This window comes from Pezoporus occidentalis, unplaced genomic scaffold (genome assembly GCF_034315485.1).
Source record: "Pezoporus occidentalis ecotype Australia unplaced genomic scaffold, CSIRO_AGI_Poc_V1 ctg23, whole genome shotgun sequence".
NCBI classification, from domain to species: Eukaryota; Metazoa; Chordata; class Aves; order Psittaciformes; family Psittacidae; genus Pezoporus; species Pezoporus occidentalis.
Genome location: NW_026914180.1, coordinates 10,290,942 through 10,527,115, shown reverse-complemented (window position 1 = coordinate 10,527,115; position 236,174 = coordinate 10,290,942). Strand labels below are relative to the sequence as shown.

At 39.7% G+C, this 236,174-nt stretch overlaps 4 protein-coding genes across 25 annotated transcripts; 3 read left to right on the top strand and 1 right to left on the bottom strand.

The window, feature by feature from the left end:
• The first annotated feature begins 13,450 nt into the window (after positions 1 to 13,450).
• Positions 13,451 to 55,514, top strand: CREM (cAMP responsive element modulator). Of its 20 annotated transcripts, none has more exons than XM_062621578.1 (9): positions 13,451 to 13,588; positions 18,461 to 18,575; positions 19,242 to 19,365; positions 27,900 to 28,046; positions 31,843 to 31,934; positions 32,064 to 32,206; positions 37,611 to 37,799; positions 46,242 to 46,398; positions 50,486 to 55,514. In XM_062621578.1, exons 2-9 carry the CDS (start codon positions 18,535 to 18,537, stop codon positions 50,487 to 50,489), a joined length of 897 nt encoding a protein of 298 aa, XP_062477562.1. In that variant the 5' UTR covers positions 13,451 to 13,588; positions 18,461 to 18,534; the 3' UTR covers positions 50,490 to 55,514. The 20 variants fall into 20 exon arrangements, with proteins under 20 accessions (XP_062477562.1, XP_062477556.1, XP_062477555.1 ...); XM_062621572.1 differs by lacking the exon at positions 50,486 to 55,514 and adding an exon at positions 48,510 to 49,688; XM_062621571.1 differs by lacking the exon at positions 50,486 to 55,514 and adding an exon at positions 48,108 to 48,730.
• A 17,867-nt stretch (positions 55,515 to 73,381) lies between these two features.
• Positions 73,382 to 195,652, top strand: CCNY (cyclin Y). 3 transcript variants are annotated; one of them, XM_062621548.1, is made up of 10 exons: positions 73,382 to 73,859; positions 146,496 to 146,570; positions 152,347 to 152,381; positions 163,107 to 163,207; positions 166,693 to 166,728; positions 170,456 to 170,513; positions 170,614 to 170,733; positions 182,287 to 182,453; positions 186,971 to 187,133; positions 192,884 to 195,652. In XM_062621548.1, the coding sequence occupies exons 1-10, from the start codon at positions 73,706 to 73,708 to the stop codon at positions 192,998 to 193,000; spliced, it is 1,026 nt and encodes a 341-aa protein (XP_062477532.1). In that variant the 5' UTR covers positions 73,382 to 73,705; the 3' UTR covers positions 193,001 to 195,652. The 3 variants fall into 3 exon arrangements, with proteins under 3 accessions (XP_062477532.1, XP_062477534.1, XP_062477533.1); XM_062621550.1 differs by lacking the exon at positions 152,347 to 152,381 and having other exon boundaries at positions 73,820 to 73,859; XM_062621549.1 differs by lacking the exons at positions 73,382 to 73,859; positions 146,496 to 146,570 and adding an exon at positions 150,623 to 151,209.
• Positions 195,653 to 208,763: 13,111 nt separating this feature from the next.
• On the top strand, positions 208,764 to 213,733 carry GJD4 (gap junction protein delta 4). Its single transcript, XM_062621622.1, has 2 exons — positions 208,764 to 209,066; positions 212,203 to 213,733. Exons 1-2 carry the CDS (start codon positions 209,003 to 209,005, stop codon positions 213,387 to 213,389), a joined length of 1,251 nt encoding a protein of 416 aa, XP_062477606.1. The 5' UTR covers positions 208,764 to 209,002; the 3' UTR covers positions 213,390 to 213,733.
• A 17,015-nt stretch (positions 213,734 to 230,748) lies between these two features.
• Positions 230,749 to 233,446, bottom strand: FZD8 (frizzled class receptor 8). Its single transcript, XM_062621547.1, has one exon. The coding sequence runs from the start codon at positions 233,388 to 233,390 to the stop codon at positions 231,381 to 231,383; it is 2,010 nt and encodes a 669-aa protein (XP_062477531.1). The 5' UTR covers positions 233,391 to 233,446; the 3' UTR covers positions 230,749 to 231,380.
• Between the last annotated feature and the right edge of the window lie 2,728 nt (positions 233,447 to 236,174).

The following is a 236,174-nucleotide window of genomic DNA, read 5'->3' as shown; positions in this document are numbered from 1 at the left end:
GCAGGCGTCGGGAGGCTGGGCCTTGTATGGGACACCTCTCCCGGGTGCGGGGTGCCTCTGCCCCCAGGGGGGCTCTCGAGGAGATCCCGGTTCCACAGAAGATGGACGTGTTCTTGTCCTGCCGCGCAGAGGAAGCGGGCGGTCGCCTGCCTCTGGGTCTCCGTGGGGACTTCCGACCGCAATTAACCCACTTCCATCACCTGCTCGAGTGGAAAAGTCCTTTTGCAATGCTGGTGCTATGCGGGGCCAGCTTGTCCCGTCCCGGGCCGTTCACCTTTCTCAGCGGGGCTCTCGCCCGCCGCTGTCGTTACCGTCCCGTCAGTACCTTGGCTGAAAACAGCAACAAGTTTTTAACTAGAAATAATTTAAGTGAAATCACTGTGGAGAGGAAGTAGTTTAGTGTCTTCGCGTGCCCTGGGCACCCGTGGTTTCCGTTCCAGAAGTGGCCTAGATCTGATGATGCAGACACCTTTGGGACTTGCACCAACACACGACTAACCGAACTGCTGCTCAGAGAGCGCGCCCGATTCCGTCTCTTCTCGCTTCTTACTCGCAGTAACTAGTCTACTTCCTTCCATTTTGCGGGAAAATGTGGGCCTTTTTCCTGAGCCTTTTCCCAGAGATAAAAACAGTGTGTGCTTTAAAGCTGTCTTTAATTTTCATGGGAGAAAGACTGGGGGACAGACAGATGAGGAATAGTTCCCAAAGTACATCAAAAAACATGTAAAACCAAAATGTTAATGGCAAAAGTGTATCAATATTGTTGATTTACCATGGCTCTGCAAGCTGTTTGGCACAGGGGTACCCATTGTAATTCCTAAGAGCAGGGGAACCATCTGATTCCCCAAGTCTGTTTCTTCTCCCCATCTCCAGATGAATGATAGGTTCATCTGAAATGCTACTGAAACTCACACTTGAATTTTCTTGTGGCAGCTTCCTGCATCTTCCCCTGAAATCCAGATTTCATCTTCTAATGCTCCTGAACTCGTCCATTCTTAAACACTGGAACAACTTTTTAATAACTGTATCCCTTCTGTGGGTAAGAAAAATTGCTATTCAGAGGTCTTCCAACAGACATCTACTGGATTGCAAAGGAATATGTAATATCTCCTTAGGGTATTATATAATCTCCTTGCTGTTTTTCCCCTTATGTTCATGAGTATAGTTATATCACACAAACTGCTTGTAAGTACATGCTTTTTATTTCCTTCATAAGGTATCCATTTCCAGAAAATTCTTAAAACCAGCTCACTATAAATTTAGCTATTTAAATTTGTTTTTCTTTTAGGAAGTTCAGATGTGTGAGGGAAAGGAAAACAATATGAAAATTAACTGTCACTCAAAATACATCAAATTCAGTGTAGTTATTACTAATATAATTGCTGTGTTACTCAAAATATAACACATTTATAATTCTAATTTCTTTTTTTCCCTGTTATTTGGATGTTTTCTGCCGGAGGGAAGTCTCTGTTTGATTTCAGCCCACATGTTTGTTTGTTTAATTATGGAAATGCCACACAGCTGCACTTACAATGCAAGAATTTTCATGCCTCTGTGCTCCTTTACATGCTATTCACATACACCTTTTTTCCCTTTCCAACTGAAAATAGCAACACTGCAACTCTACAGCTGGTACAGTTAGGTTTTGTTCTGAAAAGTGACTCAAAATTCTTTTAGAGTTCCCCTGTAATTTCCACAACAAACTTCTTCAGGCCTGGATGATAGCCAGAGATCTATTTCTACATGTTCATATATAAAACCACTGACTTCAAATGTTTAACTACCTTTTTGATGCATATTTCTGTATCTTTAAAAAACTATATCAAGTTTACAGAATTAGGGTACTCCAAATTATCTTAATTTGATGTCTATTAAAAATGTATCACATCTAATTGACTTTAATTTTGACAAAAATAAGAATATTTGAGGCTCTCAATTTGGCAGTGGTCTCCACATGGACAGTTGTCCAAAATTATGTAATAATCAGGCAATTACATCAGCAGGTCATCCAGCCAATCAGCTGTTACTGTTCATGAGATCACAAGTCTGAAGTAAACCTCTGAAAATCATGTAGTGTGGATATCAAGTCCTTAACACTAACAGTTGTTTTTAGCCAAAGAGCATCAAAATGGAAAAATATGTGATAAACACCCAGAGTGTTTTCTCAAAATCTTTCGCATACCTTCACTGCAGAGATGGTTCAGTATTCTTGCCTTCAAGTAGTGAGCAATATTATGGTGACATCATACTTTTTTTTTTTTTCAGTATTTATTTGCAGTAAGGACATTCTAAAATAGGCTAATTCTGCATCTACAAAGTAGCTTTCTAGAGCTGAGCTATCCAGTTTGGATCCCCCTTTTATATCGAGAGAAGCAGGCACGTCATTTACCTCATTTTAGATTTCTACATTAGGATGGGATAAATAGAGTCTGTTATAAAGGAAACCTAGTGAGACTGGTTCAAATAAACTGCACCTTAAGTGTCTTGTTTTAAAACATAGAATCATAGAATAGTTAGGGTTGGAAAGGACCTTAAGATCATCGAGTTCCAACATGGATAGTATCAACTTTAAATATGGCTATAGATGGCTGCTGTGAATATATTTCTTAATACTGGGCAGACTTTAGGATACTCTAGTACCTGCTGCTAAATATAGCTGGTCCAACTTCATTCCAGTCAAAGTGGAATAGAATCTTATATTTCATCTGCATTTCAAATTAAAAATGTATTTGGGACAGGTTTTCTGGAAGTGCCTAAGTGACACAGAAAAACTAATCAGGGCCAATGAAATGTCAAGGATACACAGGCTTCTGCAGCATTTCACTGAAAAATTAAAGCATGTTTATGTGAAAGGTATTACATAAACCCTATGTATATTAAGGAGGTTGTCCAGAAACTTCTCTGTGTCAATATTTATGTTTCATTAAAACTAAAAAAAAAAAGGATCCATTTAGAGTATATAGTTTAAGTATCTACAGAGACACGGTTTTCTGGAAAACAGGCATTTATTTGGAGAAGCTCTCAATTGTTCAGATTACTCAAAACTCGTATCAAAGTAACTGCTTTTCCAAACCTTGCCCATTTCATTTCCAGCGCTTTCACTTTTTCTTTAAGACTTAATAATTTTCTCTGGGTTTTAATTAGTTTTATTAACTAGTTCTAGACATTTTAAACACCATTTCAGCTGCCTCTGTTTTCAATGAAAAAAACTTTTTCTGTTTTGCTGGTTGTAACTCTCTTCTGTTTGCAGGGTCTGTGTGTCTGTAACTTTCAGGTTTTGATTGCTTGTTATTTTCTGCAAGAAGTGTTAGATTGTATCTGTGGCACTTCTTTTTGTAGGACTGAAAGCTCTTTTTAGTGATAGCATTAGCAACAAGCTTGCAAAATTAAGCTCTTAGAACTTAAGATACATGCTGGCACTATTAAGTTACATTATTTAGTCCTGCTGTGCAAATGTATGAATTGTACAAAACTCTATCAGATACCAGAAGTATTGGTACAGTCAAGTATTGGAAAGAGTAAATATCCACGGTTTCCACAGACTTTACATTAGATACCAAATCCTTACCTCTTCTGCACACTCTGTTCTAGAAGACTGCAGTTAAGGAGCCACGATTAAGGAAACAATTAGGAAGAATATGAACATTCATTATTGCTTTTTACATAAGGCATTTAAAAATTATTGTCTGATTTAAATGTATTGAGGAAAGAACAATTTCTAAGTCCCCAGATTTTGTAAAACCTGCACAGGCTTTTCATCAAGTTTCTTTGACAAGGCTGGCTGGAGAATTACCGCCTGAAAATACACAATGGGGTATTGCAGGAGCTGGAAACGAGCAAACTGTGAGTTCTGCTGTGTGTGCTGCAGAAGTCAGCCTGTTCCTCCCACACCACTGGCTCCATATCCAAAAGAACAGAGAGGTTCTCTTACAGTCCATTAAGAAATAATTCTGATGCATCTGCTCAGATCGTTAGAGCATGTGCACCAATGCTTTACTTGAGTGGATACATGATTTATGCATAGGTTTAATTCAGTGCTGGCTATACAGTGGGCCTGCTCTTGCTTGATGAAACACAGATGTTGATGTGGTGAATTAAGGCTGCTGTGCAGAGAGGCCCCAAAAATACCAGCCAAGAAAGTTGCCATTTGACAGAGTTTAATCAATTAATGGAGTGTTCAGCAACCTTAGCCATGTCTTGCCATGTTTCTTGATGACATCAACTGTCCAGACCTACTTTAAATCCTGCTTAACCTGGGCTTAGTGTTACCTGTTGGCAAGCTGTTACCTTGGCTAAGGGAGCTAAGGTGGGTGTAACAGGTGCAAACTCTAGAAGCTGTTGTAGGATGGTCTTATGGTGAAGTAAATTCACTATGGTGAAGTGATTTAACTTCTCAGTAAATTCCTATTGATTCATTGTCAGGTGTCAACTACAGGAATGAGCTACACAGGTTCATTTGCAGTATATTCATATGACACCTTAAAACTCTGCCACCATGAATACAAATTTAACATTTCTATGCTACATCTGCTATCACTTCTGGTCATTGTTCTAAACAGTGTTGAAGTATTTCCTGAAATCATCCTTTGTTTATATGATTTGTTTGCTGTTATCTGATACTTTTGTTTCTCTTTCTGTATTAATTTGTTTTCTTTTCTCTTACATAATATATTCTTTTGGCAAGAGCTGTCCATTTTGTTTATGTTTCTGCTACATCTAACACTGTATTATTCTGGTCTAAAATTAGGAATCCCACAGGCCTCTGGTAACACAAACGCTATATGAAACACACCATTATATGACCTACTGCTTTGTTTAAAACCTGTTTTACTGAGTGCAATTGGAACTGACAGTAAATAGTCCACATGCCGCACCACCACCTTTTCATTTGATTTCAAATCCCATTTTTACAGTAACAGATCCTTTAGGCCTTTTTCATGCAGAAAAATAGAGTATTTCCTGAATTCTGAGCAAGTTATTTGTCCCTCCTTCCCTTGCAACTATACCCTTTAGTTTGTGCACAGGGTTTAGGCTGGATTATTTATGTTATATTAAAATTTCATTAAATGAGTCAATCTGCATTATCAGTGCAGGTAATATTACAATAATTTCAAAATATTTTTATAAGAACAAGATAAATGAAAGCAGGGATGAACCTTTATTTCTTTACAGCTATTTTTAATCCAGACATTTATTGTGGCTGTTTGTCACTTTTATGTGTGATGTACAAAATATAAGTGTAAATTGAATGTAGCTTTTGTGATTATAAAAATCAGATAGTAATAAAGTAGCTTTAGTATTTGTAGCTTTAATTTTTTTAAGTTTATGAAAACTTCAAATTCTGCGATCATTTTATCTGCTTAAACTCCTTTAATTCTTAGAAACAGAAGCCCACTGCAATCATGTCCACTAGATGGCAGTGCCGAATATATAATAAAAAAAATAAAATAAATAAATATCAATAGCCGTTTAAGAGTTTAAACTTGCACACCCTACACAAAAGATAGCAAAATCTACATCTTTTTTTTTGCTCACGATATAGGAAAATAAATAGAAGCCGAGGTCTCCCAAACAGCATCCATTATTTGCCCATCAACCACTTAGTTCAGTTCCCAGATTTGTTCTGTCCTTCCCCAGGACCTGAGATTGCTTGGGAAAAAAACAAAACAAAACAAAACAAAAAACAACCACCAAAAAAATAAGCAAAAAAAAAAACCAACCAAAAACCAAACAAAACAAACCCACAAAAATAAAACCAACCCAAAAAGCACCAGTGTAATTTTTTCTTTCATTGTGAAAAAGGGGCACCAACTTAGTTTCCTGTCCTTGTAGCTAGGTATAGTTAAAATGCTTGTATATATGAGCAAACCTAGATATTTTTCTTTTCTTATGCTTTTTGCCCCCAAAAATCTTGCTAAAAAACCCTGCTCTATAACATTATTGATAAGTAAAATTGTGTATTTAGAACTTATATTTAAAGATCAATGACTTGTAAAACTTCTACAATGCAGTACCTGAATCTAAATGATTCTACTTAGGGGACTTCTCAGATCTAAAACAGCTTTATATTTAAGATGTCAAAATAGTAAAATCTTTGGAGCTTTTCTTTGTTGCATTACAAGTTTGGATATCCCTCCTGTTCAGTTACTGTATAAAGTGCAGACAGCTCAGGTTGTTACGGGCTGGTGGAATTAGGCATAATAATTTACTAACAAACAAGTAATCGGGCATTTAAAAAGCTTCAGTGTTCCTATTTATCACATTGCTAATCTAAGCAAACTTGGAAAAACAATAAAAGAGCTTCAGTGAAGCTCTTACGTTATTTTTTTTCTTGACCTGCTGAAAATGGAGGAGTCCTGGCTGGGTCATTACCCAGCTGGGTTTGGATTACTTCTTGGTGTTTTGCTTTTGGGGTTTTGCTGTCAGGGTTTTCATTTGAATATGAAACTACTCCTGGAACTTACTATAGTACATAAACTACTAGGTTTAATTTTTCATGCTTTACCTTATATGCATGAAATCCCAAAGATAGTATGTGCTACAAAAGTGTGGTAACAGAGTTGAGTACACAGAACTGTTAAAACATTATGTATCATTTCTGTCTGCTGCATTAAGAAACAAGAGATCCATATGAGGGCATCGTATGCAGTAGAAGGAGAGTCAGTAAGTTCCACAGCAAGTTATTTCACCTCTACCTATTCATGAATAAGAAATACATTTGTTTATGCTATCACCAGTGAACCAAACAAAACATTATAACTAATATTATTCTAAACTTCTAAAATGCTAACCAATATTATTCTAAATTCCTTTCCCTTTAATTCAGAAACTGTGTAATTGCCTTGATTCAATCCCCTTTTTTATCATTATGACCACTTTAAATAAAAAATTCATAAATCACATGCACCATAGTAAAAGCATATTAAAAATAATATTAAAATAGTCCTCACAAGGAGATGGTGGTAGCAAAATGGAAAAGTATTGCTAAACAGATGCTGTGAGAGGAAGAAGTCTACTTCTGTTTGCTGGGCACAGTGGTTTGGAGTAAATAGTCACTGCAATAAATCTTGAGTGGTTCTACCACTGTACCGAAAATGTAAACCCCAGCATACTGCTCTTTGACATCTGTGTGTGGGGTATGTATAAATACACACAGATGGAAGAAAATGTTTCTACTCAGTGATTGCACAAACATTAGTGGCAATGAATCTTAGACAATACAACTTAGCTTTGAGACTAGGTTGAATTTGCAGAGCTGTTGTTTTCAGGGGAAAAAAAAAGAAAAGGGAAAAGAGTAAGTAGTATCTGCCTTCACTAAAGTATGATAAATAGGAAACATCTACTGCCCATTTCTGAAACATTTTCCAAATTAAACTAGACATCAGTCCACTGAAAGTTCCCTCAGGTTTGTTGTTTTGTTTTTTTTTATTTGAGAAGTGATTTTATAAATATTTGTCTCTCAAATAGTTCAGTAAAACACATTTTTAATACCTACTGGAGACTGAAACCTCCTGTAAAGTGCAAAAGTGGTAGATGAATAGAATGAGAAAAACAGTACGTAAGTAAGCCATCTGGCAAAATAGCATCATCAAGGAGATGGATCAGTTGAGCTAGCATTTGATGGAATAGATTTCCTTTTCAGGAAAAATATGTTGCTTTAGCCACTTAGTTGTATTATTGGTGGATTAAGAACTAATAGCTCTTGACATGAAAAAAATACAAAAGCTCTGTCACAGACATTGTCAAAAGCCTGATAATCTCCTGTTACACTGAATACTATTCCATTTAATTGTTTTCCACTTGTATATTTTCCTTCCCTTTATAGCTTGCAGACACCTTTACTTTGCATCTGGTATACTCCATTTCATAGAATGGTTCGGGTTGGATGGGACCTTAAGTTCACCCAGTTCCAATCCCCCTGCCACAGGCAGGGACACCTTCCACTAGACCAGGTTGCTCCAAGCCCCATCCAACCTGGCCTTGAACACTGCCAGGGAAATAGAACAGCTGTTTGGAAAGTGAGATCAATTAATATTCATAACTACAAAATAATGTTTTATACAAACCTTATACTTTTCACCAAAGAACTTCAAACATCTCTATAAACAGTAATAAACTAAATAGCTAAGAATACTGTTAAGCACATATTAAGTTCCTGTTATGACAAAACTGTCATAAAGCAGAGTAAATGAGAAAATTTCAGGCAATAGATCTCAGTTGCCATTCTCTTTTTCTGCTGCAGCAGAAATATCATGAATATATCCTGAACTCAGCAGTCAATTCTTTAAACATTTCAGCCACTTCACACTGTTACCTAGCCAGAATACGATTTTTCCACTATAATAATTTCTCTCATTAAATAAGTAAGCAACAAATGAGTACACAGCAATTCAGAGAATGTCAAGTTATTTGCCAAACTATGAGTTTCCCCATGGATTTCTTTGTTCTGGCTCCAGCATGCAGAGGAACCTGACGTAGGAATGGTAGATGAGAAAACTGACACTGTGAATTGTGTAAATCTCTTTCTCATAAAGCTTTTTTTTTTACAAATACCACACCAAATATCTAACTACACATTCACAAATCATTTTAGGTGTTGTTCCAGCAGTGATTAATAATGTGGCCACAGTTTAGCTGCTGGTGTACTCTTGTTTACTTTGATGTTTTGGTACATCAGCAAGTACCCCTCCTTTCAAACTACAGGACATACCAGGTAGTAGCATACCACTTGGGATTCCTGTATAGTATTTATAAAATTATATTTCTAATTTCAAAACCTAAAAAAAAAAAAATAAATTCCCCCTCCTAACAGACCATATGGAAAGTTGTATTTTAGACTGTATGTCTGTGCTTTGGGGTGAAACTATTGTAGCATTACTGCAAGTTATTATCCAAAATCAAATCACTACAAACCAAAGAAAATCCAAGTAATGATATTTAAAAAAAAAAATGAACTAATTAGTACTTGATACCCCCTTCAACAATTATAACCTTCAAGCCATTGAAATAAAGATACCCTATTATTTACATTATGTGTTATATGTATGGCAGTGTCAAGCTAGCAGAGGTGCTGGAAAGTCTCACAGCTGTTAGGCCAGACTTCTTACTAAGCTGTACCTGGGACTCCTCAAGGCTATCCCTTCCTGTGCTTTTGGCTTCTGCAACCCACAAAAGTCAAGGTGGTACCTTAGCACACCACTCATTTACACAGTATTGATTTTCAGAGGTTCCAGTGATTGCAGTAACAAAAAATAAAATGATCAGTAACTTGCTCGTACTCAGTCACTCGGTCTTACTTCCATTTTAGTTTAGGAAAGGAAACAACTAAATAATTATAATCCTACAGATGTGTGACATTTTTAAAAAACCTATATACATTTGAAAAAAAAAATCCAGAATTATTTACAAAGCTTTTACCTTTTCGAATATTATTCAATATTTGCCTTTTTAAGGGTGTTTCTATTTGTAAGCCAACAGAAATGTGTATTTTTCTGTCACTGCTAGTTGTTTATAAAAAAAAACCAAACAACAGGTAAAATAAATTATAATGCATATCTTTATATTCATCGCAGTATTTTATAGTTTATCCTCATTACAGTGTGCTTCTTCCCTAGTCTGCTCTGTGTTTCAGACAGATCAGGATTCTGTTGCAGCATGAAGGTATTGGTTACTTCTGACTTTCATCACACAAGATAAGTTATGAAAACTGTGGCTGCATGTTGAATGCACTTCCCTGTGACTGCTCTACACCTTCTATTCTTTTAGAGGCAATGAAAAGGTGGAGGTAGAGTTATTTAATGACCAGCTAAAGCTTGAGTGGTGCATAAAGAAATCTTTGGGGCAATTATTTTATTGCAATTCAGTCTCTTCTAGGATCATATACTCAGTAAGGAATTCATTTATGACATATGACAACAATTACAAACATGCAATCTTTAAGGAGACAAAGATGTGGACATCAAATACCAAATTGCTTAAGTGCAGAAAACCATAATGCTCTTAGAAAAGCCTAGCACATTCATTAAGCATCATGCTAGGCTATATTTACTGGAAATATTTCAGCTAAGCATTCAGTGGGAATTATTTCTGGCATAATAAACTACCTATAAGTTATCATCTTCATATAAATAGCATTTAGGACACTTCAGACATAATTTGATAAATTAGACATAAGATTTTGATAAATAAGACATAAAGATTCTTCTTTAACCTAAGTTAGATTTCATCCTTCCTAAATGTTCAGGATGTGTAGGTGTGGAATGGATGAAGAGTCATATGTAACACACCAAATGGCTCTGGGATGAAAAAAAATCACAGAACAAGCATTTCAACGCCAGTCAAGATGGCAATACTGGGAGCACTGCTATAGTGCATAATCAAAGCAAAAACAGTTAACTGCCAGTATTATTTCAAATAGAATGCCAGTATATTTTTCTGTCAGTTTAACCTATATTACTGTCAAATGTCTCAATTCTAATTGAAAATAGATTAACAAACCATATGTAAGTAGCATATCCCCTTTTCTGTTTGCATATCCCATGACCATCTATGTATTTTTTACAAGAAAACTACATAGGTGTTTCTTAAGATTACAACTGAAATGCACCAAGTTCTTTTAACCCTATTGCTTAAAAAAGTCTATTCAAGATAGCTGTGAAGACCCAGTGTGTAAATCAGTTGTCTGAAGATGACATAGATGGCATTCATATCGATGTAATATGCACTGGTGAAGTGTTTCTGTTCTCTGTGAAGAGAATCATATTTCTTTTTGTGTCAATGCCAACTGAAGTTTTTTCAACTGCCTGCTTATATATTACACTCACCCTCCCCCTCAGTTGAGGTATTACTTCTCTCAGTGCCATGGCGCAGCAGGTCTGACTTAAGAACTGACACAGGTTCAAAGAAATGTTCTTTCTTGATACATTGTATCTAACCGGAATGACTTCCCTGGCAGGGCTCTGGCCCAAAAAGTGGTGTCAATGTAACCGAATGTCTGGGAATGAGGTGCCAGAGGCAAATGGGGTGGCTACTTAAACTGACATTGCTCTTTCAGTTTCACTATTCTTTACAGAACTTGCTCACCAAGGCAAAAAAACCCAAACCAGTTAAAAAGTAACTGCTACTGAACAATTAGATACTTCCTTGAACCTGCAGGACAGATCAACAGGTTGCACATTTCAGTTTAGAGAGAAGATGCCCCTGGGTCATTCTGATGGCAGCAAAGTGCCTGGATTTCAAACCTCTGTTCTGAGACATATTATTAAGTTGGTTCATTAAGTTGGTTCATATCAGGGACTGATACCAATTTAATTAGAACCCATTTTAGGTAAAGTGATGCACTTTTGTAACAGTTGTTTTGGCCTCAGCTAACAAATACAGAACCACAACTCTGCCACAGCCAGAATGCAACACTTCCTCTTCACTGCCCTCCTCTTCCAGCCCATCACCTTCAAGAAGCTGTATCAAGAGCTGAAGCTGGTCATTTGTCCTTATACCATGGCGGACTAAATCCCTTTGCAGTTCACTCACTCCTCTGACACACTTCATTAAGTTATCGAGAAACAAGGAGTAAACAGTAATGCATTCTTAGTTGAACATTTCAAAGCTGCTTATGATTTACTTCAAAACTAATAGAAAAGAACTACTTTGCCAAATCCACACTGTCAGAGTTCAATCAAAATTCTCAGCTTGTTTATAAAAATTCACTTCAGGGGTTTCCATTATTTACCACACTCATTCAAAATTTTGTCCTGTTTGTAATCAGGCTTATATCTTTAAAAACATTTGTGAGGTCCTACCATTATCAAAACCACTACTTTTGGCTTTTTGAGTATACTAAGCAAAGGTGGAATTTCTTTCAAAGGCTTCAGCAGTTATTCTCAGTAGTTTTAGACTTACCTGCTTATTTGATTATCTTATTGTTCTATCAAATATTTTCTAATTGACCAGAGGTTTTGTAGAAAAGCACTTCATTTGATGAATGGGCATATTGTACTTAATGGGCTAGCTGTCAAATCAGAAAGCTATTAATCACGGGAAGAGAAACTCCTATTTAAACCCCTGAACATACACATAAAGTATATGCAACAAACAAAAGGAGGGAAGCAGAACTGAAAACAGGAAGGGGGTGTTGTTCAATATTTCAACAAAGGAAATGTAGGATGATTACTGTAAACTTGTGTAAGTATTAGGGACATGAAAAATATTGTATTCTTTGCACTACATTGAGATTCTGATTGTGTTAAATAACTTCTGTGAGTCAAATTAACAAACTTAAATGCTTAAAGGCAAAAACCTTTTTCTTTTTTTTTTTTTTTTTAATACAGGAAATTAATAACCAGGTTCTCTTCATTCTATGACTAAGACCTGCACAGACATATCACCAATCCTGACACACACATCCTCCAATTCTTCAATCACAATGAGTCATGTGAAATTAACTTTGTTTTTTCATTCTTATTTAGCACACTATTGAATAGCTTCTCACAGAAAAAAAAAAAAAGTACAAATAGGTAAATATGTAACTTCAGAATCTAAGTAGAAAAACGTATAGACACACAATCTAAAATATACAGTTGTATAATTCCTTCTGACACTGCTTTGTGAGGTACTGAACAGCAGTAGGACATACGATGTTAAAAAACCTCTTGTAAGAGGGTCTAGGGCACAAGCATTTATGGCATTTAATATTAAAACTGAGAATACGGGCTTTACACTTCCTGGAACGAGAAACGCTCAAACATATAGTACAAACCAAACATGACTCAGGACATTTGAATGTATGCGGTGGCAGCAAGTGGGGAAATAACGCGTACAGCTCCCGCTGGTTATCCCCTGACAACTTCTGATTTATTTAGCAGAATGAACACAAAACACAGTGTCAATAGGCAGTATTCCGAATGACTGTTGCATGGGACGTGCTTTCAGTAACAAGAAGCTATAAATGAGCTGTGGGCACTGGTTTCGCGGACGGCTGTCCCACCGCCCGGCTGCTGGCCGCTCCCTCAGCCTTGCACCTCGCCAAGGAGACATCAGCAGCCTGCGCGGCGCCCCCTTTCCCGGGGGCAGTTCGGGGAAAGCGCCGGCCTCACCTCGGATGTGCCCTGCGGGGAGGCCGCCCGCCCTTATCGGGACGGAGAGCGGCTGGCACCGCGCCTCTGCTATCGCACACCTGGAGTGCGAGCCCCGTCTACAGGGTGGTGCCGCTGACGGCACACGGCCCGTCCGGAGCCGAGGCAGCCCGGCACCCGCGGCTGCTGGCCAGCTCCGCACAACCTACGTAAACTGCCCACCAACCTACGCCCCCCCACCCGACGCCTAGCTGGCCCGCCCTTCCCCCACACCAGACGGCTCGTCCCGCCCCCCAGCCAATGAGAGGCGCTGCCGACAGCCTCGCGGCGACTGTTGGCCAGCGCGCCAGCCGTTGGTCGCCCCGCAGCCAATCGCTGGGAGTCACCGCAGACGCCATTTCCTCAGCGCCCCCGCGGCGGCGCGGCTGCATCAGCGCTGACGTGAGACCGACGTGCGGCTCCGCCCGGCCCAATCCCCCCCACCCCTTGTGACGGGGGCACCACGTACAGGGCGGCGGGTGAGTGCGGGAGGGGGCGGGGACACGTGTGCGCGCAGCCCGACCCCCCGCGGGCCGGGAGCGGGGGAGCGCAGCGGGCAGCGGCGAGCTCCGGCAGTGCGGAGGGCAGCGCAGCGCAGTGCAGGGCAAGGGCGGGTAGGGGGGCGCTCTGCCGTGCGGCTGGGTTCAGCCCCTGCCGTCGGGAGCGCGCAGGACGGGGCGGAGGCGCGTCCCCGCCGCGGCCGGGAGCGCGCTGCACTTGGGAAGGGCCGCGCAGGGCCCGCCTGCCTCTCTCGCTTACCCGGCTCGGCTCGGCTCTGGCTGATGGCCCCGAGACGTGAGGAGCTCGGGAAGGGGACGTGCGGGGTCTCCTCCTCCGTTACAGCCCGGGAGCCGGCAAGCTGCGGCTCGGGCCCTTTCTCCGGGGCGAGGCTTGGGAGGGAGAGCGGTTCGGTTCCCCTGTCCGTAGTCCGGCGAGGTTAGGGGACGGGGCAGCGTGCCTTTCCGCTGCGGTCAGACAGCCGGTGCTCCGGCGGAGGGGAGAATGCTGTCCCGTGCGGGGTGAGCCATGGTGCCTGAGGGCGTTCTCTTAACTCAGTAGGCCTCATTACATCCTTGCCCGTAAGGTTTCCCAAGCTGGGGCAGGAAAACGGGTGGGAGATGGTCACAGTGGGCTTCGTGATACCTAGGTCCTGTTAAAGGTTTGAGGGTTCTGTCTAAATCCACCACTGTCATGTCAGCATCTTCCTTGGGGCGGAGTGGAGCTGTATGTTAAAAGATTCCACAGGTACTGGAGCTTAAATCATCCTTTTACTTATTCAGGAACTGGTTGGACTCTTCTAAACGAGGGCCATTCATCCTCTTCACAGCAGACTCAGCACTGCCTTGTTTCTATTATTGAGGTGGCAGATGCAAAGTGAGAGGTAGCATACTTGTACTTACAGTCATCGCAGACTTGGGTTTAAAATTTTTTTTTGAGAGTGAAGATAGTTTTGAAAGAAAAGGAGTGGGAAGAAAATGAGGAAGCATATTAGAGTTTAGGGCACACAAGATACTTCCTGTTTTGCTGATACTGAAAACTTAACAGAAAGATTACACTTTAAGAATTAGGTCTGTTGTGCTGTTGCTCATTTTAACCTGGCTGAATGCTGTGACCACCTTACCAACCAGTGTGCTTTGCAAAGCAATGTAGTAAAATATAACAGGCTTCATATTTGAAAACAACAATCTTCTGAAAGTAGTGCATTCTGAGTTTTCACACTGTTGTTTCATCAATAAATGCAAAATAGGTGTTTGTAAATTCGCATCCTTGCTCTCTAGTAACTTCCCTGTGAGTAAAAGCCTACAAAGAGATCTGGAACAGGGGTTGAAATGTATTCCATAGCCCCTTACAATTTTTTTGTAATAAGCTACCTTTGTAAACAGTCTCTCATGTATACAGTGTTGTTGAAATAAAGAAGTTGTCTTTAAAATGTCTCTGGGTATTTAATTAGATGGTTGCACATTTTTAATATTGCAAAATGTTATACCAGTTTGCTTATGTAGCCTAATTTCACCTGTAGGCATTACTTGTATTAAGATTCAGTGATATAAACCAAAGAGGAATATTGGGGTAAAGTTAAGGGATTTTTTTGTGTTCTCTTTTTATTGCACAAGAGCACACCTTGATAAGGATGCTATTCTTCAGCTTTCATCTATAGACAGAAGTATAAAAGGTTCACACCTTTAGCTATAAGTCCCTTTCCATTTTCTAGGTCACTTGGGCAACGTTTTCCTTTAGCTGATGCTGCCTGTCAGTTTTGTCCTGTCAGGACAATTTGTCAGGAGAAATGTTTCTTCAGCTGCTGCTATCAGCTGAAGAAGCTTTCAATGTGCACTATATATATCTCCGTAATCGGTGCTTACCTGCTACTGACCTACTGTACCTTCGTCTTGGTGACTGCAGTAAACATATGCTAATATGTATTGGAATGTTACTAGCTAGTTAACAGTTAAAACCTGCCTGATCCTGAAGGTTTGCTACTTTTTAGGAAGGAGCAGCTGTCTCCCTGCATTCTGAAATGCCGTTCCTTTGCCCCCTCTTTATGGGAGGGGAGAGACATAACTCATTAAATTAAAAATCCTGACCGATATTTAAAATTGCTGTGCAACCAAGGTACAAAATGTAAAAAATGACCTAATACCAAATGTAGGACTGAAGCTTGTATATAATTAATCATACAGTGAAGAAAAACATGTAATTTTAAATGGGACCTGAGAGCATATACTTTGTAACTGTTTGCTTGGTTTTCCTTTAAAACAGAACATAAAGTGTGATATACTACTAATACACTTTTATAAAATATTTTAAGTGATTGTCAAAATATATATATTTTTTTCTTTGAAACTTAAAAGCAATAGATGTTATAATTCTGTTGCAGTGTAGACTTTTTGAGTGCAATACATATAGAAACTGTTTATTTTGGTAATTTCTGAATCAGATTATTAACGGTTTCTTACCGCAGTCCATATTACTGGTGTTTTAGAAAAAAACCCAGCCATAATTACAATCTTGTTCTGTGTTTTTCTGTATGCTTATTAAAAACGGTTTGATATATTTAGTAAAATTATTTATGAGATAACCCAGAAAATGCAAAACCTGTACAGTTTAGGTTATAGTAATCTGAGTTTATGAGGGTGCGCTAGCATGGTGCTAACCTGGACTATGCAACTCAGGAGTTTCTCAGCATGCTTGGTCCTGAGCTGTGCACAGGCCCATGTGAAGTGACACGGCTGTGTGTGGCTGTACTGCTTCCAGGCCTGTGGGCTGAAATGACTTTGGCTGAGCTTCACCTCCAGGGGCAATAATCCCCTATATTATGTCTACCGAAGAGATGTGTTACATTTTGTCTGTAGTCATCTTTCTCACTGAAGTTGTGTAACAAGATAACTGTTTTAAAATTACTATGCTCTTTGTTATTTTTGTTTTGGTTTTATAGCCTATAGTTAGATCTTCATGTTTGGAAAACATTTTTAGTCGAGTCTCTGTTCACAAGTTTACTAGATTTACCACATTGTCAAAAAGATGTGTATTTTAGGCTGTCTAGAAAGAGTATTTTGCTATGTTCTAGGGCAACAGTTGCATTTTCTGTCAGTAAAAAGTGCTAATTAAAAACAGTATACAAATTTTCAAAATTTACTCCACTTTGCCTAAGATTTAAAACAGGGAATCATTTATGAGTGAGAAATTATAAAATTATAAATGGAAAATCTGTTTAAATTCTTGAGTTTTTCATGTATGTTGTAAGTCCTAATTACATTTGTCATTTCACTGGCATGTATAACCCTTGCTGTTGTTTTTCTAATTTAATATAGATAATCTAAAAAAATAGTCCTTTTTACTGTATTTTTTTAAAACACTAGGAATAACTTTTTATTTCTGCTGCACTGATGCTCTTTTCATAGTTATTTAATAACTCAGTAATTGGATCACAGCAGATGAAAAGACTTGGAGAGGAATATCTTGATAATCAATGTAGTAAAATTAATGTTATTTTTCTTTTTTTTATTACAATGTTCTGCAATCAGGAATAATGCTAAAATTTAGAAACGAAACCCTATTTTTATTTATTTATTTATTTTTAGAATATGAAAAATGGTGCTCTATGTAGAATTTCTGTGCAATGCACTCAATGGGAATAAAAGCACTTGTGGTGTTTTGTTTTGTTTTTCCCTAACAGTAGGTTATGTATGACAGATGGCTTTGGTTAAGAAATTACTTCAGGACCTGTCTAAAGTGAATTAATTCTGACTATAGTCTCGCCTTTAGGAAGAGAGATTTTGCAATTAATATTTTGCCAATACCTATGCATGATTTAATTTTCCTTGGTGTGTGAGATGTTGTGTAGCTTATGGAGGCATTTGTACATGAAACAGGTGGAGCTTTCATGTTTGAGACTCTGGATGGTCCTAGCTTACTAAGTAGGAACTTTTTTTTTTTTCCTACTTTATTATTGTTATGCATAAAACTGGAATGATAAACATCTTGTTTTGGAAAATTATGGTGGAAAACTTGGTGAAAACATTCTCCCCAGAGTTGTTCAACTTTGGTAAATTTCAGTAGATCTTTAATTAGATTGTATCTAAAGAAAAAGGTAATAAGAAACTAACAGGACAGGAATGTAAAAAGATTTTAGGTGTAAAATGTCTCCTGAATCTAATCTGAATTGATACTGGCATAGATTATGTAAATTCTTTTGGCAGAAACACTAATGTTAACCCATAAATTCTTGAATGTGTACAGCTTGGCTGCTGCTAGCAGCCAAGTCTGGTCTGCAGAATACCATTGGAGGAATATAAGCTTGAGCTATGCTTCTTGGCATCTTTTGACTGGATTCCTTTTGTTTTTTTCATGCCTTTATTCTATGCAAAAAGGGCAATATAAAAAGAATTATTTATTCTCCTCAAAAATTGTGGAATATTCTGTAAAATAGTGCAGCAAATGGAGCTGGGTTTACATTTAATTAATTTTAATGTAGTTAACTTTTAACATGTGCAACTTGGGGTCAGGCACGTGGGAGGCTTCCTTCCCCATCTCTTCCATTTCTTAGTGTAGGACCTGAGCAGAAACTGCAGGAACTGTCAGCCAGATAAAAGAGTTGAACTTTTGAGTTCAGATGGGCTTGCCATCCCTGACTTACAATAACCAACAGAGAGGAAACAAGATTTGCTGCCTCTTAAATCCCACAACTGTAGCATCTCCCTTTTGTGGCCTCAGTTTCTTGTTTAAGTAGGTAGGTGGGAGCATGCTGCAGGGTTCTCTGCTTGACCCTGTCCTGTCTCTGTTCTGTTTGTAAACTGACCTATTGCTGTGGCAATGTTTGTGACATCACCTGTTCAATGTTGCACCTTCAGTGCAGGCTTTGGTAGGAGAGAGAGAGGGAGCCGAAGAGAACCAAGCTCTTGTTTTAAAACTCACAACTTCCGGTATGACTAAGTATGTCAAGAAATACAGAAAAGCAACTGCCAGGTAATTGCATTTTTATATAGCAGATATATTTGGAAGCTTTCTCTGTGGCATTTAAACTCATAGTTTAAATTGAGGGTCAAGGAATTGCTTACTCCTGTATGCAATTTACCCTTCTTCTAAAGCTGTAGAGTGGGAAGAATCATGTGTCTTAAGCTCCAAGTAGTTACAGGCAATTCAATTCTAGATCCCAGCTGAGGTTTGGTATCTTGAAAGGTTTGAGAGGGCCATAGCAGCACATGGCTGCTGGACAGCTTGAGCCTTGGCCAGTGGAAGATGTGAAGCACAAGGATCCTGCTGTGAGCAGTGCTGTTGGGGCTTCTCTGGAGCACTCACTGCAGAGGAGCCTAGGCCTCTGTGCTTGTCCCTCTCCTGAGAGCCATTTCCAGTACTGCCTCTCCTTGTGGCTTTCCAAAGTTCTTGTTTTAGGGCTCCTGGCTATATGAATGAATATTTTAATATGGGGGAACCTCATATTAAAGGAAGGACTTCAGTTAATCTGGAAGGACCTTGGTTAGTCTGGAGTTTCTAAAGGAATCTTTTATTTTCTGTTAAGTTGTTAGTTGTCTCCTCCAAATATAAAATGGTCTGGAATTGCATTTTTCTCCCTATGTGTCTGATATACCTCCCTGTACTGCATTATTTAGATGTGCATGTGCTTACTTTTAGACAGATGACCATGGAAATGGTTGAATCACAACAGGATGACAGTGCAGGGGATTGTATGCCAGAGAGAGATGCTGTTCGTCTTCAGAATCAGCCAGGCCGAAGTCATATTTCTCAAGGGTCTGAGGTAAGCTGAAATATGGAATGATGAGAAGAATCAATAAAGAGGTAGGTATTCAGAATAGCTATGATTTTTGAGTGATTCATTTATATGGAGTTCTCTTGTTCTGTAAGTCTTGTTATTAAATAGGAAAAAATAGGAAAGGTATGTGGAAAACTGCGCATGTGGTATTTAACTAAGAGCTAGTATAACACCAGGTCTGTTATAAAGTAGCACTTTTAGGAGACCAGGATTTTCAGACTGAATGGTAGGCACTTTTTTTTTTCTTTTTCACTTTTCCAAGATGATTGTGTTTGTTATGGAGATGAGGATAGGGTCTTAAAGAGTTAAGGTGCTTTCAAGATCGAACATAGTTAAAACATCTGTATCTTGAAGAAGTGTTGTATAACAAAAATTAAAATATGAATTAAAAATAACCATGGTTCTTCCCTAGTTCTAATTTTTGTACAGAATGTGTTTAATTCTTTCGGAAGTACATTTTTAATGTATGCTTATTTTGTTTTATCCCTGTGCATCCAATTACAGTGTCTGAAGTACTAAAAATATACATATTCTGTATGGTAGTCATACCTGGATTATTCTTTGCTAGTTAATGGATGAAAGATGACATAGTAATAAACCCTCAAACATTAAAAATGTGTACTGAAAGGTTCAGTGCTTAAGAGAGGTAGCATACTTGCCAGTGCTAAGATTTATAACTTCAGGAAGCCGTATAGACCCCTTAGAAGGATCTTCAAAAACACTTTATGAAAGAAAGGAACTGATTTAAAAGACATCTTGTAGAATTTCTTCATCACTGGAAGTTAGAAGTTACTTGGTAAGTTTTGATGCATGTATTGGTATGTTAGATAATTGATCTGCATTTTCAGGCTGAATGCAGCTGCTTTTTATGGGCTCTTTCAGACACAAAGTAGACTGCAAAATATTTATGAATGCTTATTTGTTAGCTTTGTAACCTATGGCATTTGTTGTGGTTTCGATATGTGCAGCATTAGGAATACTGCAGGGTTTTTGGAGGGAGGGTAGGAGGGGTTGTTTGTTTGTTTTCCTGTAAGAATGGAATATGAAACCAATAAGTTTATTTGGTTTGCTCTGTAGATGTAATCCCCATATTTCTTCTTTGATAGTTCAGTTCAGATTTTGTGCCCTAACTTCACAGTGTGATTTACATGTAAAATCTATTGGCATGTGCAATAGTCTCTGAAGAAAATACCTGTCAATTCTGTCACTTGGGATTTTTCATGATGATCTAGAGACAAAGCTGCCACTAATAATGTTGGAAGGCTTCTGATGGGTTCCCAGGGAGTACATTTTTTTGTGTTTATCTGCATTTAATGCTTGAGTACGTGTGAAGCTTCAGCCACACTGCAATAGGCCTCAAATGTTTCAATTAGAACTAGTAACTGAAGTACCAATGGATCTCAGTCCATCAGCACTAAAATGAAACACGTGCACTTCAGTTTGAAGGCTCAGGATAACAGTTGAGAGTTTACATTTGGGAGTCCCTCTTTTTGGTCAAATGGCCCAGGGAGCCAGCACTGCTCTGCACTCGTAGCTGGAGGCGATTTCCCTTCCTTGGGATGGACAGTGCCAGAAAACTGGCGTTGATGCAGTTGTGCCAGTCTAACCAGCAGTGAAGCAGGGGGCCTCCAGGGGACAGCCCTGCCCCCTCAGCTGTCCAGCAGTGCTCCAGGCCTCACTGGCTGCCCCCTCACTGCTGTTCCCCAGGCCAGGGCCTGCAGGCCGCAGCTGGGAGTCCGGACCTCCCCTTAGAGCCTTGAGGCTGAACTGCCACAGCATTTCCTTCAGTAAAACAGGCAGAAAGCTTATTGCTGAAAGACTTTATTGTGACATTTCTTTGGTTTAAGATGAGGAGGACTTTCTTAGCTTATGTTCCTACCTGGCAAGCTCAGAAGGTGAGATGCTTTGTCATGGTGATGGTTGGAGGTAGACACTGTGAGGTAAACCCCTGCTCAAGGCAGGGGCCGCATGTGGGACATCTGTCTACTTTTGCTGGTGCAGGATAGGAAGATTAGGGTGTTTATGAGGAATTCTTGGCTGTGCTGCTGGTCCAGAGTCTGTGTATTTTGACTGTTACAGAAGGGTGCAGGTAGTTCTTTCTCCCTCTTCGACCTCTGGAGGAGTGCAGTTAAGAGAAAACAACAACTTAAAGTGACTGAAATGTCCCTTGGACTAACTTCCAAACATCTCCCCTACTAATTTACTGCAGATGTGCAGAAATGTGAGAAAAGAATGACTGGGTTAAAGGTCAAATCATGAAATAGTTTGGGTTGGAAGGGACCTTCAAAGCTATCTAGTCCAACTCCTGACAATGAGCAGAGACATCTTCAACTAGATCAGGTTGCCCAGAGCCACATCCAGCCTGCCCTTGAATGTCTCCAGGAATGGTGCATCCACCACTTCTCTGGGCAACCTGTGCCAGTGCTTCACCACCCTCATTGTAAAAAATTTTTTCCTCATATCCAGCCTGATTCTCACCTCTTTTAGTTTAAAGCCATTACCCCTCGTCCTGTCACAACAGGTCCTGTCTTTCTTTAGGCCCCTTTTAAGTACTGAAAGGCCGTAATAAGGTCTCCCCAGAGCCTTCTCTTCTCTAGGCTGAACAACGGCAACTCTCTCAGCCTTTCTTCATAGGAGAAGTGCTCCATCCATGATCACTGAAATTAACAGACATCTCTGGGGTTTTCTTTTTTGTTTATTTTGTGGTTTTTTTTTCAGCCAAATAGTGTTTCAACCTTGGTTTTGTCAAGTCAAAAGTGAAGCATTTTAATATGTTATCTTTAAGTACTGTATTTATAGTTTTCTGTGTATTGTAAGAATCTCAGAATAGTTGAGGATCTCTTGAAATCATCTGGTCCAATCCCCCTGCACAAGCAGGTTCAGCCAGCCAAGGCTGCCAAGGACTGTGCCAGAGAGTCTTTGTGCCAGACGGCCCTTGAAGTAATGATAAAGCATTGCTCATCACTGATGTCAGAAAGTATATCCAGTTGGGTTGTGAACATCTGCAAGGATGGAGTCTCTACAACCACTCTGGGTACCTGTGCCAGTGGTTGATTGTCCTCACAGTAAAAAGGGGTAGGAATTTTATGTTCAGATGGAATTTCATGTGTTTTATTTTCTTACTTTATTAGTAGAGAAAAGATGGTTTGGGGGTTTGTGGGGTTTTGTTGTTGTTTGTTTGCTTGTTTGTTTTATTTGTTTGTTGTTTTGTTTTGTTTTCTCCCTAGCTTGTGTAATAGATACTGCTAATGCATTTTTGGTGATGAAAGTAAAATTACCTCTGCAAAAGCAGAAATGAGTGAATTAGAAATATAAAAAATGAGACGCATCTTTCATCCACTGTGGCAAAATTGTCATTTTTCTATCTTGAAAAGGTTACTTTTTTTAAACAAAAATAAGTAATGTGAAATAATTTATAGCTGAGTTTCTTGCATCCCTCACTTTCAGCCAGTTAATGAATTGACACAGTATTGTTTTAAATATGTTTTCAATGTCACTTCAATAAGATCCAGCCTCCAAAAGAAGTGGGTAAGAAAATATTAATTCATAAAAATTTTGGTGATTGTCTTTAGAAGCTGTTGGACATGTACAGAAAACCTGTAGAGAAGCTTAATGCCTTTTTTCAGTGAAGAACAAAGGTGCGAGATTGAATATTTCTCCACCTGTTTTGAGATGGGCTCCATAAGTCCTCGCTCACATGCACAGATCTTACATGAATACATACAGGGCTGTTCTTAAGAGGAAGCTAACTCTATTTGGAATATTCTGATAATGCTGTGGTAGCCAAACTTGTATCTTGGAGCAGTTATATATCTGATTGGTATTCACAGAGAAATTAGATGTTCCTTTTGCAGCATTTCTAGAGGCCTTATTGCATTATGTGTTGTCCTGTGCTCAGCTACACTAAATCTAACTGTAAAAATGTAAGAGCAATGTACTTGGACCTTTTTCAGATTTGACAAAAGTACTTTCAGTTGTGATTTTTTTCTTTTCCTGTAATCCTACATCTTTGTTTGGTTCTTTGAATCACTTTTTGTGAACTTTGTCTTGTTGTCTGTCAGTAGAGTTGTCTTCTGCCTTGGTCTGAATTACCATCTTTTGACCTTTCCATGCTGGTCCTGGACTAGATATTGATAGAGATTTACAATATGAGAACTGCTGTCAGAGTTTTCCAGAGCCTGTAGTGCATAGCCATTCCAGGTTGGCACTGCTCAGGTTTAGCACCTAAGGGGTATTATCCTTGTGGCCTCTTGCCATCAAACCTTGTGTTAAATCTTGCTCCCAACAGATTGAGCCCTGCAGAAGTCTGACAGACTGTTTTAGGTATGGCTATAAAATCAGTCTGCCAAATGCAAGTCCATGATATTTAGCTAAGCTGATGTTAGAGGATTATAAACCTGCAGCCTTGTCACCATTTTATGATTACTTAAGGTATGTCACCAAATGACTGAAATCGGCCTAACCTTGTCTTCCTTAAAACCATGTGCTGCTTTTTTGACATTAGCTGTGGAATTGACCAAAACATCCCTATCTTCAGCTTTTACTTGTAGAAGCTACTCAGTGCCTGAGTACAGTGAATGCTTTGCTCTTTCATTAGGTGAATTCAGGATGGGTTTGCCTTGTCTTTTCCTTTCCCATAAGTACTTTTCTTTTCACTTCACTTCTGGAGTCCTTGTAGTGTTTAGATTCTACAGCAGGGACAGTACTTGGATGAAGCTCTGTACTGTGCACTTCATATCAGCAATGTTTAAGGCATGAGGGGTTGAGTGTGGATGTAACCTCTAGTACTATGTAGGGAGATGTTATCTGACCTTGGGCAATGAGAGTGCGTTTATCCACAGTATGACTGTTCAGATGGGCAGTGCATCTTGAAATCAGATAATGATGAGTAATGTCTTTATGAAGGTTATGAACCTCAGTATGAAGATAGTTCATGATCTTCTTTTGCCAACGGAATACATGGTTGATACTTGTTGAAACCATTAGACTTAACAGTTGCATACCTAAGAGGAAAGAATCCAAAAGGACATTACAAGATCTAAGTCTCTTTGCCATTGCTAGGGACATAACCCTTACACTCTTTAACCAGACGCTTAATGTGTTATGCTTCCCCTTCCCCTTTGTGTTCCTGAGTTGCTTCTGTGAATTGTTTTCAGTCTTTGTGCCAGGCAGCCCTTGAAGTAATGATGTTAAAGGTAGCATTGCTCATCACTGATGTCAGAAAGTAATTTTTTTGCCAAGTCTGTTTCAGTCAGCATTTATATAAGATAGCATCAAAAGGTACTGGTATTTTAGTTAACAGAAGAATATTCAATTTGAAAACAATGCAAAGGGAAATGTGCGTTTTTATAAATGTTAGAAATCATTAAAACAATTTTGATCCACAAGTTGGAAATATTTTATTTCAGTCTTAGTCATAGAAAACAAACCTAAAACAAAATAATTGCAGACATTTTAAAGAAAAATGTGTAGGTTATACATTATGCAACCTTTGGATATATGTGGAAACTCAGCAAAAAGCAATTAAATTGAACTGTTTAAAATGGATATAAATGTAAATGAACAAGCAAATTGGTTTTGGTTTGATCCAGTTTTAAAATGCTACTGTCTTCTCTTCCCTCACCTCTATCCCCCATTTAGTCTCTTGCCTGAATTATTGGGAACAAAATGATTTCATCTGTCATGTTGTAAACTTCAGTCTAAAAGAGTATGGTTTTCTCTTTTTCTTGCGTGTTTCTACTGAATAAGTGGCTTTAAATGAATGTAGTGGTTTTTAATCTTGAGTACTGGATTACTGCCTGATTGTAGGTGCCTGACCCATTGTGTACTGAAAAGAAACTCATAAACTGTTCGCCTTGTACTTCTTTGTGTTGTACTCAAAATGTTCTTTCTGATACACAGAGTATTGTATCAGATTTCAGCTCTTGCGAAGATAGTAGTAAGTGGAAAGGTTTGATGAAATTACCTTTGTAATGTTTTGAAAAGTTAGCATATTTTGTAAGCATTTAACCTGATCTGTCTGTCCTTGAAGCTTGGGTTTAGGATGATGTCAACTGTGACACAAAATAGATCATACTCTTCAGATTCTGGAGACTTTCTAGATCTCAATCTCAAATACCTATCTGATAATAATATTAGTATTTGGTTTTTAGATTGGGAAGAAGGTTCGTATGTCCTGTTTACATGTTGCCATTAAATCACAGAATCATAGAATAGTTAGGGTTGGAAAGGACCTTAAGATCATCTAGTTCCAACCCCCCTGCCATGGGCAGGGACACCTTACGCTAAATCATGTCACCCAAGGCCTCGTCCAACCTGATCTTGAACACTGCCAGGGATGGAGCATTCACAACCTCCCTGGGCAACCCATTCCAGTGCCTCACCACCCTAACAGGAAAGAATTTCCTTCTTATATCCAGTCTAAACTTCCCCTGTTCAAGTTTTAACCTGTTAACCCCTTGTCCTATCACTACAGTCTCTAATGAAGAGTCCCTCTCCAGCATCCCTATAGGCCCCCTTCAGATACTGGAAGGCTGCTATGAGGTCTCCACGCAGCCTTCTCTTCTCCAGGCTGAACAGGCCCAGCTTTCTCAGCCTGTCTTCATACGGGAGGTGCTCCAGTCCCCTGATCATCCTCGTGGCCCTTCTCTGGACTTGTTCCAACAGTTCCATGTCCTTTTTATGTTGAGGACACCAGAACTGCACACAATACTCCAGGTGAGGTCTCACAAGAGCAGAGTAGAGGGGCAGGATCACTTCCTTTGACCTGCTGGTCACGCTCCTTTTGATGCAGCCCAGGATACGGTTGGCTTTCTGGGCTGCAAGCACACATTGAAGACGGCTCATGTTCATTTTCTCATCGGCCAACACCCCCAAGTCCTTCTCCGCAGGGCTGCTCTGAATCTCTTCTCTGCCCAACCTGTAGCTGTGCCTGGGATTGCTCTGACCCAGGAGCCATTTAAATGTCATTTAAAGAATAATTGTTTCCATTTCAGGGAATGCCCTCAATTGTTCTATTTCCCTAAAAGTGGTTCAGTTTACCATGACAATTGAACAATCACATAGTAAATGTTGACAAGATCCTGTCTCTGTTTCCTATAAACATTGTTTCTTCAAGATAATTTGAGCCAACATCTGGTCTTTTTGATAGTAGTGCATCTTAATAGCAGTTGAAAACTTTCTCTAAAGAAAGGAATGTTTCCCAGACAAGGAATCATTCAGGAGTGAAAGCTTCTTTAATATTTGGTATTTAAAAATCCCTTCAGTGTGAACACAGAAAAACAGAAAACTTTCTTTAACTTTTATTCATTCATCATGTTTTTCTCTTCTTTGTCATCTATTCTTACCTTTACTTCTCATACCAGATACCTTTTGGGTCTGAGAACAAAGCTGGGAAGGGAATAATACCAGAATTTTAGATATGAGTCAGGGTCTATTCTTGTGCATGCAGAATATAGAAATAAGGCTTTTTCAATGCAGTTTGCTTTGAAAAACACAAGATCTGTTACTGTCATATGATTTATGTTTGTCATTCTCTTCTGAGTTTAGAGATGCTTCATCACCCAGAACTTGACATCGTAGTGTTTTCCCTTTGCTTCAGGATTTGTTTCTGTTAATAGACTTAACAGGAACAACATAAATATTGAACTATTTCTTAGCGTATAGGTGTATAACTATTTCTTAACCCATCCTCATCACTGATGGTTTAGAACCAAGGGCTGGGGAAAGCTGTGTGTGCTCTAATACATCATCAGAAAAAGGGATCAAATTATTACTGGATGGAAGAGTTTCTTCAGCTGTGCTAGGCTTAAAGAAGATTCAGCTGTTCTTTAATTTTTGTTGTCATATTGAAATATTGATACACTCCCACTCCAACACTGTTTTTCTTGATATCTAAATGTATATATAAAGAGTGTTTATTAAACTAAATCAATTTAGAAATCAGTGTATTGCTTTATTTAACAGAGTTGGTGTTTTTTTGCTGTCTTAATAGTTCTCTTGTCTCTTGAGGAAACATCTATCTGGAATGCCTACCTTCTTGCCTAGCAAAGCAAGCAAAACGAAAACAGTTCTGGCTTTTTTTTCTTTTCATTTTTTTTTAATTTATTTTTTCCTGATTAAGACATTCTGCCCTGTGTGTTGTTGCAGTGACATACTAGTTCAGCAAATATTGATATTATTGTATTTCTTCCTAACCTTCATGCTAGCAACAGCAGATTTAGTGTGTGATACCTTAGGGTTGTTTCTACTTAAAAAGAAAACATGAAGTCACAGGAAAAAAAGGAAAGAAGAAAGATTTTCAATTTGTTAGGGGACAGATTTAAGCTTTCCATACCATTTACAAAGACACCCACCAAACTTTTACTAATAAAACTAGTATCTTTCTATGTGTGATAACTACACACATCTAAGCTATTTTAAATATGGCATCAAAACAAGTTTGTTTAGTATCACTTCTAAAAGCATCTGCTGAAGTCTTAAGGCATGTTACTTAAACATGATGGTTGTAATTTTTGCAGGTTTCTGTAGCTGCATCAAGTGCTGGAAGAGGATCTCCAGCTCTAACTCTAGTGCATTTGCCTTCTGGTCAAACAGTTCATGGCCAGGCTGTCATTCAAGCCACACAGCCCTCAGTCATTCAGTCACCACACATGCAAGCTGTTCAGGTTAGCTCTTTTATTGTTACATTTTCATGAATATTTGGTAACTGATAACTCTTCCCCCCAACTCCATTTCCAGTTTCTCTTCATTCCTACCAGTGCTGTAAGATTTACTCATAAGGTGCAGGAAATGGGGAGTTAGGTGGCAAACTTCCAACCAGTAGCAGCTCTGCAAGCACTGTGTAGTGATTCCTTAATGCTTCCTGTTTACCTGGTAAGAAATTGTGTCTTGGAACCCTGAACATATGAAACAGCAAATTTGTATAGTAATGTGGCCTTACATTAGTGTACCTTGCAGTTTTTATGTCTGTTTTTTTTTCTTTTAATTCTATGACCATCACTTTTCTAATGAGACTGTGTACTCATAAATTTGCAAATATACACTATTTTTGGAGAGGATCTAGGTGTAATGGAAGTAAATGTGTTGTAGTGAAATGATTACTTGTTGGTTTTAGCAGGCCCTTTTAGACCATCTGGTATTGCTTTTTGTGGGTATGGATATGAAAAGACCAAAAATAAGGGCAGCCTCAACGTAAACATGTATTTGGCAAATCTTCACATATTTAAAGTTGCTGATGTTGAAAAACAAGGACCAGTGCAAAATGCTTAAGATATTCCTGAGCTTTTAAATAGGAAAAAGACCAGAGAAAATTGACTTGCAACGTTTTAAAAATGACTTGGCCTCCCATTGGCCTTTTTCTTGTAGCTAAGAATGCCTTTGTTCTAGTTTTCTTAAAATCTGATTGTGAAATGTCAACTGAATTGCTCTTTGCAGATAGAATTGGTATCTCTGATAAGAAAGGCTGTATACACCTGTTATGCGTGAGCTGTTTGACCTGTAGTCATTGAACATGTTAAGGAAATAACATGCATTGTTGGTCTTCTTGTGAAGCCACCTTCAATGTTTCAGACTTACTAGCTTTCAAGCGCAATGAATAAGAAGGCATACGTAAGTAGGATTTATTTTAGAGGTTAGAGAAAAAGAATAAAACCTTGGCAAAATACTGAATATTTTATTTGTAAGGAGTAGGTGTAGATGGGACTTGCAAGGTTTTGAATTTCTAGCTATTGAAAGAGGTGCAGTAGATGTCAAGAGACTTGTCAAGAGACAAGTCAAACTTGAACTCAAAGCAAAGTATTCAAAATAAGTATTTTTTAAAATGGAATTCTTTCTAACTGTAATTTACCAGAGCAAACTTCATTAGGTAAGCATATTGCAGTTATTCCAGGTTGCTGTCACTGCTTTTCTTCAAGTAAGTGTAGTCAGGATGCATATTGCTCCAAAGCTCAGAAGAAGGAATTTCTTTGGAATCTCTTGCCAGCTGCTGTGTTGTCTTAGGGGAGTGAAAGTTGTCTATTTGTTGTATTGAGTAAACTCTGGCTGTTTTCCCTTTCCCAAAGGAGTAGAGAGGAAAGCTATGCCCTGATTAATACTGACTAGTCAGTTCCAGGGTTTTGCTCTGGTGCCATTTGAGCATGGTAATAGCAAATAAGGTGACTCTAGAAGAAGGGCTTGAAGATGCTGTAAAAGACTCCATTACACAGGTTGTTTAGCCTTCTGTGATCCTCTTAAGTAATTTATCCTGCCACCTGGCATTTCCTTCAGATCATTTGGCTTTAACTTGATACTGTATCTTTGCCAGAAAGTAGGGAACTTGGGAAACAATATCAGTTTACTTTACAAGAAAAAAAAAAAAAGTATGCTGAAAGTTGATGTTAAGGGTTTGCTTGACTTCTCCCTCTAACACCTGCAGCTTTAAACTGGAAAATGTTCAACCTTTTTTCTTGTAATGCTGTTGGGTTTTGGATTAAGGGAAGGCTTATCTATATCATGTTCCTTACTATTTTGTTAATGTTGTTTTACTTGTTGGAATGTTTGAAGTTAAGATTATTATTTGACTTTTCTACTTGATCCTCTCTGTAGTGCGTCAGTTATTGGCAGACTAAGTTAAGTTTGTTCAAAAACCACAGCAGTTTAGTGAAGTTGAGGTCTGAATGATGTCCAGGAAAAAATGACATTGTTTTTCACTGGTCAGCATTGCGACCGTGGTTGCTTGCTATTAGAACATTAAGTTTATTTGTTTTGACGAAAATTAGAACTTTTGACATTTCTTCCACAAAATACCCTCTTCCACATTAAAATGCTTAAATTGCCTTTTGGTTTCCTTACCTTCTTCCCAAAGTATGACTGTTCCTGACTTTTTTGGCCATCTTCACAAACCAGGGGTGGGTATAGGTAACCCTTAGCGGGATGGGAAGGTTTAAAGGCACTAAGGGGCTTGTTGTCTTGCTGTTTGTCCTGAAGCAATTAGATACATATTTTTTTTATCTCCCTTCCATCTCCCCTTTCAGAATGAGAGCTCTGTTTTGGGAGAGGATGTCCAGGCTGTTGGCTATGTAATACTTAGTTTTGAAGTTTTGTGCCAGAGCCTTGAAGGTCAATCGACAAGCAGATCACTGTAGGGTACTGGGGGGAGATTACTTTCAGACGATCTCTTTGCTGGTCAGCATTGGTCCATCCTCCAGAAGGATGGATACAAAATTCCTGAAGCTCTTGTATCTCTGCCAGGCAGCTCTGAAGTCTGGTTTGGAGCTATACATCTGTAGACAGGCAGAAGTGCATACCTCTCATTATTTCTGGATGGTCTTTTATTAGGCAAGTTTAGAGTTTTAATGAAGCTTCCTACATACTACCCAGCAAAATGAGGCTACATTTAGTATTTTTACATAAAACTGGAATAGAATTAGTAATAGAATTAACCAGTGTGAAGAGAATTTCATTCTGCAATAACCGGTAGTTTTTTCAAGGTGTAGTTTTACAGATTTATTTCTAGCACCAAGCACCCAGGTCTGGCAGCCGCAATAATTCTGGAGTTCTTCCTTGACTTCCCTGTGCTGCCTACAGTGATTCCAGCTCAAACACTTGAGCCTTCTAGTCACTTAACTCATGTTTGTTCAGTGTTAGCTTAACATAGTGCTTATTCTGAAACTGCAGTCTGGTCTGTCTTTATGTGAAAAGGTCATTTTCCACACTAGCTTTTACTGTACTGTTTCAGTTTGGAAATCTTAAGTTCCAGCAGTTCTGAGTAGTAAAATCAAGAAAATAGGGTGTTTTCCTTGTACACTAATCACTTTCAGTTCTGTATAATAAGATAGTTGCTGGTAAAGAGTGTGATTCAGCTCCAGGCCTTAACATTGTCTCAGGTAATTTTAAGAGAAAAAGAACCTACGAAAATACTGCTAATAAAGGTCTAAGAAAAGGAGGCACTGAACTTTGTCAGAGGGTTCTGAAATTTGCAGAGTATTGCTAAGCAATGTATTTGTATTTATGAATATGTGTTGGTAAGTGTAATAAATGTGTAAATAAATGCATTTTCTAAATAGCTTTGGTGTGGTTGTGAAGAGGCTTTTGTATTGTATACTGTTCTTTAAGGTGTATCAGTGCAATATTCTGTATTTTAAATGTTTAATTTCACTTTAAAAGATAATTAAAATGTATACTATATTTAAAGAAATGCATCTTCAGTACTTTTTCTAGGTGTCATTTACAAAAAAGTAACCTGGATTATTTAGGTTTTTTTTCTTTCAAATAGACTATGTCATCTAAATGACTGTATGTTGCTAACCTCATAATTTATGACTTGCATTGGTAAAAGAAGTCCAAGATCACATGAATAGTCATTAAATAAGTGCACAAACTTCATGTATGCAAGCATAGAAGGTTTTTTTTAAATAGTCTTTTACTCTGTTGCTATATTTTTTTTTTATGAAGTTATGAATTTCAGAAACTTTACTATTACAGGCAGCATCGATTGCAGATGAATCTGCAGAATCAGAAGGGATAGTTGATTCTCAAAAGCGTAGGGAAATACTTTCAAGAAGGCCTTCATACCGGTAAGGACTTTTAATTTGAATTTTTAAAGGCAGCTTGTATATTACAGCAAAACTGTCTGATAAAAACCTTATTTTTCTCATGGATATGGAATTTATATGTATAAAATTATCTTCTTTTTTTTTTTTAAGAAAAATTTTGAATGAACTCTCATCAGATGCTCCTGCAATACCGAAGATTGAAGAAGAAAAGTCAGATGATGAAGGAGTGCCTTCTGGAATTCCTGCAATGGCCATGCCAGCTGGCCTATATCACTCTAACACAGGGCAATACAGTATGTTTCCAAAGATACTATGTGATGTTGCAGAACATATGTAGGAACAGCTTTGTTTCTAAGAGTTCCATAATGAAGTGCAGATGTTGGATTTTGATGAAAAAGAATGAGAGCTTCTGTATTTCTAAATAATTTTGATCGTTTGTATTTAGTTTTTCCTAACGTGGGCATTATAAACTTTCAGTCTGTTTCTTGTAAAGTTTGTTGGTTGCTAGATTTTGTCCTTCTAGAATTCCTATGCATTAAAAATGTGGAGATGAGGCTCAGGTGAAATGAAAAATATTGGCACTTTGTGTGAATATTCAGTGTTATAAATCATTATGGTTTCCAATGGCTGTAATTTACTTTTTTTTGTGCTATTCATTACATGAAATGACAATTAGTGAGTTAAACTATTGTGAAGTCTAAGGCTGGAGTATGAAATTATTTCTTAACTTTGAACTTTTTTCTTAAAAGTACTATGTCTCTTCCTCTCCACTTGTCAAGTATGAACACTCTAACTGCAGAATTAACCTAAACTGTGTTCTCCAACATTTGATACTTCATCCAAATTCAAGTTAAAAGTTAGATTCACAGTTCTGTTCTATGGATTCATTGTTTCTTTTTTTAATTCTCTTATTTAAAAATGTTGGATAACTCTCCCCACAGCTTCTTTGGGCTTCATCAGATGTTATCCAAGGGATAACTTTTTAATACCTCTTTTTTTTCAATTATGTATAAACCAAAACTTTATTTGTACAGGGTTTTTGTTGTTTTTTTTTGTTTTGTTTTGTTTTGTTTTTTTTTGTTTTGGGTTTTGATGTGGTTTTTTTTTCTCCCCCCCCCCCCCCCCCCCCCCCCCCCGAACAGGAGAACAGAGGAAGTGTATTAAAACATTGCAGTAGTATATAAAAGAGGCTAGAATGGCTTATCACCCCTACAATTCCTCAATTATTTAATTCATGCAACTTATCAACTCTAAGAAAGCAGAATTTCCCTATCTACCCCTTCAGCATAGAAGGTCATTTTTCTTGAGTTCCTAAGCTGCTTTTCTTACCTTTTCTGTAACCTATAGACCTAAATAGGTGTCTGCTTCATGCTGTCCAGCATCTGAAGTGCTCTTTTCAGTGGACTTGTGGTCATGCTAAATTACAGTTATCTGGTACAGAATGTGACAGGTATTCTTGACCAAATTACTCTTCAAGTTTTGAATTATATTTTTAGTTTGGCTTAAGTTTAGTTAAAAATATATTAGCAGTTTCAAGGCTTAAAAAGGAATGCTATACTGTCTGTACTATGTTCTAGTGAGCCTTCAAACCTGAGGGATTTGTAAGAAATTAGAGTTTAGGGTTTTTAATTGTAATTTCCTCTAGGAAACAAGAATTGTACTTATACTAGGAGTGTCTTGCAGGAGGTGATTCTTAATTAAAGATGTTTCAGTTCGTGCATAGCTATAAATCATAGTGACAGGGAAGTGTATAAAAGAATAATGAAATTTATAGGTTTTGCTTTTTTGTTCAATCAGACATTAACTTTTGAAAACTCAAGCAACAGAGAACATCACCAACCATATGCTTAAATAAACAGAGTCCACAAACAATTAATTAAATGTCATTTATCTTAATTTAAACTTGGCTTTTGCATGAACCAAGCATAGATTTCTGGTTTATGCTGCTTTTCCTTGGAATAAATTACAGACATAGCCTAAAACATCTGCTGTGTATTTAAGGTAATTTAAGTTGTTAAATAGGTTTTCATCCATAATGAGGCATTGCTTCAGGTTGCAGTGTCAGCTTTTATAGACTCCTGATGCTGGCTCAAAACTTTTGAGAGCTCTGTCTTCATGGAAATGGTTTTTCTTATCCAATTTATTGTTCATTATTTTTTTTTTCTTTTATTAGTTCAACTTTTGAAGTTAAAATCTCACATCTTTTTCCTCCAGTGAATGTGTGTATTCTCTAATTCTGGTTAGGAAAAAGTGTTTCCAAGTGGTAGCTAGGATGGCCATCTCTTTGTAATGGAGGGGGTCTTAATTTGGAATTTACCAAAGAGAGCTTGACTGTTCACTTCTGGTCTTTAAATTTGTAAGGCACAGATCTGCAGCATTTCTGAGTAGCTGTCCTATGATCCTCAGGAACTGTTGTTAGCTAAAACCGGAACACTGTGTGGGAATGCAGCATTACTCGTGTTGATTTCAATCTGGATGTGATTCAGACGGTCACTACATGTACCTGTGTTACCTTTATGTCTCCTGTCAATACCTCCTTACTTTTGCTTTTAATTATTGTGTGAGTACTCATCTCTTCTTGACTCGCATTAGTTGCATGGGTTCTCTTGTACAGGCATCCAGCAGTTTATGCATTAAGCTTGTAAAGTGTCCATGACAATGAAGGATTGGAGAGTTGGTCTTGCAGTGTCACTACAGCCATCTGTCCTGTGCCCTGGTTTCACACATACCTTATGCTACTTTATTTGCTCATTCCTTATTTTCTCTACTGTTCTATCTCTGCATAGGAAAGGCAGTTTAGTTGAAAATATAATTTTGACTGTATGTTGGTGTTTGGATGTCTCTTTTTGGAAGATGTTGATAAGTAAATTTTTCTGAAAAACAAATACATTTTTTCTGTTAACAGCAGTGATGGCTGTTCTTTGCTTACTTTTTGCCAGCCAAAACAGTATGTTACCATGGTTTCCAAGTATCTTTGTCCCCAGAGCTTCTTGGCTTTAGACTATGGAAGCAGACAGACTGACAGGCATGACCAGCTAGATAAAATGTCTCTGTTACCTTCATCAACATGAGTTATCTTTCTCTAAGGGAAATGGGTAGTTTTGCATAAGGTGGTGTCTTGTGTATGAGCCTTGTAGCCTCATCTGACTAGAAATCTATTGTGTTTGCTGTAGTTCTGTCATGTTAGTTACTGAATACTGACAAAACGCAGGTGTTTTGCCTCACCTGTGGTGGTAGCCTAACCATGAAAAAGATATTGAAGCCTGTGTGCAGGACTTCCTACATCACATGTTCCCCGTTATTAGGGTAGGACTCAAGGTCCTTGCTGAACCCTTTTTCTGAATTGCAGATAGGGCTCTGTGCTTGCTCCACCATGAGAGGAATTCCCCATTTTCTCCAAAAAGAAGCTAATTTAGCTGCTGGGATTTGGCAATTTCGATAGATTACTATACTCTCAAAATATTAGCTGAGCTTCTAATAGTTAATGTTGTCTAATTTACCAATAACAGTTTACTAATCAACTGTTAGTATCTCCAGTGCTCTTTGAAGTGTTATCTGATGTTTCATTTTTAAGATAACTTACTCTTGTCAAGACAGATCTTTTGAAATTAACTATCTCCAAAACTCACATGCGTGTGTAATGAATCATGTATTCACATAACCAAAGCTTAACCTTCAAGAAAGTTATCCAATACTGTGAATCTGAAAGTGAAATCAGGAGCTGGCAATCCTGGATCTATACTTATATATATGACTTTTGTACTATCTCAGACCACTTTAAGTACAATGACAATTATTGTAGTTCAAAAATACCTTTCTGGGGGAGAAAGGAGTTTGTTACTTCTTGAGAATTGGTTCTCATCTAAAAGTTCTAAGAATATTTTAATTAATGTAAGAGACATGAATTTGACAGGTGGACCACTTGGTGGATAAGGAATTGGCTGGGTGGTCACACTGAAAGAGTTGCATTCAGTGGCTCGACGTGGGTGGAGACCAGTGATGAGTATTGTTCCTCAGAGGTCTGTACTAGGACCAGTATTATTTAACATCTTTGTTGGGGACATGTACAGAGATTGAGTGCACCCTCAGCAGATTTGCTGATGACACCAAGATCTGTGGTGTGGATGACATGCTGGAGGGAAGGGATGCCATACAGAGGGATCTTGAGAGGTGGGCCCATGCAAACTTCATGAAGTTCAGCAAGGCCGAATGCAAGGTCCTGACCCAGGAGTCAGGGCAATCCCAAACATTGATACAGGCTGGGTGATAAGAGGATTGAGAGCAACCCTAAGGGGAAGGATTTGGTGGTACTAAATATGAGTGGTAAACTAAATACAAGCTGGTAATATGTACTTGAAGCCCAGACAATCAGTTGCATCCTGGGCTGCATCAAAAGTATGACCAGCAGGTCGAGGGAGGTGATTCTCCCCCTCACCTCTCATGTGACTCCACCAGGAGTACTACATTTAGCTCTGGGGCTCCCACTGTGAGACTGACATGTACCTGCATGATAGGGTCCAGAGGAGTGCCACGATCAGAGGCCTGGAACATCTCCTTTATGAACCTTATCAGGCTGAGAGCGTTGGGGTTTTTTAGCTTGAAGAAGAGAAGGCTTCGGGGAGACCTTATAGCATTCTTCCAGTACTTAAAGGGAGCATACAAGAAAAATGGGGAGGGACCCTTATCAGGGAGTATAGTGATAGCATGAGGGATAATGGCTTTAAGCTGAAAAAGGATAGATTTGGATTACATATTAGGAAGAAATACTTTATACTGTGAGAGTGGTGAGACGCTGGAACAGGTTTCCCAGAGAAGCTGTAAATGCCCCATGCCCTGGCAGTGTTCAAGGCCAGGCTGGACGGGGCTTTGAGCAACCTGGTCTAGTGGAACGTGTCTGTGATTGTGGCAGGGGGGTTGAAACTAGATGATCTTAAGGTTCCTTCCAACCCAAACCATTCTATGATATTTCTACTATTAACAAGGACAATGCCAATTTCAAAGTGAATATGCAATTAATAAACTATGTAGGGAATTTGATTTTTGTCTTAAATATTTAATTATAATGAGCAACAAAGTATGATTTTTTTTTTTAATGGGGAAAGTATATTTATATCTTTCATATTGCTGATTATATGGGGGGAAAATCACAAACTTTGTTTTGTTTCGATTTTTATATAAGTATTGAACTCTTTGCAGCTTAGAAAAACATTGTTGGGCTAGAGTTACTCTCACACTAAGCAAAGGCTTGTGAACATCAGATCTAGCTCGCTCTTTGTCTAGATGCTCTTCCTTTGTCCTGGGTTTTGTTTTGTGGGTGTTGCTAAACGTAGCTGTTTAGTTTTTTTTCTTGTTTAATAACTTTTGTCAGTTTTGTGTTTGTATGCCTATAAGGTACTATTTTTATTTTTTTCTTGTATTAAAACTGTTTTAGGAGGGTTAATACTTCTGAAAGTGTAGAGGTAAAATGTGTGGAACACTGCTTTTTATCTGTTACACACATGGCATGTACTACATGACAGACTTTCTGTTTGTGGAAATCAGTGTTAATATTATGCAAGTTGTATTTTACAATTGATTTTAAGCAAGGAGAGGAGCAGGAGTCCTATCAGGCAGTGTTTATTTTAAAGAGAAAAATGTGCTTTTTAATGTTTAGGCAATATCTCTTTCTGTTGCTTAACTTCTTCTTTTTATCTTTAGTTACTATAACTCAAGGTGGTGCAATCCAGATTTCTAATCCAGCCTCTGATGGTGTCCATGGACTACAGACATTAGGAATGACAAATTCGGGAGCTCCTCAGCCAGGTGCTACCATTGTGCAATATGGAGGACAATCACCACATAGCACACAACAGTATTTTGTTCCAGGAAGCCAAGTTGTTGTTCAAGGTATGTTTTATTAGGCTATTGCATTTTAGTTTTTGTTTTTTTTTTATGCAAACCAGTTTTTCTTAAAAGGCTTTTTATTTTGTGTTGACATTATACCTGTGTGACAAAATGAAAGGCAGCCTTAAAAGGAGACTCAGTTTCTGTTTAGTAAAGCAGCTACTTCTTTTGATTAAAAAGTTTTATGAGGAGAAAATAACAGTATAAAATAACTTTCTACTTTGAGTTCTTGTGTCCAGAGTTGGAGAGAGATTTTTAATTGCAGTAAAGGCACTGTTACGGTTGAAATGAGATCCTGAGGATGCATCTTTTTTGATAATATGAAACTAATTTTGGGGTTTTTTTTCAGCATTTAATCAATTTGAAGTTCTTTGGATATGTTTAAGGCAGAATTTCCTTGCAATTTATGACTCCTAGTAGAAAGGAGATCTTTTACTGAATCTAGTTTTCTCACAGCAGAACGCTTTGTAAGTCCTATAACATGCACACATGCGAAATGAACTGTGAATAGTGAATTCTGGAACTTTACTGTTCCCAGCCTTTTGGAAATGCTGAGAGAAATTGAGAACCAAAGGTATCTTGGATTCTTACCTATATCAGGGAAAGTAGTGTTGGTATTTGGGTTATGCTGAGGGAAAACCTTTGAAAATGTGGAAGAGATTTCTGTACAGAGACACTAAATGAATGGTGTCCATGGATGATATAGGGAATTTATTTTCCCTATTTTTTTTTTTTTAAATGAGAGAAGTGGGGAGGGCTGTATGAATGCTTTCTTAGCTTTCTTAAGCCAGAACAGCTATCTGAAATAAACCGTGAAAAGAGCTAGTAAGGCTTTAAATATGTTCATGGGGCTGATGAGGTATCTGAGATAGTTGGTGAAATCCAGATTGAGGTGCCATTTTTACCCTAATATGGATATTTGAAATAAGTTCTGTCTGTGTCTGTTTCTTTCCCTTTGCTGTAAAGGAAGTCCAGGATGTAGATAAAGCTAATAGTTTGTAGATATCTGAACTTGTTGAGGCAATTCTAAATAATGATACCAAATTTTAATTCTTCTATTGCCTCTGGTTAATTCTTCACTGAAATACACTGTCTTCCCAAAACATTGCAGAAGCATTTCAAGGGAGTTTTGGGACTGTAATATATAAAAAAAATAATCTTAGCCAAAATGTTAGTTTTCAACATGCAGAGAGTACTGTTATATCTTCCTTAAATATTATTATGAATACTTACTCTGCAAAGCCTTGAGATCCACATTTGGCTGTCCCACAAACAGATTTCTCACTTTGGCAGTTAATGTTTTCTGAGTATGAGTAACATGTTTTCTATATGTGCATAAACATCCCTTAAATTAGAGGACTTTGTCTCTCCAGGTTGACTGTAGTGTTTGTATGCACTGCTTTGAGTCTTCAGAGCTTCAGGGGTGGAGTGTGGGTGGGGCAGAATGAGCAGCTCTTCAGTTGCTTCCTTGAATCTCCCCAGTCTGCGAAGAAGCACAGAACTTAGGGATTATATTTGTCAGTATTTCAGTTCTTGGGAATTTCATTTGACTCTGCTTCCTTTACAGACTGTTTGTTGCAGGGTTGTCTTTAGACAGGGCTGTTCTCTAACCTCCCTAGTAAGTCTCAGTGGTGGGCTCCACTGATGGTGTAGCCCATCAAGTGTCTTGCCTGTGATGAAAACTTCCAAAATGGATTCAGAGACAGTTACTGAATACTTGCTATATCCTGTTTCTGGAAGCTTCTACATACTTTTAACTAAATTGATCTGTTCTCTGTACATGCTTAGAGAAGTTGACTTGTTGCAATTCTCTCTTCTGTTGGCTCAAGCAAAATGCTTTAATGATGCTCATAGCTGTTGACACAGAAGAAAAATGGTGTATAATATAGAAAGGGAAAAATACAAAGGGAATAGTAAGTGACCGTGAACTCAGGGATGATGAGAAGGTAACAGGTTTCACCTTAGTATATACGCTGTTGATACCAGAAAGTCTTTTAAAAAATATCTTTAATTTAAAAAAAGTACATAAAAAGAGTATGAAAGCACCTGAGGATGTTTATGGTAATACAAATTTCTTTTTGATAATAATTGTGTGTTATCAACAAACCTGAGTTATTTAGGATGGAGTGAGACAATGGAATTAGTTTGATACATAAGTCTCTAATATGTTTTTATCTTGCCCATGCTAGAAAGTCTGTAGTCCGTTTGTCATTTATGTACACTTTGTAGTTGACGCTTCTCCTGATACTATGCTATTAGGTGACTATAATGGGAAAAGATTATAATAGGAAAGCAACATTCTGCTTGGTAATCTTCCCACTTAAGTATATTGTTATAATGATTCTAGGTATATAAATTTTAATTGTCGTGGAAGTAAAACCCCAAACAAATCAAAACCAAGCAACCAAAACAAACAAACTGTGCAAAAAACCAAGCAACAACAAAAAACCCCAAACAAAACCAACAACAAGAAAGCCACACAAACACCCCCCCCCAAACAACCCCCTCCCTCCCAATATGCTAGGCAACCCCCCTGAATATAGTAGGGCAGGAAAGATCTGTTTAAGATAGTGTACGTATTTATGTTTTTTCTGAAATATTTATTGATGAATCTCATGTGCAATAATCACATAAACCCTGTGCTTGATATTTTTTCATAACCTCTGATGGGGCAAATGAGTTAGTACTAAAGTACTAAAGGTGTTGATCCACTGAGTGATATTCCATTTGCTCCAAGTTTACATTCACAGGCAATGTCAGAGGCAGTTATGATGTCCTGACAGTTTTCTATTACATTTTAAGGTTTGGTTGTTGTTTTTTTTTGTTTTTTTTTTGGTTGTTGAAGCAGAATTAATTATTAGTGAGAATGTGCGTAAAAAAAAAAAAAAGTCTCAAAAATCATTCTGTTGGGATCTGTGTGTGTTTTATGATGTGTTCAGCGATATGAACAGTGGTATTTGACATCTGAGGCTTGTATTTCTTGCGTGCTTCGGTTCTGATCTTCTATTTATCTGATCCTGAAGTGGTCCTGTAATCACAGGGCACTCCTTTTTTGCACTGATGCTTCCATTATTTCTGTCCTTGGCATAGTTTCATAGCTGATGAATTACCGCTCTGAATTTGTTTATTTCAGACAAAGGCCTTAGAAGTTTGCTATGCCCTACATACAGACCAGAGCCTGGACTATTGGTCTGAAACAAATTTCATTTAAATTGGTGTAAATATAGAGTAATTCTGTTACAGATGAGTTTTTAGTTTTGTGTTTTTATTAATTAAAAAAAACCCTAAGTCAACCAGGTCTCCTGGACTTCATTTAAAAGGAAGGAATGGTGGAGAGGTAGCCCTTACCCAGAATTACTGTTTACAGCATCTGGAATCACTAGCTTTAGGTTGACTGACTTTGTTGGAGCTTTTTTCAATCTTTTCTGAAGCTTTTAACTTAAATGAGTGGGTTGTGGTTTCCCCCCAGCCCAAAGCAAGGAGTTTCAGCCTTTCATTTACCTATTGTTACATCTTATTAAGCTTTCCTGTGTTGCATGTCTCTCTGGCAGAGGTCTCTGCCTTTTAGTAGAACTGCTTCAATGAAAACAATTGCATGTCTTTTTAAAATTTCCCTGTCTTCTATCCAGTCGTGACTTTAATTTGGATTCATTTGTGAATGCTAGAGCCATGTTTTAACTTCTGTCAGTCAGTGCTGTGAATTTTCAGGTCTTGCTTTATAGGCAGCTTTGTGGTGAGTGCTTTCTCTGGCTTTGTGAATAATTCAGGGGAAAAGAACAGAGCTAGGCTTACAGAAATGTGGAAAAAGGAGGGGGAAAAAAAAAGGCTTACTGGAAAAGGAGTTCTTTGGGCTGCAGTTTCAGTGAGCTGTTCCAGTGACAGAGCATATTAATGACAGTGGTAAGCAAGTGAGGTCACTGTGATGTCAGTGCTCTTGCTTGTAGTCCCGCACATGCTTGCTAGTTTGGAACACTTCATGCTGAGCTCTGGTAGAGGAACAGGAGAATCGTGTGTGCAGACGCTGAGCATGGCTGTAACAGGAGATGAAACAGGTAAAAATTTTGTTAATCTTTTCCATTATCTTTTTGGCTGTCTAAGCAGTGCTTAGTTGGTATTTGTGACATTTTCTTTAGAACCTGTTTCTATAACTCTTTCATTTTTCAAACTGTACAAATAGCTTCTGATTATATCTAGTTAGTGTAGGATTTCAGGGCAATTTTAACAGTTTTGTTTGGGGGGGAAACAAATCACAGTTAGTACATGAGTTCTTGCACAGATTGATTCAGACAACTAATCTTTACTATTAGATGCAGGATTTTGCTGAGAAATCCACCACTTAAATTCATCTTATTGTGGAGATGGTCATATGTGTTACTATGCTTATAATTGTTTTTTATTTTATACAAATGACAGTGCTTTTTTTGTTTAGTAATAAACTCTTAAGCCTATTTCAGCTCTAAAATCTTAAGCAGAGCTGAGAGAGAAACAGTGTGCAGTTTCAGTACTGTAAATAAGCCCTGTGCTTTCATTATTAAAGAAAATGCTGAATGAAAACAAATTTGAGAGCGATAAATTTTAAGTATTATAGTGCCTGCTTGTTTTCTCCTCCACTGTTAAAATGGTCTGTTCCTCAGCTAATTGAGTTCAAAAGGCTGACGTCATTAGATTTCCTGGAATCGTGTTGAAGTAGGGAACTGGAAAAGTTAAACTCCAAACAAGATACACATTGACGTCAGCTCCAAGTCACGCTGTGATTTAGTCAGTTCCTTTCTGCTTCGTCAATTGCCTCCGGCAGATCTGTAATATTAACTGGTTCACAGCCGGGACCTATGTGCTGCTGCTCATTGCTGCTACCTACTGTTTCATTAATCCAAAGATAAGTATCTTCTCTAAGTCGACGTTTTGATTTTTCATGCTCAAAGAGATAATGATTCATGCCTTGTTTAGCCAGTTTAGTGGTGAAGTTGAAAACCCTTTGATAATCTAGTTCCATCATTATGACTTACAGAAGAATAGATGCACTAATACATACACTGGGCTTTTTTTCTCCTGGATAGTTACTGAAAGAACTTAAGTGCTGGGATGCTCTCTAGTGTTCAGCAAGTTACTTTTTTCAAGGCCCTGCTGATATGAGGTAGTTGATTTAAAAAACAATTAGTTTTTGTTAATTTCTCAGAGCTGTATTTACACGCTCTTTCAAATGAGGTTTGTTTGGTTTTGTTTGTTCGTTTGTCTTCCTTTTAATAATTTTCTTTATGTAAGTCTCAACTCAAAGCTTCAGGTTTGCAGTGGCTTCTTACTCCCTTGCAATTTTAAGAAGGGGAAAAAAATTAAAAATTACCTGGAGCAATGTGTTAGGGAATACACCATCTCCAGGTTTGTTGCTTAGCTTTGTTTCAGTCCCATGTATGGTATGTCAGGAATTACGTTAAATCTCCATGGAACTTTGTCAGAAATAGCCACAGAGGTTTATCAGTTGGATTGGGGTGTGTGGAATTTTTGTCTCAAATGCTGAAGTGGAAGGTACGCTTCTCTGCGATATGCAGATACATTACTAGACATAAACCATAATTTTATTTTTTTTTCAAGGGTATCTTACAGCACCACCACCACATACCCTTCATCTCCTGCTTAAAGCCTGTTTCAACTTTCCCAATGACTTTTTTTGGAGGAAACAGTATTTTATTGTAACTTCTGGAGATATTATACAGAAAAACTTGAAGACTTTGAAATAACTGATTTGCAATAATGTGTGGGTTTATAAGGTCTGTGTACCAAAAAGGTTATTTATCTCTGTTACCATGTTGTTAGATTCATAAATGAGTCAACTGTTAGGAAGGCACAGACACTACTGGAACCTGCTCAAACTATTCATGTGAAGTGTTGCTTAGTGGTGTTTGTTGATCCCAGCTGAGATAGGGCCTCGCTTTGTTAAGTCTTGTTGCAGGTACATGATCATAGTGAGTCTTCTCGGGACTGAGTGCAACAGCAGCAGTAAGTCCTATTAGCTAACATCTGACTGTAAATCAAAGACAAAAAAATAGTTGGTCTTGCCAGGCTGAGGTGACCTGGGTTATGGGCCTTTCCTCATGACTTGATCTACAAAGTGCTTCACCTGGACTTCTGATTCATTGTAGCTACTGCAAACCAAGATAACATCTCTTTTTTTAGATAGTAATGATAGAAAAAGATAGTTCTTACCATAGAGTCGGTAAAATGTATGTAATATGGCCAGCATAAAGGTGAGCCTGAAGGGTTTATAAAATTCCATTTTAAAAATAGTGCTAAGAGATGTGGAGAACTTAAAGAAAGAATTAATTTTCTTCTAGATGTACAAGGCCACCAAACCCTGTGTTCAGGGTGGCTGCCTGTTCAGTGCTCACAAGGCTGTCCTGAGCTGATTTCTCTCTCCCTCCCCCATCCCTAGGGGATTATCTGTAACCCAGGCCAGTTCACTGGTCCTGTTCATCTTGTAATTCCACAAACACTTTTACGAGCAGGATGGAGAAAGGGGGGAGGTGTAAAGTGTTTAAGCTGATAATGATTTCAGGACATGGCTATGGAATTGTAGTCTAAACACAGCTTGAACCTATTTTTTATATTTAATTAGTGAAGCACCTGCATTAACTTAATAAGAATGATAGTATTTTTTTTTTTTTTTCAGTTTAGGTTTATTCCCCTCCCTATAGTTGACTGATGTCTCTTTACTTCTGTACCTGTCAGCCTCCCCAAGGTGTTTTTGTCTACATTTTGTTTTTCCAAGTTGTCCTGGTTTTGGCTGGGAGAGAGTTAATTTTCTTCATAGCAGCTGATACAGTGCTGTGTTTTGGATTCAGGATAAGAATAATGTTGATAACACACTGATGTTTTAGTTGTTGCTGAGCAGTGCTTACACTAAGTCAAGGACTTTTCAGCTTCTAATGCTGCCCTGCTAGTCAGGAGGGTGGGGGAACACAAGAAGCTGGGAGAGGACACAGCTGGGACAGCTGACCCCAACTGGCCAAAGGAATGTTCCATACCATATGGCATCATGCTCAGTGTATAAACTGGGGGGAAGGCTGGCTGGGGGCTGCTGATCAGGAACTGGCTGGATATCAGTCAGTGGTGAACAATTTTTATTCATTTGCATCACTTGTCTTGTGTTTTATTTCATTACAATTCTTTTTCTTATTATCATTCTTCTTATTATATTTCAATTATTAAACTGTTTTCATCTCAACCCATACATTTTCTTACTTTTACCCTTCTGGTTCTATTCCTCATCCCACTGGGAAGGAGGGGAATTAAGCAGGCAGCTCTGTGGTGCTTAGTTGCGGGCTGGTGTTAAACTGTGACACCAGTTTTTCCATTATCTAAATATTGCTTTAAAGAACTAAAGTATAAATTAATTCTAACATAAAAGCCTCTGAAATTTCATGTATTATGTTCAGTCGCTTTAATTACAAAATTTGGAGTTTGGTGTGTGATAATATAAAATATTTATGGAAAGGAATAGGTAGATACTTGCTTGTAATTTGAAGAGAGATACTTCCCCCCCCCCCCCCCCATCAGACAAGACACAGTATGTAGGACTTTAACAGTATTTTAAAGTTGGGGTACATCATGTAGGAATGAAGTACCTCAGAAATACAGAAATGAGGGAGACCATCAGGAAGGTATTGACTCCAAATAACAGGTCAGATTTCAGGTCTGTGTTTGGTTTGGGGAGGGCTCAAAAGTGGTAGTAGGCTCAGGAGCTGAATATGAACTTTTGCACTCTGGCTTACTGTGTAACTATACCCCTTCCTGTGAAACAGCCACTACTGTCTCTTGCCTGCTAGTTCTGCAGCATCCTATTTGTGGTCCTTTTGCTCAAAGAGCATACCCCAGTTCACTGTGAGCACTTGTCTGTTCATTTTCATTCTGGCAACAGCAGCTCTCACTAGTTTTGCAAGGGTTTCTGTGCTGCTGCTCTAGAGGGAGGAAAGGCAGTAAGGCTGGTACTGTTGCTATGACAGGGAAAGAGGAGAAAGTTGACTTCTGAAGCTTCTGTTGGAGGACAAGGGGTAGCATGTAAATTTCAGTGGCTGCAACAGCAGAACCATATTTTTGTGGAATTGTGTGAACAGGGAATAAGTATGCACACTGTGTTTTTCAAGCAGTTTTCCCTATGTTGTCTGAAAAGAGCCATGTGGAAGCTTTCACAGGCTTCAGTCTGGCTGGCTAGTGGGACCATGTGCTAGAGCAATTTAGATAACTTATTTTATAGTGTGGAAATAAATGCTAGAAAAATAACAAATGTAGCTGTGACATGACAGGCCTATGAAATATTTTATGTAGCAGGGATCCTGGAGAACTCATCAACAGAAATCTGTTGTTCTGTGACTCTTGTGTAGTTTGATTTTTTTTTTGTTGTTGTTGGTTTTTTTTTCCCCATAAATTTTAAAATATGATTCTTTTATACAGCTGCCACTGGAGACATGCCAGCTTACCAGATTCGAACTCCCACTACTACCTTACCTCAGGGAGTGGTAATGGCTGCCTCACCGGGGACTTTGCATAGTCCTCAGCAACTGGCAGAAGAGGCAACTCGCAAGAGAGAGCTGAGACTTATGAAAAATAGGTAAGACTATATCACAATTAATAGTCAGTGTTGCAAAAAAAAACCCAACCCCAAAACATTCTAGTGAAACTTTCTTCTTAAGGTCATGAGCTCTGCCTCTGAGTGATAAAGTGAAGGCAAGAAATTGTCAGTCATCCCACATCCTTATGGCATTGTGTATTGGCTGTTAACTCTGGAAAACTAGAGTTGACCTTATCACCATGGATTTTTAGTTTGAAAATATTATGGAAATTCAGAAATCAATATTAGTGTTGTCCCTTTCTGGTAATTTTTGTGATGATCCGGAGGTGTACTTAGTGTTGAATTCCCCCCGATCCACCAACAGTAAAATGACCAGTACGGGTTTGTTCATCTTGAAACATCCCAGCAAAGAATTGGTTAGGAAAATATCTGAGGATCTCATTAGCAGTCGTCCATTAATGATGCTCTGAAGAGGACTTATTCTAGGGTGGAATGATAATTATAGGCTTTCCAAAATAATTGGCTACTGTGATAAGTTACTGTGCAGTGCCTCTGTCATTTTGTGAGGCATATTGTGTGAGGTGGCTGTATTTTTTTTAATTAGTTGGCATGGGCTTGACTGTGTGCTGTAACTGCCGGTCTTTCTCTGCTTTCTTCTTTCTGTTCTTAAGGGACTCTCCTTTTTTCAAATGCATAACTACTGCAATCAGTGGCAGTTAGATTAATGGAAGAAATAGTCTGCCATGCAGATCTCTAATACATTGAATAGCCACTTGCTTTATGATTAAATTAATGGTATTGCTTTGCTCTCATGCCTGTCCTTTATTTTAAGTTACTCATGAAGATCGCTGCATTGTTGTGCTTCCTTTTGTTTCTCTTTTCAGTTTTAATACTAGATCTGTGCTCTCCCTCATATAACTTGCTGGAAAGTTACTCTCACAATTTGACACTTTATCATGTTCCAAGATCTTAAAGGAGCAAACTCCCAGTACTTCTAAAATTTATTCTGGAATTGAATGCCCGTTCAGTCACATGCTTCTGAAAATACTACTCAAAGTGTTCAGCTTCAATGTAACAGAATTTTGAGCAGAGCTATGAGAATGGCTCCATGCTGCCATTTGCCAGCAGCAAAAAAAAAACAACAAACAAACATCGCAGATGCATGTGGTTGAAATGTGCCCAGGTGGACAGCTCTAAAATGCTAGTAAATTGTACTTGTTTGGACTTAAATTTTGCTGTAGATTGTTACATTAAGGTAAAGAAATGACAGCAGGTTGTAAGCTTGGCATTTAGCTTTTTGTCTGAAGAGAGTAGTGTTATGCTTGTATTTTCTGAAAGTATATTCTTTAGTTTGATTTTAAGATTTTGATTGCAGAATACTGATAAACACACAAAATGGAATGTGGCTGGAAGAAGAAACGCTGCTTTCAGTCTTCATGTTTAGTACAATTCAAGTCAATACGTTGACATTTGCTCACTGTTTTTCTTGGTTCCTCTGTGTATCAATTCCATCTTTGTATTTGTTGATGATGAATTTTTTTTCAAGTTCTAGTTCTTTGGAATTGTATTTTAACTGTGTTATTGCTTATGGCTGTTACCTGCTGTTCTGTTTGTGCAATCCAACAGTTGTTGTTGTTGGTGGTTGTTGTTGTTGTTGTCGAAGAGCAGGGATTGCAGGTAATTTCATTTATCCAGTCTTTGCCATATTGTGGCTGTTCCTGTAGTCATTTGCCTTGTATTGGTTCCAGGGAAGCTGCCAGAGAATGTCGCAGAAAGAAGAAAGAATATGTCAAATGTCTTGAAAATCGTGTGGCTGTGCTTGAAAACCAAAACAAGACTCTCATTGAGGAACTCAAGGCCCTCAAAGATCTTTATTGTCATAAAGCAGAATAACTGTCTTTCATTTGGACCTCGTTTATTATGAACTTTAATCAAGGCATGAGAGGAAGCAATTCTACAGATTGCCATATGAACATGAGAAAGAGACACTTGAGGCCCTTGTGGAACCCAGTTTTGCTTAGTGTTTTCAGACTGATTTGGGAGAAATTCCAAAATTCGGAATTCTGACATAGTGTCCGTAATCTGCTGAGCTTTCTAATGGCATGCAAATGGCTTTTTTTGGTTGCACTTTTTACTTCTGCTTTTTGCAGGGAAGCTGCTAAAGAATGTCGACGTCGGAAGAAAGAATACATAAAATGTCTGGAGAGTCGTGTTGCAGTGCTAGAAGTTCAGAACAAGAAACTTATGGAGGAGCTTGAATCCCTAAAAGACATTTGCTCTTCCAAAACAGATTAGTAAACATATTTATTATACTGTGAACTGACTAAAATATGACCAGTTGCTTTATAAGATAATACATAGCCAACATGAATTATGGCTTTCTTTTTGTGTCATTTATATTATATTCCAACTCCTAACATTCCTGAATGCTTTCCTGCTTTTTGTCAATTCATAGCTCTAATTTCAGGTTTTTCATGTTCCTCCCTTCCATCTCCCAAGGAGCCAAATGTTAAAGAAATGTAAGAAAGCAAAAAAGCGCATAATTTTTAAGAGCTGTTTCTTTGCCATATATTTACATACTACTTTTTACATGTTAACTGAGTGACCTGCACATAGAAAATAATGTACTATTATTTTAGATGATTCGTGAAGATAACGCATCCAGTAATACAAAGAAAATCAAACAACCCACGGTATCTCAGGAAAGAGTTTATAAAAGAATGTTATGATTACATATATGTACTAGCATACTAGTCTACAGATGATTTTATGGCATATTTTTATATTAGTTGCTTTGTGGAAAAAGTATTGTATTGCTGTCACTGAGTGCCATGGTTAAAGATAGTTTTTAATAGAACCATGTTGTTTAACATGTGTAGTGTCTCATTTCCTTTAAACACCTGGTTATTGAAGATACTTTTAAAACCCATGAGTATCCGGAAGAGGTTAAAGGAAAGGAGTATACTGACGTGATGTTAAGTATAGCGTAAATACCAGAAAGAAGCTGTCTGTTGTAGGGCTGCTCTTTACTTAAATTTCTTTTAGTATATAGGCTGTTTGATTTGTTAGGGTCTGAATATCAAAATTCAGTATTGAATTCTAAATACTTTATATTCTAGATTCTGGCCAGTTGTAGACAGTTGCCTATAGCAAAGGCTTGATGGTATAGTTCTTTTTACACTTTCTGCAAAATGCTGAGAGGAAGTAAAGCTGACTTAAAGAGGAAGGCTTTCTAATAAACAGTAACTATCTGCTGATTCATGGGGTTCCATGGGGTGCCTGTAGGTGAGAGCTGGAGATCTTTAAAATAAACCCTTGCTTAAACCAAATTACAGTTCTGGTGAATGAAATACACGCCAACTTTCCATTGTGCTTTGAAAGAAAACAGTGCTTATGCAGAATTGCTTCTGGGTATTCCTTTAATTCAGGAATGATCTAATTGTTTGTTGGCCAGTACAGTCTATGAGCAAAGTATTTGGGAGCTTTGCTGGAATTAGCAGCATCATTCCCTTACTGATGCGGTAGGAAAAAAGGCTTAGTTCCTACTTAATCGGGTTCTCGGGGGGGGGGGAAGTATGTGTGTATGGAGTGGGGGGAGGGATGGGATCATATAACTGAAGTCACTGAGACTTCCTCACTTAATTTAAACTGAATTCACATTTAACCCAATCTTTACTCTGACACCAGTGGGGTAGGGTGCGTGTATATATATTTTTTTTTTACTTTTTAAAAAAAATTATTATTTAATTTGTCTGTTTGTTTTGCTTTCCCAAATTACTTGAAATACGTGGAATAACTTTCTCGAATCTTTCTGAAAATCCCACTAGGTACCTACATGAGACCATTTGCAGAAACCACTTCCCACAGCCCCATCAGTTGATTTAAAAGGAAACAGGCTGCCTTTTGGACCCACAGGCTCTGCTGCAGGTCTGGAACAAAAGTAAAGTCAACTCTGAAATATCTGCATCACTGTGAAAATACATCTTAAGTGTTAAAGTCAGCAGAAGTCAAAGTTTCTGTTAAAGTTGGACAAGTACAGTCTGCAGCCTCTAGACAGCCACAAGTGTCCAGCAAATTGTTTGTTGTGGCTCTGTCACCAGAATCTGTTTTTATTTTTTTGTTACAGGTAGGCATTGCACCTGACTCAAGGGATTTTGAAACTTAAGAGGAAGAAACTTGGGCATGTAGTACATGTCTCCACAGTAAAAGCATTTCTTTATCTTCACAATAGTATTTGGTACTAACTGTAGTTAGAAATTTTATAGGAGAAATCTGTGTCTATTCCACGTCTGTGTTGTCAACAGTCATTCCCTAGCTAATTCTTTTAAAGCATTTGATTAATGTTTATTTTTTATTTAAATGTTTACTTGAGTGTGGGTGGTGCTTTGTTAATAATGACAGCTAACCGCTCTTGGTGCGTGTTTGGTCATTCTGGAAAACTCCCATTTGATTTATCTATCTACACGAGGGAAAAGTATCCTGCTTCAGAAAAGCCAACTGCACAGAACCTGGCTCATTTAGATAAGACTAGGGAAAAAAATAAAGTTTATGATGTACATAATTCTTCCATGCTCAGTAATTCAGTTTGGTTAGTATTAATTTGACAGAATTAGCCACAGACATTTCTGTATTTTAAAGTAAAAATGAGTTTGTTGGTGAATAAGAACATTTAAAATTAAAGTCAGTAAATTAGAACGAAGATGTGTCTTGTGAAGGAAATAACTTATTTGAAAATGAGCAAAGGAAGATCTGCACGTATGCCAAGAATCTGTTGTCCAATTGCTACTGCAGAAATTACTATATAAAACAACAAATCTAGTAGCGAGTTGGTTTGACAGATGTACATTGAAAACTTTGTGAGAGAATTCCCCGAGAGTAAAGGAAGATTAGAAGGAAAAGTCAGTGTACCACCAGGGTTTGTCAGAGAAATAATACCAAAATGCTTAAGTGAGATGGGACTGCAGGAGCCTGGGTCACTGTATATCAGTATATCAGAAGATTAAAGCAATAAATAGGGTATATGCTAGGATACACAAATTAGTTTAGATTATAAAGGAAAATAAATCATACTAAGTCTTCCTTCAGTTTGTTTCCTCTTTTAAGGGTCAATGTAGCCCTCAAGTTTTAGATCGGTGTGGGACTCATTTCGTTCGACATCAGTGTCATGTTTCTGAAGGTATATCAGCACTGGAATCCAAAGTAGATGCACATGTGCTATGAATGAGAATTTTCCTTTTGACTTGCTGTCCACCAAGCTTGCATTTGTGCGTGTAAGTCCTGTGCTTGCTAGTGCTCCTCTCTCAGGGCAGAAAAGGTGAAATTGTTGCTTCTTACTCTTCATGAAACAAACTGGAGTTTGACTGGGGGCTGAATCTGTAACTGCTAAAGTTCTTGTGAGGTGACACTAACACATTTTGTAAGTTGTGCTGCCTAACATTCTGGGCAAAACTGCTTATGTTTGTAGAATGGCACCCGCTTTCTGGATACCAGGTCAAGAAAAGGTCAGTTTATATTGGTTGTATTGAACTTCTTAGAGTAAATCATCATCTAAATCAGTTACTGTTATTTTTACTGAGGATATATTTTGATGGGAGAAACTGCTTTCTGGATTTTATCTGTCTCTTCACTTTGTGACCAGTTTTGGTTTACCAAAAGGCCAAACAATCTTGTTGCAGACAATTACCATGTGGATCAGATGCTGAGCTCAAAGTATTTCCTTCAGTGACAATGGCTGGAAAAACTGTCCCTTTGACTTTATTCATGTCTCCTTCTTTGTGATATAGATATGATAGATCTATCCTTTTTCCTAGAAATACCATCATCTAAAATCGTACAGTGCAAATGTGCAAACTGTTGGTTTTTGTGCAAGGTTTGTGATGTGGCTGTCAATCACATACCCAAGGAAACACAGTACCAGTGCCTGTTGTGGTTCATGTGTGTGCTGGGACTTGCACTCTGTCCTCATTTTGCTGCTTCAGTTCCCAGTTGAATCAGGCTCTGGGTTCAGTATTCTTTCCAAAGAACTTCTCAACCACAAGATTAAAACCCACCTTCTGTCTTGTTGCATGTGTGTGGTGTTTTAATGCCTTTTCCCACATTTTGATGCTGTTTCTGCTCTCAGAGGCTGCTAAGAATCTGCAAATAGCAACTGAAGAGGTGTTCAGTCTTAATTATCTTACTCAATCACAGTCTCGTTTGACAAGGCTGGGAAGCACCTACTTCTCTATTAAAAACATAGCTCTGAGCTCTGGATACCAGTATAATTTCCAGAGGAATCTGATTCCAGTTCAGATTTGTGAAGCAGAGTCCCTGGTATGGTTCAGGAGAAAGGCCTTTTGAACACAGTATTATTCTTAATACAGAAACATTAAATGAATCTGAGTTTGTTTACTACTAAAGAATCTGAACACTGCCCAAGCTTTGATTTATCAGAGCCAGGACTTTTTTTTTTTTTTTCAGTACCAGGAAAGAAAAGACTGAAATTCTTGTGATTTTCATTCTGTAAGAAAACTGCATCCCTGAGTTATCCCTTGCTGAAGCCATGCAGCTGTTTGCAGATTTCTTTGTAATAGATAGCTGGAGGATCTGCTTTTACTTTACAGAAAGCTATATCCAAGACTGCATGGATGTTGTTTTGTTTTTCAAATAGAATTTCACAGAGCTCAGGGGAAATGGTCTCTTGAAAAATGTCTTCAACATCCTAGAGTTGTGGGTGATGAGGAATGTAATAGTCAGCTTCCTCTTAAGGTACAGCTTTGAGTCATAGCTGTTTTCTTCCCCATCTAAATGGAGTGGGGAGCAGAGTTATAAAGAGAAACCTCTAGGTTATCTGAGCAGAGCTGTCTGTTGACTGTGTTAAACAGCCTCAGCTGTTGTGATCTGGAAAAAAGGGATTAAAATAAGTATATTGTGTGAGTAGGTGTGGGTTTGGCTTCTTTGGTGGTTTGTTTGGTTGTTTGGTTTGGTTGTTGGGTTTTTTGGGGGGAGTGGGAGGTGTGATTATCACTTCCCATGGATTTTTCTGTTTGCAAGAATAATTGTAGCATTTTCTGCCTGCACTGATGCAGTCCTAAGGAATGCAAGCTCTCTTGTGTCTCACTTGTTCTCCAGGGTTTTCCTTTCCTTGTCAAACATAATCGCTTATGTAGTACCATTCTCCTGCAGACATCAGTGTAACAGCTAAATCCACTGTGATCTTTTTCTGAATGAAGTATCACTTAAAAGGAGACAAAAGGATCTGCTCAGCTTCTGGTTTGGATTGACTCATTTTGCCCACTTTTCTGTTTAAAATCCACTTGGTGTTCATGTATGTGGGGGTGTACATGACAGAAATGTATTGAATGTTGAGCAGTTCAGCAGCTGATAGAAGTTGCTGCATTTTGATTGTTAGCATTTTTGTATAAAATATTGTCTTATGGGGAGAGGGTTTAATTTGGTTGGGGATTATTTTTTTTAGGGCACTATGAGGCTCTTCTGGATGAGGGATAACAATAATTTCATTATTCCAGCAAAAACTATGTTAGTTTTAATATTTGCTTTATTTAAACACTGAGGAAAATGAGAGCAGTTTGACAGTATCTCATGCAGACTGGCAATGGCAGGTAGCAAAAATCAGTTAATTCTTCTTCTGTCTCTAATGAATCTTTTTCAGTTCATTTTCTCAGGTTTCTGGGTGTTTTCCTACTGCAGAGGTAGAGCTTTCTTCTTGCAAATTGCTTGGTAGACATAGTTATGAAGCAGAAGCTGTAGATATGCACAAAGTCTCAAAGAGAAAGAGGGCAATAGGAGAGTTGAATGCAGTGTGTAGACTAAGAAAAAAAAACAACTTCATTGTATTCTGTATGACTTGAATGGAAAAAACAGCGAAGGAAGTGTCTTTGTTATAGTAACTGCTGAGGTTTTTCCTCTCCTTTAATAGCCGTATCAGTGGAATCGGGTGTGATTAATACATCTCGTGAATGGAATTATAACTATAAAAATGGCACAAATCAGAAATCTGGTTACCTAGCCAAGCCATTGTTTTAGTTTTGTGGTTTCAAAGGTACAATTTCCAAATGGTCTTGAATGAGGCTTTTAATGGTCTTATTTTCATGATTCCTACACACACGCTCTCCTCCTCCCTCCCTCCCCCCGTCCCCCCTGCCAAATGTGGTTGTGCTTATACTAGATAGAAGCTGCTGAGGAGTTTAACAAAACGAGTTGGTACCATCGTGCCTGCTTTTTTCAGAGTAGATCTCTAAAGATTTTATTTATTTATTTGTTTGTTTTCGGCAAGGTATTTATTATGTTTCCAGCTTTCATTAATTCTTACAGAAGCAAGAGAACTCCAAACACATTTTTACATTTTATGCATACTGAAGTGTTTGCTGGATGAAATCAGTTTTGAAGAATTAGATTCTCAAAGGCCCTGGTTGTATGAGCTAACAGTTTTCAGAACTTTGTCAGGTGCCATACAAACAAGAAAATGCTTAAATCCTTACACAACTGCCTCTTTACCAGTGAAATTCTCACTTGCTTCATATTAATCTTTTTTCCTGTAAAATGACAGCTAGGCACTCATATCTGTGTCTGATTTCCTTCTAGTATATTTTGAATGTGATGGTCAGTTTCAGTTAAAGTTGATAGATATGTCAAAGATCTCTCAAGCTCATGAAAATTGGTGGTTACCAAAGAGGGCATGGACTTAACGGAATGAAAAGCTACATTGTAAGCTTTGTTAGATATAAGAAAACCTACTTGGAATTCTCTCCTGTTAGATTTCAGAGAATTAATTCACTGATTGTAAGTGAAATGAGGTTTCATTAGTTTTATTGCAGACAACTATTTCTATTTTGGGGGGCTGAACATAATTTCCATGGAATACACTGTATTTATTTAAAAAGATAATCTGTTCCTAGAGAAAGTGTATTTCATTAGAAAGCTTAAATACCTTTCAGACCTAAGCTATTGGGTCTGAAGTTGTTCTCTGCCTGTTCACTAAGCCAACAGTAGTTAACTAAAGGACAGTGGAACGTACCCAGATAGAACACTTGCTGGATGCTGTCCCAGGTTTGAACAGTTACTGACAATATTGCGCACTTCAGCTAGGAAAGTACGTTAAAAATAGTCTGGATTTGAAGTACAGTATTTACAATAAAAAATGCTCACTGCCTTTATAGTTGCATTGTAGTAGCTGTGAGTAGAGAGTCTGGTGGTAGTTCACAGTTAAATTTGAAATGCTGGTAATTTCTGACGTTTTGGGTTAAATGCAAAGCAAAAAGATGTTTTTTCCAGCTGTTTCAGAGTGACACCTTGTGGAGTGTAAATGTCTACACTTATTTCCAAACTGATTAAGCAGCCAAGCGATATTACAGAAGCAAAATATTTCTTGTATCCTGTGATACAAGGGGAGGGTGATGGGAAGTGGGGTGTTCTGTGGCTATTGAGAACAAAACCTCATTTTTCCTGCTGTTCCTGTATTAATATGTAGTGAGTAATTATTTATAATTTGATAGCCTTCTAACAGGAAAAAAATCATATTGACAAATTGTCAATATGTTTTGAAATTTAATGGTGTGAATGGAAAAGGAAATAATGCAATTTTAATTCAGTCACATGGACATAATAATTTTGGAAATAGAAGAGGGGATACAAAGTGGGAATACAGAAAATATGAAAAGATAAAGGCACAGTGATGAAGAAAATCCATTCTTCAGGCTGGATAGATTTCACTTTTCTAATTGCTCACTTCTTCATTACAACCATGAATATGTAATATTCTACCCCATAGTCACATATGCAAGCATCTGGCTGTATGCATAGGTTATACTCAGGACTTTGCAGTGTTTTGTCGTAGCTCCTGTGAAGTCAGAACAGAGCACCTAAACTGATTTTTCCTTATTCAAGAGAATTAGCCACATACATGAGATGTGATCTCAAGATCTAGAACAGCAAGTGAATTTCCATATGGTAAGTTAATGGGCTTGTTCTATGAATAATGAAAAGATACATGGTTTCAGAATTAATGTTATTGTGAGGTTCATGTAAATATTTATATAATGTAATTAACAGCTAAATTAGTTACTAATACCATGCAATTTCAAGTCATAAATGTAATATTAACTTATTAACTTAAGTAATATTAAATTATTAACTTAAGTCACAGTTTAAAGCGGTTCTTAAAGTTCGTGTTGCAACTGAGACGCTCCTGAGAGGGTCAGTATCCACCTGTATTGTAGTGTATGACTGCAAAGTTTATAAAGTAGATTTGCTGTCCCAGCTTTTCCGGTGTAGGTGGTTTCGCCTATGTTGGACCTGGTTGTATATCTTCCCCAGACTGGGGCATTCCCGAGTTTAGAAATGTTATGCTCAAACAACATTTAACATCAGCTCTTGCTGTTTGAGTAGATCAGTTGGTTTCACAGACAAAGCCCTTCTGTTTCCAGTATGCCTCCCCTTCTCCCCATTTCCTAGAGTAAAAGAAGTACGTGCTACATTTCTTTAGCCAATATTTTAGCCCTGCAAATGCTGAAGTCTTCTGCTTGGTCTCCAGCATCTGCTATTAGTGCCCTGGGGATCTGAAATGGATTTTCCCACAGTTGAGCTCTTTTCTAACAGCAGAGGTCTCACTGTCTGACTTGAAAACATAGGAGGGGAGAGGAGAAACAGCTCGGACGAATACTCACCGCAGTATCTGTAGGCTTCAGGTCAGAGACATCTCACAGGCACACTTATACCAGATATACTCAATAAATGACTGACAACAGAACCTCTGGTCTCTACTGGACATTTTTACTGGACAGTTTAAACAGGTTATTCTTCCTTCTGCAAGCATCACTTTCTATCAACTCCTTTGGGTTGTTTTTTGTTGTTTTTTTTTTTCCCAAAGGCATCTCTGGGATTGATGGCTTTTGTAGTGGAGTTTGACCCAGCTGCTTCTAGGTAACAGTGTTCTGTTTCTTTAGAAAGATTGCCAGCTTCCACCTTTGGAAATGGAACTCATTACTCTTCTTTGTACACACTTCATGCTGAGGGAATGGCTACAGGGATGTCAAAGTGCTTTTTCAAGTGTACTAAGGTAAAATAAAAGCATATGATCAAATCTGAAGGTAGGAGAAGCTTCCCCTCAGCAAGAAGAGCACCCCAGTAATAAAATCACCAACACTGTGCTTTAAAGCTTCATAACAGACTTTAGATCTGCTCAAAGTTTTTCCTTACCCACTGTTCTGCCCCCTGCAAAGGTTTTGAAAATACAAAATTTCAACTGTACAGCCAGTCTAAAGAGTCTGAAAGAATCACTTTACAGCAGGTTATGTAAAAAGTCTGATTCCAGAATGCTGAAACTCTAAGAAAATAAATCTAGTGCATACATGGCTTTATTATGCACCACAGAAAGATTATATTTAGGAGAGAGGAAAACATGATTAACAGTGTCAACATAAACTTAATTTTTGGTTAGGGTACAGCGCAATTTCATTTGTCTGAAATACTCCTGGAAAAATCTTTCATATACAGAAAAAAAATTGACTAATTTATAAGGATTTATGCAATTGCACATGATAAACTGTGTGTAAATCAAACAGCAAACACGAGTCTAAAATTAGTGTCCCTTATGAAGAGGCACAATGATCAAGTATGTAGGTCACATTTTAGAGATTATTTATCTGGGATCTTGGGCAGATGCCTAGTAAAGTGAAACACATTTAATGGAATTGCTGATATAAAAATAATCCTATTAAAATAAAACATTAACTTTGTGGTAATATAGAAAAGTGGTGTAAGAACACCAGCTTGGTTTTAAAATACATACTTGATAGGTTAATTTCCTTATCAAATGAATAAAATCTCTGTAAGCACAATGACTAAATACATTTTAAATGTGATTAAAGATTATGTTCTGGATGAATTCATCTGCTTTGAATCTTTAGCAACGTAATGCAAGATAAAAGGTAGTAAGAATCCAGGGAATGTAGCTGGTACACAAACAGGTGATGCTTGGTATGTGACATTGAAACCAAATCAGCAGGTTTTGTTTGCTCATGTGAGTCAATAACTGTAGCAGAAAGCCTGGGCCTGGCAGCAGCTTTTCCATGAAAACCCACAGATTCTACATTAAAGTTGTTGTCATCTATTTTTATTTTTTCTTAAGTTATTTACGTAAGACACAACAACAACCAAGCAACTGAACAGCAAACATAAAAAACAAAAAAAAAAACAAAAAAATTAACCAACTAGACCTTCCCCAACAAATAAAAAACCCAAAGTTTTTCTGTCTTTTTTACTCAGTAGGTACCTGAGGAAAAATTAAGACGTGTACTGGAACAAATGAGATGGGAAAAATAGTAGTGCCTACTGTAGGCAATACGAGTGGTACAAAATGAATCTGCTTTATCTGGTTCTCCTTCAGCGCTCCTGAAGCAGGCTGTATCCAATGATGAGAGAAGCAGAACTGCCTGAAGAACAGAGGGCTTCATATCTGGAACTTGAACTGTGGGTTTACTTGTGCCCTGTGACTGCAGAGGCTCTAAAGGAGGCAAAATCTTAAAAAGCATCCCATGTTGATGGTACTACAATGGGAAATAGTATTACCTTAAAAGCTAGACATTAAGTCATTCAGTAAATTGTTGCTCACCTAGATATCTGAGTATGGTAACTGGATCTTTCAATGCTCATAGGCTCTCTACTCAGTACATGACCACTTACATGAAAATTTGGGAATGTTTATAGGAGGAGACATGGAGAGTCCAAGACTTCTTTCTCTGGACTCTTTGACAAGTTTGTTAATTGTCTGAAGTAGTATTTATTTTATCTAAAAATGGACATCTGAAATCTAGATGTTCCTCTGTAGTCTAATTCTTTATTTCAGTGGGATAGCAGGCAGTGTTTCCACAGTGCAGTCTGTAACTCTCTGAGGATGGAATTACTTGCCCTTGATGAAGTTCCCTTCCTTCCACTGAATATACAAGCAGTTCAGAGAAGAGCTAGGAAGAGAGAGCTGACTTTACAGTAGCTAAACTTAGTCAAGATACACCCAACACCAAAATAATAAATTCCTGACCTTTCTAAAGAGAGAGCAACTTCCATCTTGAAAGAAAAAAATGTGAGAGGAACAGCTATGGTAAGGAAGTGGAGATATCTGAATAAAACGTGTTCGATTTTGGTCACTTATTCATTGTTGGCAATGGTATGTAAATGAGAATTCAGTGTTACCTGTGAAACAGTCTCACAATAAAAACCCAAAACTCTTCACAAGATATTTTTCTGTTGTTAGGGAGGAAGGTTTAAAATTGAACATTGTACAAACTGTATACCGCAAGGAAGTTCCCCAGCCCATGTCTCTAGTCTAACCTAGTTAACTATTTAAGTTTATTTGGATTCCAGATGTCAACTTCAAAAGTTATGTTATTTAGATGAACAACATAAATTAATAATCAGTGCAGATCTGAGAATGTTTGAAGTTATTTTTGTCTTCAGTTGCAGTACCACTTGTCACTGATGCTGGCAGCTTTAGGACACGTGTGATTACTTCTCTGTGCAGATGGAAACCTAGTTGTTATCCTGTGTTTAAGTGTATGCATTCAGTCTTACTAGTACCTACAAAAGAACTCTTAACTTAGAGTTATGGATCTGCTTCTGCAGTTCTTTTGTGACCTGTTCCATCCCACCCGGAATCCAGTGGTTGTCTTATGCTCTGCAATTTCTGTGTGTTATCCTCTGCACCTCATCGTTCTGTTTACTTGCACTGATTTGCATTAGTAGGTAGGATAGCAAAGGATTTTAGTTGGTGATGCCCAGTACATATGGATACAGAAATATAGAGCAGTTGTTAAAATAAGACTGTTCCAGAAGTTTTCAGTAGAAGTGGGTGTTATTTTGGTTCATACGGTTAAATTACATAATAGGGTTGCAACACATGAGCAGTAACTATAGGACTCTAGGATACTCAGTAAGATCAGGGTGGAAGTAACCCTGGTATAAAGAGTTACAAAACTGAGCTCCTTAGTTGCCAAAGAGAGATGAGTTTGTACATTTCTCCCTCAGAAAATCCCACAGGCACTGAGTGTCTACTGGCACCCCATCAGCACCTCAGTACTTTCTTCAGCAGTTATTCCCTTTGTTACGCAGAGGAAACTGGTCAGTGATGAAGGCAGCTGCCTCCTGCTATGGCTTGCTAAAAATACTTGTTTTGTGATGGAATAATGTTTCATCCTTTTTCTTTTAACAAGACCCAAAGTCAAAACAAACAAAAACATATAAGAAGCCCCAAACAGAGCATAAACTGCCAGTGAAAGCTTCTGATGTGATAGCCCAGAAGTACGAGATCCTGCAATGCTTGTAACATTGAACTTCCCTGTGACATCTTCCATTGGCCTCTTTTGACCTGAAGAGCCCAATGGATATGATGTTTCTGTGCTGTTGTACTGGACAGAATGCATCTCCAGTGTGAACTCAAGGCAAAGGGACTATGACCTGTGGATGAGCCTGCACAGCAGCAGCACATCACAGAGTGTCTGTGGCTGTGGATAAGGCCATATGAGAGCAGGTATATCTCAAAGCATCTGTGGCTGTGGTTGTCTGTGCTGCAGCAGGCATACTTCTGAAGGGATTGTGGCACAAGGGTAAGATCATGCTGGAGAAGGTACACTTGAAGTATCGGTGGCTGTGGATAAGTCCATTCTGCAGCAGCCCTGAAGCATCAGTGCCTGCCCATGAGGTCATGCTGGAGCACTTCAAAGCATGTGGCCATGGATAAGTCTACAACAGAGCAGGTACACCCTAAGAAACTGCAGTGTGTGGGTAAGTCCAAGATGGACCAGGAGAAAGTGGGAGGGCTTCACTGCAATTTTAAACCCTATAATCTGGCCCAGAGAGGCCGGGGTGGAGGTTGTAAAGGAAATACCTTTAAGTTGTTGTAACCTGGGATCTGAGTTGCATGTTATAGGAATTACTATAGCAGCAACCACCTGAGGCAGTGAAGACAAGCCTTAGAGAAGCAGTAGAAGTGCAGCAGTGACCTGACCTGAGCTGGTTTTGGTGCCCAGTAACTCCATGCAACACACAACCTCTCCTGTCCTAAATGACCATCACAACAGGTGGAGTCCCAAGTCATGGAGTAAATGAACTCAATGGACATTTTACAGGGCTGATACATAGACTAAGGGAATGATATCTGTGTATTACATCAAAGGATGGGGAGTGGTGGTTAATGAAGATGTACTGGATAGTGTGGGACCTAAGCATGATGTAAATGGTATGGAATAAGGGGTGGAAAATGGGCTGGTTTTGGTCGGGATAGAGTTAATTTTCTCCAGAGGCTATGTTTTGGATTTGTACTGAACACTGTGTTAATACTGAGATGTTTTCATTACTGCTGAACAGCAATTACACAGCGTCGAGGCCTTTTCTGCCTCTCACAGCACACCACCAGTGAGCAGGCTAGGTGTGCACAAGAAGCTGGAGGGGACACAGCCAGGACAGCTGACCCCAATTGACTCAAGTATATTCCAGACCATATGTTGTCATGGTCAGTATATAAAGCTGTGCGGAGAAGAAGGAATTCATGTGGAATTCAGGAAACTTGGATACAACTATAAGGAAGCTAATATTGAATTCTTCCAGGCTTCACTTGTTCTACAGGTGTGTGAAAGTAATTCTTCTAGGACTCCCATGCCAATGGTTCTCATAAAAATAATATTGCATAATCTCAAAGGTGTTAGTGAGAACTGAGAGAGTTTTGCCTTTGTAGGCCCTTCCTCAAAGGGTAAATCATCTCAAATTGATTATAATTGGTTACTGCCTGGTGTAATATGTTTTTGTTAGGTTTTGTGTAGGGAGCAGCCAAATAATATCCTTTTCAACCTTCTCTATTGCATCACCTCCTCCAGCACTGAAGAAGATTGCTAGAAGTCAGGACTAGCATGTCATTAGAACTTGAGAAGTAGAATCCCACAGCTTGCAACTTCTGCATGTCTAAGCAATAGTAAGCTGGAGTGGGTGGGTGACTGTAGTCAGTGAGCTGTTAGTATTTTCTTCCTCAGAAGTGGCATCAGAAGATGTTAAGTTTCACTTGGTTACACAAGCCTCTCATTTCCAGCTGAACTTTGTCTTGTCAAAAATATGTAACACCTTCTCTGATAGAACACTGTGGCTCTAATTTTCCTTCCTTTTCAAAATGACACAAGCAGAGATCCAGCAACTCTGCTTGTGAAATGAGGTAATTCAGAATTATGATTTCCAGCATGACAGATAGAGATAATAGGATTCATAATAAGCCAGTGCCTGTTTCAATAGCTATATTGTATATTTCTGGTTCTCAGACTGTGCTCAGCAAAGCTGTCTGGTGTTCCATGTTCTTGCAGTGGAAGCAAATGATCTAACCAATATAGAGAGAACAGCACAGTGGAAGATTTCACATAAATGTCTGAAGCTAAAGTTGTCTGACAGTAGTCAAATTCACTTGATTAAAAATACTGTTTTGCTTTTATTTCAGCTTCTTAGAAGAAAACATTGAAATGTCCTGCAAAAGGAAGAGGCACTGTAGGAGCAATAATAAAGAGCGAGGGTTGTTGAGAACACATGCGCTCTCACAACTGATTCCCAAGTTCAGTCTGCTGTCTCGGTCACTTAAGCCCCTTGAGTGAAACCATGACCCAGAAAACCAGTCCTGTCTTTCCCCAGTCACATATTTCCACTGCTTCTCTTCAGCTAGTAATAACGTCAGCTCAACTACACGGTAAACTGGGTTAGAAACTGGCTGAAAACTTTTTTGGCTGACTTAATCAGAACAGGTTCTTGATGTAGCTTCTACAGAGTCACACAAATAATAACATTGGTAGAGGGGAACTGATGCGATGATGCATACAAGAGATCAGGACAGCTGGATTTGTAACAGTGAACATTTATGATTAGTGTGAGTTCCAGATATCATATACTGGCTTTTGGGGGAGATGTGTACAAAAGTTAAGAAACTGCAGCTGTTAGGACACCCCCTGTGACTGACCCTACCATTCAGTTTTTAGTGATGCATTGTGCTACAGGGCCCCTGGGCACATTTACTGGCTTCTGCAGATTTGTATAGTAAGCTTAAGCACAGATAAAAGCAGGATATTTGGGGGAGTGAGCACTTGCAGTGCAACACTTAATTCGGTGGTTGTGTTGCTGCTCCTTCCCTTCCAGTTGCTTCTAGGGAGTTTTCCTCTGCAGAGTTGGTTTTGGGTTTGGGTTGGTTGTTTTTTTTTCTTTCTGTTCTTAAACTCTTGTCACTGGGATTGTGCATGATTAAGGGATTAGATCAAACTCAAAGAGTCTGTGAGCCCTAACAATCCAGATGAATGATAGTAAATGCAATTTGCATTACTTTCATGTATAATTTTTTTCACCATTTCTTGGCTATGCTGTGGTCAGCAGTGTGACTTATCTTGAACCTAAACATTTTGTCAACATGTATATGATGGTAAGTATTAGCCACCACCAGGGCATGTTTTAGCTATGTAGGCAGGCCCACACCAGCTGGGAGTTCTTAATGTATCTCAGTCGGAACAACTGGGAAAATTATGAAACCAGTTAACAGACTCAGAGAAAATGCTGTATCATCACTATGGATAAATCACCATATTTACACAGTGAAATGTAGCTTTAGCAATCTTACTGTGGGCTAAGACAATGAGGGTTGAGGTTAGAGACTCTGTATAACTTGAATACATAAATAAAGTCCAAAGATTAGATTTCATTGGCTTTAAAGCGTTAAGGGACATCTACAAACATCTAATCTGACTTGCCTAAGCACTCCAAAGAACAAATTTTGCTTTGTAATCTTGAACCAAATTTCGCAATTCATGTAATTCACTCACTGTTCAAAATGATTTTAATTCAGAGATTGCAGAAGCAAAAACATGGTTTTGGTATTTTTTTGTTGTTTTTGGCTTTTTTTTAACTGTGCTTTTGCTATTTATTGGAAAACTCTTATTGATATTTTAAATTTTTTATAATAAAATTTGAAGAATATGTGCATATACCTATTTACAAATATTCTGTCCTGTATTATACAAGATACCTTTCTGGTTTTCAAAATTAATTTGAAGAGACCATCTTCTCAGTTTGGAACCAAGCATGCCTAGAAGGGCTGCAATTTATAGTCATATGTTGTAATATGCTTTTATGTTGTTTCCTAGAACTTACTTGTTTAAATATGTGACAGTTCCAAGTTCCTGGAATGTAAAAATCTGATGTCTCTAAATCCTTTCTAGTTTAGCAGCTTTAACAGAAGGGACACTCATCACCAAATTAGTCAGTGCTTTTAAAGTGTCACGCTCAGGAGCACAACAAAAAATGCTACAGTAAACCTTATAATGCAGTGGATTTGGCCTAAGAAAATACCTGTTTTAATGCACAGATCTTTATTTCCTTCTTGTGGTTTAATGCCAGCTGGCAACTGAATACCAGACAGCTGCTTCCTTATCACCCATCCTCCCTGGTGGGATGGGGAGGACAGCTGAGAACTGGAGAAATAGTAAAACCTGTAGGTTGGGAGAAGAACAGTTAAGAACTGGGGGGGGGAAGAAAAGAAAAAAATTGTAATGGAATGGGACAAGAAAAAGCAAGAGAGAAATATAAACCAAATAAACACAAGTCAGGCACAATACAATTGCTCACCACCCACCAACTGATACCCAATCCAACCTGAGCAGCGATCGGTCCCTTCCAGGTGACTCCCCCCAGTTTATACTGGGCATGGTGAGCTGTGGTATGGAATACCTCTTTGGCTAGTTTGGGTCAAGTGTCCTGTCTCTGCTTCCTCCAGGTGTCTTGTGCCTCTCCTCACTGGCAGAGCATGAGACTGAAAAGTCCTTGATAGGAGTAAACATTATTTAGCAACAACTAAAACATTGGTGTGTTATCAGCATTGTTCTCAGACTGAAGCAAAAATACAGCACTGAAACAGATGCTAGGAAGAAAATCAACTCTATCCAAGCTGAAACCAGGACACTCTTGTAAGATTCCCCCAGGGGTATTTTATGAGTGACAGAGGTCTATCTGAAACTTTGGTAAGCATTACCTGAAGAGTTCCAGCAGTGAAGGGCAGCATTAACTTGGAAGGAAAAACTGCAAACTGGATTCTATTTTGAGATAGAAATGTCTTCATTAATTATATTCTCTTTAATTTGAAGTATAATTCAAATTGACTAGATTCTTCCCAGCGTTAGTCAGCAGTTTTCTATAGAAGTTGCTGTGCTGAGCTCCCTGTGTAACTACACATCACTAGATGCAATGGCAGATCACAAAGGTGCCTGGCTGGCCAGCTGGTAAAATTCCAGGACTGCCACCAGGACTGCAGAACAGTTGCAATATCTAGTAATTTCCTCACTGAGAGTTTAAAAACTATTCCCTGATCTTTATTTTTATTAAAAAGTAGCCTTAAATGGGCCTTTTTACCTTTGGATTATCTAGAATAATCACACAATAGTATGAATGTATTTTTATTACTTCTACTTCTTGGTTTTATTTTCATGTTTGCTAGGACACCGTGTTTTTTATTTTACCATATGGTCCTACTTCTTTATCTGCTTTAGTTCTTGTGACTTTTAACTGTGTGAAATGGATTAACAGACATCCAGTGGGAAGTGTTTGTAGGTCAGTGACTAATTTTCCCAGGCTCATTTTGCAGACACTGGTGATTTATACGAACTCTATTTATAGAGGAAAGATGACTTTTTTAACCTATGAACTTCCTATCCTCAGGTTGGCATTTCTTCTATCAACTGATGTATCTGCTTGTTGAGTGATGATGACAGCAAAGTTAATAAGCTACACAAGTGGCAAAATGCATTATAACATACAAGAATGTGTTTCACATTTAATGACAGGCACTGTCTGCATGGAGCAATGTTAGCGTGTGCCTCAGAAGTACAACAGGATAGTGTATCTACAATTGCAGAGTATTTTATTTATTTAGTTCCCTTTCCTGTAACAGCTTGCTGTTTTAGGGATTTTAGTCTTAAAAATACCCTTTCATATAGAGATGATGATATTCCCATTTCACTGAAAGGTGTCTGAGAAACAGGGGTGAAGGGGTTTTTGGAAGTCTGGCACAGTCTGCAGTGGAGCAGAAATCTGTATTTGGGTTCCTGACTCTGTGCAAATCTGTGGGTGTTCTCAAAAATAAAGCAAGCAGCACTACTATCTCTGGGATTACTGAGTTTGAAATATAGTAAATGAATAAGCAGTAAGAGTTCCAGCCTTCCTGTTAGATCACTTACAGTGTGTCTGACTGAAGGCTTGCTGATAGTAACTGAAGTAACAGAAAGGGAGCTTCACCTGGTTTGAAGGAGAAAGCCTTCTTTTCCCTTTTTTTCCCAAGTAATGGAAATGGTTTCTAATGATTATGCCAGCTTTTGCTGTGTTTGAGGGGAAATCTTTTAGATGTTCATATATATATGGGAGCCTGAACTTAATTCTGCAGGCGTGCTTATATCCTGGGTACTTTTTCCATTGGGAGGGAAAGAAGGACTTTGGAAATCATCCAAAGAGGTTAATGCTTTTATTACTTCTGCAGGCCAGCCTTTCTACTCAAAGGACACTGATACCAATGCCCATTGACAGTGGACAGAATTCAAACAGAAAATAAGAAAAACTTTGGTCTATTTAGGTGCACAGTTTTCAGTCTTGCATTGTTTTTCAAAGGAAATGGTAGTGCCTAACACCATACAGGACCTGAGACGGTGCAACAAAAATCTTTAAGTATGCACTCAAAGTTATAGTTTTATATATATATATATATACACACATATCTGCTGTTCACTGTTAAGTGCATTAATTACTTTTGGTTCTTTACCTCTGAAATCTGTATTTCCATCTGTATTTTCCAGGCAGGTACACAGGGATTTGTCTTGAGAAGAGTGATTTTTGGCCTCTCTGCAATTCTAAATGGTATTCTACAGGTATTTACAATCATGATAACTGCTAAAAATCAACAAGGTTCATGCCTGGATGCTTCTCTGTTGAAATCCTGGACACTTCAAGAGCTTTAATTTTCATACTGAGGATTTCCTTACGTTTTCATTTCACCTTTTGATTTGAAATTTAACTGAGGAAAGTCTATTTTCACTCAATATAGATGTTATTCCATAGCAGAACTTTACGTGGTTTGAGAATGCATTTCACAGGAACAGTTCTTGAGATGAGTCTCTACAGTTCCCTGTCTCTGAAACCTTTAACTTTTCTTCAAATCTGTTCCTTAAAGAAAGCCCTCTATTAATTTAATTAGAAAGGCTGGTCTTTTAGGGATCTGTAGGCTAAAGTAATAAACTTCCCTGATGCTCTTCTTCATATGGATGGCTCAGCCTCAGAAATGAATGTACAGACACGTGCTCTTCTGATGAGGTGTGTTTCTGAATACTTGAATCCCTTGCACATTAACCTATATTAGCTGATATTACAGGACTTTGTGAGTTCATACTACCACATAAATGTTTCAAACTGTGAGCTGCCTTGACTGATACTCAAAATTGCTAGGTATTAAGAGGTGGCTAAAAGTGTGTGGGGGATTATTTTCTTAAGATTAATTTGAGAAAAAACAGTTCTGTCTGAACATGCCATCCCAAATTGCTGGTCCTGGTTCAGATCTCTTTTTTTATGTGTAAATTAGGAGTAGCTTCATTGAAACCAAACAAGTTATATTTGCTTAGACTTGTATGAAATCAGAACAGATTAACAGTTACCTCTTTAGAGAATGGGGTCTTTCACAAGCAGAAACGACTAAAACACAGTAGGCTCTTATTCATACTCCATATAGACTCTCTAGCTGGCAAAGTGCTCTGTGGCAGCACTGCCTGTCTTTATGCATTATTTTGCTTTGTTTAGTTAGGCTTTGCTCTACAAGGGATTTTATTGTTCAAGAGGGGTCTCTCCCACCCCTGCATGTAGTCATGAAGCCATAGTATTGGGTAATTATTGCTCTTTATGTGCCAAGATCTCAGACCAAGAAAAGGCAGCCAGTCCTGATATAGGAAGACACACACTGGCACAAAAAAAACTAACTAGGGAGACAATAAAGAGCGAAAAACACAGAGAGAGACTGTATGGGATTGTGCTCTCTCTGCTTACAAGAGTAGCATCAGGGGCAATGTTGTTTTTTCCCAGTAGCTTTCCAACACAGTTACTCCATTTACTGATGAATTAAGAGTATGTGAAACTGTGCCAAAGCTAATCCAATCAAATTCCACCCAGCTGGTTAAATCCAATTGCCTGTGTTTTGCTCCACAATGCAAGAGCATCTATGCATCTATGGGATAATCTGCTAAACCTACTCCTCCCCTCCTAGTTCTCATTGCAGATCTGTGCTGTATGGGTCGTCTTCCCTCATATCCATAACACATATATAGTGGCTGCTTCTGAGGGCAGATCTAATCTTGTTCCATCCCTGAAGAAATAATAATTTAAAAAAAAAAAAAAGAACAGATTTTTATGTATGTTTTAATATTCCAGCATAGTTGTTCTTGAAGTGCTTCATCTAAAACAATGAACAATCTTTCCCTAGTTGAGGGAAAACTGCCTCTTTCTGCAGTGATTTCAAGCTGGTGAATAATATGGCAATAATAACAGTTATAATACTATAATATACACTTATCTGGAATATGTATGTTTACAGGAGTATTCTAACACCTGCTCTAGGATAGGATCCTGTAGTTGCCAGGCACTTCAGAGCAGGACCTTGACTTTGTGTCCTGAATTACTGCCTAGAATAGTATCCCTTCATTGGCTAGCATGAGACTGATATCATAATTTATGCACTAAAGTTAAATACATGAACTGGGTAGCCCACATTTCTTCCTTTATCTTCATAAAAGATCCTGATTCACTGTTTACACATTTCTCTCTGATTCAAATAAGATATTTGATTTCTGAGAAGCAAGAGTGCTGTTCACAAAAGGACTAGCTTCAGTGATACCATTTGAGTATTTTTTAAGCTGGGTAACACTAAGCAGTAACTGCCTCGTCTTACATATGTCCTGTTAGATCTCTGTGTCTTTCCTTTTAAGAGTAGCTTCAGCTATCAAGTACCACAGAAACCTCCAAATATCTCTGATGACAGTGCAGGGGTTGGGGCAGACACAGAAAAGGCTTCAGGCAACTTGTGACAAGGCTGAAAGGATGGGTTTTGGCCAGCATTGGATTTCTCCCTCCAAGAAACAGGAGACTGCCTTAATCCTAGAAGAATCAGAACTGTAAACAGAGGAAGTTTGCCACAGGAGCACTCCATTCAGCTCCGTAAGCGGTGGGAATCTAAGACATGATCCAGGAATGAATCCTCTTAAGGAGCACAGTGAAAGGCTTTGCCATAGGGGTTGGGTGAGGATGAAGTATGATGCATTCTGAACTTGCCTTGAGGAATAAAGTGTTTTACTGCTCCGGAATTTAGGCTTGTAACAATAAACATAAGTAATAACAAATATAATTACCAGAAAGATAATAATTAACATTCCTCAGGTGTGTTTATCACTGCAGTTTTAGTTGATTTGGAATTTAATATTACGGTCAAAAGAAATTTAGCTACTAGAACCAAGAGAGTGTAGGTTATGATTCAGCTGACCAGCCAGATGACTTTTGACATAGGAATGTTCATTTTCAACTTTTGCTTAAATGCCATACAATGATTAGCTCTGTGTTAAATTTTTGACAATATGCCAATTTAGAGCGAATGCATGCCCAAATCGCTAGTAGGACTCTTCTGAAACATTAGGTGGCGGTGTGGGGAAGGTAGTGTGTGACACAAATGTCTCCGCGTGAATTTTAAAGAAGAGTAAAATCAAAAGATCTGGTTGTTACCATTTATCTTAAGGATTAAAAAAACATCCCCAAACCCACCAAAACAAACCCCTGTGCTTCCCACATCTTTTGCTTTTCAAACAAAAAGTAGTTTTGGATTAAACGATATTTATAATTTTTATGTACTCCAAATAGACAAATTTTACCTAAGCAAAACAGTGACCTGGTTTCAAAAGCATTTTTCAACAATGTTGCAGGAAGATTTCAAGCACAAAATTTAATGGGCCATATCATTAATATTTAACCAATGAACACTCATTGTCTTCTGTATAGTGGAGATACTTCACATTTAAAAATATCCTTGTGCAAGAATAAGTCCTTTGTAAACAGAGGTACTTGAAAGCATTGGCCTTAGTTTAAGGAGCTTTGTGGTGTTCCTCAGCTGATACATGAAGTTGCTCAGGAGGGCAAACTCATTAAAATACATACTCTTGAACTGCAAGAGCAGAATGGTCTCTAATCAAAGACATACATGACATCTAAGCATGTCAGTAAGGTGGAGCAAACTTCTCTTGCTTTACTGTACTAATATTTATCCAATAATAGAATTACAGTTGCATCATGCACTTGATATAATGTGCTTTCCTGACATACGTTTCACCTACGTACTTTTCTCAGCTCTTAGATACCAGCAGGAGACCATTACCCTCGAGCAGTGTTCTTTTTCTTTATGTTTAAATATGTATTGTAGTACCTTTGTCATTCTAATGTAGCTCAGCAAGCTTTTAGGCTGAAAGGAGGAGGAATACGGGTGTATGAAAAATTCAGAACAAAAGACTGCAAGTAAGAAAATGGGTAGCTACATAGTGATTATATGGTCACAACTGAAGATCATAAGTTTTAAGCACTTTTTGTTTAAAATCTCTTTAAATGTTTTAATTTAAAATGAAATTTACTTTTAGAATTAGTTTTAAATACAGACCGAAGTTTAAATAACTCCTTTTTATTAAAGAAAACACATTTTTAAGCTCTGCTGCTTTACTTGAAGGAGCAGACTTTGCAATTAACCATCTCCATAATTTAGTTGTTGCCTATTCCATTTCAAAGCTTATGAAAATTGTGGAATAAGTATAAATTGCAAGATTTTACTCAGGATCTGCCATAATAGGTTTAGAGCTGTTAAAAATTATCTAAATAATTGAGAGCTCAGATATATTTGCTGTATGCCCCAAAAATATAATGGGATTGGTACAGCAGGGCAAGGCAACATGTAAGATTACCCAAGCATGTACTTAAAACACAATGGCATTGGCACCCTAAGGGCAGTCATGGGGGCATATGGGCCAGAAAGGCCATAAATGGGTAAGTGTTCCTGATTCCTACAGTAAGGTAGGATTTAACAGGGCAGGTCAGAGAGCCATGGCAGGCGATCAAACAGGTAATTCTTCCAGAGAGGTCTCTATAGCTCTGTTGAGGTCCTCCTGTGTTGTGGAAAGCTACGCATGTCAGTACCATTTTATTTTTCTATTGTATGTATATCAAGACGATTTGATTCTTACAAAATTGTGTTTGAAATGTTCTGAGAGTTGCTTATGCACATCTGAGATTTAATCAGCCCTGCTGCCAAGAGCACAGTTGATGCCCAGGGCCAGTCTGAGCAGAAGAGTGGGCTTCCAGCAGGCTGTGCTGGAGAGAATGAACCTGAAGTACCCTTCAGAAAGCAATGACCTCCACGGTGGGGGAAAGCACTTAGTTAGTGTGACATCCTACAAGATAACACTGCTAAACCAGAGCACCATCAAGTATTTCATTTCCTTTGGTTTGGATGCAAACTACTGAACACACTAAAAGATGCTAAATCTATTCTTACCTTGAGTTACTCAAACACAGAGGGACAATGGAACTCAGACTACTCCTCATCTGTGCTTGGGAGGAGTTTGTGTTGCAAAATTAAGTTCAGAAACCGGAATCACAGAATGGTTTGTGTTGGAAGAGACCTTAAAGCTCATTCAGTTCCAACCCACTACCACAGGCAGGGACACGTTCCACTAGACCAGGTTGCTCAAAGCCCCAACCAACCTGGCATTGAACACTGCCAGGGATGGGGCAGCCACAACTTCTCTGGGCAGCCTGTGCCAGGGGTCTCAAAAAAGTTTAACCCCCCCCCCCCCCAACATTCTTTTTCTCTCTTGTGTGTTTGTACTCTGGCACTAGAGCACATCTGCATCAAATAAACAAAGGACAAAGATATTTGAAAATAATTTTTTTTTTGTCTGCAATGTGTGATCTGAAAGAAATGTAGGATGGAAACTTGGAAATCTTTCATGGGATCATCTGACTTAAGCAGATCTTATGGAAACATCTGGTATCATGAGATGTCTGGTAGAATAACAAGTAATGGTTCCCCAGAAAGGGGGCTGTAAGTCAGAGCAGTTTTTATAAACACCCAAGTGGGGTTTTCTGTTATAAGTTATCAGTGCAACCATTCAACCTCCATGACTCAGACCTCCAGCAGACACGAGATTTGGCACAGATATTTTTAAAATCTAAAAAGAAAACCCCAAACCCTAATGAAAACAGGCAATCCCCACCTTTAGCACTACAGAGATACAGAAAAAGGGGGGGGGGGTGTGACTGGGAAAGCTCTGAACACATGGAAAGTCGTAGGTAAGGGCACGTTACACACCCTCCTTCCTCTTGGGCCAGTTATTTTTGACACCAGCAGCCTAGAACTTCACAAGTTCTCAAAAAATTCATACATTCTGTAGAAAGCTCAGGCACACGGGTGAAAATTCTGCTCTGGGAGAGGCATGCAGGTGCCGGTGCCGGTGCGGGGCCTGCCCGGGTTCTGGGCCTGTGCTGTTTGGGCCTAGATCGGGGGAAACCCCCGCCAGCGATCAAGGCGCTTGGCTGTGAGCTGATGCACACGTGGAGGCGTGTGTGGGGTGACCGGGGACGCCTGGCACTGCGAGGCTGGCTTCCAGCCTCCTGCGGTACGGCCGCAGCCCTTCAGCACCGAGGCGGCCCGCTGAGAGCGGCCCCCGCACCCGGCCGATGCAGCCGCTGCTGGCCGCCGGGAGCGTCCCCGGCCGCCCGCTCCCGCAGCCCGCCTGGCGGGAGGCGTTACCGCCCGCTTGAACCGGAACCGGTTAGCGGGGCCGCCCGGGGCGGCTGCTGTTGCCGCCGCCGCTGCTGCTGCTGCTAGTGCTGCTGCTGCTGGTCTGCGACTGCCGCGGAGGTTGCGGCGTTGCCGCCTGGGTGCGTGCTGGGAGCAGGCGCGGCGGCTGCGCGGGGCGGGGGAGGAGCGCGGCGGCCCCGCCGCCGGCGATGGGGCTGTGCTTCGGCGGGCCCTGCGCTGCCTGCCCGCGCAGGAGGGCTTAGTTGCCGCAGCCCACGCCGGCGGGCCGCGCTGCGGGTCTGCCTCCGCGGATGAACCGCCGCGGGGACCCGCCGGCCAGTGCAGCCGCAGGGCGCCGCAGCCGCCGCCTCTTCCCCCGCCGCTCCTCCTCGTCTCCGGCGCTGCCCATGGCTTCCCGCCGCCCCTGCTGACCGGCCGCCCCTCGCCTTCTCCCGAGCCGGGCCGGGCCGGGGCAGGGCAGAGAAGATGGGGAACACGACCTCCTGCTGCGTCTCCTCCAGCCCCAAGCTGCGCAGGAATGCCCACTCCCGCCTGGAGTCCTACCGCCCCGAGGCCGAGCTGAGCCGGGAGGACACGGGCTGCAACCTGCAGCACATCAGCGACCGGGAGAACATCGACGGTGAGGGCGGGCAGGGAACCCCCTGCTTCTCTTCCCGTCTCTCCCTTCTCCGCGCGGTGAGGCCACGGCTCTGCCCCGGGTGGCTCCCCCCGCGGGTGGGGCCGGACCGGTCGGTCCCGCCGCTGCCCCGCCACCGCGCCCCTCAGTGCCGCGGCGGCTCGGTTGTGGTCCCCATGGCCGCCCCTGCGGGGCTGCCGGAGGTGTCGGTACATCTGCGTGGGATGCAGCCTCCGGAGCGGTTCCTTTCCCCAGGGAGAGCTGTGTGGGACCCTTCATGCGAGGGCTGGGTAGCACACACACCGCCCCGCCGCAGCCTGTGGCAAGGTGAAGTGTTTGGTCCCGGGTCTGCGCTGCCGAGACCCGTTTCCCTTCAGGGCGGTTTGAAGTGTCATTGTAGACACTGTGGGCGCTCGTCTGCTCCGCCGAGGCCCGGCTGACCCAGAGGCAAACCGAAGGGTCCGTTATTGTCTCTGCGCTGTTGGCAGGGCTGGAAGCGCGTCCCTGCGGTACAGAGCCGGCGTCACCTTTGGGTATGTCACCTGCCAGGCGGTGGCGGTGTAAAGGACAAACCCAGCCAGCAATGCAAGTGGGAGAAATGTTATTCGTAACAACCTTCTCTTCCAGTGACTTTATCTCCCCCCCCCGTTACTGTCGTGATGAGGCACTGCTCTATGAAATCACGAGTAACTCCTCACCCTCTCCTTCTCTGCAGTGATATTCAGAAAAGCTGTATTCCTGTTCCTTTACTAGTGACTAAATATGCTGCTGTTGTGGTTAGCCAGGATACAGCTTAATTTTAAAGATGTGGGTTAATATATACTTGTCATTTAGTTTTTGATTAGTTGCAGTATTTAGTCCTAAAACTTTGCTTGGTAAAAGGTCAGCTATCTCATGGATTAGTTTACATGAACTGGTTTTGGTAGAAAGCCAGAAAGAGGGACTTTGGTGCACTTCAGTTTGCCTTCCACATTTTTTTCATGGCTTATTGGATTGTGATTTTATTACAGAGTTTTATGTTGTCACTTCTTGACACAGGCAGAGTTATGAGGCCATAGGAGGAGATGGGTTCCCTCCCTGATTAAGATTATTTCTTTTAATGAGACACATTCTGGAAATATGAATGTTTTTAGCTGTCTTTGCTACGTGCAACAGAAAAATTGAAGCGTAACAGGATCAGTAAGTGGAAAAAAAGGCATAATGGTCTGGTCTGAGAAAGCCAGGGAGATGAAAGAACCAATTGTTGATCTGTGAATGATGAATTCTTCCAACACCCGTGTTGTCTCTGATGGTACGGGTTTCTCCATCTATACCAACACAGTCTGCAGTAAAGTTTCTGGTCAGAGATGTGTGGGGTTTGTGTCATCATATTTTTTTTTTTTTTCCTCTGTGTGGAAATAGTAAGTGCCTGTGTGCTTGTTGAAGCGTGCATATACTGCAGATAAGTTTCTGCATCTTGGCGTTTGTTTGCAAAAAGAAATCGTTTTATTTGTTTGATCAAGGACTGCGTGCTCTGTCTCTCTTCTCCTTTAAACTGCAGCTTAGAACACAGAAAATACCTTTGTGTTATTTATTTTTACATCTTGCTGGCACTGATCTAGGACAGTTGTCTGTGTGATGTTGCATGTTCAAATAGGCAAGAGGTCCTTAATTCTGAAAAAGAGTGAATGATTTTGGGTTTTGTTTCTCTGCCTAACTCTGATTTTGTCCCTCTTTATAGATAGATTCTGAGAAATAATTTTTCACTGGTGAGACTGATGGATGATAAGTATCTGTATACACAAAACAACTGGACATACTTTGGGTAAACCAGCTTTTTGAAGTGTGCTTTGTTGCATGCGGGAGTCATATTCTCTGAAGGTCTCTTGGTCAAAGGTGGTAGAGTGATTACTACATGTAATAAAGTGATACTGTGATTTTGATATTTTATTTCCTATTAGACTAGATATTATGCTGTATGCCATCAAACTTGTTTGAAGTTTGATGGCATACAGATGTTTGCAGATGAGACACTGGGGTGTGAAAACCCCTTCCTTCACAGTAGAGAATTCTAATGATATTTTTATCATTTTACAATGATGTTCTTCACAAGGAAAGAACAATAGCCTGGTTATCTGTGTCGTGAAGAGAAAATTCTGGATGTTGATTCCTTAGTCCTCCCACAAGTCATGATATGTTTCCCAAGAGTTTCTCAAAAAGTTTCTTGTTTTCATTTTTTTAAGTAAGTGATAACAAAGACTGATGCACTGAAATGAGACTTTTTTGGTACTTAAGATTTGAGTTTCTCACTGTTCTTCAAATGAGAGCCTTTCAACCCAGCTCAATACATGTGGCTGCGACAGTCAGGCTCTCAAAGGGCAAATTCATATCTGCAGAGGCATTTACCTTGTGAGTGGTACTTTCAGGGACTGTAACAAATCATGGTATGCAGTTTCTGAGTTAATCTGTTTCATGTGGAAGTTGCTTTCATGCTTATATTCATGGAAATTAATAAAACAATTACTTTTTTTTGACTGGGTAGAGCTGTTTGAATAAAACAAGAACATTAAGAACCTTTAAATCAGAAATTTAAATCAAATTTGAACCTTTTAAGTGCGGCCTGTTTAAGCTTTTACAAGAGATGTGTGGTTTGCAACGGTTGCTGACCCTGTTTCTGGCACTATGAGAGGGGAAAAGGGAAGAGAGGGACGGATGTCAACTTGTAAGAGTGATATTACTGGAGGTTTTAGTACTGGTGGGACTGTTTGATGTTTGCCAGTCATATATACTTCATAAGGAAATAACTTGTCAAATCTGCCTTCAAGATCACACCTTTGAATTGTCTCCTATAATTCAAATACAATACCAAATCCAGTAGTGTGTTTTTAAGGAACGGCTGGAGGAATTCTACTTCAGTAGGAGTGGGTTTATAGCAAGATTTTCTCTGTCCCGTCACTGGTACCCTGTTAGAAAATCTCAATTTCCCTAAAATTTCACAAGTGTTTATGAAGTGGTCTGTGGAAGAGATTTGATTTATCAAAGTACTTATTCTGGAGAATTATAATAGTGAATTTCTCTTTCTTGCCTTTTCTCCCTCAAAAATTCAAAGAAGGTAACAAACTTCTATAAACATCTACAGATGTGGAAAACTTTTACTTCGGGATTATTTTGTTTGTTTGTTTGTTTGGGTTTTTTTGGTTTTTTTTTTTGTCTTTTTTGACAAAGAGCAAGAGGATGATTGTAGTAAACAGAGGTTACCGTCTGGTTTTGATGACCTGTTTCTGGGGGGGAGCTTCAACATTTTTCACTGCTTCACATTTAAAACTTCAGGAAAATTCTGGCAGTGGATTCAGGATTTGAAGATTTCTAGCTCTGTCTGTTTGCAGGCCAGACATTTTTTTTACAGCAGTGTTAATGACAGCAATAAATAAAAATAGTAGAAGACCTGATGTATTGGATTCAGTATCACATTTACACATAAACTTTTGTCTGTGCATGCCATGTAAGCATCTTGGTGTATGCACTGTTTAAATCCTGGCCAGCTGGACTGACCTTAGTCTGGACTCTGCTTAGACATCAGCAGGTCACACAGTCAGACCCACAAGTTGACAGTTTAACTTGTGAAAAAGCAGCGTGTGCTGATGTGCTCAAAAGTGATTTCTCTGTTTGAAGCATGATTTCTGTAGTAAGCTTTTCAAGTATGGAGCTGTGGGGAGGGGACAAAAGGAATGTCTTACCACAGACATGATGACGTGAAGCAAAGCTGATGCCTGTGATGGAGTTAGTCAAAAGGCTGTTCTTGAAATAGAGGCTAGATGGGGAGTTCCTAGGCTACTTGAAGGAAAGACAATTCTTAATAACGAGCCCCTCCCATATTGTGTCCTTCCCCGAAAAGTCAGGTTGCCCCTTCCCCCCTTTCTAAACTCATGCTAATGTTACAAGGTCATTTTTCATTGCTGGCTCAGTTAATGTCATCCTGTGCAATTGTACATCACTGATAAACCCCTTCAGCCCTTTTCACAATGGGTGAATCATGTTAATTGTTTTTGCTGTGTAATGCACAGCCTCCTAAGAGTGGACTGCTGTTTAAAAAGCCATTTCTTTGTTTATAGATTTTTTCCTTCACCTTCTTGAAACTGACATATGGGAGTCTTTGAAATGAGGTTAGTAATTGTGTATCTCTGTCTATTGGGTGTTATGGGAATTTTGAGATTTTAGCGAAATACAGGGAAGTTTTAAAATGTCTGCCCTGTAAACACAGTGAAATTTTGCTGAAAGGGAATGCTGGTGTTTTCAAGAGCAAGGGTGTGATGGGTTGCGCGTCGTGAAGGACCTGACCTACATTCACAAAAGTCAAGCTATAAGCACTTCAGAAGCAAATTGAAGATGTAGTATGTTGCGCACAGCCATGCCTGCTAACACCTGGATTGTAAAAGGATAGTCCTTAAAAAAAAAAAAATTAAAAATGGTCTATTTGGTTTACAGAAAAGTCTTTTTAAGAAAAATTTCTTGTTCCTTTAGCCAGAGTTCCTGCACAGAAATGATCCATATGCTTTTCAGTGCTGTTGTTTGCATCACCTACCTAAGCGTGTCAGAGATCATGCATCAAGCTCCCGCTTGCAGTCTTGTGCACCAAAACATTAAAAATAGAGCCTGCAGTGGCCTACATGACTGAACTTAGTACGATACTGCATGTTGTTAGTGATGCATACCTCTCAGCTTGCTTTTTTTCTTCTGCTTTCAGTTTTGTCTGTTTATTCTGTGCTGCGTTCTGCTTCTCCCAAGAGGCATCACCATGTTGTACAAAGCCTTCCTAGAACCTCACTTTCACATTGTTCACATCAAATCACAAAATTTACACCTTTTATGAAGTCGGTAGTTCCATATTTAGCTGCAGAAGCTTTCAGAGGCACACATGCTAAGATTAATCATATTCAAACTTACTTCTGATGAATTTCATTAGCGTGCTGCCATTTGATCAAGGTTTTCTTTGCAAGTGAGTTACACAAGATCAACAGTATTGGCTGGGTAAATTGGTACTTGAAGCAGAATGACAAGTCTTGGAATTATAGGTCTCTGAAAATGGAAGGACTGTTGTATTTTGAGGTAGGTTGTTCTTTAGATTTTACATGTAATAAGAATAACGTGTTTTAAAAGAGTGCAAACCTCTCAGCTGTGTGGCCATAGCTGTCTGATCTCATTTTCTGTGCTTACTGAAGGTTTTTCAAACTTTCACCATATGTTTACTTCATCTCAGGCCTTGTTCAAGGTCAGATGGTACAAAAAGCACCCGCATGGTGTGACACCATTTTCTGAAACATGCAAGATGCTGTTTGCTGTGTGTATCTAGCGACTTACTGACACCGTGAATGCCTTTTTCTGGCTGCTCTCTCTAACATATCAGGAGCTTGGAAGGGGAATAATTGTGCATTGCCCCAGTGCCTGTCCTTGTCCTGCCAGCAAGCTGCAGATGAGGCGTAGTATAAATACCTCCCTTGTTTAGTGTCTTTGCAAGAATATGAAATACACTTTACAAACTGAAAACATACACAATATATAGCATTTCTTTGAGCTTTCTGTGTAGAACTGAATCGGCATTAATTTCGCTTATTTTCCTTTGAACTTGAATAACTATAACTTTTAAAAACTGTTAATTTTCTGTGTGCATTATGACATATGGAATGATATTTTTATTTCATCCTGCAGAATATTTAATGTATGGTGAATTAAATGTATGTGAAGAGCTAGTAAGTGATAATAAACTTTGTAAATTTAGAAGTTTGTTATTTAGATAGAATACTGCCATCAGTATGCTAAGGTAGTGCCTTCATTGGAGTAGTTGCCACTTCCTCCATATCTTCTGTGATGGTTTTGTCTCCTTACAATCCAACTTTAAAAACAAATATTCCAGAATTGCTGAAACGGAACAGTTGGGATTTTCATGTTTCCCAAGCTGAAACCCTTTCCAGAAATTTGACCGTAATGCAGAGATGGGTTTAATGTGTAGATCCTGTACATCATCACAATCCATTCCTCCAACCAGTTCAGTTTGAGCATCAGCAGCTCTTGAGCTTCTTCTGTGAGGACTTGGTTAAATTCAGAGTGCTCATTAGCCTGAATTGGATGGAGAAAGGCCTTAAAACCAGCAGCACTGTCCTGAAGACTAATCCTTACCACTATAGAAACTGGCCAAGGAGCTGTGATAGGTGTTAATGGGAAATTGCTAGTGAAATCTGGTTGGAGACTTTACATGAACACCTTTTTTTGTTTTTCCCATTTGTTTTTATTTGTTTCCTTTCTCATCTCTCCTGTAACATTTTGGGCCTTCAAGCTGTAAAGGACTTATTAGACCAACTATCATCCCGCTAGGACAAGTTTCTCGGATCAGCAAGAATGTACGTAATGCTCTAACTGATGTAACTTACTTCTCTCTTTATTTCTTTGCAAAATAATTCTATTTCTCTCAAGTCAAACTAATGCTGAAACCATTCTACTGAAATACCTTAGCTAGCCACCATAGATGTAGCTTGCACTGCAAAAGTTGTGCTCTTGTCTCACAGGTTTTCATGGTTTGAGCAAAATACATTGATAAAACCAATATTTTTGTTGCTGTGAGTGGCACTGCATTACTACCTTTGTGTAAAAATGTTGCAGAAAAGTGTAATATTTGAATGCTAGACATGTTTATAGAGTAGAATTAATCCTAAGATTAAGAGTGTATTCTCACCCACCTTGCGTAACATCTCCCACGCCCACCTACACTGAGGGGAAGAATGTCTGCACTGGTATCCCTGCAATGCCCTCTCTCTTTGCAAGAACAGTCAGCCTTCAATGACTTATTAGGGCAACAAAACTGGTGAAGAGTCTAGAGCACAAGTCTCATGAGAAGCGGCTGAGGGAACTGGGGGTGTTTAGTCTGAAGAAGAAAAGGTGCAGGGGGAGCCGTACTGTTCTACAAATACCTGAAAGGGGGATGGAGATGGCTGGTCTCTTCTCCCAAGTAACCAGCGATAGGACAAGAGGTAACAAGATAGGACAAGCTGCACCAAGGGAGGTTTAGATTGGATATGACGAAAAAATTCTTCACTGGAAGGGTGCTCAGGCATTGGAACAGGCTGCCCAGGGCAGTGGTGGAATCACCATCCCTGGAAGTGTTCAAAAACTGTGTAGATGAGGCCCTTAGTGACATGGTTTAGTTGTGGTCTTGGCAGTGCAGGGGTAATGATTGGAGTTAGTGATCTTGAAGGTCTTTTGCAACCTAGTTGATTCTGTGTTTCTATGGTTCATAATTTTCTTTTGGAAAGACCCCACCCAACTGTAGTTAAAAGAATTGTACCTCGGGCTTTTCACTTGATTGTTTCTGTGTCTGCAAAATGATTCTTACGTGCTGCCAGTGGCTGAGATCCAGAAGATATCAGATGGGAAGTGAAAAAATTTACTTTCAACGGTATTGAAACCGGTATGACACTGTGTTGAAATTTTAAAAGCTTATTTTCTTTGCTGTATTGGTATTTCATTACAGGTGGGATTTGATGTTATTCCTGAATCCAAAATGTGGATTGTAAGGAGAAAAATCTGTTCCAGAAGATACAGAGGAAGTCGTAACTGTCATGATGAGGTGCATTGTTACTCAGTGAACATGCAAGACTGGTAGTACAGGGATCACTTCCTAGATTTGGAAAAAAGCGGATTATTGGCACATTTAAAATTGTTTCTGGTATGCAGTTTATCCCTGCACATTAGTATTCTGGTACCTTCTTGTTGCTGTTTGTTATTTATGAATGCTTATTTATTACTGAATGCTTTACAGTGGCTGAAGAAACTTATTGCTGTCTTTGTTCCTTGAAAGAATTAATTGATTTAAGATACTGAAAGTAATACTGTGTGAGAAAGAAGGTATACTTGATCAACAAGGGTGTTTTGAAGTACTACACTTTCTCGGTGCTCTGCAAACTCTCTAAGGAGGTGATAATTCAGGAATTGTGAGTTTATGTATGTGAAATGACTGGTTGTAGTTATGCTTCTGTGCTTGCACTTGATGGGTTTTTTTTACTATTCATCAGTAGTTCTATTTTACACATATGTATGTTGTTGTTTCTTTATCCTCTTTTCTGATCTTCCTGCCAAAGAAGATTGCATTGGTTGAAGATCCAAAGTCTGGGAATTATAACTGTTGTGAGCAAGGCAGGATACGCTTCCTTGCTTTGGCTAAAAGAAACTTTCAGGCTGTGGTCAGTGAGCTTTACAAGCAGTAATTACATCTCTAAAGTGCTTTGTGAGCTGTGTCGTTCTGTAAAACGATGCAAGTGATGTAAAGACCTTGAAGAAAGTCTTTCTGCACTTGAAATTAATTAGACCTCTTGATTCCTAGGGTAGTGTTCAGAGTTTTTGATGTCAGCTGTTTTTCTAGCTTGAAAAAGCTTGTCTGTGTGTTGTATCACGTAACACACAGTTTACATTCAGTAAGCTATAGTCTCTACTCATGTAGTGTGTTTACCCCCCGACTTCCTCCTTCTAAAAGAATGCTGTTAAAATAACAAGTGTCAAATATTGGTTAGGAAAAAAAAAAAAGTTATGATCAAGAACATGTAGACAATCCTAATAGGAATTTTTATCTCTAGGCAGTTGGTTGGTTTGCTTGTAATAGGATTGAAGTCTCCTGTGTGTCTGTTAGATATTATCATAACTGTTATGAATCAGGATCTTTACAGATCTGTTCTGGTACCTGTTTTATTTTCTTTTCATTTTGGAGAACTTCAGAGGACTCATGTTGGTTTTATTAGTTAAGTTTATGAAACTGTAACTGAAATCAACAAAGACAAAATTCATATGGTAAGTCCAGTTATTGCAGAATGTTTTGCCTAACCATTCAGTGCATTATTCTGCTATGTTTATATTTAGGAAAAAGCCCACGGATTAGCATCTTATCAGAAAGAATTTTATTTCTAGTTGATAACTCTAGTTTCAACTAGAGCTGTAGGAAAGGTCTGAGATTTGATGGATCCCCAACCTAGTAAAGACTGCTGATGATGATCTTACTTTGAAATTCTCTGCCCTATTCACACCCCTCTTAAAATAGGGAATGCAGTTAAACTTTTAACATAGTTCATATATATGGTTTGAAATTTTAGTGTTTTGACTATTAAATAGTAGTCACTGATAGATTCATTTGTGTTTGGAGTTACTAAAAAGGGATTCTGAAATGAAGATATGGAAGCTTTCTTCTGATCGGTATTTTGACATTTCTTACGTGGTCATATGTAGTAGATTTTTCAGATGTTAAAATAAACATTAAACCCAGCTTCACAAGTGAATAACAAGATCTTTTGCATGTGCTGCTGCTATGAGCTGTATGTCAATTCCACCTGATGCTCTCTGTGATGCATAGCTCTCGGTGGCCCTTCATGCCTAAAGCTTTGTGTTGTGACTGTCCCTACCTGGCAGAAATCCATGTGCATTTTATTCAGTCAGTCAGCGGAGGTGGAAAGGGTGTGAAGAGTTGGGAAATGCAGCTGTACTTTAAGCTTTGAAATCATGCTTCCTGCAGCTAAATGTCCTCCTTCCTTTTAGGATAATTCATTTGGGATGACAAGTGTCTAGTAAGCTGCATTGATGATATGCAGTTATCCACTCTGTCAGACATAGAAAGAAATTAGAATTGAAGTTTTGCGGAGGTGTATGCATACTTTTTTGAGGGTTTGAGGGTGGAAGAAGGATTCCTGTAACTGAGATGGTCCTAGAGATCCAGTTTGTGATAAAAATAATGTTCAGTAGGAGAAATTTAACTGTTGTTTTGTGGAAGAAGCAAACCAATACTGCCTTTGAAAGCTAAAGCAAACAACAACAAAAAAATAATTTAAAATTCCATATATAAGCAGTGATGTATACTCTACATCTAGGAACTTGTTTCCCCTTGGCAAAATGGATATTTAAGTGAAATGGACATTGCCAAGTTAAATTTAACTGGAAGCGAATGTTTTGTGAAAAATAAGCTCTTGACATTAAGTCATATTTCTTTAAAAAAATTATAATAAGGAGTTATTTTTGTAACAAGCATTTGAATCACAGTTTATGCAATACAAACACTGAAGCTTTATGTTACTACATGAGAACCTGAACTTCAAACAAACAGTGTGAACTCTTATATTTGCATACATGTGGTAGTGTGGTTTGGTTATTTTATTTTTCCCCCCTTTTTTTTTAATCCTTACTGCATGCTTTAGTTTTTGAATATAAATTTGCAGTTCAACAGCAGTGAATTTACAAATGGGTGTGGGTAGAAAACGAGAAGAGAACTTAAGGGAGCAAATTCTTTTGTCTCTAATTTTGTGTGGATTATCTCAAAATGGTTTCACATGCATATCGACGTATTTGTTACTCTTATGGAAAAAGGTGTAATAACACCAGCTTATGCACAGTGGCTACTGAAATGAAGTGTGATACTTTCTGAGGCTGTGACTTCTGTGTGCTAAAGAGAGTTGCTCACTGTGGGTAAGCCACTGTGTGATGGAACTGGCATGTGCAGAAAGGTCCTGTGCATACAGCTGATGTCTTAATTTCCTTCAGTTCCTGGTGGCTGAGATAAGCTGAGGGCCTCATCTCTTACTGGGTGGCTGGGTAACTGATGTAAACCCAGCATGGTATTTGTCCTTAGGATATTTGTGAGCTTCAGGAAGCTCCAGAACTGTTGGAATACAGGCTAGAATTAGGCAGCAGACTCCCCTACCCACCCACCCCCATTTTTTTTTGTCTTTTTAAATGTATGTATTCTCAAATGAAATCTTTGTACATAAAATTTTATATTTAACAAATATTTTGGACAACAGGATTTTTGAAGTAAAATGTTTAAAATGTTATTTTCTCTCTCTCTTTTTTGTTATGTTGCTAGTATACTGTTAAAACTAGCTGAAGATACATTCCTTTCTGATCATTGCCTTCCTCCATCCCTGTAGGTTTGGTTGGACTGTTCTTTCTCTCCTTTCCCTTTCTCCTTTTTTGTACATCTCTGTCATAGCCTACCTTACTTGTCACCTGCCTGCTCTTCTCAGCCCAACCTTTTTCTATCCCAGCATACAGAAGTTCCTGTCTCTTATCTCTCTCCTCTTGACTCTTTCTGTTTTGCTGTGATTTGGGAGTTACGAGTAAACAATACATACAGCATATACTAGAGCACGGTCAGTGTAATGATTCCAGGATGGCATGTTGATTTCAAAACCCTGATTTAGATTACATTATGTTTGCATTTCAATATTTGCTGCACATTCCTAGTTTCCTACCTCTCCTGCATGTTTTATAGTCAAGCAAATAAAATAATCTTTGTTCTTTCAGATTTGTGTGGTTATCCACATACTGGTAAGATTTCTTTATTTCCCCATTGTACCTTTGGACTTTTAAGTAGCATTGAATCATTGAATGTGTTCTTTGATCTCTGTAATTTTCTTCATGATTTTTGGAAATGTGCACTTTAATTTATGCAGTGAATTACAGATTGATATTAGAAATAAACCATGGTACGAGTTGTAATTCTTAAAATAGGTTCTGAGGCTGTGTAGGTTTTCTGTTTTTGAAGAGCGTGGAATGCATATACACTGTTTTCTTCCAAATAAAAATCTGAAAAGAGATTGAGTTAATAGCAATGCTAAGATTTGCAATTCATGGAAAGAAACTCTTGATAATTACCATCTTTGTAGTTGATACTGTGCCCCGCTTCAGTGTGTCCAGCTGTATGTAAATCTCCTCTAACGATTTATTTTTGCATTTCTTTCCTCATGTAAATGAGGAATCTCTTTGGTTTCTGTTTGGGAACTCAAATCTGATTGACTTGGCATCTCCTACTTGAAAGGCAGGATCTGTTACTGCAAAAGGTTTTTCCTTCTGTTGTCAGGGAGTGGGAATGTGTGCGACTCTGAGCTCAGAGGCAGTCAGTGGGACGTGATGGCCCTGTTGTGGCCAGGTTACCTGGCAAACCAGGTGGCACCCTGAGGCTTATGAGGGCAAAAAGGGCTGCTGTCCTGCCACTGTTGGGTTCCTGGGATCCAGCTGCACATGCAGTCCTGTCCTGTCCTGTTGGGGAATGGTGGGACCAAGGGGGGGTTTCAGCTCAGTGTCCGGTATTCTTCTTCCCTTGGTTTTGTTGGCCTGTGGCTCTTGTCCAAGTGAAGGTTTTAGTTTATGTCTCTGTAAGTCAGAAGCACTCTCCAGTCGTGTTGTCTACTTCTCTTTAAAACTGCTATGCAGAAATTTGCTGAAGTAGTCACAAGTGCTTCCTGTGCAATACTTGTTGGCCATGCCATCATCTCCACACGCAGCTCCTTCAGTCTAATCATGCTTTGCTAATCAAACCTGTAGGGAATGTCACATGTTAAGTCAGTAGACTGCTAAATGTTGCTGTATCTATATGACTTCATTTCTCTCATTTATGTGACAAAAATTAGTGGAGGCACCTAGATCTCAAGAGAATGTGCTGACTTGCTTGAGCCATTGTCAGTACTTACATGGGGATTTTAATCCTTTTTTTCATCAAGGCAAAATAGTTCTGATGCAGGTAACCTTCCCTTATCTGAAGGGGGCCTACAGGGAAGAGGAACTCTTCATCAGGGACTATAGCAATAGGACAAGGGCAATGGGTTTAAACTTAAAAGAGTGGAAGTTCAGGTTAGATGTAAGGAAGAAGTTCTTTACTGTGAGGATGGTGAGGCACTGGAACAGGTTGCCCAAAAAAGTGATAAATGCTCCATGCTTGGCAGTGTTCAAGTCCAGGTTGCACAGAGCCTTGGGCGACATGGTCTAGTGTGAGGTGTCCTTGTCCATGGCAGGGGGTTTGGAACTAGATGATCTTCAGTCCTTCCTAACCCAAACCATTCTGTGATCCTATTAAATAAGGATATGGTGTGTGTGGAAGAAGATAATTCTGGATATAACAAGTACTTTGGCAGGGGTGCAATACTGTATGATTCAGTACTGTGAAGTTTCAGTAAGTGCACGTAAACTGTATATTCAAGTCCATTGCTAGCTGTAAAGCACTTCTGTTTGCAGTGATGTTAAAGCATCTGAGCTTGTTGTAGTCTTGCCATTAAATACTATGATAAGTTTGCTAAACAGGACCTGTGTGAGAATAATGCTTTTTAAACTAATTCAGTACATGGAACATACTCTTGCAAGATGCTTCACATTCAGTTGTGTATTCAGAGCACTTGTTATGAGGGTATATTGCATCTGATTTATAAATAGTCCTATTGACTTCTTACTGCTTTCTACAGTTCTTTTTCCTCAAGTAACTTGGGTACTTTTTTCTTTATATCTGTTAGAAAATAATAGGAAAAGTATGTGCTGATAAAGCTTTGTTGTTGATGTCTTCTAGTAATACCTAGCTGTAATCTGGAAAATATTTGACCCAGGAGCCTGTTTGATCTCTGGAAAGATCTCTGCAGCAGTTTTCAAGTAGGAGTCTGACAATATTTACTTATTGTTTGGAGAGAAACCCATAACTTAGTTCAAGAAAGAAGTTCTGTGTCGCTGCTAAATGGCATTATCTCTGTCTGTCTTACTGTCTTGGTATGGTTTCTTTGTTCACCCATGATATTTTCTTTGCATTCTTCTCTACTCTTTCTGTCTTCTGTTTATCCCTTTGTGGCAGGGTTTATTTGTTTTGCAACAAGTAAGCTTTCTTATCCTAGCAGGCTGAAGTAATTATCTCGGACTGGGTCATGATAGCATTTTTTGATCCCATAAATAAACTTGTGGTTAGTGCATTTTCTTAATGGATCTTAAACCAGATGGGAGGAAAAAGTCACGGTTTCCTTATGGTAATATATAGGTGTTAGCCCCAGGCACTTGCCTGTATATCTTAAATAGTTAATACATTGGTAGTTACCATTAATTATTTCCATTAGTTTCATTCCTTCGATTAAAAAGGATCATTATCATCTCCATGGTGGAACACTGACCTAGTAAACAAAGGAGAATCAGAAATTGCTTGCAAATGAAGGTTGTTGTGATGAATAACACTCTTTATGTATTCATGCTTGTGCTTATTGATATAGTATATTAACAGTGGGTGACTTAATGTGTTTTCAAGCTCAGACAGCAGCAATGTCCTCAGCTCTTTTTTTTACCAGAATGATGGAATTAAACAAAAAGGATTGATGAGATTTAGAAAAAAGAAAGCTAAAGCAACTTGGATATTAAATAATCTTACAAATAGTGTGCTGGATTCTTGGAAACAGGATTTTTTTTTTAATAAAGTTAATGTATGCCCTCTTCCCCTTAATGGAAATTCTTTTATTTCCCTCTCATAAAAGATTTTTATTTTTTAAAGACAGAATCTTGATGCCTGCAAGCTAGAATTAAAAATAACAGCAGGCATCTTTCAAGCAAAGCAATCTCCATGTCACCAAATAATATTTGTGAGAGAATTAAAAGCCCTTGAAACACATCAGAAGACATATGGTGAATGGGTAGAGAAATACTGTTTTATTCATTGATACTACAGACTGAAGTAGTAATTTCAGTGTTCCAAATTGCTTACTCAAATACCCTTTTCTCGGCTCTAAAACTCATGTAGATTTAAATACTAATCTGTTGTAAATAAGCTCAACTGAAATCAGTGGAACTACATTTAGGAAAATGTACCTGTTTACTTTCCCAGGTGATGTATTGAGGCAACTCTTAAAGTCAAATCCAAATTTTGGGAGCTCCTTTAGGCTGTGTCAGTTTTCTGAGGACCGTACGAAAAGAAATAGAGATGTTCTCTGCCAGTTCAAAACAAGTAGAAAGTTAATCTAGTTCTTGTAGTAAAATTGCTTCCTTGAAAGTAAAATTATACTGTAATGTTTATAGAACAGGTTGGTTTTAGTTGTGGGATTGGTGTGTGTGTATATATATATATATATATTTATACATGTATATATAAAAAGACCCTACAACTAAAACCTTTCTGTAGAGAAAATCAGGGTTTCCATCTGAATGTAGGAGCTATTCCACATAGGTTTCTGCCAGGAACATGTAAACCAAATATTGCTGATAACAGCCAGAGACTCATTTTCCTAATTTCTTTACTTGTCTGTATACTGTACAATAGGTCTTTTATTGTAAAAAAAAAAAAAAAATAATAATTTTCTCTGTGAAACTATATTTAAAAGGTAGCTGACCAACTGCTCTTCTGTCTCCCTCCCTCCTTCAGACTAAGGGTCTGTTACTGCCAACGTTATTTTCTGATGAGTATTTGCTGTGTATGTAGTATGCTAACATACTCACTGCATGACTAACTTTCAGAAAGATGAACCACTTGATTACTCTGTAAGGTTAAGAAGCAAGAGCAAAATAGGCCTTTACTAAATTTTGCCTCCTTCCAAAAAGTGCCTTACATACTTGTCTTCAAGTGTTGTATTGGCATGCAGCAGAGAATTCGAGAAATCCCACAGTTGGTCAAGTCAGTGTCTCTGACAATAGTGGCTGCTCAGAGAATGTGTATATTGAGCTATATCAGATGAGCCTTAGAGAACAGAATACCTGTAAGCATATAAAAGACACAAACAAGAAATAGAACTCTATGGATGTGACCTTACTTTTAAAGGAGAGATAGTACTAGCCTTAAAAGAATAAATATGTTGACGTTCCTTGTATATAAACCTCTGCGTTAGATTTGGGTTGCTTCTCGTACAGGAAAGTAAGTTTGTCTGTGGATTTTTTTAAAGTATGCTCCTTTATTTCCTAGGCAAGAGGGCACATGCCACAGTCCTACAGAAATATGCTGGTACCTGAGCAGCAGACATCCTTAGATATTTGATAGTTTAATTTTGCTGGGCCTAGGCTACAGTGAGGGTCTGTGAGCACACCACGACAAATTTTCATACAACTACAATGTTGAAAAATACTTTTTTTTTTCTTAACAAAACTATGTAATTTTGAAAAACAGTTACCACATACCAATACCTTTTATATGGACATGCAAAACAAGTTAGATTTTCAGTGTGAAATACGGTTTTAGTGTTTAGCAGTACAATGGCATGCATTTACAGACTGACATTTGCTTTAAAGGAAAGAGCAAGGTGTTGGCTTTCTCAGGGTCAGCCACAGAAATGGCATAGGCTTTTCAAAACTAAGTTGCTAGCATACTTCAGTTCTGGCCTCCTAATTTCTGGAGGAGCCATAGTCAGCCTTACGGTATCTAGTTCTCAACTTTGAGTGCTGAGAGTGATTTGGGTGTTACGCAGGCAATAAATACTGCTTGGTGGGAATGCAGTCAAGCCATCAGCTGTGCTTCATAGTCTGGTTTTTCCTTGCCTGATAGCACTGCACAAAGGGGAAAAGGAACTTGAAACATGAAACTTCTGTTAACAGTTAAAATTTGCTGCTCTATGTGTTGGAGAGCATTGTTAGCGCACTGAAAAGAAAATTGGATTTATATCAGGACATATGTTACTACTGGATAAGAGGAAGTGCTTTCTTCTAGAAAAGGTGACTTCCAGAATATACTGTACTTGATTATGTAGGCAGGTTTAGTAATTGCAAAAATTCCGTGCTAGATAAGCAAGTAAAATTCAGAGGTTAAATTAAAGTTGAAGGCTAGCCAAATGGTGAAAGGTGATGTGCATATCAAATTACATATACTGGGGGGGAAGGGGGGGGGGGAGAAATCTGTAACATTCCTCTCTGCTCTCCCCATTCTGTAATGTACTTATTTACAAGATAGATGCTGAAGGAGGAGGCAATATTGCAATTTGAAACTGCAGTCAAGTGCTCAAGCATTTGTGGCATTATTGTTTTGGTTCCCTTTCATTTCCAGTGAATAGAAGAACCTTTTAAAAGATTACATTTCACAAAAGATTAGTGTTCAGAATATTTAGTTTCTGATAGTCAACAGGTGACATTCTAGACAATAATTTTAATGTATTTTATATACAGCTTATCCAGAGCACTGATTAAGAAAACACGTTTACTTTCATCTTTTACTGAAGGAATTTTGGGCTAGTTGAAAAAAGGAAAGATTTAATTTCTGTACATGTCTGTTTGCCTATCTTGATTTGAAGCCTGATGAGAAATGTGGCAGATAAAACCTACAAAATGTTACACTGCCAGTATTTTGGAAACTGCCCCTTATCCAGGTCAAATTCTGAGATTTGAAATCTTGGCCATTTTTAATATAACTTTTATCACAGTATCACAGTATGCTAGAGATTGGAAGGGACCTCAAAAGATCAACTAGTCCAATCCCCCTGCCAGAGCAGGAACACCTAGATAAGGTTACACAGGAATGTGTCCAGGCGGGTTTTGAATGTCTCCAGGGAAGGAGACTCCACAACCTCCCTGGGCAGCCTGTTCCAGTGTTCCGTCACCCTCACTGAGAAGAAGTTTCTTCTCAAGTTTAAGTGGAACCTCTTGTGTTCCAGTTCCATCATTGGTTTAGAGCAGTCCACAGTCATTTCTGAAATTGCAATAAAGTCTCCATGTTGTCTGGTGCTACTTTACAAACATTGGATATGAAAGTAAATAGACAGAAGGTGATATTATTCTGCCATCTCTCTGTTATTGCCTGCTGCTACCTACTTCTAGCTACTGTCTGCGTTTCCCTGATTTCTCGGATGCTCCTCTGTTTCCTGAAAGTAAAAGTTTTATACGCTGTAATAAACAGCCCTTTGGCGTTCTGCAGTTTCTTGTACCTGAAGAGAAAACCAGCTGTTAAATACCTCCAGTGCAAGTGTACAGTGTTTTATGGAATATTAAATGCAAAATGGGCATTTTAGCAGAGTATGTGCCCTGCCCAGTGGTGGTCTCTCCATTGCCTTCTGTACCTTCATTCACAATACTGCTGTGTTCAGCAGCAGTAGCTGTGTCGGGGACAAGGTTCAGCAAACACCTGTTGTGTTTTTCTGCTTGGAGGTGGTTCTGTTTAATTGGTGGATCAACAGTCAGCATCAGAGTCCACTATCAGCATTCATCCTGCTATTGTTTGTAAACTGAGTATTGTGCAGTGATGGGCACTGGAACTACAGCTAGGCAATTGAAAGACAGCAGAGGCTTTGAACGTCTTTGCTTTGGCATTTATCATCTCAGTTTTTTCTCGTGTTTTAACTTTGCCTTTAGGAAATGGAAAAATATGTTTCTAATTAAGGAAAAATAATTGCAAGCTGTGTTAATATCGTTAATTCTGGTTTGTGTTTATCCTTTCACCTGTATCTGCTAACCAGGATATATAAGCATTTTCTCTGTGAGGGTGCTCTTCTGTAATTTTGAAAAGATTGTTAGCTGGTAGAATATTAGTAAGTAATTCCTGCCTTATTTGTATTGCCATTGAAATATTCTTTATCATTCATTACAGATTTTCATGCTTAAGAGAAAATTTTGTTATTCACAAACAGTGCTTATTTTCTGATTCAGCTGGGCTTCCTCACCTCCTGCTGATTGATGAGTTATAAATTCCTATAGACTAGTGAAGAATTGTCTGCTTTCTAGTCAACTGTTGTTTTTTCCTTGTTCTGGTTTTGAAATGAATGTATTTTCAGAAGCTTCTTGTTACAATTTAAATCCTACCAGTTTAATTCCAGTGTTTTCCATTTCAAGTGATCCTTGATAGTCCTCTTGGCCATTTATTCTGTTTTCTCTGTTGCTATGTGGAAAATGTCATTTGCATGGGGTAAATTCACAGTTGGCTGATAGGCCCAGGTATGTCGTAATATGCTCGTTCTTAATTTTTTAAAGTTTGAGTAAGCCTTCTAGAAACAGTGGCAATTCCCACATACACCTATTTGCATATATATGTATATACTTAAAAGCATGGAGAATAGTTTGTGACTTCTGATTGTTTATACACTGCAGGATATTGGGAACTGTAGGATACACACAAAACACAGCAAAGTGGTACAGAAACCAAATATACTGTTGTGGAAATTCTAAGCAAATACAGTGTCTCTGTCCCTCCCTCTCTTCCCCTCCCTCTCTGTTTATGTATAACCCATTGCTTATTAAATGTTTGCTGTAGGAAGTTAACATGGATGATTATTTGCAAATGATGCACCACCTTGAAACGTGAATGTGTTAGAGAGATGAACAATGTTTAAATGTCATTAAGAAACTTATGAAAACTAAGAAATACATATTTTTAATTTTAATTAAATAATTGATGTCTAATCATACAAATTAACTTTATAATTGTGTATCAGCTATTTTCATGACCATAATTTTCATGTGATTAGTTATCTGAAATTATAACTTGAAAATAGTTTCTTACATTGCCAGTTTTGAATTGGGACTTCTGGCACAGAAAAGGACAGGTACATGTGCCTTTTGTAGCAAGTGTTAAATCAGAGTAATGGGGGTCTCCTTTTTTCAAATAGAGTTTTTTCATTTTCCTGTGTTATGCTTCTCAGTTCATAAAGTAGACATCCACAAACAGAGGAATCAAAATCTCTCTGTAAGGAGCACCACTCAGTATAGCAGCAAGAACTCTACAAGTTTCTATTCTCAGTAGTCAGAGAGCACCTGCTGCCTTAAGAGGCGTGCTTATTGTTCAGTTTAACTAACTTGCTGGGATGACACTGTGAAATTAAGATACAGGAATGGAATCTTTAAAACCTCTGTTTTAGCATTTAAGTATGTGAAAGATTTGACTGGGTTATTTTCCTGTGCCCTCTGAAGAAAGCAAATGATTCAGTAGACTTCGAACATGTAACTGAATGGCCCTTTTTTTTTCCAGAGAATTCGGATACATTATTTTTAGGGAAACAATAAATCACATCTGTATGCCTTAGCATTTAAGTATTTAAAGCATTAGTTTTGTATTGATTAACAAAATTGCTGGAAAGTATTTTTTCCATCCCAAAGTAGTTGCTCTTTTTAAGTTTGCTCTAGCCTTTTGCTTGATGCTGTAGTGCAGAGATTGTTCATTTCCTAGAAAAAGGCAGAACAGAATTGCAAGTGTGCTTCAGGGTTAACCCTGGTCTCTGTGGACAAATTGATCCCTTGGAAGGAGTATCTTTGTGTGTTTTGTCTAGCTCTAATCTTGCTTCTGTGGTGGAGAAACGGTGAGTAATGAAGTTCTTTAACAGTTTGTTTTCCCTCAATTAATTTATTTACAGACTTTTAAACATCCTAAATTCTTGAAAGTCAAATTCTGATGCTGATTCCAGATAAAGGAGCACAGGTGTCACCAGCTTATCTCAACACTGCAATCCCTTTTAAGGGCTTGAATTTTCCTTTTTTATCCGCAGGCTCATGTCACAGTGTCTCCTTTCAAAGCCACTCAAATGTGCACTGAGGTTGATTGCTGATATCATCTGAAGCCATGGCAGGCAGGAGCCTGATGAGTTTTATCTCTCTGCCATAATGTGCCTATAGTAGGCAAAGTTTCTGGTATAATAGTTTTATGCTTTCATTTTTAAAGTATTGTATCAGTCAGTTATTTTGTGTGGAACCAATATAAGGAGCTAATATTGGTAACCAGTACAAAAGTATAATATTTAAATAATGTTTCTGTGCACTTGCTGCAAAGCTTCCATTTAATATTTACCAAAAAAAAAAGAACAAGAAGAAATGTATGAAAGACTTTATAGTATTTGTGAAATGCCTGTGCTGTTTAACAAGCAGTGGTACTGTGGGTCATAAAATGTACAGCATGTTTTGGTTTTGCCCTGGGAGAGTGCTTATAGATTCGGGTTGTGTATTTGTTCCCAGAGCTTTATGAGGTGGATGAGGTGATGGCCTTGGAGTCTGCTCCATGGAGAATTCCCTGTGCCAGACCTGGTAGGATAGAAATACTGCATATTTGCATCCTCCCTTGTGTGTTGGTCTTGCTTCTTGGAGATGTAGTGGTCTTTCAGTCCCTAGAAGTATTAGTGATCAGAGCTGGCCTTAAAATCCTGGCAAAATGGAAAGGGGACTCTGTTGTGGTCTAAGAGAGAAACTGGATTGTGTTTCCTTATTTTGAAGTTAAAGGCTCCTTTACATTTGCCTATGAAGTCTCTGTACCTGTGTTGTAGGAAAAGGAATTATTTTTCTTTTTTCTTGCCACTGTGAATGTTGAGTTACTGCTGCTTCATTTTTGGGAATCAGCTGGGGATGGACTTTTAAGTGAAGGCACTGTGAAGGTCCACTTCTAGGGTTCCCTGTATCTGGGTCCTTATCAGAAGGGAACTCTGTAAGTTCTAAAGTTCAAGAGAAACCAGAACAAATCCTAAACCAGTTGAAAGGTGAATGGATAACTAGTAGAGGCTGTATTTTATGTTGTAAAGCAACACACTTGTCTGACAGGGAGTGAATAAATCATTTCTGACAGCTGTATAGCTTTCCGATAGAGGAGAATTGCAATGACCTGCTTAGGGGCAAAAATAGATAACAGCCATTAAAATATATGGCAGATATGATAACCAGGTGTTAAAAATTCTTCAAACATTTTATTGGATTTGTTTTTTTTTGTATTTTTTTTAATTTTTTTTTTTCCTGGGTTTTATTGTTTTGTTTTGGGCATTGTGAAAACAAACCAAGGGATCCCAAAATCTTAGTATGTAACAGCACTCTGAGTGAACCATAGTGTGCCTTTTCTTAAGAGATCTGCTTTGCATTTTGTCATCTGTGTGTGTTTTCTGTGTGTTAGAGGATTATTTTAAGAGGCCTTTTTCAGAGCTATACAACACCTGCAGTTTTTTCTACAATAATGCTAGGAAGAAGCAGCAAACTTGAGTTTGAGTTCCTGTAATCTCCCGTCTGGCTTGTGGAGTTAGCTTCTTTCATGCCAGAACTTGTTTAATTCTGAGATACTTCAGGAATAGGACCCCATTAACCTTTCAGTTTCAACATCAGTGAAATTTTTCGTGGTTCAATTGGTCATGCATCTGTTGTGGCATGTTGCGCGCAGAGGGGGCTGAAAACTGCCATCAGAGGCTTGAGTATGAGAAGGGGGTATTTTGAAGTAATCCTTGTTATAGCTGAGACTGCTGTGACGTAGACCTGAGCGTAGCTGGCACTAAAGAGGAATGTTGGAGCCCTGTAACAACTGGTTTTTCAGCTCTGTGCAAATACGCATGGGCAACTACTGTACAAGTGGTAAGAAAACTGAAAATCACAAACTTCTTGCACAAGTGTAATATGTTGTCTTACCTGATAGTAATGAATTCACCATTGCTTTTACTTAATCTTCCTAAAACTTATCTTCTGATTTGGGGATTTTAACTCATTTCTGTATCTTGGTCATTTATGGATGTCAGAGGTGCATAACTCAACGCCTGTCAAGTTACATCAGGCATGACAGGACAGGTCATGTTAAGTCTTGGTTTGCCTTTGGCTGCTCTCTTTTCTGAGGGCTTTGTAAAAGTCTGCCAGATTTTGATTTTGACCTGTTTGAATATGTAGTAGTTAAGGCCACATGAGTTGTGTTGTGCTCTTTGAGTTCCTCAGATAGGGTGTTCTTATATATAGGAACGTTGTGCTGCACCTGTGTAGAGAAATAGGAAGTACTGCATGTGTCCTCAGTGATTTAAAACGGAGATATTGTTACATATCTGATGCTTTAAATCAAATTACATAGTACTAACATATTTACTGAGTTATACTCAAAATTAAGAACAGTTAATATTCTCTAAACTAATTTGGTTGACAAGAGTTCTGTCTCCGTCTTTTCCTTTGATATAAAGGCAGAAGTAACTGAAATAAAACACTTGCCCTGATTCTTTTGCTATTGCACTGAAATGTAATCAATGGAAATCAGTGGAAATACCTTTAAATGCTGAATCACATTTCTTGTCATCTGTTACTTTATTTTCTGCCAATCATTCTGTCTTCTGAAAACAGAAGCGCTATATAGTTGGACTTCAGCAGTCATCTAGCAGAGAATTCTGCATAGCTTATTCGTTAAATTTATGTATCCTACATGTTTATATCACTGGGGAAGAATAATTTAGTTATTTTCTGTTTGCAGAAATGCTTATCTTCTTTATGTAGATTAGTTTACCATTTTACCCAGTGACTTTGAACAAGCATCCTCCTCCTTTTCCCTGTCCTCAAATAACCCCTCTTCCAAATTTTATGCATTTTAACTTCATTTTTCATATCAAGGTTTGTAAGAAATAATATTTATTTCAATGCTACAGTGACAGTACTGATATATTTTAGCTTACTTGTCATGCTTCCCTTGACTGAGCACTTTGTGACAGGAAAGAAAACCTTCATGTTTGTGCCTGGCTGATCAAGCATGCTTAACCAAAGTGGACCTGTAGCCTGAGCAAGCCATATTCTCCTGTTTCTTAGGGATCTGCTCAGTGCTGATGCAAACCTTGGAGACTGCTGTTATGAGCTAACTTCTGGTACCATCATAAAGATACATTAAATGCCCAGTGGTATGTTACATATGCTTGGAAGGTTGTAAATATATTGCGCTTTCATGGAGGAAAGTGTCTTGTAAGTGGGAAGAGGTTTGCCAGAAGGAAGTTGCCTGCAGAGCTCCCCTGCTCCAGCAAGTTTGTTCAGATGTCTGACCTTTTTTGCCTCCAAATGGTCACCATTCCCATTGTTTGCTCTTCCCTGTGTTAAAGTTTTTCTTTTGAGTTGAAATAAAGCCAAGTGTCGGTTTATCTCCGGCTGTCTTTTTAATTAGGTTTTGGGTTTTTTGTTTTTTTTTTTTGAGTTCATTATCTCCTGTTTCTTGTATGCAATTTTAGCAGTGGTGTGTTGTTGCAGGAAAGAAGAGAAAAATAAATCATTTCTTGTTTAGATTCCTGCATCTGAAACACTCATCCCTCCTTGTCCTTCTCTGGTTAAACACGCTGTTGACAATGGATAAAGAACTTCTTCTGTCTTTATCAGGATAACCTGACAAAATAGAGGAGCGGAAATGAATGAACTGCTAAAGCAGTCTTTGGGATGGTTTTGGTTCAAGCATGGCCCCATTGCATGCAGATGTTCTCCTGTGGGTCACCTACTTTTTATTTCTTCTGGTTAAACCACAAAATGTGTGGTAAACCGGACTATTCTCTTGGTCTCATACTTGGAGAAATGTACTGTAAATATTTTACTGCCTAAAAAACTAGCTTGCAAATTAAGAGATGTGTTGGCTGCCCAGACCTTTCCTGTTCCTTGAAAAGAGCCTAAAATGGGAAATATTTTGCAGGATTGTGTTTAAATCCTGTCTGGAAAAGAATGATTTCTATAAATCTCTACAAATGTGAACATCTTCTGCCCCATCTCAACTGGGGAAAATGAACAAACTTGAAGTCTTGTTTATTGTGCTGTCCGAGGTTGAATGAAAACTATATTAAGAGCAAGTCAAAGCCAGTCACAGAGATAATGACAGGTATTCATAGCTTGTTGTAATAGTTTTACTTCTGACAGGAGTTTTGGTATTTACTCTTAATTTCTGCTGCTTTCCCATAAACTGAAATGGCATCAATTATGATGTTAGATAATAAACATCCTAGAGGCTATTCTCTGTTCCTTAAACCAAAGCAGATGGAGACCTCTACGACCATTAACTGTGCAGTAAAGTTGTTGGTGCTTTCTTTTTCCTACCACCAGTCTTGTTCAGAGCAACACAATTTGATCTTGTGTGTCCTACCCGGAAGTCAGCTGCTCCAGATTAAATGAAATGAGTTTTAGCAGTGTTTGGAGGGACTCGGGCTGGGACCACCGTGCTCACTCTATTTAAGACTTCAAAGCAGGTTCTCAGCAGTGAAATATCTTTCAACCCACGTAGCTCCCACCATATAGATCAGTACCACTGGGCTTTTTTAATTATTGAGTTAATCCAGAGGAGGTAGTTCCAATTATTTTTCTCTTTCAAATGTCTGACTGCTGTGCTTCTCTATTCAGGATAGCAGAGTGAGTTACCAACACACTCTTGTGTTGCAGACTGTGCTTCATGCTTGAAGGTGATTTTCTAGTACACTTAGAATTCTGGGGTTAGTAACTCAACATTACATAAGGTGGGTAGATGCTCTTTAGTAACCTCTCTTTTATTCCTCGGTAGCAAGTACGATGAGTACAGAGTGTTAGTGTCCTACAGAAAAATAGAAAACCTCTTGTATGTTTTAAAATCTGCCATGAGTTACATAAGTGTAATGAATGGTTTAATTATTTTTTTTCTTCTGTAACAAGAGTCTTCCATCTCCTCATGTTCTCATTCCTCCTTCTTCACAAGCTTTTGTTGTTGTTAAATCCTGTATTCGTTTTTAGTGTTGCTTCCACTTGTGTTCGAGAGAAGGCAGTTTAGAATCTTGTCATATAAATTGAGGTTCATGCATTCAAGGCCTGGTGCTTGAAATTAATCTTGTATTTGAAAGCAACCCAGTTATTTACTGTGTGCTGAATGTACATTATTTCTGTGGAAGCTGTATATGACCAGCAAGTTATCCCTCTCTGATTTAGAATACTAATCTTAAGAAAGTATTCAACTTTGAAGAATCTTGTTATGTTTATGTTTATTGATACTGAATGGCAAACATACTTTTGTTCTTGTTTTTAAACTGCATAAATACTACAAAGGCTATGCTTTTAAGTCATTTGAAACTCTGTCTGTGATGATACCTTTAATCATTTCCTTTACTTTTACCTAATGAGTCTCTGGGCTGTTTGGTGCAATCTTCTTAAATGTTAATGTGCAGCAGGAGTAATATATGTAAACTTCTACAAATCACAATTTGTAGGCTAAGTCAGGGAAGCGTAGATCTGCTTTTGCTGAATGGGACCAGGATGTCTGTCACCTTTTGTTCTTAGTCTGCTGTTTTTTTTGTGTCAGGTAATGTCTTTGGTAAGTGGTCTGCCTTCAAGATTGCAACATAAATAACTCCATTAAGACAAAAGGAGGAATAGAATTACAGCATCTTCTGTCTATTCACAGTAACATAATTTGGCTGTTACAGTTCTTTCTCAATGTACAGTCAGCTAGAAAAAACTACTAATGCCCTCTGCAGCCTGGGAATTTTATTGCCTGTCTTTTCTCATGATAGATTAATGGAAATGGGCTTTCCAAGAGCTGTGAAACAGATGTCAAAAATGCAGCTAAGAACAGTGACAAGCTCTGCCTTCTGTGTTTCTTGTTATCCTTGGATCTTAGCATGGTTTCAAATCGGGATGAAAGAAACCATGTCAATATAACAATTTCCTTTGCTTGTGGTGAATGTTTATCGTAAGTGTTGCCTTCAGAATACTTTTGGTATGTTCAGAAATACGTCTGTTAGAACAGCAGGAGAAAGCAGGTGTGGGTGCATAGCTGCACTGTGCTGAGGAGTCTCTTGCATTACAATCGCTAATGTGCATGGTAGTGTATAAGAAAGCAAAATGTTGCTTGCAGTTCTCCAGCCTTCCTTTCTCCTTGACTCTGGAAATGAAAAATGTTTTGGGATCTTTCTTCCTAGAAGGAAATAGTTCTAAAATAACTTGCATTACTTTAAATGTTTATTAAAAGCTGTCATATACAAAAACTTGAAGATAGAGCTCAGATTTTAAGGAATTTGTTAATCTGTGAGTTTGCAGTTTGGAAAATTTAGCAAAGTTAAAGTACGTGGCAAGTTTGTCTCACCATTAGAGGGTACTTTTTCTTTACAGCCCCTTCAGTCTAGTCTGTTCTTTACATGTGATTCTGAAGTTAATATTTTTAGGGTTTGAGGAAGAGGAAAGTAAATATGCAAAGACTGTTAAATAAAACCAGCCTTACAGTGTGTTATGTTGTGAGTAGCTTAAATTTGTACAGTGCCCTGATTTGTAGAATATTTGCACATGTGTTACAGTTATGGACTAGATCACTGAAAGATATTTTTCCTTAAATCAATATTCAGTGGCTTGTTTCTCTTAATAGTATGAGAGTGGGTAAGCTGTTACACTGAAGTATATTTAAATAGAGATTCCCTGTAGCTGCTCAATCATTTTATTATGTTCCAGCTAAAAGCAGCTTCATTATAATTTCATTTCTTGCTATGATTCTGCTCTCCTTTACATTTTTTTTTTTTTTATTTTTAATTAAGATGCAAGATTTTCTGAGCCTATGCAGTTCGAGTGGAATTTTTGCAGACACAGGCCTTAAAGTAGAGTTATGTTTGATGGAGAATAGATTGATGTTAATTTACCAAGAAGACAAAAAGTGCTGCAGAATTTACCACCCATGCTGACTCTCCATAGCCTTTAACTGGAACATAACCATGCTACTGTAAGTTTGCAAAGATTTTCAGAGAACCCGCAGATGAACATTGGATTATTAATCAGGTTGTTATTTGTGTCATGGAAGTCAGTGGCTGTGGTCCTGTATTTGCACTAAGGGATGTGCCCAGTTTCTCCAAATGAAATAAAACATCAGTTTAAGTTTATAGCCTAAAGGATTTTTTTATATCCATTACTTGATTATTATTTTTCCAGTTTCTAAGTTCCTACCTTAGTAAATAAGGGCTTGAACCCATGTGGCACAGTGAAACATGTTAGTGGCAAGTACATGGCAAGGAACCTCCTGAAAGCGTCTGCTGACTGTCTTGCTGTTGTGTTTCCAAAATCTTGAAGCCTGGCTATGAGACCCACCCCTGCTTAGTCTTTTCTGTCAGATATTTGACATAGAGATGACTCGCTGCAGATCATTTAATGATTCACTGTTGCTATGCAGATAGCTTGGGTATTTTGATGTGCTTTTTCTTCAGGCATCCCATACCATGGTGCAGGCTCAGATACTTTGAGGCGGTGTAGGAGATCCCTCCATCATCTGAGAGGTCTGAAATACCTATATTGTCCCCAGATATACTTCTCCAGTGTGCAGTTACAATTATAATATAGAAAAATACTTCCAAGTTCCCATTATCTGATGGAGAAGCATTTTGTGGAAACACTGCATTACGTGAGTTCAGAGCAAGAATCTTGCTCATAGAAAGTGATTTATTTTGTTACTGTGCAAATCCAAGCATGTTTTCATATATATTCTCTTTTTGCTTTGTTGTAGCGAACTGAAACTGAAGAAAGTGTTTACCCTTAAAATACATTTAGAGACATTCAGCTTTAATTTGAACACTTAGAAGAATCACTGCATCGATAAATACAGTTAAAGGTTAATTACTCTCCCAGTTAAATACAAGTTTTATCTTAATGTATTTATCACTACTTCCAGCTATTAGGTTTTACTGTAGCTTTAATAATACATTATATTACATGTATTATGTACTTATGTGCCCCTCCAATTTCTACTTTTATTTTTTTCTTCTTAAGAATTTAGTGCTCATCCAAATACTGCTGTCAGTGGTTCTTGGGCACTGTGCTTTCTCACATGTCAGCTCTGACTCCTAAGTGTAGTCATTACCAGAGTGGTAAATTATATTTTTATTTCCTAGGCTTTTATTCCATTAAGTAATCAGTCATCAGTTTGAGACATCAGTAGTCTTCTCCATCCAGACTGTTTTTCCACTGCTCTTTTTCCCCACTCTTCCAAAATTCTCTGGCTGTATTCTGCTCTTTTTCTCTCCTGTTTGTGTGCTGCTCTGATAATAATAGGGGGGAAGCTGTCTGTCCTATAGCCCTTGGGACATAGCTTAGTCACAGTAATGCTTGTCTGTACTGTAGGTTGAGCCTGGACTTCATGCTGGTGCATTGTAGAATCATAGAATAATTTGGGTTGGAAGGGACCTTCAAAGCTCATCTAGTCCAACTCCTGACAGTGAGCAGAGACATCTTCAACTAGATCAGGTTGCCCAGAACCACATCCAGCCTGCCCTTGAATGTCTTCAGGGATGGTGCATCCACCACCTCTCTGGGCAACCTGTGCCAGTGCTTCACAACCCTCATTGTAAAAAACTTTTTCTTCGTATTCATCTTGAATCTCCCTTCTTTTAGTTTAAAGCCATCACCCCTTGTCCTATTGCAACAGCCTTTGCTAAAGAGTCTCTCCCCATCTTTCTTATAGGCCCTTTTTCAGTACTGAAGGGCTGCAATAAGATCTCCCCTGAGCCTTCTCTTCTCCAGGCTGAACAACCCGAACTCTCTCAGCCTTTCCTCATAGGAGAGGTGCTCCATCCCTCTGATCATTTTTGTGGCCCTCCTCTGGACCCTCTTCCGACAGGTCCAGATCTTTCCTATACTTTTTATGGCATAAAACAGCAAAACCTGTGAGAGCCTTGTCAGCAAGAAACCAGTCCAATTTTATTACTTTCTGGTCCTCAAAGGAAGCTGAAGATGGCTTTCTAGAGGACTGCTTGTAAATGTCTTTGGAGAGAGGCACCCTGGAAGTTGTGCATGTGGCATGGGTGCGAGCACGCAGTGGGAGGGTACAGCTGATGTGCTACTGGTATGGGTGCCACCGACACAGCTGGAAGGGCTGGTGCTGTAAGGGTTTTGCCTTCCGGTGTTGGACTCCTATCATGTGAGGAACTCTTGCGTGCTGGGAAGAATGCCTGGTCACAGGTGTTATGGGCACCCGCATCTCTCTCCATGTGTGGTGAGCCTTCAGCAGCGGGGTTCTGGCAGCCATACCTGGGGGTGCCGTCAGGGAGCAAAGAGCTGCGCCTCTCTGTGCCTTGGGGAGCTGTTGGCTTAGTTCAAGCAGTAAACACCAACACTTCAAATGACTTGGTAACGCAAGCTGCCAAAGACGAGACAGGGTCAGTCATACCTCTCAAGAATGCCTGAAGCCATCCATAGTCTTTCCCTGTTACCCTGACTGCAGCTGAAACAGAGGCATGGACGAATGCTGCCCAGCACGTTTCATCCGTGGTTTTGTGTATGCCAGTGTTCCAGAGTCCTGAGGGGGGAATACAGGCAGCGGGCTCTTCCTCTGCTGCTAGGCATTCACATAGTTGGGAAGAAATCCAGGCATTTGGATCTGTTCGCTGGCAAATTGCCCAGCAGGGATGTTTAACAGTGTTTCTGCCTTGTTCTGGAGGGAGGTTGTATTTTTAACTGCACTTCTGATCAGGTGGGAATTACCGCACCATTAAATGCAGCAATATTGAGATTACACAGCTTTAATAAAAAGCAATAAAAATATTGAAGAAATAGGCAGTACTAATTTGGCCTTATTTTTTTGTTTTTCTTGGGCCTGAGGTTTTTTCCTTGTTATTGGTTTGAGATGCTTTCATTTTATTTTCTCTTCTAATGAACTGTATATGAAGAGTATGTAGCACAGACAAGCACAAAGCTTCTTGCTTTTCCTAACCCTATACAAGCTTATATTAAGCTTTGAGAGAGCTTTGGGATTAATTAGTTTTCTTCGAGAGAAAATTAGTTATGTTTATTACGCCAGGTTTGAGTTTTGCACTGAGGTTTAATTTTAATAAGGTGGCTGAGGTGTTGGAGGAGAACATCTCTGATGTCTGTCCCTGATGTGTTTTCTGTGAATAGTTTTTACAGGGCTGAGCTATAGATCAAGGTAATATGCAAGCTGGATCTGCTGTATTGGCTATATCTTTTTCATTTAAAAAAAAATTTAAATAAAAGCTGTTTTTCTTGAAAGTTAAAGCATACTTCTGCGTTCTGAACATGCTTTTATTTTTCTGTTTAATATTTTTGTAAATGTCTTGGTTTATTGATTTTACTTTGGGAGATCATGATACGTAAACACTTGGCTGTTCTGGGATTCTGTGATCTCTCTAATATGATGTGATCATGCTGTTTTTAAGATGTACATAAACTGCAAATGGTGATCGGTAATTGGGATTTCTGTTACTTTACTTGTAAGGGTCACATGAATTGGAGTTCTTTCTTACAGTTTCTTAGTGTCCCTGCCTGTTGCACTGCAGATGAGAAGGATGAGGAATACTGTCCCTCCCATGCTGAGAATTTCTGTCCTGCTTTGTTGAGTATGCCTGAGACTAAGGAAGTACCTAACTTGTGAAAAATACTCAATTCCTCTTCTGAAAATGTTAGACCCTGATACATCATGTTCTAGCAGCAGTTGTCTTTCTGGTAAAGACAATAAAATGGGCAGTGATTCCTGAGAAGAACAAAAGCTGTCATAAATTCCATCTAGTTCTGAACAAAGGCTTCTAAGTATCCTTGGAAATCAAGAAAAAAAGAATCACCCATTACTTACCATATGGCATTGTTTTAGATCTTGCTGGGAGGTCCTGACTGTTTTATGCCAATGATTGCCTAAGCCCTCATTTCAGAAGCTTGTTCACATTAATAATTGTTTAAGGGAAGGATGGATCTTTGTCTTCTTTAGGATGTATAGACTTTAGATTTTAGCTTTAATGGGATTCACAGCAAGAATTCAAAGTAGCTTTCCTTCTCAGCTTTGTTGCTGGAAGCATAGGGACTCTTCATCTGAGTAAGCAGTAGTCAAGTTCTTTCCCTCCTTCTCCTCCTTCTCCCTAATAAACTGTAGATGGGCTTGAGAGAAAAAGTCAGAGTCTGAGATTTTGGAGGGTTTTTTTGTTTTGGTTTGGGTTTTCTCTAGTGGGATGACTCATATGGAGAATACTTGACATAGGGAATGGTTAACAGCATCTGCCTCCGGTGGTTGAAGGCTGAGTGATCAAAGGCTGAGTGATCAAAATAGATTTTGTAGAATTATCTGCTATTTTTCTACTTTGCATGGCTTTAGATGAGTAATATGTATGATATACAGACTAATATTAGCTTGTTTACAAGAACTTCTGATAAAGGGGGTTTTGGTGTTGTTTTTTCCCCCTAAACTTCTCTAGTTCAGCATGTTAAATCTTTCAGGCACGGGTGTGCTTATCATCTTCCTTGGAACATGTTTGTCATAATTTTGGAGCATAATTAGGGAAATACTTTTTTCAAGATTCCTCCACAATGTATTCTCTCCAACTTTCCCTATACACACATCTTCTGTAACTTAAGGTTGTTCAGCCTGGAGAAGAGAAGGCTCCAGGGAGACCTTACAGCAGACTTCCAGTACCTAAAGGGGGCCTACAAGAACGTTGGAGAGGGACTTTTTATAACGGCATGTAGTGATAGAACAAAGGGGAATGGCTTTAAACTGAAAGAGGGTAGATTTAGATCAGGTATAAGGAAAAAATTCTTTACTCTGAGAGTAGTGAGACCCTGGCGCAGGTTGCCCGGGGAAGCTGTGGCTGCCCCATCCCTGGCAGTGTTCAAGCCACGTTGAATGGGGCTTTGAGCAACCTGATCTAGTGGAAGGTGTCCCTGCCCATAGCAGGAACTAGATCATCTAGTTTCAAGGTTGGAAGTAAATGATCTTTAAGGTCTCTTCCAACCCAAACTGTTCTATGATTAAATAGTGTTAAGAGTAGCCCTCAAAATTTCTTTGGGGGCTCAGTGTAGGAGAAAATTACTTCCTGAGAATTACTAGATACCTGTATACCTTTAGTGGCATAGGAAATATTGCAGGATGTGATTTCAAAGGTTTCTGAGAAGGCACTATACCAATTATTTTTTTTCTTTTTTGCTTTTACATTGACTGGTCCTGTGAAATGTAGACAAGGTGATTGAGGGTATGGGATCATGTTGCCTGTGTGTGTGTGTGTGATTTGTTCTTAGATGACATTCAGTATCATTTCTTTTTTGTTCAGGGAAGAAGTCCTTGCTTCCATAACACAGATGCACATCAAAGCAGCATTCTCATTGGAAGTTAGCTTACTGTATTTTTTTGTTGTTTTCGGCTGTTTTTTTTTAATAAAATATTTAGCAGTGTAGATGTATAATACATTTTTACTTTGCAAGGTTGATAAATCCACCACTCACTGTTGTTGAATAATTTGCTTTCGCAATATGTGTAGCATTTTTACTAGTTTATACAGTTTATTTGGTAGAAACAGTTGCACAGTAAGATACTTTCTAACACAATTAAACTTGCAAAAAATAAATCCAGTGACATATTAGATGTGCTCTTTATTATGTAGGGAAAATAATTCTTACAGTTCTTCCTCTATCTTACTACTTTTATTATTGCAATTATCAACTTCTGTAACACAGTTTCATGATTAAAATTGCTAAAGAATTACACCCTATGGCAGTAGTGATCTCTTCACCTCAATCACTGCCAGCTACTACAAGCCTTTTCTCAGGTGACAAATACTAGCCATTGCATGAACACCAATAATATAACAGTTTAAAAATTCAGCTGGGTGTTCCAAGGGCTTTTAAGGTTGCATGACTGGAGGTTTTGAGCCCAATGCTAAATCTATGCTTCTGTTTATTTGAAGTAATAAATTACATTATAATCCTCATTGGTCACCGTCTCAGACCTAGATTTACTGCAGAAGCTTCTGTAGGTGGAAACTTGATGTTGAAAATTAATCAGGCTTGTTCACTACAAAATGAGACCAAGTAAATAGCATATTACTTGCTTACGTCTTGGGACTAAAATCCATTATTTACTTCAAGCTTTGTGCTTCTTGCTTTTTCAGGCTTGGATTATTGGAGCTCCTAGTGTGTACAGCGTTAATGTGTCTGCCTTTGTATTTGTCTTGAGAAACTACTTGCTAACACTAAAATATGGGCTTGTGGTCAAATGGATTTCTTTTAGCAGAGGTTCCACTTATGCTGTGTTTCTTAATGCTTTGGGGTTGATGCTATTTATAGGTAGTGACAAAACAGAGTGACGGAGATTACAGTTAGTGAATGTCTTTCTGATGTAATAGCGCACAACAGTGTTGTTATATGAATCCTGTCATGGTGCCCTGTCTACTCTGTAAAAGAGCCATAGCTTTTTATAGCAGCTTTGTGTTGGACCTTGGCATCTGCTAATCAAGTCTCAATCTGTGAATATTGCCATTGTGTTTGTGTTAGGCCTCCAAGAATATTAAGTCACCTGGGAACTCCGGATGTGGAGATTATTTTAGCTGGATTACAAAAATCTCGAATAAATCTTCATCCTAAAGAGGCTGGGTTTGTTTTGAAGTACTGAATTGTGAAGAAAAATCAATCTGAGGCAACAAAATATGCCAGCAACTGATCTCATGGGATCATCTCACCAGGATGTTTCTCAAAAACGGTCAATGTTCTTTAAATTTCCTTTAAATTCCTTAAAAACCTTTAATGAGATCTTTAAACAGTCTTTAAAAATGGTAAAGTTTTGTGGCTTCTCATACTTCAAGAATAAAGTGCAGGTAAGTATGTAAGCATTATATTTATTTTTGTAAGACAGGCCTTAGTTCTATATTCTACAGTCTGCTTATTTTCCCCTTCTGTAAGGGTTATTCAGGTAACTGATCTTCCTTATTCAGGTAACTGATCTTCCTTTCCTTCTCCGTCCTCTAAAATTAATCTAATGCTGGGTGAAATGGACTGTGTAATGTGCTGCCTGTGCATCTTGGGACTTATTTAAACCCACTTTTTTAATTTGGTAGTTACTATTATTAAGATTTTGAAGGAAAATCTAGAATTGGAGGATTGAAAACATATACTTACTTGGTTATGGAATCTGTTGCTCTAAAGAAAATTGACTTAATGGCAACATAATTACATTAAATCCTTGATATTTAGAAATAATAATTTACAGTGGAAACAGTCCAAATAATTATGCCACATTTTTCTTACACATTTTTTGACAGTTTAATGTTGTTAATTTGTTTGTTTTTATGTTCTAACTAAATGTTTTGAATTGTTTTCATTATCAGTTTCTCCCTGACTAAATAACTTTGTGAAGTATTGTTTTCCCCAAAACAAGTGTGATTTTTACCTGCCATTCATAAATAGATATTTTTATACATTAGCTATGCCCCTGAGTAGATTGTTTCCACTGGCTTTTGTGTATTAGTGGTAGATCAGCAGTGGTGTTGCTGCCTGGCTTCAGCACACTGCCAAGGGATGAAGTGGGCCTGGGGGGAGGTCCTGAACTTATCAGTACTTGGTTTGGTGGTTGGGTTTTTTTGGTCTCCAGCCCCCCCCCTCTCGAGATAGGTGTGCCTGTTGTGGGTTTCCAACAACTATTTCCAATAAATACCTGAAAAATATTAAAGCACTGCAGCCAGTGCTTTTCCTATAGCTGCTCTTCATTCCTTGGCCATGACAAAAACCTGCTTATCTACTTTGGCTGTGTTTTGTTATTTGTCTCCATGTATTTGGAGTCTCCTTGAAAACTTGATTAAGCAGTGTTGATAGGATTGGATAGTCTGTGCCTTGGGGCTTATGGATTTGGGGTGATTTACATGTTTCTCTTTAGCATAGGTTCCTTGTGGAAGAAGTGTGTTTGTCAAGAGAGATGTCCTTCTGCAGAGCCTGTGTCTGGGCACTGCTTCAGGGAAAAGCTACACAATTTGATAACCAGCTGTGCTGATAGAATGAGACAAAACACCCAGGTTCCCTCTTGACGCCAGTTATTGAAAATGTTTCAACGGAATAAAGCCTCACCTAAAACCCAAACCACCCACGAGTGTTTTTCCCACTGTTGTTCTGAAGTTTGGGAGTGTATTTATAACCTCTTCAGCCAGCAGATAACTACAGATGGACGTGTTCCTTCAGGGCAGCACAAAGCTTCTGAAACATCAGTCTTGTATTGCCCATCTTTGCCCACAGCTCCTAGCAGTTTCAGAAGGGGTGTCAGTGATCTGACACCCTCCCTCTCCAAATTTCTTTTCCCTCATACCTGTATGTAGGGACAGTTCTTTCTGTTTCATGTTTTCTTTTTTTTCCACTGGTGCTCCCTCCTCTGTGGAGCAAGGCTCAGCAGAGCAAGCTGGAAAGAACCATGAGGGTGTTGGCTCTCTGCAGCTCATTGCCACAAGTACTTTTTGAAATGCTTCCTTTCTGCTGCATTATGGGTTTGCTTCCCTTGGGTATTTTTCCATTATTAGAATGTTAATGGGAAACAGTGCCTGTCCTCTCCTGGTGAAGTTGGTATATCTGGAAGCTGTACATGTCTTTCCTTCTTCAGGTTTTAGTAATAAAAGGTTTAAACTCTCTTATACTGTGCAGCTCACTGAAATTTTCTGTGCTGTGTTTCTCTGTTTTAACTTAGATTTCCCATTGCTACTATTTGCTTATTCGTTTTGGTAATGCAGTTCCATTTTAGTCAGAAAGTGATCTCTCCTACCAATAGCACCAGATGTTTGTATCTACTGTTTTTTTTTCCTTAACAAAGACATCTTTAATTTTGCTTGAAGATTATTCCTAAAATAAGCACCACATTCTGCTGATGAATTTGTTTGATTTCTTGCAATTAGTAATAATTCTGTTTGCATAAGATGTGAAATGGCAAATTGTAGTGTTGTTCTTATGTTTTGTTACATTTTATAATTTCAGTTGTGCAAGGCTCAATATTTTATTTTTAAAAACCTATCAAGAGAATGTTGCTTATTTCATCTGTCATTATATTCAGAGATGCTTGTCTTGTTATTCAGAGTCTTAAGTAGACCTTTGAGTATACCTTCTTGTGCCTGTTTGCTTAATGCAAGCTGTGGTGTCCTGTGGGCTGGGCCATGATTCTTGCTAGGTGGAGAGAGGTTTAGTGATACTTAAGATGAAATATATACATATTAAAAAAAAATAAAGCTTCTGGTTATAGAAGGAAAACAATCGAACTAAAACAAGAGGAATTGCTGCTGGGCTAATACATCTGTTTCCTCAGTTTGGCTCATTATAGCAAGGGCTTGTCCTAGGAGTTTGTGCCTACTTTATGAAGTGCATGTTACATATACCTTAGATACGGTTTGCTTTTTGCCTTCTGTTTGGTCAGTATAGATTGAATCAAAGTCAGTGCATCTTGCTGCAAGTACTGCAGAGAGTCTAACCAAGTCTGTTTAATAATTTTAAGTTTGTGGTCTCCCTCTTTGTATCTGGTATGAACTGTTTCCTTTCTGTCTTAAAATCAGTATCTGATTCGTGTGTATTCCACTTTGAGCTGGAATACTTTTCCTTTTGACATCATGGAACAACTGAGCTAATTAAATTTGTTTTCTCTCAACTTTAGAGACACTCTTAGCTCATTAAGGATACTTTTCAGTGGTTTAACATTGTGGTTCATTGCCCTTTTACTCTGTTTTAAGTAGCCAGCAGACAGAGTGTGCGTTTGGAGTAGCATTGGTTCTTGCCTCTGTAGAAGAGCATGTTTTGTGGTTCAATAGTTAGTGTCTGAAGAATAACAAATTTGCCTTTTCAAGTATAAGTGAAGCTTAGTATAAGAACTAAATTAAAAGAGTAGATTCAATGACTTGTTTGCTCGTTTAATGCAGCAATGGAAATAATTTAAAAAACCTACTTCAAAAAGGACTTGTCTGGACTTCAGTACACTCAAGGCTTGAGTGTCCAAAGATGAGCTCTCTGAAGCAATAGATTTGTCCCCCCTCTCCATGGTTTTCAGTACCTGGGGAACACTGAGAGCAGGCAGCCTGGCTTTTGTAAGGAAAACTGAGATTAAAACAGTTGGTGACGTGTGCAAGGTGGTATCAGAAGATGGATAGAATTAAGTCAGAGCACTACAAAAATATTAATAGAAACTCTTTTTAATATGATCTGCAAAATGCCTACATTTAAGGCTTCTGTTCTGGTTCAGGACTGTATTTGTTGTAACTAACTTCTTGAAGTGTTTTGTGAGAGGAACTTTTTAGTTCTGTTTTTGAGACAGGTGTCACTAAAGTGTTTTGTCAGCTCTAGTGGAGAGGTAACATTCAATCTTAGCACGTTGAACTGTTGCTCTGGAAAGTAAAAAGTTGAATTAAGATGGCCGAAAAATGTATTTGATGCTGCAAAATAGTATTCTGTGTCAGATGTAAATCCTTGCAGAACTAGGTAATCTTTTGATCGGTGTATTAAAATGGGCACTATAGTTCAAGGTATACTATAACAGTAACCTAGCTTATTACAGTAGCGAATACTAGCTTACGGCATTACATTGTTATTTGCTTAGAATCACAGAATGGTTTGGGTTGGAAGGGTCCTCTGGAGATCGTCTAGTCCAACCCCCTGGCCAAGGCAGGGCCATCTAAAGCAGGTTACAGAGGCTTCTCAGAGTAGGCTTCTTCCTTTATCTAGTATTTACTCTCCTGTTCTGACCTTCATCTGCCCTTTGAAGGGTTTTTCTTGCTTTTCCCCCTTCCACTCACAGCTGTGCAAGTTCCAGCTGTGGATATACATCCCTGTGTGCCCATCTGCCATGTGCAGGTGGTGGAAGGGTGTTAGTGGAGAACCCTTACTTGTCCTTCATGGTTCATGTACAGGCTGTGCGAGTAATTCAGTTGGCAGACTGAGCTGAGTACCAGTTTTTGGTTTATAGACCTTGCTGTATGGTCATGTTTTTCCTTTTCAAAACAAAAGTTGGGTTGCTTTCATCGTGTGGGCCCCAGGGTGTCCTCCTGTGGTTGGCAGTAGGAGGTGCTGATGCCCATTGCTTCCAGCCTCAGCACCTGGGTGGCACAGCTGTATCTGCAGTGGCATTAGTCATCTGCTGAGCTTCCTCACTGTTGGAGGGAGTATTTATTGCAGGCCAAGTTTGCGTATGTACTGCATCCAATGTAAAGAAAGTGCAGTTTTAAATTTCATTAGATCATTTTGCTGGATTGTAACTCCCTCCAGAAGTAGAGAGTAACCCTGCACCCAGTCCTGTTGAAAAGAACAGTTAAAACCACATGGCTAGGCACAGGGAAAAGGGCCGAGACATTTCTTTTCCCTTGTTTGTCCATGATACCCTGTTAATGTATTTAATTTGTCGGTCAACAAGCTGTTACACAGTGACATTTCTAGTTTCCTCTGTTTCCTGAGTCATGGTATGTGTTCTGGATAAACTTGGGTCTGGGTCCACGTTTACGGTACCTTAAACTTCTGTGGAATATTTGGATCCAAGGTTTCCAACCAGTGGTTTGGTTTTTTTTGTGCAGCTTTCCCTTCGTGGTGCTGTTCAGGTGAGGTCCAGTAGTGAAGACTGTTTAGGAAGGCATCATGTGTACTGACATGTGTGCCTGGCCAGGGCAGTTACGTAAAATCCCTAAATAAGTAGGCATGACTTCTGACGTAGCCTTTTGCAGCCCAGGAGGAAGAATGTAGAATAAAGACTGATCTTAGGCTTGTGTGGATGTACATTACATCTGTCAGCCTATTGCAGTGTACGTAAATGCACCTCTAGCAAAAAGAAAAAAAAAGCAGATGGACTCTGGAGCTGTCAGCTCTTTGTCAGTCTCGGGGTCACTTAGGGCTTGCTCTGAGTTTTTCCCACTGGCCCACGATAGCTTCCACGTCAGAAATACCTGTGGGGCAGCACTGTCACTCACTCGCCACCTCTGTCTGTGCCCTCTGGTAACAGGGATGACAGTTCAGAGTAGCCATTCTGTGATGTGAATGTTCAATCTGTCAAAAACTGGCCTAGGAGCTAATTTCCTGGCTACTTTTTCCTTTCCGTAGGGATACATTGTTCTTGTAGTTCCCTGTGCTGCTCCATTTTAACCCTTTAGTTGAGTAAACAGGCTCCTTTTCAGTGTATATGGCATAATGTTCTAGTTTCATTGAAGCTGCTGACCAGCCACAACAGAGCCAATAATTGGGACTGAATGTAAATGAAAGCCAAATTTTTATTTCCCTCATAAATGGGTAAGAAAATAAAGAAAACAACCAACCAAACCATCTCCCCTCCCCCCTTCAAAAACCAAAAGCCATTTTATTTTTAGAAGAAAATCTGTAAAGGCTGGATTTATTATGTGGCTTTTACTTTTTCGTTTTTTTTTTTTTTTTTTTTAATAGCCAAAGCTTTGCCCTATTTAGTGCAAAAATGCAGTTGACATTTATGTGCTTGTACATATTGTTTTTAAACTTATTATTTTGAAACCAGTGGCAGTTAGATCTCCAGGTTTTATTCCTGTGTTGTGCACCATAATGCAAAACTTAGCCATTCCCTGGCCAGCTACAGGAGAGATTTATAGGACAAAAATGGCTTAGAACAGCAATTTCTCTTACAGGTCTGAAGCTTACCTCTTTTTATACAATGTTGAACATTGTTTTATCCGCCCTTCTGTATACAGAAGGCAATCAGTATATTGCACTGAGTTTGAAATTCATAACTGTCTCTTAGAAATAAGTTGTGGAAAATACCCTTGCAAGCGATCATTGAGCCTGAATTAATCCCACTTAATGAAGTTGCACAGGTGCTTCTGTCATCCCTAGTATTACTTATTTTTAAATGCACATCTGTCTTGTTCAGAGAATTTGTCTCGCGTCTCTTTATAAATGTAAGCAGATGTTTCAGTCTGTAGAATCTTTGCTGTTTTTATCAGTATCAAAGAATTATGTACATATATGTCTTAAAAATTTAACTACTAATTTAATAACAAATGTTGCCTTATGAAGATGTGTACCTTTTCTAATGAAGATATTGTGACCCAGTTTTAGTTATTTAGAGGAGTGTCAGTGTAGTCTTAAAGAGAAAATAAAATTTTAACTCTGTGTTTAGGCGCTGCAGTGATTATTTCATCAGGGATAGGAGGGTCTGTCCACAGAAGAGCTTTAAATCTCACTATGATATTTCTTCTTCTGTCTTTATAGTGATGTGTAATGAGCTTCTGTAAATATATTATTATTTTTTTTTACTAGCAAACACATATAGGGAGTAGTTGTGAGTTCATAGGCGGCATGTGTGATGCTTATTTCCCTTGTGCTAAGCATGGATGATGCATGTGTTAGCATGCAGAGGAGACAGCAAAAGACTCATTGCCAAGACTTGCATTTCTTAATTTGTTTTTATGATTAAAGGTTTTGGCATTATAATGCACAGCTGAAATATTCTGCCTAAGAATAAGTTTTAATTCTGCATATTTTTTTTGTGGTACAGAACAGGAGAAAGTTTCTGGAGCTTTGTAATAAACATCTTCCCTGAATTACGACAGGCCTAATGTTACTGGCCCTACAATTAGTTTAGAATCCTTGTAGGTGTAGCCCTCTGTACTGTTTTCTTTCCCAAAGCAATTAGTTGTTGAGTACATGCCTTTTTCAAATGTGCCCCTGATGAGTTCACAAGCTGTCTGCTGTGTGCATGTGATTCTCTCTTGTTTGTACCAGTCATTTGTGCACAAAGCAGAGGAGAGATCAGTAACATAATATGGGACTTGCAGGATCCTTCTACGCCTGCATTTATGTGGCAATTTATTTTTTTTTTCCACCGTCTGTTCAGTGTGTTCCAGCATTGAAAAAGAAAGTCTTTGGAGACTTAAATAGAACAAAGCCTTTTTGTCAGAAGATCCTTCAGTGATAGATACCTTAGAAATGTTGGATAGGTATTCTGCAAAAGTACCTATCGCTCAGAAAACCACTTAGTTCTGCACTCAGTGGTGTATATAAACACCCTTAATTTAGCCTGATGTTTAGTCTTGCATCTTGAATATAGAATACCAGCAAAATACTATTGCCTCGGCTTTATGCTAAGAAAACCAGGAAGGTTCTGATAAGATGACAAAATACCAGTGAGCTGAAAACTGACAAAGTTTTAGACAGGAAAAAAGATTTAGTGCTTTGCTCTTTGACATCATTTGTAACTTGAGTGATGCCTGCAGAGGGAGAACCTACATCTGCCTGCTCTTTCATTTATTTCTTCTGTCTTTTGTCTACCTCTTTTTTCACTCTCCCCTGAAATTTTTAATGCTAGTGTGTACGAGATGTGTAAGGAGGGGAAAAGCACCTGAAATGTTTCCTGAGCCATCTGTGTGAAGTTTCTACCAAGACGGGAGACCCATAATGAAATTTATATTATCAGGTTATATTAATTCTGGTGCCTGGCTCCATTGTGTGAGATCTATGAATTGTATAAGTTATATATGCATAATATACACATTATTAAATCAGATATACATGTCTCTATCGTATATATTTTTATTTTTTGAATGTACTCATGCACTTTTGTTTGAGTTAAGGCACAGAACATGTGAAAGAGATATATGTGTTTGGTGGGTGCGTTCTCCTAACTTGTCAGGTATCCACGGTAAGAGTGCAGGCAGTGTTGGAAGACTGGGAGCTTGCTAGAGAACTCGGAGACCGGGGCGGGGAGGCAAGGGTCAGTCAGATCTGCTGGGAAGACAAGTGAGGATGTTGCCAGCTGTCTAGGAGGAATTAAACTGTTTGAAGGGCAGTGAGCATGGGGACATCAGAGAAGCTGCAGACCATGTCTGAGAGAGAGCAATGTGCTTAGAAAGGGTGAGAGCAAATCCCTTCTCCAGGACCACACTATTTCAGTTTCAAACACACTTTTAAAAATCTCCGTGTCGTCTTTTTGCTGTTCTCCAAACACACTAGAAAAATGTAGTGGTTTAATTGCATGTCATTGGGGGGGAAAGGGGAAAAGGGAAGTTTTTGTTGGTTTGGATTTTTTGAGGTAATTCTTCAAGTGGAGTCAGTTTCTGTTTGTGTCTCCATGCTGAAATGTTCACAGAATAACACATAGGCATTAGATTCATCTCTGTCAACTGTGCCTGGAGGCTGAAGTGATTAGCCGATAATTTGGGCTTTATTTAGCAAGATGGGTTGAGTGTGAGCCTAGCAGAGGGATTTTGTTCTTTTTTGGGACACCTAGTGATATATAAGTGCAGTTCAGTATTATAGTGTGTTTTCTGTTCTCATGCAAACCCCTTTAATTCTCCTTTTTTCTAGGCCACAGCCCTCCTTTAACTTGCTTTATGCTTTAGCACACTTCCCTACATAGCAGTCTTCTATTTTAGCAGCTACATTTCTTATTTTGAAAACATAAATTTAGTGTGGCCTTTCCTTGTGAAATAATTGATAAAGCTTTTGCCACCCAGCTTTGGCGTCTGTCTGACTCTCCAAAGTTACAAAAGATCCTGTCGTTTTCTGAGTCAGTCATGGTGTTCCGGTCATCTCTTGCATACTGTGACTGTTCCTGCTGTTCTTCCCAATCTTGGAGCCCTTGAGTGAGCCCTGCCAGTTTATTTCAGACTCTGATTTTGGTGCTGAAATAATGGAGATCCAGGTAGCTCAGGTGTTGCAGAGTGGGCGATCACAGATGCAGCTGCTTGTTCGGTGCTACATATATTTCTGTATGGATAACAGTGAGTAAAGGAAACACAGGAAGTTAAGTGAACCTAGTGAAGAAATAACAAGTGGTCAGTGTTGATAGTAGAGGAGTAGAGAGAACAAAAGTCACCAGTTTCTCTTCTGCTAAGGAAGAGGAAAGAGTGAAAATGTAGTAAACATAAAAACAAAGCCCTGGGGCAAGAGAAATAAATACAAGAAAGGGAAAAGATAAATAATGTAACCTTGATAAAAGTATATCTGGAGGGGAAAAAATTGAACTCTGTAACTACAGGACAGGAAACCTAAACTCAGGAGAAGAGACGTGTGAATAGATAATGCCGTATGTTACTGTAACATTGGAGTTTGTTGTAGAAGAAAATATAACATCTGGAAAGTGAAAGAAAATTAGCACTAGTAACAGGTTAATGAGAGTAAACACATGGTGGTGTGAATTCCTGGCTGATGATAGAAAAATAATTTATGCTGGTTAGCAGCTGTAAGGCCACCAGCAGAGAGGAAACCCACATGCCATTAGTTAAGTCTTCCTGTCTTTGCTTCTCATTGCATCTGGTGATTTTGTTAAGACAGATCACCTTTATGTCCTTGTTCCTACAGGATATGAGAATAAACATGTAGTTACTGTTCAGAATGAACATTTGTATTAAATAGCGTAATGCAATTTACCTCAATTTTTTTAATTCAGTCTGACCATAATTTAGCTTTCATCATAAAATTATTAGTGCCAAGGGACATATTTTAAAGATTATGAGGACCACTTAGGATCATTTTAATCAGTTCCGTTAAAGAATTGAGCTAACCTTCCTGCCAAGACAGAGCATAGCATGCTATATACAGATGTATATGTGGTGTTTAATGAGCAGCAAGTCTTATGAAGTCTCTCTTATTTTCTTTTTTCCTTCTTTTTTATTTTCTTCATAGGTCCGTATTACTTGTGTCCTGTGCTGCTCTGCCCCATCTTCCTTCCGTTTTCCTGTCTCTTCGATTGGACACGAGTGCTGTCCCTAGCTGGAAATCGCAGGGTGCTGGTCTTCCACCACCCCCTGGAGTGAACCATCACTCCCTCTTTCCTTCTAATGAGGTCTTTTAATATACTGCTTTTCCTGCACCTGCCTGCCATCTTTCCCAAAGTGTGCAGGCAGCTTGTCCTTTTGAGATACTTAGCCTTTTACCAAAATCTGTTCAAGCTGGTTCTGGGTTCAAAAAATACTACAGGAGAGGGCTGAGTGTTAACACAGTTGCATACGCCTGATTTCCTTAGGAAGTTAGCTAAAAATAGTATTATGCTTTAGTATTTATCTACAAGCCAAGAAACTGACCTCATCTATTGTCTGTGAGCCCTGTTTGCAGACAACCAAAATAAGCAAATACTGCATTTCTCTGTGTGTCAGTTTAGAAAAATTTCCTAACCTCGACAGTAAGACTCTCCATACTTCTGTACTTTGTTTTTTACCCAAATACACACTTTATTTTCTTCCGCCTTCCCTTTCTTCTTTTTCCTGCTCTTTACCAATGTGATAATAGTGTTTTGTGATTTAAAGTGTGATTTCACCTTGGAATCTGCAGAAATATAGCACCTGTTTTCTCAGAAGAACTACTTAGTTGTTTATTTGGTCCCTCTTCTGATGTCACTCTTACGTATTCTAGCTGCTATTAATAATGCTTACGTGTAAGCATAGGGCAGATATGTTTTAACCCCATTATAGGTAGCAGATTTCCAGCTAATTAGAAATATTTGCCATAGAACTGGATGAAATACTGAACACTTTGCATGTTGCTGTTCAGTCTGGCACTCACCACAAAGATGCAAAATAGTGATGATCTTGGTAGACTTACAGGTGTGTTTGTGTGGTATAATATTAGCAGCATAGCAGGCTCTGCTGTACTCTGAGTGAATGGAATGCTAACATAGTCATAAGGTCCCTGGAGATGAGGTTCAGCAATCTTGCACCTGCATAAAATATTCTATGTAGGTAAGCGCCATTTTCAGTAGGCCAGAGCTCACAGGGAAATGAGTGCTGCTTGATATTTAATGAAGAACTGGAGATTAATGACACCAGCAGCTTAGCTACTTTTATTTACTTGGTAAACACACAGTGTAAGAGAGCACACATTAATGGGTATGAAAATGCAACATTAAAAACTGTTCTGACAGCTTCATGGTTTTTATTCTTTGTTGCAGACCAAATGACATTGGGCAAGCATTTTAGTATCTCAGTTGATGCTGAGACTTGATTTACATAGTGTTTATTCAGAATAAGGATGATTGTAGCTGCTTACTAGCATAATATGCTTTATCATTTGCAGACAAGTATTTCACGTTTTAAAGGACTGTGTCATTTATTGCATGCCTGGGAAGCTGACAGCTAAATAGCTTTTGTTGTGATGTTCTCCCCCTGAATTCTAGAGCAGGAACCATTCATTCTCTTGAACATGTTATTGCACCTGACAATAAGGAAAAAATATTTATCTATATGTGGTCAGCTATGAAGCACAGTTCCTGTTCCTCAGAATATTTGCATAAAGCAAATACAGTATGACATTTCTTGAACATGTTATGAAGCAGATGGGCAGTGGGCATTCTCTGTATGAATTGTGTTATAAATGGTGCATTCAAAGAATATTAAGATCCAAAAATTGAACACTTGAAAAATAGGAAATGTCAGGAGTTAAAGCTGCCTTTCAAACATAATTAATCTTGCTATTCCCCCCTTGTTATGCTAATTCCAGAATCACAGACTCTTTCCTACCTTATTCAGTAGCATAGGTCACGTAACGGACAGCCTTTCTATGTCTTTCACTGTGGGTCCAGGTCTTCTACTATTCAAATCTTGTTCCAAAGCAAGTTACACAACAATGCTTGTGAACACAAGTGTTTTTCCTAGTCTTTTGGGAGTTTTATTAGGTTTATCCTTAGCACTGCAGATGGTGGGTTGAGATGCAGGGTAATTTTGGAAAGGCCTGCTAATTTAGTGCTTATTTATAAGTACTCCTGAACTAATTTTTCCTGGTGCTGAGCGTTACGTAGTGGCTCATCTTCTTAGCAAAGCTGCTAAGTTGTTGTTTGAGGGTTGCAACTCTTGATCATTCTGGCAGCCCTTTAATCAGGCCTTAGGAAGAGTTGGACATGCAGAATATGAGGGACTTGCAGCCAAGGATTGCCTCTTAAGTCTGGGTTTTTCCTAGCAGCAAACAGGCACTGTCTGGAGGCAGAGGAGCCAGGGTGTTTTTTTCTGCCAGTATGAGACTGGTTTCTCTTTTTACAGTCTACTGCACACCTCCTTTTCTGTGATGAGAGGGAGAGGTCCTTCAAATAACTGTTATTTTAATTCAGTGCTGCAGATTTATTCCTGCAGCTAGTATATTTTGTGCATTGTGTCTAGTGCCTCAGTAAAAGCTGTCAAAATGAAGGAGACTTGATTAAAGATGCACATGGACCAAACTGCTTTAGTTGAACTTCCCAAAGTCTGAGAACTGTGCTGAAAGCCTTCTGGTCACTTAAAGTTTTCCAAAGTTTTAAGTAATAGGTCGAAGTCTGCATGTTGGAAACATAAGCTGATCAGCTGAGAGGGTTGGAGAGACTATTAGCACAGGCAAATATACGTTGTTTGGAATACAGTATATTAAAAAAAAAATCATATGTAAAATAATACTTTGTGTATTGATTTCAGTTGTGAGGCTGTACCTTCACTTGAATGAGTAGTAAACAAGTTTCCTTAGTCCAACAAATGGGGAATACCAGGGTACCTCAGGATATTTAGGGTAATCATTTAGAATATAATAATAAGTATAATGATTCAGAATATTTCAGGATAATAGAAATCCAGGATATTTCAGGATAATAGAAATTAACTGGGAGCTCCTGCTATGTAGTTTACAACTTTCACTTGTAGTGTTACATGCCAGTTACTTACAATCCTGTTACTGTACATTTTCTTGGCTCCCTTCAGAGAAAAGAGCCTGTTGTACTGTGTACCCTGATTTGCAGACACACAGATGAACCTTTTGAGGACAATCTCATAGAGGTAGTTCATTAAATCCCCCTTGTCTGTGGCGTGGGAGTTACGCCTGAATTCTTGAGAATCATGTGTAAGTTGAGTTGTGCATTACCATCTGTACTCCACATGCCTTTCCTGATCTGTGTCATAACTGGCTACAAGTAAACTGACCATTAATTCTCTAGTCACACAATGATAGAATTTGGCTCTTTTGGACTTTCCTCTCTTTAGGCTCTCGATTGCTTCTCTTAATATTTCACATAAAGAAAATACTAATTTCAGTAAGGGAATATGGGAAAGTATGATAGGAAGTAAGTAAAGCAATTCTCAAGGGAAAGCAGAATGGAAAGGAGCATTTATGATGTTTGGGTATTCCTCTACTGCAGAACATGGTTTTAGTAACAAAAGCATTCCTATGAAGGTTACACTCAGTAGTGTAATATTACTTCTTGATGCCTTCTGTATTGCGGAACAGAAATCTTGACTGGGGTGGTGTGGACCTCTGAATTATTAGTTGTTATTGAGTTGTCAGCAGCATATCACTGGCCCTAACTGGCATGTTTGAGAGCAAAATCTGTTGTGTCTAGTCATGCCATCAATCTGCCAGCTTGTGCACCCTTCTTCCACAGCATCTGCTTAGTACTTCAGGATTCAAAGTGAGATGAATAAATGGTCTTCTTGCTAGAATATCTGATGAGTCAAGGGGAACGCTCTCCTAAATTTATGTCCTGTAGTGTGGTGCTTATGTTTCCAGCATAACATTCATAACTGTAAATGTTATTAGCTTTCAGAGTACTCCACCTGCCTGAGCTGTGCTGCATTTATTTAGTTCAAATAGCAAATATATCCGTGTAGCGATTATATCATGCATTAGGAGGATAAATTGTGTTTGAAATTTTGTTACAGTAGCAGATATTAAATGTGATTGTGAAATTATCCTTACGGGCTATATAAAATTGCAAACGAACTTTTTTTTCTTTTTGACCAGTGAAATTGATATTGGTAATAGCAAACTAATACTTACTTACTTTGAGTGAGCACAGAATATGTATGGAGAAATCTCTGAAAATATTGGAGGTATTTCAGCTTCTAAAGGCAAAAAAGGATCCAGGGTGTCTCTGTAAATGGGGGGGGTGGGGTGGGGGGAGAGAATAAAATGCATGATTTCCCTTAGTCTATCAACTACATCTCTCATTTTAGAACAGAACATTATATTATATTACACATTTTTTGACAAATGTATGTGGTTTGGCTGAGTCTGACATGCTCTACCAGTTGTGTTTATTTACATTATTGTACACCCCCCACTCCCAACAATTTGCCTTTATGCAAGGCATCTTAAGGTATTAAAAATATTATTCATTACTAGTTTATGTTGCCTTAAAATATTTTGGCAATACTGAGAAAAAAAAAATTTTGCATTGTTATTAAAAATACGTTTTAAGTCAAGGTGTTAAATCTTAACTTTCTTACAGAGATTAAAATTACAGAGAGAATTATGGCATATCATGGACCTGTGTAATCTACAAAGGTGGTTGAGCCTGTGTATTTAAGGAGTATTTTCCTTATATGGCATGAAGGAAAAAGGGTTGCTGTGAGCCTTACAGTTACAAATAGAAGGGTAGCAGCTAAAGGAAGCAAAGAACCAAGTTACTTTTAAAGCAGCCAAAGTAACTGACATTTTATTAATTATTCATGAGGAATACATTCATGTGAAGTCCTTCATTGTCTGAAATGTCAGACTTCCTGCTATTTCAAAATGAAATATAATAAACCCCTCAGTGAAAAGGTCCTATTTATACACTTTCAAGCTCCAGAAAGAATGATTGTGGTAAATAACACCCAGTATCTTTCTGGATGTCTGATTTGTCATTTTTCTGAAATCTGCTTTGTAATTATTTTCACTGTTAGACTTTTAGCTTTCTGATCTTCCAACTAATAAACCAAATCTGTATAAATCTGGAATGACTGTGCTGGGATTGTTATTTAGTATAAAATTTTTCTCTGGCTAAAGAGTGTTTTTGGGTTTTTTTGTTCTTTATTTTTCTTAAAAACAAGCAGTCCTCAAATAGCCTTGTGGTTTCTTGTGTTAGGTAAAAAATATTTTTTCCCTTACAATGGTAATTTCTAGTAATTTTTTTCCTCTCGTTTTTATCACACCGTATTTCTTTATTAGCATCTTCAACATCTTTACTTCTTTCAATATTGAAAATAATTAGATTAATTCAGCTTTCTTACATTTGTCCATCACCGTATCGTATCAAAAAAGGTTAGGGGAGAAAATAAATAAGGAAGAGAGGGAATGTTGATAGACCTCCAGGTTTACCCCTTTCCTCAGTGACTGATTGTCCCTATTGCTAAGTTACTTGTAAATTCTACTGTCTTGGTCCTCTGATATTTTCTATGGTGCTGCATTTGCTGTTTTCCACTGTCTGAAATGGGGGACTGAGATTTGGTAAATGTTGGTGTATTTGCATTTGCATTCCAGATTCCAGGGTTGCATTTTCTTAGAAGCTGAGCTACAGGATGCAAGATTTTCTCAGCCTTCATGAAAAAAGGCAACATTTTAATTTCGTGGCACTGAGAAGATGCATGGCAATCTTTAAATGTAGTGAGACCCGTAGTGAGAGTCATTGGCAGAACTGAGAGGATGACTTGGGAGCAGTGCAGTGCTCTGTCCGGTGGGGAATCGTCTTTGCATTGCTGTTCAGCCTAGTAGAGAGTGGACTAAGAGCAAAGCTTTTCATTACGTCAGGAGAACGAGCAATTTGCATTTTCATTTAATTTCATTTGCATTTTCAGTCACCGCAGCCTACTGCCAGCTATCAGGATTATGCTAAAAATCAATTATTGGAGAAATGCTTGATGAGAAGTACAAATGAGCATCTTTTATTTCTTTTTTTTTCACCCTTTTCCTTCACATGCTCCAGTCAGTCTCTGCTCTTTGTTGATTTTGTTCTTCCTGCTGTTTCTGTGTTTTGCAGGTTCTTGTCATAATTTTCCTCTTGAGCTGCCTTTGCATGCTCCTTGTGAAATATAAAACAGAATGGAGAAAGCCCTCTCCATGCTTGCTTGCTTGTTAGTTAGTTCGTTTGTTTTTAATGTAGTATACTGTTTTTCCTCAGAGATAATAGACGTGGGGGAATTCAAGCAAGATGAAAAAGAGAACACCTAACAGTGAGACTATAGCTTTTAGTTTAAAAATCTTCCTGAACTAACTCCAAGATCTAATGATACTTACATTAAAAACAAACAAGTATTATTGGACATCTTTCACCAATACATGATGGGTCTAAAACATCTTGTCAAGTAAAAAACTGTGAAAACAGAGCAAGGTACCAAAACTAGAAAGTGAGGGAGCCAGATATTCCTATCCTCTTTCACTAACGATTGGTGACATCTCACTATGAAATAATAAGGCCACAACATGTGTTTTTGTGATTTAAAAATAGAACTGTTTGCCAGTCTGCTGACATAGTCATTCATGCTATTGATCATTGTAGATTAAAAACAATAGACTGTTCTCTAGCCAGCATTGTAGTATGGCAGAGTGGTAGTAGAATGCCAGTTCATCTGATTCAAATTAAAGTTAATAGGGAATTTACCTGTGTAGCACTAGTTGTAATGCATGATAAATTTTAAAGGTGCAGTACAAGAAGTGATGTTATAAATCTTTATATACTGTTTATTAATAGAAACTTGATTTTGGAGAAGTTTTGTAGCAAAATATCTTTTCCAGTAGCAACTGTAGATAGTAGTATAAATGGTTGAATATGCTTTCCTGTAGTAGTTTTGAAGACGGGTGTTGTGATCATTGCAGCTATGTTGCCATAAGCTTCTTCAAAGCTTGAACAAAGTCTAGAAAGAAGAAATAAAAAATCGGATGCTATTTTGAGTAAGGATGTATATTATTCCGTATTCAGATAAGGAAATTGGAAATTTGGATTTAGATTCATGTTTACATTTTCAGTTTTTTTCAGTGAGAATAGGTTGAATCTGTTTTATATGGGAATAGTTTTTGTTGGCCAGAGAAGAAATATCTACAGGTTAGATAAGCAACTCCACAGTTTAATCTTCAGTTGATTACAGAGATTATTCTTTATAGTTGTTAGAAGATGCAATTTTTTTTATTTATTTACAATAAAATAAGGTTCCCCAAATATATGTATCACTAACAATATGCAGACTGCTTCAGAATGATAAACTGTCTCATGTATAACAAGGATGACTACTAGTGACATTTCATGCTGTCTGCCAAGGTGCCAGCAAGGATAGTTGTGCTTGATAAATATAAGATATATATACTTGAAACACTGTGCTACAAACAACTCACTTTTAAATGTGGTATATGTCAGGTTCTAATTTCAAGGGATTTAGGATTTAAAAGAAATGCATAAAAACAGTTAAAAATGTCTTATTGGATAAAGTAAGCCATATACTAAGAATGGAAAGAAAGGGGAAGTATTCATGTATTTCTTTAACTTTTTAAGGAGGAAGATAGGGCAACTATTGTGCTGTTTCTAGACCCTTTCTCTGTATGAATTTTAGAACTAATGGTTTTATCTCTGCTGGTTTTATTTATAGAGTAAGTTAGCCTTCCTGTTTCAAACCAAATTTTACTTCTTTACTCAGTTACGTTAGTGAAAACAGCTTCTGCACTTACAGAAGAAGCCATTACTGACACAAACTGGTTGAATGTTTGGCCAGCAGCTTACATTAATTGAACCTTTTTAAAGCATTGGTTGAAAATATAAGGGAAAACTTTAGCAAGCACCCTGAGGCCTTAGCCTAGGACAGACAAAACTCACAAGTTATATAATGGTCAGTTTTTAAGAAAGGGAAATTTTAATTTAAATACCTTCCTTTGACCTTTACTGCCGTTCATCTTGCATAGATTTCTGCCCAAGCTTTGACTGTGAACAGCAATGCAGGATTTTACTGCGGAACATGCCTTTGGCAGTCAGAGGAGACTGTAGGATAATATTATTCCCGGATTCTTGGAAATGGAAGTATGAAATTTGTTCTCACCAAGCACTAGTCCCTGGATTTAGAGCTGTATTAACAGCTGTGTTTCTAGACTTCTATCTAGTACTGGGTCGGAGCAGGTTTTGTTTGGCTTAGACATTTTTCCTTTCTGTTACTCTCTCTCCTATTCTCATTTGCACCTCACACTGAATTTGTGGTAGGATCATGGACCTTTTTTTTCAAGTGTGTTCTCTACAGGAGGTCTTTGTGATAGCCTGTGCTGGAGCCTCCCATCATGCAAGCATCCCTTTTGTGGAGCCATGAGTGCTTCCCCACTGCAGCTGAATAGAAATTCCTGGAGAAACTTCCAGGATGCAGTGTAACCTACACTGAATTTGTTCCTGATACAGTCATCTGCTGGTTTTGGGCACCCTCTGACCATCTTGAAAATGTATTTTCTACCAACTTGTAACTGTTTGCTGGTTTATTTTTCTGAGGGTTTTCCCTTACACAATTATGTCTGAAGTTGATGCATGGGGACTTGCAAAGTGCACATATTCCACTTTTTAATACAGAGAATGGAATCTTCTGGCCAAGATTTTCTAGCCCATCATGGTCTAGACAGTATTTAGAGAGACATTCTCCAAATGTTTTATTAGCTAGTGAGTGAGATGTGATCAGAAAAAACATTCAAAGCCAGGCAGCTTTGGAAGCTATTGTAAAAGAATGTACTAGAGCACATGCTTGGATGGAATGGGACATGTGTAAGGGGGGAGAATAGTAGAGTAAGTGTTTGGAAGAAGCAGTAGGGTAGCAAGTGATGGATGATCACAGGCTGCTACTAATTAGCCAAACCTAGTTGTAATTGGACATGGGGTAATTACCATATTGGTTGCAGAAGGGGATACTTTTGATGACTTGGATAAGATCATCCTTTTCCAATTTTTTGCTTGGTTTACTGAAGACCAGGTAGTAATGAAGTCCTGTTGGAAGGGTAACTTATCCCAAATATGTCACAATGTTCAGTTTTACACTACTGAGAGCAGAGGAGCTGTTTTTTTTCCAGCAGTATGATAATATTTCTACTTCCCAAAATAATGTGTGCATACAAATGTCTTAATTAAAAGACTAATAATCTTCTCAAGAGAATAGAGCAGACTCTTTAGACGGAGGATAGCAGCTGTGGGGCACCAGACTGCACCAGTGGTGTTGAGAATGTAAGTATTTGCAGAGCTGTTGGAGTGAACTAGAAAGAGAGTATTCCATAGCAGGATATTTCTTCAAGCTCTGCTTTTGGCCTGAGAGAAATCAAATAATAATGGCAATATAGACTTCTAATTTCGATTTAATCAAGGGCATTTACAAATAAACTGTATGAACCTTCATCTGCCTACAAATAATAAGGGCTTGAGGTCACTGGCTGTGGTAGAATTGAGTTCTCTCTGCAGAGGTCTGTCATTTTGTATATCTTTACAGTTGAGTTCTCTCCTTTATGAATAGGAGACAATCAAATTGTTGAAATGAGAAAGTCACAAATGAAGTAAATGGAGAATGAGGGTTAGATTTTGTGAGTACAGTGAAGACTAGTGCAGCCTGGATTAATGCTAAGTGTCATTTATGTGAATCAACAGTATTAGCTGTCTTAAGGCTTCTGCATTTCATCTGTTGATGTGTTCATTTGTATTTTTTTAAAACTTCCTTAGAGAGTTTTGTTTGACAGCAAAGCATACGTCTTCGGGAAAATTAATATGCAATCAATCATCTGTCTGTAAATTGTGGAATTTATAGTACTACAAAGGTTATACATAGCTGGCAAAAACTTGTATTCCAGGAAGTATGAAGTTGGCTTTAAAAATGCTGTTGGTGGTGTTGATTCTTTTTTCCTTGCAGAAATCCAGTAATAAAAATTGATTTAGTAAGAGAAAGGGAGGTAAATAAAGATACTTTGCAAGCTCATGTTCTTTGCTAATAACGCCTTTATTTTTTCTATTGCTTATTGCTTTCTGTGGTGGATTGAAAGGAACAATTTTCCACTTGATTATATATGCGTTACTGTATGACAGTTGGAGACATTCTAATTTATTACAGAATGGATATGAAATTTTTCTAGTGATGAGAAGTGGGAGGGAGTGCATAGAGAAAGATTTTCTCATGACAGTTAAAAATAATGAGAAAAAATTGCTTGGGGAAAAAAAAAAACCAATATTTCAGCAGAACTTTCTGACACCAATTTACTTGAACACTTCTCAGCCTGCTCTCAATCTCAGGGTCTCAGCAGTGCTGGGGCATCTGCTATGCATTCCGTGTCTCTGGAGGCCATGGTATTGTTTCCTTCTTGGCACATCAGAAAGATTTCCTGGTTTTAGGCTTATTGTTACCCTGTAACAAAATGGAGCTTTACGTCTCGACTGCCAAGGCTCTCAGGTCTGTGCAAACTTCCAAGGTATTTGGGGTTTAAACACTAGAGTGTCGCAGATACCAGTCCGTATTGCTTCCTGAGGTATTCACTGCATGTACAGGTTTGTGTTATGTGTTACCCTATGAGGAATTTTAGGACATCATTGCTAGTTACTTAGTAGTATAAAATACACAAAGATTAGGCAAATTGTATGCACTCTGCTGTTTCCTCTTCTGGAACAGTCTGGGCTCAAGAGCAAGATCCATGGCTCTTTTGCAAGAGCACCCATGTTCAACTCTTCTCCCTGCCAACCTGTCCAAAGCCTGCCTGTGTCAGCACTGTCCGCCTGCCTCCTTTGGTATATTCCAGTCCCCTGACTCATTTTCTTAGCTAAGAAAAGTAGCTTTTTTTTCAGCCGTTGTCATTAATCTTTCAAATACTTGGTTTAAGAACAGATCTTTCAGCTGTCTTAATTTAGTGAGCACCTGCTAGGGTCCTCTTCAGAAAGGATAGGCTAAGGCACTCCAAGAGACTGCAGCTTTCTTAGTAGCAGCTTCTTTAAAATGTGAAAGTTTTCATCAGCTCTGTGTAAATTCTTCCCCGGAATCACACACAGCTACTGATTTGAAATTAATTCGTGTTGCTTTAGTGCAGACAGTCTCTGACAGACTGCTGTATGAGCCATGAGGTGCTGAGTGGCATACTTACAGCAAGAAACAATCATCCTTCCAAAAGGTTTAAAAGTGTCAGTGAGTCAATACACCAAGGTTAAGAATCTAGGAGAATGATTCATGCAATTCCACAGTAAGCTTGTGGCACTCGAATACTTAACCTGAATCTCAGGAGTCCCAGCCTTTTGCCTCAGCTGTAATGCCAACCTTCTCCTTAACGTGCTGAAGAAAAGACAACGCCAGAAATACCAGTAGCTCATGGCTTTTGGGTGCGAAGGAATGCAACGTATGTTCCCAAAGCCAAGGCCTGCAGCCTGTGGCAAACCTTTGAGATGGGTGTCTCAAAAATTGCTTCTGTTTGTTCAGTCATATTGGTATTTTGAAGAAATGGAGTGCTGTGTATTTGCAGAATATATTTCCATATTTGGTTAATATAAAAGGTTGATATGAAAGTTGATTATAAACTAATTTTGGGCATCTCTTGTCAGCATTGGTAAAAGTGACTAAGATCTTAAAAAGACTCCAGGAATAGATTAGCTGTTTTCCACTTACATGGGAGCAAATTAGTGTCCATTTATGGGAGTTTCGTCTGTATTTCTCAAAGAAGAAATGTAAGATAAACCCATCAAAATTAAAATCACTCATAAACTGATTTTCAGTGTAAAGATATTATTGTATTGAGGACAAATCATTTACTGCTTTTGAAGTCAGGCAGATTGGAGACAGCATCAAGTTTTAAAGGTTGAAAAAGAGAAAACAAAACTGATGCTAATGTTTTTTCAAAGGCTGATACCTTTCAGCTAGCTTCACCTTGCTAGGACTTGCTTGTGCTGTAAAAATATGTCAACTTAAACCTTGTCTGTCTTCTGCACCATTTTGCAGTTCTGTAAGGCTTCAAATAGAATAACTGGAACTTTCCTTAACATTGCAAAGTGAATTTTAAAACTTCTTTTCTGTGGTATTTTTGAAAATCTTAGCCTATTGCTGGTAATGAAGACAAAATGACTTCATCGATACCTGGGAGACTTCCAGTTGCCTTAAGACCAAGGCACATTGGAAAATGATAGATAAAAGGAATGGGAAGTGACACTGCTGTCACTGGAACTGCTGATGTGTTACGTGCCTGAGTGTTTATTGAAAAAAGGCTAAGGTTCAGCCAGTCCACAGGTTCTCAGAAAAAGCTGCCAACAACAGTGATGTCAATGTCAGTTCTGGTAGCTGTATTTTACAGTGACTGATCTGCTGGTATTTGGACTGAAACCACTGAAGTTATCAGATAGTATAAATGGGTGTAAATTCACCAGTTTCTTTGGAGCTTTTCTCATTTACAACAGGAGGAAGCCCAAGTTATTGAATAGACCTCCTGTGTGCTTTTATTTATTTATTTATTTTTTTTAATTTACCCTCTTGCCTGTGTGGCTTTTGGGTTTTTGGTAATGACTTTGGTGATACAAGAGCAGAGGAACTCAATTGGGATTTCAGCTACATGGATGTGTACTTCGGAAAAACATGTTGTTGAGCTTTCAAATGTGTAAGAAGTGGCAGGTTTTCAGGCAAGCCTCCAAATCCCTCCCACATATCTGCAGATTATATAATCAAATCCTCTGTGTGTTCCATGTCTCTAGGACAAAGTACAAACAGCAAAGTGAAATTAATTCTTCCCCTTATATAAAAGGCGGCTATGAGCTGCCAAATTCTGCAGCATTATTACAGCAAAAGTAGCAGGAGTTTGTGCAGGGGGTAGTGGGAATGAAATACAGATTGGCTCCAAACTGAACAGCAGCAATAGGTGAAACTGGTCAGTCAAATGATTTTTCTGCACAACTGGGATGTGAATGAGACTCAGGCAAAGAGACTGTTCCCTTTTGGCAGGTGGTCAGAGGCCAGTTGGGTCTTGAAATCATGAAACAAAATGGTACCTTCACACATTTTTGAAGATCTGTAAGGCAATGAGGGAACATTTAAACATCACCATTTTTATTTGCTTTGTTATATTCCATTTGTTATTTGTCTGTCTAGCTGGCAATGGTCATGATTTATAAAGTGTGTGATGCAATGAAAATGCTACAATTGAACATTTCTCTCCATCCAAAACCTGTTAATTTTTAGAAATGTGAACTTGTGGTATTTTGAAAAATACTGACAAAACCCAATCCCACCAAAGTCTTGGGGTGTATAAAAAGCAGTGGCACTTTTGATCTGCATTTACTGAAGTGTTGAAAGTTTCTCTGGCTCTCCCTGGGCAGTGGTGCACTTCAGGTGTAGCAGGCAGCCTGGCTTGGGCACTTTGGGGGAGTCGGGATCCAGTTCCTTCTTACAGCCAGGGCTTATTCAAAACCTCGCTTTGTTGTGTAAATGTGTTACAAGCTGTGTGTTGAATAGCGTATTTAATAAATATCAGAAGTGTTCAGCAAAAGCTATTAGACTTTAACTTATGAGTCATATCTTTTCCATCCCATGGTCTGGTTGTCTCCCCTGCCTTTTTCCGAGTATGCTTTAGCATTTTAAATATTTAGATATAGTTTGTAGTGCGGTCTTTCTTTTCCCTGTTCATTATACAGTATTGCCTGTCAAGTATAGTACCTCATTTTCTTCCCATTTCTGACTTTATGTTCATCTTCTTTGCTTTATTTCATGCTCTGTTTCTTATGCTGTTCCATATACCTAAAGCAGCTGGCCACTGAAAAATGTGGGGACCACAGTAAGCAAAGCAACCCAGATAATAGCTGAAATGCCTCTTGCGCTCCTTTCACAGATAGTAAGGGTCTGCAAAATCTTCTGTATTTAATCCATTTTCAGAGGCATGTGGAAGACAACAACTCAAAACACCAAACCCAAAACCTAAAGCTTCTGTTCCTCTCTACCCAAAAGTACAGTTCCTTCAGAGCTAGTAACTCTAGTCATTGTTTTACAAATCAAAGATGCATGGTTCTTAATATATGGCTTCAGTCTAGTTATATACAAGTAGGAAAAAGAAGGTTAACGACCAGTTCTTCCTGGATTGGTCCAGATCCTTAGGCTATTTGCAGTGGAGTGACATGTATATAGTATTAGATGGGACGTGACCATTATTTCAACCAGAAAAACTGCAACATGGCAGTCCCCTGACCTGAGAGTTAACTGGAGGGGTAGCATGGCTGGTAGGAGATGAATAATTGGGCCCTTACTGAAAATTTGGTTTGGACTCATTTCAATTCTGACTCGTCTGTACCCTGGTTCCTGTGGTCCGTGCACAAGGCATGCAGTACCTTCCTTTCCCACTGCTTGCCAGAACATCATGTACCACAAAGACAAATGCATGTCTGGTCTGTGCTCTCTGAGGATGAAAGTCCATATGCTGCAATAAATGTGATGCTAGAAAGTTGACAAAACTAGAGCAGTGGAGGAAAGTTAGTTAATGTTAAACTGCTAGGCAATGACAGGCTTTCTTCTTGCTTAGAAAGCATACTGATCTAGTAAATTCTCTGCTTTGGGTTTAGTTAATTCAGATATTTCAGTAGGTCTCAATATAAAGGATTTATTTGGTTTAATTTAAACTGTTCATTTTTCTAATTTATCAGATTACGATGTAATAGATATGAATAGTGTTGGTTTTACCAGCCCTCTGTCTTGTCTCCTGCAGGAGCCGATGCCAGAATATGAAGCAGAGAAACATAAATACTTCTTCAGAATGCCTAGTTGCCCCACAATTGCACATTGGGAACTTCCTGAGCTGTTACTATGTAGTTTGCAATTCTTCATGAATTTGTCTTCCGGGAACCTGTCTAATCCCTTTTGAACTCTTTGAAGCTGTAGAAACTTCAGTGTTGGGTAAAAAGTAGCTCCTCAGTGTTAATGTTGCAGAAGGGCCACCTGCTCTTGTGTGGTTTGACTCTCTCTGTGCTAGTTGCATTTGTTCCCAGTTTCTACGACATATTTCCTGAGTAGGAATATTCAAAGCTCATGATTTTGAAGATTAATTTAGATTTTTTTTCCTAGGTCCCCCAGGTTTTTTGCATTTATATACATCTGACATTTTATTGACCAGTAACTAGGATATTCTTCATAGCTGATGGTAGTTTGCTGTGTTAAGTCCTGTCATCTGCAGACTTCGCCTTCTTATTAAATTAACCTTATGGTTTTGAATGTGTTGAAAACCAGCAGAAAACAGTTGTTGAAAAGTGGTAATTTCATCCTGTGCTTCATTATCCATATTTTAAGCAGCTCCTGTCTGGCCTTTCTGAGCACTGAATATCTGCTTAGTTTCAGAAGCAGGTGACCTTGTTAAAACTTTTGGAAGGCCAGGTAGGTTATATCTTTCAGATCCCTCTTATGTAAATGTTAATTATTCCTTTAAGGGACTTCAGGCTGAGAGAGTTGGGGTTGTTCAGCCTGAAAAAAAGGCAGCTCCGGGGGGGGGGGACCTTACAGCAGACTTCCCAAAGCTAAAGGTGGCTTACAAGAAGTCTGAAGAAGGGCTTTTCACAAGGGCATGTAGTGATAAAACAAGGAGGAATGGCTTTAAACTGATAGAGGGGAGATTTGGATAAGGTATGAAGGAGGAAGTTCTTCACTGTGAGAGTGGTGAGGTACTGGCACAGGTTGCCCAGAGAAGCTGTGGCTGCCCCATCGCTAGCAGTGTTCAAGGCCAGGTTGTACAGTGGTTTGAGCAACCTGGTTTAGTGGAAAGTGGCCGCCCTGCCCTTGGCAGATGAGCTTAAGGTCCTTTCCAACCCAAACCATTCTACAATTTATGATTCTGTGATTCAGAAAATCTGAGAGACATAGTGTCCCATTACAGAAAGCCTGCTCAACTTTCCCTCTGTGTATGTATGTACTTTAAATATCACTATTGTTAAAAATAGGTTCTTCGTAAGAGTAGGACCTTCAGGTAGATACCACATGTTCATCTTATGTGGTGATTCCTGAATGTATGAAATTGTTGTTTGGCTTCAGGTGGGTTTTTTTCTGCTTTGAAAGGGCAATTAGGGTTTGATTGGATATCTACTTCTATGCCTACACCACTTGCCAGTAAAACTTGTGCTGCAGTGTCAACTATCTGTTGTGTTTTAATGAAAAAATCTCTGGTGAGATTTGAAGTGAGGAGATGTGGTCCTGAGTGAAATGACTCATGGTATTTAATTCTTTTTGTTAGCAGATTTGACCTAGGCCTTCAGATTGGAAAATTCCATGTCTGCTTAGCAATTGCTTAAACATTTAATCTATGGTGTGATTAAATGCATTGCTGACAAGAGTACAAATTGCTTGTGATGTGGTTATTCTTCCCTGTCAGTAGATTCCTTCAGTACATTGTCTTGAAGGAGACTAGATGAAATCATCCTGATTAGCATGCTGCCTTAGGTATTATCTTTTCTGGTTTAATCCATTGTTTTTTCTGATTATGTTTTGTCATAGCAACTCTGAAAACAGTATTGTGTTGAGATATTTAATGTGAAGTAAACGCTCAAAGAATTGAATGTGGCTAGTTAAATTAGCATTTTCCAGGCAATAATATGAAGTGTTTGTCCAAAAATGTTACGTTACATATGGTCTGACATTTACATGTAGCTTTCCAATAGCCTTGGTACGTGGAACAACTCCCATAATCTGGAAATAAGATACTGCTGCTTAATAAATAACCACCACATAATGCCATTGTGACCCCTAAGTATATGCTCTTCTTTTTCTGCCTGTCTTGAGTGAGGCTTGGAGTCTGATCTGGAGAGCTATGGAGTAAGTGCAAAATGGCACTGTAATTTTTATAATGCCTTGACTTTATTCCTTTCCCTCAGTTCCTCATCTGTAATGGAATTACCAGCACCCCCTTTAACTTTTTTGGCTGTACTCTACATAATGTAACCTTGCACGTGTTCTCTGTGACGCCTTTCGACCTTCCCCGTTCTTACCAATAGTGCAGGTATCCCTTTTCTGGGTTTCATCTGATATCTGCCTGGATTTAGAATGTCTGCATGACTTGTGGCTGATCAGGTTAGCCTCAAGATTTCAGTATTACATGTGGTTGCTGTGTATACATGATTGGGAAAATAAATAGGAAGTTGCTTTTATCCCTTTTTCAGTTGCCCAGAGCACACATTAAGAGCTAGAGGGTTGCAAGATACTGGATCTGAAACTAATTACTGCTCTGGGACTGAATGTTACTTATCCTGGGCACTGAGCCAATGTAATTTTGGGAATAAGTCCATCTTTGGGATGAGTTTGTGTATGATTTTGATTCAGAAGTAAATTTCAGACTTTTCTGTGGCTTTTTAGAGCTAATCACATATTCAGATTAATACAGTAAATGACAATGAAGATGGATGACAGTATTTTAGATCATTATAAATTCACAGCAAATAAGATACCAGTATCCTGCTTTTTATCACTCTGGAAATGGTGTCTCCTATAGTGACAATTTTGCAGCATACTCAGACGCTAGAAGGTGCTTCTCCAAGATCAGCACTTAATGAGTCTGAGCTGACTCTGAGAACAAGTGTCAGTTAAGGTACTCAATCAGAGACTGAGAATAACTGGCAATTAAAGATCTGCAATTGGTTTCTTCAGAGTTTAATGTATCCTTTTATCCTTTATTGCTCCTTTTTCTTTGCCTGGTATATAGGATATATGAGTGTGAGTTAAGGGGTTTTTTTGATGCCAGATGAAAGACCTGCAAGATAATGGGGTTTTAAAAGCTATGCTGTCTGGAGTATGGGCAAGAATTACATGGCTCCCTCTGAAGTGGGTATATGGTTTGCTAGCTATTGGATGTGTTGTGCCATATGACTGTAAGGAGGCTGAGCCTCCTGGGCTTAGGGACAGCTCTACAACTCAGTAGTGGAAGTGTTCAGTGGCTCAGTTATGTGTATATGCATGCACCTGCATTTTAGCTGGATGTGTTTATGGGCTTTTGCATACATTCACAAATGTGAGAGTGCAGTGGTGAGAGAGGCTTTTAATTTAATGTCAGTTGCTTTTCAGTTTTAGGTGGCAAGCTGCATTTAGTCCTGATTTAACACTGTGTCTTGGTAGCATTGTAATTTGGTTGCCATGTGAATGCAGATCTGCAGGGGAAAAATTGAAAGCCTATCATTGTCGTTTACCAAGTATCCTGTGGTGTTCCTGAAAAGTGATTGCAAATTGTGTTTTTGTATATTAAAAAAAGCCCTTGAAGTTACAGATGTATCCTTACAAGTGTTCTATAATACACTTACACAAGATTTTCTGAGAAAGCAGGATAGGGTTTTTTTCTGTTTATATTTCACAAATTACCTGCCTACTTTAGGTCACGCAGATCTGTAAGGAAGCAAAAGGAAAAATAAAGAGATCCTGGAAAAATGCCATTTTCACTGGCATTTATTAAAGTCATTTCTGTAAGGGAATGAGGAAGGGTATGCCTGTCCTGCTCTGCTGTGTTGATATAAGGGGTCCTCATAACTTCAGTCACCATTATGAAGTTACTTTTTTATAGATGAAGAATTGAGCTCCAGCTCAAGCTCTTGTGCTGTGCTTTGCAGAACATAAGATCCTTAAGGTCATTCAATTTCTTACCGATCCACATGGCAATAATGCTTGTGTTTTGAGGAATGAGGAAATGCATACACCTTGGTGCAAAGCTGCAGGTAATGCTTCAATCGAAGATTCAGATTTATAATGTCAACTCAGCTGTGAAATGATGATGATTATGCTGCTGACTTGGTATTGATCTGTGTCTTCAAGTAAAACTGGTTAACTTTGCTGGAGGTTAACCCAACACTTCTGCTGACTAGTGTGTGTTTGACTTAGTGACAGGTAATTCCCTGCCAGCTGCTAACCTCTGGGTTAAATCTGTGGCAAGTGTGCCCGAGATCACAGCAGGCTTCATCTGGGGCATTGATGGCTTGATGCCTCTTTGGTGGAGAGCATAGTAGTACTGTTTGATTGTTTTGAAGTGACAAGCAAAATAATGTGGTATGGCAACAGCTGGTGTCATTTGTTTATGTCTGTAATGGTACTGTGTTTATAAATCTCTAAAAGATGTTACATGCATCATACTAAATGATTATCATAATGAGTTGTAAGTGAATCATAATGTATTTTTTATATATTTATGGGAAGAAAAATAAGATTTTATTTAGTTATTAATAATTTTATTTTAAACTCTTTCACAGCTGTTTATATTCCATCGTATCTACCTTCAGATCTAATAGGGCAGAGTAAATTAATTTTAAAGGGGTGTATAGGTGAAGTAAAAATGCATTAGGGAAAAAGCATTTGTGGTGCTCAGTGTCACTGGGGCATTAGAGAAATGCAGAATTTCATTTTGAGGTTAATAGGACAGTGGCTTTGTTCCTTTTGTTGCTACACATGCCTTAAGTGGCGCACATTGACAAAAGGAGGCAGTAGTAAGGTGTTCATAAGCCCCACTGAAAAGAGATGATGAAGCAGTCCAGGGGGGAACATTCTGCTGCCTTATGTAGAAATGGAATGGAGAGGTGTTTCTAAAGGGATGCATGCCGATACGATCACAGCTAGTGTGTGTTGGCTGGCTCGGTGTCATTGAATGGAGGAAGGCTATTAGGAGAGAAGGTGGAACTGGGAAACTTGAGTACCGTGTTCTCAAGTGCCAAAGAGTGGTGTTTAGTAACAAAATGGAAAGGTCATTAGTGAGAAAATGAGCAATGATGGGGGATGCACAGCAAAGTGTAGAAGTGCAAAGCAAGATACACGCTTTTTATGTATGCACTGTAGTTCCCATCTTTATCTTGCATTTCTTGAGGGCAGCCATATCACGTATGATTAGTGAAAAAAAAACCATTTTGTGGGAATGATTTCGTATTATTGTTTCTATTACTTACAATATTCAGAGCAGACCATGCTTCTGAAAATATGATGGCAAGCCTTGCCCCATCTTTATATTCCAGCAGCAGAACTGAAACATCACATGCATTTCCTTGCCTTTTGGTAAGCAGCTTTAGGCCAGCTGCACTTGGCTTCAGCTTTGTTTCCCTGACACTGTGTTCATCCAGACGAGCGTCCCCTCTGAGGGAGGGAGGCTGCAGTGTCTGCTTGGTCTTGTGCTGGCCACCTCAATCTGCTGGGCTAAAACCTGCATCCTACTTGATGCCAAGGAGTCAGAAGCGATGTGGTGGTGTGAGTGGATAGGTGATGCATTTTTTTTTGTTTTCTTAACTTCTGTTATCTTTTATATCACTAAAACTTTTAAACTTCATTTTGGTTTCAGTTAAAGCAAAAACGAATAAATGCAGTACTGAAACACCTGAAAGACATTTGTGAGATGTATTTGAGATGGAAAAGATTTATTAATTGGTATCTTTTTTAAACTTAAGGGGACGTTAAAGAGGCTTACATGTCACGTAATGTCAAATGATTTAATTTGCTCTCGAGATGTTTCTAGTTAGTTGGGAAAGACTCCTGTGAAAGGGAATACAAATCTTGAGAAATGATACAGAACTAAAATTCCTGGATACAAACCTTGTTCTGAAAAAAGTTATAGATGTGATTTTTCCTTCTAGAAGAGAAAATAAATACAGCTGTGTCCATGAGAACTGCTTCATGTTGTAACTTGGCTGACTGGTCAGGAAAAACTGTACAGAAACAAGCATTATTTGCCACAGAGGGCTCCTTTTATTGATGAACTGTCTCTGTCTCCCTCAAAGGCCATGATCAGAGCAGAGCCTGGAATGGAGTCACCATGTAATTGGAGCTTGCTGAGAAATGTCATGCCTGTCCTTTGCTTGGAATGGTACTCAGAGAATACTGTAGCTCCAGGGTAGCAAAGATCACATCCAAGTTTTTCCAGCGACCTAGCCAAACCTGAAGGAGTTTACCCTTCCAGCCAATTGCCTCTTGAAAACCTTCCAATTTCCAACTTTCGTTTCTTTTCATAATCACTGTTAAAGTTTACTGGAACATTATCATTAACATTCATTCTTACAAGAATACAGCAGGCAGTAACACAGCTGAGAGACATTTTCATTTGGGGTAGGTTAGCTGCTGCTCGCACTAGACATGAATTACTGTAAAAAGGTACAGAAACATCTTGTGGTCTGACACTGATAAATCTTCATGCTGTGATTGTGTGATGTTTAAATGGCATAATCTGAAACTTCTGGTAGTGGATCTCGCATCTTGGAAGCTTTAGTGTAAAAGCAGACGCAGTTATTACTCAGTGGAGTCAGCCTATACAATTCAGTCTTTATTTTGGCTTGAAAGCTATAAAAACTTCTGTACAGAAAGTATCCCAGTGCCTTATTTATTTATTCATCCCAGTGAATTATTTTAGTCCCAGTGCTTGGCACATCCCACGTTTTAGGGACATTAATGTACAGAAGTCTCAAATGGAAACTTTAGTACTAGATTTAGTGCTATGGTTTTCCAAATGTAGGATTGTATCATGGCTCCTTTGCATAAATTATGATCATGTAAAATAAAGTCTAAGAAAATGGATAATAATTGTGAGAGATTGCTTTCTTCAGTCTTGTTTCTTTGCTCTCTGTTCTTTTTAATCTTTGGTTTTTTTCTTCATTTAACTAGAGACAGATGAGGGAGATTCTCTTAGCTGAGGTGTCCATTTAACTCTTACCAGCTCCTGAGGAAATTATCACAACATAATAGTGTTTAAGGGAAAATTTTTGTTACTGTACATTGAAATGGCTAATTGCTGTTAATAGAGGGGAGCAACTCACCAGAGTAAAAGGGAAGTGGAAAGGCATGAGGTACACTGGAAGCTGGAGCAATAACTTCATTCTTTCTGCCAGCAGGAGAAGTAACATTTCAGGTCCTACTGGTACCATGGAGGTGGCCTAGGAGAAGGAGGCACAGCTGTGCTATTCTGCAGCTGCATCAGAGCATACTTAAAGCCCTGCTCTTTAGCATCTCCCTGAAAGCCCTTCCGTTCCCTTGGGTCACCTGTGCTTCCCTTTCCTTCTGCTTTCCAGGTGATTGTTTTCTCTTACCTTTCAACATGCTTCATGGAAGGGTGTAGGGCTTAATCACTGCTTGTTGCTTGAATTCTTTTAATTCCTTGATAAGCACCTATGTGGTGTTTTTTATTGTCTTACACCCACCAGGCCGTACCAGGCAGTTGCTCTGTAATGTCAAGCTGTGGGTGGAGAAAAAATGATAAAGCAGTTAAGTGATTTGTGTAGTGCCTGGTCAGCTGCAGTTTCCCCTGTGGCATGCCCTGGACAAGTCTGTTCTTACGTGAATTCCCTTTAAATGACTAAAAAGGCACGTGATGGACAGGGGTAAAGCAGTTGATGTCATCTACCTGGACTTGTGTAAAGTGTTCGACACTGTCCCACACGACATCCTTGTCTGTAAATTGGACAGACATCAATTTGATGGATGGACCACTCAGTGGATAAAGAACTGGATGGATGGCCCCATGCAAAGAGTTGTGGTCGATGGCTCAATGTCCGGCTGGAGACCAGTAACGAGTGGTGTCCCTCAGGGATCTGTGTTGGGACCAGTCTTGTTCAACATCTTTGTCGCTGACATGGACAGTGGGATTGAGTGCGCCCTCAGCAAGTTTGCCGATGACACCAAGCTGTGTGGTTCGGTTGATAACGCTGGAGGAAAGGAATGCCATCCAGAGGGACCTTGACACGCTTGTGAGGTGGGCAGATTCCAACCTTATGAAGTTTACCCATGCAAAGTGCAAGGTCCTACACCTGGGTTGGAGCAGTCCCAGGCACAGCTACAGGTTGGGCAGAGAAGAGATTCATAGCAGCCCTGTGGAGAAGGACTTGGGGGTGTTGGTCAATGAGAAAATGAACATGAGCTGGCAGTGTGCGCTTGCAGCCCATAAAGCCAACCATATCCTGGGCTGCATCAAAAGGAGCGTGACCAGCAGGTTAAAGGAAGTGATCCTGCCCCTCTACTCTGCTCTTGTGAGACCTCACCTGGAGTATTGTGTGCAGTTCTGGTGTCCCCAACATAAAAAGGACATGGAACTGTTGGAACAAGTCCAGAGGAGGGCCACGAGGATGATCAGGGGACTGGAGCACCTCCCGTATGAAGACAGACTGAGAAAGCTGGGGCTGTTCAGCCTGGAGAAGAGAAGGCTGTGTGGAGACCTCATAGCAGCCTTCCAGTATCTGAAGGGGGCCTATAGGAATGCTGGGGAGGGACACTTCATTAGGGACTGTAGTGACAGGACAAGGGGTAACGGGTTAAAACTTAAACAGGGGAAGTTTCGGTTGGATATAAGAAGGGAATTCTTTCCTGTTAGGGTGGTGAGGCAATGGAATAGGTTGCCCAGGGAGGTTGTGAATGCTCCATCCCTGGCAGTGTTCAAGACCAGGTTGGACGAGGCCTTGGGTGATATGATTTAGCGTAAGGTGTCCCTACCCACGGCAGGGGGGTTGGAACTAGATGATCTTAAGGTCCTTTCCAACCCTAACCATTCTATGATTCTATGTGATACCTCATTAAACTGATCACAGAATCATAGAATACCAGGTTGGAAGAGACCTCAAAGATCATCTGGTCCAACCTTTCTAGGCAAAGCGTAACCTAGACTAGATGCCCCAGCACCCTCTCCAGCTGAATCTTAAGTGTCAAACACTGGGGAATCCACCATGTCCCTGAGAAGATTATTCCAGTGGCTGATTGTTCTCAGTATAAACAGTTTTCTTCTTGTGTTCAATCAAAATCTGCCCAGGAATAACTTGTACCTGTTACCCCTTGTCTTTTCCATGTGACTCCTTGTAAGAAGGGAGTCTCCGTCTTCTTTGTAGCCACCCTTTAAATAATGAAACACAAGTGAAGCTATCTCTTTCCTTAATGATAGCGGTGGTTACGCAGTGGCAGTGATAGATAGCCTATGGTCCCAGGGGTGAAGGGAAGGAAGGAAGGAAAGTAATTCCACCAGATTATTCCAGAGATGCCTAAAATAAGAGTTTACTTAGTTCAGACTTTAGTCCGTTAGTGAATCGGCATCAGAGCTTTGGCGGTGCAAACTTACCCAACTTTCATTGTTCAGAAGGAAGGAAATAACATTTTTCTCATAAACACATTTTCAGACCTGCTCCCTGTGCTGCAGCCCACGTGCACTGTTACAAAAGCAGCAACTGTGTTGGTTTTCCTGTTTGTGTCACAGCAGAAGCTTTGATGCATGTTGCTCAGAAGTTAGTTGCTACAGCACCCATCCCTCATCCTCTCGTGGTGTCTGTTTCTATCTCAGTAGACTCGTGAGTTGGAGAAACAGTTGTTTTTCTCTGTTAAAATTTTGCCATGAAACATTTAGTCTCATCGTTTCTGGTTTTATCCTGCCTAACATATTCTGACCACAAGTCTGAAAATACAGCTTGTTCTGAAGAATTGCAGCAGAGTTTGGTGCAGTTTTAGAAAGTTTACAGATGTGCCGCTGGAATTTGCTGAGGTTTCGTGCTTAATAATTTAAATATTGCTATTTCTGAAGATTTTATAGAACTTAGGCTAGAGCCCACTGGGATCATCTGATCTGACCTGCATATGAATCATAAGACAGTAACTTGCATGTAGTTATTATTAAATTGAGCCTAAATACTCATGCTGGATTAAAGCCTAAAGATGTTTGGCTGAAGCAACCTTCTTGAAGGGGAAAACATCGCAAAAAGTTGAGTGCATGTGCCTTGTTGTGTTGAGCTTCAGTGACTAATTATCCTCCCTTGCGCACACACACACACACATGCCCACCCGCACACACAGAGTTCATAATTAAGATCTTTCTGCTTTCATTTTCCACTGGTTTTGTTATGTTGTGTGCTAGATTAGAGAGGGCTTTTAGTACTTATTCTTCCCCTGTGAAGGAGCAAGTGAACTGCAGACACCTCCTGGTTTACCTTTCTCATAGCTAAATGGTTTGAACTCAGATATTTTCTGCAGTCCTTCAGTCATTCTAGTAGTTCTCCTTTACACTCATCTGAACTTTATTCTTATCCTACTAAAAAATCCATACTGAAGCTATATTCAGTGGTTTTGGTGTCAGTAATGCTTTTTAAGATATTGTTTTGAGATTTAAAATCTTGTCTGAGTTTCACCCCAGATCTGAAGCTGAATTGTTCTACTGTTAATTTCTTTTTATGTCTATATTTGAATACAGTTACTGTGGCATTAGGAGCTAAGTTCTCGCATTGTACATGGTGAGCCTCATTGTGGCCTTCTGGTGGTTGTCTTAAACTACTTAAACTTCAGCACAGTTATGTACCAAATTAAGTTATATGCAAAATCTACTTCTGACTTTCCTTTGCCTAACCAAAAATTAGGTTTAAATTCATCTGTATAGATATGCGCATGCGTATGTATACATGTGTTTATAGGCACACACCTTTGGTTTCTAATCATGAGAAAGTGAAACCCCTGAGATTTTCAAGGTGTATCGTAGCATTTAGGTGTTTACAGGATGGGAGTTACAGTTTGCAAACTCAACAGCCCTTTAGTAATGAAAGAAGAAAACATGATCTTTGAACTATGAAAATCTGTAGGAAAACATTCCGCATTTATTTAACTGGCAGGAACATCTGAAGTGAAAGATCTTTGATTTGGACTGTCTGTGAGACGGTGACTTCTTAAAAGCTAATTTTGGAGCGCAGGGTAACTGCTGGAAGAAGTAGCCACTTTAAACCTGTCCTTTGTAATGCTGTGATGAGTCATAGAGCAGACTGCTAGCAATGGAGAAAATTTTTGTGCAGATTGCAGTAACTGAAATTCTGGGTCTCATTTTCCTTTCTCTTTAATAGCAGATGTTGCTTTTCTGAGTTTAAATCTCTCTTAATCTTTGAATATTCCATTCCCAAATGGGTAAAACTTTCATATTATAATTGGTTTTCATGATACTTTTAAAATGCTAGAAGGAACTACTGGTAACACTAAAGCAGTATGAATATATTATTTTCTTTAGGATGGAGGTTACCTTTTGATGGAGAATGCCCTTTGGTGATGAGTTACTAGTTTCAGGTATTTGTGATCTCTTTGTTCTGTAACATGGTTTCTAGTGACAGATTTGTGAGAATTTTTTTCCATATTCAAAAAGGCATTTGTCTTCAAGTTGTACAATAAATTAAGACATTTGAGATCAACCAGAGACAGAAATCTTATTTGTGTGTTGTGTAGTTTCATCCATACTGCTTCTGTATGCCAGCAGTGGAGGCCTGGAGTCATATGGTCCCACAGGTAGCCTGTGGGATAATTGGATTTGCCTAATTCTTTTACCTGGAGTAGCTGGGAGTGATTGAGTTGTAGGTACATCGAGCAGTCAGTGCTTTCTTCTGCCTGCAAGTCCACAAGGCTTATGCTGTTCCTCAAAGGGAGGGGGGGGAGCCAGCCTCTCTCAGCAGCACTTTTCTTCTGCTAGCCACCTCACACTGGGTAACCTCCCCTAGTGGACTTTGCCACAGCCCATACCCTCTGATTTGTGTCCAGGCAATTTGAGAAAGAGGGATGTGTTTGATGGCTGCTGTTGCTGGGGTTGATGTGAGAGACGGGATGTGGAAAAAAGACACGTAGTGCTTTGTGGGGTTCAGCACAGGAAAGGAGCTGTGGTCACTGACTGTCAGTGGGTAGCTGCCTCTCCCAGGATGGTTCAAAATGCCTGGTCTGGCTTCGGCAGCTGCCGAGATTGGGTTTTGCTGGCCTTTCAGCTTCTGTCAAAAGAATAACAGCTTATCCAAGAGGCAGTGCTTTTAGGTAGTTCTTGCTTTTTTTCCAGAAAGACTTTAAGTCCTCTGTTGGTTTACTGCTTTTGCATAACAGCCTTTTATAACACAGGAATCGTAAATAGTTGCAACTTGACTGCAAGATGTGGAAATCGGTTTTCTTTTCTTTTCAGCCCTGCAAGCAGGCTGTAAGCCTGTACCAGGTTGTTACAACTCTCTGAGCAGACAATTTTCTAGGCCTGAAGGAACGCTTCTCTTGTTTAGGGGCAGTGTTTTGTAAACAGCTTCATGTTGCTGGGCCTGTTTTGATGACTGAATTTGCATTGCCGTACCTCAAAAGATTTGTAGAAAAATAATCTGTAGTGGTTAAAAAAAAAACAAAAAAGGGCATTTTTTGTTTATGGCAATGTGTTGTGCTGTTTGATAGAAGATAAAGAGGATGATAAAAGACAATGCATTTTGCCATTTAAAAATGCTGATTACTTAATGAATTGCATGTTAAATTCAACTTAATGGAAAAAATATCTTGAAATGGAAAACAATCTTTACCAGCACTATATATTTCATGATTTTTTTATTCTCTATAACCAAATAAGATGCAGAAAGTACCAGGAAAACATTCTTTCTTCTTCACAGTGCTTTCAAGTCAGAACTCCTAGTATTAAAATGATAATTCTAGAATCTTCTTCAACCTTGCCTGCAAACCATGGTTTCTGGGAGGATCAGAATTACTTTTCCTTGAAATTCTTAGATTTCTTTTCCTTTGTGGCTTTGATAAGAGTAATAATAAGCTCCCTTTCCAAATGAAGAATTGCTCTTCTGTGTTTCTGGGTTGTTCTTTGTAAGAAGATCTTGTTTATTCTGGAAGTTACATCCAGGTAGCAGCAGCATGTCAGGCTGCTCATCTCATGGGATGCAGAATGCAGGCAGATGAAAAGGAAACCAAGAGAGCATAAGGGGGAAAATACAAAGTGTGTTTGTAGAGAGGTATTTGATCAGGAGAAAAAAAAGCAGGGAAGTGGAAGACCTCATAAATTGGTAAATAAAAGGGAAAAGGAGAAGAGAGTATGGTGATGGATGGTGAAGGAACAGGGAAAGCTGTAGGCAGAAGACCTTGACCCCTGAGCAGAAAGACTTACTTTTTGTTTTCATAAAACCTGAGGCTTAATTTACAGTTTTGCTGAGCTTTTATAGAGATGTGAAAGGGGAGTCAGAGAAATGTAGAAAACCTGGGATAATCACAGAAGGTAAACATACCAGTGCTTGTATGCAGTCTCATATAAATGCTTGTATCAACTGCAAGAGAATTTATTTTGCATCAAATGCAAGAGAGAGTGTAAGAGAACTAATGTTGAGATAGCCACACTGGGAGAGCAAGAAAATGCGAAAATGATGTGCTGTTTTTAGTAGCATGCTTTCAAGTGGATGCAGGCATGTAAGTTTTGACAAACTGGTAGTGGTGTGGAATTTGGGAACAAGTAAATTCAATGATTTTGACCTCAATAGGGAAAATATTCATAGAAGTTTCTATAAAGTGTGATAGATTTGAATCTTTAACGTGGTAAATGTTTTTTAGAACTGGTTTGTTGGTTTGGGGTTTTTTTTGGGAAGTTGTTACAGCAAGGAGTATGTTCATTTGTGAACTATGAGGAAAGTTCCAAGTTTTTATAATCTTGACCGTTTGAAACACTGTGGCCTGGACTTTTTTAACATTCAGCTGCAATAACTATTTATTTTAATCACATCTAATCTTAGAAACCTGTATATCTACAGAGGGTTGCATATTTGTTTTGTGATACGTAATTCTTCTATAATTATATATAACAAGCTGTGTTCCTGTGCTTAGCAATGGCTTTGGGGCATGGTGGGAAGAACCTGACAGTAAATGGATAATTCCCGACTTCTTGTGTGCAGACTTCTCAAGCTGCTTTGTCTCTTTTAATCCAAAAGCAGCCCTTAGAATTGAAGTCTAATCCCAAAGCTGTGTTGATGCAAATGATTTGCATGCCAAAAAGAACCACTTGTGTGACGAAGGATTAAAAAGTTGGCTTCAAGATGTGTTTTGTTTTACAACAGCTGCCTACGTATGTAAATTTGGTCTTATTAAAAAGAATGAGAAAATCTGTGTATGCCATTGGAAATCATAAATGTTTTTGTGTTTTTCTTTCTTTTTTTTCCAGATTTGAACATGGAATTCAACCCATCAGATCATCCACGAGCCAGTACGATATTTCTCAGTAAATCACAAACAGATGGTAGGTTACTGAATTTATTACAGTATTTGCTATTGCAGTTCTCTCTAACCCCTTTGTTAAAATGCATGGGATTGTCTTTTAATATATAATTCTCTTCCCAAACAAAGAGGCTTTTATGCATCATGTTAAGAGTTTAAAGAATCTCTAATTATTTATTTTGTCAGACCAGTAGTAGAAGGTGCAGGTTTGAGTTCTGTCATGCGCTGAAATTGTAAGTTCCAAGTAGGTATGGTATCAGAACTACAGATATGGATAAAGCCTATATATAACTATATTTTAAAAATGTTTTCCTTGAATCTGAAACCAAAATTTCCTGTGTAACTCTTTTGTTTTTGAAAACTCCAAACATTAGGACAAGCTTATGGGAAATGTGTGGGAAGTATTTTCTTCAGAAAATGCCAGTTTACATTGACTAAGAAGACAGTCCAGAGTTTCCTCCGAGGTAGCTGATACTGTAAATATCATGAGCTCAGTACTAGATTTTAATAACAGAACAACATTCCACCCAAACTTTCTGTCTTCTTCTTTCATTATGGATTCGATATAATCATATATTTGCCTGGAGATTTTTTTTCACTTGTAGACAAAATGATCTCTCTGGGGTTATATCTGCTAAGCAAGCCTCTTGATAGAGTTAGTAGAATAGAAGCCATTTATTCTGGTTTATTGATTCCCTGTTGAACATGTATGACATGTTGTTTTAGAAGTAGATGAATAATCAATGCAAAACACATTATTTTCTACCAAGACTTTCAAAGCAATTCCTACATTGTAATTCTGATTGTTCAGTGTGAATTCTTTGTCCTTCTTTTGCTGCCTATAAATGCCATTTTGATTTACATAGTAAATTCCAGTGTCAAATATATGACTTACAAATACTGTAGTTTTCACTTACTGTATATTTCTTGCTAATTTTTGCACAAGACTAGAACAAAGAGGATATACATTTAGGTCCTGGTTGAAGAGTTAATTCTGTGAGTACCTCTGTTGACCTTCAGTTGTACTTCTGAATTCAGCCCTGGTTCTGTCAATGCCTTATAAAGTGGGTTTTTTGCATTATATACCATTTTAACATGGTTTGGTAGTCTGTAAATTAATGATATTTTTTCCGTAGTACACTGTATTATGAACTTTGATGTCTATATAGTGTTTTGAGACTGTATAATCCCATATGGATGCTGTTTCTTGTTACAGCTTGTTGAAAAGAAGGACAAAAAGAAATCCCAAGTCCAATAATTAAAATTTTGACCACACCTGATGGTTATTCTCACTTGTAGTAATAATAATGGTTAATTTATTTCAGTATGGGGTTCACCATAAGCGTTTTTTAAAATGACAGTTTACAGCCGTGCAAAAGCTGGTCTGTGAAGCTTTGTTCTAGCTTAAGAACAAAGAACAACTCATTTTTGAGCAAGAGAGTGAATTTAGGGAAACAGTATGGAAATATTATCAACGGGAGTGTAAGATCTGTTCAGCTATCTTTGATAACAGTGGAAAAAATCCAAAGACTATTTTGCCTGTACGAAAGAAAAAAGATTCTGTAAACGTTTCTCTACTGATGTATTGCCAGTAAAACATCCCATTCTGCTGGGACAACTCACAGTAGCAGATATTTTACTTAGCTGTACTTTGGGCCCCTTATGGAGCCAAGTGAGCTGTTGGAGTTACCACATTATTCATGGAGGTTGCCTGACATCAAAATGTAATAACGTGCTTGTTAAGGGGAAAATATAAGGGTTGTTTAGGATGTGTAGGGTTGTACTCTGACAGCCAGATGGAGTCTAAGGGACCCCCACAACTTCTTAAGACAATATAGAAGAGAAGAGCTGAGCTGGCAATATTGAGAACACCTTGTAGGCATGTAACTACCACTCTCCATCTTGTATAGCAAACCTTCCTGTTGACTGTGAGTGAAAATATTTCTATAGATAAGACCAGCAGACAATTGAAATACACAATGGATAGTTGAGGGGCATCGGGTCTCAAGGTTTTATCCAGGATCTGGCTGTGACTCTTGAGTGTCTATCTCATGTTTTTAAACTGGGAAACGGCCAAGTCTGTTGCTACATGCTGGGGCGACTTGGCAACATTACCTTCAGGCAATTGTGTGTATGGCTTTCTAGTAGCCCTGTACTCTCACAGCCTCACTGGTAATCACTGGACACAGTAGTGTCCTGGAATAGGAGCTGTGCTTGAGCTGCTTGTAATCAACATGTGGGTGAAGAGCAAGCAGACTACCCCAGATACAATGAGATGGGATAGGCTTCTCTGGATATTGAATGGTCTGAATTTCCTATTGTGCTTTGAAGCTCGAATGCAAGTCTAAGCATCTTAATTTGTCCTGTTTTTCTCACTAGTCTGCACCCTTAATTACCTGAGAGTTCGATGAATCTGTAGAAAAGTTGAAGACACAATAAATACTAATTTGACTCCTAACTAAAGTAACTTTTCTAAATGCTTCCAACTCTGTGGGAATTTTCTAGGTGCTGAATCATCATGAGTAATTCCCCAGGTTCAGGGAGCTAGTAAAGAATTTCCCCTTTTTTTTTGTCTTCTGTCACTCACTTCTGTGAGTGCTTTATGCAAGTTTTCCCTTGTTTGCTGACTGGCCTGTAAGTGGGGATGGTCTAGGGTACTGAAAAGCTGTGGACTATTTATTTAATGTGTGCTTGTGGTTAACCCGGGGTTTACAAAACTTAGCACTCTAATAATGTAACATCCTGTCCTTTTAATAGCAAGAAGGCAATGGTTGCTACTTCAGGGTGCTGATAATGGTCTTTCTTGAAAGTGGGTTACAGCCGTCCACCTCTCCTAATTTACATTAGGCTTTACACACACAGTTTACTGGCTGAATTTTTCAGTATTGGTGTAACAATGGGTTTCAGGCAAGGAGGATTTTGAAACTGTATTTATATAGTGGATAGAAGTGAATTAACCTGCACTTACTCTTTCATGTTGACTGGGAACAGTCTTCTGTCTTGAATAAAACGAAAAGAAATGTTTTGAAACTCCCAAAATGTGAGACATTTTGATTGATGTAATCCTCAAGGGTTTTGGTCTTTGATTCTGGTACAGGTAGCATTAAGGTGGTATATAGAAATTGCACAGAGTTCCTATTACAGCTCAATGGAGAACACGTATATACATAAATACACGCACACACATACGTATGTGTGTGTATTTTCGCACTCATTTTTATTTCAATACATCTTCCTACTACTGCAGAAGTTCACTAGTAACAGTTGAAAGTGCCTGCAGAATAGGAACAGGTCGTTGACCTTTAAATGAGGAAAACTAAGACAATTTGGCAGCATCTCGGTCTCCACTTGAAGCATTCCAAAACTTTCAAGTTTTAAAATGTTAGTAAGAAAGTAGAAGTTCAATTGTTTAAACTGACTCTAAATCTGTCTAGCTTCATTTTCTCAAAACCCTGTGCTTGAAAGCCAAAAGCTTGAAGTTGCAGTTAGGAAGTTATATTACAAAATGATGGTTAGTTATAACACTACAGTCCTGTCTGCTGAAGTCCACACTGTGCTGTGTGAGCTGTGCAGAGTATTTTTAAACTGACTGAAGCCAATGGAATTACCCCTTTGCATTCATTTTAGCTTGGCAAAACTGGCCTTTTGCCTTGTGCAATAATTGTCTTTCCCTTGTTTAAAGACAATTATTTCCCTTGTTTAAAGGGCGGGTTGAGTCACAAGGGAGAGTGGCTGTGACAAAATTGTTTTTTTTTGCTATGCCCAATTTCCGATTGGCCTGTGTTGTGGAAAGAGTTGAGCCTTACACTATGGCAGAGTGGGCCAGAAGTGCAAAAGCACAGCTGCCGCCTTGTACTGCCCTACCTGAGAATCCAGGCTGAATTTCTGTTGTATGGGGAAAATAAGGGAAAGGAGGTCAACATGTTGCTTGGAATAATGTGCAGCAGAAGCAGTGCTTGAGCAGGGAGAAGTGAGGGGTGTGTATAAATACATTACTATAGGCTTCTGGAGATTGGAAATAGCAGATGGGAATGAGCTGTGAGTGATGTTCTTTTGTAAATACATGATTTCATGGGGAATTGAGTAATGGATACAAGGGAAAATACAGTAAAGAAAAAGTAAGGTAGGGAAAAAAAGTGATTAAAATGGAATTTGGAGTGTATGTGTAGCCTGTCTTTATAGGATTTTGTCCATTAGAACTTTGCATGTGGTATAATTGTGATTAAAACACTGTTAAATACTTAACTGTGTTCAAAATTTCACGGTTAATAGGTATTAATTTTCAGTTATGTACTCTTATGAGGTTTACACACAGTTTATCAGAATTGTTTACTACCTGTATATTGCAACATGCAATACTAGACAAATACTTTGGCTATTCTTAGAAATTAATATCTACCATCATTTTGGTGTTTCCTTTTCAATTACTTCAGTCCTTTTCTGGTAATAAATGCTGTAAGGGGAACTAAAGTGTAGTGTAATGTTTTAGCAGGACTTAAGGTGGTTTAACTTTTACTAGGCAATCAGAATTTTCCTGCTGTTCCTGTTTAATTCTGTTTCTTATATAATGTCCGTAATTGTGGATCTGAGCATGTACTAAGTGACATGGCTAACATCTGTCATGTGTGATTCTCCTTTCTGCTCCCTGGGAGGAAAATTATGTAAGGATTTTTAAAAGTTTTTTCATATTTTCTTTTCATTTTATGTCTGCATTAAACACAGTTATTTTGCAGTATTCACACATACAGCCTTGTTTATGTGAGATCGCTTGCTTATAGTAAATCATGAATAACTGCTTCTCATCCAACAGGGAATGGACAGGCTATCCCACCATTATGAGCGCTCTTATTTTGCTAAGTGTATTGGGTTGCACAGCTTTCAAATCATGGTATGCCAAAGTGCATTTAATCGCCTACAGCATGAAACCATTTAAATCCTGAAGTTTGATTTGTGTTAGTTGCCTTCAGACTTGTATCTTAAATACTGTGGTATTTTCACTGGAACAGAGCTCCACAGGCTCTCTATGGGGTGAGTTAATGGGAAAGTGCTTTAAAAAAATTAAATAGAGTATATTTAATCAGCTGTAATAAGCATTTGCCTGACAATTAAGAGTTTCTATGTCTATCTCCCTTTTGTTCCTGTTTACTTTCTGAATATTTTGGCTAATTGTGGCTTTGACTTGCAACCCTTGCTTGTGGTGACTGGTTCATACTCGCCAAAGTAATATATTTTCATGGTTATATGTAACATCAGTAATAGTTTCAGGCTTGCACTTGATAATTATGGAAGGCAGTGGTGTAATGCGAATGGTTTCAAGGCTCCTCTATGGGAGTTAGTGCACAGTAAGCTATGATGAGAATTCGCTAACTCCGTGGTGTAGCTGTTTAGCTGCTTTCATGCCTGTAGTGTAGGCCACTTTGCAGCAAGGTACCTTGCACGAAGACACTAGTGGCTCAGAAGTACATACACAGAGAGCTGGTGAAGGATGCCTAATCCATTGCTAACTTGGGACTGTATCTTACCGCATATTAACTTTCCCATGCGGACCAACGCTTGGTGAAGTACCCAAATGGATGAGAATTTTAATCCGTCACCACACTAGTGAACGTAAATGTCTTTATGCGTGCAGATACATGTTCTTTCTGTGTTTGATATGTAAATATATTTGGTTAGTGTAAAAGCAGTTATAATGTTGCACATAGATAGCCTCCTGTTCTTTTTATTATAAATGGTATATAAGAAACTTAATCAGGAAAAATAGTCATGTAATATTTCTATCATATTTTGTGTTTTTGCAGTGAGAGAAAAACGCAAGAGTCTCTATATAAACCACGTAAGTGAAAATGCCTCGCTATGCAGCTTTCTCCTTGTTGTCTATATTATACAGTAAATAAGTTATCACACGTGATTTCCATACTGGTGAGAGGGTGCTGATGCTTCAAATGTCCTTTCTGCATCAGAATCCAGAAGTATAGGTCTTGGCTATTGAGTTAGTGGAATGGTGGATGTCTTGAAGACAATATCATGCTCACAACCAGTGTACATAGGTAACTGGTACCTGGGACAAAGAGCTGCATACATCAGTGTCAGTTGTAAAATTATTACAGAGCTCTCAAAACTTTAAAATGCATTTGTGTGCAAGTTTGGTTTGGCAGAGAGCCGCAGCATTTCATATTTACGCAGAAGTTCTGAAGTGCCTGACCAATGTTGATGCAAGGTAAATGTGGACTGACATGTGCTACTTGCTGAGTATGAAGATGGGGGTTTATTATGCTTGTGTAACCCAGGCATTTTTCAGTTCAGTTCTCTTCTGCTTGAATCAAATTCATGGTGAAGCTGAGAGCAAATCCTCTGTAGCCTGCTTTGGACCAAGCTCTTTGCCCCAGTTAGTATTGTTTGTACTAACAAAACAATAGTTTGTTAGTACAAAGAAGCACCTGGAACCAGTGAATTTATCAGTATGTTAAACCTTGTGCTGAAGTATCTGGAGTTACACCTCAGTAAGATTGAGGAGGGAAAGAACTAATTGTCTCCAAGTGGTATTTGCATTTAGGGTGAAATGGAGAGTTCTCAAAACTCTTCTCTATCTGTGAATATAGGTCGTGATTTCATGAATCATTTTAAAACCACTACAGTTGCTGAAAGAAACGGCTGTGATTTATAGGGTCTGTCTCCCTTTGTGCTGAGCAAATGTTTGTGCAGATCCAGGTAAACTGGATTGGGGCACAAATGCAGGCATGGCTAAAAGCTAAAATGGATCTGCTCCTGTATGTGATTGCACCCTCAGAAAGGGAGGGAGGGATGAGAAGGCAGGACTGCTTCGTTTGTTGGCAGAACTAGTTTGTGCTGAGTGTTTCTGCAGTTACTGCCTGGCTTCAAAAGCAAGCTGAGATTTTCAGTTTCCCAAGATTTTGAGAAGTCATGAGATACTGAAAGGCTTATAAAAGCCTTAAAGCTTGCCCCACAAGTTTAGCAGTACTTCTCACCTCCTGTTCCCCTGTGAAACGCTTCCATTGTTTACGGTACCTGTGAGGGTGGCTTGCAGTGCAGTTGTATTGCTATAAAATTAGTTGTAAAGCTATTGCACTGGGTTCCTGGAAATTTAATAATGTGTGCTCAGGAACTTCCAGCATGCTTTGTAGCCTCAGACTTGAAAGGTTCCATGCAAAAAAAAATAAATATTTAGACATTGCAGAGCAAGGTAATAACTGAATTTCTGTCACAATCTGCCTTGTGTCATGGATGAAATTCTCACAGGTCCTGAATTGTTTCATGTCATATGAAAGATGTGTTCTGCATTAGGCAGGCTGCAAGTGGATTCCTCTGGTGGATTGAACAAAGATGACTATTAACACATGCTGCTGGAAGCACACTATTGCAGTCCCTGGTATAAAAGATTTTTAGGCAATGGTGGCTTGTGCACAAAAGGAAAGGATGATCAGATCATATCACTGAAATGTTGCACTGTTGGGAGCTCAATGTAGCAGCTTGTCCAGTTGATACCAGTGTAAACTTCCCTCATTAGTCTGGTTTACTGCTATCTTAAGTCTGACTTCTTTCTACTTACAAAGCACTTCTAAATTACAAGGCTAAAAATAGCCTTTACGAAGCCAAAGTCCTTACCGTGGCTTTTTCTCTGTGTCCCTACAAGTCAGTTAAATTCTTTAGCCAATGCTCATAGATAAGGTATATTTTCAAATGTGGCCTGTGATATTTAAGTTACTTCAGCAACCTGTGAGTATTCATTCAGCACCTCCGAAAAATTTAGTCTGCTAAAGCTGTTGCACAGACTGGTGATCATTTTTGAACTGGTTGCTGTGGCCTTTAGCTGGCTACTGTGTTTAGGTTTGTAGACTGCAGGGAACTATTGTAATTTTCCTAGAGAGCCTTGTTTGAGGACATAGTTAAGTTTAGCAATTGTGTGTGGCAAACGATGGGGAGTATTTGCATGATAAGTGAATTTATTATATACCCTATTAGTTGAGCAGTTCTTTTCCATCATTTTTCAGCATGTGCTGAGTGCATTTGTAACAGGAGCTATTCCTACTCATTTATTTCCCTGTTGATGTGACTGCTTGGTCCCCATATCTGCTCTAGAGGAAGCAAGCCAAGAGGACCTAAATTTTGGAGCATTGTTTTGTCTTCTTTTTACAAGAACTCCTCACAATAATGCAGTGCTCTTCTCTTTTATGGTTTTTCCACAATGTCATCTCTTTTCTAAGTCCTATATACTTATTTTGCTTTTGTGATAAATAACCATGATAAACAACAAAACATTTTTATCCTTTTGTTCAGTATCTGATTGGTTATTTTGCAGTCATTTCCTGGGTGATCAGGGAGGCTGGCTAGTAAGAGAAGCGTCAAGAAAAGTTGTGCTTTTTCTTATTAGTGACTTGCTGAATTCTGTGTAGCAACAGATGGGAATAGTAATTTATACAAGTTTTGAAATGTTACCTGTGAAAACAGTATCAGCTCTTCCTCATTTACAAGTCCACTTTCTCCGTATGATCACACCATTGTTCTTTTCCTTTCTTGCTTGCTTTTGTTTGTAGAGTGTTTTAATTGGGTGACTATTTGCTTTGATCCCCAAATACAAATGACAGGTTCCTGCTTTTATTTATTGTGTTGTCAAGGGCTGGCAGTTGTCCTGTTTCAGATTCACCTTGTCCGTAGGTGTGATGGAAGAAGCCAGCAGCTGTCTGGTTTTGGGTATGAAGAAGGCAAGGGGAAAGGGAAGGCAGGAGTGAGAGGGTGCTGTGGAGAAGACATCAACTCTCAGTCTTTCCACAGAGTCCAGGGAGAAAGATGACAGGTTGGGGATGGTGCTGGATCCTTTGTATCCTTGTAGGTGCTGGCAGTTATCTACCTACCTACTATGTACTTGGTGGTTTTGCTTTCTTTTCAGCGTGGAGACCTCATAGCAGCCTTCCAGTATCTGAAGGGGGCCTACAGGGATGCTGGGGAGGGACTCTTCATTAGGTATTATAGTGATAGGACAAGGGGTCATGGGTTAAAGCTTAAACAGGGGAAGTTTAGATTGGATATAAGGAGGAAATTCTTTCCTGTTAGGGTGGTGAGGCACTGGAATGGGTTGCCAGGGAGGTTGTGAATGCTCCATCCCTGGTGTTCAAGGCCAGGCTGGATGAAGCCTTGGGTGATATGGTTTAGTGGGAGGTGCCCCTGCCTATGGCAGGGGGTTTGGAACTTGATGATCTTAAGGTCCTTTCCAACACTAACTATTCTATGATTCTATTTTAATTTCTAAACGTTTGCAGCAGACTCTGCTTCCCCTTCCAACTGAACTGACAGTTGCTGTTTTTTTGTTTCGGTTTTAGTGTTGCTTCAGTGTGCGCTTGCCTTTTCTTTTAATCTGCTTAGTCAAGCTGCTCATGGGGATAAAGATGCAGACTGAGATAGAGGCGTTTCCTTTTTCAGAGAGGAGAGATTGCATCAGTATCTCTGCCTGTACAAGGAGAGCAAACAGGAAGACATGTTTTATGTTTTTTGAGGGTGTGGGTGGAGAAAAGAGTGAATGTTTTATTATTGTTTGCAGTGGCTACTTCTTTATACCTTGTGATTATTTTTTTTGCAGGGGAAAGGAGCAGAGTAGGGGTGGAAAAGTTGTTTTCTCTATCATGTTTTTCTAGAAATTTTCCCTTTCAGAAAGTGCTTTCCTCTCTTCTTGACAAGATGTGCTCTTAATGTTGAATCTCTGTTCATGAGCTGTAAAAATAAGGGATATTTTTTGCACATTGGAATATTTCTGGGGGAAGATAGGGTGGGAAGGATAAAAGAGAAGAAAGATAAAAGGAAGTAATATCTCTCTTCTGCATATTTTTACTTTTTTTTAATTCTGGAGACACTTCATTAACCTTGTAGCAACAAAGCTTGCTTCCTTTCAGCATCATCTTTAGGGATCTGGACATGACTTCCACTGTCTGCTACTTGGCAACTGGATGTTCAGATCCCAGCAGACTGATACTGTTTTTTATCATTCCAAGTGCAAAACCTAACATGTGTATAGACCAAAATTTTTTAGGCATTCTGGGGAAAAGTTCCTGGGCATCATTCATGTCCGAACCCCAGTCCATGTAAGTGACACTGTGGTGATTCACATCAGAGGAAGTTTCTTCCCAGCAGCAGCCCAACTGATGGAGACTAGTGGAGAGCAGAGGGGTAGTTTGCTGTACATGGTTTGGCAGAAGCAATTTCTGTGAGCCTTTTTGCATGCTTGAAATGAGGTATGGTATTTACTTCTGTATAGCTCCCAAATTTTCATGTCAGATTGCCTAAAGAGGGTGTCCTGCTTCCCTATTGTAAAACTACTAGACATGTGACTGGTAATCAGACACTTTCAACTAGTTATTATAAGAGTAAATAAGATACATTCTGAAATGGGAGCATAGTTGGAAAATCAGTTTACTCTGTGAAACATGCAAAGCATAACATAAAATGTGAGATGTTGTTTTAAAGTGGACTGCCTAAGGCTGGCTGTTGTAAAGGCTTAAAATTGCTGTCCAATTTCCTTAATATATTTTAATTAACATTCCTTCCTCAAAGAGAAGAACAAGAGAAACTGGAAGATAGATTACAGACTTCTCAGGTGCTCTTGAAGCTCTCCTAGAGATTGCTTAATGTGGGCTTTGCTCCCCTCCATAGCAAAATCACAAAAAAAACAGGTCTAGAGAGGGTCTTTATATGCCATCTGGCCCTATACTTATGCCATTCCTAACAGATGCTGTTCAAGCTTCTTCATACTTCCAATAAGTTAGAATGAGCAGGTTTTCTTTAATGGCTTACCTAAACTTACAGTTTGAAATTACTTTTTTTTCTGGTATGTCAGCCCCTTGCTTCTTTTCCTGGCCTCTATGGCGATGAATTGTACCTCTTCTCTAGCCTTGAGACAATAAGTTATATGAAATGACAAACTTTTGTAGGGGGAGGGAAAAAAGATAACTTTTGAGGTAGAATGAGAGCACACAGGAGAGTTCTTTTACAAGGTTGCTGTACAGTACTTGCTGTGCTGGGAGCCTAGTAAGGTCCCTCTGGTCAAATTGCACAACAGTAGCAATTATGTGCTATGTAAATATAAGCCTTTGAGCTGCTTTTAGTGTTCAAAGAACTATTTAATCTTTCAGGTTTGTAAATCAGGGTGCTTTATCAGTGGTTTAGTAGGGCCTGTGTGTGCCGCAGAAGAGTTTACCAATGGTTGCTGAGCCGCCCAAGAGCTTGGTGGTATGCTGACATAGTTTTCTGAAGTTGATGTGAGTAAGGACAAGTTTTGAGAGCAGAATACTTGCAAGTACAGATCTAGTCTAAGGCATCATTTTTAGACATTATCAAGCATTGGTGAAACTAATGAACTGGTTGAATCAACTAATCAAGGTTGAATCATGTTATAGACTAATGAGGTACAATGAGTATTACTTAAGAGTGGTTGGACTGGATCTTTTTTTTTATTGCTGTAGATGTTGGCGGAGGAAGGTAAGCAGTTTCTACTAGTTTTGATTCAGGTGAATATATCCATATCTAGACACTAACTGTAGACAATTATACTGTAGTATCAAATTATGCAAGATGGAAATAAATGCAGAGCTTTGCAGAGCCATGCAGAGAATTGTGTGCATGGCTTGCTTGATTTTGGAAGCACTTTGGTGACCTGTAAAGTCATGTTTCTTCTGTGAAAAACGTCAGAATTAAATCATGTCCTGAAGCAATAGAAGATCCATCCCCAAGATAGGAACCTCCCTGTTCCAAGTCAGAAGCAGTCCTGGTATATTGCTTGTTGTTGAAATTTGGATTCATGTGTACTTTTGCATTCCAGTTTTGCCTATTAGGATTTTGGCTAGCTTCTAACTGCCTGGAAGCTAATGGGCATGTCTCCACAGATGGGTGCAAGCAGGCCTCAATCTTTCCGTGGGGTGAAATACTATTTAACAGTACCTCTTAAAATCATGCAATAACGTACACCTGGTTTGATGGAAGAAGAGACAATACTGTCCTTATTTAGGACAGAAGCTGCAAATTATCTTTTGATGGGGCAAGTGCAAAAGAAGACTGAAAAAGGCAGAAGCTTCTCTGCCAGACTGGAAGCTGACTGGCTGACAGCCAGCTCTGGTACAAACGCTGTATAGCTTCATTAGGGAAGTGTTGTGCCCGATGAACACATCCTGCTGAGCCTCAAGGCATAGTGCCATACTAGTGTTGCTAAAGAGCTTCCAGGGCAGAGCTGGCTGGTCCTTTTCTAGTCAGTTCTGAGTATGGGGTTTGGTCAATATGCACTCACTCATCTGTTAGATGTTTCTACCCCAAACCACCCTAGAATGACAAATTTAACAAAAGAAACAGTAACACTTCCCCTTTCCCCACAAATTTAGTTTTAATTTCTGAGTGATGCTAAAATGAATGCTGAGAGAAACTCATCCTCTTGTTCATTCTCATTGCCAATTAGTTAGGAATTTCGTGTGATTCCTTTCATATCATAGCAGGTATACGGAAGGAGTTCTGCAGAGCTTGCACAATTTTGATGGCAAACTAAGCCATTCTACTTCTGAAAAGATGTATTTTATGTAAACTTCAAGTAAAGCCTGTTGTTTGTGCATCTTGAAAGAAACATGGTTTGGAAAGTTGGTGAGTTTCAGGTTGAAGCTGGGAGAAAAATAAAGCAGTGATATTTCCTTAGCACTGGTGCAAGAGGGGAAAACTGCTGTTTTTAAGAGCTAGAAACACCTGGCATTAACACAAGTACACTGAATCTTGATCTCTCAGGGTTTGTTCTCTAAGACGTGTAAAAGCTTACCAAGTTATAAAGCAATTTTTTCCATTATAACATCTTTTCCTGTAAAGAAAGAAATTTCACAAAACAGCTGTTATGTACTCATTGTAACCTATACTGTCAGCATTTCTTAATGAATGTCTGTCTTTGAAATGAGAAAAATAGCTGCTTCTGAAATAAAGAGCTACAAATCATCCCTCTAAAAGAAATCATAAAATGATAGAAAATTGGTCCAGAATTCATCTCAAGAGGTCAGTCAGTGTGGTTTCTTTCCTGAGAGCAGAATCCTGCATCTACACTATTCCTGGTATATGTTTGTTTTACCTTTTCTTTACAACTTTCAGTGATGGAGATTATATCATTGCTCAAGTCACTCAAGCTATCCCTGCTGTTAGAAAAAGGTGATGGCTGGGTTGGATTATTTTTGCCATCACCTCCTCTCTCACTTTCAGGTCCAATCTTAACTTTCCCTAGTTTGCTAGAAGCCTGCTCTTTCTTATCCCATCCACGCTGGTCATGGAGAGCAGCATTCTCTTCTTTGCAATTCCCTTCAACATAACTTAAGGCCATTGCTGTTGCATTGTTCTGGAGAAGACCACTCCAGTCTTTCATTTTTTTCCTTCTAGATGAGTTTTTTCAAACCTCTGATGAATTTTGTCCTTCGGGAATTGTGTGACAGATGAAGTCAAGATTCTTGCTGAAGTTGAGAATTGTGACGTCTACTGAATCTCAGCTTGGGTACAAACATATTACTACTTCAAGTTAAAATACACACATAAAGTGAATCCCACTTCATATTAATTAGGTACTTTTAATTTGTAAATATTTGTTAATAGCAGAGATTGTCAAGGCTCCACACATGCGCTATGCTCACTGTCACATTTGCATACGAAGGTTTACAAAAGGAGCTATACCAGCCCTTTCATCCCCCATGTCAGCCTTCATGGTGGGACAGAACCTGAGAAGGTTCCCATTAATATTAGAATATAGAGCCTTGAGAAATTAGCCAAACCTTTCTCAGCTGTTCCGATCTTTCTCTTAGATCCTCTCTGACTTGTCTAAATGGGAGATTTTTGTGATCCGCCTTGATGAATTTGAAGTGTGAAGGCATTAAGCTCCTGTACAATTTTGGGTGTGGACTTATCCCATTGAAATGGACACAGAACGGGGGGTTCTCTGTAGGACAGTGCTGAATACTGAGATGATGCTCAGAAACCAATTTGGTCCTTTGCAAGGATGGAGAAGGTTCCTGTGCAGTATTTTGTGGAGGTTCAGAAAGGCATATTTGGCTGAACTGTGAGACTTAGCTCTTTTCCAGCTCAGTCAAGCTAGACTATGAAGCTGAAGGTCTTTTCCAGTAATTTGGAAAAGGCAAAAAACCTCTTACCTGGCATACCATATGGCTGTACTTGGACATCAGAGTAGATGCTAAGAATGTTGATCTATGGATAGATTACTTATTCACATGGCACAAATGTGTATATATATCCAAGATAGTAGGTTTACACTTGGCACCATTCTTCAGACTGGGAGAGGTACCCCTTCCTGCCAAGTTGTTGTGAACAGAAAGTGAGGCATGAGACACCACGTATTTTTCTGAAGTGTGAAAAGTTCTCAGCCTAACAGAGTGTGATGTGGGCTGAAAACCGTGGAGAGTTCTGTGATATGGTAGTTTCAGAAATAAGGTGTGTGGCTGCAATTATTGGCATGTGTCAAATGTAAATGCTGTTTATCTAGGAAGATTTAAATCTGACAATGGTGTTGCTACAGAGTTGTTTTCTGTTTTTTAACTCATGTTTGCCTTGAACAAATCTAGTCCATTTGTCTTCTGTTTTATGTAAACCTTTAAACTATGTTTATACTTAAAATGTAGAATTAAAACTTTCCATATGCCTTTTTAAATTTAATATCTAGACATCCCCTTTTTTTCAACCACTAAAGTCTCATTTTCAGCTGTTCTAAGTTGCTTTGCCTTTATCATGCCTGCATAAGGTACTTAACAGACTAGTCCACAAATTCAAACTCAGCTGTGGTAGAACAAAAGCTATTAAGTCACCACTCTCCTAGTACTTTTCTCTGTATACATCAATGCTAGATAGTACATTTTGTTATGAATGCTTCCAGTGCTTCTAAATGTTTTGTTTGATGCCTTGCTTTACATATAATAGCTTGGTAGGTTGATGGATTGTGAGCTTCCCTAGTATCATGAAATACCTTTCCAAAGTCCTGGAGGATTTTTGAGAGGGGAGAATTTTAATTTTCCCACTAAACTTTTCACTTCCAAGAAAAGCAGTTCAGCCTGTGATTCCATTGGTCAAATGAGGGACCTTGATAGAATCTGTTGGTGAGATTTCACGTAATTTGAATGTGGTGTTTCTACAATTGTGATAGTTTCAGAAAACAATTTAATTTTTTTTTTCAGTTGACAGAAGACTTTGCATGCTCCTTCACTCATAGCTGGGAAAAACAGAAAGATGACTCAGATGCATGTAGGTTTTACTGTTCTCTGTCTAATGAATGCTGCTAAGGAGTCTGCTGCCTATGGAAAATTAAGCATTAGTGAGAAGATGGGAGTGCTGGCACTTTTAATAATATCTGTTCTGTAAATTAGGGGAAATTGTACTGAGGTAGGAGTCGCAGGACTGTAGCCTGGAGACTCAGTTGCTCTGAGCTGGTAAATGCCTGTGGATTCCACTGATGTTATTGACATTGGGCTCCACTGAAACAGTAGAAACAACATTCATTGTAAGGCACATAAAATTTCCATGTCAATGTGCCAGCTGAATTTTAAACCTATTCTGTTGTAACTTAAACATGTAATTTGTTGCACTTTGACTGGTCTTAACTTTCCTGACACAGGCTCTTGTTCAAGCTATTCACTAGCGTAGGTAAAATAAGCCAGGATAAAATCAAAGAGCATTAATGACTGTGACGGCTATTGCTAATATGAAGAAACTATTCTCTTTAGACTGGTGGTTGGTTGGCTGCTCTGAAGGAGCAAGGAGCTGAAGGAGAAGCTCTCTCAACAAAATATCTTCAGAAATAAGTAGTGTTGTCAAATGTCATTTTGTGGCTGAGCTTTTCAATGTTTTTATGTGGTAGTGCAGAAATACAGTTTAAATCTGTGGAAAACTTTTTCTATTAAGAGGTGTTTCTTTTTTATTTGTATATCCACTTTCTCTTACGTACTTTGATGTATTTTCTTCGTGTCTAATAACAAACTATTCTTGATGAATTATTTTTTCTGAGTTTTCCCTTTTAAACTTTAGATGTTTTAGTAGTCTTACTGTAAAGATCTCTTTCCCCTACTTTATTTTGTTGGGGTTTATTTGGGTTTGGTTTTTTTTTTAATTCTCTTTTCTCCAAGCATGGTTTTGTATCTATTTCTAAATCTGTCTTCGTTGTTAACATGATTTCTTTTTCACTCTTCCACTTACTTTTTTTGGAATGAGGACAGAACCATAGGTCTTGTTCATCTTTGCTTTCTAAACATATGTATGCATTTGAGTAATTCTGCACAAAAATTTTTGCATTGTTTTGGGGAAGGAGGGGTGGAGGGCAGATTGGGACTGGAAAACATTAGTCAAGGCACAGGCAGGGATTGTTGTGACTTTTGCGCTGGTAATTATTTCTGAACTTTCTGAGCTGCTTCAGAACATGATCACATTACTGTGTGCGTCGTTGAGAGAAACAGAAGTCTGTTTTTTCTGAATTCTTACATCTCCTCAGAAAAATGCTTTGGTATTACATAATTGCCATTGTTCTTTTGCATGTTTTTCATAGCATCCTCCTGGGCAGTTGAGAAGGAAGTACAGTTCCTGCTCCACTATTTTCCTGGATGACAGCACAGTCAGTCAGCCAAACCTCAAGTATACCATCAAATGGTGGGTTTTATAACTCTATTTTTTGTTTTGCTAGAGCCTGTGTTATATATGTGTATCTATGCATACATATTTCTGAACCATTACTAAGCAAGCTTCAAAGGTTTTAGTTTTTGAAGGAGAAAATTTATGTAATTTGATCATGCTGCAGAGGCAGTGAATAGGATAAGCAAGAGCTTATTTTCTTATTTTAGCTCTGTGCAGAGTCAAACTCCCAATACTGCATATCTCAACAGAAAGCAACAATTAAGATTCTCAGATTCCAACAGCTGAAATCCTTGTGCTTCAACATTCAACCAGGTACTTGCTTTGGATGGGTCCTCAAAACTGACTTGGGTACTTGTTTATTCATAGTTTTGGATTTACCTGAATTTTAAGACCTCTTTTCTGTTCATGAGATGATGCTTATGAACATTTGCTGAGCTTTCCTTCCTGTTTTCTGTTGGAAATGGAAATGAATTGTCTGCAGATTCATTTCCTTATTGACTACAAGGGCACTGGCAGTTTATTACACAGCAGCGGGGAGCTTTGTGTGTGGTGCGTACATGGGCTTACCCTTGGGTGTTGCCTCAAACAATCATTTCAGGTTTCACTGGTGCTTTTCTACATTTGGAGAGAAATGAAATTGGTATTTATAGAGGATTGTTCTTCACACTTTGTACAGTAAGGGGAAAAAATGACAGAACAAATGCTCAGGCATTTCATGCTATTTGTTCATTATGATTGCTGATACACTCTCTTGAGTTGTTCATAGGATGATTACCTTGCTGTACGCAAGTGCAAAAATTTATTAAGATAAAATCTCTGCTACAGAAATATTTGCATGAGAGACAAATATAGTCAGAATAACACGTCCAAAGGGGTTTATAGTGTTGGTGGTCACTAAAACATGTTCTTAATTTTTCTGATTAAGGGAAGAAGAAGGGAATGGAGAAGGGATTTGCAGTCAGACTGACACCTAATCCCTCATCAGCTCTTTCTGCCTGAATAATAGTCTTGCTTTACTTCAAGTTTCTTTAATTAGTAACTTAATAATTGAGATGAACACTGAAAAAAAAGGATTTTTTTTTTCTTTTATTCTTTTTTCTCCTTCTGGAATCCCATACTTTACTGCTCTAAAATGCTTTGCATGCAGATTTCTTTTAAGTGCAGCCTTTTGGGTTTTGGGCCCCTTTTTGAATCAGAACTGAAACTGCTTATGGAAAGAAGAGGTGGGCTCAGTTGGCTGCAGCAGCCCAGACTCTTTTGCAGCAGGCCGCAGTGGTCAGCAGCAGCCTTGTTGAAGAGGCGCTAGAAAGAAGTGCTGGGGGTTGGGGAGCAAAGTGGTGATGTTTGGGAGAGACTTGGGATGTAAGGCAGGAGGGAGAGCCATAAGGAAGAGAGGGACTGTGTCAGGCTGGAAGAGCTGTTGCTGGGTCTAGGTGGAAGGAGTTGTGCAGGGTTGGGGCCAAGCTGCCAGTGTGGCAAGGGGTCAGGGGGTTTGAAAAGGGCTATGTGGGGTGAGAAACTGGACTTTGGCACATAAGGCCTCTGGGTGAGGAGTCTTTTCTCTGCTGTCTGGCTGCACATTTAACAGATTGAAGGGTAGAGAGACTGCAGGATTATTGCTTTTGTAAAACTTCATTTCTTGCCCTCACCTTGGCAGCCTCTGCTGACAAATGGCTAGTGTAGGTAAATCTATGAGGGATGTATTTTGACTGTCTTATTTGTTTCTTCTGGGTCACCTTACACACTGGTGTATTTAAAATATTAGTGCATATACTGGAGATCTGCAGCATCAGTGGGGTGGCTGGGGTAGGGTGATGGAAAGTTCCCTAAGCTTCCTTCCTGCATACCAAGAGCTGGCTGAGCCAGCATATGAAAAGCAGAATGAAACTTGAGTCTGAGTTAATCTATTACAGCTCCAAAAGACTTTCAGATTCTGATACAGATTTGTAAATAGTAAATACTTTCTGAACATAATTTGACATTTTGTTACAAAAAGAACCATATGGGCACCAAGCAGAGAGCTCTGTACATAGATTCTTGCATCTGCTTTCATAAAGTGAACTGGAGCTGCAAGTGTGTTCCTTGGGGCATAATTTAAAATTAAATTTGAGGACTAATTCATTTTGTGAATAGCTTTCAGTCAGGCTAACTTCATTCATAAATGTGTTTTTTGTGTTCAGTGAGGACTGTGCCCTTCAAATGTCTACGGTACACAGTATCTTTTAATTCCTTAAATATGTATCTATAGAAAAAAATCAAATTTTAAAAGCACTTATGAGCTAAAAACTTCTAGTGCAGTCAGGTAAAAGCTGTAATGCTCATACAGAGTTAGAAAAATGTTTTTACTTTCAACTAAGAAGAACTATTTTCCACTGCACGGCTGTTCAAATAAAGCAAAAACAAACAAACCTGAAATAAGTTAAAATTCTACTAATGGCATAGCTCCAACATATTATCTTCCTAATACGCAGTATAGCAGTTTTCATGTAAAAATTCTGGAATAAAATTACAGAACAATCCATTGACTCTTTCAAAAGGCCTTTTATTGGAGAAGGAAGGAATTTTGCATCAGTGTAAGTCACAAGCATCTTATAGTGAATCACTGACAAGACAAATTGTCAACAAACAGAAACTCCCTCCTTCATCCACTTTAGCTTTGACTGGGTTTTGTGCTGCTGGAACAAGTAGGGAGTCATGAGTAGAGCGTGTTTCCTTTGATAACACTGGAGTTGTGAGTTGGAAACTGGAGAATAACCATGAGAAGCCATGTCTTAATTTTCTTTGGTCTCAGATGTTAATGAAATCAGTTAGTTGTGTATGTCATTAAAATCTTAGCTTTCTGTGAATGTAAGGACGCTTTTTGTCTTTGCACAGTATATAAACGGGTACTTTGGTGAGTGGTTGAGACCATGGAAAATGCATAATGCAGTAAGTTATTCAGGGAGTCATCTTTCCTGAGTTAAAGTAAATAACTTGATGCCATAAAACTGTAGAAGCCTGGTATTTCAATCTGGTATGTGAGTAGCTACATAGAAAGACAGCCAAAAGTTAATGGTTTTAAACATAAAATCATAAGCCATTTTTAAACATAAAATCATAAAACATTTCATGTTAGCCTGGAAGCATTAGCAAACAATAACAGGGAATGTTCAATGTCTGTGATTCTTTATCTTCAACCTCGGAAGTCAATAGGAGTCTTATCATTGACTTTGGTGGCGTAGGGCATTAAATGGAAGGTATGTGCAACTTGGTATATGGAGTATGAGTATTTTTGTAAGATACTTGATTATTAGTGAAAAAGAGGCACTTGGAGTGTGCTGAACAGATATTCTAGAATTGTCTGTTTAGAGCCGTCTTCCTGGTATCTGACACTGAACTGAATAAAATAGGCTGTTGAGCATATTTTTGTCATGCATTGTGCTGGGTTTTAAATTTGCCTGTTAATATAAGTAATATAATTTGACAGTCCTGAGATACTAACTCTATATTTTTCTTTACAGTGTAGCTCTTGCAATATATTACCACATCAAAAACAGGTATGTGAATAATGAAATCTTGTACTGAAGTTATCTAATCAAAACAAATTAACTGATCAAACCCTAAAAATCCATGCTGTGTTTCTTTCAAAATTTTTTTGAGTAATAGTTTCCTTATTTTCCATGCTAGAAATGAGAAACATATTCTTTTGTACGTTTTATATATATTATTTTGCTTAGAAAAAATAGAAATTAGAGGATGATGTACCATAAAAATCTGGAAGTCCAGTTCATCACTGAAAAACTTTGATCAGTTTTTGGTTTTATGTGTACTGGGCGCTTCTGCATGGTTACATATGTTGTGATTATGTATAGACAAATCTGAATAGTGGCTTTCAGATTGATTTTTTTCTCTTTTTTTTATAATTTATTTTTTTTACTACGCCTTTGTAAAGGTAACTGTAAATCATTGATCAGTTAATGTTGATGGTTTTTGAAATAAAAGATGGTAAATATACAGGAAGAGTGACATTGTGAATAGATGTAATTCAAGAAGCCTCAGAAACAGAGCAGGTCCTGGCTTCTCTCTTCTGGTGTAGTATGTTTTAGATCTCTGCTCAGTCAAGTTGATTGAAATTGAATAGAAAATACATTCTCTAAAAAGTAACTTGGTGCATAAATTAGCTTTCTTCATGTTGAATCATGTTTTGTATCTTAACTTCCCTGTCCTCATGATATATCACAGTATCATAAGATAATATTTCCTGGCATTTCTAAGGAGAGATTGTATAAATACTTAAAGTGACTTTTTTGTCTATGGCTTTTCAGTGTGTCTTTTCAGAGAACTTGGCTTAGATCTCAATCTAACAAGCCACTTGCACATTTTTTTTCTTCTGGACTGTAAGAAGTCAGACTAGAACAAAAGGAATTACTCATAAGTTTAAAGTTAAGCTGGTACGTCATTCGGGACCATGTTTCAGGTCATTGGCACCCATCACACTTGAAACAAGGCTGACATCTGAAGAGAAACCTTTAGAAGTGCACAGGGGCAGAAAGGCTTAGGACTTGATCTCTGCTGAAAGCACTTGGAAGACTTTCCAAGATGTCAGTGGGCCTTGGACAGAAACATGGCAATATGGAATGCAGGAGTTGGAGTGAAATCTTTATGCAAACTTTTAATCTCATTTCCCAGGAAATGAGGCATCAGTGATCATGCTTGGATTACTTGTTTATCCATCTGTGGTTCCCTCTTTCCCTTGGTTAGTTTGGCTAACTAGTAAATTTTTACTATGCTTGACTAAATGAGAGATGTCAAAGATAATCAGACTCTAAAGTTATGTGGAAGTAAGTTATTTTTAAGTGCTCTATTAAGTTTCATGCCAACTATATAAAAGAGAAAAAAGCAGATTAGGAACTACAAAGGGTGAGGAACTTCAGTAAGAGCACAGAGTTGAGCAGGAGGAGTCCAGAGCCAAAGTACACCAGACTTGCTTTTTTGCATATTGTCATGGAGCTGATTTCTGTCTGCGGTAAAATATGCCCACTTGTGTTCTTACAGAACTTGATGCAAATTTGACGTACAACTAATAGACAGAGAGGTTAAACTTTATAAAAGAAAGAGTCCCAAGACAGTGTCTTGGAGACAGACACATTCTGAATGTTACCTTCTTGGGAAACTTGCTATCTGCGTGTGCTTTTAGGATGGAGAGGTGATTTATTCAGGCAGGTCTGGTTGCTGCCCCGGGTGGGAAGGTGCGTTGTAAACATTCCCTCTGTTGTGCTCGGGACAGATGGTCTCAGCAGCAGTGCTGGAGCTGGCTTGTGATCATCAATTAATGACTCTGAAATGAAGGATGTGAAGTGACTGTTCTGTCTTCAGTTTTTTTGAATTTTGGAATGAAGGGACAATGTGATAACAGCATTCAGATGTACTTGCTGATGAAACAGCAATAGCAAAACGTACGTTCTATTTCCTGACATTATAGGCTAAAAGGAAGTTGTTGACGTATGTGGTAGATTTTGGTTCGTTATGGGGGGTGGGGAGTAAGAAACCACTGTAACTCTTATGAAGACTCAAGTTTGATTTTGACAGAAAACGAGTCAAGCACTTGCTTTGCCAAAGAATTGTTTTCAGGCAACATTTAGTTGTTCATTTTCTCCTTCACAGTAGGCTTAAGACTAAATTATTTCCTAATACTCCAAACTCTTACTAGTCCCATTGTTTTTGAGAAACTATACATGAAATAGAATATTTCTTCATATGTTTCCCACTTTCAATTTGATTGTGACATTGTAGTTATTATTCCTTCTTTACCCAGTATCTCCTGTCATTGTTATATTGATTATTGGCTTTCTGCAGCTTTTTTTTTGTTGTTGTTCTGCTTAGCTGTTCAACATGTGGTAAAGTCTGCACTTACCTTGTTTTCTGAGGAATGCATAAGTATTGGTGAATTTGCTAAATAAATAAACAAAAGAAACCCCAACAAACTAACCATGAAAAATGCTTAGGATCAATTTGTAGATGGTTCATTTTATAAAGATAATAATGTAAACTTGTTCTAATGTTTTTTTTTTTCATATAGCTTGAGGACAATCAAATGTACCTTCATATCATGCAGCAGCTACAGCATGAAGAAATAACATAGGAAATTATTTCTTTCTTTCTCCTCATTGTGAAGGGCCACAGTTTATTTAGCACATCAGTGAGACTACTTCTGTATTAAGATACTAGCCTTTTTATGCAGGGGCAAGAGTCTCTGTTATATTCCTTGGCGATTGGGAATTTTGTAGTAATTATCTCAGTCTGTTTGTTTTAGTTTAGGTAATCCTTAAAAAAACCCAACGTGCTTATTTCCAGAGTTAAGAGGCATTATAGCAGAATAAATGTCATCTTCAGATGTTGACGTTTAAATGTTAACTGCTAATAAATACGTTTTGTAGACATCAATCCACTGTAAAACTCATGTTTGCATGCTCTGAGACATGTGCTATTGAGTAAAGACAGAAGACATATTCAGTGACTTCTCTCTTAAGAACTCTATGACCAGAGTACCAGGATGCTATAAAGAAAGATGGGATTGTATGAAGGAGGTCACATGGATGCATCTGTGCACAGTGTCCAGTTCTAACTGGTACTGTTACACCACTCACTTCTGTGACTGTCAGTGTTCCTGCCAAGATTACACGCAGCAAGATCTTACATTGCATACTGGATGTTAGGCTTGTGAACTTGCAGAAACTTGCATGCTGATTTTGAGCAACAGGGATCTGAGAGAGAAATAGCAGATAAAACCAATGAATAGGAGTACTATTTTGTCGGGTTTTCTTTTTTTTTTTTTTTTTGTATATACTCCTTTTTGTTTTCAGAAATCATTATGAGAACAGGATAGGATTTTCCAAGTAAAAGAAAAAGGTGAATTATATATGTATTAACTAAAAAATAACTGCAAAAATAGTTAAGAAAAGGAGAGTAAGCTGGGCTGATTTTATGTTTATAGTAGTACTTCTTACTACGGTGAACAAACCTCACAGTAGAGAGTACAAAAGCTATGTGTCTTGGGCATTGAAAATGGAAAATTTCAGCAACTTTATAGTACGGGTTTCATGTTACATGTGAATTTTGTGGCAAAACAGGTCCAGCTTCTGTTTGAAAATCGTATTTCGGCTGTGTTTCTAAGCATCTTGCAGCATTGAGAGTGCTGGAGTTTTAGCAATATATTTGTGTCTATGAGAGCTGCGTGCTGTCATGTTCAGATAATGACACTACTTTGGTTTTAATGCTTTTTAGGGATACAGACGGAAGAATGCTCTTAGATATTTTTGATGAAAACCTTCATCCCCTTTCGGTAAGTTCATCTTCCTCTTCTTCCCTTTCATGTGAACTGTCTTTCTTTCTGTCTGCTTCATTTTGTTTCAGTCACCTATTTGGAAGTATTTCTTCCTTAGAAATCCGAAGTGCCACCAGACTATGACAAACATGACCCGGAGCAGAAACAGATTTACCGCTTTGTTCGGACGTTGTTTAGTGCTGCTCAACTGACTGCTGAATGTGCCATTGTCACCCTGGTGAGTGTCTGAGAGATGACATCAGCCATTCTGACAGACCCAGCTTTGTTCTCAAAGTTTGGGCTTGTATGATTTAATAAATCTAGGTGCTACCAGGGAATTTTTTCCTCACCATGGAAACCAGGAAAATTTCTTGATGGCAAGAAATGCTATGCTTCATTTCCTTAGGGAGAGTAAGTAATGGAAGAAGAGGTTATGACATGCAACAGAAAAGCTGGGGTTAAGTCTTGCCTTCACAAAAGTGATAATGTTACAGACCACCAAGGTGACTAATAGAAAATGCAGGTGGCTTAAGTATTTTTAACAGGAGGGAATGTTTAAAGCTGAAAGGCTTCCACTTTTGTGGGGTTTGCTGTGTAGCTCCCAGCAGAGACTTGGGAACAGCTGTAGGTAATTTGATAGCACTGATAAGACTTGACAGGCACATGAAGGATTCTGTGAGTGGCTGGAACATGTTGGTGATGGCTCTTTTTCACTTGCACTGTACTTGTCTTTCAGGACCATGTCATAGGATTGAACAATTGTACTCAAGGCTGGAGTTTAGCTACTTAAAAATAGCACAACACAATAGAAGGTTCAGATTTTCAGCTGGTCTGGATCAGCATAGCAGTGTGGATTAAAGGAGCTAAAGTGATCTCCACCAGCTGAGAATTTCTTAATTTTCCTGAATTTTTTATCCTGCCAGTTCCAGCAAGCCTCTTCAGCTTTCAGGCACAATTTTGGGCATGTTCTTCACTCGGGGGGTTTTAAAAGAATAAAATGTTTTTTTACCACCGCAACATGCAGTTTCATAACAGCTCTGTTACGCACTTTAGATGGAAGAAGGGGAAATTGGAGAAGGTGGATTTTGAAGCCCAGACCTACTCATTTCCTCTGTTAATCTCTCTTCCTTGGCTTCTAAGATTAGTTGGCAGGCTTTTCTCCTTCAGACAGTCAAAATGAATTGTACTAGCCAGTACAGGACAGGAATATGAGAGAAATAGGGCAAGAAACACCCTGCAGTGCTCCACCCTTGCGTTTTCAAGTGTTACTTTACCTAGTTACTTGACCCAGCCATTACTTGTTTTCCCAAATGACATTTTGTCTGTCTCTTTTACATAATTGCGCTAAGTACTTGTCCTTCTCCCTTTTCTTCCTAAGTGTTTTCTGCCGGAGGCACGATATGCTGTGTGAATCAGTATGTTCTTCTGTAATTTAATTAATCCACTGTCAAATACAGTGGAACTTTGTTGTAGTTATCTCTTGTTTGATCTTTGGCTATTTGATCAATGGGGGCACTGTTTAGTAGTAAGGAAGAAGGCTTTCTAAATAACAGTATCTTCCTGTTATTGCAATGCATGGAACATTTTTCCCCACAAATCTTGTTAACCTAGTCATATATTGTAGTATCTTTTTATTTGTAACAGTTTCCTTGCCTCTTCTGGTTCTCCTGTGGTTTCTCTGCAAGCAACTCTTTTGCTGTGATCTGCAATGAAGTATAAATGTTTTAACTCGTTTGTTATACTGCAAAGTCAGTTTCCATAGTTATTAATACTTGAAAACTTAGGTGGCTCAGTTTTTTTAGCCAACACAATGATAACAGATGAACTGTTTCATAGTTTAGTTCTCAAAGCAGCCATGTGGATACTTGTGGGTAGATTTTGTGCAGGTGATCAGTGTTACTGTTTTGCTATTCTCGCCCTTGTTTTCAGAATAATAGCACCTTCCTGACCCCTCTTTCCAGAAGGCTTCAGAGGTTTTGGATAGTTTTAAAAGTATGAAGTTCTGCTGCTGCTGTTGTCGGATTCCTCTCTGCTTCTAAATCCGATTTCTTTATTTGTTCATCTCATCAGGAGGGGCCCCAGAGACAGACTGTGTTGTTTCTGAAATGTTCAAAGGCGGAAATTAATCTGTTAAAAAGCAGTCAACCCTTGCTCCTCCCTGCACTCCTGAGATCTTGATAGTGTTGATATCACTATTTATGAACCTCCCAAGTGCTTTCAATTTTTGATACCCTGTCTGGAAAAGAAGAGAGCAGCATTCCCTGCTGAGTTTATGTTTTGCCACAGTCTGGCTGTCCATCAGAGAACAATGTGATAGCCCTGTCTGTCACTTACTCCTCCAGGGAGGGTTGCCAGAAAGCAGGAAGGGTATCTGTGGAAATCCCATTTTGAACAAGATGCTGCAGCTATTATCCTTATTTCACTCACTAATTATTTTTAAACAGTCCTAACCACCCCCTTTTACTGCCCATATTTTTAACATGGTCTAACAAGGTGTGTAGTTGAATGCACTCGCTGTTGTCTTTTTACATGCCATTAGCCAGGACAAAACAGCAGTTACGACTGGTTCTATAGGAGTCTGTATGTTACAGCACAGGAGCTGGGTAAGTGTGAAACTCCACACTGTTAGATAAGCTAGTCTCCAGCAAAAAGCTGGCATTGTGTTGCTTCAAGCACTTAATTAAAATATTTCAATTAAAGCCTCCACTATTAAAGTTAAATCAGTTTATAATTAAACAAAAAATTCAATTTTCATACAGCCTCCAGAGCTGCCAAGAGATTTCCCATACTGATAGGTGAAAAATTAAAATCTCGAGTTGAAACAATTAAATACTAATTCTCAGTATTTATTTATGAAATAATACCATTAGAATAAAATTAGCTTTAAGAATTGTGTTGCCGATTTAAAGTCTTGCAAATTATGTTTTCTGTCCCAGTGAACAGCAGAACTATACTTTGTGACCTGACTTTGTGGAAAAAATAACATGTATGTGCTTCTCCTGCAACCCAGAGTATTCTCGCCCTTCCTAAAGTTGAGAAAGCCCATCTCATCTAAACTGTCTCCTCAAGTGCAGAGGTGGCAAGTTGTACGTGTGTTAACCTACTAATTGGATAGCAAATAAAAGTGTGAACAGGATTGTCACCTTTACTAACAGGAAAACAATACAGTGTTTGCATGTCCTGAGAATTAAACATTTATGCTTTGTTCTTTTGTCCTGTAAAACAATCCTATTAACTCAATGTGAAGAGGAGAATGGTGCAAGTTTTCTGCTTTGTCTTGGCATGGCTTCCTCAGCTTTTTGCAGATAGGCCGAATCTAAGGCTCTTAATATACCTCCGTGTTCATAGTAGTTTCAGAGAGGGTACATTTTGCATGTGCAGATATGCAGATAGACAGTTATGCAAAGTTTCTATGCTATAGACTGATCAGATATGGTGATATGTAAATGCATACAATACATGAGCTGAATTAATTCTATGAGTTCAGAGGAGCATGCTTTTGAAAGAAAGTTCATACTGTGACAGAGAGGATTTGATACTGGGAAATGTGAAGTACATAAGAATGAAAAACAGGGATTTAATTAATCCAGCCAGACGTTCCTGAGTTCTTATTGCACTCTTCAGTCACGTTTTAAGCAACTAGGTAAAGAGAGAATATCGTTGAACTGTGTTGTGAAAGTTACAGTATTTGAGGAGAATTTTGTTTCTTGTGTGTTTGGAAGAAAGGAGAAAGCTTTCAATTGCTTTCCTTTCACTGGGATATTTTTACTTCTAAATGCTGATAAAATACCTTTTTTTTTCTCCCGTATTTCAGTTGAAGTATCAAAAACCTGATGCTTGTTTAAAAGAAAACATAAACATAGAAGCAAGTGACCAGGGCCCTGAGAGACACTTGATTTGCAGCAAGGGTCCTTTTCAAGTGGGCCAGTGTAACTACCAGTCCTTATGCAATTAACGGAAGATGCAGATTCCTCCAAAGACCTCAGAGTGCAATGCAAAGCACTGTTTGCTGCCTGCTTTGATGCTGTCACACCCCATCCAGTGACCATAAAGGGTCATGAGTGTGGTTGTTTGAGCAAGGCAAAGCATTGAAGCTGGGCTCTTTCTCCTGTAAGAGACCCATGAGAAGAGTTGTGTGTATCCAGCATTGTTGGTGTCCACCTTTGTCCTGGGCCTTAAGTATTCCCTGGAAGGTGGCTGAAGACCACCACTTTGCCTCATCTGAAGGTCTCCCAGGCACAGAGAGAAGATTTCTCCACCTGTGCTGTGGATCCAGAGTCCCTTGGCAGCTGGCCATGTGTCAGGATAGACTCTGGAGAAAGCAAAGAGGAACAGGGAATTGATACCTCTGCTCCAGGCACTGAGGGGAGCAAAAGACTCAGATTTTTCCCTGGTTTTAGGGCCATTCTCATCTTTTGACAGCAGTCTAACATACAACACCTGAATAGCCTTTGACTAGTTATCAATTAATGCTTATACCTCTCTTTAGTCTGGTATTGCTTTAGGCCTGCTGGGATATACACTTCATAAAAAGAGAACGTTCATGCTGGGGGTTGGGAGGGAATTCTTTTGAAATCCCTAAGAGAAGAGGACATTCTGTCAAAGAATGGGTGTCTGTTACCTGATGCATCTCTAAGGGCTTCTGTGTGGGCAAGGAATGAATACTGATCCCAGTTTTAGACTGGAAAGTTGCTGTTGCCTGATCGAGTGTATTTTGTATGTATTATAGATATTTGTCTTGAAATTAGTAAATTAGGGGGCAAACCTGGAGATGTGTGACTTTTCTCTAGGTTTCATTAGTACTTCCTATAAATACCTGCAGTGGGACTTTGCCGTTACTCACATTTCCAGAGTCCTGTTACCACGTTTGTTATTTTCTTTCAACATTTGGTCTCAAAAATAAGAATTGGATGAATTTGCAAGGACTATGGTTATGTGATGTCCTTTTCCACCAAATGAATGACACGAGACCTTTGTGAAACATTTTAAATGCCCAGCTTGGCAACTGCAAAGCAGAGTTATTTCTGGAGAGTCATGGTAAGGAACTGTCTGATTCCTTAGAACAGAGCATATGGCAGTTTAGCAATTGGATTAGAGCTGTAATTTGTCTATATGGGACCCAATACCAATTATACTTCTTTTTTTTGTTGTTGTTCAAATATCTTTTAAGTTTCTAGGCATTATGACATACTGAAGTTTTCTCATTAGAGAAAGAGGACTGTGTATTTCTTTGTGATGTGTAGGAATGGAAACTGTCTTCGTTAGTTATTCTGTGCTCCTGCAACTTATAATGTGGGTTAGCTAGTGAGTTCGTGTGGCGTTTAAGTGGGAGAAAGAGAGAATGAGGTTTTTGCAAATACATGTTCGTTTGCAGATTCTCAGTTATGGTAATTAAAGTACCAAAAACATTGTCTTCTTTCTGTCAATGTACATTGAGTGCGAAAAAAAATTAAAGCCACTAGAGTTTTATTGGTAAAATAGAGATAGAATTTCACATAAAGCAATGTAGAAACAGCATGAGAAAAGATAATGCTTTGCTCATGGTGCTGCCTTAAAGTTCAGAATTATTCTAGTAATGTCAGTGGCATTCCTTGGTGATTGCCCATTTCTCTACTGTGCTGCGACTCTCATTCAGACTCCTTGGAGGCAATGCACAACTTCTGACCTCTTTGTGTTGCACCACAGGAAGCTCTAGTACTGCAAGTAGATATAATCACAGAATAATTTTAGTTGGAAGGGACCTCTGGAGGTCATGTCTGTTCTGGCCTGGCCTCGCCTCTTCTCAAAGCATGGCCAGCTGGGTCAGGCTGGTCAGGGCCTGACCAGTTGAGTTCTGAATTTCTGAGGATGGAAATTGCATAGCCTCCATAGAAAACCTGCTGTGTTGCTTCAGGGAAGCCTAAAAACAGAACTACAGAACCTGGGGTGCTGAGACTGCAACTCCAGTGTAGTAAGAGGTATCCGTCGGCTGTTGGAGGTTAATGTTAAACAGCATCAAAATGAAGTAACAAAGAGAAGCAAAACTTCTCTAAGAACCCCATAGTAAGATTTGAAGAGAATTTGGGTGTTCTTTTGGATTATGAAATACTGAAATTTAATTATTTGACACTTTTGTATTTGGTACAAAATATCCTTCTGAAGAGGGAGTAATTTTAACTTTTAAAATACTCCAGTATTTTAACCTTTCTACTTGAAAGTATTATGTAATATACAAAGTGTGCTATAATGTCCTCCAAGTTGGAAAAAAATGAGATGCTGTTTTGCACTAATTGAAACTGAACTCTTCAGTGCTATCTTTAGTTTTCAGTTTCTTCAAACAGATTTATATTCTGTTGATTGGGATGTTGTGTAACCAACTCTCTGCTATCCAGGATCACAGGGAGCATGACATCCTAGATAACTGGGACAACATTGGATGCTGTGGTTACTATCAACACTCGGCCAGTCCAGGATGGATTCACCCAACTGCAAATAATCACCCTGGGCATTAGTTCTGACTCGGCAGGAGCCCTGCTGCAGCCTGGATGCTGTTGCTGATCCTATTAGTTAGTGCCATGTTACAGTCCTGTGCCTGGATAAAAAAAAAAAAACAAACCAGGACTAGTGGGGTTAGCAGATGGTTAAATGCTTCTCTACCATGCTCTCGCACATCCAAGTCCTGAGAGTTGAGATCAGAAGCATTCAAACTAGGTCAGCATGGAATCATTTTGGGTCTTACGGATTTATGAGCTCAAGATATGTTCTGAAATAAATCGGTTCTGTACCTCTGCTGGACCCGAAAAGGCTTTGGAAGCCATTTAACTGCATTCCTGTGGTGCTGCATCTAAGCTAATGAACCTCTCCAGAGTTCATTAAACTCAAATCCAATTTGGGATTGTCTATACCCATGGAGTGGTAATGTTGTTTAATTAATAAAATTAAATTAATAAACTTAAATTCTTTTTAATTCAGATAAATTAATTCTTAACAAAGGCAAATCACCCAACTGGTTTCATTTATGAGTAAGTAATAATTTGCTGGTATTCCAAGAATAAAGGTCAGTAATTGCAAAATGTTGGTGCAAGTCTGTGGGAAGAGATGGAAAATAATAATCCAATATTGCTCTTCTGAAATCTTAACTCTGTGCACTGTACCTTCTGATGTGTGCTAAAGTTATTAAAAATGTCTCCAGTGGAGGTGCAAGCGTTGTCCATCACAGCTTGTTAGATTGACTGTCATGTAAAAACCATGTGGTTAATTCCCCAGGAATAGATTAGTAATGGAGGTATCAGACTCTGAGGTATTGAGTTTGTAAGTAAAAACTCTATTGACGGACCAATGTCCATTGATATTTTCCAGATCAGAATTGCATTTTCATTTCAACTAGGAAGTGAATTATGTTACAAATGATTTTTGAAGACTGGTGTTGGTGTTAGCACAGAGTCATACTTTTCCCTTGCAAGCTGTGAAAAATCCAGAATATGTTATTTGACTGAAGCCACTGAAAGTTTCTGCTGATGTCATATCAGTAACTTTAATCTTTTATTTAAATAGTCTTGCTACCATTCTGTAAAAAAATTCTCTAAACATGCAATCATAGAACGAAGTCAGTAATGATAGATGTGATGAAGATGGCTCTTGAAAGCTACTGAAGTTTCTGAGGAGAACTAGGTGTTGAATTAAGGCAGAATAAGTCTGCTGCCATTTTGGAATGTGTGTAATGGAAAAGTGCTCTAAAGTTTTGCAACAGAAGCTTACTTTCAGAAGAAGCCCTGCAAAGGATGAATTATATTGAAGTAAGATAACAGCTTCAATTTGTTTTAAGCTTTAGTTCCATTCTTAAGCATGGATACAGCTGTTAAAACTTGGTGAAGGCAATACGTGGCATTTATTTTGACTTGCATCTTCTGGATTCTGAAAGATTCTGGTTCTATAAAGGAATACCTCCCTAAATAATCCAGAGGAGATGAGGATTTCAGACTTTTGGGTGTGTTTTTTTTTTTTTTTAAGATAAGTAATTCTCACATTGTTTCTTCTGCATTTTTTGGTCTTATGACACATAAGTAAATTTCTTCCAGTATTCTGGCATACAAGTTACATTATTCTTTACAGTGAGCTTGTAAAATTCAGCTTTATTATGCAACTTTACAGCAGCTAGTCCTAAAGAAAGTGTAGAAAATGTTTTGCCTTGAAAATTAAGGCAGTGGAATTCATTACAGCACATGAATATCCTGAACTGCATAGTAGACACAGAGAATCCCAAGTCTGTATGATGCAAACGCCATTATTTAAGAAAATGTCCCCTGTGTTTAAGGCACTATTCAGTGTATAGACATAATTGCATAGAAATGAAATTTACCATTACAGGGTCAGCTTTTTTCAGTGATGCATATTTTCTTACTTATTTTTATAATGAGGTGGAGAATGCCTGCCTGCCTGCCTGCCTGCCTGCCTGTGGGAAGACTCGCTCGCTTTTGCCAGCAAAAGCAGGTGGTGTTCTCCCACCAGCCATGGGTTTGTTTGGGATGAGTAGCGTAGTGACTAACCACCCCACCAGCCTTCCTCTTCACATGGGCTGAGAGCCACCTGGCCCTTCTCCAAGAGTCTGTACTGATTCAGCACATCTTTACAGCAGCCAGAAGCATCCCCCTTCAGTGGCGTAGGCTGTCGAGTGCATGCCAGGCTCACTCTCTCCTTTTTACTCTGATGTTCCATCAGTGTCAAATTCCTGATATTTGGGCTGTTACCATGGCCTTGGCCTGGTATATTGAAATGTTCTGAGATTAAACCAGTGGTTGAGAGCTCTATTTGTCAGGAATAATGAACTTTCTCACATACGTGTAGGAGGCAGAGCTCACTTGACTGTGCGTATACTGATGTTATAAGGGTGCTCTACGTCAGTACAGTGAGAACTCAAGTATGCACCAGTCTTTCTTCTGCCTAAATATAACTGTCTGCAGAGTCACTTGGTTGTGTCCAAACTAGAGCTAGAGAGAGCTAGAACAAAGACTGTATGTGTAACTGAGTGAGCTGGATTGAAAATTGAAGAACTACAGTAATGTGACAGCATAGGTGTAAATTTGGGAGACAAATCCTAGATTACAGTGGATTCCCACATTAGCTAAGGATCTCAATAAACTTTTACAAATGTTTGCTGCAAAAAGAACACTTGCTCTTTTTCTATATTCTCTTACTTGAACTCATACACTTAAATCCCAAGACTGAGTCAGGAAGGCCACAGAAAATGGAGAAACCAAAATGCTGTCTTCTAAGGCATTTTCAAGAAAGAAGCAAGAAGTCACACTAAGCACCTTTCTCCTGGTGAGGTATTTATCGTCTTTGGTTTTATCATACGATGATACAGAGCCTCACTCCAGCAAGTAGGATGTCTGGAGTTAAGCCCAAGTTACCACCAAGGACTCAAGAGCAATTATTCATATCTCTCAACATGCTACTGGAAGATGCTCAAATATGGTAATGCAGGTGGTATAAGAATACTGTCTTATCAAGCTCCTGTTTAATTTTTAAAGCTGATTTCTGAAGTATGTGCTGCTGGGAAGGCAGTAGCAAGTTTACGCTCCCTTTTTACTTAGGTTTAAGTTCATCTGCTCAATGTATTATTTCATCTGTCCAGAGGGACCTTGACAGCTTGAGAGGCGGGCCCATGCAAACCTCATGTATTTCCAACAAGGCCAAGTACAAGGTCCTGCGTGTGGATTGAGGCAGTTCTAAGCACAGATATAGGCTGGGCAGAGAATAGATTGAGAGCAGCCCTGAGGAGAAGGACTTGGTGTGTTGGTTGATGAAAAGCTAACCATGACCCAGCAGTGTGCACCTGCAGCCCAGAAACCAACCATGTCCTGGGCTGCATCAAAAGGAGCGTGACCAGCAGGTCAGGGGAGGTGATTCTCCCCCTCTGCTCTGCTCTCATGAGACCCCAGCTGCAGTACTGCATCTGGATCTGGGGCCCCCAATATAAGAAGCACATGGACCTGTTGGAGTGAGTCCAGAGGAGGGCCAAATCTGCTCAGAGGGCTGGAGCACCTACCGTATGAAGATAGGCTGTGAGTTGGACTTGTTCAGCCTGGAGAAGGTTCAGGGGAGCCCCTATAGCAGCCTTCCAGTACCTAAAGAGGCCTACAAGAAATTTTGAGAGGGACTCTTTATAAAGGCATGTAGTGGTAGGACAAGGAGGAATGGCTTTAAACTTACAGAGGATAGCTGGATTAGATGTTAGGAAGAAGTTCTTGACTGTGAGGATGTTGACAAGACAGGACAACTGGAACAGCTTGCCCAGAGAAGTTACGGATGCCCCATCCCTGGAAATGTATTATTTTCTACTAATGCTAGACCTTTCGAGAAGCACAAATCACAGAAGATCCTGTGTGCTTGTATGAGTGCACATCCTTATAGAAAATCACAAGTGAGCTGTTCTGAGTTTTAAATTTTTCCCCGCTACATCCTCCGTTTCCCCTCCCCTACACTCTTTACCAGCATGGATCCTACATTGAATTTTTTAACTGTTAGCTATTCTCTGGGTATTCTTTGATTAGGTGCTAATAAATATTAACTTAGGCAAGCTGCAGGAAATTTACTATGTGTCTTCTCAGCTAAATTTTTATGTATGTATAAAAATGTATACATAATATAAACTAATTAAATGTTGTGGATTCCAGAATTATTGTTTTGTTCATCTCACATGTAAATCCATAATAGTTGTGATTGCTTTGTCCCTAGAAGGGGATAGAGTAGGGGGTCACACAGATCACCCACAACCAGTATTTCTTAGAACACATCTTGTTTATTAGTTTGTTGTTATTGTTAATGTAATTGAGCTGCTGTTATCGATAGTGGGTGGCTGTTCACACAGCATGTGTGATCCCTTGTGTGTTCACCCATAGTTCCCTGCCTAGAGCATCAGTTGGTGGGGGGCAACCTACCTCTATGTTTGGAAACAGAAGGATCAAACTGCACCATCCCACAACCCTCCAGCAGCTTTTTGTGGGTGTTCAGAGAGTCCCTCCAAGGTCCATTGTTTCGTCAGATGTATGTGTATGGTCATGTAGTCTTTGTAAATAACATGGATCTCTTGGGTGAGGTGAGCTCGAATTGCTGCTAGCCTGTGTTGGTGGCCTTGGGCAGATTGGGCCAGACTGTGGTGTCCTGAGTTTCTCAGTTCTTGTAGGTCCAAGAGGATTACTCATCTACAGAGGTTATTGGTCCAGAGGAAACCGTTATGAATTGCCTTCTTAACACATACTTTTCCTCTCTGTTCAGCTTGCTGTTTCTGTGGTATCTGTTCCTCCATCCATCCTATAGGTGCCTATAAAACCTTCAGACAGGCTCACGAGAGGGGCCCAGCATGGCGTGATGCTATATCTCGTGAACGATTGACTGTAGATTATAGTTGTTTGTATGATAGCTAGTAACTATTATTGGTAACATACCCTTGCCTCCCTCATTGGTAATTAGCATTTTATTTGTTTACATTATTATTTTAATAACTTATTTAAGCTATCATTTGAATTAATTCCAATGTGTGACTTTATTACCAACAGTTACAGATAGAAAAATCACAGTTTTGTTTCTCGTAAGATGATTAGAAGGCAAAGGCCAACTAAAATACGAATTTATCACATCCAGTCTTGAGCTTGGCATAAGCATATGTATTTAAACCTACAGCTTTTATAACAGAATCTTCTTGAGATCAGATTACTGTTTTAAAATTACTGGAATGGGTTTATGGAAATAGTTTTCATTTCTACTTAATAGCAAAATAAATTTGAGTTTCAATTTTAATGTTTTTCCACAGGTATACCTTGAAAGACTTTTAACTTATGCAGAGATAGATATTTGTCCAGCAAACTGGAAGCGAATTGTATTGGGTGCAATTCTACTGGCATCCAAAGTTTGGGATGACCAGGCAGTGTGGAACGTGGATTACTGCCAGATCCTGAAAGATATCACGGTCGAAGACATGTGAGTGCAGTATGTTTATCTTTGTGAATGAGTGCCAAGATCTGTGTGCATGAAGGGGTCGGGAATTCCTCTCATAAATTATATGAAGTTTGAAAATTTTCATTTTATCTAAACATGGTGGGTGCTGATAGATGGCATGAGGTCTGCTTGACAGTTGCTTACATAGAAGATATAAATTATTTTTGCTTTCTGGTTGAAGTGTATTTTACCACTGGATGTTCATGCATGGTGATGAAAAAAGACCTGAAAAGATTTAAATGTGTGACTTGACAAAAAACCCAAACACATCCAGTGAGCTTGGATGTGATCCTAATGATCACACCATGTTGTGATCCTAATGACCATTAGATGATCGCCCTCTTATTTACTGCCGTTATTCAAAAGTAGTACTTTTGGGGTTTTGGGCTGTTTTTTCCCTACTGATTCCTGCTAAGTTCATTTCCAGGACCTAAAAAATGTAGTGTATTTTGATTTGCAAAGGTAAATTTTCAGTTTTTCCATTTCTGTTATCTGATGGCATTCTTAGGAAGTGCATATTGTAACAGTGTAGAGAGTTGTGACGTCTGCCTGGATACTCTAAGGTCATATTAAGAGTATATTCCAACAGTAAGAAAAAGATCTGTAATAAGAATAAACATAATTAATACTTACTAAAATGAATGTTAATTTCACTAAACATTCTAGCGCTTATGTTTTTGGTCAGTTGCTCAGCAGGTACTGCATATACTGGCTGAAGAGCCTGGGGTTTGTATCGTCTGTACATTCAGGGCTGAGTCACGTACCATGCATGCTTTTTGAGGTGCCCTTACCTGAGCTGGTGTGTGTGCAAGAGTAGTACTGCAAGGGATGCAGTTTGGAGTTGGTGCTGGGATGGTGCTGGAGGTCAAGGTACCTTGACAGTCCACTGTGGCTTGTGCATTCGGAGAGTGACGTTTTCAGTCTGCTGGTGCACCCCTTTTTTTTTTTTTTTTGTAATCATTAACAACAACGTTATTTAAAAGCAGTTTTAGCACAGTATCTTCTAAGCAGAGCTAAGTATCTGTAATGAGAGGTATGGAGACTTGTACCTACTTTAAGTCACTTAAGTCAGTACCACAGCCACTGAAGAGAGTTTGCTGTGGATAACCACTCTGGGAGGAGGGAAGAGGGAAGGAGGAAAGTAGATGAGAATACATGTTTGGGCAGACAGAATGTTCTTTGAATCTCAGCTTGCAGTCTCAAAGCAGTGAAAGGCCAAGCATTTTTGCTAAAGCAGCCCTCATTTTGTTTCGTAATAGTTCACTGTTTGTCAGATTTGTAGCTGGTCAAAAATGATCTGTAAGGGAAAGGTTGAATGTTAGGAGTCTGCTGATAGCTTTAAATTAAGCATGCTCATACACCGCTAGATAAAACTTACAAATTGTGAGTAGCTGTCATTGTTCAAGTATTGGAAGAGTTATCTCTGAATCTTGTATTAACAAGCAATTTGTGATAAGGTGTTTTGTTTGTTTTTTTTTTCCCTGAGTCAAAGTGAAAAATGCAAAGCCTGTGTTTGTGGTATGTTGTAGGTATTTTCATTAGTTTGGGGGAAAACTGTCAGTTCAAAATAGAAGTGGGAAATACCATATAATGTCATTTCATTATCTGTTTTAAAATACATAATCTGCTTTAAGGATGGTTGATGCTACTTCTTTTCTGACATAACCCTGACAGAATAGATTTCCAAAACAAAAGGGGCAGTAGAGATGACAAGAAGCTAAAATCAGGCCCTTCACATTTCTGCGTGCTACGTTATTCCATGCAGGACAGTTTGACAATTCTTCCTTGACTGCTTTGAGTGTTTCCTGAATGATTTTGCTAAGCTACTTTTCCCTTGATCCTTTTCTCATGCTTCTGGGTATTCAGTGGCAGTAAGGGACTCCCTCCATTCACTGCTCCTCCAAGGCAAATCTGGGAGCTTTTGAAGTATTTCTGAAGCTGGGAGCTGAGCTGAGGTAGAGTGTTGAGCAGCTTGAAGCAGACTGACAGGTTTGACTGTGCTGTATGACAGTATTAATCAGGAATGGTTATGAGTTTTGAAATGCTGATTCTCAGAGCTTTTCTTGAAGGCAGGTGATGAGGCATACTGTCATGGTGTGAAAGGAAACTAAAAAGAAGAGGTTATTGTTTTTAATGAGCACAGAGATGGTGCTACTGTTAGAAGTTGCACTTGAGCTATATAACACCGTTACTCACGTGGCAAACCCGTGCTAACATCAGCCCTCTTTCTGCACTCCACATTCCCTAAGACAAACTATGATGAGTCCCTGGCCTCAAAGATTTTAGCTTCTTAATCTGTTCTTAAAAGATTGTAGGGTTCTCACAAACTGCAAAACCAGAAGCCTTTGAGGAGCCTGTGCTCTCTGTGTGGTATTTGGTGATATGGCTCATGGGCTTTGTGTCTGGGGCTCCTTGTGAATTCTGCAGCAAAGATTTCGGTGGTTGTTGACCTGACGTTTATATTCCTGTTGCCAGTTTTAACAATTTTTTTTTTTCCCTCAGCTCCTACCTCTAGTGTGGATTGGATTTTTCCTTTATAATTTTTCAGGTAGTTGGGACAGTACAGTATTATGATTTTTGTGGTGTCTAGTTCTACATAAGATGGGTACGTTCATTTTTTTCTATTAATAAGGCAGGAAAAACTCTAGGTCAGAATCTTCAACATCTGTGAATCATTCAGCATAAGTGCATCTTGCAAAACATCATGCAGACCTTCAGTGTTTTCTGAGTCACCAGCAGTACATTGAACTGTGGCTAAAAGCTAACGGAGAACTGGAGTGCAGTATCTGTAGTCATGTATATAGTATTACCTTGAATTTCTGTGTGAATTATAGAAGTGGTCAGAGGAAAGCATATGTAAAGGAATCTAATGAAAAGTATGGGGGAAGAAGGCTATGGTAGTTGGTTAAGTTACATTAGTTCGAAGAAGAAATACCTGTATTCTTTTGTTCTTTCTCAGCTGTAGTTAGTCTGCTGATCTGACCTTCAAATCTGGGAGGTAAGGTATAGTAAGAATCGGAGGCAGTGTGTTTTTCTTAAAGATTTGGGGATGCTCTTCAAAAGAGGTACAGCCGATATCTTTCTCCATTAAAATAGGCTTTATGTTGTCAGTTAACATAGACCCTTAGGTTTAGCTTGCAGAAAGTAAAATCTTGGCGGTATAAAAGGACATTTAAAGATAATCTTCTGCATTTATTGATAGACATCTTAAAATGTAATTTTTTTCATTTGGATTTTTTAAAAGCTTGAATCTTCAACAGTGTGATTTCATGCCAGAGTCTATATCCAGCTTTTAGTTAGTCTTTTAATGTTAATTAATATTTATCATTATGTAAACATAGAATTTCATCACAGTGTGAAGGTGAGGAAGGACAATGATTATTTTCTAAGTGATATAAAAGTAAAGAGTGAGAATAAGAAAAATAATTCAGTGCTGAAAAACTACTGTACCAGTATATTTTTTGTTATCCTGATATCCTTCCTTTTCTATTGTCAACTGCCTGCATGCTTGCACTGCAGTCAAAATGTAACTTAAATGTAATATTGTAGTAAGTCAATACCTGCTGGTGACACAGCTGTGCAGTCCCTTTACTCTTCAGCAGACATGTACAGCTTTTACCACCCATTGATTTTTTTTTTACTTCTCCTATCTTGAAATCACTGCTTTGAGCATATATGTCCCTGAGTAAGTATTACGTAGGATTTCTAGTTACCATGCAATTTATGAAAATTTCCAATGCTTAGTTTTGTTGATTTGCCTATTTCTTAACATACTTCCTAATGTAATGGTGTACTTGATATTGCTATACCAGTTTTCTCGGGGTGGGAGCTCAAATAAGACCTCTGTTCCTATCACGTATTTTGACAAACACATTTGTTTTAGGTACTGAAAAGTAAATGAGTAACTGTGAGTTTTGGTTGCATGGCTTAGGGAAAAATAGCTTTATTCTGTTTATGAAGATAAGACAGTATGCTGAAAAATTCAGGTTTCCCGTGACTAGTTCTAAATGATTGATGGTGAAAGGCTGAGGAGAGTAAATAAGTTCCCCAGTAATTTAGGTGTTAGAGTACTTTGCAGCATTTATGAGAGAGATGTCTGACAAATCTAGGGCATGTCTGCATTTCGTGTTTGCATAGCTGTGTGCGCAGATCCACCTAGTGGAGGTACAGCAGAAATGACAAGAATTCTTTTTCCTGCTTAACTTCTCTTTCCAAGATTAATTTAGCTAAAATGATAAAGGTGCCCTTCCACTAGCAAAAGTTTGTGTCTAGATTGGATTGGCACCGCAGTAGCAGCTGCAAGGTGTAGCATCTTTTGTATTCCTCACTGGCATATGTATGCTGCTAGAACTTGGTAGACTAGGTCTAACCTTAGGCTACGGTTATTGTGTCTGGCAAGAATAAGAAATTAACTTGGTTTATATCATTTGCAATTTAAAGTAAATTACATTCAGAATGCGCAGACTGAAATATTTTCACATTTTATCTTCTCTCTACAGGAATGAGCTGGAACGCCAGTTTCTTGAGCTGTTGCAGTTCAATATCAATGTTCCCTCCAGTGTTTATGCCAAGTATTATTTTGATTTGCGTTCCCTGGCAGAAGCAAATAACCTGAGTTTTCCTTTGGAGCCCCTCAGCAGGGACAGGGCATATAAACTTGAGGTAAAACTCTTTTTAGATTGCTCAGCAATTAACATATAGGGTGGTTTGGAATTTTTGTGTTGTATCTTCCTTCTCCCGTCTCTTCCGAAATATTCCCCTGAGATATTTTAATATCATGTGTCCCTATTTCTGTAACTGTTTTGTTAATGCTTTGGGTATTCGTGGACATGAGGACAGGTTTTTGGCCTGATTTGCTTCCTACCTTGTCTCGCTTTCCATTTCTTTTTCAGTTCTAGTTGTCTGAATAGACCTTGTTAAAGTATCCACAAGTTTTACAATGGCTCTGTTCACAAGCTGGTTTTGTGTGTTCATTTGCTTTCTTAAAACTGGTTGTCTGCCTTAAAGGACAGAATGTTAACAAGCATTGCTGAAAATAACTATTCATGTGCTTGTTACCTGCTGTTGCTCCACTTCAGATGGATCCAAGTCTGTTACTTCCTGTGATGTTTTTCTCAGTAATGGGAAAACAGAAAGGAGCACATGTCTTTAGTGGATAAATCATGAATGCTTATGAGACCTGGATATACCATGTGCAGAAAGCATGATGTCAGGTGGTGTGGACTGTGAAAGGCAGGGCACTATGTATTTCCACAGACACGGGAGGAGTTTAAAATCATGGGCTAATTGTGAGCACTTTGCAAGGCTGGCATCTGGTTTTCCTGAGCTTTCTGATAATGAAATTTTTCAAATAAGGGCTTTATTGCATGAGTGTGTCCACATTTTATTACTGATTTTGAAATTTGTCATTAGATGCTAACTGCTTTTTAACATTGCACATCTTAATGTAACAGCTTTGCACTGTGGGTTTGCATGTTCCGAAATTTCAAGTCCTCCTGTAAACCAGGCAGGCAGTATTCTACATGTTTTTGTGGGGGGAAATGGTGTGTGGGAAGATTAATTGACTTGTTTGTGACTGTAATGGGAACAGAAAGTGGTGGAGAAAGAATCAAAGCATACTTCCATAAGTTGTGTTTCTCATTCTTTCTAAATACTCTTTCTAAATTTCACTGATAGCTCCAATTTAAGGATGTAACTTAATTCTGTGTATGGAGCATGATGTAAATTTGCATCAGATTTTATTTCTGTTGAAGAGAATTAAAAATAAAAAAAAGCTGGGACTGTAATAGTAAATGAGTTGGCTTACTAAGTTATAGGGGTCTTGATAATAAGTGCCATTACACATATTAAAATTGAGTTAATTACTTTTAGAAGAAATTTAGTGCACAGTTTCCCAGCACTGTCAGTCTGTGTCACATACTGCGTTTAACAGCAGGTTTCAAATGAAGGTAAGAACGATAGCACCTAAAACCTTTGAAGAAAAGAAATACGAAATTACTGTAAATGCCCAAAGAATACTGGTGGTTCTTCTCTACTAACTGAGCATATGTAAAAAGAAAGAAAGGAATATTTTTCAGTAAATCCATAATATTAATTTTTTTTCCATGTTGGGGATGCTTTGTGCTGCCAACAGAATTTGGCTGTGAGTAACCTGCTAGTCAAAGAGGATGTTTTCTTCAGGGAAGAGGAAGAGTATCTGCTGTGAAATCAACTCTGTCTGCCACCTCCTTCCCTCCATTCTGTGGCCAGAAGGAAGGGAACTGCCTTGTTCCCTGGCAGTATTTGGTTGTCAGTAGCGTGCCCTTGAAACTAGCTGACAGCATAATTTATAGCCTCGTTCCTTGAGTGCAGTTAAGCATTTAGCTTGCCAAGAGTTATCAAAATGCATTTGCTGCTCTTCTCTAGGTCTCTCATGTGCTGTTCAGCCCAAGAGTTCCCTGTTTTTAAAACAGTTGCCTGGATTGTCAAGTGGAGTAGATGTAGTACCACACAGGCTGCGATATTTTTGATACTGAGAGAAAAGCTGCAGTCCTTGATGGAAGACAACAGACTCATAGTGAATGTGTGTATGCAGTATGTGGTAAACGGAAGGGACCTTGCTCAGTCCTAAGATGTAAAACAACATTTACTGATACTGGAGATCACAAAAGATTTTGCATAGAGAATGGTTATATTATAACACATTTTTGCAGCTTTCACATTTTTCAAGCTATTTTATGTATCTAAAGCAGGAGTATTAGATCTGGCATGGCAGAATCTGCATTGCTATTTCTGCAGGTATCATAACCTTGGCATACCTATGATGAAAAAAACAATCCCAGGAAGACCAAGGACAAGGCTAGTAAATACCATTCCTTATCAAATGGAAATGCTGCACAAAATCCATCGGCTTAGAGGTGTTATAAGAGGTTGTAGTTCATGTTAAAAATTACACCACTTACTGGAGCATCTACAGTGGACATTTTTCATTATTCAGTGTTCCCACAATTAACACTTAACCAGCAGCTTTGTCTTTTAAATAACTAAAAGAAGGTCTTTTTTTCTTCATTTTCACCAGCCTGTGGCCTAAAAGTGTCCTGATTTTTGTTATACCAGTCCACGTAGTAGCCAGAAACCATTTTCATGACCCCTCTTTTTTTTTTTTTATCCCATTGCGTGAAATCGTGCCAGTTAAAAATGGAAAATAACATTTCATTAGGACATCCAGTCTGTCCACCTGCCAATGCTGTTTGTTCCAAGCAGCATACGTAGTAGCATGTTTCCTCCTTCCTTTTAATTATGTCAAATGTCAGGCTTTCTTTGCTTCTCCTGAGAACTGTTTTCTAATATGGGAGATTTTTCTACCAAAAAGTTGTTGGATATCCAACCTTAATCCACTATTTTGTAATTTCTTATTCTTGTACCTGGTTATTCTCTCATGTACTGAACTAAACATGAGTCAGATTCTGCTCTTTGGGGTAAGTCCACAAAATGTGCCTACCCTTTTTCTGCTTGTGATCTTAGCACTGTGCCTGTTTCAAAGCTAGATTTTGTAAGAGCATTCATTAGTGCACTCCCAATTTGAGTATGTCGTCTGAGCTTTTTATTGTTAGGATAGTGAGAGTGAGCACATAGTTCAAACTTTCAACTACGTGCTGTATTTTCTTGACCCTAAAGAAGTACAGTCTCAAAGATCAAACAGACACAAAAAAAAAAGGAGAAAAATATGTAAGTTGCAAGATAGAGAAGTGCTTCCATATTCTTGCTGTTGCAGTGATTGATTGCAAGCCTGCCTGTTGTGTGTTCACAACCCTCTTAGCCAAGAAGTGGAGAGCAAAACTCCCCTGCTCTTTTGCCAGGAGTAACCTAATTGCTCTTCTTTTCATTTTCCATAAATAAAGGAGAGCCCACATCATCACAACTTCCAGTTGTTCTAGAGATTTCTTTGTATTTATTTTTTCCCCACATTTACCTTATGTATAACCCTTCCCAACTTACTGCTGTCTGTCCCTGCTAGGTTCTCTCTGGTTTATCCTTTTTTGGGGGGTGTTGTAGCACTCGCGGTTGTGTGCCTTTGTGCATTCCCAGCGGCAAAGCCATAGCCAGCCCTGCTGCTTTCCTGCCCTGCACAAACGTGCATGCAGCCAAAATTTGTGCTGCTACTACTACTTTTGCCTTTCTTACTTCTCCAGAGACTTATCTAGAGTCATATAACTCAGCAGAAGAACTGACTTTTAGTTCTGTGTGCGCATACATTTTGGAAGAATATATGCGTATGCATTTTTCTAACTCATTACAGATACAATAGTCAAGTGCAATAAAATTTCACATGATTGAGTGGTGATCTGGGTTTAAGAATCTTTTGATTTCATGTAAGAAATGGTCCCTTGCAAAAATTGGTTTATTTTTCTAGCAATAAAAGCAACAGAAATATCAGATGACAGAAAAGTGTCTATAAGCTGTTTGGATTTATTTTAACTGAAAAACAGGAATAAATATTTACAATTTTCTGCTTTTGTCTTGTTTCCCCATATGTTATGCTAAAGTTGACTAAATAACTTGCCAAATAGGTTCCAAATGTCAATTTTGTAAATTATTTGAAAATGAAGAAGCATCTTTAGATCCAGGATACATCAGTCAGTGTGTTTCTTATCCATATGATTAATCACCAGAGCCTAGAGATGCCAAATACTAAGTGCCACTTCCAAGCAAAATTTCATTTTGTCTGACCAAGTGCCAGAATAGAAATCTTCTTGTGAAACAGGCAATTTTGAAGTGATTACCTTCTCTGGCTGTTTGGTGCCTAAAGTAACAGCCTTATTTGGCAGCTGGAAGAAGCTGAGCTCTACCCCAGTACACCTATTTGCCAAGCCATGCCTTGACACATAGTTTCATGATTAAACACTTTTTGTCCATTGGATTTCAAATCCGACTGAATTGCATGAACTTTCTTAGTCTATTGAGTCCCTGGTTAAATTAATAAAATGTTATTAAGCAGTTTCAAGTGAGTTATGTTCTGCATAGCAGTGGGAATATTTGTGTTATTTTATTCTGTTGCTCTCTTCATGTGCACCAAAAAAACCCAAGAATATTTAAGAATAGCTTTAACAAAAGGAAAATCAGTTTCCAACTAAAAAGTAGCAAGTGGTTTCTTGTTGGTGGGTTTTATATTGCTTTGGTTTTGTTGTTTCTTTCAATAAAATGTTTTTTTGTGGCCTGCTTAACCAAAGCATGAGGTGAATTTGCTCTCAGGTGTATGTGTTTTGTGCTTCTGTCGTACCTGCCTCTGGTTTATGCAGGACTATTACAATTAAATTCACTGCTGCAGCTTGCTGTGCTATAGAAGGAAATATCAAGAAAGAAAATGATGATCAGTGGAGTCAGGCTGTTTGTTTGTATTGCCTTGTTTTATAATCTGGCACTTGTACTGGCTTTGTTTGTACAGTGCTTTTTATTAAACAGCCTCCCTTAAACACAATTTAAAAGCATTTCTGAGTAAATAAAAGTATTGGTTTAGTTCATCTTATTTTCTTGTATTTGACTTTGAGTGCTCCTTGCAGTGAGCTTTCTCTGCAGTTCTGTATGTTTGAAGCCAGTTAACATTCTTACTGATGCCGACCATAGCCTGTCCTAACCATATGAACACTAATAGACCTGCTGTTTTAGGGCACAGTGTACTTGTGCATGTGAGGTCTATAATAAATACTTGTTTTAAACTCAGTTAAAAACAGTAGAAGAAACATAAAATGTGAACTCCAGTGTAGTATAGTAGGAGTTAATATTTGAATAATGTTTTTGCCTTTAAAAGGTTTTTAAGATTTCTGTGTATTTCTAACACAAATTAAATTACTCTGAATAGGAGTTACACTCCCCACTGGCATCTTATAAGATAGCATGATCACACAGAGGTCACCCCTTCTGAAATGCGAGGAAACGTCTTGTAATGTTTCTGTAAGCAAAGTAGGGCGAGTATTCTGCCAGACCATTTATCAGTAGAGAAAAATATAATTACTTTTAGGAAATAAAAGAATTAAAAGTTGTCTTCTCTATGCATTCTCCAATATGTTTACATTGTTTTGTTAAGTTGTCTGCAATTTTTGTCCCAGTGAAGTGCTGTGTATGAGTTTCCATATAGCAGTGGGTAAGCTCTGTCTGCTCCCTCGATGAAATTTGTGAGGGTTAACTTGTGAAGAGCAGGCTTGGAATATGCTCAGTGTCCTTCAGAAGCAGCTGTGATGGGCAGTGCAATGTCAGCATGTTCCTTTCTTTTGAGATTAATGAAATGAGAAAGAGGATATGGGGAGAAGCTCTTCACTTGTTTAGCTTAATGAAATGCCTGTTTGCAATTCTACCTGTAGGTAGAAACCTGTGTTTAGTTTTATTTTACCTGCAGAGCTGGGGTCAGTGCCATTTTTCATTCTTTTGTCTTACAGGCCATTTCCCGCTTGTGTGAAGATAAATACAAGGACTTCAGGAAAGCCGCAAAGAAACGGTCAGTCAGTGCTGACAATCTGACTGTGGTTAGATGGTCCCCCGCTATTATCTCCTAACAGAGGAGACTGGAATATTCCTATGGACTACTGTTTCATCCATCCATTTTTTTCGGGGTGGGCGGGGGGAGGGGGCTAAAGAAAAAAGACTTTTGATTTTTTTATTTTTAAATCTGTCAAGCTGCCTTTACAGTGCCTCCCCATTGTGTAGCACACGAGTACATACCTAGTGGAAGGAGAAATGGAGAAAGCCGTGTTCGGGAGAGAAGATGGGCAACGATTCTTTTCTCACTCTCGCTAACAGCTTTAACCTTTTTATGAGGAAACAGCAAATTAGGTGCTTGGAAGAAGAAACAAAAAATGAAGTAGAGGCAGAAATACATGTAGGAACTGTGCCATTTTCTAATCAGCTGTACTCATGAAGAGAAATGGCAGCATGAAAACAAACCATGTAGTCAGATGACTGTGCGCTAGAGGAATGAAATTGCGAGAGTTCCATCATAAAGGTTTCTCTTAATATCTTTTTTATTTTTTGTTGTTTTTTTTTCATTCCTCATTGCTGCTTCCCAGGATAAATTCTTCCCTTTGCACAGCAAGAAATACGAAGTCTGTATTTACAGTAGCACAAGCCCCTGAATAAATAGTGTTGGGTTTTTTCACTGCACTTTTCTCTGTAAGCTGTCTTATTAGCATTATTCTTCATAATTATTATGCATATGTTATATTTCTTGTATGCCTTTTATTGTATTTCAAAAGAGAGAACTTGACCATAGTGCTGAACCAAAAGTGTGTACAGGGATCAGAAGATCTTCGTAATTTCATGATGTGTTTTATTTATAGTATACTTGGGTGCGTGTGCCTTCCTGAGTTCTTGGAATCATTTATTTTTCCTTAATATAAAGATACAGTTATTAAAATATTCAGATGATGATGATAAGACTTGGGCCAAATCTCTGAAATTTGCAACAGATCTTGTGATCCTTTTTGCAGATTTTCATAGCATTAGAAGTTTAGCAGAATTCATTCTGAGGGAGATTATTTTGGTTTTGTATGGCCTGACTAGTTCATTCCTTCACATCCAGGTCCATTGTTGCAAGCAATAGTCTCAATTTTTATATGTTTACTTTAAATCAAAGCGTGTGTTTGTATAAAATAAAAAATAATAAAAAAAAAAGCAAACCAGTTGTTCCAGTGAGAAGCCCTGTGGAAGAGCAGGATGCAAATCTTAACGAGATAATTGTCACAAATAGATTTGGTTTTGAAACTAAAATACAGACCCTCATGTTCCTCAACCTAGGTGCTTATAGAAATTAACAGTAAACGAGCTGTGAACATAATTTTCAACTCTGATTATTATGCTCTTCTGTTGTTGTTACTAGTTCCCTGTTACCATGGCTGTTGCCCCCTTGGAATTTGTAAGAGCCTTTCATAGGAAATAACTTGTCAGTATAAGCATTTGCTTTTATAATTTCCCGGGGTGATTCCTTCCCCCCTCCCCCCCCCCCTTTTTTTTTCTTTTGCAGTTTAGACAGGTAACAGCTGAAAACTCTCAGTTCCCTGAAATCCTTTCTCGGTAACTATCACTGAAATGAATAGCAACAGACGGCCCTGATTTATGCACTACTGTGGTAAACCATGAAGATTCTGTATTTGTTTTATTAAGCCCTATGGGCTTGTAGCAAACCTAGGGGCCCAGAGCTGCACACTTAACTTCCAGTGCAATGCTAATCGGGTGCCTCCAGGCAGAGAAGCACTGACAGGATTGAAGTAGTAATACCAAACAGTTTCCTGTTAACTTTCTAATGTGATTTGTGTAGTTTGAGACATGAAGGTTTTGTCCATAAATTCTCCTGACGTCCTTTGGGCCTTTAAAATAATCTCATTCTCATCACTTCTTGTTGTGCCAATGCATCAGAACTGTGAGTATCCAAGTCCATTTTCCCCTTGAATGTGGAATGTAAGGAAAGTGTTTATAACAATACAAATGCAAATTACAGCATTTGAAACCTCTTTACAGATAGTATCTAAAGGAACATTTTCAGAGCATTTGAAACTCATCCTTTATAAGCATAAATTTAGGCTTTAAAATATGTAAAATATTTTGATTTATCAACACTTTGCTAAACTATTTTCCATTTAACTTGATATCAGGAATATTGGTTTTATCCATTTCTGGGTGATGGAGATATGAACTTTGGATTATGTAAAGATCTCAATGCATCAACTATAATTTTTGTGAAGTTTATTAAACTACTTTAAAGATTGTATAGTCTATTTATTGTATGTATGTACATACAGTCTGATACTTTAAAAAGTGGATTCCGTAAAACCTGGCTCGGTCTTGTTTAGACTATTGAATATCGTTTTAGCCTTGTGCACTGGATTCTACCTCTGTATAGGAGAATTTTCCATATTCTTAATTAGTACTGATTCTGTGATTAACTTGGTTATGTTTCTTGCACTAAGAATTAAAAAAAAAACAAAAAATCTGCTGTGTGGATTTTTTTCTTTAGTTTAAGTTTTGCCAGATGAATCCTCTACATTTAGGTGGATGTTTCTTTCCCTCATGGTTATAGAATAATTCTTTGCTTTTTCTTCTGCTTTGTTCCAAGGTTGCCAAAAAATACAGTACTTACCAGTAAATCTTAATGAGTGTCTTTTGTTTGCAAGGTATTCTATACCATGTAATTAAAAATTAATTATTATTTAGGATTATGTTGTGTTCAGTGTAGTTTTTTAAACATCACTGAATGGAAAATGCCATTGCAAGGCTAGAGAGTCATCTCTAGAAGGTGAGAGGGGAGGAGAATCAAATGGTGTTTTAATTAGCAGCACAAATACCTTGTGGTTTTCATTTCAGAACCTGAAACTATATTTGCTGTAAATGTTTTCTGGATTAAGGTTTTTCTTACTGCTTTGGTCACTGGCTCAGAAACAAAAAGTTGTAGGAGGTGTAATAAACCTCTCCCTTCAAGCATCATTGTCTTAATGAATTATTTTTATATGTTGAGCCAGTGGATCATCTGTTTGGGCATTTATGCATTGATAATTGGATAAATATTTGAAAAAGGCATCTTGTAAGGGGTTTTGTCCTCTGTAACCCAGGGATGTTTTCGTAATTCCTCTTTCCATCTGCAGACTTGTTTATATTTTGGGTTCTGTTTACGTTAATTTTTTTGTCAGTGATATATACCATTCTGACAGACACTGTTCTGTGGGACTGAGAATGCTGAGTCGTGAGGTAAAGTGCAAAAAGACGAAAGAAACCATTTTTCCACCTTCCACAAACACCATCAGTCTTTCAAATGATATGATTTCTATTGCTAGAAAAATACTAAAATCCTGTCCCATAGCAGGGTAGCAGTATCCTTTTCAAGAATTATATTTTCTTTTTATTGATTTTTTTTTTTTTTTTTGAGGTGTGTGGGGGGAGAGAGGTCAGTATATATGGCTTAGTTTCCCTTAGCTTAGTTTTGTTTATCATGTAAACTAAAACCGTGATGAAAGAACTGTTTACATTTATAGAGTCTTAGTTCAGACTTTGTTAACACCTCTCTCTACTTCCGAGCTTTCCTAATGCCAGAAACCTTAGGTATAACCTAATGATTAGAAGTAGCATCAGAAAAAGGTGATGGCGTATTGGTGGCAGATGACAAAGTGACATCTGGTAGTGTTGGCTATGTATAAAATTAGAAGTATGTGGGAGGGGATAGAGAAACTGAAAGGGCAGAACCAGAAAAAATCCCAAAGCCTTAACAGCTGAAGCAACAAATTATTCACAGTCATCCATTGTTGATAATGAACATTGCATTTTCAAGTGGCACATTTACCAACTGGAATTCTGCACATCCACTGCAGACTCATCTTGCTCTCTGCTTCTGTATGGTCTTCATAAGGAATTCACTCTGTCTAGCTTTTGGCACTTTCCTGACTTCTGTTTTGGGCACATTTCTGTGGGTTTTTTTACTTGAATTGACAGTTGTTGGAAACATCTGCCAACCTCTGCGTCAGGGTCCCACTTAGTGTCTCTAAGAGTTTCTGAGAAAACAACTCAAATATAAATATACCTGTGTGAATGTGACCTATATGTATAGGGAAATGTTAATATCTGTGCCCAGATTAAGGTAAGTGCCTTTCTGCTGTTTTTTCTCTTCAACTGAACTGCATTTGAAGGAAACCACAGAACTGATTAGACTTTGAGTTGCACAAACTAAAGGTAATGACAGAACATATGTAGCAACCCCTGCTAGGAGAAAACGCTTTAGAAAAGGAAACGAGATAGTGCAGATGAGAATGCAAAATACTGACTGTTGAATCCCAGAACCATGGCATGAAAATGACTGAGTGCATTAGCTAAGAAAGCCAATGCTTGAGTTTACTTCTGTTGCCTGGGCTGGGTCACCAGACTCTTCCCATTAAAGGAAGAAGCAAAAGGATGGCAGATTGAAGAAAGACAGGTGACAACAGTACAAACAGAGTATATTTCTTGTGTTCTTTCTAGAATGGCTGGTCTGATGTGACTTGATGTGAAAAGAAAGGTTGTTCTTTCATGCCCTTTACACCATGTGTAATGTGTTTCAGGATTATTGGTGGAGGCTTTCACCTGTTATAGCTAGAGATAATACTCCTTGTTGATGATATAGTAAGCAAGCTTCTTGGTGTGGTGATGGGTGACATTATACCTACATTATTCATACCAGTTGTCCAGAGTCTCTGTACAAGATTTTGTAGTGCTCACTCAAGGCACTGGACAGTATCTTTGTGAAGATGTCAATGGTCTCTACAGACTGAGAGCAGCAAGTAACAAAACGTCAAATATTCTATCTGTGAGATGTAATTTCACAATGTACTCCCATAATTTACTCACTCAATGTACTTACATGATACAGTTTCAGATCTCTGACACTTAGACAGTGGTGCTGTGGTAACTGATGCAGTAACTTTGAAGCAAGAAAATCTTTGGAACTAGCACTGCTGCCCGCTTTGAATGCCCTGGCAATGAAGCACATCCTCAAAAGGCGGCTTACTCGTGACACGAATACTACTGACCAGGCTTTAGAGTAAGACACCATGTAAGAGATCCTGCAGCACACCTAAGTCTAGTGCTAGTTCTTCTGTTACCTGTATGTTGTCTTGCTTCACTGCCTCTGGGTTTTCATGCTCTTATTTTAGACATTAGTACAAATTATTTTCTATGGAAACAGTATCTCAGAAGCTGGCAGCTTTGATGTACTTGCTGCCTTGTATTTTGACAATACAGATCATCCTGTGACCATATACTTCTCTTTCACATATTTCAGGCAAGTTAAGCACTCTTCTGTGGAAAAAGCTGAGGCCAAAAAGATGGGGGTTGGTGTGCTAGATGGGTTGTAAGGCATAATTAGGTGTGCATTGTTTTAAAATAAGCCAGGAGATAAAGACCAGAAAATGCATTTGTATCTTCTGTGGTATTAATACCAAAAGGCTTTGGTGATACTTCCAGTAGCATGAGGATGTTAAATTTCTTGGGCAAAGAGTTTGAGGGATAACTGTCTCCCTTCAGCAGGACAGGGTATGCAGATTGTATTGCCGTAAATCGTAGGAGGAGGAGGAAGACCAGGTTATACTGAGCAAAATGGTACAAAAGCAGCATGTAAAATACATACACCAAGTAATCTTGAATATTGTGCATTAGAATTGCAGAGCTGTCTTGGTGTTGACACACATTCTAGTAGTGTTTGGAAAGTATTGGTGGTCACCTTATTTACATAATTATATCCTGTTCTTTTTGTGGCCTTAAAAGGTCATCCTGTGTATGCAGAAGCTTAGCTGATGCTATCAACTACTAGAATATAAGCAATACTTATTTGGAGGTAGACTTAAAGAAATAAGAAATGTAGAAGTGCTCCTGTTAAGAACAAAAGCTGCTGGTGGTAATTTGGCAGTCCTGTTGGGGTTCATCAGTGTAAACGTTATGTAAAGAGAGGGGTAAAACCAGTCCCCTGTTTGTGAGACCTCCCTGTACATGTCAATAGCACTTCTGAAGTCACAGTGGGAGGGTAAGAAGAATTGCAGACACCTTCACACCCCCCCAGAACCCCAGCCCCAAGTCCGTTGTAGTTACAGTAATTCTGCATTGGTTCTAGCAGAGTTGTGAACAGAGATGGAAAGTCGTCTTCCAATTTCTTTATGTAGTTGCTTTGCACAAAAGTGAAAATGGTTAAAAAATCCAAATCGCCACCAGCATTTGTAACATTAAATATTTAACTTGTTGCTGCCAGCAAGCATGCACCTTACGTTTTACCATACGAACGTGTCCGCAGTTTGACTGTACTTTAGTGGTCCTTTAGAGGGCACCAATTCTAAATCTGTCCTCTAGGAAATTAGAGGGATGAATGTTGTAACATAGGAAGATAGCTAGGTATATCTCCATGGTTATGCATACAGGCAGGTAAAGTGATCTTCCAGATCTGCTGGGGTTTAAGGTTTTGGATCAGTGATTTTTTTCAGCTGGCCAGAGATAAGTACTACAAAGCATAAAGCAGCAGTACTGACTTAATCTAGAGAAATTATGGTCATGTCACCCTGACACTAAACTCCAGTGAACAAAGGACTGGGCTGATTCATCTGCGTCCCCATTTAATAATTAACCTACTTCTAAATCTCAGTACAAACCTCTTCAGTGTTTCTGATCTGTGGGAAATCTAGACCATGGAATTATTGCTTTTCTGTGGTAGCCAGCCACTGCTGTACATCAGAAAGGCTTTTTTTTTGTTCTGTTGTTTGTTCTGTTCTGCTGCCGTGGCAGGACAAAGTTGTTCTGCTCCTTAAAGCATGCAGAAAGCTGAACCATGCTACATCTGTGTGCTTAGATACCTGATAGCCAGCTGCGACATTTTAACTTTTCTAAAAGAATTTGTTAGAAAAAGAAACAGTTTTCTGTTTCAGGGCAAGAAATCAGTTGTGATTTTTCTCTGAAATACACAGATTGCAAATCAGCATCCAATTTTTCCATTTCAGATTTATTTTATTTTTTTTAATACTCTCAGACTTGAGCTGAACTTTTCCTTCATAATTTCAGTCTGTGAGTGCATGTATGAGCATTTTCTTCTTATTAATTGCTTTAGATAAGGAATTTATGTTCCTTGTCTAATTGCAAATGGAAAACAGCTATTTTAAATAGCATTTGAATCTCTTGTTCCCCTCCCCCCCCAGGAGTGCATTTGTGTGTATTCTTTGACTTTTACAGGTAGGTAAATCTAGTGATACAAGATTGCAGGTTTTGGCACTGTCCCCTTCGTACTGTAACACATGGACAATGAACTTTTTACAAATTACAGTATAAACTGAAAACTTCAGAGGACTAGGAGGGATGTGGAACAGAAGAAGAGTGCAACTTTGATTTCTTCAGCAGGCTAATACCTGCCCCTCTCAGATTTTCTTCTTCATACTGTGTCCTAGAATACAGTTTCAGCATCTGGAGCGTATCCAAAGAAGGGCAACAAAGCTGGTGAAGGGTCTAGGAACAAGTCTCATGAGGAGCATCTGAGGGAACTGGGTTGTTTAGCCTGGAGAAGAGGAGGCTCAGGGGGCACCTTATGGCTCTGTGTAAGTACCTGAAGGGAGATTGTAGTGAGGTGGGTGTCAGTCTCTCCTCCCAGGTAACAAGTGATAGGACAAGAGGAAATGGCCTCAAGCTGAGCTACAGGAGGTTTGGTTTGGATATTAGGAAAAATTTCTTCAAGCACTGGAACAGGCTGCTCAGCAAAGTGGTGGCATCACCATCCCTGGAGGTATTTAAAAGATGTGTAGGGGTGGTGCTCAAGAACATGGTTTAGCGGCGGACTTGGCAGTGCTAGGTTAACAGTGGGACTCAATGATCTTAAGGGTCTTTTCCAACCTAAGTGATTCTAGGATTCTGTATTTCTGTTTTCTGAATGTCCTGCATTCTCCTGAATGCAGAATTGCTCAGGATTTGAACAGAAAATGCCAACCCCATCAATCCTTTTTGACTTGAGGGAAGTCAGGCTGGAATGCAATTTAAAATAGAAATAGAGGGAAGCGGGGGAAGAGGACCACTTGGGGCAGTGGGAAGTGTCCACAGGCTGAGCGCTGGTGTCCAGATCGAGCTTCCCTCAGCAGCCATGCCCCAAAATCCTCACCCTTGTCCTTAGAGCTGAAATCCTGAGCTCCCGCTCAGCTCCCTCTCCTGGGCACTGAAAACATCTAATTCTGCATATCGAATTTGTATTGTCCCGCATGTACACAGCGTGTTTAAGTGAAATCTTGCCTGTACAATTAGGCAGCTCCTGTGCATTTCTAACCTAACACATATTTGCAACTGTTTCTTTCTGCATCCATCTGCAGAGATCCTCTTGCACACACCCAGCCTCCTGCAGTGCCGTACCTGTCACTGCTGCTGTGCTTGGGTCTCGGGACTCTGCATGCAGGACAGAGCTCCTTGCATTTTTTAAGCAGACCTAATCTGGTCTCCTCCCTGCTCAAGCGGCTGACGTTTGCATCAACAGCAATACTGCTCTTACTGTTAGATTACATAGATCATTGAGAACAATGAATTTGGAGGCTATGTCAAGAATTATGAAATCTTTCTTTTGCATAGCAGAGCAGGATTGTTAGCCAGTGGGTTTTCCTTGGTTTATCCATCTGCACATACCACAGTGTGTGTAGTGGGTTTGTGCACTAAATCAATGAAAGTCTAGGGAATACAGAAGTCTCATCAAGTACAATTAGGAACCTGCCCCAAGGACAGAGAGAACTGAACTGGAACACCAAGTTCATCAGGCCCTGTTAGATACTTTCAGTTACTTTATCACCCTTAGAGGAGTTGAAACCTCTAAACCTGGGGGGGTGAATCATGTAATTGCTGAAGGCGGGAAGAGGGGCATGTTACTTGGAGGGAAAATTACTGTTGACTACCTGAGTATTGCAGACTGGGACAAGAATTCCTGCATATCAGAGATCGGTGCCTAGGGTATTCTGCCACAAACCACTAAATGGAGTGCTAGTTGATATGTAAGTAACCATAACATTAAACAGCAAATGAAAAGCTTCAAGTCCTCCTGACTGTCTTCAGGGTGGAGAAACAACAGTATTACTGTGCAGGAATTCAGTTTAAACATGTCCTGAAGGATGCATGCTGATTTTCCAATCTATAAGATGTTATAGCCTTCTGTATTTTTGGGTTGGTTTTTTTTTTGGGGGGGGGGGGGGGGGGGGGGGGCTAGGAGGTGTTTGGGTTTGTTTTTTTTTCAGGTAAATGAACTTGATCCTTAAAGGAAAGATTAATTGTCTAGATACAGAAAAACATGACATAACTTCATTTGTTGTGTACATAAGAGAATACAATTCTATTCAGGAATGCAGGTATTTGGTAATATATAGGATTGGTTTCCCAGAAATGAAAGTATCATGGGAAAATTGAGTCTGTTGAAGTACTTACACAACTGTTCTTTGAGATGCTTCCAAAAGCATTTGGGATGTCCTAAATATTTTTTTCCCCATGAAGGGAAATGGAGGCAGCAAAAAGAGCAAATGGCAAAATATAATAAACTGGGGGCAAAAAAATAGTAAAACTGAAATAGTACCAGCAGTCAGGAGGCACAATGAAGTTCACAAGGAAATACATCCGTAAATACCTGTGCCCAGTTAAAAGAACTAAGACAATTTTTAAATGTGGCAGGAACACAGTAATTAGTAGCACTTTTGTAGATTACATTGAAATAGCAAATTATCTGTCGTAATGCAGAAGGGGCAGAAAGATTGAGCCAATTGTCCTGTTCTGTCTTGCTGTAGCAATGAAGTTCATTTCTGTTATCGGTACTGACAGAATTTTCAGCAGAAGCTACTTGACATCTTGGAGTGGACAAAATCACTTTACCCAGGTGAACTGAAAGGTGTTGCTGAGGCAAAAAGTACTTTTTAGAAAGCCATATTAAAGTTCTATGAACAGACTACTGGCAGGTCACAGATTAAGGTCAAATCAAATTCATGAATTCATAAAATCAAGATGAGGATAACTCATGTATTGTCCTTTAAATGATATCCTATGGCTAGATGTACATATGTAAGTTGTACATCCTGATATTAATGCAAGAAATCTACAATTTTTTCTCCTAGTAAATTGTGAGTAGCAACTATGAGGAGTATTAGATTTTCCCTTCTTTGTTCTTTAAACACAGCTGAAGATCAAAGTCTCTCATTGCGAAACAGTATAATGAAAGTACATGTTCTTTTTAGACAGAAATACTCCTCCACATAAGGCTTTTATTATGCACAGAGTACAGCTTTTTGGGGCGATTTAAAGTCATACTTCCAAGATGTAGATGAGCTTTAAGAGAATGTACCTTTTAACTTCTGCACAGACATGAATTTAACTTGAAAACAACATTTCTTTACATTTGAGAAGAAATCCACAGTCCAGACTGTCTGCAGTGATTCCCGAGGTTAAAACTGTATGTGAAATAGAGGAAACTTCCCCCATTTCTCTTTTCGTCTCCCCTCTTTCATTTCTGTGTTAGTGTAGCCTTTTCCCCATGGTCCCCAGTGCTTGGTTTGAATGACCACATAGTTAGAATTCATGTGTCCATAGTGAAAGAAAAAGCAGTGTCAGTGTTCAAAACAGACACAACAGTATAGGCTTTATTTCTTAAAATGATCAGACACGAAATACAAGAAGGTGCAAAGAACTCTTATTTTAATTCCACAGCGGCTGTCTGTATGTTAAATCTGAGATGACAGATTTATTTACTGATACCCAGAACCTGCACAATAACCCCTTTTGTTGTGCATGTTGAAAACAGGAGTCTATTTGCTCTCCACAAACCCAGCAATGTTCATACTGAAAAGTGATAGCATCTAAGCACTACATTTAAGGCATAGTCAGCCAAAGATATTCTTGCCACCCCTGTTTATTATAAAATCTATTTCCGAATTACTTAAGGCATTTTTCTTATTTAAACAATTTCTATTATATGAACACACCATGGGTTGGTCTTTTTTGCCTGTCTAAAGGTTTGGACCTGCTTGAGTGAAAGATCTTAGCCTCTCATTAGTGTCAGTTGTTGGGCACTAATAAAACATGAAATCACCAGCATCATCATAAAATACAGGATCCCAGAACTTTCCAAACCTTCAGGTTTGCATCTGCACTGTGCAAAAAGGTCAAATCTTAAGTGCAAAACCCTAAAAATGGCTGGAACCTCTGGTATACTAGATCTGAGTTACAGCAGAGCAAATTTGAGTAATAATGTCATACTACCTAGTTCAGTGGGGGTTAAGCAGATATTAGTAATGTGCTTTTGAAAATCCCATGGACTCACTTTGTACCTTTACTACTTAGTAAAATTAAATAGTTTTGAAGAAATTGGCCCTGAGCTCCTGAATGAGAGTATACTTCCCATTACTTAATTTCCCTTCAGATCAGTCTTGAAATATTTAAAGTTCCTGGCTGAATAGCTTTGATGTTGCTGAACCAAAGTCTGAAGGAGAGCTGCTTTTTCCATTTGTGTCCTCTTAGGAGTGGGTTCCCTTCAGAAAGATGACCTTTCAAATATTTATAGTGAGGGGATCTGTTTGAGGCAAAGGGAGAGAACAGCTTAAATCCTTAAGCTTATGCAGTAGAACACAGACATTTTTTAGATTTACTAAGTTATCAAGGGAAGACGGAGACAAGAAGACATATGCAAGGCACTATAGGCAGCAGGCTTAAGTATCTGAGGTCACTGAGCTAGCGTGGAAGTTATCAAGTCCAATCAATATGAGCAGTTAAAAATGAGCTGTTCTGGATGTCCTTCTGAGCTGTTTCACACATGCACACATAGACATATATATATATTTGAGCATGAATGGATGCGTCTCCTTCCTGAGAGTATAAGATCAAAAGGGAAGGGGGAGAGGAACATGATTTTTGTAAGTTAGAAGGAACATGATTTTGTAAGTTTAGAAGACCTTTGGAACTATGCCACTTCTTGGGACCAGTGCGTTTGAGGCTGGGGAGTAGGTACACGTTGTTTAAGCTCCCCATTGGATGATGGAGAACATTCACCATTCTTCCGCCTCCATGTGTGTAGTGTCCATAGCCCTAATTCTGGAGTTGTGATATTCTTGGTTTCACCACGTCTGTATAGCTACAGTAGCTGTTTTGGGGAGAGGCTGCTTTTGAACACATTCTGCCTGCAGTGATATCCAAGCAGCAGACAGACGGAGGTCCCCAGGAATGCAGAGTGTGCAGCACTGCATGTGCCTGCGTAAAGCAAGGGCTTTCCACGCTATGCTGGCTCCTTTGCTATGTGTATTCTATAGTACGCTTTTACACACACTGTGGGATTACTTTGAAGATTGTCTGACATATTTATGTGCATGCATATACACTATTTATGTCTTTAAAAGAACATTTATTCTGTGCAGCTTTTCCTGCTCCTTTTTTGCTATTTTCCTTCATGGCTAGCTCGCTGTCCTTCTGCTCCATTTCATAAAGATTAAAAATAAGGACATCAAGATTAACTGAGTTTTGATATTTACTGTCCCTCCTGAATAGAATTTTTTTCCCCTTGATTTACAGATCACTTTCTAGAAGAGCTAGATTTACTGCAACTGGTCACTAATACACCATTTTTTGCTAACTAGAAAAATTCTAAATAGATTTTAAATTTAGACTTTAAAACATTAGATATACGTCTGTGTTTTTTTCTTTCTTAAAAAATAATTTGCTAAAGAAATTGGACCAAAATGCCAGACTCCCTTCTATACTGGGGAAGCTGCTATGCTGCTGACCCACTTTGCCTTAATGTTACTCAAATTGGTAGAGAGAGATTGCTTTATTGTCAGGCACAATCGCTTGCAGAAACTCCCTCTTCACTACACTGACATGTCATTAGTGTAGATGGCGGCTGCATAATAGCTGTGGTTGGGATTTGCTTTACCAGAGGAATGCCTCTAGTGTTTGGAGCAGGGGTTGGCATATGGTGTAGGCTGTGGCACCATTCAGGTGACTGGTTGGATCCTGCATTGGGAAGCCCTGAAGTGGCTTCCAGCTACCTTTGCATTACCTCTGGATGTCATTCTGATCCAAGCTCTATGTGAGGTGTCTTTGTTTTGTGCCAAGTAACCAAGGTCTTAGCCTAGGGACATGACACAGGTCCACAGTGAGATGCAGTCCCTGTAGTTCAGACAGTTTTAGTGAGTCACTCACAGTACCAGCGTCACATCTGTGAATTTCTGCAGGATCAAACCTTGGATCTGTGGTAAGGGGTTAGATATGTGGGCAGCAGTTGTGAATTTTAAAATAGATTCAAATGGAACTTCTTATGTTTCATTGTTGGTCTCTGAAAGTTTTCCAGTAGCTTTTAGGACCCCTTCTAAAATCAGACATGATGAGATACTGGGTTTCCAAGTTCAGCTTTACTCAAGCCATGTCAGTTTTTCTACCTGCCTCTTTCATTTAACTGGAATTGACTGCAATTCATTTGACAACTTTATAGCCTGGAATAGTTGTCTGTGAGATTTTAGTATTCAACATGTATGGAGGGATGAGGCTGTGTGTGCCACGTGCCTGTCCTCTGATGTGGAAGAAGATGCCGTACCAACTGGTGGCACTGCAGAGATGGAGTCTCTTTTAATATATCCATGTCTGTAATACTGCTCTCCCTATTTACTTACAGTCTTTACAGAGAAACAGGGAGTACAGGGAATAGCTAATGAAAGATAATAAACAAAGGGGCTTGTATGCTGAGTACCTTCAAATACAATATTGAGTATCTTCAGGTGGGAACTATGGCCTGAAAGATAGTGCTGAGTCAAGGGATGAAGAAACTACAGGCTATGCTTTTGCAGAGACCAAACACTTTATAATGACCACCCAGCCCACAGCCCTAAGTCAGACTGATGATAGTGACTTGAAGAGCAGGCCCATGGCCTGTGTTTTTATCCTTCTACAGACGTGGCTGTGCTTCAACAGCAGTTTTTGTCACTGTAGTGCATGCCCTGACATTGGTTATGTTTATGCTCCCTGCCTTTCTTTTACAAAAGTGCTCCAGGTCACAGCCAAAGGAGAGTTCAAGATGCAATAGATCACTGCTGGCTCTGAGGTGTCATGGACTCCTAGACAGACTGGGTCCCTTCCCAGTTTGAACCTGGGAAGAGGACATACCACAGAAGGAAGTGCTTGACTGAAGTAAGATACAAGCTGTTTGGAAAAACTAAACTAAACTAAAATTTAAAAAAAACCACCACAACAACCCTGAAGTTGTCTGGAAAAGCTAAAATAAAATTTAGGCTTTCCTATGTAATTCCAGCCCTAAGTTAGGCACATGGTGAGCCTGGAGAGTAATGGTGCTTCCTTTCTTTTAGAAGAAAATGGGCCATCCTAATTCAGTTTGGCCATGCTGTGGGATCAGAAGTTGTTGTCTGACAGAGTTCTGCAGGCTGCAGTTTGAGAGCTTAAGTCCCTAGCTGCTGTCCTTCTTTCACAAATGGTGGAGGTCTCACAGCAACAACGAGCAAGGATATTTTAACTGGCAATATTGACAGGGACAATTTATAGCCTATTGTGTGCATGCAGCTGCTGAGCATTCATATCCTGCCACCATCTTGGCATTCCTGACTCTATTTTTGACAAAGGACATTTAACAAGGAATACCTTCATACCTTAGCATCATTTATATCCTGCCCATTTGCAATTTTTCTCTGTTCCCTTCCTCCAGCTTTCCCTCCTTTCCATACTTCTTGCATACACACACACACACAACTCAGAAAAAATAAAATTGTGTGTGTTTGGGGCAATGAAGATAAAACCATCATCACACACCATGAATAAAACTCTGTAGCAGAAGAAATGGTTGTTGACATGTCACTTTTAGACTCCTTTTTCAGCTTTTTTTCTAGTTACTGATACTAAATAAGTATCTGCATTAAGTGGACAACACAAACTAAAAAGGACAGAGTAACATCCCGTAAGTAGTTGAACAGTGGGTGGAAGATGGTAGTAGATTATTTTCTGCAAGGGAATTGTGTACAGCTGAGATTCTCGGTTCCATCCGTGCTTTTTTCCTGGGGTACAGCACAGTCGCATGACATTGAAGACATACTGTGCAATTGCACCAAGCAGTCCAGAAGTGCTCACCCCAAGGGTGTCCTGCTCTGAGGTGGTGGCTTGCTCCATTATTGTTGCAGAGGCTTGCTGCGGTTTCAGGAAGCTGGGCAAACAGCCTTAAGATTTTCTGAGTGACGCCCAGAGTACCAAACAGTTTAGGCAGAAAGAACTAATATAGATTAAAAGTAAGTGACTTGTGCATCTTGGAAAACAGCCCTATTCTTGGTTCTTCCTTTTATTTTCCTAAGCTTCCCCTGTTTTTCATCCTGCCTGCGGGGAGTCTCGACCTGCTGGCTGGCTCAGCACACAGGAGGAAAGCTGGTCTGGCTGTGATTGACAGGGCCATGGTGTCCTGTCAGGGAGGCTGTGCTTTAGAAACAAAATTGCTTTGGGAAATTGCAAAAAGATAGCTTCTAGTGAACTAAGCTGAAAGTGCCTTTCAAACATAGGGATGCTCATCCTTTTCTGTCCCTTTTCCTTCCATTATTCATCTGCATTCTCATGGGATTGCAGAGAGGTCTCTTTTCCTGGTCTATGATTTTCTTCCTTCTCTCCCCTCTCCCTGTCTTTCACCACTGAAGCATCTCAGCAATGCCAGGAGGCTGGTATGCCCCAGAGGGTAAGAATAGCCTACAATGGCAGAGATAACTCCTGTTGTTGTTTGTCTGCTTGCAGTTGTCTGGACAGAAGATCCACACAAGAGGTAGGAGCAAATGGACCTGAGAAGCTAGAGCTTTTGCAAGACAAAGTGTTAAAGCCTTAAGATTATTTATTTCAGCATCCCAAACTAACAGTTAGATCATCAAAATAATGATCCATACGTCCTTGTGTCCAAGTTGCTCATTTCCATTCTTTACCCTTAAAATTATTTTTCTTTTTTATTTTCTTTCTTCCCTGTCTAGGTCTCATCTCCTTTGGAAATGCCAAAATCGTTAGGACATCAGACGCTGGAGGTATTGTGAGCCTGTTCAAAGATGGAACACTGGGACTCGCTGGGATTTTTGATTGTCACACTCAACTATAACGTGACTATTGTCGGTAAGTACTTTAAAAGAGCCTCTTCTTTCTTTAGCTGCTCTGTATCCTGAAGCCACCCAAATGTCCTACTGATAATTTCTAGCTATGCCTCTGTGATCCTTATAATAAGAAGCTGTTCTTTAGATAAATGATATGAGTGCTTAATGTCTTTCTTTTCTTGTTAAACAGATTCCTGCTCCTTCTCTCATAGAGTTTTTTTTTTCCTGAAGTTTATGCACAGTATTCTGACAGGGTTTTAAAATTTGGCTGCTCTTGGTGCCTGAGTTTCCAGTCAGCCCTAATGGCTGCTGTAGGTGTCAAGGTGAAAACACACAGGAGTAATGCTTTAATTTATACCACAGAAAGTGAATGGTAGAATGTATGCAATAGCTTTAGCAGTGAATTAAAAAGTTTAAAGGGCAAAAAAAAACCTCTCTTTTACAGGCAGAAGTTTTTGGTTTATTCCAGTTGTGGTTAATTACCATTGCTTTTCAGGCTTTATAAATGAACAAAGTTCACATGATTTAAAAGAAATACAATTGTTTTTTCCTCAGCGGTCACCTGAGCACTTCCCCGTTTTCCTCCATATTTAAATAAGACACTGTTCTTTTTCATGGGCTACTTTGAGCAAAGTGTGAGCCAGAGAAAAACTTTCAAGGGCCTTTCAAAGACCCTTTGCCTCCATTCATGGACAGCTGCTGTAGTTTGTGCTGTGCATTGCAGGGAATATTCAACTAAGGCGCAGGGGAGGGGGGTGAAGGGGCTTGTTCTTGTATGTTCAATCAAAACTGAGTCATTAGGGAAGGTGATATGTGGAGGGGTTATCTCTAAAATGTATGTCATACTAAACTACTTCCTAAGGAGCCATTGATTTTTCTTAAGCAGCACTCCCTATTGTACATGTTCTAATTAAAAATTGATAGTGAAATAGCATGTAGTATTTTGAACTTAATTAACTAATGTGCTTCAAGCACTTTGAGGTCCTTGCAGGGAAAAAATGCTACCTAAGGATGAAACATTGTTTACAGAAGGTTACTGATTCTGTGCAGATGGTTTTTTTTCTATTGACCCACACAATGTTGGAAAGAGAGTACTAGTACAGCCTATCACCAAAATGCAGGAAGCTGAAAGCACAGCAAAGCCACCACTAAAGTTCAGATGATTAAAGGTAAAATGAAAAGGCTTCAATTAATTTATGGTTAAACAATATATTATTTTGCTGGGAGCAGCAATTTTTTCTGATCATTTCTCATATGGCTTCTATATCCTTAACCTTATTGCAGCTGAAGTTTTTCCACTTCAGGGTGCAGTTTTACTGTTCTAGCCCATAATCAGCCTACTTTCCACAAATGGTTTGTATGGGGCATTTAAACTCCATGTCCAGTGCAACAACAGCTATCATACAGTGTTGAGCAAATGTTTGAGTATTTTAATATTCACACCCACTACAGGGAAATAGCTTTATGGAAAGCAGAAAAGAATGTTATTCAAGACAATACCTGTAAATAATCATATACTTTATAAGAAAAAATGCTTTGGGATCTGGATTTTTAAAAAGCCTTTAGAATGTGTATTGGTGTTGTTTCTCAAACTGCCTTTAAAACCTTGTCTGCATGTGAGATGTGCAATCACTATTAATGACTTGAGATTTTCAGTGCATTTCTCAGTCATTAACTCCATATAATGTTCTTCTTTCAAGTCACTGACTCTTGCTGTTTGTCTATAGCTACAACTGGCTTTTTAACCATTCCTTAAAGCACAGAATTAATCTTATCACTCTTCCCTGTTTTGTGTCCTTGCTTTTTGTTCATAAGTGTTTAGGTTTTTTCCACTTACCTTGGCACATTTTAAAAATATGTGAAATTAAGGCAGCAGATTATTAAATTAAATTAATTATATTGGGAGCTTGTGACAGGACTCAAAAGGAAACTTGAGAAATCCAAGCACTAAACTTAAGATGTTTTTTTCCATGCGTTTCTACAGAGTAAATTTTCAATTTGTTGACAATGTAACAGTGTATCTTTAGGCCTTCTTGTCTTGTCCAAAAAAAAAAAAAAAAAATAATTTTTTCTCCTATTTTCTTTTTTTTTTTCCTTTTTTTTAATGAATAAGTTTGTCAGTAATACAGCAGTGTGTGTGCAACTACAAAAAAAAAAAACAACCCTTTTTATAAGAACCTACTTCATCCAAAGTCCTCCAAGAAACTGTAATGAACAATATAGTCTCATTCAAAAGATATGATACATTGTGTACCAATGTCTGATCTTCCAGTGTTATTGTAATGCAATGAGTGTAAGGCCTGATCTTTCCAATCAAAGTGGATGAGACCAAGCCCTACAATCATAAGAAAGAATTCAGGGAAAGATGAAGTAAGCAATGTATGAAAATGCCAAGCTTGTAAGGCTTCACTTGGTCTTGGTATCAAGACAGAAGGGAGCTTTTGGTCTGAATGGAGAGAGAAGCTGCTCACCAATGTTGGAAGATGTGATCAAGGTGAGGCAACTAAAGAAACAGCAGAGAGCAATGACTGGGCTACACATGTACACACATAGATGTACATTTGTAGAACATCTTTCATATGTTTCCTCATAGCACTTTTTAACTAGCTCACTAGTACCTGCCAGTCTAGACACAACAGAGATATTTTCTTTACTGTAGTAAAATTTACATACAATTTCATGACCAAGACCAAGAACAAATACTATGTCATGGAACAATGTTGTGTATGTAGAAGTTTCATACTGTGTTAGCTGATCTATATTATCAAAATTGGACAAAATTTGGGTGTGGAGGTATGAACCCAACAGCAAGGAAGAACTGTAAATGAAATGGGATTAACTTAATTGTGAACTCTTTTTATTAGATTTGGACATATTCAGAGTGGTTTTCATTAGGCTGAGGTTTGCATTGGCATGGATTATTGTATGTCAAACTCCTACACTGTCGAGTCTAGATGAAGGTTGTGGAATGTGTCACCTAACATGTTTTCGCACAACTTTCAGACCAAATCCAAACACAACTCAAGAGGAGTTATTAAGGAGGATTACAGAGGCTAGTTCTTCAAATGTTTTGCGTAGAGAGAGCATATCACTGTTGTACATGCCTTCCTTTCAATCTCAGTGCTCTGACTCTTTTTCTTACCTTTTTTCCCTTCTAGGAAAGATCTGGCTAATGTTAGTAATTATGCTGCGAATGGCAGTGGTAGTATTAGCAGGCTATCCACTCTACCAAGACGAGCAGGAGCGCTTTGTCTGCAACACCCTCCAACCAGGATGCTCCAATGTTTGCTATGACTTGTTCTCTCCTGTTTCTCACTTTAGATTCTGGCTCATTCAGACTGTGTCTATCCTGCTACCTTATGCTGCATTCAGCATTTATGTTCTGCACAAAGTAGCTACGTACATTGTAAAAATGCACTGTTTGGCACATGGATGCAAAGAGAATAAGGGCTTATCAAGCCCCAAAGACCTGAAAGAGCTCTGTAGAAGTGTTGTTGTCAGTAAATTGGATTGTGGTGCAGACAGCCTAAGTGTCCTTGATTTTTCTGGGGCATATACTGTTCATCTTCTTTTTAGGACACTACTTGAGGCTGCCTTTGCAGCTGTGCAATATTTTCTCTTTGGATTTTTTGTTCCTGAGCGCTTTTCCTGCTACCATTCACCTTGCACAAGCGCGGTTGAGTGTTATATCTCTCGGCCCACTGAGAAATCCATCATGATGATTTTCATCTGGGGACTCAGCAGCCTAACCTTTCTGCTTAGCCTTGCCGATCTTTGCTGTGCTCTCCACAGAATGACAGTAAGAAACCAAAAGAACAAGATGCTGGCAAACCTGCATAAAGAGAATGAGTGCATTTTAAACCTTACCCCAGTACAGCATGGTAGCTCTTCTCCACCCCAAAATCAGGACCATCCAGTATCAAATAGCAGCCAGACCAGTGATGGCTCCTGCTCACTTCTCTCTGAAGAGGAAGAAGAGGCTGCTCTTCATCCAGAAGTGGTCTCTCAGCAAAATGCTAGCACTAACCTTAACAGCGACAGCAATAAGCCTTGTATACCAGGAGATCTTGCTGTTAAAGAAGATAGTGCTGAAGAACCCTTGTGTGCTGGTGACCACCAAGGAACTACATGTGGGCAAGTGAGACCCATGCTTCAGCAAGACTTCATTAAAGATACCGCGCTGACTTTGAGACCTCAGATCAAGTCTCGCCTTGGAGTTTCTTCCTCTGTAGTTCAGAGTAAGCTTTTAGGATACTACCCTTCAGCTGAGCTAAAAACTTCTGATGCACAGTCAAATTACAGCAGTACTAGTTGTTTGAGGTCAAAAAAGTCAGAATGGGTGTAAAGCCCTGAGCAACCATTGGCCTGTGAACCTGGCAGAACAAGTCATTGCATCACTGACAAGGTTTCAGGTAGTTTCAGCTAGATCCCTCAGCTGTGGTTATGCTGCAGAGACATTCTACTGTGGTGTGTTCCTCCACTGATGAGGAAGCAAAAACCTTGGACTGGCGTTTGAAGGATATTACATTAAGGGAACTGTTCTTTGAAAAATGTAACACATTTTTGTTTTTCTGAGTGTGACTTCAAAAAGCTGTTGCCTGTCACTGATGTGACTGACCTGGTTTTCCCGCAGTACTTGTGAACACTTGTTTACCCTGACCTTGTTTTATTGCAAAAGATTGAGCTTATGAAAGATGTGACTTTTAAACACAGTTGTACATTGTCTGCTCTCACAAGGTTAATTTGTCTCCTCATACTATATTCTCAAAGCCCTGAAGAAAGGATATTCAAGCAAGAAGAGTAGACAGTGAATAAAATAAAAACACACTGTCTGTAGCAAAGTGTTAATGTGTAAAAAACCCCCGTATCTTACTGATTGTTAGCAATGCCATGGAAATACCTTTCTCTGCCTTTCCCTGGTGTTAGCTGGCCCAGTCTGGTCACATTTTATTTATTCAACTCTAATAGCCTCCCAAGCAAGGTTGCTTCACCCAGATTACCTGTTGGGAATAGTCCTGCGCTTGAGAATTGCTCAGGAGAGAACTAGATGGGTGTCAGCCAGAAGGGTATCAGAGAGTGCTCCAGCAGCTTGGCAGTGCAGGGGCCTAAGCACCAGTGCCCATGTCCTGGCACTACTTACTGTGTGCTCACATAGATGTACAACTGACACATCTACAAGGTTTTATGTGTCTCAGTCTGAAACAGTCACACTTGGATCTTGATTTCAGTAGGAGGAATGAGTCACCTGACCTCATTTAGGCATCTCTGAAGGTAAGGTGAATCACTTTCTGCATATACCTACTTCTCCCACAACATGATTATGTCAGATCTGGGCTTGGGGAAAATGGTTCCTACCCTGAAAGAAGGATACAGTGGCAATGTTTGTGTCAAAGTTCTCACCCTCTTCGTCTGACAGACTTCTTATGCTAACCATTTGAAAATGTTTCTAAATTGAGTGAGTCACAGAAGATTTTATTACTGTCATGCTTTGTGCTTTCCTTCAATGTTAATTCTGTTGCATTTACCCAAGTGTGGTGCAGCACTGAAGCGCAGCAGTGTGTGAGATGAATTTTCTTTTAGCTACAAGCCAGTGGGGGTTGAAGGTTGCATATGCCTGCAGATCGCCAGTGGGAGTGGATGTGAAGGAGCATGTACGCAGAGAAAGGTACTCTTGGTAGCATCTTGTAAAACATTATTCAGAAGGTGACAAGACCCAGTATTTGTAGATACTGCTTGGAGCCGGAGTAGCTATGACACTGTTTAGACCCAGGCACAGATCTAGTATTGCTCTTAGCCTGCCACGTAACAAGTTTCTGTAATGACTCAATGGCTGGCTCCTCTGTGCAGAACATAAAGGGACAACAGCTTCCCCGTTCTTCCTTTTCTCTCCTGTGAATGCAAAAGTCTTTAGAACAGTTTGACTCGTTACATCTGAGTATCATTTCTCAATATGAAAAGTAAAGACTTGAAGTAAACATTTAATTATCCCTCATCTTCTGCATCCCCTCAAAAATTAGGTAGCTTAACACATAGGCAGAGCTGCTGTTTGGGTGGAAAGGCAGAATTTACTTCTGCCAGCAAAGTACTGTGGGATCCTGAGGTATGCTACAGAGGTTTTTAATTACTACTTTCTAAGTAAAGTTTTCCTCTTTGTTAGCTGTGTTTGTCTCTTTTATCATGTGTGCTTGTTGTATGATTTGTCATTTCCAGGGTGGGAGCAACATTAATTATTAAACTTATCAAAGGCAGAAAACCATTAAATATTTAAACTTCTCATCCTCCAAAGCCTCTTTAACAGGGTCTGTGCTGATTACACATACCATAAAAGAACATTGCAACAATGAGACCTTTTATGATTCGTTGCATCTTCTCAGCTGTGAGAAGGAATGTAGGGAACAAATGTGGATTCAGTCTATTGCGTACATCCCTCAGAGTGAGATATAAATAGGGTAGGATAAATAATAAATGTGTTGTGGCTGGACACAGTTTGCTTTTTTGTGTCTCCAGTCAGACATATTTTAATGACTGAGAAGTCTCATTTCAAATCAGAAAGATCCTGTTTGTCTTTAAAATGGAAATATGGAAAGTGAAATCAGTGAATCCTTATTCTGTTTGCAGTCTCTTCTTGTAAAACTGTGGCTTTTGGTTTGTGTTGCTCAGCTGCAGACCTGGCTGTTTTTAGGGTATGTGGACCCTTTGACTCATATGTCAGAGTCAGTGTAATAAGCACTTAATGTGTTTATAAAAACTGCATATTTAAAAAGCAGGATTTATATGGGCTTTTCACTGGCAACTGAATAGAAGCTTCTGGCATCAACAACCTGCTCCTAATGAAATGTCTCTAAGTATCTTCTAGCAACTCTTTCCAAGGTACATTTATCAATTACAAAGACATGGTTTTATAAAATGTGTGGATGTACCAGCAAGAGAAGACCAAGGGAAGATGTGTTTGAGCTATTCTGAGCTTCCACAGCTCAAGCAAATTGAGTGATTGTTGGTAGGGGGATCCTCAGTGGAGAGGAGAAAATGGGAAAGAAGAGCTCTTTGAAAGAACAAAGAGGATCACCTCTAATTTCTCCTTATATTCAATATCACTGAATGTTAAGGTCCTGTGAAGATATCTAAATGTCCTAGAAAGAGTGAGTAGAAGAAATAATAGCTGGGGAGCAAGAAAGCAACAACATTTGCTGCTGCTGAAGCAAAGGTTTATTCTTTTAAATTCAGGTATTGGTTTAAGAAGTCCTTCCAGAACATATTTCATATTCATAAAAATGTTACAAAAGCTGCTTGTAACATTTGAGAGTGTGTTTTAAAACTTTTCTTAACCTGTGTACTTCAGAGAAGTGTTTCAGAAGATGGGTTGAAAACACAATACTACTAACACTGCCCTCAGGTAGCTTTGTCTTGGGTTCTGACAAGGCTGCCACAGCAGCAGAGCAGGTACCACTAGCACCCTGAGGTGGTTCATGGAACAATGCGTAAGATACATATATTGCTCATTCCCTCTTGTGTGGTACTGAACATGAGACTATACAGAAAAGAATTGAGCTCCCTGGAAACAGAGTTGGAACTGATCATGAAATCTGTGGTAAAATAGTTTTCACAGGGGAAATAAAATTTTTACTGGAAAATTATAAAATGCCTAAAATAATGTTGGTTTTTCAGGATCTTCTACTGCATCACAGCACTCTTTTTGTTAAATAACTATCTAGTAGGCTGCTGGAGACCTGGAATTTCTATGTTTTCCATGCAGTGAAATCAAGTAACACTGGCAGTTTCTGCAGCAGCAGCACAATTTAAAGAAAAAGAAAAAAAACCCAACACTTTTTCTTATGCCTAAATAAGATAGATATTTTAAAACTTTTTTTTTTCTGAAAAAAAAAAGAGAAAATTTTCCATTTGTTTTGGTTTAGTTTGGAATTCACTTAAAATAAGAAAGAAAGAAGGAAGGAAAGAAAGAGAGAGAAAGAAAGAAAGAGGAAGGAAGAGAGAGAGAGGAAGGAAGGAAGAGAGAGAGGAAGGAAGAGAGAGGAAGGAAGGAGGAGAGAGGAAGGAAGGAAGGGAGAGGAAGGAAGGGAGAGGAAGGAAGGAAGGGAGAGGAAGGAAGGGAGAGGAAGGAAGGGAGAGGAAGGAAGGGAGAGGAAGGAAGGGAGGAAGGAAGAGAGAGGAAGGAAGGAAGAGAGAGGAAGGAAGGAAGGGAGAGGAAGGAAGGGAGAGGAAGGAAGGGAGGGGAAGGAAGGGAGAGGAAGGAAGGAAGAGAGAGGAAGGAAGGGAGAGGAAGGAAGGAAGGGAGAGGAAGGAAGGAAGAGAGAGGAAGGAAGGGAGAGGAAGGAAGGAAGAGGGAGGAAGAAGGAAGAGAGAGGAAGGAAGGAAGGGAAGGAAGAGAAGGGAGAGGAAGAGAGGAAGAGAGAGGAAGGAAGGGAGAGGAAGGAAGAGAGAGGAAGGGAGGAAGGAAGAGAGAGGAAGGAAGAGAGAGAGAGAGGAAGGAAGGGAGAGGAAGGAGAGAGGAGAGGAAGGAAGAGAGAGGGAGAGAGAAGGAAGGAATGAGAGAGGAAGGAAGGGAGAGGAAGGAAGGGAGGGGAAGGAAGGGAGAGGAAGGAAGGAAGGGAGGAAGGAAGGGAGAGGAAGGAAGGAAGAGAGAGGAAGGAAGGGAGAGGAAGGAAGGAAGGGAGAGGAAGGAAGGAATGGAGAGGAAGGAAGGGAGAGGAAGGAAGGGAGGGGAAGGAAGGGAGAGGAAGGAAGGAAGGGAGGAAGGAAGGGAGAGGAAGGAAGGAAGAGAGAGGAAGGAAGGGAGAGGAAGGAAGAGAGAGGAAGGGAGGAAGGAAGAGAGAGGAAGGAGAGAGGAAGGAAGAGAGAGGAAGGAAGGAAGGGAGAGGAAGGAAGGGAGAGGAAGGAAGGAAGGGAGAGGAAGGAAGAGAGAGGAAGGAAGGAAGAGAGAGGAAGGAAGGGAGAGGAAGGAAGAGAGAGGAAGGGAGGAAGGAAGAGAGAGGAAGGAAGAGAGAGGAAGGAAGGGAGAGGAAGGAAGGAAGGGAGAGGAAGGAAGAGAGAGGAAGGAAGGAAGAGAGAGGAAGGATGGAAGGAAGGAAGAGAGAGGAAGGGAAGAAGGAAGGAAGGAAGGAAGGAAGGAAGGAAGGAAGGAAGGAAGGAAGGAAGGAAGGAAGGAAGGAAGGAAGGAAGGAAACCAAAAAACAAAGTAGAAGCTGAATTCCAAGTTTCAATCAGTTATAACCACTTTAACCTCTTGCCTCACACTCCTTGTCGAGTCACTTTATTTGTTCCCATCAGCATAATGGAAACCCATGACTCTCATCTCTTGTGAAATACACTTCAGACAGTGTCTAGGGAATGCATAATTTCCCATTATCAGCAGTTGCTCTCCATGTATCCCTCAGTTCAGACCAGAATAAGTATTATATCTGAAGTTAACAATGCAGAGAGATCCTCAGTGTAGTCTTTCAAGTTATTAAAATTATCTGTCCTTAAGTGATACATCGTTGTTGCAGTGATTATCTTTCTAGAAGGGATCATTAAAGAGGATATTAATTGCACATTATTTTATTTTAATGTCATTATTACAGTGGAGAACAGAGAATTTATTACTGCTTGTAGTATTTAGGATAATAAAGAAATGCATATCTAAAAATAGGAAAGTAGAGTAGTTGAAAAGACTGTTCTTTGACTTCTGTCTTCTGTACTGCCTTTAATAGCCTGATGTTCAACTGATAGAGAAGTAATTTTACAATGTAATGCTCTTACATTGTAACTGAGTTGCTAAAATGTTCTGCAAATTAGATGTTCTCTGTTCAAAGTCATAGCATGAACTCTTGGCCTGTGATGCACAGCTATGCCAGTTCTGAAAAAAGTTCATCAAGGAAGAAATCTGATTGGGAAGTATGAACTGTATCTCTACAATTAAAATTACCCAGCACCCATGCAGCTAGAATTACAATCACAATTTACTTCACTAGCTTTTGCCTTCTCCCACTTTTCCGTCTATTTTCATCCATTTGTGTTTGACAGGCAGGACGCCCAAGTGATCTCCACAACTATAATTTATGGGAGTACACATACACTGCTAAATCCAAAGACTTTTTACGATCTTGTGCCATTCACAACATGGAAATGCCAGGAGGTGGAGAGCTGTCTCTAATTCAGGTTCTGCAGCTAAAACTTCAAGTCGAGTAGCAGATTATCTTTGAAAAGCCTTCACTGATGAACACTTTACAGCATGAAGATGATGTCAGATTCTGAGCTTTTCTTTGGAAACTGAAGTTTATTACAGTGCCCTCCAGAAAGATGGGGGTCAGCAATCAGAAGTAAGTCCTTTTGCTTCTGGCTTTCATACTAGAAGCTGGGAATCAGCTCAGTTTAAGTATTGTCCCACACTGCTTCTGACACCAAATTCTGTACAATTTTGCCCTGGTTTTGGAGTTTATGCATAGACATCATAAGAGCAGTTCAGCTGGGGCGCCAGTGTACAGCTTCAAGGACTTTTCCATCTCTACAGAGCTGCCCACTGCATCCCTGCGTCTTGCAGGCCCTGCCAATACAAACTGGGCACCTTAAACATGCAGTACATCTGTTGAGTCATGAGAGGTTAGTAGATCAGTTGAAAGGAATCCTATGATGAAGGGTTACATTGAGAAACTGTTGCAAAGCTAAGGCCACCTTGCAGAGCAACCCTTTGGTAGTACCTGATACAACTGCAGGTATGCCTCTGTGTCTTCAAAGTTAACTATAGATAAATTTATTTGCACTGGAGAATCAGCAGGATCTTCTTGAAACTAGACTATATAAAGCATATCATAAGGGTATGGGTGCCTCAGTCAGCACCTGACAGAAAGCCTCACCTAGCATCTCAGTGTGGACTGAGATCCCTTGGTTGAGTCTCCCATGCAATTTGGCACACCACCATGCAATGTGCATGTAAGTGTGTGCAGGAATTAAGTTTGTAAAGAGAAAGTGCTAGTGAGTGTCAGCTACTTCCGTTTTTGCCAGCCTCTTTATATTCTGTCTCTCTCAACACCAGGAGGTCTCATGGTATAGGAGGCTGTGGTTTTCCAGTACACCGGCTCCACGCACATGGGGCTGCCGCAGCTGCCACTATGCATCTCCAATGCAGCAAGGTACAGCCTCCATACCCGACCCTGGAGTGCCACTTCCACCATTTCCAGGACCTTTGGCAAAGTGTGTGACCCAACCCATGGTAAGTTCATTTTCCAGAGGGGATTTTGGCCCCTTGCTTTGGTGTGGCCTTGGCAGTAGCTCTTATACTGACAATGTTTTCTGTCCGTCCAGAGCCATCTCTTCTTGCTCTTCACTTAACAGAGCTCAGGTGATTATTTGGAGGAAGGCAGTTCGCATTTGTACTTTGGGACCTGGCAATTTGAAGTGAATGCTCCCAGGAGGGGTGGTAGTGGTGGTGAAATGCAGTGTGTGGGTCACAGAAAACTGAGGAAACCCTGCTTTGCTTGCAGCCATAGGCCTTCTGCACATGGCCAGGCTTATATCTGTGAGAAAAACCTTTGCAAAAGCTGCTTCAGATAGTCGATACAAACTCAAGCACAGAATCATAGACTCAGAGAATCAGCCTGGTTAGAAAAGACCTTTAAGATAATCGAGTCTAACCCTTACTCCAGGACTGCCAAGGACACCACTAACCATGTCACTAAGCGCCTCATCTACACGTTTTTTGAACTCTTCCAGGGACGGTGCTTCTTGAAGTAGGCCAACAGGCTTTACTGGCAGAAAAACCTTCCCGGAGTCAGGACAGCAAACATGAGTGTGTTTTTGAAAGCTCTTTTTAATGTATCTTCCCATTAGAATGAGTTTGCCTTTCTCTTAGGTCTATGTCAGCTGTGCAAGTGCTCAGGGCAGGCAGCTGTCAGTCTTGCTTTGGAGACTGATCCTAAGGAACAGAGGGAACTTTGTCCTGAAGATTCGTGTTTTACTTAGGTCCAAGGACATGGTGGTTTTAGTCTGAAGAGGTCTACACCTGGGAAGACTTTTCATTACTTTGTTTTCCTTTAGAAAAATAATAACTGTGGTTTGCTGTCAGGTGCCAAGTTCCCTTAAATCCTAGTGCACACCAGGAGACAGAACCCCATCTGTCAAACGCCCACTGATGGCCATGAGAAATGGAGAACTCGTGGGTGTTTTTCAGAAAGTGAGAGCTTCCTCTTGGCTGACAGTCCTGAGTGAATAAGGACAGGAAGCTTTGCAGCCCACAGATCTGGTGGGCATCCAAGTCTGGTCCCTGGGCCAGGCACTCCTGTTGCCTTCCTTCTCCCTTCTGCCACAAGACATTGCTGAGATGCGGCTGGGCTCAACCAGGGCTTTGAGAGAGGGTAGGGGGCTGCATCCACACAAAGCGCCAGGGCTAGGACAGTTCTCAGACAATGTCTGAAAATGCCAGACTTGGGGATAGGTCCTCCATTCCTCGTAGTTCTTTGCTCTTTATCAGTACTCAGCTAGATTAGTTAATACAACTTGTGTGTCAGGGAACATTGGGTTGAATCATGCTACTATTTTATTTGAACATATTTGCTGCTCTCTAGAGGAGCTGATGGAACTTGCATGGTTTAAGGATACACGGTTATGCAGTTTAAGTGGTCCTGAAATGAAGAAAACTAAAGAAAAGAAGCAAACCAAAGTAGGAAAAAAAGAAGCTTCCCTAAAATTTTGCCAGGAAATGAAGCAGCAGTAAAATAAATTTTAGAGTAAAGAACAGAGAAGCAACAAGGTAGAAGGTGGCACATAGGTATCATTATAGATGAGGGGGACTGCCTAAAGAGCTAATACTAAAATAAGACCTTTTCAATAAATTATGGTTACCCTGAATAACTTATGATTATACTAATCAAGGGCCTTGTCAAGAATAACCCCTCCTAAATCCTTAGCAGACAATGTGCAGAGTGCTTTTAAGGGGGTCAAAGAGGTGAGATTAGTGGCTAAGAAACAACCTTTCTATCAAACAATCAAAAATATAAATTGTACCAGCTTTACAAAAACATGATAGACCCCAGCAAAGACAATATTGAAATCTTGCGCAGAGACGTGACTCATGATAAATAGAATCACCAGCCTCTCTTGGCAGGGTTCAGCTCAAGATTAAGTCACTTTGTCACATAGCTGTGAGGTAAGTGTCCAAACTTCCATCACTCTCTGATGAGATCTGGTCAAATCCAGATATGGGCTCCAATCAATTGCCCACAAAATGCATCTCATGTTATTAGAGCTACCAGAAGGTAATTGAGGTATTCACCTGGGGCTTTCAGACATGACAGAAAATTACAGGAGACACATGCTCTTTTGGAAAGGCAGGTAAAAACTGGGAAGGAGTCTCCAGGACCACCTGAAACCTGTGTCTGAGCAATCGAATTAAGGCCCAGATATTTACTCTAGAGGGAATGGACTCATCTGCCAGGACGCACTGACTACGTTACTAATACTCTATTGACTACAACAGGAATTTATGTATTAGCCTACCTCAAAAAACATACCCTAACCATATTTTGATCCATACTTGTATTTAGATGTCTTAGTCTTGAGCTGAACCTCAGCCTTCACCTAATCATGGGACTTGCAAAAGGGGGGGGGGGGGGGGGGCGCAGAAGGAGGAGGAAGAAGAAGTTAAAGTATGAAAATATCAAGAAATATTTAAGCAATTATCACAGCTGAAGTACTACCGTAAAGGATGTCACCTTTCACCAAATGTGATAGTGGTTTTGCTCAACAAAAGAGACAGAGAAAGCAAAGTCAGGAAAACAGTAATTGTTATTGACCTGGAATACCATATGATGTCAAACATTTTCGTGGTATGATTCTTTAGAAAAAGAGCAGGAAAATCAAACACTGGTCACACCTTTCATAGGTTTCAGAAAGACACCTTGCAAGTCACCACTGCAACACTCTGAAACCTTCTAAAATGCCAAAAGAAAAATGGGCACTAAAGTCTTTCACAAGTACAGTCAATATGGCCACGCAGCTGTAGACTGAGCTCTGTGTTTATTGTTACTAACAACTTAATTGAGAGAACTGCAAAAAATGAAGCACTGTAGTTCTGCAGGAACATGCTAGGAGATGTAAATGCATAGCTGGACCAATGCTTCAATAGAAAGAAAAAGACTGCCCAGTGTTGACAGAGATATATGATTTCTTATTACCAGAAAACACAGCACATCAGAATCAGCAACCTCAGCCACCACTTTAAAAGACAAGATATTTAGAGGTAGATACGTTGCGTTTTAGGAGACGTTAAATAGTTTGTTCTGCCAAGTGTTTGTGACACCTGACTGGAAATGAAAACAACTACTATCTCACTTTTCTCAAAGACAGAATACAATATTACTTAATGTAAAATAATATATCCCTTTTCTTCCAAGAGACTGTCATTATCTATGTAATACCTTATATTCACTATCTTCCATAATTTAGTTGGGATGAAACCAATGGAGGGTCTATGAAAGTTTCTCTGTGAACATTATTCACATTCAACTTCCACAGATTTTTTCACTGTTGGCTTTTGCACCTTACAGAAAATTCTACCCTGAATACTTCTACCCAGGATAATTCTCCATTACCTTCTTCTAAGACATGCAGAAATACATACATGATTTTTATTCTCATCTATTCTATTTTCCCAAAAGGAATAATGTTTGACAGCACTGTACAAATTCATGAGTTAAACCCTAATTCAGAAAAGCAGTCTTGTTCAAGAAAACATTTACGCATATGCTTATTTTAAGCATCTTGTAAAATCTCATTGAAATCAATAGGACTTTGGCATGCACTTAAATAGTCCTTACCACCCGACATGCTTATGATCCACTTCTATTCAAGAAAGCAATCAAGCACAAGTTTCTGAATCAGGATCTAAAGGTATTCTGTGAAAACCATTTCTATTCCAAGCTCTACTAATAAATTAGGGGTTTTGTGATTTTGCTTTTTTTTTCATTAAGAATGTATAACGTGAATGTGCTTTGCTTCATTTTAAGCTTGCAAAGGCCCATTTTATATACTGCTTGTTAAATCAGATTCTAATGATTCTTTCCCTCATGCAAATCTTTCCTCTCATTCATGGATTGTATTTAAATTCTGCTCAGCTTGCATTCATGATGCCTTGTCAGTGATTTGCATTGCTCTGATGCGTTTGCCCTGGTTGCACCCCTCACTCACTTTGGCTTGAGAACATAGAAGCCATAAATAACTCTTTAGCTGCTAAAAACAACACACACAATTCTTGTACACTAATGAGCTGGAGGATGGCAGCAGTGAAGCTCCTTGTGGGTCTCTGCAGTTTCCCAGTCTCACTATTCCTAATGCCCTGCTCCATATCCTGTAAAACTGTGACTTTCCACATTGTTATAGGCAAAACTTCTCTTCACCGGAGTTTTGTGAAAAACTCCAGCTTAAAAAAGAAACCACAGTGGTAAAAGTGTTTTCTGCACAGCAGGCTTGGGGAAGGAAAGCAGCGCAGCTCCCCGCCGAGGGGCTGCTCTGGGCTCTGAGCAGCGCTGGGAGGCCCCATCTCCAGATGGCAGCAATGTACAGAATGTACAGAACACGTGCCGCCCCAAAGCTGCACGTTCTCTAGCTGGATGGGAAGCGTTTCCCCTTCCTTTCCCTTCCCCAAAAGTCAGATTTAGTTTTGTTCCCACTCTACTTTTGGACAGAAAGCCAAGGTAAATAATTTGTTTCTTAAGCCAGATTGCCACATATTCTGATTTACATCAAAAGAGACTGTTATATTGCAACCGCTGAGAAATGACGAGGGTTTCATGTCTAACGGGCATTTTGAATCAAGCCAGCTCATCCCATGAGAATTATTCTTTCTGATTCCAGAAGATGTGAAAATGGGGCATTCTAGTTATAGGTGTATTTTCTGCCAAAAAGTCAAGTAAAAAAAAAATAATTGAGACTTAACTCTTCTTTAAATAATGCTCAGTATAATTAACAACGACACATTTTTGGAGGAAAGAATAGTTAGATAATGCATTTAAAACACACATAAAAGCATTTAACAAGTCACATCAGGCAAAAAAACTGGGAAAAAAACCTGGGTTTTTTTTTTTTTTTCAACATATTAAAAATATCAGCTAGTATCAAGACAGAGATAGTCCAGCTTTCTCCTTTACGCTATATTGGGTATGTACAGTGGTGTTCCCAGGTCTTTCTGATTAAATTTGTATTTTCCTGAGAAGCTGTGTTTAAAAAAGAACACCCTAGCACTGTGGTTTTCTCTAATTGCAGTGATAGTAACCCCTGCCTGGCAGATGACATTGGTAGGTATGTGCAAGGTCCCTGTGCAGTGGGCTGGTCCATGAGGTGTGCTGACCCCAGCACATTCAGCTGGGACCCTATGGGCACACCCATGCTGCAGCCTTACCATCTACGAAGAAGAGAGGGGATACCGAGAAAAGTGCTGCAAGCATCCTCTTACAGAAAGAGGGCAGTGGGCTATCTGTCTGAAAGAGATGTCTTGCCTGATCCAACTACAAAACTCTTGTAAACCCTCTTTTCCACACCTACCCGTCTTAGAGAATGGGAAGAATGAGTAATTCTTTCTCCAGTCTTTTAAAAGCCAATTTAACTTCAGACTATCAGCCCACATAGCCCAGGTTTGGCTAGGTAAGCCTAACATGATGGCCTTACTCTGGTCTGTCTCTTTTCACCTAACTAACTCCCTCAAATGTCTTTGGTGAAGAGGACCACATCTCCCACCCAGGCCCCAGGTAAGTGCTAGAGTGCTTCATAAGCCGTAAAGGCAGTGTGGTGTGTTTGGTGTCTGAGAGTGCCAGCTTCACTGAAAACTGGTAATAGATCTGGTGCTGTGCCTGGGAAACTGCATGCACCCTGAGCATGTGGGACTGTGGCTTTTTGGGAAAGCTGGTGAAGGGAAATTGGTGGGGAGGGTATAGGTGTGAAGAAGTGCTTGTAAAATAAAGTGTTATTGAAAATACAGAATGGAGATGGCAAATCCAGGTTCTTGCCCTAGACCTGCACTTAAGTTTTGTTAGCCTAGGTATTATCACTGCAATTTTTGTCTCCCAAGAAGAAATTTGATTTTTAATTCACGAGTGAATGTAAAGTGTTTTGAGATCATAGATAAGAGACAGACAGGAGTAAAAATGTATTACCTCAGCCTTCAAAAAGCTTGGTTCATCATTTGACCTTAGGTATTAGTTTCTGAAGTGATTTGACTATTCTTAGTCAACTCAAATTATGGCTCCACATCTTAATACCAGACACTAGTCATTTCCATACCAGAATAGCTTTTATCATGTGTGATCCTTTCTGTTGAACTAGGGAAATTAACATACCTGATTACAGTAATGATGGGCATTTATAAAAGCTTACATAAATAGAGCTGTCTGAAAATTCTAATTGAGTTCTTTTAAAGGCTGCCTAGAGCTCATCATGACCACATGCAGGGTGTCTGCCCTGTTTAGTATTTCTTCCTGGACCACCACCTGTAAATCACTTCCTTTATTCTCCTTAGGCTCAAGCTGTTGTTTTCAGGGAGACCTTTGTTGCTGAGCCTCTAATTCTGGGAAGAGGTGTGTTATCTTTTCTATACCATCCCATGTTGGTATGTAGGGCAAAAACAGAGGGAACATGGCGAGGATGAGCAATGGAGACAGTTTGTTCCTCAATTCCCTGTTAGGACAGAACCTAGGCTGGTCACAGTGGGTGGAATAAGTGTGTGCCTCAAGACACACAGGCCCTGTGGCTCTGAAATGGGGTGCAGGAGCAGGGCATGCTGCAGGCAGGTTGTAACAGGCATTTTGGAAACCGGCTGTGATTCTACAAGCTGGTTTGACAGGCCCACATTGAGCTTTCCTCCAGCATGATCCTGACTGCAGGTGAACTTTTACTCCAAGAGCATCTTTCATCATTTTTCAGCATCCATTACCACCAGTTCGCTTTTTCCCTGTATATAGGTGGCCTGTCTATCCTATTTAAAATTCCATGTCTTTATCAGTGAAGACAGTTAACTGGGCAGGTTAGGTTTGGCTTTTGTACTGCATGTAGTGCTTCTGAAAGAAGTACGTGGAGCAGAGTCACTGAGATCAAGCACTAGTTGTATTGAAGTTTTCATATTTCAAAGTAGACCTGGGATTCTTCCAAGGACTCTGGTATTTTTTTTCTCAGCTCCTGATTCCTTTCTAAATCTGGGCATCGTGCTTTGGCTCCCAGCACTGGTTTCTTCTTGTGAAAACCTGCTGTAGATATTTCCTACAAGCCACCTTCCGATGTCTAGTGAGGTGTCTGCGCGGGTGAATCTGGAAAGAGCTTGGGCTCTGAAGCTGGGGTGAAGCACGATGCATGCAGAGATGACCCTGCCTCCAGCTCTTCTACCCAACCTGGGAGACCTTTTAGGACTAGTCAAGCACATTTGAAGAACTCTTTAACAGGTAAGCACCTCTATAGTTTGATTTTAAAATACTGTGTAAGAAAGGAGGAAAAAAGACTCCTTGTGTGCCTTAGCCTTCACAGCCTTCCCAGGAAGCCTGGTCATATTCATATTATTTCAATATATAGTGATTTCCCAATTCCTCCCTGTCTGAAGTTCCTTCCCTTCCATGATTGATTATCAAAGCTCCAGGGAAGCTTTTCCCACACAGGGAAAACTTTGGAGCAGGTTAGGTTGCAGGACAATGCCAGGTAGCTCCCAGGGGCGCAGCAGCACGGCACAGGGGAGATGCAGTGTCCCTCCTGAAGCTCCTGCACTGCTCTGCCTCTTTTTAAAAGGCTCGCTGGCAGCTGGGCCAGCTCCTTTGGAGGCTGCAGGATTATTCAGTCATTACAGCAGGAGGAGAATAATCCATTGGATTTCCTTTTGAAAAGCAGGAACATGTAAAGCCAGGAGGGGTCATGGAAAGAAAAGGAACGCTCTAAAGGTATGTTGCTTACTAAAGAAAGAAGTCCCAAACCATGTTTCTCTGCTAGCTTAGTCACTCTCTTGAACAGCACAATTAAGCCTTTCTGTGAGCTGCAGGAGGCTCCCAGTTGCCATTTATCCAGCTCTCCAAACTTTGCTACAGCCTGCGCTCTGAAGCCACCTTGGTGACACTAAAGCTTGCCCCCTCAGCTCTTCAGACCCAGTGTGGCTGCTGGGTGCATGGCTGCTGTCAACCAGTGAGACTGTGCCAGCAGAGATGACGGGAACACTCTTGCTCTGCAGGCCACAGGGTCTGCTGGGACCAGTTTTAGCAGCTGTCTGGCAAATTTAGGGAGATGGCAGTTTGTCATCAGACCCTGAAAGTTGACATGTAACTTCTACCAATTTACAGAGAGTTTTTGGATCTTCATAGCAAATTTATCTGATAATGTGAAGGTCTATGTAGCTGTAGTTTTATTTCTTGTATACCTACGTGCCTCGCTGTTGGGTTTCCTGATTATTTTCTTTTTTCCCTAGACACAAACTTTATGTAGATTCACAAAAATCTGCACTTACAAATTAAATTCTGTAGTACCCTTTCTCCAGTTTTCTTTCTAGTGATTCCGATTTTATCCCATTTTTATCTGTGTACCCTTTGCATTATTACTCAGTCACTTCCAAAGCAGACATCTTGTTGACCTAGCTAGCAATGAGACCTCTTTCCTGCCTAAGTCCACCTGCAGCACCTCTCAGATCACTCCAGGGTACATTAAGAAACACAGGGCTACTTCCTGTCTTTTACTAGAAGTGCTTTTATCTCAGCACTAGCAACCTGAACCATCAGTCTGCGATAGACTTACCTTAAACTCTCAGAGAAGAGTTGTGGCTATACCTGTCGTGTTGCTTGCTAGAATCCGCTGGAGGGGAAGGAACACAAAGCTTTATCTGAAGAAGTGACTGTGCTTCCATACGTGTGGCTTCTCCTCTACCTTAGCCCCACTGACAGCGGGGAGAATTGCCATGTTGATTTAAATGTTTCAACGACTGTTACAAAATGTTTCAAGCAAGACAGGAAAACACAAAGGCCTTTTCAACTTACAGGAATGTCAATATTCTGATCCTTGCCAACTGGTGTATAAATAGGCATGATGCATAAATCCCAGTGGAACATCCTTTGCATCTGAGAAATTAAAATCATTTTTCCCTCTAAGGAACTAGAGATTGGCATTTTAAATTCCTCCTTTTCATGATCCTGGTAACTTCGTAGAAGTGGAGGAGTCTATTAAGTTACAGGTTCTTTGAAAGGGAAACCAAAAATCAGTGAGTGCTCAATGGAATTAGGTTTTTCCCACAAATCACGACCGATATCTATGTCATTAGTAGGGTAGCTGCCCAACTCTTACCATGATTGACAGGTTAATAAGGGACCTGGGGCTATCTTTTCACTGCTAGCACACAACCTAACCAATTGCTTTTAAATGATTGCCAATTCGACAGAATATAAGAAGGCATGAGAATATCTGGAATAATGTCTAATGCAGCTTCTACTCCTGGTATTCTGAGCGATGCCATTTTAAAAAACAGATTAGAATGTAGTTAATAGATCTTAAAAAAAATTTTAGGCACTTAGTTTTTAAAGAAAATCTTGTAGTTGTTCTTTGGTTCAATTAGGAGCAAAAGAGAAGGGAGTTTTGTAATGCAATTGTCCTGTAAAGGAAAATGTTTTAAATTGGGGAGATTATGTGAGCAGACCACCTGTAGGGCATTCATAGCTCTTTTCTATAATGCTCCAAGCCATGCCTTGCTGCCTGCAGTCTGGCTAACAATGCAGGGAAAAGCTGTTTAAAAGGCTGTTCTCCCTTTTCCCTCCGGTGTTCACTAACTGTTACAAGTCTTCCTCTTAAAATAAAAATAAAAAAAAAAAAAGAAGAAAAAAAAAAGTCCCATGTCCCTTTAATTGAAGAACTTTAAGGCTCCATGGTGGCCAATTGGTCTGCAACAAGAGGAACCAGGCAGCAGGGAAAGAAACTTCAGACTATACATCACGTTTGGTGAAGAGAAAAGATCAAAGATTTCTCAAACTCAAAAGAAACCAAGTTCCCTACAGATTAACCCTATTCATTTAGCTCCTCTTAAAGAAATGATGTTCTGAGCCACTGGGCAGACAGGTAAAAAGTTCAACAATTGCCAAAGCATTCTTCTGTTAATTCAACAGCCTTCTGCTCAAATAAATTAGCTTAGTCCTGACAGAAGAACAATACCTTTTCTCCTGAAAAAGGACCATATTTGATATACAAAAGTTAAGATGTTAGTTTAATCTGTTAAGAAGAGATTGATCTAACAAATCTCAACTTGCTGTTCCGCTGTCGTACATGATCTATGAATTTAAAACATTAACCTTTACACTTCAGTATGCATCCCCAGAAAGGCTTACAGAACTGTAGACAACAGATAGGAGAGGCGTGTGTGCACATTCCTAAAATAACACCCGTTTTAAAAGGATACTTAACATGCCATGAGATGACTGTTTTGTAAAGGCTCAATTTAAAGATGCTGTCATCTTAAAAAAAAAGAAAACCAAACCAACAAAAACCAAACCAGAGAACTATCGTAAGGCACCTCCCAGTTTTGGCAAACACTTTTTCAGAGCAACTTGTTGAATTACTTGTTTTCCTTGTGTCTGTGTATCTCACTGCTGTAAGAAGCAGCCATCTATTACACAGTAATGACTGGAGCATGAATGTAGTTCCTAGTTTGTAGAACCTAAAGCCAGAGCAGCTGAATAACCAGGGCAGGAGTAGGGGAAAAGCTTGAAAAAGTAATTTATCAAAAGTCATTTTATTGACAAAATAGAATACTCGTATTTGCTCTTACAGGGGTAGCCTCTAAACTTTTTTACAAAAAATTTACAGACTGTATAGCTTTGGATATATACATATCTACACATCTGTACAAGGTAACAAATAATTATATAAATACATCCTTTAATGTAGGAAACCCGTATTTAGCTGGGGTGTATAATTAAGACATGTTTTGATTCAGTCTGTATTGTAAGGCATTTGCCTGGTCATCAACATCCCAAAAACCTGCAGTCCCAGCAGACTCCCACCTCAGGATGGTGTGGAGGGAAACCCTCCCTTCCGTGAGCTGCTGTTAGTCCAGAGTGAATCAGAAACTGCAGTGTGTTGCCCTCTGCAAGACACGGGTGACACTCTACCCTCCTCTGCCAGCAAAATAATAAGCTGGCTCCTTGAAGTACATGCTCCCTGCATATGAATGGAAGGGATGGAGGAGGGGGCTGGAGCCGGGGGCCTCTGCCAGCTGCATTGTTCTATACAAGCTGTGGCTAATAAGGACCATTAGGAGTTCATTAATGGCACCAAACAGTGAGGGGGCATTTTACGAAGGCCAGTGTCCCTCTTTCCCTAACCTTTGGCCTCTTTCCCCTCCTCTTCACACTTGAGACAGGGGCATCTGCTTGGGGTAGGAGACAGAGCTGGCAGTGCCTGATCTCCATGTCAGGCCAGTGCTGACATCGCTGTAGAGGGAGCCACCACCTCCAGCCCCAAGTCCTCCTGCTGCAGCAATTGCTGCCTGCCCACCTCCTCCTGCCCCTGTGCCCCCAGCCACGGCGGCACCTTTGCTGGCCCAGCAGCAGCGGGTGCAGAGGGCCCTCCAGGATTCGAGGGTCTTGCCAGACCAGACCCAGACACCGGAGGTGATGCCCACCACCAGGCACATGAAGTACTTGAGCATGAAGACAGCATAGTCCGGGCGGCGGGCCTGATCAGGCTGCTGGTCCCGAAGGCAGGGGCAGTTGTGCGTGGCCTCCCAGCGGGGCCGGTTGTGCTGCTCGTAGAAGAGGCAAGCGACCACGCTGGCAGCTGGCACCGTGTAGAGCACGGTGAAGAGCCCCAGGCGTATCATCAGCTTCTCCAGCTTGTGGGTCTTGGTGGGGCCACCCTGCTGCTTGATGACACTGCGGATGCGGAAAAGTGAGACGAAGCCGGCCAGCAGGAACATGGAGCCGATGGCCAAGTAAATGAGCAGTGGGGCCAGCACGAAGCCCCGTAAATTCTCCAGGCTCTGGTTGCCCACATAGCAGATGCCGGCCACGGGGTCCCCGTCCACAGAGCTGAGCGCCAGCACGGCTATAGACTTCACGCTGGGGAGCAGCCAGGCGGCCAGGTGGAAATACTGCGCGTAGCCAGCAATGGCCTCGTTGCCCCACTTCATCCCTGCGGCGAGGAACCAGGTGAGGGAGAGGATGACCCACCAGATGGAGCTGGCCATGCCGAAGAAGTACACGAGCAGGAAGACCACGGTGCACAGCGCCGGGCCGGTGCTCTCGTACCGCACGTGCTCGGCCACCGCCAGCTCCGGCTGCAGCTCGGCCGCGCCGCCCGCCGCACCGCGCCCCCCCGCCGCCGCCGCACCCGCCGCGCCGCCGCCAGCCCCCGCCGCCCCGGCCCCCGCGCCGCCCGCCGCCGCGCCGCCGCTGCACGCCACCTTCTCGTGCCCGGCCACCAGGCGCACCAGGTAGCCGAGGGAGACGAAGAGGTAGCAGGCGGCCAGGAAGATGATGGGGCGCTCGGGGTACTTGAAGCGCTCCATGTCGATGAGGAAGGTGGAGACGGTGGCGAAGGTGGAGAGGAAGCAGAGCACAGACCAGAGCCCGATCCAGAAGGCGGTAAAGGCGCGCTCGTCGGGGCTGAAGTAGGGATTGTGGCAGGGCAGGGCGCAGTTGGCGATCTGCCCCGTTTTGACGCGGTTGTAGAGCGGGTGCCGCTCGCTGGACACCGAGACCATGGGCGCCCGGCACTGGCAACCCGGCTCGCAGGGCGGCGGCGGCCGCGGCTTGCGTGGGGCCTCGGCCGGCGGCGCAGCGGCGGCGGGCGGCGCCTTGGCGGGGCTGCCAGGCTTGGCGCCGCGGAGCGGAGGCTTGGCGGGCGGCGGAGCGGCCGTGGTGAGGTCCGTGCGGTTGTAGTCCATACAGAGCGTGTCCGGGCTGCCCTGCTCGGGGAGGCGGTCACAGCGCATCCTGTCGGGCCAGGCGAAGCCGTACTGGCGCATGAGCGGGGCACAGCCAGCCTTGGCCCGCTCGCAGACGCTGCGGCAGGGCGGCAGTGGCTTCTTGTAGTCCTCCAGGCAGATGGGGGTGTACATGCTGCAGAGAAAGAAGCGCAGGTCGCTGGAGCACTGGATCTCCACCAGCGGCCAGAACTGGTGCACCTCCAGCCCGGCTTCGTCCTGCGTGTCGTGGTTGAACTGGTTGGGCATGTAGGTGTAGTTGTAGCCGATGCCCTTGCAGAGGGGCACGGTGATCTCCTGGCACGACAGCTCCTTGGCCGAGGAGGAGGACGACGCGGCGGCGGCCGCAGAGGCGGCGGCGCAGCCAGCGCGCTGGAGCAGGGACAGGGCGGCGAGCAGCGAGGTGATTGCCAACAGGTAACTCCACTCCATGCTCGGCGGCGGGCTGCGACCCCGGCTCCTCTCCTGTCCCGCTCAGCAGCCACAGGGAGCGCGGTGCCACAGCACCCCCCCTCCCCGGCTACCCCTCCGGGGGGCGGAGGGAGGCCCCCTCCGTGCCGGCCGCAGGTGAGAGGCCTCCGTCGCCCGGGAGGTAGGAGGCCCCGCGAGCACCCGGTGAGATGGGTCCACTCAGGGAAGGCCCCTCAGCCGCCGTCGCATCGCTCCTCGCTGGCTGTGCAACGGGGGTCGCCGCTGCTTCAGCGCCTGCCGGGCACGGAGCGGCAGCGAAGTTTCGCGGTCAGTTCTTGCGCGGCGCGGTCAAGATGGCTGAGGCGTCCCACGGACCAGGCGGTGCTCCCCGCGGCGCCGGGATCCCACCGACTCGAGCGGGCGGGCAGCAGCGGGGCCGTTGCTGAGGCGGCCGGAGCGGCTCCTCCTGCCGTCCGCGTAGCGCCCGGCTCTGCAGGCGACCGCCAGCCAGCCGGTCTTCACTCTCACTCTGCGTCTACCTCCTCCTCCGCCGATGGAGCGAAGTCGATCACCCCTGACCGCGATCACGCCACCTGATCCGCGGGGCGAGCGCTGCAGCAGCTCCACTGAACTTGCGTCTCTCCGGCCCCGGCAGCGCCACTCCGGCCGTCGCGCTCTCATGAATATTTATAGAAAGCACCGCCGGGCCCCGCCTCCCTGCCTCGGCCGCCTATCAGTCGGGACCGGGCGGGTGGCGGGGGGGTGTCCCCAGCCCTCCTTAAGGTGGAGCTGGCACCCCAAGTGCGGCGTGGTGGGTGCTCCGCGGGGCTCCGGGTGCGTGGTACGTGGCTGTGAGGTTTAACTGCGTTGCCCGGGCTCTTGTCCGTACGTTTCAGGGAGCGGTTCTGCACGCTGAAACGCTCCCCGTCGGGTGCGCGGGGTGCGGTCGGCCTGCTGCAGGGAGCTTCCTGTCCCTTGCAAGGCTTCCCGGTCAGGCGAGGTTCACTCCAGGAGCAGCAGCAGTTCAGCTGCTGCGCGGAGTCTCCTCTGAAGCGGTTTCGTGCCAACTCCTGCTCACCCGCAGGACTTTAGTCCCCCTCAGGTCTGAATGTTGCGGTGGGTTTCCCGCCCCTTCACGTGCTTCTGGAGGAGGCAAGAGCGTGGCGAAGCGAGGCCCGGTGGCACCGAGCGTCGGGTTGGCCAGTACCGGCCGCGCCTACCCGGGCTTCCCGCGGCTCCGGAGCCAGCCGCGGCGCAGCTGGCGGTGCACCCGTGCTCAACGTGTAGTGTGAAAAGCAGTGTTGGCGTTTGGGTATGGGGGTAACGGCTAAGGCTCAACGGCAGGGAGGAGGCAGAGGGTTGATACAACTGGGGACCCTATAGCTCAGGCAGCGGCGAGTAAACGAGCGCTTTGCGCGTAAGACGGTTCACCTCGCTCGTACACACTCACATCCCCACGCGCGCTGCCGTGCAGCCGCAGCACCGCTGTGTGCGCACCGGGGAGCGGCCGGGATGAAGTTACCGAGAGACCGCGGGGAGTAGCGCCCGCCCCGGCAGGTGAACGCTCCCCGCGGGGCCGCCGCACAGCTTCCGCCGCAGGGGTGCGCCCGAGCTGGTGCCACTCCAGTCAAGGGGGACACCGAGGTCCCGCCCGGCGGCCTGCAGCGGGCGCACCCGTGGGCAGTGACTCGCAGCCCAGCCGGAGCTGCGGTGCCGGTTGCGGCCGGGCCGCGGCTCCCCGAGCCCTCGCGACCCCCCGGGGCCGGCTTCTGTGGGAGCAGCCGGTCCGCTCCCTGCTGAGGCGCAGCGCGGTGCCTCCGCCGGCCTCCTGTGGAGTCCGTCGCTCCCGGGGCCGGGGACTGCCCGGAGGGGACCCGCTGCTTTCCCCTCCCGCTCCCGGGAACGAAAAGGGGGGGTGGTTTCTGCTGCTCTTCGGACCACCTTAACGGAGCGGCGGCTGGCGGCGGGCGCGGGCTTGGAGCGCGGCGGGGCCGTCTCGGGGGGTTGTCGTCCTCCCAGGACAGGGCGTTTGTTTGTTAATTGACGCGCTGTTGCGCTTCGCGCTTGTGTGGAGCTCACGCTGGGGCTGTAATGACTGTAATCTCGGGAACACGCCGCTCGGGGAGCCGGCGGGGTGGCGGCGCGGCGGGTCTCGGCTTTCGGCAGCGTGAAATGTGATTCGCCGGGTTTAAACCGGGAGAAGCGGAGCCGGGGCGGGGAGCGATGGAGGGGGCGCCAGGAGGGAGTTAAACACATCAGGCAGAACAAAAAAGCAATCCCGAGTTTGTTGGCTGTGCTAACAGGATCCCCTCCGCTCCCGTCCCCTTTTAAACGAGCACACGGATTACGCCGATAGGAGGAAATGGGCAATAATGGGGCGATAAACTCCTCTGCCGACCCCCCCCCCCCCGCGGCCACCCCGGGGGAGGGGGGTTTCGCTTTCAGGAGTGATTGAGAAGGGCTCTGGGGACGTGGCCGTGCCTGTCCGGACTCCGCGATCCAGGCAGTGGGGTCAGGCCCGAAGATACACACACTTCTGGTCAAAAGCAGAACTTTCCCCGAAGTAGCAGAGTATTATTTTAGTGCTAGTTTATTTTATACCCTACTGAAAAGCATTAGGAGGTCCAACAGTGCCCCGTGAAGAAAAGGGAATGAAAAATTTCTCGTCTGGCTGAGATCCCCATGACTGATAGAGGTTTGAAAAGTCTCTTTCCAGTCCTAGATGTGATGCTCCATTTTAAGAAGTGACTGCTAAGCCGGTGCCTGCTTGGAGAGAACCTTGTTAAAAAAAATGTCTACAGGATG

Coding starts and splice junctions, on each gene's coding strand:
- CREM (XM_062621572.1), top strand. CDS start 18,535: ATGACTAAGTATGTCAAGAAATACAGAAAAGCAACTGCCAG. Junction 18,576..19,241: donor TACAGAAAAGCAACTGCCAG/GTAATTGCATTT, acceptor GCTTACTTTTAG/ACAGATGACCATGGAAATGG. Junction 32,207..37,610: donor CTCTAACACAGGGCAATACA/GTATGTTTCCAA, acceptor TTTTATCTTTAG/TTACTATAACTCAAGGTGGT.
- GJD4 (XM_062621622.1), top strand. CDS start 209,003: ATGGAACACTGGGACTCGCTGGGATTTTTGATTGTCACACTCAACTAT. Junction 209,067..212,202: donor CTATAACGTGACTATTGTCG/GTAAGTACTTTA, acceptor TTTCCCTTCTAG/GAAAGATCTGGCTAATGTTA.
- CCNY (XM_062621548.1), top strand. CDS start 73,706: ATGGGGAACACGACCTCCTGCTGCGTCTCCTCCAGCCCCAAGCTGCGC. Junction 152,382..163,106: donor AGAGTCTCTATATAAACCAC/GTAAGTGAAAAT, acceptor TGTTTTTCATAG/CATCCTCCTGGGCAGTTGAG. Junction 182,454..186,970: donor GATATCACGGTCGAAGACAT/GTGAGTGCAGTA, acceptor TTCTCTCTACAG/GAATGAGCTGGAACGCCAGT.
- FZD8 (XM_062621547.1), bottom strand. CDS start 233,390: ATGGAGTGGAGTTACCTGTTGGCAATCACCTCGCTGCTCGCCGCCCTG.